The sequence below is a fragment of the Colletotrichum phormii genome (genome assembly GCF_030913505.1).
Source record: "Colletotrichum phormii strain CBS 102054 chromosome Unknown BDP81scaffold_9, whole genome shotgun sequence".
NCBI lineage: Eukaryota > Fungi > Ascomycota > Sordariomycetes > Glomerellales > Glomerellaceae > Colletotrichum > Colletotrichum phormii.
In genome coordinates, this window is record NW_026851451.1 from 1174627 (window position 1) to 1410931 (window position 236305).

The following is a 236305-nucleotide window of genomic DNA, read 5'->3' on the forward strand; positions in this document are numbered from 1 at the left end:
GGCAAAGCGGCAGCAACACTGCTGCGATTCCTGGTCAAGTACCTTGTAAGGCAAGTGGTAAAGTCGGGTGGCTTAATAATCCCTCGACAGGCAGGAGCGATGCTCAAATAAGACACGGTCGATGCGAGAGATAATCTAGCGTTCAGCAGGCTATTCCATACCATACTACATTGGGAAGCAATCCAGGGGCACACTGCTCCATCACGCCGCTAAAACCCGATGTCATCAGCAGCTGTATCTCGGCCGATATAGCTGGACTACCAGTAAACGATTGGGCCAAACCCCCATCTCCGCAGAGGTTCTGGCTAAAGTAACTATCAGAATGAATTTCCTAGCCAAATAGATGTTAGAAGAACGAAGCGGCGCAATCTTGATAAGGTAGCCTTTGATTTCCTAATAATGACCAGTGCTGCGTGTACCACTGGCATCAATTTGTAATCGCCGGGGTTCTATACGTCGCTATTAAGAAGTGCAAGTTCTCCTCAAACGTAACGGAGTAGGAGACTTGTCCTCGCCAGGTCAGTGACGAACCTCTCGCGACACCATTTTCTTTCTGAACTACGACTTTGACGGGTGCCACGCTCGAGATCGACGGCAGAGGATATAAGTGCTTCTTCTTCTGTATCTCTTTAGTGTAAAACAATAACTAGTTAGTAGATTATGATTATGTTCGATTTCTGGGGCATATAATGCGGGATTGCTTTTTCTCTTTGCTCCTTTAGAGGAATACAAGCGCAGATGCAAGTACTTATCTGTCGAAGAGCAGGCAGAGCGACGGGCGGAGAGGTACTGGCAGCATGAGGTATACCGAGACTAGGCAAGTTGCTGCCTTGTTCTTGGCACAACAGTGGCTGCGCGTGCCTTTATGTTCGGCCTCGCTGGCCATCTTATTTATTCAGCTAATGCAAAGTCGTTTTGAATGATCTTTTTAGAGATGCTTGCGTGCCAGTCGCAACGTGACTGCATTGTCTGAGGAATCCGCAAGTAAAGACTAGCGCTGCATGCACTTGGAGGAAGAATCTCCGTCCAATTGCGAGCTCCGGTGACATTGCGGATCCGGGTTACCGACCCCACCCGGCCACATATGCTCTGTGTCACCTCGACTTCGGTTACCGACCCCACCCGGCCGCATGTGGTTTGTGTTACCTCAACTTCACAGTTCCACCGTTCCGTCTAGTCGTTTCTTCCCAAACGCTAAAACAAGCCACCCACAACCACCGCAGTCTCTAGTCCAGGTATGGCAATCAAAAAAGCCTGACATGGAACGAACCATGTGTACAATGAATGCAGAGTAGGGTTCAAAAATACCAATGTACTCGTACAAGTACGTGTTTTGTCTTTTTTCCACCAATACCTTGGTAATAAGCACGTGCTTCTTTATTGGCATCTTGTGGTTTTGACCGTACAGTTGACTTCCCACTGAGGATGTGCTTGTGGCCAGGACCGCGTTTCTTCTGCTCTCACGCTCCACTTGTTCCCCGGACCGATTGCATTCCCTGTCAGGCGTGGAGGTCCTCGGCAGTCCCTGCGCGCCGCCAAGATCTACTAGCCCTTGAGAAGGGGGAGTTTCCAAGTTGCCGGATAGGGAGGGTAAGGTCATTAGCGATGAGATTGGACTGAGGGACAGGACATAGAGATGCTGCACAGAACGGGCGTGGAGCAACACCCGTTCAGAGATGGGGTTACTGTTGCAGTAGCACTATCACTGAGACTGCTGTTAAGACCAAAGACGGAGTCATTTTCACTAATCGGCCCACCGGCCGCGCACTACCGGTGTGCATCGCATGCGAATAAGGTCGAATTTTGGGCGGTGTGGTCTGCCCCTCATATGCAAGTTCTTCTGCCATTGGGCAATTATCGGCTCTCTTCCTCTCTCATTCTGGCAACGGAGAATACATGATGCCGTTGAGACATAGTGTAAGATTGCCCTTGAGACATATTGTGAGACTGCCGTCAAGACATTTTGTAGAAAATGTCTGAATTGACGAGGACCTGAAGAGCCGAAAACGTGACAAGTGACAGGATGCGAAGGCAGAAGGGAGTCAAGAAGAAGCAAAATCCCAGACGCCAATTCGCACTAGATGGGATATGCGCGAATTACCCCTAGACTCGTTGGCTACCACACTATATGAGAGGACTCGAGGAGTCCAAGAGGCTCTGCAAACCGCTGCAAGCTCAGCACAAGGCGGACCAATGTCATCCAGACGCACTACCCAGCCCGCGAGCGCACGCATCGTCAACCACTTAGAAAGTCGATGTCATCTGGCATCGACCGATGGTCACCAAGATTGAGGACGAATACGTACCATCTCTACGATATTATCATCGACGACCAGAGGAAAGGCTCCAGCGATGTGGAGGCCAGTACTGCTCCTCGTCTGTCTGATATAAAGCTGAGTGCAGGAATGTTCTTCCACCGACTGTCCCTCGACATTGATACCGGACACACAAAATTACTCTTCCGCCTTAATTGTACCTAGGAACTTTGAGATCAAGGAATACTATCTATAACTCATTTTCCGAGCTCAGCAGAATAACGCCAACATCCTCATGCCTACCGCAGGAACAGATGCAGGGTTGCGTTGCGAAGTGCCCGGCTGCAAGCACGGCAGAATCTACGCCAGTCCGTCTTATCTCAAGAGACACATCAAGTCCAAGCACTACCAGGCAGTCCAGATGTCCTGCGGCAAATCTCTTCCCAACCACCGTTCAAACATCGAGCGCCATAAGAGAAAATGCGGCTGCGAAATTCTGGTTCAGCCTCTGGTGCCCGCTGGGGGGTATGGCATTGGTACGCCTATGAGTGCCACCACCAATATCGCGATGACGCCGACCTTCGATGACACCTTTGATATGGTGTTCAATCACTTCAACAACGCGTACTATCCTGTGGACGGTAGTTCTCTTGGGCTCCCTTAGTAAGACGATTCCTTGTTTGAATGCGGTACCACACGAGTGAATATTCAGTACGTGAACACGCAGTCCAAACGAACATTGATATCGAACTAACTCAAGATTTTAGGCTCTCACGTCCTTTCCCCTTGACCTGAGCATTAGATAGATGTCGTAGGGTATGTATGGCGTTAATTGCTGCCCGTAATTAACGGCGTCGTTTTTGCGACAATAGAATTATGGGCGCCTTAGACTATGAGTTGTCTGATTATATCATGTTGCGCTGTGTACTTAGCAAGCGTTCTGTCTATCTCGCTTGGGGTTCGTTGGGGTGTTATCTCTTCGCAGCATCGAGCTGATGGTCATGAGTTTATGAAGCTATTGAATGAGTGGGTTCATGAACTACCGAATTTCCGAATGTCAATCAAGTTATTGAGACTACTGGTTGGAAACTCCAGGCCTTGCTCTGGTTCAGTCCGGCTTCCGTGTTAGTGAACATCGAGGGCATCCACAGTCCTTATAAGTGAATGCTGCAACAGAATCTAGACAGCTTGCCTGTTTGAACCCTTTTTCTATTCTAAGTTTACCATAGTGTAATTTAGAAAAGTCCATAGCTTACAAGCATCTCTTCACAGAATACGGATGACGTGCTCATTGCTCTAAAAAATGGAGAAAGGCATGGCTTGTGACATGCTCCCTTCTCATTGTCGGTGCTCCGCCTGCGTTATTTCGTGGGCTTTCGTGAGGCGACGGCGTCCCCTGGTCTCGATTTGGTGCAAGGTTCCCGAACTCAAATTCAAGCCAACGGGCTTCAGATCCCTTCCATATACACTTATATGATGCATCAATGAAGTTCAAGGAATATGGTCGTCAGTCCACCCCCGTGTTCGGCGTGAAGACGCCTAGACAGTCAGCCATTGTACTTTTCGATCAAGAGAGGACGTCAAGGCCGGTGTCATTCCCCAACAGGAGTCACCCCTGCACACTCTTAGGGATCCACCGACGAGATCAAATGGATGGTCTGGTAACAGGGCTGATCAGATTAGGAAGCTTATCCAAGCGCGTGCTAGCATGTTCATCCTCACATGGAAATGGTTCTCTCTATCTTTTCTGCTTTGGCGTATTGTCCTGAATGGAATCCAGCTCTCAAAGGAAACGACACGAAGTTTCTCGTGGTGTTGAACGTAGGCAGTAGAGATAGAGAGTGGAAAGACGGCAGTATGGTCGGATAAATCCCCGACCGAGACTTGTGTAAGTGACGGGAGTGAGCTCGGCCGGGAGCTACCGAGTGGCTCGTTTAATGAACCGGAGGCTTTCAGGCACACGTGCGCCCCCACGGAAATCGTTGCAACTGTCACCGATGTCGCCCAACTGCCCACCATCCAACCCATAGTTCGTCACGAGCTCTAATGCAGTATCCCGACAGCTTCTCTGGGCGTGTTGTCATCTTCACAATGGGTAGTGCTGGTCGCGCGCCGTTTGCATCAATCCATAACCATCTACTGGTGTTCTCAGCAGCCTCGACACGGAGTGCTTGCGTGGGGGCAAAGGTATCCCATGCCGAAGGTGAACAGGCCAGTCGACCCTGACTGATATGTAATAATGATATTTGCTTCTTTCAGCCAGCGCAGTTGTCTAGAAAGATGATGACAATGTCCCTAGTGAGTTCTGAGTTCGACAATAGTGACTCGTGCCGGGTTCAAAGCGTGGGCATCCACGCCAAGCGGCGGAGTAGGGCGTATATTCTAGAAGTCGTCCAACATGGTTGCTTGTAGTTGTGGTGGACTATGCTATCCGCATGCTTGTTCAGCTCTGCCTGAACCGAGTCCTTCCTCACCGCACGGGCGAAAAGCCCTGACGGCTAATGGGAGGAAGAAGGGAAAATCCGACAGCCTTGGAGAACCCTGGGTGGTGGCCCAGCCCAGGGTGAGGCAGCGCCGCATTCCACGGATCGACCAGTACCGTGGGTTCCTCAAATACAACAGAAAGTGCGAGACAACAGAAAAGAGGAATCACGACCACGACCACGACTCACAGGCCACAAAAAAGTGGAGAAATTATAGCAGCATGGCTCAGATTGGTCTGGGGGTGCTTGGGATTGAACGTGCAAGTGAGCGTGACGATGCGATGGATGCTACTGCTGCATGACGACAGGAGGCACTGAGGCAGAGCGACGCGACTCGATAACCGGCTACGGGGAAGGTGGGGCGGCGTTGCTGTGTCTTGGTCGTGGTGTGTGAGGGCAAGGCCAATTAGAAAATGAGGTTCGAGGGAAGGACTGAAGACGGGATGGACATAAGAAAACTGGCTTGTCTATTCGCCGCAAGGCCAGGAAATACTGGGGTTGATGGCATGGCTGGAGTTGAAGGGGTATGTGGTGGTGCATGATGTGTGAGACTTTGTCTCCAAGATCTTGGCTCCTCCTTGCGGGATCCCAGTTCGGGATTAAAGTAATATCGCAATCGAGAAGTTATAACGTCCGTATCCACTCTGATATACATGTTCATTGGCCCATGTGCCAATGAGTCTCCTCAATGCGGCATCCTACAGGCGTCAGTCGCGCGATGTGTCTGTTGTCTGGCAATTGCTGTGTGGTTATGAGGCTCGCAAATCCTCACAAGCAACGAGTGTAAATCAAGGGCAAGATACTCAATTCCCAATGATCGAGAGGCTCATACTGATCAGAGTCGGGCTTGCAACCTCATGCCTCAAGGTTCAGTTTCGAATCCACTGTATTATATCTCCTCTGTTGAGCCCATCGAAGCAAAATGTCCATCAACATGCCTGCCTCGAAGACAAAGAACGTCTTCAAAGTTCAATTGCAGCGAGGCCGCTTGCAAACTTTCGTTCACTAGCCAGTCAAACCTCAACAGACACAAGAAGTCGAAGCATGGTGACAACGTCCATATGCCCTGCGGCAGAAACCTGCCCAATCATACATCGAACATTCAGCGCCACCAGAAGTCGTGCCATGACTGCAACGCAGTCGCGGGACAGTCGTCAGTCTCAGGCACAAAAGACAATTTTCAGACGCCATCAAGTGCGGACTCCAATGCAAGCCCGGCCCCTGACACTAGTCTCAAAGACAACGACCTCTTGACGTTGATGTTACAAGAAGAATTCGACGACGTGCGATTTTAGGATGTCGATTCTATCAACAGTTTCCAATTCGAAAGTTCTCTCTGGAGGTCAATACCTGGACAGACAAGGAGAGCGAAGACGGCAGACTCCTGTGCGATACGCCAGACTCATTGCAGTTGTCTTCCACAAAATATGGAGAATACCTGCCGATTTGTGGGCGTCCCTTGTTGCGCAACTGAAGTGATGTGGCGGTGATATTCGAGGCAATGCTTACTCACCTTGATGAGCTTCCGACTTTGAGGATTGTGACGACGTGGCTGTCTGACCGAGAAAGACATGTCCGTCCGTGTAAGTCGGAGGTGGGTCCTTGGAGAGGCCGGGATGGCCGGTTAGGACCCAACCCTTCCGGTGGGCCACTGGGAGTGCGTTCATGGCACGAACATCCCCAGGAGTGGTATCAATGTCAAGAAACGAATACCATATGTTTTTCAAGTAGAGTTTATTAGGATTAGCTATTGAAACTTTTGTTGTACTCCATCGATTAGGAGTGTAGAACACCGTCATCAGTCTCATCAGGACTCCAACCAAAGGCAGCACCAGAATTGCTAGGTTGCGGAGCCAGCCATGAAGTCTGTGCTTCTACGCAAAGCCAATGTCGTAATCGTAGACCAATGATACCCAGCTATGCATGCCTTAAGCCCACTCACGGTACACATCGACGGCGGCGCAGGTGGGGTTGGATGCCGGGCCGGCGGTGATCCAGACGAGGGAGCGGTAGTAGTAGTTGCCGACAAAAGTGTAACAGACGTGCCAGCGGTAGTACGCCTCGTCCACAATGGGAGCCTGTGAGCCGGCAACGGCTTTGGAGTCGTCCTCGCGGGAGTAGATGAAGAGCTTCTCGTTCTCGTCAAAGCCAAGGGTGAAGAGGGCAGTGTTGCCGGGAGAGAAGATGGGGATGGCGCCGTTGCTGACGATTTGCAGGTTGAGCATCATGCCGGAGGAAACGGGGTCGCCATTTCCGATGGGCTGGTTCCAGGTCAGGGCGCCGAGGAGGTGGCCCTTGTAGTCGGACTGGGTCTCGTTGAGGAAGTAGTTGGTGTGGGTGGTGGGACGGTTGGCTTCCTGTACGGGCTCTGTGGTCTCGGGGCAGAGACCAGCTTGGCCGGCGCCGGAGTGGCAGGATGAGAGGTAGGTCTCGCCGGAGCCGCCGGTGCAGGGAGTGAACTTGAGCCAGAAGGGTTTGGTCTGGTTGGTAAACTGGGCGGAAGCCAGAGTGGCACCCAGAAGGGCGATGGCGTAGGTAGTCTTCATGTTGATGGTTGGAGAGGTGGTGATGAAGTGGTTGTTGGTATAGAAGTGGTAGTTGTTGATGCTAATGCTGAGGAGAACGAGATGAGCCCGGTCTTTATACTAAAATGTCGGAGGCTTTCACGTACCTTGAGAAATTCGAGAAATACTGTTGGACACCTTGAGGTTTGTGGACGACGTTTGGTGATGCGGGATCTAACCAAGGACGGATGGGATGAGGTTGGAGAAGGGCGGGGTGGCGTGGTTTACGTTAAGAGAGAGACAACTCTGGCGTCCCTTTTGCTGCTTCCGGATCAGCCAGACTTCTTTTCCCGGTAAGCCCTGCTGTCCCTCATTCTTTCCATTTGATAGATGATCATGTTGGAAGGATCTGGCGGGAGAGGAGAAAAAGAGGCGGTCGGGGGAAGGCGGAACCCCGCTAAACATACACGAGGTCCTAGCCGCATCGTAAAGTTGGTGTCACTTTCCAGGGTGACATGGACGCAAACTAGGAAACTAGGAAGTCTCAAAGGAGCCGTGGGAGCATTGGTAACGTGGTGTCGATCACCGCCCACAATTCGGCTCCGTTGATGAGCACGGAGCTAGCGCAAACGAGCCAGTAAGGGAGGAAGCTGATATCCTCGGTGCAGCGAGAAATCTGGGGAAACAGCTGCTTCATCTGATTCGGATCGTCCTTGTGTTTGTTCACAGGGTTGCATCGGGTCTGTCACTTCTGTCAGCCCTTCCGTGCCCTCCGCCCCGGCAGTGACAAATCACATTATCAAATAGCAATATCAAGCATGTCCACAAAACTGACGATGTTGACGCGTGAGTTTCTCGGTGCAGGATACTCCTCAGCAAGCCACGCAAACTCTACGCTGGTTCAGATTTCCAAGTTTCCGGCCGTGGGTCAAATCTGAGGTTGATGAACGGAAAAGAGGAGCACACATGGTCTAGAACTGCGGGCAGCAGGGCTCGAAGGGGAAGCAAGATGTTTTCCTTCCAAAAAAGAAGCTTTACAGGAACCCCACGTTCCCTGCATCGTGGGAATTGAGTTGGGAAATGGCGCTCCCCAAGGCGGGACGGAACGACGCCACATGCACGTCATAGATGACGGTGGTACGGGTTGGGCTGTTCGAGGCTGAAATGTCAGATGCAACCTTGTATTATCGGGGTGTTTTCAATATGGTGTTGCGAGACATTGCGGAAATCCGCTCAAGACTTCTGTTTTGTTTTGTTTGCTCAGGAACTTCTTCCAAGAGTGATGCGAGGGGATTAGTAAGAACAGAGCTGAGTCCCATGTGTAAGTGAGACATGACGTTGAGACCAACGCGGGTGTGCCGGCGGGCCGGTTAGGCCTCTTGGCTCAATCTTTGACTTGGTGGTGAGAAAATAGTCACGATGGAGGTTAAAAGATACGAGAAAAAGTCCGCTTCCAGCTTAACAAGATCAGCATGAGTGCATGCTATCAATCCGGAGAATAGGGACTTCCACTGCACGATCTCCAGTGTAGATGGCATTTTGTCATTGATCCTGCACGCCGGCAAGGTTGATCTCGAGGCCGTTTGCTGACTGGAGACTAGCGGGGGTTGAAGCCTTACTGGATGCGGACGAAACACCAACGCCGCTGGGCTGGTTAGGGAATCATGCATGCCCAAAGGGCCGAAGATGGGGTGTGCTGTGCGGGTTCGCGCAGGTTACGTTGCTTTTGTGACAAGATGCAGTGGAACCCCGATACGAAGTCGGGTCAGGAGGTAGGTTTTACACGGTCAAATGCCTGATGTATGTATGTATGGAAATATCTACAATCAGAATGCATAATGCGTCAAATATCTCGTTCCTCGTCTATGTAGTCGACGACGACTTCTAACCGCAGACGCCCGAGGTGGCGATGGAGTTGAGGTCCCTAGGAATAACTCCAGCAATCACACCGTCTACGACAACGTTAGCATGCGCATCACCAGACGTAATAAGGAAAACATACCTCTGTAGGACCACCGGTAATCGCCAAGCTGGGCCTTCCACGTCCAAAACACCCACCCGGCGGTGTTCTTCTCGTAGGCGTGAACCTGCGCCGCGAACCACTTCTTGTAAAAGTCCTTTTGCGTGTCGCGGTTCCAGTCGGCCGAGTTCTCAATCTCGTCGGGCGGGCTGATGCTCCACTCGCCGACGATCGTCGGGCCCGAGGCGTCGCCGTTGCGGTTGTCGTTGCACGACGTCGAGATGTAGCTGTCGTGCGTCCAGGGCACATCGTTCTTGTTGGCCCACTTGAGGTAGCGGTGGTCGTCAAAAGCGGTGAAGTAGGTGTCGTCGAGGAACTCGGTCGGGTTACCGGAGCCCCAGAGCGAGGACATCATCTGGATATGGAAGTAGTTGTTGGCGCTGACGCCGAGGCTCTTTTCGACGTTGCGGATAGCCTGAGGGTATTAGTGAGATGTACGAGGTAAGGACAGTGGTGACTGACATTGTAGCCGTTCTTGTAGAATGTGCTGCGGAGAGACTGCACAGAAGAGTCCCAGTTGGTGGGCTCATTGACGAGCTGGATCGTGCCGACATTGCGGAACTCCTTGTTGTCGTGGGCAAGCTTCCTGAGGAACTCAAGGAACTTGACGGCCCGGCCGTACTGGTAGTCATTGTAGAAACCAGGGGTGTTGGCGAACTGTGGATGGTTAGAGTATGGCCACAAGTCTAATTGCAGGAAGTCTTACTTGACCAGTGAACGAGTTCTTCGCTACTTGAGCACCCGGGGCACCGTGCTGGCTTCTTGTTGTTAGTCTTTGAAAGCGTCTCACGAGGTTGTTGAACCTACTCCAGGATGATGTAGAATCCACGGTCACTGGCCCAACCGCAGAGTCGGATCAAGTACTTGACAGCTCCCTGCATTCGGTCAGTCTGAAGTAAAACTACACATCATGGGGGCACAAACCCTTGGGAAGTACTCAGAGTTCTGGTCCACCAACGACTCATCCAGCCAGTATCCCACGGGAACACGGATGGTGTTGATGCCGTAGGCCATCATCTCATCCAAGTCACTCTCGGTGATCCACGTATCCCAGTGTTTCTGGAAGGCGGCATCAGACCTCTCCTGGCCTGTGTTCATAACGCAGTCGAACTCGGACTGCTGGCCACCGCAGCCCATGTTGTTCCACTCGTTGTTGGCGATCCAGGGCTCAAAGACAAACAGGGAGCCCAGGTTGACACCCCTGATCTTGCCAGAGGCGGTCCACCAGCGCTTGCTCACACCATCAGAGTCATCAGATGTGGTGTTCTGGTTGTCGAAAAGGCTGAAACCGCGAGTGTCCAACAGCTTCCTGGTGCCGTCGTTGGGCAGCCATGCGTGGGCGAGCTGCGTGGTGGCAGCGAGTGCCAAAAGACTGAGACGGACCATGCTGGCAATGTTTGGTGGATTGTCAGACTTGTGATGAGAGGGATGCAGAGACAAATACAATCTGTATACGAGGTGTGGGAAGACCGGCCGTCTTAACAAGCTTCTGATGCCTTCCCCGAGTTCTTGCGGGCCGCAACGGTAAACCCCAGGATTCGCCAATGAAGTGAGGAGGAAGAAGAACGAGATTATCCCAGGGGCGCAGCACCCGATGCCGTAGCACCAGCTCTTTCTTGGGGCCTGGACGCTAATGCAAATGTCGATCGTGAGGGCTGAACAGCTCTAGTGTATTTCGTAGCTCTGCTCACCAAAACCCCCCTGGTCCTTCACTTTGTCGGCATCGCTTCGCCAACCAGCGGGAGACTTTTAAGTCTATTTCCAGAGAACACGGGGATTGACGGCATCGAGCTGCAGGTGTTCATCCAATCCATACTATCCGGACCGAATAGCGACCTCAGAAACCCTGGTTCCTGCATCGTTGAATCTCTACAGTCGCACGGGCGAGCAGGATGACGGCAGGGAAATTGACGGCTGCCTGGAGTCTGGAGTTGGTCGCTAGCCCCCCATTGCCGCATCAGGCTTTACGACAGGTCGCTGAATGGCTCTTGGCGGACATTTGGAGGATCGAAAGTGAGACGGCCGGCCTAGCCCGGGGGCCAAGTTCGATTGACCTCCTTGTTGGGGTTTAGCTCCGGCTACCGGCCATGCTTCAAAGTTCAAGCTCTCGGATGGTCGACAGGGGTTTCTTGAAGGGCTGCCTGGCACCTGCAGTGTTCTTAGTCATTGTGCAGCTGCAACTGTACAGTCAGCAGCCGCATCACTCTTTTTTTAGTGCGCTCTCACAACTGACAAAACTCGACTTACACCCACCGCAATCCACATCGTGAGTCCACCAAAACTTCAAAAAAAAACATACAACACCAGGTATTCGCTGGCCGTCACCGACCCAGCTACTAATCCGGCCCTCACTGGTTTTTTCTAGATGGAGCGCGTACGGCTTTTGTCGTGATAGACCCGATACCCTTCATCTTATTAACGAAGCGGGACTTGAAGATCTTAATACCCTTGTATTTAGGGCCTAAATTAACGAACTTGATAATACTATACTTAATAAGGCCGGCAAGCTCCAGCTTAGTGGACTCCTGGAAAGGCTTACTAGGTGTGGTAATAGTACTATTTTTACGAAGTTGAGTAGCTAGCTTAAGGTTGGCCGCTTCCTTGGTTATTAAGTAGACGATAGCAGTAGTATTCCGTCTTCCCAGCGGTTAACGGATCCGCTTGCTGCGTCGGGCTAATGATTCGTCTGGCTTAGGTATAGCAATGACGATCTCATCTAGAATAACTTTATCTATATAGCCGGCACCTTTAATAGGCTAATTAGCAGGCAACCGTCCTAGTAGGCGCTTAACGTGCTCTATCGCTAGTAAGCGCTCGATATACTTCATCGCTATCAAAATATCGACTACTTTTATATACTATAGCTTAACTATAATAGTACGGAAATTAATTAAACTACTTAGTAGGTCGAGAGTATGAGTAGTGCCGTTAGTAGAGATTAGCTTGAATAGGCCCTCCCATTTCCTACCTTTCTACTAAACCTTAACGTTTAATTATGATAATAAAGTAATAATTGAAGTAATATCACTTATGAGTAGCGAGTGCGTCTATAACTTTCCTTCTGGCGTTAAGATAACGGATCTCCTTCATTGTCTTCTTAACTGCTTTAGTTGTTGTGGATCCTTGTTCTCATATTGTTGTCTATCTTGTGTGTTCTCCTTTCCAGATGCAGCCAGGAATATCCCTCATCTGAGGCACCTGGATTCCTGCATTTTCATTGGTTGGTCTCACCCAGATTATTATGGGTCCAGATTGCTCGTTCTGGTCCGAGCATACCCGCCCAATTCCACTTCCGCACTTCAACAACTCCCTGCCCAGTAGGCGGTTGTCGCCACCTCTACGGAGGATACGCGTCGCGAAGTCTCGTACTTGAGCATGGGTTAAGGCGAGTCCTAATTCTCTTTAGATAACTACCCATCGTACTAGGGAGGTCTCCTGGTACTTACTTAACCTCTGGTAATCTTCCTTCGACTTCCGCCGCGTAGTTACGCCGTTAATACGGCCCGAGAGCGTCGCGTAGGGGTGTTACGAGCTGGACAAGGCAACCAACTGTGGCACAAAGCAAAAGCTTCGATAATGATGACTCCGGCATCATTGTTCCTTGTTCTGCATTATATAGCTACGCGCCCACAGTGACAAGTTGCGGCGGGCGTAACAAGGGGATTCCCCAATCAATAAAGGCCTTCCGGATCGACTTACCCTCGCGGATATTGTTGACCGCGTTTTTCACTTGTTCTTCCGTGTAATTAACCATGGTGAATCTATTAGCAATTTTAGTATAATATTTGCGATTTTTTTTGATTGATTTTCACGTACCTAGTGAAAGTGGTGGTGGTGTTGAAGGAGGAAAACAAGTGGCCAAATTGGGCGATCGGTTGTGGGGGGGGGGGGTGACCTCTTAACCGATTATTACATTGAATTATTACATTGGATTATTACATTCGGTTATGCTACAGGCCGGAGCCACCATTCCGCCATATTATACCGCCATGTCCGGGTAAGTTATATTTGTCAAGGGCTGGAGCCCTGTGTGGGCTTAGGCTATGCCGTAAGCCTTACGAGCTGTGCATACGTACTTAAGTGCAGCAGAATGAACAGAGAGGGATCTGTTCATTACGTACCTTTTGGCTGAATAAGCCCGGGTGCGCATTTAGCGCAATGGTTTGTTGTGTCTGCGGCCACATTTGCCCTTGTGGGGCCCACACCGTTAAAATATTATAGCTATATAACGTGGTTCATCAGTCAGCGACGAATGTCAGTCAGCGACGAATATCAGTCAGCGACGAACTTTTTCCCATGCACGTAATGGTATTTACTATTGCACAACTATAATACATTGAATTAACTATTCTTTATTACTACTCGAATCATTTGATAATTCCGTATCCTTAGAACAGGTTTGCGCATTATGACCGGTCTCGCTACATACACTATAGCGTCTCCGAGCTGGCTAGGCTCTCTTTAATGGACCCCCCTCCTCATCCTCTTGAGGTGCTGGACGTTTCCCTTTTTGTTTCCCTTTAAGCAAAACCTGAGATTCCTCTATATTAAGCGCCCGTCTAAGCTGGACCCGCGTTCTTTTAGCCCTCCGGCGCTTACCAAGTGTAACATTCGCATCCTTAAGGGTACGAAGCCGATCAGTCAAAAGAGTGATTGAGTGCGCCATTGCCTGCGTACCCTTTGACAATTGCTCAACTGCAGCAATAATTGGCGTTGGTGAGCTTCGTTGATGAGCAGTGATCCGACTTTTAATAAAATTGGACTGCGAGACGGTTTGTTGTGGGTTAGAGGGCGTTTGCGACTGCCAAGGTGGTGGTGTTGAAGGGTTGGCCACAGGAGGTGTAGGCGTCCGTAAACGTACATCAAGCTTTTCAATGACATGCTCTGGGTTCCATGGTGAAATTCCAGCGCCTTGAAAAGCAGCCCTAATGTTTTCTTTATTAAAAACTTTGTTGTGGGCCTGGTAGAAGGCAATAAAGAACTCCGACTTAGTGATGTGGTTTATGGAGGCTTTGATGAATAGGTTAATTTCATCACTATATGCGCGTTTTAAAGGCGAATAAAGGGCAATACCTAATGGCTGTAGTAGATGTGACGAATTTGCAGGCATACTGACGGTTATAATATTGTTCTGCTTGCAGTAATTGTCGAATTCGGCCAATAAATGGCTCTCGTGGCCGTCGATAATAAGCATCCGGTAGACGCCCTTCGTTTGGTTTTTAGTATGTTTGTCGAAGTATTTAATCTAGTTAAGACCCGCCTGATTATCCGTCCATTTATTATTGGTAGGTTTGATAACCCAGTCGCTAAGAAAACCTGATTCCGTGGTCCAACTAGCTGTCACGGTAGCAGGCAGGTTGTTTGGCAGGTGGATGCTGGGCAGGCGGATCAGACAATCTATTGCTACGGGCAGGCTCTATCCTAAGCAGGTACAGGCTCTGTTGACAAGACGTAGCTCAAGGAGCTACGTTTCTGGACATGCGCGACAGAATACAGGATGCAGAGTTTTATCCAGCCTCAGGCTTACGTAACCCGGCCACCGGGTTACTCAACACCAACCTCAAGGTTGGGGTCTAGGACAGCGGGTCTGTGACACTAGCAAGGTGATATGCGCCTTTGACAATCACGAACGGAGGGATGCACCACCCGCCCGAATTGATAAATTTAATAACTATAGCCCATTCACGGTTGCCAGGCTGGACAGACTTTGCTTTGCCGCGTCGATCAGCGCGTGTTATTACTATTGACGCGGTGATCATGCCTATTATAAAGCCAGTTTCGTCGAAATTATATAGGTCCCCCTCTTGGATACCATACTTGGCCATCATATTACATAACAGCGCAAACCACTTTGATATAACCTCAGAATCTTCTTGAAGAGCCCTTTGGTGATCGTATGGACGATTAAACTTGGTTTTCAGAGCAGGCTGCGAGTCCACAAACCGCCTGGCCCATCGCTTGCCAACAGGCTTGCCATTATGCGCTCGTAGCAGGAGATTGGCCATATCTTCCACACCAGCGAGACGCAAGGGAAACCCTCTTTAATCCTGTTCGATAACGTATTGGAGAAGCGCTTTCTCTTCGATCGTATCAAGTTTATGTCGTTGGGGTTGGGCACGTTCGCGTCGGGGTCGATCGTTCATTCTATGGCGTACGGAACTTTCGGGGACACCGTAAGTCTTCGCAGCACGCAACATACTTAGTTTTCGGCCGGCGGCGCGGGCTGATCGGATAGTCTCGATGGCTAGAAGTATCTTGTCTTCTTGTGTGTAAATTGGCATAATGGTTGTGGAGTTATTACGCGTCAAAGGTTGGAGTGGTTTAATGCAAAATTCAAGAATGGAACTGGGGCACCAGCGGGAACCAGGGACAGATAGAACGCATAGTAGCCATAAGGCACGATTTGGAGGACGATTTGAACTGTATCTAGCAATAGTTATAGGGCGACGGCTCTCCACGCCATATACCCTTCGGGAGGTCAGCCGCAAGGGCGGCTGCGCCCTTGCCGCCACGGCGTTAAATATAACAAACAAACAAACTAATGCAAACCGCATTTGGGAAAAAGTTCGTCGCTGACTGATATTAGTCGCTGACTGATGAACCACGTTATATATTCTTATAATTTCTCTTTTTTCCTCTAGCTTAGAATAGTTAATTAACGGCAGCTTTACATTAAACAAGCCTAGGGGCCAGCCTCTTATATGCTTTAAATTAATAATAAATAAAAAAACGCTATTTAAAACCTTATAACGAGAATGGTTTAATAGATCCGCTCGAGGGTAACGTAAATGATATATTAAATATAAAGATTAACCGCCGGGTTAATAAAATAGTTAATATAAGTATCCGTTCTTTTTAAGACTAGATGGTCTAGTAAACGGCCTAGATAACGTAGCTCTTAACGGTTCTAAATAGGCTTATATTACTAAATAGAGTAACCCCTATTGACACAGTCTCTCTGACAGAGGGGGTAGGACAGTGGCCGAGCCGGGTTACTACACGGCTCGGGCGGGTTGGTCGATTAAGTGAAACGATTAAAGAGCAATACGAAAGAGCAAAGCAAGTATAGTTAAACGTGTAATTGTTGAAGTGCGGAAGTGGAATTGGGCGGGTATGCTCGGACCAGAACGAGCAATCTGGACCCATAATAATCTGGGTGAGACCAACCAATGAAAATGCAGGAATCCAGGTGCCTCAGATGAGGGATATTCCTGGCTGCATCTGGAAAGGAGAACACACAAGATAGACAACAATATGAGAACAAGGATCCACGACAGAAGTGGCTTGAGGGCTTTCTACGTAGGAATCCCTCGCTAAAGATGCTTAGGGCACGGTCAATGGACTCTAAGCGCGTTAAGTCGGTTACCGTTGAGTCTTTGTAAGCCTTTTGGAAGACCCTAACAATCCCAGAAATCCAGAAGATCCTAATGTCCCTCCGCTAGAATATAGACGAAACGGGTTTGACGAAAGGGACCAGCAAGGATTATTTAGTACTGGGCAAGTCCAAGAAGCAAACGATCTATGTCCAGAACCCAGGGGATCGTAATTGGACTACGATACTCGAGTGTATCTCTGCCAGTGGCCGTCACCTTCCACCATTGGTGTTTTTTAAGGGGGAGACGGTCCAGCACCAGTGGTTCCCTGAGGAATTGACGGATTACGCCTCCTGGAGCTTCACATCGTCGACCAATGGGTGGACCTCGAATTTAATTGGCGTGGAATGGCTGCAGAAGGTCTTTATACCTGGTACGGCAGAGGAGGCCAAGAGACTGCGCTCCAAGCGGCTCTTGATTATCGATGGCCACGGAAGTCATGTTTCTGACGACTTTATGTGGCAATGTTACTCTCAGGGCATTTGGCTGTGTTGTCTACCAGCCCATTCCAGCCACATCACGCAGCCCCTAGATGTATCCGTCTTCTCGCCGCTCAAGAATACCTACCGCAAGCTTATCCGCGAGTGCGGCCTCCAACTCAACTCAGCGCCCATAGGGAAGCAGAACTTCCTCCGCTGTTACTTTCAGGCACGGGAAGAAGCTTTGATAAGTCGGAATATATGCTCCGGATGGAGGGCAGCAGGATTATGGCCCGTGGATATAAGTAAGCCACTTGAGAACCCATTGCTAGTTATTCCAGCAGCCACAGACGTCCTACGGGCCCCCCCATGGGAGCCACTACTTCCAGAGATTCCCGAGACACCCCAAGAACACCATATCATTACGCCTAAGAAGTCGGGAGACCTCAGGAGATACCGGCAGCTCTAGAATGGCCGTAAGGGGAGGGACGACTACGACCCCGTAGTACGGCAACTTATATTTAATAAAGTTGGCAAGCGATTAGATACCCAGAACTTCGCCCTAGCTAATACTCAAGGGGTCATAAAGGCACTAGAAGCTCAAGTTGGATTATATAAGCCAGTACCAAGGGCAAAAGTCAGGCAAGATCCAAATGAACGATTTATACAAATTAAGGCTATTATGAGGACAAAGAAGGAGATCGCAGCACGCTCTGCGCGGCAGATCACGGAACTAACGGTGGTATCGGGTATACCAGAAGCTTCTTTTGCCAGCATGTATTCAGAATTTCAGCTTTAGCAGCGCTGTGCCACCAAAAGACCAATTCGCCGCCATGAAGTCCAAAATGCGAAGTCTCGAAAAGTGGCCAAATTGGGCGATCGGTTGTGTGGGGTGACCTCTTATTACAGGTCGCGGTCGGATAGCTTCCCAGCAGAGGGGTGTGCGCGCGGCTCCGGCAAGGCCGGAGATCTCAACCGGGCTCCAGCCCGTGACAATGACTAAGTTTGCCAAGGATATGCCAGTATAAGGGGTCTTCCACTCACTATATAGATAGTCGGGATATTCTCATAGCCACTCGTTCTTCATACTCATCAATACATCCCATTGACCCCCTACCTGACAATCGTTGGTTTTCGACTGTCGCTGTTCTAGCGAAAAAGAGTCCCATGGTCCTCCTTCGCCTCGAACAACATGGTCCAAATACCATCGAAGATTTCGCCACCAAGCTAGGAACTGTTGGGAAGCGAGAGAACTGAAAATAACAAGGGATTGCCGGATATCGAGTCCAGAAAGAGAGCTGTGGCTATTATGGACTTGTTCTGGAAAAGAACTGTCGATATCTTACTGTCGGAACGGCAAGGCTGATAAGGAGCAATGGGCAGGTATCGTGGGCTGGCTGGCGCCTGCCCTGGGCGAAGTGGGACAACCGGCTTAGTCATCACGGCCGGTTAAGGTGGGGCAACCACCCAGGCCGTCACCACCTACTTCGACCGACCCCTGCCCACAATGTAAATAGGAAACAAGAACAACAACAGCAATTATCACGGACATCGACGTGATTGTTGCCGAAGATACACCCTCATGAGGAAATGTATCACGCCTGTGATACCAACACTTACCCTAGTCGGCTAGCCGGAAGCTCCAGAAGAACCGGGGCAGCATTTACGCGCAGGCCACGCGCGCCCCTTAACGTTCCATTCTCCAGCTATAGATAGACAGTTTGACAGCTTACTTGGTAGCGAGCGACCACGCTGCCCGGCCAGGCCGTTCACACTACCAGGCGGACATCAGAGGAGACAAGCCCCATCACCATTCCGTTTTAAGTATGTTGCTAGTGGACAAAGGTACTTAACAGGAACCTACCGACGCGTGCATTCCCATGTAATGCAGCTGTAACTACCTGGCACGTGCTGGCTAATGTGCGCTGCAACGGAATACCTCTCGCTTAAATCAATAAACCTGTCTATTCCACAAATTGGATATAAGGTGTATAATCTCAGGTTGCTCCTACTGCACGGACCATGTTCGCACTAGATATTACGGTGAGACGCGTACCGGTAGCTTATCCCCACACCGCCATTACGTGCATGGTGATCTCCACTAGACAATCAATGCGAAGACCTTTGTGTCCATTCACGCCGTTTCGTCACCCACAATGGAGGCTGAACTTGCAAACCTACGCCAGCAGCTTCTTGAAGAACAATGTCGACGCCGGGAAGCTGAAGAGCTGACGAAAGCATCACAACCACAAACACTCCAAGCTTACCTTGAGGCTTGTCACTCACTCAGCCTCGCTGTTCAGATCGTCACTGACCGCTCCCTGACGACAAAAGGAGACACAACAAACCCGACCGGTCGAATTTTCCCTCGACGAATTATCCCTTGGGATGACTTTCCAACAGCCCAAGAGGGGATCTGGGCTTGTCTACCACCTGGAGGCTCTTTCTCCTCCCAGGCCCTCTTTCCATCTCAACATCAACTCGACTATGTTATGTCCTTGATCAGCCCAATCAGCAGCGAAATCGGGCTCCGGAACTTCGAACGCGATACTGTTGAAAACACGGTGCAGAAGCTGATTGATGAGGCGTATAAGAATCCGCAACTGCGAGACGATCTCGACTTACAGGGAACCGTGACCTTCGAGAGCCATACGAACCTTGGCGAGACCGACGACAGCCTATCCGAGGACTTGGATCGTATGTCCATCGAAAGGGACGATACTGGCCAACCACCGTCAGCTTCGAGGCCACCAAGCCGCAAGCCGCGGCGCAGGGCGAGGGGGAAGGGCAATCGGGCGGACCAGTTCTGCATATATCGTACCTCTAACGGCCGCAACATCCCCGCCGTAGCGATCGAGTACAAGGCGCCGCATAAGCTGGGGCGCGACGAGGTCGTCACAGGTCTGGCGTCCGAGATTCAACCGGAACGAGATGTGATCAACAAGGATGGCTCCGGGTTCGCATTTGCGTCAATGGCACTAACTTCTGCCGTCGTCACACAGCTCTTCTCCTATATGATTGGCAAGGGCATCCGGTATGGATATGTGTGTACAGGAGAGGTCTTGGTCTTCCTCTATATTCCGGATGACCCCAGCATCGTTTACTGCCACGTATGCGTGCCGAACCTGGACGTATTGGACGACGATGAGAACAGGCTTCATCGCACAGCCGTCGCACAGGTCTTTGCCTTCGTCATTCAGGCCCTACGTGCAGAACCGCCCCCTCCGTCCTGGCACGACGCAGCTGCAGCTCTCGATACTTGGGCTGTAGAATACGACGACGTGCTGAGAAATATTCCCGAATCCGTGCGCAAGGAAGCTCGCTCCTCTCCCTACAAACCACAACAGTGGAAAGGTTTCAAGCGCTCGCCAATCCAGACACGGTCGCGCTGCAAGCAGCCTAACACTAAAGCAAGTCACCAAGACAATAGCGACAATGACGAAGAAGATACCCAGCCTTCACACACTCCAAAGCGATCCAACAAGTCTTCAGTCACATCATCAACGGGGGAAAGCTCAGTCGGGCAACGGGGCCAACCACGAGACTGGCAGGGAGGCCGAACGAAGCAACACAGGATACAAGACCGCCCGTTCTGCACTTCCGAATGCCTCCGAGGATTGGCATACGGCATGCCAATGGATAAGGCCTGTCCAAATTTTCAAGATCATGGACACCAACACATCAAGCAAGAGCAATTCTTCCAGCTTGTCCGCACTCAGCTGGCGCAATACCGCGGCCGTGATGCGGATGCCGTGCCGCTCTACTTGTCTGGTCGGATTGGAGCACTCTTTAAGGTGCGGTTGTCGTCCTACGGCTACACCCTTGTTGCCAAAGGTGTTGAGACAGTTGATCTCGGCCGCCTTCAGCATGAGAATGACGTTTACAATCGACTGCAGCCCATCCAGGGGATATATATACCTATATGCCTCGGCAGGGTAGATCTGGTCCTACCGTACTACTACGATAGTGGCGTCTTTAAGCACTTTTTGTTTCTCAGCTGGGCTGGACTGCCTCTATTCGAGACCATCCAACAAATTACCAAGGCCGATATCATCAACAAGGTTGCCACGGCTTACAAGGCAATCCACAGGCTGCACATCCTTCACAGAGACGCAGAGCCGCGCAACATTGTGTATGAAGAAGGAAGTGGCAACGTTATGATTGTGGATTTCGAGCGAGCAGAGCTCTGCGGTCGTCAACCTCTCGGCTCACTTAGCTCTAATGCTTGGAATCAGAGGAAGTTAGGGGGAGCTGAGAAACGACAAAAGGATGATTTTACAAAAGAAGAGGAGTCTGTTATCCTGAGTGTCTCACGGCTGTTATAATGTATATAGGACGTGTGAGTATGCAGCCGGTTGGCTGGCGGTTGTGGTGGGCAAGTAGGGCTTCAAAGGTGAAGCTTGGCATTGGCAGCAGTAAAGGCGCTATGGGATTGTATTCTCTTCTGAACATGTCGCAGCGCCACACGTGGCGCTGCCGGTTACTGCAGTACGATACCGCTTTCTACAAGCCGATTACCCGTCTTGTACGGTATATAGATATGACTCTCATACGGATCTTCCACTTAGAGGAATCAAGCCACTTTCTACTATACATATCTTCCACTTACTACCTCGCTTTGTAATAGTTATCAGCCCAGCTCTGACTTAACCATAAGCAATAGAAATCCCTACTATTATGAAGCAGGCTGTAAATGCCTACTCTCTCTCTAAACTACCCCTTCTCATACAAGACGAAACCGTCGTATACGCAACGATAACTACAGTCTCGCTCCCTACCACCAGGAAGGTTAATAGTCCTATAACTATTCATAAAGACTAGCTTCTACAGTGGAATTCCCCTCGCATTTCGGCTTGCGAACGAGCCGTCTAGAAATACATCGACCCCGACGGCACCGACAATATCAATTTAATATAGTTACTTCCATTAATCGAGCGCTATATCTAGGAACGTAACGTATTAGCCGAAGCTAAATTCCTTAAGGCGAAAGTAGATTATGATTAACTTATAAATAAAATAAGTTAACGTGGTTTACCAGTCAGCCGCGCATATCAGTCAGCCGCGCATTTCCTTATCGCATACTAAATTGCATATTTACCTAATTTCTTTGAATAATAACCAATTAAAAAGATTTCAGTATCTTTATAATATATTTAAAATAGTTATAACTAGTTAAATTTAATAGAAAAAGACACTTTAATCTTTTTATATTGAAATAAGTAGTAGAATAGAAATATGGGTCTTTTATAAGGATATAATATATTTACTCTTTTTCTAAATAGAAATTAATTTTTAAAACTTTTTATTTAGTTTGGTGACTTTTATCAAAGACTAATGAAAAAATTTGAACGTTATATAAGCAACAATGAAAAAGATATTAATTATATAATGTAGGCGACTTAGTATACGATAAGGAAATGCGCGGCTGACTGGTAAACCACGTTATATAGAACCTGCTAGATTACCTCTATACTGACACAGTCTCTCTGACAGAGCCGTCTCTGATAGAGGGGGTAGGACTGTGGCCGAGCCGGATTACTACACGGCTCGGGTGGTTTGGTCGATTAAGTGAAACGATTGAAGAGCAATACGGAAGAGCAAATTAAGAAGAAGCTAGGTATAGTTAAACGTGTAGTGTACTTGTTATCCCCCCCTAGGGAAGGGACACGGTCTGACCGTTTAAGTATATAGTCGCGTCTGGCACGTGACCGTGCTCAAGAAAGTAAACTAAGGGAAATGTCATATATGCCCTCCTTATTGAGGTAACCGTCCCGGTTATTTATCCCTAATTGATTCTAACTTAGTTAGTGATAATTTCATTATATATCTGTTCCTACCCCGTGTCCCTGTATTCCTCCTCAAGGTATCTAGTCAAGCAAGTTCGAGTATTTAGGCTTCTTGCTAGATCCGGGCTCCAGGTTGCTCGTGTGTTACGAGCTGGACAAGGCAACCAACTGTGGCACAAAGCAAAAGCTTCGATAATGATGACTCCGCATCATTTTCCCTTGTTCTGCATTATATAGCTACGCGCCCACAGTGACAAGTTGCGGCGGGCGTAACATCGTGGTGCGTCTCTTGGTGGGCGTGGAGATGGCCACCTTGGTCGTGTTAGACTTAGAGCCGGAGGCCTTGCTGGGGGTGGCCTTGGGTGCGGGTAGCTGGCCGGTGGGGGCTGAGCTCGCTGCAGGCAGGCGGGAGAGTTGTCGCATCGAGTCCTTGAGGGAATGGGGAGAGACATGTCGTGATGGCTTCTGGTTGTTGGGGCCATTCGTCGTGACTGGTGGTTGGCAGCAGCGAGACGGCGGAGCGACTCGGTTTGACGGTGATTTGTTGATAGCGGCGAGCTTCTCGAGCAGGATAGATGCTCTTACAGGGTAGCTAGCAATTATACTGACGATATAGAAAAGTGTAGTGTATTGAGAAAGTCGGGTTCCGCGGTGGGCAATTGAGGAATATTTTTGCGTTGGGGCATACCGCATTATTATAGGTGGAAAAAGTAGAGGGTAATGGGCAGCTAGGTAGGTAGATAATTAAGGGTGGGTAGAAGGGCAATACGCAGTTGTGAATACTGAGGGTGGTGATTTAGGGAAGGAAGGAGCTCGGCAGGGTACCTTCCTTTTAAGGTTACGACCCGTTACTTCGGTTTCTATATATTATTATATTAAAAAAGCATATTAAAGAGGTACGGGGAAATTTTTAGTTTTTAAAAAAAAGACAAAAAATAAGTGAAATATATTAGCCCCTTGTTAAACTAGGCCGTGCTTTATTAAGGAAGTTGTTGGGCAGCGATTATCAGGTAGGGGGTCAATGGGATGTATTGATGAGTATGAAGAACAAATGGCTAGTTATGGGAATATCCCGACTATCTATATAGTGAGTGGAAGACCCTTTATACTGGCATATCCTTGGCAAACTTAGTCATGCTTGTGTAAGACCATATTGTTTCATAGGCATAGTGTGACAATCGTTGTAACGAGTGTACTGGGATGGGCCTGACAGAAGTGTTTAGTATTTTATAATGGGAATTGATAGAGCGGCGTCCGGAATTGATACAGCGGCGTCCACCTTACAGCGGCGTCCGCGTTCACGATTTTAATTGGTTGAAAATTTTATTGTTAGGGCATGCAGATTCTGCCACTTTTCTTTGAAGTACCCATCACTTTTCATAGTTTCTTCAACGCGAATCTGCCTCAAAGGAGCTTTATCTTCAAGGCATAATAGACGCGCATAATATCCTCTACGTCCAAGTCCAGACATAATCCACGTCGCCGAGCTCAAGATAATAGCTCTAATAATCAAATCCGTCCTACAAAACGCCAACGCTCCGACAATAACAAAATATCATCATCTCCTACTTCAGACAGCAGCTATCTTAATATTAGCTAGTTCTATAAAGTTAACGATCCTTATACTTAAAGCGACTTCATTAGCGAGCTTCTAGGCAGGGTAATATAAAAAACACGGCCTCTTTTATACCATCAGCTATACTACCCAGGGATCGAGCCTAGACTCTACCTTAAACGCAATTTTCCTAATAGAACGCGTTCTCTTCAACCTACTACTCTCCCCCGACTCTCGCTAGCGCGCAGCCCCTCCCCTTCTAACGAAGAGTCTCGACGGCCTACACTCTACCTTACGCGCCGTTTTCCAAGAGGGACACAGATGTTACGACCCAACATGCATGACCAAGAACAGGGCCTGCCCCGCAGGCTCGCGGCGGTTATAATACACCACATATGCAGGAGATAAGGGACACTAGGCACCCTCTCACGGAACGGAAGAACTATGGTACAAGTCACGTGATGATAAGATAAGACATGAGCGGCCATGGTGGGGCCATGAGCGACCATGGTGGGGCCATGAGCGCTCATGCCAAGTAATGAGCGCTCATGCCGAACAATGAGCGCTCATGCCGAACAATGAGCGCTCACCCGATCAGAGGAACTGATCATTGACAAGGGATATGTTCAGGACCAGGACTTGTATATAGGATGGACTCGAGCCGGACTCTAGGACAGACTTTCCATAGCTCTTCAGCAATTAACTTCGTATCAGGATTAACATCCGCTTTCAGCTACTACCTTGACAAGACTACGATTGATCACCGAAGCCTTACCTACCCTTACGACTTACAGACATAGCTTCCCTGAAGCTATCCACGACTACGATTACTGTTACCAGTTCCGCAGCCTTAACTTCTGCAAACATACCTCACTACGACTAGCTGGCCGTAACAACAGACTACCTAGCGTACTACCCTCCCCCGAATGTCGCCAGAGCCAAGTCCCTCTCCTTCTTACGATGAATCTTAAAAACCTACCCAACCTACTATAGAATAGTTTAATAATGTTCTTAAGCTTGTTATGCAAGTGGTTAGGACTAACCAAAGATTAATAACTACCCTTATCCAACAATACAAGCAAAGCCGTCTATGGCAAGAAACGTGGGGTTCTCAGACAAACCTACCACCCTATTCACCCCCACGACAAAACCCCCCTTTAAGTCCATTATCTTTCCAGACTATAGCTTCCTATCGCACCTAGAGCGACAAATCTTCCTCTCCTCCTTTGAACGAAACTGTCGGAACGGCAAGGCTGATAAGGAGCAATGGGCAGGTATCGTGGGCTGGCTGGCGCCTGCCCTGGGCGAAGTGGGACAACCGGCTTAGTCACCACGGCCGGTTAAGGTGGGGCAACCACCCAGGCCGTCACCACCTACTTCGACCGACCCCTGCCCACAATGTAAATAGGAAGAACAAGAACAACAACAGCAATTATCACGGACATCGACGTGATTGTTGCCGAAGATACACCCTCATGAGGAAATGTATCACGCCTGTGATACCAACAGAAACTCCAAACCCATCGATTCCTGGCGACCTAGAGCCAATAGCGAATACTCTCTTCGATCGAGTTAATACTTTTACTAAAACTAATGGATTTAGGATTATAAGACGTAATAAAAATATATCTCGAGGAGGTCGGTGTTACGCCCGCCGCAACTTATCACTGTGGGCGCGTAGCTAAATAATGCAGAACAAGGGACAATGATGCCGGAGTCATCATTATCGAAGCTTTTGCTTTGTGCCACAGTTGGTTGCCTTGTCCTGCTCGTAACAGTCGGCTTATAAGGTATTCCTTCTAATACGATCGGTTTGGGAGCCCCGGACCTCCTAAGGGTGCAGGTATTTATCAACGCAAGTCTCGAAAGTATGGCTATAAATGGCAGGTTATTACAGAGGCCCAAGAGGAGAGCAAGTAGCTATTATGTTATTATCCAGACCCTCAGCATAGTCTATATAACTATAACCCTAGCCTCGGAGCATCTGCACACCCTTCTTATCGTAGGCTTACCTAGCCAGTTAAGGATGTTATTAAAATTATAAGCCGACGGGTTAGGATTCGGGTACGTAACGTACGTACTGTCGTCTAAGAGTAGTTCCTAGAGTCCTCATTTACTTAACGAGATATCTATAATGCTAGAGCCGGAATCAACCGAGAGAAACTAGATAGATGTTACGAGCAGGTCAAGGCAACCAACTGTGGCACAAAGCAAAAGCTTCGACAATGATGACTCCGGTCATCATTGTCCCTTATTCTGCATATATAGCTACGCGCCCACAGTGACAAGTTGCGGCGGGCGTAACACTAATAATGTGGAAATATGTTGTTTTTATAGAGACAGAGGATTGTTTTTAAAAAGCCTGGATAACACTTTATAAAGAATTTAACGACCAGCGCCTAATTCTATAGTACCTCTATATTACGTACTTACCTACGAGGGCGTAATGGTCCCGTTGCTTTATTTGGAAGTACTAGAACTTTGGTGTTCGCGTCACTTCTGGTACAGAGTTAAGTGGTCCAAACCGTTGAATAAGCTGGGCTGCTAGTAACTGCCGCCATTGATAGTTGGATTCCACCTTCTGCCACCTAGGGCTGCCCCATAGCTGCAGTAAGAAGCTATTCACAACTACCACTTCTAGTAGGAAATTCCAGGCAATTGACTGCCAGCCCCCTCGACGAATGGGGTGGCTATATTGATAATAGGACCTCATCTGGTCACTCACATCAACCCCATTCATCTTGTGGTTGTATTCATCAATTGCCCTAGGGACTGGAAGATCCTTGCGGACTTCTGGGCCAAAGACTTGCCGGGCAGCCTTTTTAGCAGCAGTATCCCCAGCTGGGCGACGGCGGCTTCGAATAACCTCCTGGCTGCTCTGGAAGACAGTTGACAGGAATAGTACGAGGGCATTATCCTTCCAGGTGAACTGGTTGACCTATTCACTAGTTAACTAGGCTGGGCTGGATGTGCTGGGCTGGGCTGGGCTGGGCTGGGCTGGATATACTGGGCTAGGCTGGCTAGTAGCTTACCTCCCCATCTAACGTAGGGATACAGTGTATTTTGCCCCAGGGGATATCCCCTCCTTCAGTCTCTTTCTCATCAACTAAGGTCTTATCTATCCCACTATCCTTTCGACAGGTACCAGAAGCTCCAACCTGTTGCTTCCGTAGGGTACGAAAGAGCCGTATCTCATCGGGTGCGGATGGACCCCATTTTCGCCAAGACCAGAATTACCCAATTTTACTCCAAAAACGCCCATATATAAGCATCTGATTGGGCAAATATTTCTAAATATTTCCAGGCAATGAATCTCATTGGGTTACCCCGCCCTTGGCGAAAATGGGGTCCATCCGCACCCGATGGGATAGAGGCGAAGAGGTTGTCAAGAAAGACGTGGTAGGTTGCAGCTGGGAGTAGGGAAACTAGGGTAGTTACTACCTGCTGTGTTGGTGTCAACAGAGCCAGCTTTCCAGCAGCCAGCCCAGCTGGCTGGGCCTGAGGGACTAATGCGTATGGGCCCCTTCCATGTACGTGCCACAGCCACCGTATACAGTAGCCAGACTGGGCAAGGATCCAGATCTTATACCCAGTTGGAATAGGCTTCGTTGGAATCGTTGTTGTCTCAAGAGATCGACCTGTAAATCGAACCATAGCCTCATCAACTGTAAGATCTGAACCAGGTATATAAAAATCCGTAGTCGCCGGAGCAGTAGTTGGAATCGGTTTCTAGAAATAAACCGCGTAAATAGGTGGATATGATCCTCTCTTTGCTCTTGGGTTGACCAATAGGTTGATAATGCAGATTCCCTATGGATCCCTATATATAATAGGATCCCTAGGAAGAGGTAGATCTCTTCTACTGAAGTCTGCCGCCATGAATTCACTCTAGACGTTCTAGCCCTAGGGCCAGATAACGGCATCGCATTTGTCCACTGGGCCCACTGCTCCACGAGGCTCTGCGGAACGTATTGGACGAAGAGATCCAGCGGGCTTGCCGGCAGCTGCTGTACTTCTTGGGCCCGGGCTGGCACGTCAAAGGGCCGGAAGGAGCCCGGAGGTCCATGCTCGGTAGCTGGAGGTTCGTGGGGCCGGACTGTTGCTGCGTCACAGCGTTCTGGCGTACAGTCTGTATTACAGGCAGCAGTAAGGTCTTCTGGAAGGATCTCAACTACTATACAACTGCGTACGGAAGTAATAGAAGCATCGGAATCACTAGAAGACATCGCAGCATTAATCGAAATGGTAGTAATAGTGGTGATACTAGGCAAAAGAGCATAGGGATAAGTGACGTATTATTAAGTACCCCTTTGAATGCGGGGTAATAAAGTGTAAATAGTGGGTATTTTGGGGCTTGGCAAAAATGGCGTCAGTCAGCACTCGATGGGATAATCACGGAGAAGCTGGATATGCATCTCGTGTGGACGAACGGACGCATCTTCATCAAGCCTCTGCCACGCTATCTCCTTGAGCAGAGGTTTTGGAAAAAATACCTATGTTCTCACGAGGTGCCTTTCACGAGCATAGCACACGAGCGTGCAATGGTTTTTCTCTTCTCGTATGCAGCGCTCATGATGCATGAGAGCGACTTCCATATTGCGAAGGAGATACACCTCATCCCTGAAGAGGTGCAGTGGCCGGCGTGGAGGGTTGCCATTAGACAGCTATTGGACGGTCCTTCCATCTACTCCCGCATCGACCCACGTTTCCACTATGGGGAGCTCCGCCTCAGCCGGCTTAACAAGATCTACTTCTTCTGGCAGAAACCGCTCTACGGCTACACGTCTCGCTAGAACCAGTACGGCTCGTTCTTTCACGACAACTTTGCGCTACTAGCCAGCTCGACCGTCTATATTGCTGTCGTCCTGACGGCGATGCAGGTCGGTCTTGCCACGGAGGCCCTCCAGAGCAATGGAGCATTCCAGTCGGCCTCTTACGGCTTCACCGTATTCTCAATAGTAGGGCCGCTGGCCACTGCCGTTCTAGTCGTTGTGGTGTTCTGCTACCTGTTCATTGGCAATTGAGTTGCCACACGACACTACAGTAGGGAAAGATTAAAGCGAATTCAGGGTCGGTAAACCTGGCCTCGACATCATCAGCGGCTGGGTGGCCTCAACCGGTGAGGGGTCAATACGGCTCGCTAGGTGACGCGGTAATAAGGAAGTCTTGTACAACAGTCTAGATCCACGAGGCTTGATTATGCGTCACGTCGCTGTACCTAGACCGAAATGGGAATACCGTCCTCGTCAAAGGCTGCCCTCCATTCGCAGGTATGCATCACTATCACTGTGCCACGACGTATATGTGGTTTTGGCGAGCTGCATGATGCTGGGCATAAGCCGTACTACATATGTAATTGACCATAAAAGCAGAAAATCAAGGGGTTGGTTGGACGCCGTCTGTCGTAATCAGGGTAGAAGTGAGGCCGGTCAAGGGTCTATCTTTTCTTGTCTTTCTTGCCCCTATTCCGTTGTTCCCATGCAAAGAGGTGATGGCAAGGCCATTATCAGCCCCACCATGGGCCCTAGCCCACTTCGCATACTCCATTAGGCGCTGCAATCAGCCCTAAATGATTTTACTATTAAGCCTCTGGGCTGCTCACAAGTCCGCATCGCGACGAAGGCGGGTGTTGCGAGTGGTCCATCCTCCGTTCTAAAATACGGCGTGGCTGCCAGTGAGGGGTCTAAACGGGGGCTAGGTACGGACCGCGTGGGTGTCTTCCTCGTACCCGAGCGCCAGAGGGCCATGCCGATCAATCCTGACCGTGGTTCAGATAGGCGCCCTTGGCACACAAGACGCAGCCATCTTAATGGCGAATGGTCTACTTCAATCCCTGGCTTCTCAACACAATGCTGTGTACCACCCTGGCTGACGTGTCAGGCTTACACCCCCTCATGAGGTCCAGAGGAGACAAGCCGGTATGATTTGATTCTAGGCACTAACGCGCACACAGCAGCAATAACGCACAAACAACCAATACTGCCTACTAGGACACTCCCAAGCTCATCTGGCTGACCTGGATGTCTTCTTCTACATCACGCGACCTATCTACACGTCGCAAAGCTTTCTCCTGGACCTTGGCTGACGTACTGCCGTGATGACTTCTTTTACATATGGCACATCTTCGCTATGGGCTGTCGGGATAGCTACAATTGCTGCTCTGCTACTTACAGCGTACCCGTTCATCGTCAGGCTCCAGCCTGACCGGCGAAATGCACGCGCAGACGGCCTTGATATCATCTACGATCCATCAGAAAATAAACCTACAGGTAACCTTCAATTCGAGTAAGAAGTCTTGCTTACCAGACATATGTCTTAACAGCTGACTCTTTATAGAATTGTCGCTGTCCACGGCCTTGGTGCGCATCCTGATCACACTTGGGAGGGTAAAAAAGACCAGGCCAAGGTTCACCTCCTCCGAAATTTGCTCCCAGAGGCTTTCCCAACTGCAAGAATTCTATCCTTTTCTTACAACTCCGACTGGCTAGTAGATGCCCCCGAGAAGACGGCACAGCAAGTTGGTTATAGATTAGCGGAGATACTTGCCAAACATCGAGCCGGAGCTTTGCGCCTTCCTATTATCTTCATTGGGCATAGTTTTGGCGGTATCGTTATTAAAGAAGTATAATCACCGTTGAACATCTTATTCTCTTCATCTGACATATGCTACAGGCCCTCTGCGCGTCATACTCGTCTCCGAATACGCTAGCGGATACGTGCGGTATTATCTTTCTTGGAACCCCTCATCAAGGGTCATCATTATCAGCTGCGGGAGCTCTCCTGAGCAAGCTGACCGGCTTCCTTGGCTCCAACACGGCTTTGCTCCTGTCCTTGCGAGGCAATCACAACCGGCTTTCAGACCTAGAAGATCGTTTTCGCTATGTTCTTAGCAACGAGAAGATTGCGTCGTTTTATGAGACAAAGCCCACATATTATCTAGGTCTCGCTGTTGGCTGTGTGAGTGTGGCTGTCTTCTTCTGCTATCTTTTCTAATTTCTGAGCAGATTGTCGATAGAGAATCAGCCAGAGGCTTTTCAAGAAGCCCGGTTGGCATAGACACCAATCATTCTGGGCTCAATAAGTTCAGCCACCCTAAGGATCCTGGATTCCAAGTACTCAAGGCCGCTATCGAGGAATTCCGAGCTAAGCCCCTCATCAAGCAAGCAGACGACTTCTTGTTTGAGAAGCACTATAACAGCGAAAAGCTCAAGATCCAGAGGCTGTCGGGAGAGGAATTATTAATGGACCAATGCTATATAAATCTTTCCATCGTGGAGCAGGTCCAGAAGAAGACCCCCTCACAAGATGAGTTGGAAACGAAAGCCTCAGCCCCAAGGTCCTCGCCATTCTCACTTCTTGCGCGACTAAAGGTTGAGACGTCAGCAGAGCACAGTCAAGTCCAATTGAAAGACATTTTCAGTCAACGCAAAAGATCCGATGGGATAGAAATCTCACCCAGGAGGATCTTGATTCGCGGACGTGCTGGGGTGGGTAAGACTACCCTATGTAAGAAGATGGTGCATGATTTTGTCAGGAGTGGCATGTGGCGCGACCTATTCGACCGTGTGCTCTGGGTACCTTTGAGGAACTTGAAGGAGCGACCAGCCCCCGGTTATAACCTCGAGAGCCTCTTCTTCGACGAGTTCTTTCGGCCTCGAGGAAATAGGTCGGGGGAGCTCTTCGCTGAGGAGACCAGAAAGGCGCTGAAGGACGATCGAACGCTGTTTATCCTTGACGGTTGGGATGAAGTGGATCGTATTGCTAACGCCGGCTCTAATATGTCCTGTTTTCTACGCGAATTACTTCATCAACCCAATATCATTATCACCTCGCGGCCGTCTGCTAGTGTTCCTATTCCGGACCAGCAGCCAATTCACCTAGAGCTAGAAACAATTGGATTCAACCCGACTCAAGTGGACGAATATATCGAAGTAACGCACGTTAAAACGGACACCAGGAAGGTGGATGAAATAAAAACTTTCCTTCAAAGCCACGAGCTTATCAGAAGTCTCGTCAGAATTCCGATACAGCTAGATGCACTCTGTTACTGCTGGAACGATTTTAAGGGCAACCGAGGAAACTCGCCGGAGACTATAACCACGCTATACGAGGCGATACAAACGAGTTTATGGAAAAAGGATATCTGGCGGCTTGAAAAGAAGCATGAGGGGGAAAGAATCGAAGCCATTGACTTGAAGAATGCTGGTCAACTTAGTGTCGAAAGACATGTTAAGGCCGAGGCTAGTTTTCTCGAGCACCTCGCTTTCGCTGGGTTAGTTGCCGACAAATTGGAATTCGAGTCGGAGTACCGAGACATGATCAATGAATATGCGACCAGCAGCAGTTCAGATCTTATGCTGGATAAAACGCTGCCTTGCCTCTCATTTCTACGAAGCTCAGACCCATCGGTCCAGCCTATTCACCAGAGCTATCATTTTATCCACTTGACATTTCAGGAATATTTTGCCGCACGCCACTTTGTGCAACACTGGAATCACCGCCAACCTTTCAAGCAGCACCTATCTGGTCAACAGAGTGGTAGGGATATAACTCCTGTCGAGTTTTTTAAGAGACATAAATACGACACACAGTACAACGTTATGTGGCGTTTTGTGGCTGGGCTGCTGGACAAAGAGAAGAACGCGAGTAATTTCTTTGAAGAAATTGAGAAAGAGCCGATCGACCTTCTGGGACCTACCCACCAACGGTTAATCATGTACTGCTTAAACGAGGCACTTGAATTACCAACTGGGCTTCGAGATCAGAGGGGAAAAAGACTATTACAATGGGTATTATTTGAGAGGGACTTCACAGGATCATCAACATTTATAAGTGAACCAGAGATTCCAGAACAAGTATTGAATAGCGCCTTGAGTGCTTCTGGAGACAAAACCCGCTTCTTGGACGCTTTGCGCCGTTCTCAAAGGTACTTATCAGACGTAACCACGGCCGCCCTTATCGGACTCCTCAAGGACGAGGACAGCAATGTACGATCTTCCGTCGCTAGAGCCCTGGGCAACCAGTCGACGTTATCGAACACAACCACGGCCGCACTTGTCGGACTCCTCAAGGACGAGGATAGATACGTACGGTCTTATGCCGCTGAAGCCCTAGGCAAGCAGTCGACGTTATCAGACACAACCATGGCCGCCCTTATGGAACTCCTCAAGGACGAGAACTGGTACGTACGAAGATCCGCCGCTGAAGCCCTAGGCAACCAGTCGACGTTATCAGACACAACTATGGCCGCCCTTATGGAACTCCTCAAGGACGAGAACTGGTACGTACGATCTTCCGCCGCTAGAGCCCTAGGCAACCAGTCGACGTTATCGAACACAACTATGGCCGCCCTTATCGGACTCCTCAAGGACGAGGATAGATACGTACGATCTTATGCCGCTAGAGCCCTAGGCAACCAGTCGACATTATCAGACACAACCATAGCCGCCCTTGTCGGACTCCTCAAGGACGAGGACAGTAACGTACGATCTTCCGCCGCTGAAACCCTAGGCAAGCAGTCGACGTTATCAGACACAACCATGGCCGCCCTTATCGGACTCCTCAAGGACGAGGACAGTAACGTACGATCTTCCGCCGCTGAAGCCCTAGGCAAGCAGTCGACGTTATCAGACACAACCATGGCCGCCCTTATCGGACTCCTCAAGGACGAGAACTGGTACGTACGAAGATCCGCCGCTGAAGCCCTAGGCAACCAGTCGACGTTATCAGACACAACTATGGCCGCCCTTATGGAACTCCTCAAGGACGAGAACTGGTACGTACGATCTTCCGCCGCTAGAGCCCTAGGCAACCAGTCGACGTTATCGAACACAACTATGGCCGCCCTTGTCGGACTCCTCAAGGACGAGGATAGATACGTACGATCTTATGCCGCTAGAGCCCTAGGCAACCAGTCGACGTTATCAGACACAACCATGGCCGCCCTTATCGGACTCCTCAAGGACGAGGACAGCGATATACGAGAATCCGCCGCTGAAACCCTAGGCAAGCAGTCGACGTTATCGAACACAACCACGGCCGCCCTTATCGGACTCCTCAAGGACGAGGACAGTAACGTACGATATTTCGCCGCTAAAGCCCTAGGTAACCAGTCGACATTATCGAACACAACCATAGCCGCCCTTATCGGACTCCTCAAGGACGAGGACAGCGATATACGAGAATCCGCCGCTGAAACCCTAGGCAAGCAGTCGACGTTATCGAACACAACCACGGCCGCCCTTATCGGACTCCTCAAGGACGAGGACAGTAACGTACGATATTTCGCCGCTAAAGCCCTAGGTAACCAGTCGACATTATCGAACACAACCATAGCCGCCCTTATCGGACTCCTCAAGGACGAGGACAGCAATGTACGATCTTCCGTCGCTAGAGCCCTGGGCAAGCAGTCGACGTTATCAGACAGCATACTAGATGCAATAGGAATACCTATCCAGGTAAAAGCACAAACTAATTCGGGAATCCCCATTTTTCGTCGTTCTCGAGATATAGAGCTATTGTATGAAAGCCTCTTGCAGCGCAGCTTTAACGAGCATTTTAGTCTTTATATTGATAGAGATATCTTCATTCTTAACCAGGCGCCTGGACTTAGAATGGCAACCTTGGAGGATCAATCTCTGTTTCAGATGGCAGTAAAGCAGGGGCGAAAACATTTGGAGAAGAGCAATTTCTACAGTTTATGGAGTAAACCTGACGAACAGGATAGTCGTTAAACACTACTATCTTGTTTTGTCAATTCTCTGTTATTACTGTTGGTATCCCTATCACAGGGAAGTTGGTTCGAACCGTAGGGTCCTCGCGGCCAAATTGGACTTCCAATCCGACAATTACTAATACTTAGTAGTAAAGCAGTAGGAAGAGGTCAATGTCACTTTCAAGGCTGCATAGCATAGCATTGTTCATCACGTGTAGAAGGAAATCGGAATATAGTTTTATAATACTTACTTCATAATTAGTGCGCGCACCAGTCTTTGTACAAGGCTGTGGAGGTCCTGGCCAAACGTCTAAATAGCATATATGTATACTTCTTAGAGCGCAAAATATTTTTCATTCTCATAATAAAAAAGCAGGTACAGTCGCAGGGATCATCTATTACTATCCTAAATGAGACCTGTTACGTTCAGCTAGTCTCTGACAGTAGGGTCTGTAACAGAAGTTAGGGATTGGCGGTATAGGTCAGATGTCGTTTGTAGTTCTCAGTCGTAAGGCAGGATACGCTAAACAGACCAGGTCTTCAGAAACTGAGGTGATCAGGCTTGAACTCAACAAGGTAATTCGCAGTAAAGGTAAGCTGGCAGTATTCCGAAGAATATTTATAAAGTTGGTTGCTGAAGAGCTATTGTTGGTATTCCTATCACAGGGATGTTGGTTCGAACCGTAGGGTCCTGGGGGTGACGAAGTATCAATATCTCTGTATTGATTGATTCTGCGTAAGGAGTAGAAGGGAGATTCCAACCGGAGGTTGGGTGGGTAGTCGAGTTCTAAGTGTACCCCCTCGAGGTGGTCCATGCTCTGCCCCTACTCGCGGCCGAATTGGACTTCCAATCCGACAGCTATGGAAGTCTAACCTAGAGCCAAGTGTCACGGCCAGCTAGTCGTAGTAAGGTATGTCTGCAGAAGTTGAGGCTGCGTTACTAAATAACGGTACCTTAGTCGGGGATAGCTTCATGACAGAATCCATGCATGCTCCTATGCGAGTCATGGACATAACTGTTGGAACAGCAAAGCTGATAAGGAGTAATAGGCAGGTACCATGGGCTGGCTGGCACCTGCCCTGGGCGAAGTGGGACAACTGGCTTAGTCATCACGGCCGGATAAAGGTGGGGCAACCACCCAGGCCGTCACTACCTACTTCGACCGACTCCTGCCTACAATGTAAGATAGAAGAACAACAAGAAGAACAAGCAATAGGATCACCAACAGACGAGTGATAATTGCTACCACTATTTGTCGTATACGACCCCGTGAACCAACAATAACCCATTCGGAATGGTCTGACCATCACGAAACAGGCCAGACTGTCATTTCCACCTGGTCTTAGCTCTGCAAGACTTATTAGGATAGCATTAGGCCCACAAGCCTGTGGTGATTCCATCCACTCTTTAGTACGAATAGACGCTCTTTTCTGCTAACTCACATATGCATATTCCGCTGGCCACCCTGACTAACCGTCATGTCCCTTGTCTCCTGCATATGTGGTGTGTTGTAACCGCCGCGAGCCTGCGGGGCAGGCCCTGTTCTTGGTCATGCATGTTGGGTCGTAACAAAAACCTCTCCGCAAAGGCATACTAAGTAATTAATGGACTACGGGGACTAGGGAACACTATCTAGGGCGCGCCTACGTACTTACTTCGTCGAGCGATCACCTCTTATATACTACCTACTTAGTACTATATATCTAAAGTATAGTAGCCCGGTAAGAGCCGGAAAAAGAATAGACGTACTATCTTAAACAGGGTTAGTAATCTACTATACCAACTAGACGCAATATAAACCAAAGCTATTTGTTGGTTTGCGTGTACCACAGGTTAGTCACACAGGTATTCCTGGTATCGCGATCGGTAGCAATATCGTTGTGTTGGTATCACAGGCGTGATACATTTCCTCATGAGGGTGTATCTTCGGCAACAATCACGTCGATGTCCGTGATAATTGCTGTTTTTCTTGTTCTTATTTACATTGTGGGCAGGGGTCGGTCGAAGTAGGTGGTGACGGCCTGGGTGGTTGCCCCACCTTAGCCGGCCGTGGTGACTAAGCCGGTTGTCCCACTTCGCCCAGGGCAGGCGCCAGCCAGCCCACGATACCTGCCCATTGCTCCTTACCAGCCTTGCCGTTCCGACACGTTGGGTTAATCTGGTGTTCTTGTTGTTGTTCTTGTTCTTAAGGAGAGTATCTAAACGCGAAGGCTCGTGATATGGAAGGAGGGAGCTGAGGTGTGTCACGTGCCGAAGACACGTGACATAGCTCGGCTCCGTGTATACCTAGCGATTGCCGTTTGTTCCCACACTATTAAAGCGATAGTCCCCGTATATAGAACGACGCCTATATCGATCCTATAGCGCGAGGTAGCTCTACCCCTAGCAGAGGTAATACTAGATACAAAGCTCCACAAAGCGTCCACTAGAATCCATCGTCTGGACGAGCGATACCCTCTCCGAAAGAGACTTAGGGATAAATCAGGACCAGACTCACGGCTACGACGAATGGCAAACCTCGTAAGCAAAAATACTAAATATATCGATCCGTTAGAACTCCACCCTTAGGAGTAACTAGCGGACTGGTAGACAGCCTTCGCCAGGGTCGGCTACGAACCTAATAAGACCAAAGAAGAACAGACCCTATCCTTTACAGGTAAGGTAGCAACTTTCTCTAAGCGGGATATTATTATCTATACTAACGGGTCCTAAATATCGGACGGTAATAGTACCTCCGCCGGAGCAGGCTGGGTAGGGTACCAAGCTATACGGCAGATCTTCTACGGATCCGAACCACTCGGCTCCTAAACTAAGGTATATAACGCGGAGGTATATACTGCGTATTACGGCCTAATAGAAGCCGCCCGGGCTCCTACGGCTCGTATAATAGATAACGTCTATATCTACCTCGATAACCTCGTAATCGTAGCTAGACTATACTCCTAGAGTATAGGAAGTAGCTAGGCTAGATTCAGGGCCTTTAATAGGCTCTCTTCCTCCTGGACTCGGAGATAAAGAGAGAGCTGGACAACCCCCGGCAGGGTTTATGTTTAGTGGTGCCCTGGGCACACGGGAGTACTAGGAAATGAAGAAGCGGATGCTCTAGCCAAGGAAGCCTGCAAACTAATCCTAAAATCATAACCACATCCCTCATTAGCGCACCTAGAAAGGCAAGCTAAAGCAGCTACCTTCCAAGCCTTTGCCAGAAAATAGCTATCCTAATACCCTCGGCAATATACCGACCTCGAGATAATTCTTCATCCCAAGCCGCCCGAACTCCGCCTCCCTCGGTACTTACTAGGAAGGCTATACGTAGCAAGATCCTATCATAGAGACTTTACAGCATACCACGAGAGATTTAATTATTAAGATGCGTTACTTAACTATAGCTGTGGGAAAACTAAGACACCGGTCTATTTCTACTTCTATAAGCGTGGACGTAAGGCTATACTACGCTACCTCCGCCAACGTATAGCTAAAGTAAATATTAATTTCTTATTAGGCTCTACTAAGGGAGCCTCTCTTCTATACGAATAGATAGAGGAGACTAATTTCTTTTCCGAAATTTGCCCGAGTCATTAAACAGGAACGTTAGGTAAAGACGGTAGCCTATAACATAGTTTAGATTAGCATAGACCATGTCGGCATAGCGCCCGGCACGTCCTTTTGTTACCAGACGTTAAATACATCATCATCATCATCATCATCCTTGATTCTCATGGTACTGTACTGTCCTAGCCGCCGTGAGCCTGCGGGGCGGGCCCTAGTCTGGTTATGCACGTTGGGTCATAACACCAAGCTCAGGTCATACGATATATAAGTCCTGAACAGTGCTCTTTCTGATTGTCTTGTTACTGTTCCTATTCTTGACGGAGTCCGTCGTTTGTTCATACAGCACTCGTATGTGTCGAACAAGGCAGAGGATACTCAGCCTCCCGGCCAGGCAGCTAGCCTCTCGGGCTGGGAACAAGAAAAACGGAGCTGGCCCTGTCACTGAACGGCGCGCCCGAACGGAGGAGAATTTGGGCCCGCACTTCCGTTTTTACGGATGAGTCAACGTCCCAGCCTCCTTATGATAGGCCGGCCCTCATTAGCTTATCTATGGGAGAGCGGACGGGATCCCGAGTTTTCCAATGGGTATGGTCGTATGTGGCAGAATAACCATTGCGAGAAGCTCAAGACGGCATCTGGGCGGTCCTGTCTGTAAGTCGGAAAGTCATGAGACGTAGGAGAAGCCTATTGTTGGACCATGACGGGCTGCGAGCTTGTATTTGAAGGGTCCGCAGTGTTCAATGGTCGATGTGGGTACCGAATTGGGCGCGACATTGCAGTGTGAACTCACCCTCATAGTTATGTTGCTTTCACGAACTCATGTCTCATATCAAACGGCTGAGACTTCTTGAAGCGCACTCATAATCCCTGTTACATCTTGGACACAGTGGATTTGCAGTGACACTCACATAGAGAATTGTATCTCGAATTTGAGATACGCATGTTGCTCCTCCATGCCATGCTTCGCGGATGGCCAAAGCTACATGAACACTCTGTGCGGTTATAACTTGAGCCTCACACCATCAATCGTCAAGCTCTTCTCCCATATCCATATGTGTTGCTCGCAATCCAGCAATGCTTTCCAAATACTCCAGAAAGATCAAAATTAACTAATGACATACACGAGACACGCCAGGGCAACTCATCTCCCAAGCTCTCAGGCATTACAACTTCCCTCTGCATACGTGCCGCACCGGATCCGAAAGTAGTCATTATCAATATTATAGTCATTGGTGCCGCTTCTCGCGTCGCGGCAGATAGTACACCGATTCGCTGGGTTATTGCTGTTCTGCACATTTTGGTCGAGGTAGTACACCCGGCCACCGATATCCTCGGCGCTGTCCCACGTGCTGCTCGGGTATGGCCAGAAGTAGGCGCAGGCCTTTGCCATTGTGACCGTGGCGAGCGTTGAGACGAGGAAAGTGGATGAGGCTCGCATTGTGTCTATTTCGGGTTCGTATGGGCTGATTTAGAGCAGATGGGTTTAAGGTTGGACGGAGACGAGGAGTAGTCCTCGAAGACGTGTGGTAAATGACTCTTCGGCGACTCTGTCTTTCACTTGATACCCAAGCTATTCGGTGTCAGTTTATGTATCTCATCAAGAAAATGTTCACCACGCGCTCCGCGGGTTTGAACAGCGATTCCCAGCTGAGGTCCATCTTGACAGCCTCACTCTGCCTACATTGACGAAGATTCAAACTCAATTTCATATTATCCTCTACATCTCCAAGAAACAATGGTCAGAGCTGGGGCGGACGACGCGATGAGTTTCTTCGAGATTAACCAAGCAATTTGGATCGATGGGTATTAGTTTGGAATCCACCGGTACTTTCATTTAACCGAGGTCGTTGTCCAAAAGTGTTCTCCATTGTGCATTCGTTTCCAACTATGCTCTTTCGCCATACATATACGCCTAATGTACACATTCATCCTTTTTGATCTCCAGAATATGAAAGAAATGGCCAACGCCGAGCGCCCAACGCTACATCCAAAACTTAGATCCAACCACTATGAGCTCGACTTGCAAGCGGCATAGCTGTCAAAGCCAGACGCTTGATGCCAGGTCGTCAGATGCCCAATCAGAGTCGGGTCAATGTCCCGGTTGGCCTTGATAAAGATGGTCTCGTACGGGTGCACGTTGGTGCCAAAGTACTTGCCGTTCCAGAGAACGTCGCCGTTCTGGGACGTGTCGCACTCCTCAATGTAGTTCTTGGACTTCTGGAACGCCGTCATCATCAGGTCCACCTTGTAGCCTTGCTTCAAGAAGGTGCTCGTAGCGCCAATCTCTGCATGCACGGCGTGGTTCCAGCCGTCGTAGCAGCCCGCCAGGCCGACGGGGTCGTTCTCGGTGCCAAAGTCGTCCTTGACGGATGAGCCCGGCGGGGGGTTGAGAAGCAGGTCGATGCCTACGCTGTCGGTGGCCCAGATCATAGACTGGACATGGAATTGGGGCCAGCAGTTTGCCGTCATGCCGACCAACTAGCAAACCATGTTAGCATCAATCACTGGGGTTGCGGAACTTCGTCTTCATCTTACCTTGACTTTGTCCGTGAGGCGGTCCAGATACATGTCAGTCCAGCATGACTGCGCCCAGTGAGGCAAGAAAGGGCCGCGGATACTCGCGTTCATGGTGATGAAGCGCTTGTATTTCTTGTACAGCCCGTCTTTCCGGAGCACCTCGCCGTACGCACCGAGATCGAAACATGTATTGTCCCGTTCAATGATCTTGATGTTATCCTTTACTGGGATGACACTGCTAACGTTGGTCTCGCCGTTGAGGATAAAGATGAAGTCGGCAGCGTCGTGCAGACCCTGCTTGACGAAAAATTGGAGGTTTTCGCGGCCCGCGTCAGACTCGGCGTAGGCGTAGAGGATCAGGGGACGGCTGCGATCCTTGGAGTCGGATGATTGTTTCGAGGTGGAGGAGGATGAGGACGAATGCGATTTCAGAGACGTAGGGGCAGACGAGCTTTTGCTTGCGCCCTTGTTAGAGGCCGCGCTCGCGGTCTGCTTCGCTCCCTTGGCAGTCGTTTGGGAAGCAACCTTGGCTGCTTTGTCTTCGTCGTCCTCGTACCATGGCGGGAGGGAGTACTCGGGCGACTTGTCTGGGCGTGAAATATCGTGGGACGGTTTCGAGGACTTATCGGGCGTCTGCTTGTTCGCGGCATTGCTGTTGCTATTCGGGTATTGAGGTTGGCCTACAGGATTGGCAGACTCGTCATGTGTCTTGGGAAATCGAGAATTAGTCCACAGAGTCTAGAGACAGTCCAGATATCGGCTGAATACTCACAATATGTGTAGGCGTTGTCGATGTTGTCTGAGTAAACGTCGATAGCGTCCACAGGAAGAAGAGGAAGATGAGTAGACCAATAGCGGTCTGCCTGTTCACAGGAAACGTCGACGCCATGGCGACTGCTGACGATGGATGCTACGATTCGGAGTCGGCGACTTTCAAAAACGCGGTTGATGCGATCGAGGCGCGCAACTTGGGACCAGAACCAGCTGTGAGCGATGGTTATCTTTGCTGGGCCAAGGATCGTGATTCACCGCATCAGAGCAAGCTGACAATGACGATGGACAAGAAAGGATGCCGCAAAGCACGACCGGCGAGATTTGAAGGTGGGAAAGAGTTGACCTTACGTCGGAGACAAGTCACAAGCTAAGCAAGGGACCCAGGTCCGAAAATGGACGCCAGGCAGCTGTGTCTGGCATCTTTGGTAGCCTGCATAGCATGGCGTGGCGTGGCAGACTATGGCCAGGGAGGGAGGGGCTAGAATGAAGGGCACGGAGGGGATTGGAGGGACAGCTTCAGGCCAGCTTTCATTGTCGAGGAACTGATCTTTAGAGTTTCATGACTTTGAGATACCATCAGCCATCGCCTCGGCTAGCGGTTGGCCCAAGTTTCTGTCATGTCACTCTCCTTCAGTGACAACTGTCATGGCGAACGAACGACAACTAGCCTGTACATTTAAGACGAGAATGCTTCTGGCGGTCCTGTCTGGGGTAGAATGTCCGAGCATACCAAAGCTGAGGCTCTGGAAGCGGTGGTCCGAGGGATGGATCTGAGATGAGATGCAGGACGAGTTGTGTGGACATGGGACACCATCGTCGACCATTCATCGGCTGTCATACACCTCCCACATGCGGTCCCGGGTGTCTGGACTCGTAAGGCAGTCCACAGTCCACGCACACTACTCCGTACAGGGACCAAAGATCGGGGAGAGTCCTACAGGGGATGGGGGAAATCTGTGATGAGCGCGGCAACGGGTCTCCCCACGCTTCCGGCGCGGTACGTCATTGTGGACGGGGCAGCTAGGATGGTCATTAATGGTCACCTTCAAGGCTTCAAGTATTCTGTCAAGCTGGAGAGTTGTCCTAAACAAAGTGCGCCTAAGTCCTTCTCAAGGGTGAGCATGGAGGCATGTTATCGTAGTCTTTTCTTTTCCTGCAACCCCCTTCGTCCCGCCTCTAGAGAACAACCGCCCCGTGGCATCGAGTTACACGGCAGATCCCTTAAAATGCCCTTGGCCCGCCCTTGGCCCGTCCTTGGGTTATCTGCAGCCCCTGCGCCCCTGCATGGGCTGGTCCCTTGCATTCTGCACCAATTGCTTCTTTTGGCATCTTCTGAAGTGCCAATGGCGGCCTTCACACGCTAAGCTTTGGGCCGTGCAATTGAGTGAGACCTGGTGTCATTGCAATCGAAAATAGCTGTTGAGAGTTTGTTGGTGTTCTGAGAGTAATTGAGTTAGTGTGGAGCGTCTAGCCAGTTGTGCGTGGACAAAATGAAAGAACACCTGGTCAACCGCCCTCAGACATGCTCTGCATCACTTCGCAATCCGGGACAAAGCCTTCTTTTTGAGCGAGTTGAGTCGCAGTCTCAGTGAGCAATCTGTTAATTTGGATATTATACCTATCTTTGGACGCAAATTGTCCTTCCTCCTGGATCTTCAGATGATGGCCTACCCGGACAACTAGTTGTCCCTATTTGCCGTCTGACGGATATACTGAGGTTAGATAAACTTGATTACTTACTGCCAAGGACTGTCGACGGACTCTTTCCTAAACCGCCGCAATTGCAACATGGCATTGGAAGACGCAACTCGCGAGGAACAGTCGCGATTGGCCGAGGTTGTTACAAAAGGGCTTGCCAAACCGGCTGACTGCCTTATCTGGGAATGGAGTTGGGAGGAATCGGCCGATATCTCGAGCGGGGGTTGCACCAAGTGGAGGCGCAACTGATCTTACCTTACCATTCAAACCTGTTCAACTGGTCATCCAAGTCGATGCCGTTCCATTGGTGCCAATCGCGAAGTCGCACATTACAAAAAGGATCCCCAACTCGGTGAGCAGAGTTTCTACTTCAAAGCGAGACAACAAAACCAGGCAAAGATGAGCGCCGTGACGATTCAACCACCACTGTCCCGCCGTGGCCACGGCCCTGGGCTCATCATCGTGGTTGAAGAGGGCATCAACCTATCCAAACATGACAAGATTCTGGACCCTCCTGCATCGCAGAAATGGGCAGAGGAAGGATATGCAATTGCGCAAATAGTTGTTGCACCCGGAGCCGAAGACGTTGCTGGCCAAATCAACTCCGCCATTGCGAGTCTCAGAGAACTCGACAGTTGTGACGACAAGGACAAGTTTGGCGTCATTTGTAAGCCTATCATTGTCTATTGTAAACCTTCAACTCACACGTCTCATTAGCTCTCATAAGCGCTCCTTCTTCGCAATTTGTGGACGCCTTGGAGAGCCATTCCGAGATCAAGGCGGCTGTGTTCTACAACTTTGGCCAAGCACTCACGATTCCCACCCTTTCGCATCTCCCCAAAGCCCAGGCAGACAATCCCAAACCGACCCCTACGGCAAAGACACACTCCTATCCCGGAGCAAGCGACTTCTTCGTCGTCCCAAGCCATCCCAACTTCAACGCCAACGCCGCGGGGCTCGCGCACACCCGCACGCTGACGTTCCTGAAACCCCTCCTCGGCGGGCCGTACTTCGACCTCGAGGCCGTCTGGGAGGAACACACCCTCTTCGAATTCGGCGAGCGCAATGTCGAAAAGACCATGGCCACCATGGTCGAGCAGCCCTATGTGAGTCTCGTCGGGAGGTAGCTCTGAAGGGGAAGGTTGGCTAACACTGGCGCAGGTCAATCACATCCCAACGCTCACCGGCGGCGTGGGTCGTCAATACCTGACCAGCTTCTACAGAGACCATTTCATCTTCAACAACCCTGATGATACTGAGCTCGAGCTGGTCAGTCGCACGGTTGGTATTGACCGAGTTATTGACGAGTTTGTCTTTAAATGCACCCACAACAGGGTCATTGACTGGCTGTGAGTTTCTCCCAGCACGAGACAGGCGAAGAGCGTACTTCTGACCACGAACGCAGGCTTCCCGGCGTTCCGCCAACCGGAAAGCACCTTTCTATCCCCTTCACAAGCGTCGTGAATGTACGAGGCGACCACCTCCACCACGAGCACATTGCCTGGGACCAGGCTACCGCGCTGCGCCAGCTTGGTCTCCTGCCAGAGTTCCTTCCGTTCCCCTACCAGATCAACGGTAGTGACCCGGCGTCCGGAAAGAAGTTCGAATTCAAGCTGCCTGTCGCCGGCGTAGAGTCGGCGCATAAGCTCGTTGACGAGAGTGCGGTTGAGTCGAATGCCATGTTCGAGTATGGAACGAGAGAGGTCGACGCCTAGTTGGGTTGATTCAGGACGCTGCGACGCCAAGATAGTTTGAGTGCCTAAATTTCCGGTATAAAGTCAAGTCCAAGGTAGTCTGAAGTTGGCGAATGGTCATCTCTTGAAGCTGACACAATCGCTCTCTGTATTAGGTGTCTATTGTGTTCAGTTATGATATGACAAAGTGTACGCTACTCATTATGCAGTCGTCAAGACCCTTTTCAGACTCGGTTTGAGCCCAGATGCGAGGATCCGCTCCGTGAAGAAGACTCGTACTTTGTCGACGCCGTCGAGTCCTGACGAGACCGGCTCTCCTCGCCCCAACGGACCTCTTGGTCCACCGTGATCCGTATCCCGCCCTTCAGGGACAGGTCGTCGCATGAGCCCGAGTCCGTGTCCGGCGAGGGCTTTGTCGTCGCTCCTCCTCCTGTTCCTCCTCCTCCTGCGGATCGGGTCGAGATGTTCGTCGTGATACCGTACTTTCCGTCCTCGGTTCCCAGGCGCTTGAATCCTCTGTCGGCCGACTTCCCTCCCGTTCCCCCGATCGTCACGAGTTCGGTGGGCCCTCGGCTGGAAGCCTTTGAGCGGCTGCCGATCTGGCCTCCGGAGAGGTTGTACTTCGTCGCGATGCTGCCGAACTGCGACGAGACTTTGACCATGAGGGGGCGTAACGTAGGCAGGCAAGCGCTAATAACGCCACAGGCACATTCGACGACGCACCATGTACACGCAGTAGCGAGTGTCCCTAGATATATCGTTAGCAAGTGAGTCGAAGCAGCTGGCTGGGCGAGCCTTACATGTCGTGTCAGTGAGCTCAAACTGCATAATTGTCGTGAAGCGGTAGATACTGGCAAAGAGAACGCTGTTTCGATGTCAGCACTTATACGTCGTCTTCCTCAGGGCTCGACATCACTTACAATCCTCCCAATAGGAAAATGAAGCACAACGACAACCGCTGTGCCATCGTCACCTGCAGCTTCCACACCTGGCCGATGGGCAAGCACAGGATAGCAACGTCGGTCAAGATATTCGGGATGGCGTTGCCGATAAAGGACGCCTTAAGGTCGATGCAAGTGCCCTCGATCCAGGGCATGTAGGCCTTGGAAACGGGCGTGCACTGGAAGACGCAAACAAAGACGATGGCGAGCCACCAGCTGATAGTAAGGAGACCGAGCACGAGGGCAGCGATCTTGAAGCCGCGGCCGGGGAAGATGCGGCGGTACATGAGCAGCAGCGAGATCTTGATGAACATGACCGCCGTCACGTACACGCACTCAAAGGCCAGTAGCAGCTTAAGAAACTGGGTCAGCGTGTCTTGTGATAATGTTGCGGCGTGGCGGCCGAGGCCCTGTGCAATCACTGTGATTACGGTTAGTTTTCATGATGCCCTCACTTTTAACCATCGTCTTGTGTTGTGCTTACTGGCATAGTTGAGGGCTCCGGCCATAAAGGTGACAATCAGGCCAACCACCATGAACCAGTCATCGAGGCCATAGTGAAAGCCAACATTCCACCGCGCCCAGAACCGGAGACCGACAAAAACGGTTGCGAGAACGAGCAACGCCGTCGTGGTGCCGCTCAGTTCAGGCCCTCTATCCGCCAGAGGGTCTTCCAGAGCCGATGTGTCGGCCATTGAGGCTGAAGAAGGGAAAAGATGGGGGGGCGTGAAATCTCCGAGGCCAGTACAGAATCCAATAGTTTGTGAGTCAGTATCGTGGACACAACAAGCAACGAGTTAACGAAGAATCCAAATGCAAGAAACACGCCAGTTTTTCGGTATCTCTCTACTGCTTCCCAAAAATTTTCGGGTACGGGGATATCAAAAGGAAAATGAGAGAAAAAGAAAGCCTCGGACAAGAACAAAATGGAGCCTTTCTTTCCTGGATATCCGGGATGCGCAAGCGTAGAGTCCTTATACGCTTCTGCCATTGATACCCTGCTCGGTGCAGAAAATCGTGGTGAGATTCGACTGACTCGGCGTTTGAGGGGCGACAATATGCCGGCTTGTCAGGACTGGAGGCTTCAATGGGGAGGGTCCCCTCGAAGCCTGTCGAAGGGGGCCAACGTCGTACTGGCGATATAAAATCCGCATCGATATAACGTCCACCTCGAGGCCCTGCTGCCTCTTGTGTCCCTTGTCCCCTACCCAGTACTACGCAGAAGTGGTCCCCGTCACGACCCTGTGCTCCGAGCGCGACGTCTGATCGCAGCCAGGCTCATCACGGGAGTTCAGACAAATGTGCCCCATTGCTGATGTAACGTCAGTCCGCCCCATCAACACCACCTCAATACAGTCGCTATCCTCCGGTCTTGACGACCTCTTTCGGAAAAGGGGGACACCGTTGGGGGGGGCGACAGTTGCGACACTAATTCTTTTCTGTGATATCGACATGGGCATCATGAATTCTATGAGATTGAGGCAAAGACGAGGTTCATGGGAGCACCGGGAGCTGTCAGCAGAGTAACACGATAGAGAGTCAGAGAGTATCCGTTTGGATTATTGAACGAGGATAAAATGGCATGTTCATCTCTTCCTCCCCCTCGGCTTTCCTACGATAAGATACCCTCGGTTCCTCGCGCGTTGGCATCTCAAAAATCACTCTCTCTCTCTCGTGTAGCCTCTCCCTCTTACTCGATCGATCCTACAGCATCGTTCGCTAATACGCCTCCGGCATCCCACAACTCCTTACCCGTCGTTCATTTTACCAAAGATCCTGCACGTCAACGGTTACCCGTACCAAAACACTCTTGAACCTTGGTACACGTTGATCGGCAGTTGTCTGTGTGCTCCCCCCTTGACGCAACTTACACCACACGCCCCCCTACCACTCCCTCTCCCAAATCCATCAACATGCTCCCCAAGATCGCCAGTCTCCTTTCCTCGGCCCTCGTGGCCACCGCCGCCACTCTGCCCACCGTGGTCTTCACCCCGGGCGCCTGGCACGGTCCGCAGTCCTTCGACCTCGTCCGCGCCGGTCTGACGCTCAAGGGCTACGAGTCCGAGGCCATCACCCTCCCCTCCGTCGGCGCGGAGCCCGCGACCGTCGGTCTCGAGGAGGACGCCGCCGTCTTGCGGTCCACCATTGAGACCCTCGCCGACGCCGGCAAGGAGGTCGTCGTCGTCGTTCACTCGTACGGCGGCATGGTTGGCGGCAACGCCATCGAGGGCCTTGGCTACAAGCAGCGCGCCGCCAACAACGAGAAGGGCGGCGTCATCATGCTCGTCTACCTCGCCGCCTTTGCTGCCCCCAACGCTACCAGTCTTCTGGATATGCTCAGCGGAGAGTACCTCCCCTGGATGAGAGTCGAGGTAAGCATCTTCTTTGACACTTTGACACTGGAACCCAGTGCCAGTGGCCCCCCTCCCCATCCCACATGTCACTGTTTTATACCCTTGCTTGGCATGCGACATATCTAGAAACACGTCCCAAGAGACTCTGATCGAGATAATAATTCCCGCTGACACTGAATTTGCAGGGTGACAAGGTCTACGCTGATACCCCAGAGACAATCTTCTACGCCGATGTCGACCCGGTCCTCAAGGCCAAGGCCATTGCGGAGCTCAGCTGGCAGTCCGCCCGCGTCTTCTCCGACCCCGCGACCTACGAGCCGTGGAACGAGGGCATCGAGGTCATGTACTTCCACACCGAGCAGGACCAGGCTATTCCCCTCGCTACCCAGGAGGCCATGGCCGCCCAGTTCCCTACCGGCTACACCACCTTTTACGCAAACACCTCTCACTCCCCCTTCCTGTCCCGCCCGGACCTCGTCATTGAGGGTGTCGAACTCGCTGTCAAGGTTGGCCAGGAGAAGATTGCGGCTTAGATAGTTCTCTTGCGAGACCGAGTGTGTTTGCCTCGGACTGTTTGGAAGACTAGTTGTAGATCTTTTACGAAGAGAGGGCTGCCATGAGACTTGACCAAATCGAGACAAGAAAATAAAAAATAAAACAGAATTGTACAAGTGCACAGTTCTAGACCGGGTTCAAGGGAAAACATGCTTCAATCATTCGAGAATAGCCTCACCGGAACCAATCCTCACGCGTTTGAACCAAAACCTGCATGTGCTCAATGCTCGTCAAATCCGCTTCAACCTACCGGAACTTGGCCGCCTACCTTAGCATGCGTAGTGCGTATGCCCATATCCGTAGTAGGAAATAGCGTGACCAGGATCCCCCACCCGGATGAAGATCAGCGTAGCAAAGCCTCACTTACCCCTGGCTAGCCATAGTGGCATTCCAAATGCAACGCGGCAGATGTCGACCACTTGCGTGCTTTTTGGCGAAAGAAAAGCTGGGCACTTTCACTTGGGTTCCGTCAACGAAGCAGGGCCCAGGGGAGGAGGAGGGCCAAAATGGTAACCCAGTGACGTTTCGCGTAAAAGTTCGCGCAATAACAGGGAAAAATACAGCAGTGTAGACTATCCGTTAATATGAGAGAAGTCCAAACCGGGACGGCCCCCAATGAATAGAGAGAAAGATAATTCCCGGCTTTTACCAACGCACGCGCGGCCCGGTCGAGATCGTAATCCTGCCTGCCGGGGGACCGGAGGCAAACATGAATCAGCAACTCAGTGTAACTCTACCACATATAACGCGGACTACATGCCTTTTTTGCTCGTCGTGACATTGACAAGTGACGACTGGCTTCGAGGAATCGAGGGTAAAAAAGCATTGACAAAAGCCCACGGCAAGGGGCCCTGTCAGTTTCTGGTGGATCGCCTCCCCCTCGTCCCCTGGTGAAAAGGGCAGGGGTTGGAGAGGGTTTCTTCAGCAGTTGCGGAACTCCTGCGGTTCAGGTTCTTCAGCAGCTCTCGCAGGCAGGCCCGCCGGCTGGGGATAAGGGGAGAAAGGAGTTTGACGGGTGGGAACATATTGCATTTTCGAGACCTAATTGGAAATCCTTCCGTACATAGTATACGTAAACCTGACTCCCTCTTGTCTCTGGTGAAGCATTTCTTTTTCGTCCAAAGAAGAAGAGTCTTGTTGAAGGATGAGACGGCTGTCAAGAACTCGAGGTGCATGTAGTCAAAGTAAAGCTCTCCCTTGCGTCCAAGAATGTCTCCGGCAAAGTTCGGTAGTTGAGGTGATCCCCGAACCGGCGATCGGTTAGTTTAGTAGTTTTCGCGAGACCAGATTGAATCAAGAAAGTCTTCCGCGTTTCGCCTCGCCCTTGGTCTTCGTTGGCGTCAACAGAAAGGAAGGGCCTTTGTTTCTGCTTCTGGACGAGCAATGGATACTGCCAAAAGTCGACCGTTTCTAGGCCTAGTCCTCCGACCTCTGTGCTCTTTTCTTTGCTCGTCCCAATCTCCACAGTTCTTCCCATTCCTCTTTCGGAGCTTGCCGGCCGGGCCAGCGCAGCTATGACATTGACAGGCAGCGGGTACTGTTGTTCCTTTCGTTCGGAGTGAAGGCCGTTTTATCCTGTTGCCAAGTGCCAACTCGATGCGCCGTTGCAGTGCTCCGCAGCTACATGTCATCTGTCAAACTGCGTAGAGTCCACAATAAGCCAGTAGCTCAGTATGTATGGTATCGGTATCCGTAGTGAACATTATTAATTACATACTTCGTACCGCATCCACGGCACCGTCTTCCCAATCGCCTCCCACAACCCGCGGCAAGACGTGTCCGAGAATGTGACGCCGAAACAAAAAAAAACAAAAAAAAAAAAAAAAAAAAAAAAAAAAGAAAGAAAGAAAGGAGTTCCCAAAAGTTAGAATGTGATAAGCAGCAACCCCGGACCCGGGCAGAGAGATTGTGTTTTCTACCATCCTTGCTCAATAACAATCAAATTTCTGATTCTTCTTGCATCAACAGTGTTAAAGAGCGAGTGGGCGGTTCAAGGTTGCCCCCCTTCGTTGCCGCCCCAGAAGCCTAGAGGTCCAGACAAATTAGATTCTGCACGTCAAAAAAAAATGACAAGACGAACGAATCGAAGATCCCATCCCCCCCCCATGCCCTATATGCCTATCAGATGCCAAGTCTGAATAGTCCAAAACTCTCTCCGCGGTCTTTTAGCGTCTTGCAGCTCTGCATTCCCACCCATGTAAACTACGCAGCGTGCCCGAGAGCTAGAGACACTAAAGAATGCAAACCCCTGACACCCGACGACGGGGGCCTCATGTCGGGGTTAACTGTCAAAGGAAATTTGACAGGTCGATCTCGTTTCAATCAATGAGTCCGTCTCATTCTTTTTATTTCATCCCGCGGTGCCTGCCAACCCCCGTGCGCCCCCCCCCCCCCCCCTCTTCCGTACGGGTTCTTCCGCGGACGGCGCGATATAGAACCGTCTACTGCAGGTTTCAGCTCCTTCTCCGTTAACGGCAAGGACGGACACGAGGAAGGGACGGAAAGCACGGGAAGCCGCGGCTGCGCTCGATCGGCGCGAGAAAGGAACCCGCTGTCTCTTGGTCTCACTTTTCTTGACGATCGATATTGTCTGTTCCTTCGCCGAACCATGGCGGCGGGAGTGTGGTTCTAGACTTCCTAGTCTCTTACCTTATTTGTCCCGTCTTAGTTCTAGGCCTTGGAGGCTGAAAAACCAGGCTGTCGACGACGACACTTGGGAAGACTAATGCGGCTCGCATAGTAGGTTTCGATAGTACGACGTATCACGAAGCGGACGGGCTTTCCGCGGCTGACCCTTTCGATCAACGCCCATAAATCACGTCAACGCCGCAGCCCGGTCCGCAGGCCTCCGCAGGAAGATGGCGGCAAAATAGGGTAAAAAAAGGGAAGACAGGCGATTTTCACTCCTTCACCCAGTGTCCCCGGAACTGAGATGCCGTATGCCCCTCCAAGCGTGCCCCCCCCCTTATTCGCAGTGGAAACTGCAACGTCCCGAAGCACATTTTTGTTGCTGCTAGCGTCTGCGAAGAGGGAGGGACATGGGAGCCCGTCTAGCGGTGCCCACAAGCGGCTGTCTGAGTGCCAGGACTGCCAACAAGTTTTGTTGGCAACAACTTGACGCCCTGGTAATCTTGACGACCATCACCGTACAATAACGTCCTCAGAGCAGACGATCATTTGGACTGCTCAAAGGGAATACTACGTAAGCACTTGAAGGTTAGGCACATCTCCGCTTCGGTGTTGGAAGACATCCGGAACCCGATGATCAGCATCCAGAATCCTGACCTGGTTGGGGGTTAGAAGGCGATCTCGAAGCTCGAAACCCGAAAAAACCGAAAGCCCCCAGTAGACACCAACCAACCCATGCAAGCCCGCAGATCTGTATTTCCAAAGTCGCCGAGAGGGGAACAGCCGCAGCATGGGTGAAGAGGGTGAGAGGATGAACAATGAGGTTTGAAATGCTGAAGGAAATCCTCATGATCTAACTCATCCCACTCATCTCATTCTCACTCCCACAAAAGGAAACCAGTTATTTTATCCCCCGCGATAAAAGGGAAATCAAGCACATGGCCCTCCCAGGGATATAACTCCGCAAGGTACGGAGTACACAGACCGGAGAAATCAAGGAAATGATAAATAACGACACCAGTCGCAAAAAGTATCCGTACGGAGGATTTTTTATACGATTTGTGAAGGTTAATAATAGAGAATAAACTCCGCCCATCGATGAGTTATTTGCTGTTTACCGGGAGCGTGGATGACATCGTATGTACCTTATGATGTGCCTCGGGCAATGCGCGCGCGCTCTCTCGCTCTCTCTCTTCCCAATGAGGAAGAAAAATGGGCAAAACTGCACATCGCATTACTGGTTTCGATACCCTGACCAGGGCTGGTGGGAAATGAAAGGCGAGGGCGGTTGATTGCGAGATGCATCCGAGCTTCCATATGTTTGTACTCTCAGCTCTGTGCCGCTGAGTGAGCGAACAAGTACATGGTTGTTGCTTACTGTGATGCCCAGGGTAGCGAGAACGATGACCGTGAGTAGCGAGGACCTTGACTCCGTACTCAATGTCATCGTCATGAGATTATCAGCTCGTCCACCGGATAATCTGACGTTGTTCATCCATCCATGCAGAACTCACAATCGCGTCTCACATCATGTGCAAGTAGTGTGTACTGTAACTCGAGGCTCATTATTCTCCATCTTCAGTGTCATTTCTCATCGAGATATTATTATACACTCTCTTGTTTCATGCCCCCTGGTGCCCGTGAAATGCCAAATCTTTATAGCCTCTCTCCATTCGCCAGCCCATGCGTGAATGTCAAGGAGAAGTCCAACCATGCCCATGCTTTATCGTCGGGTCCTTCCAGCGGCCGCTCGCACGTACAAAAAGAGACAGTCCGCTGTCTCGTCCCAGTATATAAACCCCCGTCCTGGCGCGAGGACGTGAGGAGGTGTTGAGTTTCGTAAGAAAAATAGGTACAAAAAGGACAGCATCCCGCTACAAGCGTAGCGGCAAAAGCCCAAAGAATCGAAGAGGGGGGTATCGGTTGCAACGCAGAGACTATGTGATGGGAGCCAGGAAAGGGCTGAGCATCAGCTCGTCCGCACTCGGCCGCAGGTTGTGATCCATCTCAAAGGTCTGCGCAAGGAACGTCTTGGCATCTTCGGAAGCGTGATCAGGAATCGTGGGCGCCGCCTTACCACCACCAATCTTGAAGATGGCCTGCAACTGACTGCAGTCGGGGTATGGATGCGTGCCTGTCATCATCTCAACAACCAGGCATCCGAGCGACCAAATGTCGGCCTTGCGGGTGTACGAGGTCTGCTTGACGACCTCTGGGGCCATCCAGAAGACAGATCCCTGAAGGGAGGGGCGGTGCTTATTGTTGTTCGCGCCGGACAGGATGTTGGTGGCTTCAAGCTTCTTGGAGATACCGAAATCGGAAATCTTGATGGTGCCCTTGTTGTCCACGAGAATGTTGGCGCCCTTGATGTCGCGGTGAATGATCTCACGATCGTGGAGGTACGACAAACCAGTCAAAATCTGGCGGACGAAGCTGCGGACAAGAGGCTCTCCGAGAGCACCATACGAGTTGAGCATGGTCTGCACGGAACCACCAGGGACGTATTCGAGGAAAATGTTTAGGTACTCGGTAGATGAACTGCAACCCAGATACTGAACGATATTCGGGTGTCGAAGGTCGCGGAGCAGACTGATTTCCCGCTTAAGGGCCTCGATCATGCTCTTCTTGCGTGCATCGTTTTGGCTGTTGGCACCCGGGGCGGGCGCCTCGACCTGCTTGACGGCCAGAAGCTCACCAGTGACGGCATGCAGGGCGAGGTAGACACAACCGAACGAGCCCTGGCCGATGAGGGCTCCCTTCATCCACTTGTCGTCAGACCAGGACTCTCCCGCAAGGAAGCTCTCAAGCTCCTCATCGGCGTCCTCGCCATCTTCGTTGAGCGCCGCCGTAAGATCTTTGAGTGAACCTGAACCCGTTGAGCCGTCGGTCTCGAAGTAGCTTCGCCGCGTAACGTTACCTTCGGGGTCGGTCACGCTGAGAGCGGCTGCACTAGCACCGTCGGAGCTGTCGGCGAATGACACGTAGGACTTGCGGTTCGGCTCGACAGGCGACTCCTCTTGCAAGGTGTCAAGCATTGAAGAAGCGACAGAGTCGCGGAAGTGGGTGACCCGCAGGCCTGATCGCGCCTTGGGGGCACTGCCGGCGTGGAGCCAGCTGTCGGCAATGGTCGGGATAGGGGGTGCATCTTGGATACTAGACGCGAAGCTGAGGTTGCTAGCCACACTCAGACGGCTGTTGACCTTGCTCAGACGGGTCGATCTTCTCATGGACAGACGAGCGGTCCTGTCAATCTCCTCTCTGGGGTGATCCGGGAAGTAGGAGGTGAGGTCCGAGGCGATGAGCTCGCTGGGAGGACGCAAACCGCCAAACGACCGCAAGATGCCCTTATTCCTCCTGGGTCCGCCGGCAGATCTAGGGCCGTCGTTGGATGCGGGACGCTCCAGCTCCTTGGCGGTGTTGTACACGTTGCGCTCCCGGTCGTGGAAAGAGACCGGGGAAAGGGGGTGCTGCAGCTCATCGTTCCATCTCTCGCCAAGCAGTTTTTGTACCTTCATCTGGCTTCTCTTATCCACAGTCTCAAGGGCGCGGCTGTGGTTCTGCTGCGCCTCCTCAATGGCGATGCCCGCTGCTCTCTCGAGCTCGGGCATGCCTGGCTCGCCAGCAGGGACGCGGCGAAGAATCAGGCGATTCCGTTCAGGGCGTTTCTGGTCCTTGATGATGCGCCATAGCTCCGTGTCGCCGAGTCTCCGACACTGATTCGGGTCTGGCTCAATCCCGGCCAGTACCCAGAAGCAGTAGTTCCTTTCATGGTCCTCTCGCAGGGCAAACTTCCTGAGGGTAACTCGCATGACCTCCTCGCATGTGTTGCAGTCGGCGATTTTGACGACCTTTGTGACTCCTCCGGTGGAAATGACGCGGATAACATCCTGATTCTGCGGTAAGCCAGCCATCAGTGAACCATCCATACTGGAGTTATTCCTGGTATGGGAAGTTACCAATCGGCCGGTCTGGGGAACGGATTGCCCGGCGCTACTCACATAGCCGGGACTTTGGCCATATCTTGTTCGTAGAGGGCGAATGGCGTCCGTGCCGGGAAGGGGTGAGTTGGGGCGGGAAGACGCGCTCTCCAGGGGAAGGGAGTCGTATTGTCTTGAATACCGCTTATTCATGGAAGGCGTGGGCGCGGTGCGAGCGCTCGAAGCAGAGGGCCGAGAAGATCCGCCCGATGAAGGGGTGAACTGGTCGAGGCCACCAAACGAGTCCTGTGTCGGTCGGATGTCAGCTGTGTTACCCATTGCTGACGACGTCTCACGATGCCGCAGGGGAGAAGAGCCAGGGGAAGACGATGTTCCACGTACCCTATTCCGTTTCTTCTGGTTGGCGTAGGCTTTTGTCCTCAACTTCTTAATGCCCAAGAACAATCGCACGCGGTCGCCGACCTTTTCGATACCCATTTCCTTGAGGACATCCTTGTCGAGTTCGAGAAGGTTCTCGCCATTGATGTGGTTCTTGCGGAAGAGCTTCTCGTATTCGCCGCACTTGACGCTCCTCAGATAGTCGCAAACCTTGTCCTCGTCCCAGTTCTTGACGGCATCGGGGCCGTCGCTCTCGGAAAATTCGGATTCGGTCGGGCTGGCGTAGGCGGTGGCCTGGTTCGGGATCGTGGGCGCCCGTCTTGAGGGCGGTGCGGCACCGGTAGAAACGTTGGAGACCATGGGGTTGCTAGAGCCCAGCGGTGCCGGGAATGCGGTTTTGGGGGCCAGCATTGCCATCTTCTAATCGTGGTATGTCAGGTGGACATTGACTGAAGTGAAGTTGGCGTGTTCGATGGCGGTGGCGGTGGTGATGGCGGGAGGTGTTTGTCTCAGCTGCCTCTCCTGGAGCGCGTCGTGCCGAGAGAGGATTCCGTCAGGCAGGTGTCCGAGACAGGGAACAAGGCGTCGGGCCGGATGCGATAGAAGCGAAGAAGTTGCAAGATGGTAAAACTGTGGAATGGTGGTGTCTCTTGCTAGATCCGGGTCGTGGAATGTCGAGCCTCTTCAGTGCCGGACCGTGAAGGTCTGGATTCTGCTTGGACACGCAGAGGAGGGAATTTGGTGAGGGCGAAGGTCGTGTGTGGAATTACGGATACTCCGGCCGGGAGGGAAAAAGAGGAGGGAAGGGGAGGGTTAATGATGGATTTTGGGGGTGCAGGGGACTTTGCACTTGGGAGCCAGCGGCAGGGAGGGGTGTGTGAGTGTGTGGTGCAGGTGCAAGCAGCCTCAGGTGAGGTATTATCACATATGATTTAGGTGGGGAGATACTTCAGCCTTGGGTGGGCAGCAGCAGCCAGCACCACCACAGAGACCTCTACCTGAGGTGAGAAACCACAGACCATACAGCAGGGGGGGGCGAGGAGGGGAGAGGAGGGCGGCAACAAGCTTCCAATGCTTCTTCCTTTGTCACTTGTGTGCTGTCTCAGCAGCCCGTGAAAGGAAATGTACTTGGCTGAGGCTCCAATGCAAAGAGGGATCTCTCCAAGGTGCGCTGTGTGTGTACAACCTTGGAACAACGGACGGTATCACTGTACAGCAAAGCAAAGCATAGCATAGCAAAGCTGAGCTACAAAACACGATATTTAGAAGCTGCACAGTCCTCGCAACGGCCCTGATGCGTCTGTTCGCTTGAGGCGGAAACTTGGGGGAAACAAACACACTCGAGAAGCTTTCCGCGGAGTCTGCCCTTGAGTCTTGGGCTCCAGCCACTGTGTGTAGGTAAGGTATGTGTGAGAGAGAGAGAAAGAGAGAGAGAGAGAGAGAGAGAGGCAACGTTGCGAGGGGTACGACGACAATGAGGCGTACGGCAAGGTTTTGTTCATGTTGTTTGAGGTTTGGTCTTTTGATGTATTGTTCAGTTATCCCCTGCTTCTTCTTCGTCACCCAGCCTTTGAACAGTGATTCCTCATTCTGCATGTTACCTGCCTATCTGTCCGTACCTACCTTACTCAGTACCTAGAGAGAGGCTCACACTACCTTACCTTAATAATGTGTTCCAAGATGCTATCAAAGAGCCTCCATCTCTGGCCAACTTACCCGGTTCCCTCGGGCTTGCGGTCCACTCATGAGCGACATTACACGGCAAAATGGCACGTCGTTCAACAAGGTTTTCGCTGGCCAAAGGCTTCTTCTCTGTCTCTCTCTCTTCCATGATGAGTCTCACTGTCTCAGGCGCGATGGCGGATCATGGATGGAGCACAGTAGCCCCTGTCTACACCCTTGGCAACATGGCAACCTTTAAAAGGTCGTTTGCAAGGGTATGGCGACGGCTGCGGCTTCATGAAACTGGCTCAAGCAGGGTCAACGCCGCACGTCCCCACCCAAACTTTGGCTCTGCAGCGGCACCTGCCCTCCTCACTGCTCAGTACCTGCCCTCCTTAGCACCTGCCCTCACTGCTTGACTGCCCAGTCAGTACCTTCCATTGTTATTTTACTGCCTTTGACTGAGGAAGGCACTCCAGAAACGCCATCGACCGTGCCTTCCCGTGCTTCCAACTAGAAACGTGACAATGTACCTGAGAAAGAAGTCCTGGAATTACTCAGCCGTGCCGTGCCGTCTTACTGTTCCCCCAATGCCCCCAACGTCCCCCAATGTCTCTCCAACGTGTAATTTGCCCTCCTCAATGCGCCGTCATGCAACCCCCGCCCAGCCAATCGCTGCCAAGTCGATATCTCGTGTTCTTGTATTGCGGTGTGCCACAAGAGACCCAAAGGTGCATCTTGACCCATCACGGTCTGTTCCTCATGACGACCAGACACCTCAAAGTCTGCAGGGACTCACTCTTAGAAGAAGAAAGAGGGCAACAAAATAGCAACGACGTCCAGCCACGAAATCTGTGAATAGTGGCGGATGGCGGATTGTAGCTCATTCAGCTGCCGACCAAGCTCAAATTGTTCTTCCGACATACCAGAATATCCTGGCTTCTACGTTCTCGCTCACCTCTGGAACAATCCTCCACGCGCCCATCCAAGTCCTTTTTTTTTTTTTTTGTGCTATTCTTGGCCCGTCAGCAAACCCGCTTGGTTGCGCGCGCCGCCGCCCCTTGCTTGCAAGACTGTTCCTATTCAAAGCCTCAGACTCTGTTCGCCAAAGCCACGTCACGGCGCCTCTCTTCTAACCTCTGCCGCCCTTGACTCCCGACAAAGATAGGATGCAATTTCCTCTGGAACACAATCTTCCACAACGACGGCTTCGGCCATACCTTGAAAGCCACCGAGGCGTACGGATACCGAGGACTCAGAGCTAAGTAGCCACGCCATCATGCACGGCCTCGCCTCCGTGGTGCCAGACGTCGTCTTATCGTCAGCCTACCCGGAACCCGCCCGCAGAGGCCTGCTCACGATCCTTTCTCGGCTGCAAGTGACAAGGCACCCGATCATTCGTACAGTTTGGCATGCCATGTTCCGTGTTCTACACTACGGAGATGCACCAAGCTCTGGCATGAGCTCTCTCCACAACAATACCCGGCTCGATGGAGGTCACCGTCGCAACCGGACGCTGTCAACACCAAGAGCTTGTCCGTCTCGCCCGGATCACGAGAGGGCCAGAGATCCCCGCTGCGATGATACCTCCGCCGGTTCCACCCTGCTTGGGTCCTGGGACGATGACACGATTACACGATAGGCGAAGGTTGGTTTGGCCGCTGGCCAACAGGCGAAGATCTTGTCCGTTGAACGGATGTCATACAATGGAGCCGACTCCTTGCAACGTGATAGGCCCAGTGAACAGACCAACGCACCCTGATGATTTGGCTGCAATCCCCTATTTGTTTTTGCAGCCTACCAGGAGCACGTCGCCACCGACCATCGTGAACTACCTATTGACGAGCCAAGAGATGCCCGCTAGAGAAGTCAACTATCAGCTAATCGCCGAGGACAGCACAACAGGACTCCATGAGACCAGAGTGACAACGCCGATGGAGGATTCGCCAGAGTTGTAGAGGCCGGCAACATGGCCCCGTCCACCGATGATTGGCTCCGGCGCACTCCCGCACTCACTCGGAGCTGGATCGCTTGAAACTAGTCTTGTCGCACGTCTCAACACCCTCTCCGCTGCCCTGCATCCCTGGATTCCCTAGTGCCTACCTCTGGGCGCCAATATCCCGCTGTGTCTTCACTGGTGCTTCATTGGACACCAGCGACTACCAAGTACCAAGATTTAACCACCACGGCACCACTGCACCGCTTCACCAGTCTCTGTTTGGGCGGTGGCTCGCAAGACGGGGTGGGGAACTTGGGGGGAGCCGCGGAGCGTCCTTTCTGCTTACCCTTCGGCGTTGGCGTCCCCTCAGATTAATTAACACGGCGACGCCAGTCTGAGCCCTAAGCACCGTTCACCGTCACTTTGAGTATCGTGGATCATCCCGGCTGAGCTTCACCCTTCCAGAGCCTCTTTGCCTTCTTTGGCACGTCTCGAGCCAATCACCTACATTGTCATTTCAAGCCGCCTTTTGACTTTTCTCTGGTTGCAAGAGGTGCCGTGTGACACACAGCTAAGCTCCAAGCGGCATCCTTCTTCCTGTAATACCTCTGATTGTTACGAGAAAATCAGGGCTAGGAGACATCACAATGATGACCTGACAGCTGTGTACACCGAGTACAGATAGACGTCACCTTTCTTTTTCCTGCAACCTTTGACCCACGTTCTGCGAAATTGACAGCGCTGAGGTGCCATTCCACGGCATGTTGGTGGATTTGGTTACGCCAACGCTGCTATTTTGGAAAGATACGCAGCCGTTTGGGGAGCGCGTAACAAGCCTACAAAGCACGTCCCCCCTCGAGGGGTGTACGAGCTCGAGTGACTTTGGCCGGCAACCACCACTGCTCTACGCACGGGCCAGAAATGCACGCTTTAGTGAGGGAAAAACACAAAAACCGCCGCATTAACCTCAACTCTAGAGATAATTGAATTCTGATAACGCAAATCGAATTTTTAGCCCAGTTTCAACGCACTCATCTCGTGCCTGCCTGATGCATGTAGGGTGGGCGTTGTGCATCCCTAATAATATATTAGAAAATATGTTGGGCGAAAAGACTTTGACATGGAGAAGTTGGATTTTTTCGGCCCGTACGTGCCGGCTCGAAGTACTGGGTGTGCATGTAGGGCGAGGGGTGGGAAGTCGATGAGGCCCGAGCTTTGTAGGCTTGCTACGCGCTCCCGCCGTTTGTGCCGTCGTCGCACAGAAAGACGCGCAGGGCACCTCATGCACATCCCCATCTGCTCCTGATGCTGATTCTTCGGCGAAAGCAGTCCGCGACTGTGGAGACATGCATGCAGTCACTGCAGTCATGCGAAGGAAATGAGTTATGGCCCGATCACCGCCAAGTCGCCACCCAAGGAGAGGGGAAACACACACGGTTAACGAAGACATGGCATTTGCCGACACAGATGACTCCTCGAAACCTGACGATATTCCCAAATATGTCCCCCTTAGAGCGCGCCGCTCACGTTTCAGAGCAGACCGCCTGTGAACCATCCAAGAAGAGCGTATCCTTCTGCAGAGCAATCCCAGATCCGGCCGTCTGGTCAGCTAAAATGGAGTGCCAACGTGGCCTGGTCAGAGCGGGCGTCAACAAGCCTGAAACATGAAACCTTAGAAGATCTGCCTTGCATATCCAGTGGCCATCTCAAGGCGGTACAAACATTTCGGCCTGGTGCTAATCCCCCTCATTCAGAGAAAGCCATCGTCCCAAGCCACGCTGCCACTCTGCCATAAGCGATGGAGATCGGCTTGTGGGAAGGTCTTCTCCCGGCGTGCCGGCACCTCACTACCCTTCCTAGCTGCTCATCACGGACGACGACCCTTGCTGCTCCTGCTTGAGCCTTTCCGTTCAAACTTGACGTCGTCAGCCGTGGCCTGTGTGACCACTGACCGGTTGCCTTCCACGTGGACAGGGTTCTGAAGGAGCAGAAACATGTTCAAAGACCAAGGTGAGGCTACGACCGCCTTGTCGTCGCAGGTAATACTACTCGCGATGAACTTTCATACTCGTATCGCGATCGACGGAACGGGACCGAGACCGAAGGATTCGCCTACTAGCTGTCTCCGTGTTGCTATGAAAGCTACGGGGCAACTTTCATGACTGTCCCGCTATCATTTCCCTGCTTTATTCTGGAAGTTCGCTCCAAAGCTGCTGTTGCGCTACACATGCCACGCATGCTTCACCCCTGCAGGAGAGTCGAAGCAACACAACAGCATGTACTCCGTACATTGCAACTTGTGAGAGACGGCTATTTCCACAAAGAGCTCCAGAAGGAAATAAAAGAAAAGTCTACTCCAAATTGGAGGAGAATAGAGTTGCGACGAACTCCCAGCTGGGATTGGTGCGGAAACGCTAAAAACCTAACTAGGCACGCCAGGATGCGCCACTTGCCGGCAGCTTTCGGACGAAGTCTATACTCCACAATGCTCCGCCGCCACCGCCGCCCGCCGCGACCACGAGTTCCTATTTGGGCACTGTCGGCAAGTCGGTCTGTCGGGCGGGTCGCCGGTCTCCGCATGGCCGGCTATCGGCCTTCTCCCTTTCCCGGCATAGACGGAAGAAAGAGGAGTCTCGGGCTCCGGAGGACTCGTCGGTCTCAGCATGACGACGTCGTTCCGGACGCATGACGCTGCGGGGCTTGTGATTCAACCACTGTTTCGTGTTTCTCGTGTACGCGGGCTCATCGGGATGGCTGGCGGAGGGTGAGGGCTGCGGTTTCGCGGACGGGACGAACCTCTGTCTCCAAGCATCATCATCGTCGCTCTTCCGGTGGTTCCGTCGATGAGTCTCGACGGCACTTCTCCGTCCAATTCAAAGCGCTTGTCAATACGAAAGGCAAAGCCCACATCGTTTCGAGTACAGGTTCTCGTGATGCCAACTACTGTGGTTGCTGACTGACCGATGCGTCAGTGCTTCAACTGATGGGTGAAGCGACTTGGCTACCTGATAAGCAACACCCTACGATGGCAAGCACACCAGATCAACGTGGGCAATCAGATACGTCGTCATCTTTATCTAGGGCTTCCTATCATGGACCAAGGAGCTGTTGAGGACTGCTTGCTTCACTGGGGGGGATGGGCACGTTTCCTTGGAAATGGCGGGGCGCGAGGGTGCTGTGAATGATAAGACACCCGACGGCAGTCGGCCGGCTGAAAATATGAACGGCAGTCGAGGGTGACCGCCTTTGCTAATAGTCCAAGGGCCCCCTTTTCGTGACCGAGAGCGTTATGATATCATCTACGTTCAATGTTGACGAGGCACCACACATACGACGGCCAAAGACTCTTTGGGCTGATCCTTTGACAAGCGCCTCCCCCGCGAAAGCAGAATCGTCGTCGTGCTCGAGTACGCGCTTGATGCTTACAGAGCGAATAAATCGAGAAGTAGACACACTCGGTCTACTTGTATGGCCCAAGTAGCTCACGTGAGAGCCGGAATGTCTTCAGAGACGGGATGATCCGCTGTCAGTACTAGGGCGGAAGCGACGACTCTTTTTTCTTTGAGATGAGCTTCTGTATCTCACCCATTGTGAGTTTTGATATCGTGGAACGGTTACCATCTGAGAAACTTGCATTCTGATTAGACCAAACAATGACAATGACTGACCACGAGTGTTCAACAGGTAAATCAAACCATCGACTCCAAGCTGTTGGGTGGACGAAGTTCGCAAATGTCTTAGTCGCGGGCCCGGCATTGCTCGTCGGCGAGTGGAGCATCTTCCCCATGCCCCGCGGGAGAAGCCCCCTCCCCAACAAGAAAAGAAAAAAAAGCCCAGTCCACCACCTCAACCTCCGATATCGACGACGACAACCACCACCACGTCAAGATTTCCAACAGCTCCATTCGTCGTCGTCTTTGCGCCCCATCAACTGTAGCACAAGGCCAGCTCAGTGAATGAAATTGGCTTCGTATTCGAGATAGTACAAGGGAGCCGTCTTTTGTGCTCTGCAGCAATCGAACCGCGCCAAGGTGCGACCCCGACGCGGCTACCCGGGACCCGGAAATAAAGGGCCCCTCCTCATCATCATCATCCTCCTCCTCCGCCGACTTTCACGACCACACAGACGACTTCTGTTCGTGTGTGTATGAGCTCTTTCCGGCGGATACTCATCCACGACTACCTTCTCTCCCCGCCCTTAAAGGTCTCCTGCAAAATTACGCTCACGCACTTTCACTCATCCCTCGTCAAAAGACTTTTGGGCCACGTCACAGTCAAGCCATGAATGACAAGTCACAGGTTCCGGCAGAGGCCGTAGGCGGAGGAGTCAAGCCTCTGGTGGGCTTCCTGGGCCCCCAGGCCTCGTACACGCACCAGGTAGGTATCACGAACCTGGAGGAGAGAAACCACACATCGCACGGCATATGCCAAGTGAGTGTGTGGAATCGTCAATCATCTCTAACTTTGTGTAATCGCAGGCTTCGTTGCAGGCTTTCCCGGAAGATGAGTGGGATCTGAGACCCGTCGTCAACATCACAGGCACGTAACTCACCAACCCCCTTTCTCTCATATGTCGTCTCTGCTAGTCTTGGCAACCCCCCTTTCTCCTTCTGTATCTCTCTCTCTCTCTCTCTCTCTCTCTCTCTATCTTTTGTTCGTTCCTGCGCCGTGCCGTGTGCCACCTCCCGTCTGACTTGAATCGGAACCTCCCATCAGACATCTTCGAGGTCGTACAAGCCGGCGAGGTCGCCTTTGGCGTCGTCCCCGTCGAGAACTCAACCAACGGCTCCGTCCTCTTCACGCTGGACAACTTTGCCGACCGCAACGGCTTGTACCCGGACATCTCGGTCTGCGGCGAAATCTACCTAGACGTGCACCACTTCCTCGTCGGCCGCCGCCCGGCCCCAGACGTCATCGCTGCCGGCCCCCCGGGCCAAGGACCACCACGGGGCGGCGGCGGCGGAGCCGGAGACGAAGGCTCCGGCGCCTGCACGCCGACGGCATCGGACCCGAACCCGCTCAAGCCGCGCACGAAGCCGCTGTGCAGCCTCAAGCACGTCCGGCGCCTGTACTCGCACCCGCAGGCGTGGGGCCAGTGCGTCGCCTTCTTGCAGACGTACCTCAAGGGCATCGAGGCCATCGACGTCAGCTCGACGTCCCGCGCGGCGGAGCTGGTCAGCCTCGACGAGACGGGGACGAGCGCGGCCATCTCGAGCGAGATCGCGGCGGGGATGCACGGCATCGACGTGCTCGCGCGTACGATTGAGGACCGCGAGGATAATACGACGCGGTTCTTTATCATTCGCAAGGGGCTCGAGCAGAAGAAGATGCCGGGGCATTGTGTCCGACCGAAAGCGAGGACAAAGTCCATGGTGTCGTTTACGGTCCCGCATGAGGCTCCGGGAGCGCTGGCAGATGTGTTGGAGTGTTTCCGACGGTACGGGACGAATCTTACGAGCATCAACAGCCGGCCGAGCCTGACGGCGCCGTTCAACTATGTGTTTTTTGTCGAGTTTGAGGGGCATCGGTTCCGGGATCCGGAGGGGAGGGTGAAGGGGGCGTTGGACGGGGTGGCTTCGGTGGCAGAGAGATGGCGGTGGCTTGGGAGCTGGGAGGACCAGCGGTCGTGAGGGGGACTGGCTGGCTGGCGGTCTCTCCTCTTTCCTCGTGACTTGGCTTGTGGTCTCTCTCTCTCTCTCTCTCTCTCTCTCTCTCTCTCTCTCTCTCTCTCTTATCTGTCTCTCTTTCGGTGTCTCTGTCTGGGTTCTGGGTCACCCCCCTTTCCCTCATTGAGAGAACAAACCCCCCACCCAACAACGAGACCTGCAGAGAGATTTCAGCTTCGCCAACTCTGTGGATGTCGGCGTTGGCGACGGCCGAAGATCCCTGAGCAACGTTGGCATGGCACGCGGGATATGCTTTGAGGCTGCATCTGGTCTACATGCGAAATACTAGGAGGTTTTGCGGACTACAGCCTACGAGGGCCACGAGGGCCACGAGAGACGGGGCGGTGGGCTGTCACGCCCATGCTATTGCTGGGCACAAGGGGAGTCTATTGGACGGAACAGGCCTGGACTGGCTGACGACATCGCGACTAATGTCGATTCGAGATAAGGAGGTGCATCAAAGGGCTGGAACCAGGTCATCAGAACCCCCAGGAGCGTGGGATGAACTGACTCCTCCCCTCTTAGCCATTGTGTAATGGAAACCGCGGAACGAAAAAGTCTTCTCGAGGCTCAAGTCCTTTGAGACCCCTTTCCATGCTCTCTTACTCGCTCTCTGTTCGTTAACCACCTTCGAAACCTGGCTGTGATGGACTGATGGATACTGGGAAAGGTCTGAAAATGCCTCTTCATACCCTAGCTCTGTAATGGGCTGATGGATACCTTGGAAAGTTGCTGAGAAGAGCTTTCATGCCGAGTCTTCACGCCGAGCTGGTGGCGTTGTGAGACCTGGTCAGGAAGATGTCGTGAAAAGGGGACCAGAAAAGGGGGCCGAGAACGATGGTGAGAGACCACGATTTCCCATCTTACGGATGAGTTGTCATATGCAGAGATTTCTTTCCCAACCAGCGAGCCAGCAACAGGTTGGCGGAGGAGAAAGCGACGGATCAATCGCCACAGCGCGAGCTACATGTGATGGTCCCAGAGAGAGAGAGAACATGAGTGAGATGAGCAGAGGGCTGGTCGCGTGCCCTATGAATGTCTCACAGCGCCCGTCCGTCCACATTCATGGCTACGGTCACACACCCCCAAAGGGCCAAGCCAACAGCATGAGCAGATTGCCAAGCAGCCCAACTATCTACCGTCTGGGCCCTTTTTACAATGCGCTGGCTGTTGTAAAGGATCGAGACCAACGAGTAGAGCCAAAGTTAGTTTCGCGAAGCTCTGCAATGGGTGTGGAAGGGGTCAAGAAGCTCTTGCAACTGTTTAGCGTGGCGTTGAGGAGGGGGGGGGTTGTCGGGGTTGCCAGAAGCTCTAGGAAGCTCTGCGAAGCTCTTGCAACTTGTTGAGGTGCGCACCTGCTCTGTCTGCCGAGCACTTGCCCGCAGAGCTGAACCCCTCTTTCTCGTCTTGCTACCTTACTTTCCCCCTCCTTCCTCAACGGACCGGTCCATGGTCGGTCTTGTTGGATGTCTTCTTTTTTTTTCTGCCCGTTCACCTTTCGGCCAGATTCTGGTGGTGGATCGGCAACTCCACGTCCATTACGTCCAAATTACATGGACAAGACGTGCTGGAATCGCAACACTTGCAGGACCCCTGGTTGAGGTGGTCTGCTGTTGTATGGCGACCAAAGTTGGTCCAACAAAGCTGGTCCTGGATCTGGGCCATTGTCTTTCCGATTACTTTACCTCTTCTCGTGCTTCCTGATGCTCTGATTCTCTCGTCCACCTCCTAATACCAGATGCCGAATATCTGCCGTCACAAACACAAGGGCCAGGCCGAGGTTTTCGACATGTCGCCAGATGGAGCTCAGCTGGAGCACAATGATGCTCGTCGCTGGATCCCGCGCGAGATGCTCCACACGTCGACACACGTTCCGCCGCGGAACGTCTCCATTTGCCCTGCTTTTTTCTGGGGGTCTCTCTTCCTTTGGTGTAATTCCTAATGGGACCCATTCGGGAACTTCCCTGGGGGGAGGGGGGCCTTGATGCCATGACCGAGCAAAAAACTTGCGTAAGGTAAAAAAGTACCCACGCTGCAAGTGTCCAGATTCCCGCAAAATACCCTTTTTTTTTTTCTGTTCGTGTCGCGCGTCTGTCTGCCATACTGTACCTATTTGCATGTTGCTGCACGCAAAAAAAAAAAAAAAAAAAAAAAAAAAAGACAGAGTTTTTTTCCCAGCTTGTCCCATCCGACAAAAGCGGGCTTGCAACACTCGGCAGACTTTTAGTGCTGCTGGGGGCGCAGAGGCGCCTGTGTGCAATTGGTGTGTGCCGGATCAATTCCTTGTGCTATGACGTGTAGTGCGCGTAGTAAGACAAGGTTCGCACCGCGAGGAAAGGATGGGAAAAGAATACACTTACGCCTTCCCCCATCCGAAGACCACCTCCCTCTCAGTCAGTATCTGACCCTCTACCAAGCCTGAGCCTGAGATGTAGGTATCCAAAAGGCAAAGGTATCCGTGGAGCAGGTACCAAAGCTGAACCATCTGGTCTCCGGACGATGTATCTTTTGCTTGTTTCCTATCAGTCTTTTGCACTGCTGTTCGCCTGTTAATGTAGACGAGAGAGTACTTTCGTCTCACCCGACTTATACCTGCCTGTCTACTTGTTGGTGTTCCCTTTTCTCTTCCCTGTGACTTTTTGCTCGCTCTTTCTCTCTCTCTCTCTCCCTCTCTCTCTCCCCCTCTCCCACAGTTTGAATGTCCCGAGTTGCAGCAAGGCTCAACCCAAGTGGGTGAAGTGTGGACATCCAATGGCCACACACATCCTTTCGGTACGAAACTTTCGGTACGAAAGTACCCTCGTCCTGTTCGGCTGTTCCCTACCACCACTCCATCTTCTTTGCTCTCACTCTGCTCTCACTCTGCTCTCATCCCGTCTGAAAGAGGGGTGGGCTCACCGGGCACCGTGCTGGCCCATGGTCCAAACCCAACAAGTACGCAGTTAGTAACTCTACGTACCTTTTTGTTTTGTCGTCTGGTCCGACGGCTGTCGGTCCAAGGCAGTCGGACCTGGACATGAGAGGCGTAGACAGTAGGAAAAGTGGTGGTAAATGGCCAAAGGAACGGCAGCGGCGCGAGGGAACGAGTGAGGAGCGGTTGCCGTTGCCGTGGACTGGACCGTAGAAGGCGGGAGTTGCAGAGCTTCTGGGAAAGCTAAACCATGAAGGGGGGGAGGAAGGACCAAACGATTTATAACCAGCTTCTCCCTCTCCCTCTCCCTCCTCGTCCCTCTTCGATTCCGCCATCGATACCTTGTTATTTCGACATTCCCGATCCCCTACATACCACATTTTTGTTGTTTAGCCTACGCGACAAGAGCTTCTCACAACCGGTGCCAATTAAGTCCCCAAGAAGCTCTGCAACTTGCTTCCTTGCCTTTACCCGTTACCCGTTCACCCCTTGCCGGATTCTATCATCCGTCTTCCCCGTGGCGGTGTTCCAATTCCAGCAAATCCCATAGGAGAATTCCCCATCTTTGCTGCTGAGGTGCTTCATCATGGCTATCACGCCTTCGAAGCCAATCTTCTGCGCGACCCACCCCAGGGCCTGCTCTACAGCCTTTGAGAGAGTGAGATTTCCCAATCCCATAACGCCTGTTGGCTTGTTTTTGGCACTGCTCGTTCTGTCCCCTCCCTCCTGGCGTCCCTAGTGTCTGGGACACGAGCGAGCACGCAATCCCGCCGGACCCCAAAAACGAACAAGGTTCAGGGTGCCTGAATCGTTCCTTTTGGGGGAAGAGAGAGAGGACCTGGCGGGAAGAGAGAGAGGGGAGGAACCTGTGGTGTTGAGCAACATTGCCACGGGTTCGTTATTGCTTGTGCAACGAAACCACCATCAGCTCGCTGCTGGGGTACTCCTGTACAGCGAGCGCATGTGAAGAAAAGCAGGAGTAGCTAACATGGCAATTTCCCATCGTTCTAGGTGTTTATGAGCCGCCGGGACAAGCTGGCGTGTGTACATGAGCCTTTTGGCGATGCGTTCTACTACGGCCCTGAGCGGACTGGTGAGCGATTTGAAAACGACGCCGAGGGCAGAGAGAAGTCTGGCTTCGCCGAGACAACGTATGCCGATGTCCTGAGGCAAATTGAGGAGGCCGGCAAAGATGTATGTTTTTCCCTTTCCCCTCCCAAAGACATCTCTGCCCCTCATTATGAGGTCGTTGTCTTTCCGATCGCAATCTCACCCGCACACCCCTCCACACTATTCCGCCCATCAAAGCCCCCCCCTACGATTACGCTACTCCCCCAACCCCTGGCAATTGAGTTGCATAGCTTCTGCGAACCCCCAGTCAAAACCACCGTTATTTCCAAACTTGCCATTCCACGTCCGAAAATGATTCAATTTTCGGTCGGAGGTGCTCTTCGAACCTTCAAACAGAGCTTCTCGAAACTCTGGATTGATTTCGATTGAAGCGGCGTTTGATGGCTGGGGGTCCTGGCGTGCACCCGGGGAAGCTCTGCAACGCTGCCGCTGCCGCTGCCGCTGCCGCTGCCGCTGCCGCAATGTCGCGCATCGCCGCTCAGCGTTCCCCGGTACCCTTGCGGAGCTCTTAGAGTCGCGACCGACGTCGCATTAGGCCTATTGCTCAACACCACCACCACAGACCATGATGATGCTATAATCCGATTACCCAGATAACTAACACCCAACCACAGAAGCGCGCCTTCATCAAGGACATGGCCTACTACATCCTGCCGCCCAACCAGCAAACCGCCTCCATCGCTCCGTCCGCCGGCAACGCAACCGAGCCCAGCAACCCCACCGTCCTCCCTCTGAGCATCCTCCGCAAGTTCCAGTGGACGTTCCTTATCCGCCACCCGCGCCGCTCCATCCCCTCGTACTACCGCTGCACCCAGCCGCCCCTGGATGCGGTGACTGGCTGGACAAACTTCAACCCGTCCGAGGCCGGCTACGAGGAGCTTCGCCGCCTCTTTGACTACCTCATCAGCGAGCGCGTCGTCGACGAAAAGGACTTGTTGGTCGTTGACGCCGATGACATGCTCGACGACCCCGAGGCCGTCATCCGCGCCTACTGCGCCCATGTTGGTCTCGACTTCTCCGATAACATGCTCAACTGGACCGACGAGGACACCAAGGTTGCCCAGGAAAAATTCGCAAAGTGGAACGGCTGGCACGATGATGCCATTGGCAGCACGTCGCTCAAGCCGCGCGACAAGAAGCATGTAAGTCGCCCCTAGCCCCCCTCTCAGCTGGTGCTTTTTGTTGTTTTGTACCCCTCCCAAAAATGAAAATTTCCCCAGAAAGAGATTGGATCTAAAAAGGACCTGCCTGTTGTTTGGGCGCTTTTGAAAACACTTCTTGAACTCGCTGGATATCTTTTTGCCTTTTGGCGTGGCGGACGAACACACTAGTACTAGTGTGGGGTATATTTCGCAGCATGCTAATTCCCCGCGAGAAAAAGGTTATCACCCGTGAGTCCGAAGAGGCTGAATGGCTCAAGAAGTACGGCGAGAAGGGTCTCAAGGAGATTCGCGAGTGCGTCGACGCCAACGTCAAGGATTACGAGTACCTCAAGAAATTTGCCATTCAGATCTAATGCCCTTCCGTGTACGGATACACACGTACGGGCATACAACGTACGGATACACAACGTACACCTTTAACGAAGTTGATGACCAAGAAACGCCCACTTACCAATAAGGGGGGGGTTTATATACATGCATGTTTTTACTATAAAAACGGGAAATCGGGTTTCTTTTTTGAACGAAACAGTTCGATATAGGGATATAGGGAAATTGAGGGGGTTTTCTATCAGGGACCTTGAAATCGGTACATCATGGGTTCAATGTAACCGTATTGATACAATAGTCTACATGGCAATGCCAATAACTAGCTACTTCTAACAGGGGTGCGTCTATGGCTGGCAACGTCTTTTCTTCCTGTGAACAAAAAAAATGTGCCATCGCACAATACTCCACGTCCATTTTTCTTGATGTACACATTTTCCGTCCGTATTGTGACAAGGCCCCGGACAAAAATCTTACACAACAGGATGCTTGCTCCCTACCCCTGGCCCCCTCTCCGCAAGACGTTCATGGTTTATGCCTTGGTGTCAGCCTTGGTGTCCTTGGTGTCCTCACCGTCCTTGCCCTCCTTGCCCTCCTTGTTCTCCTCCGACGCAGGCTCCTTGATACTGAAGTTGGTATCGTCCCCAGCTTGCTGCTCAGGCTCCTCAACCGCCTTGGGCTCCTCCACAACGACAGCCTCCTCCGGGTCAAACTGGTTCGCCTCCAAGAGCGCCTTGGCGCCCTGGAACAAGTCGTGCGTGACGTTACCGGTCCACTCCTGCGCAAAGTTGCGGTCGTCCTCGTTGGCCCAGTATATCGTCGCCGGCAGAAGCTGATCGACGGCCGGCGCCTTGGTGGTGCCGGCGCCGCCCTGTACCTCCTCTTCACCAGACGACGACTGGCCAGCGGCGACGAGTTGTGTCTTGGCCGGCGGCGCCTTGGACCACTTGCGGCCCGTCAGGGCCTCGCCGTCCTCGAGCACGGCCTTCTTCTCGCCCGCGCTGACGACGAGGCGGTTGCCGCGGCCGAAGCCGGCGAGGACGGCGGCCATGTCGGCGATGGAGTTTGCGCGCTGGTCGTTGAGGGCTAGGGAGCGCTCGTGGCGGTTGCGGACGATTTTGCGGACGCTGACGAGGTCCTCGGGGGTAGTAGTGGTCTTCGCACCGTCAGCAGGGGCGGAAGCGGCGTCTTTGTCTTCCTCACCCGCGACGGAGTATTTCACGTCGTCTACGGCGGCAGCATCGTTCTTCTTTTGCTTGACGCCCCACGGCTTGATGGGCTTTGGCTTGAGGAGCTCGGTGCGGTGCTCCCTGTAGAGGAGGTCGTCTTCCCAGGCGAGCTCGTGCATGCGGCGGAACTCGCGGAGCTTTTGGAAGACGGACTGGCCTGCTGCGCCGGCGCCGGCGGGGAGCTGGATGAGGGCCATTGGTTCCCAGTAGTCGCGGCGGAGTTTTGCGGGTTTGGACTTTTTGCCGTTGAAAGGGAGTTGTTTGAGGGCGCGGTGGGACTACAGGAGGTGAGGTGGTGATGTTAGCTGGGCTTTCGTCTTCCATAGTCCAAGGCAGGTGATTGAATCTGCCCATTGATGTGCCAATTGACATGCAACAAGGCCCTTCCTTCCAAAGAAACGTACCTCGAGCTGCTTCGTGTGCGAGTAGATGACCTGGTTCGAGGTCAGGTGGCTCCAGACCCAAATCTGCTCGCCGTGGCCCGGCTCAAAGTTGGTGAGCTCATGCTGGGGCGTCCTGCGTCGCGATCGCGTGTGGCCATGCCGTATGCTCGTCCGGGCGACGCCAAAGGACAGTTTTGAGAAGCGAAATACCGGGACCGAGTTCATCGTTGCTGTAGCTGGCGGCCGATCGGTCGGTCGATGGGGCGTATCGTTCGTTCGTTCGTCGTCGTCGTCGTCTTCGTCGGCAATCCCCCTAAACTTCTCGGGACGGGCAAGCTTGACAAAATTTCCCGAAGCTCTGGAACCTGTCCCCCAGGCCCGCGCCGGTGGTGTGGCTGATTTGTGGCTTGACTTCCAAGGTCACATGATTCTGATGTGTACCAGCCATATCGGACAAAACGTTCCCTGGCTACGTTATCGATAACTTTGATAAGACGATAGAAGACTGACGGCGGGTCCGTGCGCCCAAGTTGTGAACCCCGCGGTTTGGGCTCGGCCGGTGCTCAGATTCTAGTGACGTCGCGCGACTTCCACCAGGTTCTGGTCGCTGCCCTACGACTTCCCGGCCTTGCCAGCTCATGCTGGATCAGTCCATCCCCTTGGCCCACTTCCCGGTTTACAGTCTGGATGAACCTCATTCTGCAAGCATAAATTCAACACTGCAATCGAGTCTTCGACTGGTCCTTCTGCTCAAGTCACCAAGCTAATTCTTGCACATATTGAGATACCCAACGTTGAATGATAGACTCTTCAACTTGAAGCCATTCTGAGCTTCCCCCAACAACCACTCACAAACAACCACTCTTGATTACCTACCTCACCTTTTACGAAACAAAACCACACAACCACACACAATCGCTACCACATCTACACCACCAACATGAATTCACGAATGGAATTCACCGACAGAGGCGAGAAGGCCGTGCAGGATGCCATGGCCCTCGCGGAGCAGTACGCCCACTCCCAACTGCTCCCCGTCCACCTCGCCGTCTCCCTCCTCGACCCCCCAGCAGACCTGTCAAAGGATCAACAAAACGGTCCGCCGCAGACGTCCTCCATGTTCCGACAAGTCATTGAGCGCGCCCACGGCGACCCGCAACTCTTTGACAGGGCGCTCAAGAAGACGCTCGTCCGCCTGCCGAGCCAAGACCCGCCGCCGGACCAGGTCTCCGTCGCACCCACATTCCACGCCGTCCTCCGCAAGGCACAAGAGCTGCAAAAGACGCAAAAGGACTCCTTCATCGCCGTCGACCACCTCATCCAGGCCCTCGCCGAGGACCACACGATACAAGCCTGCCTGCGGGACTCCAACATCCCCAAGGCCAAGCTGGTGCACGATGCCGTCACCCAGATTCGCGGCACGAAGCGGGTGGACAGCAAGAACGCCGATACCGAGGAGGAGCACGAGAACCTCGCCAAATTTACCATTGATATGACGGCCCTGGCCCGCGAGAAGCAACAAGACCCGGTCATTGGCCGTGAGGAGGAGATTCGCAGAGTCGTGCGCATCTTGTCCCGCCGCACGAAGAACAACCCGGTCCTCATCGGTGAGCCCGGTGTCGGTAAGACTACCGTCGTCGAGGGTCTTGCCCAGAGAATCGTTAATCGTGATGTGCCCGACAACCTCAAGGCCTGCAAGCTGCTGTCGCTCGACGTTGGCGCCTTGGTGGCCGGAAGCAAGTACCGCGGAGAGTTCGAGGAGAGAATGAAGGGCGTCCTGAAGGAGATTTCGGAGTCCAAGGAGATGATTGTCCTCTTCGTCGACGAAATCCACTTGCTCATGGGCGCTGGCTCCTCTGGTGAGGGTGGCATGGACGCCGCCAACTTGCTGAAGCCCATGCTTGCCCGTGGTGGGCTGCACTGTATCGGTGCGACGACCCTTGCCGAGTACCGCAAGTACGTCGAGAAGGACGCCGCTTTCGAGCGTCGTTTCCAACAGGTTATCGTCAAGGAGCCTTCCATCGCCGAGACCATTTCCATCCTCCGTGGTCTCAAGGAGCGTTACGACAGACACCACCGCGTCACCATTCTCGATAACGCCCTGGTAGCGTCTGCCAACCTCGCCGGCCGCTACCTCACGTCGAGAAGACTTCCCGATTCCGCCATCGACCTGGTCGACGAGGCCGCTGCTGCAGTTCGCGTCGCCAGGGAGTCGCAACCCGAAATCATTGACTCTCTCGAGCGTAAACTCCGTCAAATCATGATTGAGATTGCTGCTCTGGAGAAGGAGAAGGATGAGGCGTCCCAGACTCGTCTGGTCCAGGCGAGAAAGGACGCTAAGAACGTCGAGGAGGAGTTGGAGCCTCTGCGCCAAAAGTACCTCAGCGAGATCAAGAGAGGTGAAGAGATTCACTTGGCCAAGACGAAGCTCGACGAGCTCGAGAAGCGTCTTGAGGATGCCGCCAACGCAGGCAACCACGCCAAGGCAGCCGACCTCCAGTACGGCGCCATCCCCGAGCAGCGTGCCGTCATCAAGGAGCTCGAGGCCAAGAAGGCCGCTGCCGACGCTGCCCTCAACGCATCAGGCCAGGACCACGGCGCCATGGTCACTGATGTTGTCACCGCCGATCACATCAACGAGATTGTGGCCCGCTGGACCGGCATTCCCGTCACCCGCCTTAAGACTAGCGAGAAGGAGAAGCTTGTCCTCATGGAGAAGCAGCTCGGCAAGATTGTCGTTGGTCAAAAGGAGGCTGTCCAGGCCGTCGCCAACGCCATCCGCCTGCAGCGGTCTGGTCTCAGCAACCCCAACCAGCCACCCAGCTTCCTGTTCTGCGGTCCGTCCGGTACAGGTAAGACGCTCCTCACCAAGGCGCTCGCCGAGTTTCTCTTCGACGACTCCAAGGCCATGATCCGCTTCGATATGTCCGAGTACCAGGAGCGCCATGCCCTCAGCAGAATGATTGGTGCTCCCCCAGGATACGTCGGACACGACGCCGGCGGCCAGCTCACCGAAGCTCTCCGCCGCAAGCCCTTCTCTATCCTCCTCTTCGACGAGGTTGAGAAGGCCGCCAAGGAGGTCTTGACCGTCCTCCTCCAGCTCATGGACGACGGCCGCATCACCGACGGCCAAGGCCGTGTCATTGACGCCAAGAACTGCATTGTCGTCATGACCTCCAACTTGGGCGCCGAGTACCTCACAAAGTCCACCAATCGCGAGGGCAAGGTCGATGCCACCACCCGCGAGCTCGTCATGAACGCCCTCCGCAACTGGTTCTTGCCCGAGTTCCTCAATCGTATCAACTCGACCGTCATCTTCAACCGCCTCACCCGCCGCGAGATCCGCAAGATTGTCGATATCCGCTTGCAGGAGATCCAGAAGCGGCTGGAGGGCAACGGCCGCAAGGTCTACATTGACGTCTCGGAGGAGGCCAAGGATTACCTCGGCAACGCAGGCTACTCGCCCGCCTACGGTGCTCGTCCTCTGTCCCGTTTGATTGAGAAGGAGGTTCTCAACAAACTGGCCATTCTCATCCTCCGCGGCAACATCCGCGATGGAGAGAACGCCCGCGTCGAGCTTATCAATGGCAAGATGGTGGTGCTGCCTAACCACCAGGACAGCGAGCTCGACACTGACGACGAGGACATGGATGAGGAGGATGCCGCTGACGAGCTTGTTGCCGATGAGATGGATGAGGATATTTACGACTGAAGCGAATAAGACAACAGAATGAAATTCAAAGACGAAGGAGATGATTCACGAAAGCATGATTGTTAGGACTGATTGGGGTGTTTTTCAGTGTAGAGATAGAAACTCTAGAGAGAGAGCATCAGGCGTTTAGGGATTAAAATGGTTCAAGCATTGTAGGATTCTTCTTTTTTACATGAGTTGTAAATAGGTTATAGAACTATAAAGGTTCAATGAACAAAACGTATGAAAACAATCGAGTATGCCCAGAGAGTGAGGATATTTAGTGATGTGAACAAAGTGATGGACGGCGGGAAACCGATTTAGGATGCAGTATAGATGGGCTTTGCCTTCAAATTTAAGATCAGTTGAGTTTGAAGATACTCGCGTCAACACACAACATCCAGGGAGAGGTTATTGTCGGAAGAGATGGGAGACTGGTCTGCAAGTGGTCTATAGAACCGGAAAAGTTCAAAGGGACATGTTACATATATTGATCTGGACAAACACAATACTCCAACGAGAAAAGAAGAAAGATGAGTCCTCATAGCGCCCGTCCGAGTTCCATTCGTAGAACCCGCAACAGCAAGCTGCCTCCTCTTTGTCACGGACGATCAGGACAAACTGGGCTGGGGTGGTTGAAACGTTCTCTTGGTCCAGAATTTGATGTATACGCTCACCAACATACAGCCTTACTCGACAACGAGTAGGCTATGAGTTTTGAGAACTAGTATAAGAACCGAGAGATGTAGCCTACCGGTGTCAACTTTTGTTTGCCAAAGTATTATGTCTGGTATTTGTGGTAACGTTGTTTTTAGTGTTCTGATGCTCGTGTATTAAGATAATTCAATGTTTCCCCGAATCCGAGGAATGCCTTGTGACGTGAAAGGAGTGAAGGATGACGGAGACGTGGATATTGGAAAGTAAGTTTAGAAATAGATGTCTTAGATATTCAAGCTTTACTCAGTGAAAGTTACTTGTGTAAGTAGGACTGTTATACGGGATTGATGGCCACAAGATATGAGAGACTGTTTTCGGGGCACGAGGGGAAAGAAGACGTCTACACCGTTGAAAGTCAAGACACATTCGTTAGTTGGGTATAATTGATGCAAGAGCGCCTGGTATGGAAGTCAGGCATGTTGAACAAGTCTTGGCTAGGCGGAGGCATCAAAGGTCTCTATCGTGAGATATCCCCCTCAAAAACATACATTCTGCACCGCGGAGATGCTGGCAAACTAGCTGAAGACTTGACCTTCACTCCCCCACGAGAATGCCGAGGGAAATCCTGGTGTTCCAGGTCGTGGAAACAACACTTTTCACCGTTGGCGAGTCCCTACCTTACCCATGAGGCGGGGGCTACCTCCATGGCTGGCGAAGCAATGTGTGCCGAGCGTCGTGTAGCAGTACCCAGCATGCCAAGCGATCACGATATCTTCTGGTTTGTTCTGCCCATCACACCTCACATGCAGTGTTCGTGACAGACGCATGCTTAGGAAAACCCGTAGCTATTTCCAGCGGGGTGTCGGGGACGGCTTGCTCGATATCAAGAAGACCTACCAAGGTCATGATCACGCCCTCGTAGATATCCACGCGAAGTAGCTATTCAGAGCGCCAACGTTGTTTCGATAATCTGGGCGTACCGATATTCTGGGAATGATCCAGGTCTCCGGGCTGGTCGATATATCACCCTACCTCGGGGTAGTGTTTCAACCCCCCCTCATCGCATCAACTCGATTTTTGTTCTGCTGATCAGCGAGCGCATGCCCCTCTTCCTGCTCCAAGGCCTCGCATTGTCGCATGGAAATCATGCCCTTGTTTGGTTTAGTTTTCTCATGGCTGGGACGGAGAACCATTCTGCCCACTCAACGCCATGCATACGCGGTACAACGGTTTTCGTGGCCTTGGATTTTCTTCATGACTGGAGCCTTTTCGCGAGATCTGCGAAACTAGTCGCGGGGGAGGGATGACGGATGAGGTCGGGGCCAAGATAGGATGCTATTTTTACCCGAGAGGACCCCGGTGATCGCCCTGGTCGGAGAAGGGGGGACCCACGACGGGGAAGTTTAGCCTCCGTTGTGCCCCCCTCCCCTCTCTGAGCCTCACGAAAGCAAGCCCGGGGGCCAGGACATGACTGTGGCGGGCCCCCTCCCCGAACCTGGGACCGTGGTGCATGAGCTGATGGATTAATCAGCCAAGTACCGAAGCCACCGCGCCTTTTTGTCTCGTTGCACAGTGGGCCAGGATGAGCTCGGGGCCGAGACTGGTCCCCGTGGTCGTGAAGAGAAAGAGGGCCGCAACGGCGGTGCGGGCAACGAGCTGCGAGTGACGGCCGACCGATCATGCCGTAGGCGGTAATGCATTGAGGCTGCGCGGCGGAACGCGTCACTCGCACAACGGACGTGGCGGAAGAGGGCTCTGGCGCCAGTTTCGGCGGAGGCCGCGGAGTAAGTTGAGGCTGGAAACTTGGAAAGGTCCGTGTCGTGTTGCACATGTATAGGTAATGTAGGTAGGGCACTTCATCCTGAATCTGGGACGAGAGAGAGAGGGGGGGGGACGATATCCGATGTTCGCTGAGTAGAGGCCACAGAGCGTACATGAACGAGAAGAAGGGCCTCCTTGTCCACTCGAACCAGAGGCGGGAAGTCTCGACACAGGACTGGGTGGGGGCCAACACAGAAAAGTGCGAGTGAAACGGGCTGGTGCAGATGGATGCAGATGGAGGACGGGAACACTCTCATCGGCCAGCTCAAAGGGGCAGAGGCTGGTGTGTGTAGGTAGGTATTCGTATGTTGGTTGATGACCGATCCGAGTCAAGAGCTGCGATGGCAGCTGTCTCTCACCAAATCAAGAGGTCTGGATGTGGACGGGACGGAAGGACGGAAGGAAGCTTGGCCAAGGGCCCCCAAAGGATTTGTCTTGGGATGGAAGACAAGCCATCGTTCAACCCTTGAACGTTTGATAAAGGTTGATTCAGTGCGTAGCAGCGCAGCATGCGCAGATTGTGAGTTGTTGTTTTTTTTGCTCTTTTCTTTTTTCCGACACGAGGCCTTGCCAGCATCCAAGTCGCGCGTCTGGAGCGTCTTTTCCCAAAGCAGAGGATCAGCTCGTCTCCTGGCCTAATCGGGCGAGCTTGCGGGCGGCTGCCGGCCCAGGAGCCGGAGACAAATACCGGGCCATATTAAGACACTGCATACCAGATCTGTTGAGGTCTGTACGAATATCCGTAGAGACCGTCAAAGTGCCCACGATATCTGTCCGTAATCGTGTTGATAGCCGCCATTCGAACATCCAACAGCAATGAGTACCTATGCTATGCCCCGTAGCCCACAGCGAAATACGAGTGAATGCATTGGAAGGGGGTTGCGTTGTAACGGGAGCCGTTGGCGGCAGATCGTGGCGTGGGGCGTGTGCATGGTCGTCCGTAGGTAGCGAGCGTTGCAAGGGTAAGCAAGACTAAAGCCATGTTTCAGAATTTTCAGCAGATCCTCTGACAAGCGTCGTCCGAGGTTGTCATTGGAGGAGGGCCAGGGGGCGGCGAGCTGGAGCATAAATGACCAGCATCTCCATCACGCCTTTGCAGTGTTGCACCTGGCCGGCCCTGGGTGAATGAAGCTGGGCCTTGGCCGTCGATGTCAATGGCCCCATTGGGTAACACGTCGCAAGCTTTGCTGTCTGTCTGTCTGTTTGTGGCCCCCCTTTTATTTGGTGAGTGAAAGTATCTTTTGCTGCACCGATGATTCGACAAAGTACCGTGGGCAAGGTGTAGAAGGGGCCGTGTTTGAGCCAGGTCGCGATGTGGTGTTGTAGTCTTGAACGCAGACAGTACGTCAACTTGATGCTCAAGATAAACCGTCAAGGCAGGTTGGAAACCGAGGTAGAGAATCATCGACGTTCTGTGCTTCGTCGTATTCGTAGACGGCCATGAACTTCAATTGAAGGTATCCAAAGCTGTGGTTCGCGATGGCGGAGGGCAACCCCTGAACGAACCTGGGAGGACACAGCCGCTTGGACTGGCTTGATGGACGGCGCGCCTTAGACGTAAGCCGGGGTTATTGGTGGCTTGTGTCAATTTAACCGCGACAGCAAGTCAAGCAGTCTGTCAGTTGCTGCACAGGCAATTGCCAATCACGGGCAAAGTCTCGGTTGAAGATGTTGGGCGATGGCGTCCGAGGTTGAGCATCGTTGATTGAATTTCGTCATAGTGATTCGGCAATAAAGTGCTCTTTTCTTTGCGGGACAGTATCAAGATGCGAACTCGATATTGACACAGCCTGCGACTAAAGCGCGGGCAATTGAGTTGCCACGGGCTCTCGCTGTCCCCGCAATCCCTCGTCTTGGAGGCTTGTTGAAGCCGCAGTTTCCGAAAGAGTCGACGGACTGACACGGCCGGCCTAGACACCAAGATGTCGCGGCTATACGACTTGGGCTCGTCTGGAGAGGGCAACTGGCTTGGTGAACGGCAAGGTTCTGCAGCGCACTGCAACTCTGAGCCCTCAAGGGAACATCGGGAGCTGGACATGTTCCTCCGAGGGGGATAGTGCAGCGTGGGCATGGTGCCTTGCCAGTGCAGCGCGGGTGGTTCGCGGTTGTGAATCGGATCGAGACTGTCAAGTCAGTTGGGCCCCCAACTGCAGTTGACGACAGGCTAGATCCCTCTACTCAAATCGGTGGGGAGCCAGTCGGCTACTCAACTTGGGTGGAAGATGAGGCGAAGTTGTGTGAGTGCTGGATGGGGATTTTGCGCCAGCATGTAGTATGCACATTGGAAGGGTCAGCATCCTGGCGGGCGTGGAGGGATGACACATCTAGTGACAGTCTGAAGGCTCTATTGACGGTGGTCCCATTGCTTTGGATAAGGGGTACGGTACGGTGACACGGTCAGGGAGATGGAATGGGCGTGTTGTGGATGGAGGGAGTGAGTATCGATGGAAGTCCCTGGCAGAGAGGTCGGTTCCATGGGTAGTATCGCATCGCCGGCCGCATCTCTTGCAGCTGAGGTGCTCAGTCCAGCTCGGAAGGGACGATATTGGTACGTGGAATAAGAGCCGGGATTCTCTTTTCTCCTGGCCGTAAGGCTGCCGGGCACGGCGTCGACGAGAAGCTCCTCCAAGTTGCCTAGGTTCTGTGCGATGCTTGAGATGGCAGTCCATGCCAACAATATTGCGCGAAGAGTGAAAGCGTGTATCCGTCCACGTAACCACCCGAGGGGCGGACTGGGTGTAGTGGTGTAATAGGATCCCTGCATCGATTCTATCCGTAAGGCAAGGTAAGGAAGGTACAGTGAAGTGGTTAGTTGTATGTGGTCGTGGACTATTTGAAACGTTGTTGCGCCGTTTAGATTTGCCCCAAGTCGTCTAGCGGCATCATCGGAGTGCAAGCTCTCGGCATTCGACTTGCAACTGCCAACCTGGCACTTGAGTCTCGAAGCGGAGGGTACGAAGTACGGACCTGACGGGAACGGCGGACGCGGCGCACTTGAGAGCCTTAGGTCTTGCCTGCTGGTGTACGAAGTAATGGGTTATGGATGGTGCTTGCTTGCCGCCTTCCATTCCATGTCGAACATTCCACGGGCACGGGGATGGGAAGGTGCAAAAGTTGGAAAAATATGGAGAGCAAGTGTGGATAGGTGAGGGAAGGTCTCCACTGCAGACCGCTACGAGTGTCAAATCGTTGTCCCCTCGTCCCTTCCTCCCTGGTATGTCCCGGTCTCCACTTTAGCCTAGGTCTGCCCGGGTGAGGAAGGAGTAAGGAACATGGAAAGGGAAGGGAAGGAGAGGGGGGGCAAGGCCGGGGAGAGAAGGGGGAAGGCATGAGGTACGGATGGATACCTTGAAAAGAGAAAAAAGGGAAGGAGTAGACGACAAGCGAGAACCGATGCCTTCCCCAAAACTTGATGGACTGTTAGCTACCTTATCCGTTCGTACGGTTACTCTTTTGGTTGTTCGTTGGAATCTGCACAAGGAGCAAATATGATATTGGATACCAACTAGTGACAACTACCTAGACAAGTCTGTAAGGCACTCTCTCCCTTACCTTAGTGCCTTGTGCCTCGGGTTAGAACTTGGGCCATGACAAGACTGGGGCTCCTTCACCCCTAAAAGACCACACTAAGGCCGATCGACTGCCGTTTCACACTGACCTCAACCCTCCGCTTGGCCCCGTTGTGGGCGCTGCATCGTGTCAGCCAGTCCCCTGTCTCGCTCTGAGCTGTCTGCCCTGGTCTAAACTGCCCTAAGTTTGGAGAAAGCGCCAGAAGCCTGAAGGTGACGGCTGGCGGGCGGGAGATGTGAGGTCCAAGGAAAAGCAGCCGGTACGGAGTACGGAGTACTGACGTGTGACTGAGGTTCTCCCCATGAAGCCGTGTACCTTTCCCCACTTGGAAACCTGATGCTGACCACCAATCCCCTGGACCACCTCAGTCTGTCTACCTTACCTTACCTTACCTACCTTACTCCGTACCTTTCTTTTACCAAGGTATTATCCGTGGATCCAAAGGTTTTCACACACACTCGGCATGGCATGCGTGTGGTGCTAGTAATGTGTAAAGTGACGATGGCGGCGACGGTGGCCCTGCCGGGCAGTGGTTTACATCAGGCACGCCGTACCTTGCCTTGCTGCGCTTCGCCTTGCTGGCCCATCTACCTCACACTCCACGTTGGCTGATGTTATGTATCCTCTTCATGCCTGAGGTCTGAAGTCAGGGTCGGCGATAGAGCTGCGGCATCTGGTATTGTTCAGTGGGGAGTGGAGGAGGAGAGATGGATAGGTAGTAAGGCACCTCACCTTACTGTGTAGGTATGATGTATCCTGTCGGGTACGAAGTATGGTAAACTGTGTAAATGTGTACATCGTACCTTTCAGAGGTACCTACCGCGAGTCACTTGTCTGTTAGAGAAAGAAGACGCCTTGGTCCAAGTACCACCTCCTCCGAGGCAAGCAGCCAGAGGTACCCGTCCCCTGCCTCGCCGTCCCTCCTTACCCCCCTAACAAAGTGTCCTGACTGGCCAGACATCTAAACTCCCGTCTCCTAATCCTGTCCTGTCCTGCATCTGCTCTGCACTTGCGTTGCTTGCGTTGCGTTGCTTGCACCCGCACACACCAAAAAAGACTCCAGATCAAAGGCCAGCCGCCAAAGGGTCCCTTTCACCACCAAGCCTCAACTCACATATCCTCCTACCTCTCCTCCGCTCCGTCTTCTTTTTTCCCCCCCCTCTCCCACTCCCACTCCCACACTCCCCCATCTTCAACCACACCCCCAAACCCCCTATCCCTTTCTCCAGGCCTCATCGTCCCTATACTAATGAAGCCTGTATACTGAGACCGTTTAACTTTTGTTTCTTTCCTCTCTCTTTTCCCGTCTTGCTCAAAAAGATCATCTGGAGGAAAGGACAACGAGCTGGTTTTTGCCCACCCACACACGCACGTTTCGATCGTCTTAGGTTGCTTGTGTTGAGACCACCGACAGACACTGGGACCTGTGGAATCTGAATCCGAGAGACTGGCCAGACCAAAAGGACGCAACGCTACGCAGTCCGCATCCGCATCGCGCATCGCAGCACCACCAGCAACCGGCGGCACCAAGCACCCACATTGACCCAAGCCCACCGCTAAAAGCTACGCGACCACAAAACGGCCACCCGAGTGCCTGGCAGGAGAAATCTTTCCATCACCCCCAGAGCCCGATTTTCGTCTTCGTCCACGTCCACGTCTAAAGCCCACTTGTCCCCCCCGACATTCCTTGACCTCACTCCCCCCGACCGACGTCGAACTCTCCTTTTATTTTCTCGAGCACCCAGCAGCCCTTTTGCAACCGACTGGCTGGCCTGGCGTACCTTGTAATACCTGGAAACACGCACAAACACGACTTTCAACTCTTTCGACCCTTCGACGAACATTCCTTACCGCACAAAGGCCCCAACGACCACTACATTCTTCTTTCGCGCGCCTCTGCTCTACGCCTGCCATTGTTGCTCTGCCCACCGAAATTGGACAGTCCGACACCAGCAGCAGCTCCGGACAATCCGCACAATACTCGTCCGGAAGAGACGCTGGGAACTGACGCAGCACCGTGCCGTCACCCTCCCTCGAAACCCCCGACTGTGGAATACGAGACGTTGCGGTCTCGAAGCTGTCCACAATTCATTGGGTCCATTTCTCCCCCGCGCCTGTCAACCGTCGACCGGGAGAGCATTGCTCAATTTGTCAACGACAGCAACCCCTTGGGAAAATTCTAGTGTCACGAAATTTCTGATGAGGTTTGGCCTAGATAATTGATAATGTCAACTAGATCCGATCACCTGGCCATTGGTTACCCGCCCCAATCTGCCACACAGAACCGGTCCACTTCACCAACCGCCAACAACACATCTCCCATTGACCCGACCGCTGGCTCATCTGTCAGATCACCATTCGGCCTGCCAGGCGGTTTGAACCACTCCAGCAAGATGGCTAGCGCCTCGCGATCAGGGGCTGGCTCTCCATCGCACGAGATGCCCGGCTCCAGCAGGCTGTACTCCAAGAGGTTCGTTCACTCTGCTACCCTGCGATTGACTGACCGTTCTTTGCTGACCCAACTCCGACAGAGCCCGCGAGATTCAAGCTCAAGAAGGCGTCCCCGGATTGCCGGTAAATCCCTGGGGCGGTCCGCCGACCAGTGGCAACTCTACGCCCCTCCGCGAGAATATCCCCGAGTCGCCAACCGATGGCTTTCCTGACTTTGCTCAACTTCCCACTCCCGATTCTATGCCTCAGGCGAGACGTGCCCGTGCTGGAACCGTGCCATCGCGGTTTTCGCCCGGTGGTGTAGGCAATGGCCTGCTCAACCTTCCGGCCATGGCCCCCAAGTCATCCCGGCCAACCCCGTCCCACAGCCCGTTTAAATCTCCTTCTCCCGGTCTCGAGCCGGTTGACACGGCTTCCAACAACTCTGCTCTGCTCTCCCGTCTCCGCGCAGGATCAATGCCTCAGCGGAGCCCTTTCGCCCAGATTCCAGGCACCAGCTCGCCCTTTGGTCCATCCATTTTCAGCAGTTGGAACCCTACCGGGACCGGCCGCGATAGGGGTATGACTCTTGCGAGCATTGCAAGTATCGGCTCGACCAACGGGCCGAGCTCGCCTACGCAGTCCCAGATTTCCAGAGAGGGTGGTGGAGAAAGCGATGTTCATATGAGAACGCTGGACTACTTGGGACTTGCTGAGACGCCGCAGCCACCCCGCGCCCAGTTGGCAACACCGTACATTCCGAGCTTCAACGACTTTACTAAGGCTAATCGTTTCCGCTCGTACTCGGTCAACAACAAGGACAAGTATGCTGACGAGGAGGATGATGAGTTTGAGGACATGACCCTCGAGAGTCAGTACGTCGCTCATCTTCAGGATCAACTCGCAGCCACGAACGCCGCGATCCACAACCACAATTTGGCCGTCCAGGCGTTTGCCAACCAAGCCACGCGCCCTCGCGCCCGAACTGCCGGCGTCCTCGATACCCCTGGCTCTCGCCTCATGCGGACCTACATGTCCGGTAACGGCATGGGTAATGCCGTCCCTCCCGCAGAGATCCGTCTGCCGGACGAGAAGGAGTTTGACGACCTCCCGCAAGCTGTGGCTGCTATGAACCTGGGAAGGTCAAGCAGCCGCAACGCGGGACTGCTCAACGCTGAGGATCAGGGTCTCGAGGGCCCTACCAGCGCCCTCTGGCTCGGTAGCATCCCGACTTCCACTACCACATCGACTTTGACAGAGATGTTCAAGCAATACGGTCCCATTCTGTCTGCTCGTGTTCTCACGCACAAGAACTGCGGTTTTGTGAACTTCGAGCGGATGGAGAGCGCCATTACCGCGAAGGCCAGCATGAATGGAAAAGAGATCTTCCCTGGAGCGGGACCCATTCGCATCAACTTTGCCAAGCCGCCTTCTGCCTCGAACACGCCCGGCCATGATGGCGTTTTCCCCTCGCCCAGCCCCGACCCGTTCGCGAAGAACCAGGACAATGTGCAAAATGCTACCCCGGGTGCTACCGGCGAGAACGCAAACGCGTCGGCCCAGTCGGCTAACGCTGCTCCCGTTGTGCCTCCTCTGTCAGAAATGACGAGCGATATCATGCGCATCGTGAAGCAGTTCCAGGCCACCGAGGAGGATGCTGCCAAGATCTTCCGCAGCCTCCAGTCATCGATTTCGTTCACCAACTTCATCGACGAGATCCCCCCCATCCGGGAACCGGCCCACACGCGGGTCCACGACGCCCCGAGACTCAGAGACATTAGAAAGAGGATCGATAACCAGAGTCTGTCTCAGGCTGAGATCGAGACAACCGCTCTCGACATGCTGCCAGAAATTGCTGAGCTGGCGTCCGACTACCTTGGCAACACTGTTGTACAGAAGCTCTTTGAGCACTGCTCCGACGACCTTCGGGACGCCATGCTGGCCGAGATCGCTCCTCACATGGCGGAAATTGGCGTGCACAAGAACGGCACCTGGGCTGCCCAGAAGATTATCGACGTTTGCAAGACCCCGCATCAAATGAATTTGATCGTCGAGCACCTCAGACCTTACACCATTCCTCTTTTCCTGGACCAGTACGGCAACTACGTTCTTCAAGGCTGCCTTAAGTTCGGTGCTCCTTTCAATGATTTCATCTTCGAGACTATGCTCAGCCGCATGTGGGAGGTTTCTCAGGGCCGATACGGTGCCCGAGCTATGCGCGCTTGCTTGGAGAGCCACCACTCCACCAAGGAGCAGCAGCGGATGCTGGCTGCCACGATCGCTTTGCACAGCGTCCAGCTCGCCACCAACGCCAACGGCGCCCTCCTGTTGACCTGGTTCTTGGATACCTGCACTTTCCCTCAGCGCAGGACTGTGCTATCACCCCAGCTTGTGCCTTGCCTCGTACATCTGTGCACTCACAAGGTCGCCTACCTCACCGTGCTCAAGGTTATTAACCAAAAGGCCGAGCCTGAGGCGCGAGACACCATTCTCAAGGCTTTGTTCTTCACCCCTAACGACCAAATTCTCGAGGCGATCCTGAGCGACCATGCCTGCGGCGCCACCTTGATCTTCAAGGTTCTCACCACGCCGTTCTTTGACGAGAGCATTCGCAGCCAGGTGGTTGAGAACGTCAAGAACGTGTTGGTTCGCATCAAGGCCCAGCCTGGCCAAGGTTACAAGCGTTTGATGGACGAGGTTGGCCTGTCGACTCGCAACAGTGGTGGTGGCCGCGATCACGGCCATGGCAACAATAGCAACTCTGGCAACAACAACAATGAGCAGCGGCAGCGACCGGCCTCCCGCCAGGCCAACATGAACAACCACCAGCAGCAGCAGGCCTCTCACATGAGCAAGCAGCAGTACTATAACACGTTGAGCCAGCCCGTCAACCCTTCCAACTACGAGTTGGGATTCGGCGGTCAACGTAGTGAGCCTGCCGACGCGAGCATGGCTCCCTTCCCTCCCTATGGTGTTCAGAACCCGATGTACAACCAGTCCAACTCTTCCATGCCGACGCCTGCGAATCTGCAGCAGCTCCAGTACCAGCAGAACATGCTCAACCGTGCCACGCCCCCCATCAACAACTTCTTCCCACCGATGCAGGCAGGCTTCGGAGGGTACAGCAGCCCGAGCCCGTCTATTGACCAGTACCGCAGCCAGAACTTGGCCAACGGAAGCCCCATTCAGCCGCCGACTCAGCTGCCTCAGATGCCTCCCGGCCAGGCACCGTACGCACCTCCTGGATTTGGTATGAACATGGGCATGTCGGGCTATGGTGGCTACGGCAATATGGGTGGTATGCAGAACATGGCGTACATGCAGCAGGAGCAAGTTAACGGAAGACGTGGCCGAGTAAGCGATCCCCCATTCGCATCCCCTCTTCACCAAGCCAGAACGCGACGTGACTGACGAGTTGAAAAGCGATGATTCAAACGCCACTTGTACAGACGAATTGCTGGTCAGAGAGGGTCTGACTGGCTCATGCCACTCTTTTTTCGCTTGGTAAGGGATGGCTTGGTATGGGATCGGCACAGGAGTTTGGTGGATCTGGATCGTCATGTAAGAATGTTTGCAAGGGGGTACACGCCGCCCAACGTGTCAGGAAAATGCGCAAGCCACTCCAGATGTGGAGGAGGCCATGTCTCGATGATAGACAGGGCAACAACATGAAGCTGCCCCTCCGGAAATGTGGTCGCAGCAACGAAGAGGGTTTTTTATTTTCGTTTCACCTTTGGGCTCCAGAAGCCCCCCATTTGCCACTTCACTCTTCCTGTTCTTTCTTTTCTTTCACTGGGAAGTTTTTTTTTTTTTTTTTACAAGCTTTACTATTGCTACCCTCACTTTGCTTGTGGCGTGGTATATAGAAAAACCGAGAGAGGGTAGCCGGATGTTGTCCTGAAGCCCACCTTCGCATGGCAGTCAAGACGCAAACCCCCCAAAAAATCGCATTTGTCGCTGTTTGTTATGAGAGAGCTATGGAGTCGCAGTCAAAGCATTCGTGTGTGTGTGTGTGTGTGTGTCAGGGGAATTTCTCATGATTGCTGACCCGCCGGGGTTCGTTTGCTTAGCAGTCAGTCAAGAACACTTTTGTAGCCACGCAAACTTTTTACTATGGGCTGCTGGGTTTTCTTCCTCTTTTTCTTTTTCTTTTTTAGTGTTTTTTTCTTCATACTAGATAGCATGAGTATAAGGTATTGTTAGTCAAGCATTGTCGTAAAAGCTAGTTGTTATTGCCTCGAAGTTTTCTTGGGTCCTACTGTTTCGTTCGAGAGGGACACTTGTGATTGTGATGCCGAGTAACAAACCTATACTGAAGCCATGTTTCTTCCTGTCACTTCCTGTCAAATGTTTGAAAACATTTTATGATGTCTCCTTTTTCCCCGAGTATGGTCTGTTGAGTTTGCAGTCTCGGTGATGCACGTTGACCACCTGCTCCATCGATGTGCGTGTGAGAGAGGCAACTAACTGATTGATTAATCTTTGAGGCGATTGGGGGGGGGTCGGGCTCCTCCTGTCTATCAGGATCAGGCTCTTACTAGGGGAGATGTTCAAATAGGGCATAATTGTTAGTAAGCTTGAGGTTTTTTCTCAATCAAAGCGGTGGAGGGAACAGCAATGGTAGGTACATAGATCATGCGGTATAGCATTCTATCTACTGGCCTCATCAGGCCATCTCTCTCTGTCTCCGGTTCTGCTCTCGTTTCCCTCTCCCTCCCTCAACCTGGCGCGGACCCAAGGTACAGGTCAATTCGAAACCAGTTTCCCAAATTGGATTTCTCGCTCTTTGCCTCCCTGAAAAAAAAGAAGTGTTCTGTTCCCCCTGGTCCACTAGCCAGCCAACCCCTGCCTGCTGGTCCAAAAGAGAGAAAATTACGAGAAGAGGTAATGGCCTATGATACAAGATTGAGGCAGGGTTGGGGGGGAAGTCCAGGGAAGGGAAAAGAAAAATGGAGAGAGAAGTGAATAGGAAAGCGAAGACAAGGAAGTTGGCCTTCACACAATTCCCTTCCCCAAGGTGACACACCATGGGCGGATAACCAGATGCCCGTCTCCTCTCGCTGTAAGCACACTCTGCGTGCTTTCTCTCATCCGGTTTGCACTCTCCATGGCCGCAAAGCTGCGACTATGCGAGCTTGCTTTGTCGGTCCACTCGAAGCCTGTGTGGCTTTCTGTTGTACCTGTCTCAGTACTGGTCGATTCTCTCTATGACCGGCCTCCTTTGCCGGTCTTTCTTTGCATTTGCTCGCTGCTTTGTTTTGATCCATCCCAAACTCCAGATCCGTGTGGGGGTCGTGTCTTGGGGAATCAAATAAGAAAAGAGTAGGAAATGGGCTATACCCGTAATTGGTGGTGTTGGTTGCTGATCTCCTAGTCCTGGGACGAGGCGAACCGTATACTTCCAATTAGCGTCCCGACACTACCCTTGTGTGGTGTGTTCGGTAAGATAAGAATAATCAGTTAAACATATAGTTGAAGTCGCTGTCAACGCTAGCCTAGTCGATATCCATGTCGGCCACATCTTCTTCGTTCGCGTCGTTGGGGACCTCCTGCGAAGACTTCTCGCCTAGGCTTTGAATCGGCTCTAGATTGTCTTGGGTCGTTGTCGCTGGCGTGGGAAGGTCGGCTGGTGGCTCGACGGACTCGTTCTTAATCGAAGTTGAGTTGTCCCCGGTGCTATCAGTGCCGTTGGCATGGTTACAGTCGATCGCCGTTTGATCGGCCTCGATGTCCATACCAGAAACACCGCTGTCTTTTTGGTCGTCTCCAAGCAAGCCTCTGATGCGGCCAGTCATGGCCTCCAACTGAGCCAACATGGCGCGGAGACTCTGCTTGTCAGTAACATTCAGATCTCCGCTGGCAAAGTTGTTAACGCTGCCACGAGCCATGAGCGAGAGCATAGCTGGCTCGGCGTTCGTCTGTATGAAGGTGTCAGTCACAGGTGCTTGTAATTCCATCCGATTCTTGACTTACCAGCAATGCCTCTGTCAGCTCGTCAAGCTTGGTGGTCGGCTGAGTGGAAGCCAGTTCGACCAAGTTGAGCACTGCTTGCTGCTCAACACGTGAACGAGCGCTCATTGGCTCGCTGATTGGTGGCGCCTGGGTTGTGTTTGAAGCCAGTGAGCCATTGATGTGGCCTGCGCCATCCTTCCGAAGCCTGCAGATCTGTTAGAATTTCCAAGTACCCAAGCAACGATCCAAGAGAACTGACTGAGAAATGAAGTCCAGGACAACACCCTTGGAGGATAGTTTATAGACGCGACCAAAGGTCTTGACGTCGCTCCAACCCGAATTTTCATCCTCGGATTCTTCGTCATCGTCGTCAATTTCAATGAAGCCATTGTTCTTCATGCCGCGACTGAAAGCAGGGATGATGACCGGGGCGCCTTTGATCTTCCGGAAGCGGTGAGCTGGGGCAAGCTCCTCTGGCAACGTAGCCAACAGGTCGTCTGCATGCGCCGGGCAACGCCATGTTCGCACCACAGGCGGGATTGCCAGGGGAGGATCGAGACAATCCAGGTGCCAGTGAAGCCCGCAGAGGCTGCAGGGAACGATGGCTCGATTATCGGCGGTCGGGTGTTGACAATTGTGGCATAAAACAGCAGATCCGTCAGCTTCCCGAACCTTGAAGAAGTCCGGAGCTTCTTCGTAGCCTTTCTTCCTATTGTGGCTGTCAGTCGGAGCGATTCCCAGGGAGAAACGAGATGAGATGGTTGGAAGATGGCGAGATGTTGAGAACAGGAATTGTCACTTACTTTGGCTTAGCGGGCACGACCACATCCTCGTACTCGCCCTCAGGACCGACCTTGACGCCCTCAAAATACACACGCACGCCTTGTGGCAGCTTGTAGGCTCGAGGATTAGTCTTCTCCAGAGTGTTCATCAAACCGCCAAAGGGACCCTTGTGTTCGGGCACCCTAGTGGGGTATCTACTGCTGAAACAGACGTTGCAAAACCATTCCTCGGGAAGAGTGTCGCCCAGGCCAAGGTCAACGCACTCGAAATGGAACGACCTGGAGCAGTTCTCGCAGCAGACCAGCTCTCCAACGCCGCTGCATGCTGAGCAGTAGTCGTCATTCTCATCCTGATGAGATGTGTCAGCAACGTGGTCGTTGAGGCAATTTACGGGAAATGAGTAGGAGTGTGGGTGCAGGCTGGCCGGTAAAAATGGGAGGTCGGGACTGGCCGCTAAACTCAGTATCCCTCGGGATGTGCGCCTTGGCCCCCGAAAAACCATGCCCTCACTATTCGCCGACTCTCGCCCGACCCCATCATCTCCTTGCTCCCCGTACGCAGCAATAAGGGCGCGGCATCAGTCAAAATGACCGCAGCTCCGTGCTGTTGAAGGATTCATTGCTGGACTGGTAGCTTACCTGGTTGATTGGACCACCGCCGTTGGCGGTAACTGCACCGCCCTCGCCGCTGGCACGAGGTAGTCCAGCCGCAGTACCTCCCTTCTTCTTCACGGGCCTGTGATAATGCGTCAGTCTATGTCCAGCTTGATTTTGCGAACCACCATGGATGAAATTTCATGGACGGATGATGGCAGAGGCGAGGATGCTGCGGTGCGACGCTGCCAGGCTCGCGCCACTCATCACTGGCACCCTCGTCTCATCATGTCAAGCCATCCGCTTTGGCACAGCAAAGCCCAAATTTCATGATGCAAAGAGTAAAAAGGCAACTTACGAAGTCTTGATACGCAAACCAGTCCGTTGTTTCTTCGTAGGACGAAGATTCGTCGGGGTCGCGGCCCTGGAGCTCGTGGCGGGCGTCACCTCTCCGAGGATTGACGGCGCAGTCGGCGAGCTCGTGTTGTCGATCTCGTCGTGTGTCCTCTTTGCTGATCTCGTCGTTCTCGTGCTCAGAGTCAGATTTGCAAGCAGATTTGAGCTCGGCGCTGGTGTCCTTGCCGACTTGCGCAAATTTACTGCTGGCGAAGATGCGGCCATAGATCCAGCCCTGCTTCTCATGTCGGAACCGCGAATATGGCTCTCAGGCTGGGGCGTCTGGCTGACCGTGCTATCGCGTGCATCTCTCCTGCGTAGGGTGGTAGCATCGTCGCTGGGCAGCACACGAGGGGTCTTGTCCTTGTTGGCGTTCTTCTTGCCATTCGCCTTTGAGGGTGCTGTTGTCGTCGAAAGATTGGGGAAAATGGGTGAAGAAAGTCGACCAGGCATGTTGCTAGCCCCTGCAGCTTGAGATACGTTTGGGGGGAGGGTGGGTGAGTTTGGGTTGGATGCGTCAGACACGCTCGTCTTAGCAGCAAGGGATCTGCCGCGTCTCTTCATTGGCTGGGGATCGGCTGGCGGTGGTGCGCTGGTCAAGGTGGTCTCGGGGTCGGCCCCAGCAGCCGTGACAGCCGTCGTGGCACTGTGACGGCGACTGTGGCGGTCGCCTTGGACAGCCGCGGAAACGGGCGGAGAGCTGGGCGAAGGCGAGTCGGGTGGCAGAGACGGCGATGCAGAGAGCTCTGACAAGGACGAGTCGCTGCTTGCAGAATCTCTCCGGGCGCGCTTGCGTGACGGGGTCATGGTCACAACAAGAGTGGTTTCCGCCGCCAGTAAAGTAGTGTCGTCGTCTTCTTCTTCGTCGTCGATGCTCATACCCATGGGTGATTCCGGAATCTCCCTGCGCTGGCTGGCCTTTTTTGTTGGGGTGACTTGGGGCATATCGTCGTCTTCGTCGTCCGACTTTGAGAGGTCGAGAGAAAGAAGGTTCCCGTAGGGTGCCGGCTTTGGCTTGTGGGGGGTGAAGCGCGAGTTGGTGGAAGGGGGCACAAAAAAGTAGCAAGCCTGATTGTCCTTCTTGCCTTCTCGCTTCTTCTCCTCGATAAGGCGAGAAAATTCGTCGAGGGTGTCTTCGTCGGCTGTTTGGTGGTAGACGTCCTCAAACATGGAGAGGAAGACCGGGTTAGAAGAATTTTCGTCGTAGAGGGTCCGGAGTGCCCACGCAGTGGGATAGCGATAGTGCCGGAGCGCCTCGTCGATTGCGACCTCCACAGCCCTCTCGACGACGTCCTTGTTCTCGGGCGTCGATTCTGAGGGCTGCACGGCGTCGCTTGAGGGAGCCATCTGATGAAGAGAAGCCGATGCGCGACGTCCTACCGACGAGCGCGATACACTCTTGCGTGAGATGGAGGCAGATGCACGACGGCCCTGGCTCTTTCCTGCGGTTGCCTTGGGCGTGTAGTCCTCGTCTTCGTCGTCGTCGTCCAGACCACGCGCGGGAAGAGATTTTCTGGTCGCCTTTTGAGCGTTGGCTGGAGGAGTAGGAAGGCGCGGAGGGGGAGTTGGTGTTGGTGTCGGTGTCTCTGAGCGTTTTGCCATGGATGCGTCTGCTTCCCCAGCTGCTGCTGCCGCTGCCGCCGCCGCCTTTGCAGCAGCAGCGACAGCAGAATTTGCCGAGCTTGACTTGAGGATAATCTTCCTGACGGGATTCGCGACTTCCTGGCCTGGCTTTTTGACCGGTGGTCCCTTTGGCAGCGTCCCCAGGGGCGCCATATTCTCGGTGACGCCGTATCGCATCAATCCAGCCTCCTCGAAGCTTGGCTTGCTCTGCACCGTAGGCTCCAACCATTTCTGCATGAACGTCCTCGAGGCCTCGCTTGCCCCATTGCTCTTCTTGACAGGTTCCGATCCTCCTCCTCCATTGGCGTGCTGATGCGGGCTGGAAAAGCGCGACCGCGTGGCTCTCGTACTCGTGGGCATCATGGCAACTGGGCTCTCGAGGGCCCCTGACCTCCTTGCCTTGGACCAGACGGGCAAACGCTCCGAGTCGGACGCCTGAAATCGCGTTAGTTTCGTGTCTTTGTATGGCAAATTTGGGTATGATTACTTCTCTCGTCTTTGAAGGCATTCAGCGATACGGTTCGGGCGCGTTCCCTCCACTTGCAACGCGAAGGACTTTAGGAAAAGGAGGGATGGGAGAAGAAAGGGTGTGAAGCTGCGGGATGGACCTCGAGGATTTTCGGAGACAACGGACTGGGGGGCTAATGGAGAGCTACAAAGCTACCTTGGGTACATGGCCTTGCCTCCTTCCCTGCCTTGGGTGTCTTTGAGCGGCCACGGGCGTCTACCTTAGGCGGGCACACGGCGGTGTTCAAGGCAGTCGAGGCGAGTACAGGTGGTGGGTAGGGGGGGCGGGTGCAGGTCACAGCGCTGTTGTTCAGTGCCACAGCATCGGCCAAGGTCACTATTGGCCCTCTGACATGGACATACTTTCCCGCACGTTGGCGTCAGCCATCCAACTTTTGCCAGCCCTCCTGTGCCTCTTTATCTGTCTCTTTACCTTACCTTAGGCAGACTTTGCCTCTTTCATACCTGATATAGATAATGATTACATCAACCAAGATAGAGAGGAGAGGGGGGAGGTCTGCTCCCTTGAACCTCTGAACAGTGGTCTTTGCAAAAGATCAAGGGCCTCGGGCTTCTAGGTCCGCTTCCATTTTACCTTCCATCATGGTTTACCAGGGGCTGGGCACCCGCCATCTGGGTATCTGGCGGGTCTTCTAAGTTCTGCCGTATCGAAAACGACCAGGGCCCCGGCGAGGACGGGAAACCGGAGACCTCTGGAATTGGACAATTTTGTTCCACCCATCCTCGTGGGCCGTGGCTCGCCTTCTTCCCCCGGCCGACGGTGTCTCCTGGGACCTGGCGTGCTCCGTCTCATCGTCTCATCGAGACATTAACACCCCTGTCGTCTCGCTCTCATTCTGCTCTCTCTCAGACATCCATATCGTTACGTTGCTATCCCACTCTGTAATGGTCGGTCAACCAACACTGGACTCTGGACTCACAGGTTGGACTCGGGGAAGGTCAGGCATGCTCAAAGATGCATCGTGCGTGCAGGTAGATAGATGATTTGTCTTTGTTGGGGTTGCCGCCAGTCCAGGCTTCCATTCAGTCTATCATCTTCTGTTGGAGGGAGCACTAAGCAACTGTTGGAACCTAGGTACGCTGCTTGCTGCTTTCCCTGCTGTGCCTCCTAGGTGACGTTTGACGTCCCGGACTGCAGTGGCGGCTGGCTGAAGCTTCAGATGAGCGAGCGAGCAGCTCTCCTCGGCATTCCAAAAAGCAGTCGTGCAGCCAGCCAGCCAACTTTTTGGCGTCGGATAAGCAGAGCGAGCGTTCCTGTTTCCGGCCTCATCCTGGCAATGGCTCTATCCATCGACTGCCCCAAGGAGTACAATCACACATTTGACTTTCACGACAAAAATTTGTGGGCGTAAAATCGGGCCGCCCCCTTGCTCCTCTCATTGACAGTCATCGCCGTTTCCTACACTGAGATCGCCTTACTCCTCATCGCTCTCCTCCTCCTCCTCGCCGCCCGCAGCAGCAGCCTTCTTGGCCGGCTTCTTCTTCTTCTTGTTCTTCTTGCTCTTTCCGGTATTTCTGGACAGGGGCTGCTCGAGGATCTTGAGAACCTCCTCGTCCTCAATCTTCTTGTCCGACTGGACCTTCTCGAGGTCAAGAGCAGGTGGCGCACCGAGCTTGGTGATACCGTTCTTGGTGATGGCTGTCGATATGTTAGCACTCTGAGCTAGTCGATTTTGCACACTTGAGGAATCTTACCAATCGTCGACAGGTAGCGGGCGACGGGGGAGTTGTCCTTGTCGCCAACAACCTCGTAGGCGCGGAAGACGTTGCCACGCACGCACTCAACAACACCAGACTTGGCATCGCGCTCGTCGTCGAGCTGGCGCAAGCTGAAGGGGAAAGTACCGAACTTCTTCTGGACCTCGGAGAGGATCTTGCGGGAAGTAGGGCGCTTAAGGCCGTAGTTGGTGGTGGTGCGACGGTGCAGAGTAGTTCTCGAGTCCAAGGTCTTGACCTTACCGGCGCCCAAGCTCACGCCCATCTCGACACCCCAGACCTCGCCGATCTCGGGAGTGCCATCGCCTCTGGTGCCCTCGGCGGGAGCAAGGACAATCTTCTTCTTGCCCTCGATCTCGTTGCGCTCAAACAGCCATGAGGTGGTGCTCTCAACCAGGTTGCAGTCGTAGGACTTGACGACCTTCTCGAGCAGGCTGGTGATCTTGGCCTGGGTGGGAGCCTTGGCAGCGGCGGCCTTGGCCTTCTCCTCGTCAGTGCCAGAAGCGAGCAGACCGGGCGGGAGCATCAAGCGGAGAAGGAGCTCATTGGCGTAGTAGTTGGCAAGAACCAGGTCGGCGGTACGGCCAGTGATCTCACCGGCAACGACGGTGTCGCAGACAATGGAACCGAAGCCGTCGATCTGAGCACCAAGCTGGATCTTGATGGGCTCGCCCTCCTTAATCTCAGCACCAGCCTCGGCCTCATCGGTGGTGAGGGGGGTGTAGGGGGTCACGAAAGAAGCCGGGGAGATGGTGGTAGGGTGGGAGAAACCTGCAAGGCGCGATGGAAGTCAGCGATGCTCAGGAATAGGCAGCACACGAACAGGCAGGAGGGAGGGAGGGAGGGAGACGGACCCTTGTTGACCTTCTTTCCACGGTAGACCTTGGCGAGCTCCTCCTCGATGAGCTTGTCACCCTTCTCGCAGATGGTGACGATCTTCTCGCCAGGCTTGATGAGCTCGGCAACCGCAGCCAAGACCTTCTCAGAGATCTGAGCGGCGGTCTTGTACTTGGTGAGAGTATCGGGGTTGTTGAGGGAGTAGTCTGGGGAATTGTTAGTTGTCTGTCAAAAGTCCATGGCGAAGGCGCAGTTCCTGTCATCCTCCGAGTCCCGTTGAGCACGTTGAGGCAATGTCATCTGCTTTGGATAGCATGGTGTGCGTTTTGTATTGTACTCGGGTGGTGGCGGGGTAGCTGCGTGGGCTGTTTTGGTATGTGACGCAAATGCAGCACCAGCACCAGCACCAGCACCAGCACCAGCAAAAACGTGCGAGCAAAGGCAGGGACCTGCGCGCAGTGCTCTATAGAGCTCGAAAAAGAACAGGGAGGTACTAACCGATCTCCTCCGACATGATGGCGGTATTTTCTGGGGTAATTGACTGGAAAACGAAAGGGATATCTCAGAGATAGCGATGCACCGGTCCAGAACTCGAAGAACTGAACGTGAGAAGAGATGCAATGCAAAGTTGGTGTGTCGGGCGTAAGTATTTTGACGACAAATACGTCGATTTTCAGGGCGGGGAAAGGAGGGGCTCGTTGCTGTTTGTGGGTGCTCGGGCAGGTCAAGGTCAAGCAGGCACGCAGCAGGTGCTCCCTCGATCCCTCCTTCTACCTTACCTTACACAGTACCTTTATGTGCTTATGCAAGCCCAGCAGCGTCAAGTACCTTTGGTGGGGAATTTTGTGCATAGGTCGCATCGCTTAAAAACCGCCTTGCGCATCTGGGCCATTGTTCGCGTGTCGCGCCAGCCACGTCCCTCTCTCTCTCTTTCATTGATACCGTGACACCTTGGCTGAGGTGTTTTTATGCACTCCCAAGTCAAAATATGAAATAGTGCCGCTTTATGCTTGGCGGGTCACTTGCTGAAATCTTGTCTTGAGCTGTACTGTTAGTAGGCGTGAGGCAATGACGATGAACTTCCAGCAGTTGCCTAGTACTTCGAATGAGTTCTCAAGGTACGGAGTACCTTACCGACTGTCTCAAGCTCAAGAATGTCTCATGGTGAGCAGCTGGAGCCTTGTGCCGAGCTATAAGCTTCAAGGTAGGTATGTTAAACACACCGAAGAACGCATCTACACGGGTATCTGAGTAAACACGGAACTCAGGGCAACCTTCCCTTGTGCCTTCCTCCCAGCCATGAGCGAGTTGCCTCCGGCAAAAGCTCGGCCCGTACCGCCACGACAGGCACACCAGATGACATGCCCTTTTTTCCTTTTCTGGAGAGGTGAATGGCCTCATGTTGGCTGCACACACCGCCAGATCTAGCGCAGAAAGATGCATCTACCTAAAAATACCATGAAGGGAACGGCGCTTATCGCGCAATTGGATCTGCCAGATTATATGTCCATCTCGGCCGAAATGGTCGACCCGTAAATCAGTTGCATCTTCCCGGCTGCTAGGCGTGACTGCCAAGTAAAGTAACAAGAAGTAACTTGCCTGCCCTCCCGTATACCATCATGTCATCAGCCACATCTTGCCATACCTTACGTCAAAGCCATTGGTGGCTCCTTGCAGCGCGATTCCAAGATGCTGAGGCTCAGGAACGCGATCAGATCGTGAAGCACGGGCAAGGACGTTAGATGTACCTACACAGCTGACTTGTGCGGCAAGATACTTTGTTCACTTGGTACCTGAACTTGGAAAATTTCCAGGTTGCGATTGGCGCTGACCTGAACTCCCCTGGGCGCCGCATTGGTCAGTCTGTGCTAACACCATGAAGTCTCCCTGCTATATAAAAGAGGCAGTTCCCCGCGAATATACCAGACAGATACATGAGATGCGTTAGCCATACCCGTGCCAGCCTTCCCCGGTACAACACCAACACGCAGCGCAGCAGGAGAGAGAGGCTGCGACAGACGTAGCAGAATCCACCTCTCATCCCCAAGTGAACTTTGGAGCCATCGTCAATTGGCATCCGCCACCACACGCGCCCAATACGAACCCAGGCCCGATCGCGCGTCTTCCTTTCGACGTCTCGGCAGTCGCATCGCTGCGGCGATTCGGGACCCTTCACATTTCCCCATCATGGCCGCGCCGCCGTCCACGTCCACGCCTACCGCGGCTGGCGCGACAGCCTCGTCCTCGGCATCAACCTCCGCGTCCGCTGCCAACGATCACGATGGCACTCCTCGCTCTGCCGCCGCCAAGGCCCTTCCCGTACGAGACAAGGACTCGTTCAACAAGTTGCAGGTCGAGCGCTACGTGACGCGCGACTGGCACTACTCTGTCGCGATGAAGGACGCCCAGGAACGATTCGAGAAGGACATGCAACAGACGAGAGACAAGATTGATGACTATAACCTCATCAAAGCACAACGCTTGTACTTCCCTCCGAGCAAATTATACGGCGAAGGATACCGTGGCTACGGCAACGGCTATACCGACATCGATCCCCGCATGCGAGCGCCCTTTCCCGCTCAAGTCATCTACCCCAGCCAGAAACCGCGGCCGGGGAAGCGCCAGTCGCATCCGCTCAGATGGAAAAAGAGAGAACTGAAAAAGCAGGCGGAGCAACACGAGGAGCTCGTGCCGATACGGATAGACGTGGACTGGGAAAAGATAAAGCTTCGCGACACCTTCACATGGAACCTCCACGACAGGGTAATTCCGGGCGAGCTCTTTGCGCAGCACCTCGTCGAAGATCTGGGTATCCCTCTTGATGCACAGCACAAGCCCGTCTTGGATCAGGTCACGGTACAAATGCGCGACCAGCTCAACGACTTCTATCCCCTAGTCTTCTCCGAAGAGGACGCGCTCGACCCAGAGCTGCCCTACTCTGCCTATAAGAATGACGAGATGAGGATATTGATCAAGCTCAATGTCACTATTGGCGGCGTGACCTTGGTCGACCAGTTCGAGTGGGACATCAATAACCCACTCAACTCCCCCGAGGAGTTTGCCTCCTCAATGACTCGCGACATGTCATTGTCCGGCGAGTTCACCACCGCAATTGCCCACTGCATTCGGGAGCAGTGCCAACTCTTCACTCGGAGTCTGTACAGCGTCGGACACCCCTTTGACGGGAGACCGGTCGAGGACCCTGATCTCATCGCCGCTTTCCTGCCGTCTCCTCTGCCATCCGTATTCAGACCCCAGCAACAGGCCAAGGAGTATGCTCCGTATCTTTACGAGCTCAGTGACGCCGATTTGGAACGCAACGAGGTCATCTTCTCCCGGGAACAGAGACGCCAGAAGCGATCTATCAACCGTCGCGGTGGCCCGCAACTTCCCGATCTCAAGGAACGGCAGCGCACTATCAGGACGCTCCTTGTCTCGTCCGTGCTTCCAGGCGCTGCGCCGAACATGGAAGAGAGCACGCTATACAAGCGTGTGGCCGGCGCGCCAGCCACCACCCGCAAGAGGCCAGGAGCACGCGATGGCGAGGTTTCCGATTCCGATGATAGTGAAGACTCAGGACCGGACTCGCCAGGCGTATCTCAGCTTGGCGGCACGGCCAGGACAAGAGGCCTTCGGGGCGCCGCAAGTGCTGCTCAGCAACGCATCACAAATCTCGGTCGCTCTGAAACGCCTGAAGCGAGCATCGTCCATCATCACGAGACTCGAAGAAACCTTGGCCGCTCCCTTCGCGATACTCGCGACGAGACTGAGGAGCCTACACAACTCATTGTTACACTGAAGGTTGGCAAGGATAAGCTGAGGCGACTTCTCCAGAATCCAAGAGCAAGGTTCACCCCGAGTGGCTCCCAGACACCGTCAACACCCGCACACACTCGCATACCTAGCGCGGCCGCGGCCGCAGCAAATTCAATGCCTCCGCCGTCTACGCCGGCCTCAAACGGTCAGGCTCTCCCTGCTCAACTTGGCACCCCTCTCCCTCAAGGCCAAATTGGTCGACAACCTGCTCCACCACCTGTTGCCGGTCAACCGCCACCACCTGCTGTAAGTGATCATGAAATGCGAGACCGTCATGGATGGCTTGGGCTGTAACCATCAATGGAAGCTGACATGCTCGATAGCCCCCGCCGCCAGAATGGCTTAAGAACTGTTTGCAGCAGCTGAAGCAAACGTATACCTTTGATAACTTCGAGGGCATGATGAAGTACTCAGCCATCAACCCTGACACAGAGATGCCGATATCAGTACCAGCAGGGTCACAGCCTCCTGAGGGTGCTAGATGGATGTTCCTTCCCCGTATCCGCTGTCTCGACTGCCCCGGCAAGCTGTACACACCTGGGCCGGAAATGACGGCAGGCAACTTTGAGGTTCACTTGCGCAATAAGCAGCATCGTCAAAAGGTGGATGCTAGAGAAGGCAGAGACACGGCACCCGGAACGACTTAAGTCGATTACACTCGGGCAGCGAGCCCCGATTGGTACTTATGCCAATCGATGTCAAGGCCCGAGCCGAACTTTCTGGAAGGTGCAGCCATGTTCACCTAGGGCCATAAGTATCGGCGCCGAGCCAGCGATTTGAGGACGAGCCCGTCATATCATCACTTCAGAATAGCAAATCTGGCGGTTGGCCACCATCTCCAGCTCCTGTGACGTCCACAGGAAAAAAAAAAAAGAGGCAACCTTTAGGCTAAGGACGTTGGCGTTGCCAAGTCAGCACGCTCGGCATTGTATAAGAGATCAGTCCATTTCCATTTCGTCTATGGTTTGTAGAAGGAAAAAAAGACAGGATATCATTATCACTGGCAGTGGAACGGATAGAAGGGGACAGGGGTGAGCCAGAACGCGTTTCTTGCCGGTTTTTTACAGATTTAGGAGTTCAAACCCTGCTCGTAAGGCAAGGTAGGAATGGCCGGAGTTCCGATTGGAAGTGTTTTGTTAGGATACGACTTGGAAGAGGGAGAAGAAGAGCTTCAAAGGCTAGGCTTTTGTGTAAGGCGTGAAAGAGTGGGAAGAGGTCAGCTATAGTGACCTTGGTAGACAAGGTAGACAACCTTACTGAACAAAGGCTGCTGAGGCTGCTGGTAGTAAGAGTAATACCACAAGAAAGCTTACAATGTCTATATCTCCTCACTCTTTCAGCCACATATGTGTATGGATCAACAATATGGAGAGACACAGACATAGGGGTTCACTTCGGTGCAGAGCTTGCTCATCCACCTTGATAAAAGTACGTCACAGCCGCAACAAATTGGAAGTGGGCATATACTTTACTATCTGACTGGTTGGTTTACTATGGCTACATGAGGTACGCAAAGGTACCAGAGCTATTTGCCTATGGTCATAAGCCATTTTCACCGCCAACAGGTGCCTACAATGGCAAGATGCCCACGCATGCTTGCCAGGCCGTTGGGGTTCATCTTCGCCATCCAACTAGATGCTTCGAAATCGACGAATCCAGCCAGTGTAACGAAAAACTACTAGAACAAACTTTTTGAAAAGACAGAGGAAAAACAGAAAATCGCACGCCGCGCCTCCCACCGTCCTACTCCGTTAACGATGGCTCCCCTGAAAAAGAGAAAAAAAAGTTGAACTGAACATTGGCAGTCGTCCAAGTTCTAGATCTTCGATGAGGACCCGAGAAATAGGAGCCGGTCTTCAAATGCGTTTACTGTGGCCTTTTGAGGGCGAGGCCTAGTGATGGTCCTCTTCCTCCTCCTCTCCCTCTTCCGCTCCCTCTTCCGCTCCCTCTTCTTCTTCGTCTTCTTCTTCGTCTTCATGATGAGCTTCCTCATGGACATGGGGCTTAATGGGCTTGTGATGGGGTTCAAGCTCTACTTCGTGTTTCTTATGCTGCTGCGTCTGCTTGCCCTTGGGTTTTTGGGGGGATTCAACGGATGTGTGCTTGCGAAGGGGGCTTTGTGTGAGAGGGTGCTTGAAAGGGTGCTTGAATTGTGGGCGACCAAACTTTGGGGGGAAGCCGATGACAGAGGAAATGATGGCATCGAACTTGTCCTGTCCCTCGTCATCCTCGAGGAGTGCGAGGCCCAGCGTGGCGAGCTCCTCGTTGGAGAAGCCGTATTCATCCCTGAGAGCCGCCGCGACCTTGGCGGTGTCGTCGTCGATGTCCTCATCGTCGTTGTCATCCTCCTCCTCGCTGTCGTCGTCCTCGCTGTCTTCGTCCTCGCTGTCTTCGTCCTCGCTATCGTCGTCCTCGTTGTCGACGCCCTCGTTGTCGACGCCCTCGTTGTCGTCAGCGTTCTGGGGATCCTCCTCGCTGAGGCTGGCGTCGAAATCTTGCTTCTTGACGGGCGCCTCGCGGTTAATAGGGGGGGACCCGGACCTGTCCATGGCCACCTCGATCCAGCCAGCCTTGGTAGGATTCTGCTTGTACTCTTGGAGATAGAAGTCGACGCAGTACTTGATGGAACCGGCGTAGTTGTCCGGGCTCTCGTACCAGCCTGGTCTGCAGCGCCTGTCGGAGTTATTCTCCTTGCACCACTCCCTACGGCGGGCGATCATGGCCTCCGTAGGAGCGGAGCCGGTGGCCAGGGGCAGGGGCGGGGCGACGGGGTTGGTGAGCGTCGCGACGGCTGTGGCGGGCTCCGAGGTGGTGGAGGTGGTGATGGTGGTGATGGTGGTGAAGGAGGTGGCGCTGGCCAGGGCCAGGTTGCCCGTGGCAGCGAGGGTGGTCTTGACGGCGACCATCTTGATGTTGTTGTGTTTGATGTGAGATGAAGTATCTTGGATTGGTGGCGTTGATGGTTATTCGTTTGTAAGTGTTGGGCATTCTGTGATGTATACTTACCTAAAGTCGCTGAATGGTGTAGAGGAAGAAAGAGAGAGAGACTGGACAGAGTCAGAAGAGCGAATTTTATACACTTCTCTCTCGACTTTCTCCGGACGCAGAGGTTACTGCTTCTCGTGATCTATACACGGTTCCGTGTGCCGCTGTTGAGCCTCGAAGGCTCGAACAAGTCCTGCACAAAGTTAATGTATGCGCCTATACGAGGCGGCCAATAGATATTATAGTTGATGGCTATGGGACATCAATAGAGACGGGAGGTGGTTGAGAACCACTTAGGCCCAGATGTCAATGTTCAAAACAGGCCCATAATAATGCCAGCGTGATCATCACCTTTGTGCGTGGGGGATATATCGAGAGTGTATTCCTCGAAAGTTTACTACGATCTTCCCTTTGCTCCACAGGTTTAGTGGTGTAAGTTTAACCCGGAGCCGCATCATCGTCCATACATATCCGTGGTCCTATATCAGCATACGGCGAAAACGTCTTCAACGGTACCCCATGATGGCGAGGCGTTAACACTCAAGGGTATTCCGCAACATCAGTGACCCGCCACGCTGTGCTCAGCCGTGTTTGTCCGTACACAATGGAAGCTCTCTGGGATACTAGAAGTATGGTAGGACAATGCCATGCGAACGTGTGATCTGGAGCCAAACCCTCCCACTCAGATATTGCCGTGTGTGTGCGCGCAACAAACAGGGCCTATCAGTCTTGGTCTGCTTCCGAATGTGACCCTCGCGACGCGTCTTGGGACGCCACCCTACTGACTTGCCTCCGAACGCCAGACTTGGCAACGGGACTTGAGGGTATCCAAACCGGTACGTGGAGAAGAACAAGCTTTCCTTGGCTGTTGGTGGCTTTCGATAAAGGCGACTATTTGAGGAATCTTAAGGTCATCCACACCCGTTCATCCGTCATCAAAGTTACAGTTTTTCACGCCACGATGTCATTGAGTTCTTTTTTGACAAACGTTGCTTCAGCATGGGCCGCGAGCCCGTCAAAAGGGTATTGCTCAATCAAGGTTTCCCGTCAAACCAGCATGCCCTAACCACAGAATAACGTAACCCCCTTTTTTTCTTCCCCCATGCTCCGAGTTCGTGCTCGTGTGGGGGGTGGGCAGGCTTTAGACTCCATACAGGCTAAATCTCCCGTGCATCCAGATTTCCCCAAATCAACGTCTACAGCTTACACCATGGGATCGGAGGGTGCTGTCCGAACAAATGCGACGTAGATAAATAAGCTTCCCCCTTCTCCCCCCTTGAACATCCCTGGCTAGACGGTCCGTTCGGAGTGTGTTTATATTACTCGTGACCTGTTCGTGCCTCAAGCATTAACCCCCTTCGTTTGCTATAGTTCGCCGAGCTACTATATTCAATGTCGTGATATTTCCCCGTCCCGGATTGCCGTACAAGTGCTCAGTCTGTGAATGGTATAAAAGTGATGAGCCTGTCCGACGAGTTTTGACACACTTTCCATGCATCTCCAGCCAAGCGTCACTGATTCCCATTCCCGCAACCAAGTCCAACCGCCAATATGAAGGTCACCGCCCTCCTCACCCTCCTCCCCTTAACCTCCGCCAAAATCCTCTGGGACGGCCGCTTCAACGACTTCAACTCCTCCTCCGACCTCAATAAGTGGTCCTGGTCCAACCAAGTCGGGCCCTATCAGTACTACATCCACGGGTCCGGCGACGTGACGAAATATGTAAACCTCTCGCCGTCCTACAAGAACCCGGCCGACACGGCGTCAAAGCAAGGCGTAAAAATCACGCTCGACAGCACGGCCTACTGGAACGGCCAAAACATGCGGCGCACCGAGCTCATCCCGCAGACCAAAGCTGCCATCAACTCGGGCAAGGTGTGGTACCATTTCAGCATCTCCCGGAAGGATGTCAACGCGCCGAGCATCTTCCGCGAGCACCAGATTGCGTTTTTCGAGAGCCATTTCACTGAGCTCAAGAGCGGGTGGATTAGTGGCGAGTCGGCGACGAATAACATGAACTTGCAGTTTATGGTGCAGCAGAAGAGCCTGTGGAAGACGGAGTGGAAGCCGGATGTGTGGCACAACGTCGCCTACGAAATTGTGAGTTTGTCTCTGTACCCCTTCTGTTTCTTGCGTATGGAGGGAAGGGTACTTTTCACACGTTGGGCTTAGAAGCATGGACTTACACCATTGTGTCGTAGAACTTCTCAAGCGGAAGCGTCGGCTTCTGGCACTCCGAGGGCAGTGCCCCTCTGCAGCAGGTCGTGGCTCCCGTCTCTGCTTCGACGTCGTCCAACGGCGCGGACTGGCATCTGGGCGTTCTCGAGCTTCCCCGTGACGGCTACGCCGACACCAACGAGGATTTCTTCTTCTCTGGCGTCTATGTGGAGGATACTGCTATCACGACCTCCGTCACCGGACCTGGTGAGTCTACGCTGTGGGAACCCTTTTGAGTTGAGAAAAACTGACACGATTGGGAGCAGCCGCGTGAAGTAAATCTATTTCCTTCATGGAATAGGAGCAGTGGTAGGAGCTGGCTTCGAGAAAGGCCGGACAATACGGCAACATCGTACATACTTCACCCATTCTTCAGTACATATCACTCGTTCATATTCACGTATTCGCGTATACAAAATTGAAGAATCAAGATATCCTGGTTCCTTATGCAAGCTTCTATTTGGCGACCAGTCTGAGCCTTGCTCTCCTAGTAGCCTCCTCCACCAAAACGTTTAGTCGCATACGCCTCCAGACTAAGCTTCCCGTGTGCCTCTAGAATTCCGAAAGTGTAAATTCGTCGCTGTTTGGTGCTTGATTTCAGTTGCAACTCGTGCATGTCTTCGTCACCATAGTGGTCGGAACGGTAGTGCCGTTGACGGCAGCCGTAGGAGGCGCCTGGCAAGCACCAAGAGAGGTGCGTGTCATGCCCGGGATGGGGCCGAGAGAAGGATCCCAGCCAGTGACTCCAGCCCAGTACATGCAATACTGGGTGTTTCTGTCGCAGTACTTGTACTTGCAGTCGACTGAGGGAGTAGGCACCGAGGTGATGAGCATCTCGTTCATAGTGTCGCGCTTTTGGTTTCCAACCTGGGAAGGAACAACGCTGCACTCGCCGACAGAGGTGACAGTCTCGCCAGGAACCGGACCTTCCGTAGGATCCCAGCCAGTGATGCCGGCCCAGTAGGCACAAAGAGACGTGCCATCCTGACACCACTTGTGGTCGCAGTTGATGGTAGTAGTGGGGATCGCCGAGATCGCGGAGATGGAGTCTACTCTGACGTTGGCCTTGATGGGAGAGACGACGAGCGTTCCTTGGGGCAACAAGGATCTCAAATAAGTGGCCCTGGAGCCGGTTCCAGTGAGAGTTATCAGATCGATTCCGGGCGCGGCGATAGACTGAGTGGTAGAAGTCGTAGCAGCACGACTGGCAGAAAACTTGTCGTGGAGTCCAACCACGAGGCCGGCGCCGCCCAGCAAGAGCACCGTAGAAATGACGGGGGAGATGACAAGGTTACCCATTGTGAATATTGAAGCGGCTGGTTTAAACTTGGTGAGGAAGGCTTGATATTTGGTTAGTGTTGAGTCTAGAGCTTCCTTTTGTACTTTCATCAGAGGCTTACCGAGAAGGACCGAAGTTGAGAGAATGACTGTCAGACTTGTCTGTCCAAAGTGAGACTTGATTTAATTATGAAAGAATGGCTGAAAAAAGTGATGTTGAAATATCGTGAGCCGACTGCAATAGGAGAACTGGAAAAGAGGGTGGTGATGGTGATGGGTAAGACAAGGTCCAAAGGCCAAAGCCAGTGCAGTTGAAGTCTTTCACCTCTTGCTGTAATCGACTCAAAATGTCTCCTACTGGGGGAAGGAACACTGCAGGCATAGATAGGTATCTTGAAACGGAAAGAAGTTGAGTCAACGAGACAGTTTCGGACTCTTAAACCGGCTTCGTGGTTGCCTCAATTTTCACTTTCGGTCTCGCTCTTTCACCCAAGGAAGGAGCCACTGGCTTATGTAGAACAGAAGGAGTCCATTCTGAGACCGAATCTGCCGTGAGGGTGCCATCTCACGAGACGGAAGGTTGTGGTACAGAGATGTGATACTTCCGCCACTATTGGACCAACTTTCTGAAGGTCAAAGAAGCTTAGCAATTATATGTTAGGGCTGACGGTGAGGCTTTCCAGAATTGTTCCACTGTGGGATTGGTGTAAGGTAACTTAAGCCCACGTTTCCTATTCATGCTAATCTCGTGCGAGCTTAGGATGAGCTGACTTATCTTCCTTCCGAATGGATATGGCTACGATGTTGGCCACTTTTACAGGTGGCTTACTGCTGTCTCTGATCATGTACAACGACAGCGCTGGATCGTGCGTCCCGAATGAACCCCGTCAAATTGAAGAACAAGCTTTGTGCTCCCGCCATAGGTCGTTTGCTTCCCGTTTTCCATTATGCAACATTGACACCGATTACCGACAGGCTCGTACAAGAAACACTTCATTGCACGTGAACATGAAACGTATCACACTCATACAGAGGCTTGAATTGAAAAAAAAAAAAGTTTCATTAGACGCGGCAAAGGTTGTACCCCATGCCGCTGAGAGCTATTATCATCGAAGAGCCCAGCTCAGGAAGACGCCAATTGTGTAGCTGCCTTGGCATACAACGTAACAGTGATGGCGATGCTGGCAAGCCAAGCGAGGCTTCGCACGGGGCCGAAGCTCCGGTTGTCCTGCAGGCGCACGTAGATGATGTTGTACAAGGCCCTGGAGCCGATGTAGCCCAGCGTCAAGACGTTGACAGTCTCGGCGTCCACACCGGAGAAGTTGGCGGCGACCACGGCAGCCGAGTAGAAGCCGAGTGTCTCAAAGGCGTTCTCCGAAGCGGCCTTGGCACGGAGGATGCGGGCTTTGGCCTACAGCTTCGTGTGAGATGAAGGTCAAGGGACTTGGATAGGAGGGTAAGGTTGTCTATAAATGGAAGGATGTCATTCTTACAATCTTGTCTATCTTGTCATCGGCCACGACGCTGGTCTGGATCTTTCGCGGGTTGCAGAGGTCGTAGTGCGCCCCTGCTCCGGAGACGGCGTAGACGTTGGGCAGCATGGCCATCACGAAGGCGGCCGGGATCTGGACATTTGGTTTTAGCTTAGTGGTCCAGCTACATTGCTTGTTGATACGTCACTGACAGTGTAAAGGGAGAGCCCCTTTTGGGCGAGGTCCAGACCGAAGAAAGACATGTTGACGATGATGTTTCAATGTCACGTTGAGCGATGTTGGGTGAGTAGGATACGGCAAGCTTCACTGGAACGGTGAGTAGGCACGGAGAGTAGTTGTATGAATTCAGTACGGAGTAGAATTCCTTTCAAGATCAGGAGGACGGCGCGAGTTAGAGCTCGACGGGACACGTGAAGAGACACGAACTCGGGGAGAAGGGGGTGTTGCACCGAGGCAGTCTGGTCGCACGGGTTGCTCCGACTTGGGAAACGAGTACGGCACGGTTAGCATGGGTCTAGAAGGACGGAGAAGCTATGAGAGCCAGGCACAATTGGATACCTAGTCTTCCCGCACTTGGTTGACAACAGACGGGCCTGCGGGAACGCTACCTACATTGGGACCTGGCAAGCACTGGATCGGCCGAGTGGTGATGACAGAGTTACAACAAAAGGTCTCCAGCGTCGAACCGGTAAGTGCAACATTCGATTGGCCAGCTACAACTTTTCCCCCTACCCCTGTTGAAAAGCAAGGGCGAACTCGTGGAGTGGGAATCGTGATGTCACCCGAATCGGCATTTCATAGACACCGACCAATCCGATGCTGTTTTCTTGCATAACTTTGCAGGATTTAACGTTGTGTAAAAACTAAACGGACACACACCCGGGGCCCCGAGCTGGGCCTGTCATTGGGTCGCGGCGGGGGGGAGGGGGGGGGGGGGGGCGCGGAATAGCATCAAGCAAACTGGAACCACACAACTTCCCGCTGCGTTTTCTTTTCTCCGGGCTGTGTGTTTGGCTGGTTTGGTGCACCCACACATGTTTTGATTTCAGCCTCCATGTTCAACGTTGTAAAAATAATATCTCTTTGCGCAATGTCGTCAAATCCCCTTCTCTCTAAATTTTTCGTCTGTCTTGTTTCCAATATTTGCGGGGGAAGCTCAAACAAACTACCGGCGTCCGTTTCGTTTCTCATTTCAGAGTTCTCTTCTGAGAGAATGTGACGTCTTGGCAGACGCACAACCTGGAAACTTAACCACCCGGAACGGATCAACTACGCCCTCACTCAAATTCGAATCTTTGGCAGCCCATGAGATGAGCCTCTCACTCGGAATCATCGCCAGACCGACGGCAATCGCTTTTCATGAGAAGGTTTTCACGTAGTACGATTGCCTATTCATTTATACACTTTTTCGATATCACCAACCTTAACTTGCGCTCGACTACTGCACGAAACTCATAAGAAGTATCTCATCGACGAGTAACATGAATACCCGAGCATGCCCAATTCGATGAGCCAGGTGATCCAATTGAGGGCAGGATAAGTATAAGCTGATTGTCTTATAAGAGGCACTTTGTGGCACATGAACGACTAACAAATCTGAAATTGTACGTTCCCGGATGAGAGAACCTTTTGTCCAGGTCACTGACTTTTACTCTCCAGCGCGGCAACTCGGAGGTATGCGACTGACTCGAAACTCACGAACCTTTTTGCAGAGCCTGCCACGCGACTCCGCGACGAGACTATTGAATTTGGGTGTGCGCTGGGCTTCGGAGTTTTTGGGACGAGCACTCACAAAGCGTCCATGGGCCCCGACTCACGCTCCAGGTCTTATCCTGGTCCCCCGGCTTCGAGATTGTCGGGCAGTGGTTGAGAAAAAGTTGCTTCGTTCATCACCAACGTTCATCGAATCAAGCGATTCTAGCGTTGGAATTTCGTCTCATTGAGAGCATAGGTGCGATAGCGTTCATCTCTTTCGCTCTCAAGTGAGGGTGGAAAATGAGGGTTGTCATCATTCGCACTGAGCCGGCGTCTTCTCATGACCTTTTGGCGCTGAGATCGACAGCGACGACAATCTCACCAAGGTAGAGAGACGAAATCTCTCAACACTTGCCCGACAGCCTCCAAGCAAAGAAAGTCGCATTGCTGGAAGCGAGCCTCGCAGGCAAGGGGCCTAAAGGCTGGAAACATCAAGAGTGGGCTCGTCATGCCTGCGAACAGGTAAGAAGCGATGGCAGGCCGCAGAAGAGAAGAATAGTAAAGCTGCAAGAGTCCAAGTCCAGGCATCCTGGGTTCCTGGGACTTTCAGCATCCAAGCAAACAGCAAACGCAAGACGCTTGCACCGGTGGAATGTGACCGGAGCAGGGATGCTGATGAGATTGGATGCCAGACCGGGCCACACACAACGTGGAAGAATTTGGGTTGGTAACTTGGTCTAGACGAAAACAGCATGGCGGCAAGAGGATGCACACACTCACACTGACTGATTCATCAAGCGGAAGATGTCGCCAACCAGCAGCGGCAGACTTACTGTTAGCAGCACACTTGGGCCTGTTCAGCGATGTTCCATCCGATTCTGATTTTCAACTAGCGGCAATCCGAAGTGCAGATTGCTATTACAGCAAAATGAATGGGAGGCCTGGTGAAGCTTCTGAGACTCGAAGGTACTTACTTATCCGTACTAACACGCGCCTTATCATTCACGCAGGTAGGTTCTATGAGAGAGAGAGAGAGAGACAGAGACAGACACCTGTCCCCAGCGACATTGAAAGACCTCATCATCTTTCCATTGATATGCGGACGGGCAAGGGCGGGCGCGCTGCACCGGCGCTAGAAGAAGAAAAAAAGCACTGAACACCTCACTCTAAACAGGAGTAGGCCGTCCCCAAGTCCCCAAGTTCCCCAACAGACAGAGTCCGATGGACAGACATCCATCAACTGCTGCAAGGAAGCGTGCTGCGTAGCCTGCGTGCGCCGCAAAAAGTTGGAGGGTCCGGTCCAGGCGTCCCCATTGGAGAGACTATCTGGCATGAGAGATTACCGCACTGTACCATCTCCTTTTTGCCTCCCCCGGTCATTCATCTTTGCACCACCCATTGCCCTCGGCTTTCTGTTAAAGAAGCATCCATGGCCTCCTCCTAGGCACAGTGTCCAGATTCTCCGATAACAAATAATTTTTCCCGGGGTGTCTATCAACCCCCCCAATCTAGCAACTGCCCATCAGCCTGTGACTTCCAGAATCACCACCCGTCCAGCGGCGCCCGTAGACCGACAATTTTCTGGTCGACCATCCACGACAGAAATCAATCGCGATCAATTGCCATCACGCACCACAACCACTTTCATCACTTTTGATCGTCGATTTCATCTCAGCGACGCTCCGAAATCATTGTCGACATCCCGTTTTCGCCCAAAACGGATGTCGCGGCAGCTCATGACATGACTGAGGTCGGGCCTGCCGACCGCTCCAGGCTTTTGCGATCCAAACGCGATGAATTTAGGTTAGTTATTGCATCGCTCGATAGAGCTCGCTCGTGCGATTCTAGCGATATAATTTTCGGCGTGTTGACAATTTTTAGTTCAATTGTAACATCGAGGAAGCGGAAGCTCCGTCAGCTCTTCGCTGTCGCGACCGAGGGCGATGCACTCCCCACAAACGACTTCGCAAATCCTGACGCGCCGCCCGCCACCGCAGCCGAACTTCAGTTCCTGCAGGCCTGCGACATCTCACAGTACGTTGTCCTGTTCTTTTCGCGCTTTTTTTGATCCGTTTTGGTCGCGTATGGCTCTAGTTGTTGCCTCTCGCCGCTTACACGACTTACAGAGGACGGAAGCTCAATGAAGCGAATGTTCCTGCTCGACCTCAGCTGCGCTACGATGTCCTAAGACAGTCCCTCGACAACTCTGGCCTCTTTGCACCAGAGCCAGCGCCTGCTCCTCCCGTAAAGCAAGATGCTGCCCTCCCCGAAACCCAAACGAAGAGCGCTCCTACACCGTCGCCAAAGCCGGCTGCAGCTGCATCAAACGTCCCGAATGGCGCTGCACCATCACCTCGAACACCTGCGACCTTCACCCTTCCGCCCTCACTTCCACCGAAGCCCCCGACGCCTGTGCCTGCTGCAGCGACACCAAATCGACCCGATGCCTCCAAGCCACCCACGTTGGCTGCCTCAGGTCCGCCACCGCCATCACCTGTAGCCGTTCCCACGAAGAATCCTCTGCACGCATCGCGACAAGATGCCGCAGAGACAACAAGTACCGCAGCTATCGAAAAGCCCGTCCCAGCGCCCCTACGAGAAAATCCGAATGGCATCTCGAAGAAGGCCCAACCACGAAAGGGCGATGCGCCACAAGCTGCGCCCAGTCCATCCGTTGTAAAGCCACCCGTCGCACAGCTTCCTGCTCGTCCAGACTTCAAAAAGGCCGAGGAAACGATTCCCGTGGCTGCCAAACCTCCGCCCGACTCAGCAAAGGTAGCCGACGGAGCTTCATCACCAGGCTCAACGACGCAGACAGCCGCGACTCCTGCTGTGCATGACGTCTCAACAGATACAAGCCCCGAAAATGAAGGCCCTCAGTATGTGGAGCGGCAGGCCACATCTAATGAAAGAAAGGCAGTAGGTAAGGCAGAGGAGGCTAAGGAGACCGAAGGCGGTGCTTCCCCTGATGCAGATTCGCCCAACGGCAGAATACCAGATGGACCTGAAGCACAGCTTTTGCAGGAGTCTATGGCGATGGACTCTAAGCCAACACCACCTGTGAGCGAAACACCTGCGAAGAAAGCGTCGCCTCCCACGACATCAGTGGTGCCCACGCCGCCTCCGGTTGAAATCAGAGCTCCAGGGCCTACCGCAGCAAAGGTCATTACACCCAGTGTGGCCCAGAGTGCTACTCCCGCCGCCGAGCCGCCTACGGGCCAGCCGGTCAAAGACACTCCGGACAGCCAGGAGTCTCAGGCTCCCGAAAAAATGGATGTGGATCAACCAGACGTCCAGTCTGAGGGAAAACCTTCCGTTGAGGTACAAGCGACACCTGTTGGGCCCAGCCAAACGGAGATGCAGACTCCTCAAGCTTTCAACCAAGCTCCACAGACGCCGCAGGACCCAGAGCGAGCGGTAACTCGAACGGCTTCTGGAACAATAAGACAGAAGTCAGTGGCCGAAATATTGGGAGAAACAAGTCCAGAGACACAAATGACTGTCAAAATGCCCGCAAGTCAACTTACACCTCTTACCTCCACGCCCCAGTCTCCGCCCTCGAGGCCAAAGACGTTTGCCAACAAGAAGAAGGACAAGGAAAAGGCAAGAAACAAGCCTTCTGAAGTTGTGTTTGGCAAGCAGACGAAACGATCAGCAGACAAGTCTATGGTGCCTAGCCAGCAGAAGCAAAGTTTTCTGCCGACAGATGACTATTTCACACCACTCTTTGTGCAAGGTTTTACACAAACATCTAAATGGATGAAGCCGATAGAGGTGATACTTAACCAGTCTCACAAGACGGTGTCTACTCCGGATGCCTACGTCGCTATCCAAGACAACCAGGCATGCCGAGTGCTTCGTCGCGTGTATCATCTGCAACAGCACGACAAATGGTCATTGCGACAGCCAAAGAGGTGTCCGGAGCCTATTCGCCCGGAATCTCATTTGGATGTGCTGCTTCAGGAGATGAAGTGGATGAGGACGGATTTCCGGGAAGAAAAGAAATGGAAACTTGCAGCTGCGCGGAATCTCGCTCACGCCTGTGCCGAATGGATCGCTTCAAGTGAGGAAGAACGCAAGGAGCTCCAAGTTCCCGCGTACATTCCGCCCAAGGAGCAGCCGGCCGAGCCCGAGACCGAAGGCGATGCCTCCATGGCCGATATCTCACTGGATGTGGTCGATGCGCACGCAACTCCCGAGCTGGTACCTTCAGGTGACCTGGATTCACCCGAACACGTCGACGAGCTACATGAGGAGGTTCTCCAGACTGTGGCCCCGTCTGCAATCTTTGCCCTCGAAGATGACGACGTTGTTTTCGAGCTCCGAAGTTCACCGACCGCAGACCAGCTGCTTCAGGAGCTTCCGATGTACGGACAACCACTCAAGATCCCGGCGTTTGATTTCACCGTTCCCGAATTCGACCCCGATGCGCACTGGCGTCGCCCTGCTCTTCCCCTGAGCAAATACGTGGAAGGCGAGATGAAACTTTCTTCGGATGGACCACCCAGAAAGAGGAGTCGTTACCAGTACGAAGAGGAAGAGGAGGATGACGACGAGAAGGTCGTGTTTGGATCTCAGCCCGCAAAGAGGATGAAGCTACCGCCGCAGAATGCTGATGTGGCCCTGTTTAACCCCGAAATGAAGCCGATTCGAGACCGTCTGCACGCCGGCCATCAGTTCCGCCCTCCGGCGGAATACCAGATGCCCATGCAAAGCTTCTATGAATGCCGCAGCCCCTCGCAATGGACATTGGCAGAGGATGACGAGCTGCGGAGCCTGGTCCGCGAGTACTCATACAACTGGTCGCTCATATCTAGCCTTCTCACGCCTAGATCCGTTTTCACATCCGGCGCTGAGCGGAGGACGCCTTGGGAATGCTTCGAGCGATGGATCAATCTGGAAGGCCTCCCCACGGACATGCAAAAGACGCAGTACTTCAAGGCGTACCAGAACAGGATCGATGCTGCCAACCGTGTCATCATACAACAGAACCAGATTGCGCAGCAACAGGCTGCCGGCTCAGCGCCGCCGACAACGCCGGTCGCAAGACGCAGACCTTCAACGCCGCTCAGAGTCGAGCGACGACGCAACCAGAAGCACCTCACGCTGATCGATGCTATGAGGAAGTTGGCCAAGAAGCGCGAGACTGCGGCTCAGAAGCAGCAGCATGCCACCCAGATGGCAGCCATGCGGAAGGCCAACGAGGCCGCGCAACCCAGAGGACCTACCAAGACACCTAGGGATTACAGCTTGATGAGGTGGGAGCGCGACCAGCAGCTTGCCGAGAAGGTGGCCCAGTTCCATCAGCGCCAGGAGGCCCAGAGACGCATCACGATGCAGCAGCGAGGCCAGGTCGCCGCACAGATCGCCACGACGCCCGCCGCAGGCCAAGTACCGGCAGGCGTCGCGGGTCAAGTCAACGGCAACATGGCCCGTCCCAACATGCCTAATCAGCTCGCCGTTCCGGGTCAAGCAGGCCGAGGTCGTATGCCCATGCAGGCTCCGACCGCGAACATGGGCGGAGTCCCCGCTCAGATGAGCGGCCTCGTGCCTCCCATGCCAATGAACGGGGCGCAGACAGCTCAGATGCAGGCGGCACTGCAAGCTCAGCACAGGATGCCTATGCCCAACCCTCAGCCTGATGTTAATCTCATGATGCAGGCGCGGCGTATCTCTGAGCAGCAGCGACAGGCTGTTCAGCTGCAGCAGGCTCAACAGCAAGTCCAACAACAGGTCCACCAACAGCCGCAGCAACAACATCAACAGCCCCAACAGCAGCAACAGCAACAGCAACAGCAACCGGCTCAGCAGCAGCAGCAGCAACAACAACAACAACAGCAACTGCACCAGGGAACACCGACATCTCATGCGTCTCAGTCTCACTCTCCGCCAAACATGCGGCCCGCATCAGTTAATGGCGTCCACGGCGCTAACGGCGTTAATGGTGTCAACGGCGTCAACGGTGTGAATCAGCAGAGCTTCATCGCCAATGCTCAGGCTAATGCCCAAGCCATGATGGCATTCAACGCTGCTAATGGTGGTGGGGTGGCTACGTCTCCTGCCGGTGGTCTCCATATGCCTAACGGCACTTCAGGTTCACCTCGCCCCCTCACACAAGTGCCACCCGGAATCCAGCAACAGCTTAGTGCCCTGGAAGCCCAATATCGGCACAAGAACCCGACCTGGACACCTGAGCTCGTGCGACAACATGCTACGGAGCATCTCACTCGCCTGATGATTCATCAGAGGACGACCATGTCTCAAAATGCCATGAACGCGGCTGCTGGCGGTGGAGGCGCCTCATCTCCGGGTATTGCTAATGGCATTGCTGCCACGACTAGCCCTCATCAGTATGCTGCTCTTCTTAGGCAGCAGCAGCAACAACAACAAGCGGCAGCAGCGGCACAGAATGGTCAGGCTCCGAATGGGCAACACCAGCAAGCCCACCAACAGCACCATGGCCAGCAACAGGCACAGCAACACCATCAGCAGCAAAATGGTCAGCAGCAACACGTGCAGCCTCAGCATACGCAACACCAGCAGCAGCACCAGGCACGGCCTCAGTCCACGCCCCAGCCCCAGCATACGCCGCAGCCTCCGCAGTCTCAGCAGGTTCCGAAGCAGGCACACACGCCTCAGCAAGCACAGCAGGCTCAGATCCAAAGGCCTCAGTCGGCTCAATCGGCCCAGGCTCTCCACGCTGCACAGCTTCTCCAGGCTCAGAAGCTCCAGCAAGCTCAGCAAGCCCAAAAGGCCCAGCAGGCTCAACACGCGCAGCAAGCTCAAAAGCCACAGCAGCCGCAGCAACAGGCTCGACAGTCGCCACAGGTTCAACAGGCCCAAAAGGCGCAGCAATCGCCGCAGGTCCAGCAAGCTCAAAGAGCACAGCAATCGCCGCAAGTTCAGCAGGCTCAGAGGGCGCAGCAGTCGCCGCAAGTCCAGCAGGCTCAGAGGGTGCAGCAATCACCCCAGGTCCAGCCGGCACCAAAGGCACAGCAGTCACCCCAGGTTCCGCAGGCTCAACAGGTTCAGCAGGCACAGCAATCGCCGCAAGTCTCACAGCAAGCTAAGCCATCTCAGCCGTCCCAGCAGGTTCAACAGGCTCAGCAGCAGGCACAACAGAAAGCCCAGCAGCAGGCTCCGCAACAGGCTCAGCAGGCTCAGCAAGCTCAGCAAGCCCAGCAGCAGCGCCAAGCCAGTGGAAGCGCCACACCATCTGCTACGCCCGCGCCCTGAACGGGGAAAAGGGAGCGCGTTCATGGTTACATGAACGACATCAATATTACTATGCGAACAACGATATGAAGCTCTATCGGGAGTAGGAATACCAAACGCCAAGGACGTGGCGGGAGGACAGGCATCATCATCATGCCAAAGTAGGCGTCGCGGAGGTCGCGGATGGATTAGCCCCATGGGAGAAGAAGGGCACACATCCTGCGTAGTCGTCGCACCGCTCGCTGGCCCCCCTCTAGTTTCTTTTGGGAACTGGTGGGTTTGTTATATCTCTCTTACCTGTTTCTCGCTACGAGTAGACGACGGGCGTTACTGATTAGACGAGTTGGGGAACAAGAAGGGGGGGCGGGCCAAAGCGAGCGGTTTTCGCGAGCAGACGAAACAAACATTTATGTACATAGAAAGAGAACAACACCACCACAATTGTGAGATTCTCACTTGTTTTCTTCCCCCAAAGACGAAGACAACTTGGTACGGAACTAGGTTGTATATAACCACTTTGTAATGCGAAGACGAGAAGAGAGAGAGAGAGACGACGGCAGCGGCAGGGCTCTCTTCTCTACCTTGCTCTTTTCTAGAGATGGGGGAAAAAGGGGGCAAGAAGTCGGCTGCCGACGAGAAAAAAGGCAAAAGATGCAAATGAAGAATTAAGAAAGTTAACAAAGATACCTCCGCTTCGCTACTGTTTGTCTTGATGTCATAAGATGTGATCGAGACCATCGCCAGCCACTGGCTTACTAGACTTCCTTACGAGGGTAATACGGACATAGTCAGGACACGTTCAACATCATCAAAGATGTACAACTGCATGTTTTTCATCAAAGTTTTGCTAGCGAAAATTCCATGGCCGTAAGAAACGGCCAAGCTCTCTATAAATATGCGCCCAAAACGCCCGTTTGAATGCGACTTGACACTTCCTGGCATCGCCTCGGAGTGCGTGCGATACATGACCACGTCTCTAGAAGCAATAGAGAAAACCCAGCAAGCCCGCCCTTCCCTTCCCTTGGAGACATATACAGAGAAGAAAATGGACCATGAATACCCGCGCGCCAATAATCAGCAAACTAGCCTCAGACCGCACCCGGGCCAGAGCCCGAGCCGTTGCCGCGATTATTGCCGTCGAGCAGCAACGTCGGCTTGATATAGTCCTCGTCCAGCTGTCTGAATAGACCCGCCGCGTCCTCGGCTCCGTGGCTGAAGAGCTGTCTGATGGCAGTCGTCGCTGAGACGTGGTGAGGCGCAATCGACGCTCCAGCGGTGGGCTCAGTCTGTGCGAGGAGACCACCGGCGGAAGACCCGGTCGCCTGCGAGACTCCGGGTGTGGCCATGGGGCTCGTGCGACGCGGGTCCCGGCGAGCTGGGGGCGGGAGGTCTGATGTATCGATATCGCTCCCGAGGTCCGAGTCTGTCGTGTTGCCGCTCCGTCCCAGCAGATCGGATCTCTCAATTTCAGAGTTCTTGCGACTTAGGCTCGATTGCCTCTTAATCGGGTTCGGCGAGTGTGAGCCGGAAACATAGCTACTGCGTTCCGATCCCACGGGTGGTCGAGCGCCGTTGCGCGAGGAGATGTTGTCCAGCGACAGGCTGCCGTTCCGCCTAGGATTATATCCGATGCCGGTGCTGTTGCGCTTGACATACTGTCCACCGCTAAACGGCTCAATGTCGAATTCATCGTCGCTGTCAATCTCATCGACGACTCCGGTACGGATTCCTTGGATCTCCAGCATGCGCGCCGTCGTGCCGCCAAAGATGATGACCGTCAGCACCACAACTACCAGGACGGTGGCTTTGAGCGCGTAGGAGTTCTCGCCGGTAAGCAGCGCAGCAAGAGCGACGCCAACGGCTCCACGCAGACCAGCCCAGAAAAGCATTGCCTGGTAGTTGTAGGGCAGCTCATCGCTCACCTCTCCTCCGCCCCTCCGGCGGGCCCTGTAACGAATGACCCAGTTGATGAGACGAGATAGAGGGAACACCGCCACCCAGCGAGCAGCGCACACAGCGCAAACAGTAATAATGATCAGTAATGGTCGGAACTGCAGCGCATTATCCGTGAACAGCGCTAGACCGAGGTAAATGAAGATAAAGTTCTCTGACAGCTGCGCGAGGATCTGGAAGATGAACTTGGTCGTGAGCTGGGTCCGACGAGACATGTTGAAATAAGCGTAATGTTTCAGCGTTATACCGCAAAATAGCAATGACACAATGCCTTTTAGAGTGTTAGTCATGTGCTAATGCGAAACAAGGGACTATCGAGGATCTTACCAGACATATGGATGCCGTGCGAGAAGAAGTATGTGGCATATGCGATCAACACAACCAGGCAACTCTCGTTCTTGGGGTATCGTCGAATGTAGGTGAGTTTCAAAAGCAGTGCCGTCATAACTCCGACAAGTACGCCAATCAACAAGCTTCCGAAAAAGACGATCAAGAAGATGCCGATACCCTCAAAGAAGCTCAAAAAGCCGAGCTTGGAGGCATCGCCTTTCTTGTACTTTTGCGCTGTCTCGAAAATGACAATAGCAATGGCGTCGTTGAGGATCGATTCGCCAAAGATGATGGTATACAATTTGGGGTCCACCTTGTACGAGTTGAAGATGGCCAAGATAGTGACGGGATCGGTGGCCGATAGGGTCGCGCCGACAGAAATGGCGTCGACAAAAGACAGGCTTATGGACTCGACTCCGGTCAGCGCATAGAGCCACAGGATGAGGCCGATGACGACAGCTGAAAGAAAGGTTCCGGCGAAAGCGAACGTCAGGATAGTGCCCATATTTCGGAAGAAATTGGCCTGGTGTAGCTCGTAGCCGGAGGCAAGGATAATCGGTGGTAGTAGTAGGTTGAAGAAGATTTGGTAATCGAAGCTGATGAGGTTTCGGATCGAATCGCCAGAGGTCACGAGCAAGAGCAGTCCGATAGTCATTCCTAGAGCATGCGTTAGAGGCCAATTCGTACTTGTTATAGAGGCGACGGGGACGGACCTGCAAAGATGGAGATGACCGTCTCATGGACGGCCTCGATCTTTCTCTCTTGGAGGAAGTAGCTCGTTAAGAAGGCTGTAATGAGAAGCATGATGGAGATGAATAGCGCCCATGCGGCGAAAATCTCCTTCTGTGAGCCATCGGAGCCTGGTTTATGCGGTCAGTCGCAATCGTCGGGAGCGCAAGGGCTAAAGGGAATCCGGTCGATAGCTTACCTTCAGGGTCACCCTCTTCGGCGGCACGTTCTGGCAAAACAAAGTCAGCTTAGGCAGCTTCGACGCCTGCGAGAGGCAGGGTGTTGACGTGTAACATACGGACAAGGCGCAAGGCCGTTCCCGCAATATCCGTGGCCGATATCATATCGTATGGGCGATTTCGCGACGATGTCGTTGTTTATGGATTGGTGACGGAGTAGGATCCAGAATCGAGAGGAAAGCTGGGCGACCGGCGGCTCGCGGGTGAGCTCCGAGATGGGCGGATGGAGATCATTAACAGGCCAGCTCGTCGTCGTACGCCGCAGGGTTATGAGCTGACGACAAGAGTCTCTAGGTCGGTAGCTTTTTTCGAGATATCGCCAGGTTTCAATGCCAATGCGATCGAAGAACGGGCAGGCTACAGCAAAAGGCCAGTTCCGAAGTAAGGTTCGTAGAGGTGTCCACTAGAGGTACAGACGCAGCGCACGTCGACAAGCAGGACGGGACGGGAGCCAGCCACTGGTCGGAGGCTGCAACAATGCACACTGGCTGGAAGTGGCTCTGAAGCGATGCGGTGATTGGATGGGTGCTGTTTGACGGGCGGTTTTGCTTGCGTAGCCTCGGCGGGGTGGTAGAGTTACAATCGAGAGCGGGCGGGTGTCACTAGCTGTCGGCGGAAAACGCAGCGCCAAGCGTAGATCCTAAAGTACCGGGTACTGCGGGCCCAGGCCGATGTAAGCCTGTAGGTTGTAACTTGTAGTGTAAGGTAAGGTAGCTCGGGCCCGAACCGGGTGAGACGGAGTGGTGGGACACGTCGAGGATTAGGTAGGCCCCCCCTCCCTTGTGTCCCGATAAGACTGAATATTCTGTTTGTATCAAATTTTGGCTATCATCCTACTTCTTCTTTGGTATTGCATGAATGATTGTCATCTTACATATTCTACCTTGATGCATAAGGAAGGTAGGGAAGAGTCCACGCAATGGAAATGGCAGGAGGATTGGGCCGAGTTTGGCCGCTGCCTGCAGGAAGCATGACTTCATATGACACGGCACGTGCTCTCGAGGAACAGTTGGCAGTTGCGAAAAAGGTGCTAAGGTGCTCCATCAAGGGTAGGATTCTAGAACTCGGGCAAACACTGGGCCCAACGCAGCTGGGCAGTTGGCAGCGACCTGCTCCATACCACCCACTGCGGCATTGCATTGCCTAAGGTAAGCGTCGTGACATCTACTGGTGTAGGTACTCCGCAAGGTAGAAAAGGCCCATTGTTTTCCCCAGCTTCCACTCCATGTCCGGGGCCGTAAGAGGTCCAGTGGAAAACGGTTATAGGGACCATCCAAGCTGAGGGTGTTGTGGATGTGCACTGCCGGTAAGACATCTGACACTTGAGGGTGCTGTGCCAGGACTTGCTGGGAAACCGGGGTAGCACTTGATCAAGATCCCTCGTGAGGGCTCATCAGCCGGATGAATGGCACCGTCAGCCGGAGACGGTTGTTCTACCACACGAAGAGACACGGGGTTGCGATCCGAGGGGGGGCCAGATGAGTGAGATAGATGGTGAGATGGTGAGATTGTGCCCTATCGTACCTTACCTTTGCCTGAAGATGGCTTATGCAACGCGCACACGAGGCTTACATGTGTCCATATTGTTATAGGTATTGTCTGAGCAAGTACCGGTGGATGATCCAATGCACGCCTATCAAGTCTGTTGTGTTGTTTCCTTCTTCTCTGTTCTGTTCTATTCCCATTCTGATTTTTCCCAACCATGAGGTGATGAAATAGCAACGTCGGTGTGCAGATTGTCTTTCCCGTGTTGCGCAGCAGCAGCAGCAGTAGTAGCAGCAAGCATCCTTGCAGTCCAAAGAAAATAGGCGGGCGTTTCGTCTGGGGCAACTTCGATGGGAAGTCGGGACTGGGCGATACCCCTAAAAAAGATAGGAGCAAACGTAGCGGGAGAAGGAGCTACGGGCATGACGTACTGAGTGCGGGGGCCACCCCGGGAACAGGCCAGGAAGCAAGGTCGCCTGTCGCCTCTCTTTCACCGTCTCCTGTGCGTGTGCGTGTGCGATGCCATCGCGACTTGGACACTCTCCTCAACCTGAACCTACTGTGTTAGACTCTCGGCCCCGCCATCTTCCTGTCTCCCGTCTCTTTCTTCTGTCTTCTTTTCTTTCGCCCTCCCCAGCCTCCAAGCCATCTCCTCTCCTCTCTTCCTCATCCGGAACCCGCGCCTTACTAGCTGTGGAAGATTCCACCAATTCCACCACTCAACTTGCCCGGAACCAAGCGAATAAATAATAACATCTCGTTCCCCTCCCCCTCACCATCTCTTTTCAACGTTCCATGTGTCTCGACCATCTGTTGCTCCTCCCTTTTCGCCACGTGCAGTCTTTATCCATCCGACCACGCCAACCTAACCTGCCCGAGGTCGCATCTTAGCTGCTTTCCTCGTCCAGTCTCAGACTCTCTAGACCATCAAGCAGGAGAGACGGATCGACACAACGCTTCAGTCCGTCCATCAAAAACACCAGTTGTATTCGTACCTCATTCGCCTCGCTCCGCCAGTTCATCTACAAATTCGCCCCTGGTTCTATCTGCCACTGCCAGCGGACCCAGACAGTGCATTTGGCTGCCGCTCTCCCGCTGTCCGCTACATTGCTTGTCGAGTCGAGACTCGGAACCAGGCCTATTCTTACCCTAGGAGTAGGTACTCGGACATCCAGGCGCAACCCTAGCACACCACCTCAACCGACGGTACAGCTCCTCATTTGCCCTCGCCTGCATCGAACCGCATAGCCTGGGCTCGAATCAGGAACCGACCTGCACCATACAGTTGGTCATTCAGCCAGGGCGCAGTTCCCAGCCAGCGAATGACGCACACTCCTGCCGCCGCTCTGTCATCGTCAGAAATCGAATCACCTTGTACCAGCAGCCCGTGTTCGGGGGTCTCGTGGCATCCTCCCACTTGACCGCGTGACAACACAACTTCTTTTTCTGCCCAACCCGGCAACGAACAAACACTGGCCATTGCCGTTGCAAATTTTAACCGCCATTTATATACTCTCCCATCGCTTGTTGATTAGTCGGCCCAGTCTATAGACTCGTGTGTCAATCGATCGAGGCGAGCTCCCCGCAACGAACGAACGCTTCCCCAGCTTGCCCCGCTAGTGGGCCTGTTCGAAATCGACCTTCCGAATCGCTTCACTTCCGAGTCGTCGCGGCTTGACGCTCAACGACCGAAGATGCCTTCGTCTCAGTCTCAATCCCCCAGGAGGGGCCGTCCGATGCCATCAATCGCCCAGAGCACCGAATCTGCACCGTCGAATCCCAAGGAGAGAGGCGTACGCAGTGAGCGATCGCCGCTGCTCTCCCCCAACAGCGATGACGAAGGCTACTTTGACCATCACGCGGTACTGGCAGCGCAGCAGGAAGACACGCAGCAAACCAAGAGCGTATGGTACCTGATCCTCCTGACAATTAGTATCGGAGGTTTACAGATTGCCTGGTCTGTCGAGTTGTCAAATGGGTCTCCCTATTTGCTATCCCTCGGCTTGAGCAAGTCGTTGATGGCCCTGGTGTGGATTGCTGGCCCGCTTACCGGCACCTTGGTTCAGCCCTATGTCGGTATGCTCAGCGACAATTGCCGACTCCCGTGGGGAAAGCGGAAACCCTTCATGGTCGGCGGGGCTATCGCGACCATCATCTCTCTCATGTTCCTGGCATGGACCAGGGAAATCGTGGGTGGCATCATGGGCCTTTTTGGCGCTGATATTGAATCTGTTGCCGTCAAAAACACCATCATCTGCGTGGCTGTGGTTGGCATCTACGTCCTCGACTTCGCCATCAACACCGTGCAGGCTTCTATTCGGGCCTTCATTGTGGACTGTGCTCCAGCTCACCAGCAGGAAGCTGCCAACGCCATGGCGAGTCGCATTACCGGTTTCGGAAACATCGTCGGCTACATTGCTGGCTATATCAATCTCCCTACATACCTTTGGTTTTTGGGCGACAGTCAGTTCAAGGTGCTCTGCGCCATCGCCAGCATTGCTCTTGCGGCAACCATTGCAGTAAGCACCACATTGATCAAGGAGCGCGACCCCCGGCTGGAAGGCCCGCCGACTGCGGGCAAGCCTGGCGTATTTTCATTCTTCGGCAAGATTTTCACCTCCATCAAGCGTCTGCCGCCTCAGATCAGGAGAGTCTGCCAAGTCCAGCTGTGCGCATGGGTTGGCTTCTTCCCGCTTCTCTTCTACACCTCCTCGTACATTGGCGAGATTTACGTCGAGCCGTACTTGGAGGCCAACCCCCACATGACGCCGGAAGAACTCGACCAACTGTACGAGAGAGCAACTCGTATTGGAACTTTTGCCCTGCTCATCAACTCCGTCGTCAGCTTGCTCACGAACGTCTTCCTCCCCTTTTTCGTCGCGCCTACATACGACAGCCAGCCACTGGGTGATCTCCCAGGAGACAGTGACAGTGGAGAGTTTGGTGATGAGAAGGCTTCCTGGCTGGATCGCCTGCAGATCCCCGGTTTTACCCTCAAGCGGGCTTGGTTCGCATCCATGATTCTCTTCTCGGGCGCCATGTTCTGCACCGTCATTGTTCGTACGGTAGAAGCGGCCACGGCCCTGATCGGTTTGGTTGGTATCACCTGGGCAATGACACTTTGGGCACCCTGGGCCATCATCAGCGCCGAGATCAGCCGGAGGGATGCAAAGATTCGCCAGAGAAAGCAACGGCAATTCAGCCCCAGCCGAGGCGATGGGCCGGCGTCACCCTCTACCATCGACTCTACTGCCGACTCAGAACAGACCGATATGAGCGATAGTGAGGAGGCAGACCAGGCCGGCGTCATCTTGGGCATTCACAACATGGCCATCGCTGCGCCTCAAATTATTGCTACTGTCGGATCCAGCATCATCTTTAGAATTTGGCAGAAGCCTCGCGGCACCCCAGGCGATCACTCCATTGCTATCGTGCTAGCCCTCGGCGGTATCGCCGTGCTTATTTCTTCCTTCTTCGTTGCTAGCATCAAGGAAAGTGCATCCTTGCCAGCAGACGCCATGATTGCGGCCGAGGAGGGTGATCCCGCCACTCCCGGAATTCGTCCCGGCACGGCTCGCAGCCGCAACAAGAGCTACGAGCATCTCCCGCGAGCCAGTATCAAGCGTGCGACCCTCACGAGGAACAAGAGTTTTGGTGGTGCCGAGTACTAAAAGTGCTTGGAATACACTCATTTGGCGTTGGGTTTATGCGGCGCTGGAACGAATGGAAACGAGGTTTCCCTTTGCAATTGGATCGGACTTGGGAAACATGCAAGGAGTTTGGGCATATGAAATGACCACCGAGGCGGAAAAGGTTCTGCCACGCCCTTTTTTTCTTTTTTTTCACTTTCCACTTATGATTTTTGACTCAGGATGTCTTTTTGGATTAGTTGAGGAGCGCATCAAGGGAAGCAACAGCGATGAGATGAAAGGGAAGGCATGGAGGGGCGCTTTTCCTTTGTCCTTCACCACCACTTCTAGAATGCGAGAGGAGGACGGTCATGAGGCTGTAGACCACGATACATAAGAAGCAGCTTTGGCTGCTTAGAATGATAACGGCACGCAGCCGACACAATGACATTCCGAATGCAGCGATCATCATGAACAATCAGTGAGGTCGGGATATTTGTTTACATGAAGTCACATGGAGATATCAAACATTGATGAAGGAATTCTTTTTTTCCAATTATACCCACAACTACCGTAACCACCACCTTTGCGTTATTCTTTTCGTACAATCATCTCAGTTCGAAGGGTTGCTACTTGTCCGCCCTCCATACATTTGTAAACGGCAACCCATACGGCGTGGGAAAATTGCCCCCGACCAATTCATGCCACAAAATCAAAATTGTATAACTCCTTTCGGGGGTTCAGACTGGAGCCTCCCCCGACCCAATGCATTCTTTCTCATTTCGTGTTTCTTCTCCCCTCTTTCGTCCTCATAGCTTTGCTTGCTTGCTGTTCCGCAATCAGATGATACTTACCGAACCCTATTATGCTCGGTAGAAAAAGAAAAGAAGGGTTCAATATTGACGTCGTCTCGGTCGTAAAAGAGAAGATAATGTACGGGGCGATTATCGTCATGTAAGAACTGTTCGTCGTTTGCGGGTGCGGTTGCGGCAGGGTTTTCTAAAAAAGACTCTTTTTCTACCTCTACGCCAGAGGCAACTTTAATCAAACATATCGGCGCCCGTGGGGCGACTTGCACTGCTCCGTCTACGCTCCTGCCTGCGTCTACGACGATTATCGGCTGCTGCGGTTTCGACGGGGTTAGTCTTCAGAACGTCTGCCGCACTGGGCGAGGGGCTCAATTGGCTCCATGTACCGTGGGTATTCTCGCTGCCTATGCTCGAGATGTTTCCATCGCCCATCATCACGCCCGGTGGCGGCGGCGGCGGGCCGCCAGAGTAGTATGCCGAGTCCTTTGGTTGTCGTCCTGCGGCGAAAGCAGGGTTCGGCGGTGGGAGGCTGCCTTCTCTTCCTCCTGTTTCTGCCAGTCGTTCTGCCGCTGATTCTGCCCTCCTCTGACTTGAGTCCCGGCGGTACCGTCGTCCACTGCCGACTTCGCTTCCGTAAAGACTGCTCACAGACCCGGCGCGCCTCCGCCTGTCCCCGCGCCTGCTAGCGGCGGCTTCTTCCTCCGTAAGCCTCCGCAGCGTGACGTTCCTGTCCTTGTCGTCGTGGACACGGACCTTGACGCTCACAGGTTGCGAGCGCTCGGACTGGGCGCGGTGGCGACGGGCGTGCTCTTCGGCGGCGAGAACGCTCGCTGATGCGACGGCGGCAGCGGCGGCTTCTTCCCCATCGCGCCTGCGCTTGGAAGAGTCTCGGCGTCGGGGCCGGCCGCCGGGCGAGCCGTAGACGTCGGTTTCGGATTCGCGGTGGAGGACACCTGCTGGGTCGGGGGGCATCGAGGGCATGCTGATGCCCGATTCGACGACTTCGTGTCTAGAGAAGGTTGTGCGGGAGTGGTCGCCGACAGGGTAGATTCCTGGTCCTCCTGGAGGGGGTGGGGGACCGGCGGAGAGGGGTGGCATCGGTGGGCCTCCGTAGCCGGTGCCCGGAGGTCGAGGTTCCAGTTCGGAGGATTCGGTCATTTGTGTGATTTCGGTGCTCAAAGCAGACATGGGAGGTCGCGGCCGACGCCCGCTCATGCGACGGGAGCCTCTCCGGTCGCGGGAGGGAGAGTTGAAGCCGTCTCCCGTGTACCTCGACCCTGTGATACCAGATCTCATATCCTCCTCTTCGCGGATTCTCTGCTCCTCGGCGCGCTTCGCCTTTCGGTCGGCCATCTTCTTGGCGAACCATCCTAGGCCAAGGCCAGCAAGGATGCCCTTTCCGGCCCCACTGGCGGCGCCAGCTTGTGGGCCCTCATGCCGTCTAGACGGGCTGACGTACGATGAGTATTCCGAGTCCTCGTAGCTGTACTGTGACCGGGTTCTGGCGTGCGGTGGACGATTGGTTCTCGGTTCGGCAGCGCTTAGGGCCGCAGCTGCCGCTGTCGGTCCTCCAGGCGATGGCAAGATTGGGCCATCGCGGGGTCCACGTCTTGGTGGCGGGGTGTCCTCGGTCCAGTCCGTGTAATCAGTATACTCACTCGTAGCGGGATAGCTTCGACTCGGGCGACGTCTCGGGGTCTCTACCGAAACGGCGGAGTACTCTTCGTCATAGGTCCGCTTTTCCTTGCGCTTCATCAGATTCGACACGAGCTTGCCAGCGCCCAGGACAGCGCCAATGCCGGCCAGCTTAGACAGCAAACCTCCCGACTTCTTGTCGTCCCTGCGAGAATCAACTTCGGTGAGCTTTTCGTCTTCGAGGTATGTGCCCGAGCCCCTTCTGGGCGTGAGATAGCTGGCGGATCCACGTCGTGAACCGATAACCTCCGGTCCACGGCTGCGGCTCCTTGATCGCGATCGTTCCCGGCTGAGCTCCTTCTCCTTCTCCTTCTCCTTGTGCTTCTTGCGACTGAACAGAGCGGCGATGGTCGCGCCCGCCGCGAGAGGCGCCAGCCATTTCCGGTCCTTTTTGGGTTTCTCGGTGTAGACGTCGCTGTAGTACTCCGACTCGGTGATGCCGCTTGGGCCCTCAGAGCGGCCTCCGCTAATGTAGGTCTCACGGCCACGGTGGTGGTCTGCACCTTCGGCGCGATAGCTCAGGATGAAATAGACGAGCAGCAAGAAAGCTAGCCAGAGGGAGAAGATGATGAAGGTCCACTTGGGCGAGCCGTAAAGGGTCAGACCGAGCGGGACCTGAATGATGCCGAGGAGCGCAATGAGTCGACCGCTCCAACGGTGGAACATTTTGCGGAGCGAACGTCCCCTGATATGTCTCACAAGCCGGCCGCCGATGATTTGGAGGAGGAACATGATAAAGATGGCCAGGCCGATTGCGTGGTGGGGGTTGGTCCAGCTTCGTTCGGGCCCAACGGCGAACCAGCCCAGTACGAAGACGGCGACGAGCATAAGGGCCGCGAGGATATTGAGTTGGGCATGATAGGGTATCGCGTACCCCGGTTTCGCCGTGTAGAAGCGGGCTGTGAAGACGGATAATGGTACGATGAGGAGGAAGATGATGGCGGCCATGACACCGTGGGCGAGAATGAGAGTATGGTACTGGGCGACGGTCGAGAAGCGATTGCCCATGCCTGTGGGTTGTCGCGTGTTAGTCAGGCAGCTGCCACATCGGAAACGCTGTATTCAAGATCAAAGTAGGCTCACCATTGTACTGCATCGTCTCGAAATTGAGGCCGACGAGGTTGGGCAACAGGAAGGTATTCTTGCTAAAGTCCCATGTGCCATCGCCGACCGTCATGGTGTTGGAGTCGTAGGAAGCGACGCCCGGCGCCGAGTACCCATCTGCCGGCGCCATGATGGCGACGACGGGCAAAGCGGTCCTTCAGTTCGGTGCCGGTAGATCTGAGGAATGCGGGATTGTCTGATTGCGTTTGGTGTCTCTATCGTGGGAGACTCGACTCGAAAGAAAGGGACCCCCGAGGAATGTGTTTGTCTTGGAGGGGGGGTTGGGAGGGTCCCTATGAGCCGGTCGGTGAGACGTCCGGAGGTAAGTGGGGGTGATTTCTCGGTGTTGGTGAAAGTGTGAAGCAAAAGAAAACGATTATTCTTCTGCTTCAACTCCGAAAAAAAAAAGTGAAGGAGAACAATGAAATCTCTCAAGATAAACCTCGAGGTACTATCTTTAGTGAAGAGAGACTAAGGTAAGGTAAGGCAGGCAGTCCCGAGAAAAAAGAGAAAGATGGGCGGGAGTGAGAGTGGGTTGGCCAGTCTGTGAGCTCGCCACCCAGCAGCCAGCGGCGGCAGCAAGCAACCGGGTTCCAGTTCCAAGTGTCAGCGAAAGACGGTCCTTGCAGAAGGGCAGACTTGCAGACGTGGTTGCGCGGGGTAACGGGTTCCTTCTTGGCGCCACACCCCCTGGCGCAGCGACGGTCAGCAGCTTATCGATAGGCTGAAGCTCTTATCGCACGTGATGGAATCCACTCAATTAGCTGAGGTCTCCATAGAATCGCGTAAACAGGTGGCTGGGGGTTAATTAATTTTTGGATGAACCTGGCAGGCGCGACTACCCCGTACCTTCATTCGTACATTCCTGCCTTCTTTTTCTTAAGTTGTCAATGATGGTGATTCCCTCAATACATGATATGAAACGGCGAGGAAAGAAGACAGCAAAAAGAGAAAAGGTCTCGGATGTAGCAATGAGTCATCTGTACCCGAAAGGAAGCTGCATCTTAACGGAACCATCGACCAGCAAACAAGATGCAGCCTGAGCCTGGATGCTTCAACATCAAAGCGCTGTCGGATGTCCCACCGTCGGACACGTCAAGCTGCACAAGCGCAAGTGGCTTTGCAACGTCACCCAACCTCACACACCTTCGCCCGACTCCGTTTTCCCAGCCATTCAATAAGCATCCTTCTATTTTTTCACCCTTCCTTCCGTTTCCCTCCATTGAGGCTGACATTCCGCATTTACTTACCCCTGAATACGAGAGCCGCAAACCTACACCACGTAGCATCACTTTTCCCCTTTTCCATGCATGCCTTGGTAAACATAGTCACCGCCTTTTGATCGATTTGCCCTGAATGCACTTTTCTCCATCTTATACGGGCCGGTCCGCTTCTTCGCCTTGCGTCTTTCCAAGGTCTTCCGCCTTCGTCCTCCCGTCTGGTCTCCGCCGAGCTGAGTTTGTTTCAAGAACAGACCGCGACTCTGAAATCATGAGGCTCGCCGTTGCCGCCACCTCGAGCTGTGGAGGCCTCTGGGCCGGTTTGCCAGGCAAAGAAATCCACTCTTAGGCACGAACAATGTTTGTGTGATTCTCGGAGTCAAGGACACTTTGAGAACCCCGCCGTCTTGCAAAGGACATTCCGGAAACACGGCGAATGCAGAAGGGCAAGAGTCATTCACTCTCTCAACAGAAATCAGACTTCAGATATCACCATTCGGCGCTATAGCATACGAGTACCCGTACAGACATGAGCGTGAAATAACCAAATCAGTGGTGCCCGTTCGAAGTCCCATTCGAGCCCTGCCCGGGCGCCCTCGCCAACACACTCCCGTACCTCGAGTAGTCGTCCTTCGCCGACGGCACAAAGTGCTCAGGCGTCAACTTGGCACGCGGCTCAAACACGCAGATAATGTCCGACCCGCCAAACAAGAACGTCGAGATCTCGTCGCCCTTCTTCAGCTTATCTCCCACGCGGACCGATAGCTTGACCGACGAGACCATGGCCATGCCAATCGGCAGCACGGCCACCTTGCCGAGCACCGGGTTGTCAATGACTACCAGGCCCCTCGTCTGGAGGAATTGGTATCCCGGGGAGTCGGGCGCCTCGGGCCGGCAGGCGGGGTCCTTCTTAATGTCCTCGTCTGTCACGAAGAGCTTGCGGATCGGACGACACTGTTGGTCCACTTCAAGGTACGCTGCGCCCTGGATGTTCTTGGCCTCGATGACCGTCCCGGAGACGGGCGCGTGCTGCCGGTGGTAGTTGAACGTGTTGAGGAAGGCGTGCATCCAGACACCACCGTGGAAGCAGTCTGCGTACCCGCTACCTTGAAGCAGGGCACCGATGGTCCAGGGGAGTCCCTTGATCTCGATGATGCCCGTATCCTGAACATTGACGATGCTCTGGTTGTGAAGCGAGTTGTCGTAGGTGCAGTCCGCCGGGTAAGTAATGACCCTATCATCGTCCTTGTCCGCGATGGGCCTCACACCCGGCTTGAGGTGGCGAGAGAAGAAATCGTTGAAGGTGCGGAAGCCGCCCTCGGGGATGAGCGCCTCCTCCTTGATCATGTACTTTGGCGAGTCGACAAACGTCTGGAACGTCGTCTCGTTGAGGGACGCGGTCGTGTCCATGAAGAGCCCGATGAGCTGCGCAAACACCACGATCCAGCTGGAGAGCGGGGTCAGGGGCAGTCCTACCGAGCTCGGGTGGACAAGTGTCTGCTTGCCCAACAGCGGCTCCTGGTCGAGGATGAAGTAGAACAGGCACAGGATGTCGTACACATCCTTGGCCTGGACGTTCTCGGTGGGCGTCCACTTAAGCATGTCGTTGGCAAACTTGTAGAACGTGTCCGCGTCACTGATGCCCATGTTCTTCATAAAGTCTGGAATTTTTCTCAACGCCGATTGAACAGCCTTGGTCAGGTCGTCCTTTGGGATGAGGGACATGAAGAGGATGATGACGGGGTTGAAGTGGATGATTCCCTCGTCTACGATGGGCTCGTAGGTGTTGGGGGGCATGAAGGAACCCCATGACGACTTGCCTTTGGGAAATGAGCCTGGAGCAGATGGCGGCTTCGTGAGGTAGGGGTTTGATGGGATCGGCTGGAAGCCGACTTCCTCATCTGTGGCGGTGGGAAGACCAGGCATCATGAGTGATGTTTTGCTGGAAACTGGGGAAGAGTGAAGGTGTAAGTGTGGTGAAAATGTCTTTGCTTGTTTCTTGAAGTTGGAATCTAAAGCTTGATGGTCAAGAAGGGTCTGACTCTATTCATCTTTGCCAGAGGATATCAGGCTCATCTAATAGACAAGCCAGACCGCTCCTCCCCTACGATCTTCAAGACGTACAAATTGGAGGCCAAGAGCTGTCAACGTCAACGTCAACGGGGAAGGAAGCAGGGAACGGGCACTAGTCACGGCCCGTTGCCGTACCGCTGCCGGAGGACCTGAGACCTACTTTCGGGAGCGGGAGAGTTGGCTCCTGCTGTCTCACTTCCCCTCCTGTTGATCAACGGCACCCCGCGCAGGTGTCTCGTTACTCCCGTTCCTTGACGCGTAACTTGGATGATGCCAGATTGGGATACAAGATGTTCGTGTCTGTTCAGCTTGGTGGGGATGTCGAGGTGTATTCGGTATGGTATGATGGTGATCTTTTGTGATCTGCAAGACGTTCGTTTCTTGCGTCTCCTTACAGCGAGAGGGTTACGCCTTATTCTCCTCGAGCGATGTAGAACCCGCGGGTTGGTGCAGATGTCAACCGATTCTGTCAAATTGTTATGTAAGTCGGGACGGAAAGCAATGCCGGCGCAGCAAGTGTCGCGGTCTACTACGGCGTGTCATAGGTTTGGACAGTGGTGGATATTGGACTAATTGGTCCTGGTATTTTCCCAATCTTGTAAACGGTGAGATATTTAGATGCAGGTTTCACTTTTACATGAACTTTACCACGACTCCCCTCAGTTGGCTTCACCGCACCGTCGAAAGATATAACCATAAGGAGATGGAAACAGTCCTGATCGGATTATCTGCTTTCTTGGCGCGATGAAGCTGAAAGTTAAAGCCAATGGTTTAGAGTGGAGGTAAGAATTTGGACGGCCGATCACTGCTACTCCTCTGGCCGCAGCTGAGAAACCAAGACTCGCCTAAGATATTGGGGACGGGACTTGATGGGCGTAGAGCTCACTTGCTATATGCTCACGAGCCCTAAAGCCACATACTGTTGTTGAAAGGCATGTTACGTGGAGTACGTCGTTCTTTCGTCAATGCCACGGAGAGTAAGACTGGCTATCAGCGCCGCTCTACGGCGTGTCCTCGATACAACCTTTCCTACCTCTTCAGCCCTTGAATCGATGACCATTTGTGGCTACAGTACTAAGGAATTAGGATAATGACAGTATACTCAATACCAACGAGACATGCCACGTTGTCTAACTCTGCCAGACCCAAAAATCCCTCATAAACTGGCCGCTATCACGTTACCGCTTCGTCTATGCTTGGCTCGACTTCCGGTTTACTCACGTCCATGACCTTTTCTCTGAGTGGTCGTACATTCTTAGGATTTTCCCACCTGTCCATATAGGATTCCAGGTCTTTGTACTTATCTGGCGGGCCTGGTTTGACGGAAATCTTCACCAGTCCTTTGGGGTGTCAGCTTCAGGGAACTCGTGCGGAAGATCTGACCTCAATCAGATGGAAAGCTTACCCCAAGCAAGCTGGAACAGATCAGTGGCGTTGTATAAAACGCATCGAAATATCCAAGTGACGAGAACCATCGGCAAAACAATGGCGCCAATACCTACGTGAACGTACATGATCCAGTCGGTACGCATTGGGGGCTTCAAGTCCAGATAGGCCACGAGGACTCTTCGAGCAGGAAGGTCAATGAGAACGTACTTCATCCAGAACCATAGGTGCTCCGAAAAGCTGGTTTTATGGTTGATTTGATGGCTTGTACCAAAACCACCACGTCTTTGGTTCTTTTCAGACATCCCGGCCTGAGCCTCTTCTCGTTGAGGTATGGCCAACACTCGCCCCTCACTGTCCTGCATCTCGCGTCCGGGGCCCAGTGAGCTGCTGTTCATCTTCTCATGAGAGTAGTTGTTTATCGCCGTCGAGACTTTCTTCGCATTCCCCAGCGCCACAAAGGTAAGTGCAAGCGCGACGGCGGAGCATACGGCCATGGGCTTCAAAACGTCGCCTGGCGGCGTTTCGCTCATGCTGAATATGCTGGCCGCGAAGCCGAGAGGCAAAAAGACAACAGTCACATAGGTGAAGAGTCTCACGTTCTCTGCGTCAATGACCGAGACGTTGTCGCGGCTCTGTTGCTGCTCACGGATGATTTGCTCCTTGAGCGACCGGATGTCGCTGCGTTGTTTCTGCAAATCTCTGATACGGCGGCTCGTCGTCGCTTGCAGCTTTCCGATGGAGCCGCGGTACTTCCGTTCGTCGTTGCGCGTCCAGCGTGGTCGCTCTTGTCCTCTATCTTTCTCACGCGTCTCCCACTTAGAGACTGTCGATAGCACGTCGAAGAGCTCTTCTTCTATCATCTGAAGTATCTGCTGGTAGACCTGCCACTTAGTGCTGGATGAAAGGTACTCAACACTGTTGAGGGCCGAGAATGAGATGACGCCGCGTTTGTCGCCTAGCTCATCTTTGACCATTTCAAAGATGTCTTCAGTGCTTCGTATGATCTGCTTCAGAATTCTGTCAAAAAGGAGCAGCTCGAGTACTTTCCTTTGCCTCCAGCCTTCTTCTTTCCATGGTAATTTACCACGCTCGCCTTCCCGCACCCCGTAGCCCGGTATATATTCAATCATGTAACAAGTCCAATATCGGTCGAAGAAATCACCAGAAAAGCGAAACCCCATTGAGGCTTGCGCGAGCTTCCATTTGGCGTTGCCTGGGAGCTCTGTACCCTTCAAGGACGGTATTCCCCAGTGCGGCTTGTAATCCTTATCAATCAGCCGATAAAAGCTCAGATGCAATTCACTGTTCCAGACGTTGAGTACCATTGTTGTTTCTTCGAGGAACTGATTGTCGTAGTGAGAATGCGAGTCGAAGAAACGAGACATCGCAGGCTGTTCGTTTGCTGGACTATTGACGTAGCATATAAGAGCACTTTTGCCGCGCGCTTGTTGTAACCAAATGAACCTTTTCTTGGCTTCTTCAGCTTTCCGAGTCTTTGACAACTTGTCGAAAAGTTTAGCATGATCCTGGGTCTCTTCAACATTGTCCCTGGATGCTCTCTGCTGCTTGCTGAGATGCTTTTGCTTCTGAATGTTCACTACCCACCCCCTGATGTCCGAATTATTGAACATTGGGTGATGTGAATCCAAGGCCCCTGTAGGGTCTGAAATCATATTCCTGTGCTCGTATTCCCTGATGAAGACTTCGGCGGCTCTGTTGATAACTATGCCTCCATTGTTGCTCTCCGTGGTTGCGGATAAATTGAGCGCTTCGTCTTGAAATTCAGAGGGAGTACACTCCTTACCCCCAAAAAATGAAGGATAGTTGTAGAGCCATTCCTCCTCCAGATCAACGATACTGCTCTGGTCGATGAGGCTATTGAATGGGACGCTCTTTTTCATAGCTGTGACCTTGGGTCTATTGGACTTGGCCCCAAGATAGCGGTTGGTAGAGAGCTCGCGTGCTTCGACTGTCTCGGTGACAGGGGCTTGTGCTGTAGGAGATCTGTATTCACGATCAACGACTAGCGATTGTCGTTTTGGTTGCTGTGTAAAGATCTCTACGACCTCCTCCAGGTTTTGCTGTTGTGTCGTTCTCGCCGCCGCAGGTTTAGATGATGACTCGGGATTCTCATCAGGAAAATCGCTGAGTGCCGACTTTATTCTCCCCCGTTGTGTGAGAAGTATGTAGGGAATCTCGAAACTGGCATGGAAATAGAAGTCGCGGTACTGTTTTCTAGTAAACAGCGATGGCTCTTTGGTTGTTCCCTCAAGCTGCCCATGAAAGAGCCCGTTGGGGCTGGTGGTACTGAACAAAATACCGAATGCAGATTTGACCAATTCCTTTGGAGGTTTCTTGTTAAGTTGCATTTTTCTGGTTCCCATCATGATTGCGAGTGCATAGCGAATCGAGTTGTCCCAAACTGTCTCCGAGTTCTCATTGTGGTGCACCTGGGCTTCGATTGTATTGTTCCATACCTCGTCAAACACCGGCAAGATGAAACCCCAGTCTATTCCATAGAATAAGGCTGTGTCGCTAGCATGGAGCAAGAAACGCGTCTCTCGGGAAGACCTTGTCATTGCCAACATGCGCTTCTTTGACACTTCATTTTCCACCGTGAACCGCCTCAAGATGTCGCGTTGGACGGTATCAGAGTCGAAGTCTTTAAAAAGCTTCTCGTCCTCACTGATAGCTTTGTGTATCTGAACCAAATCGATATGATTCCGGTCGTTGCTTTCGGTCTCGGGAGCGTCTCTGCGAGTCAATTCATTGTCATCCGAAAGATTCTGCGTTTCGGATGGTCTTTGCCTGTCATCCTTAATAGCCTTTAAGGCTTTCCATATCCAAACATGTTCACTGAGTCTATACTTGTTGCACCCCTCGTCCTGTGCGCGAGGCCAGACATGTGAAGTACGCTTGTCAGCCTCCTGAAGTGTACTGATCCATGCTTTGGCAACCCTCCGGATCACCTGCCGGGCCAAATCATGGTCATCTTGAGTTTTGTAGACACTCATAAACTCAGATGCCTTCATCAGCTGGAATGGTGTGTCAGTGAAAGAGTTACTTGATATGAAAGAGTTGGCAATGTGATCATCGTCCAAAGTGCGGCCTGTAGGCCAGTAATTGGCTGCAAAAACATTATCTTTTGTCAAGTCGGCGTCTAAAAGCCACTTCATGTGGCCACGGCAGGCCAAATCAATTCTTTTTTGTAGCGGCTTGTAGTCATGCTCAGGATAGGCTGTCTCGATGACACTCAAACGCTTTGCTATTTCAAGCAAAAATGAGAATGCGAAGCTAAGAAGATTAGGGTTTATTGTCTCGAGGCTCAAGTAAAGCCGGAAAGAGGAGGCTTGCTGACTTACAAACTTGCTGAAGGACATACAAGATGCCCCGATACATCGCCACATGTTAAAGCAACTGCCACTACTTCTCCATCCACAGAAGATTTCTCTATTGGTAAAACACACGTGGAAAGAATGTGCTCGAGATTCAGGCGAGTGATAAAGTCGATGTGATCCATTGGGCTGTCCGTTGGTACTCCTTGTGGTTGGGTGTCCTTGGTGGACGAAGCAGATCTTATATTGCGACCAAAAAGCCCTGCGGGTTTCTTTTCTTCAGTGGCTCCAACGAGCTTGTCACAGTCTGAGGGTCGAAACGCTATAAACGACGATAATGCAAGATGCTTGCTGACATCTGACCAGGCTGAAGGAACTAGGAAATCGTTCCACGCAGCTTTCGATCCAGTCAAATGAATCATCTTATAGGCAGTGATAATCTCAACCGAATCTTTCTTCTTCAGCGTTTTGACCAACAATTCGCTGATCATTTCATCCTCTTTATGGAGGATGCCAGGTTCCCACCGCACAGCTTTGCCATCGATGAAGACAGACACCACGACTGCGACAGCAGCTGGCGTTTGAAGTGGTGGACGCTGCGGGTCCATTGACAATCTCATGGAATCCTCGGTCTGGGTTTCAATTTCGCTGGCTGCCATTGACCTTGAGTTTGGACGAAAGGGTTCTGCTTCATTCTGCCTTTCCCCCCCTTTGTCTTCTCCGTCCGCGCTTTTGTGCTGGAAAATTTGAATCAAGGACCACCCATAGCCATTTGGGCCTTGCGTTTGAATTTGATCTTCTGATCTATCCGTAGCATCTGAATTGAATGGGCACACCAAGTATTCAAGATCACGAATACACATGCCCCTCGCAAATTGGATTGGCACGGCTATTTCGTCTAGCCCAGTGTTCGTGACGAGGCATTGCTGCAAGATTGTTTTCTCATGGGCCATCCATTGCATGGTGAGTTTGAGTTTGTCGTCAGCCTCATAACGCGGCCATCTGTCGTTGACATAGCCTAGAAAACAGCATTGCTCAGGATTGATGACAGGGATCCGTAGGCCGTAGGTAATGTTCACTCGATGTCGATCTCGCTGCATCTCAAGTAACTGCTTGGCTCTTTCTTTCACCCAGAACGGATCGTCCGTGTTGCGATGATCTGCGGAAAAGACTCCGGAATCTCCAACTCCCAAGAAGCTGCTGAATTGCATCAGGTCGCCGTAAGCATTGACGGTAGCTGTGACACCGCCATCCCCAAAGGATGCATAACATTCTGGGTTTGGCGCATCGGACCATTTGCTGATTTGATCTTTCTTCGGTTCAAACACCCCATGCTCCCCTTGAGGCTCTCCCGAATAGCCTGATCAATGTTAGTTAGCTAAGACGGGAACTTGAGCAGCTCATGCAAACTCACGATTGATGTAGCTCTGAAAGACAACACTGTCTTCCTCGGGAACTTCTTCTGCCACCCAAAAGGACTGCTGTTCCATGCTAGACCCGTCTGACGCAGATTCTGGAGGCTGACTCTCGTGGCTCGACGTGGCTACGTCTCACATAGTAGCTCCGACTCGTAGCCTGCTCACTCGGTTGAGTGATTTTGCTTCGAGAGCCTGGGCGGGGCCAAGCCGCAATTATATGCATGTTGCCAAGGCTTCTGCGTACCGAAGACAAGGGTGCAGAAGGCATATCCCAATGTAGCCCTTCCATTGTTGGCTCGCAATATCTTTGGAGTGTGCGCGCGAATATCGACCACGAGGCTATTTCCGCTCTGGGTCGCTGACTGCATGTCGCTTGCGCCACTTCTACGGGGAAAGTTGTGGGTGATGGCAAGGCTGTAGGAGAAGCTGACAAGTCTGGAAATAGTAGGCTCGCCTTATCTAAGGACTCACTTGGTGACTTTGGTTCATAAGAAACCCAAACCTTTGCAGTGTTAATGAAAGACGTAACTTGGCGTCATATCGGGACAGATTACAACGTTTGAATATGTCCCGGAAAGCCTGCAGCGACGATGTTGCCATCGTCTCGGACGCTGCATTAGAAGGCTTTAGATATGGTCGTCCAGCGGGGATGTTGGGTGTAGCCTGATTATTGATATCAAGTTATCACTTCTCATGCTGACACCTCTCCTCCCATCACCACCGATGTTATTGGGTTAGCCTGTTTCCCCTTTGGTCAGCCCGAAAATCATTTATTCCGCAAGCTCTAAGGGGCCGCAGCTTTCATTTGATATCCAACCAGTTGATACCAAATCCGTAGTACTAGTGCTGCTACAAATAATACTGACGGTAATACGGGCAGTATCGGAGGTCAGAGGTAGCCTGACAGCATGTCGTTTCGAGCGGCTGACCATCTCAGCGCAGCAGAAATGTCTCTAAAAGGAGTGGAGAAAACCAGCTACATCCCATTCGACCGATATCATGGTCACTATGTGCCTCACATAAAAGTAGGACTCGTTCGCGGCGCGCGTCTCCCGAGTCCCTCACTCGTAACTGCTTAAATACAAAGCGGTGCTCAATAGACCATACATATCCAGAGTCTGAATGACTACAACTTGAGTTGTTTCATTCTCTCGCCTATGGCATTTCAGAATTTCAGGATCTATGTGACGGCAATTCCCTCAAAACACCATCGAACAGTATTCAGCAGTAGTTATGTGATAGATACTTCCAAACCTCCCGAAAAAAAACAAATCAATAATCAGTTTCCAACCTCAATGTTCTCCGTCTCCCACTCCCCTATCAATGACCCTGCACCAGCACCGACAGACGTCAACTTTTCTGGGCTCTGCAAGACCTCTTCCGTAGTCATACGAGGCCAGACAGCCATCCATCTTCCCTTCATCGCTACCTTGGCCTTGCCTGCCTCCCACACATCTCCCGGCACTCTTGGCTCGCGAAGCTCAACAACCTGATCCGCGCTTTCACCAGGTCGCAATGTAACGAGCGACTCGGCGCCGGGCGGCATCTTGCGGTTGATCATGATGGCGTGGGTCTTGATCGGCTCGGAGGCCCCGGCGGGTTGGATGGACACCTGGCCCAGACCGAGGACGGCGGGGTCAAGCGGGGAGTTCCATTTCAGGAGCGTCACGGGCGTGTCCGGGTGTGTGTTCTTGACGGACACTGAGACCTTTGGGGGCGACGTGCCAGACTGAGACAGGCTCACCTCGAGGTTGTCGAGGAAGGATGAGGAGTCAGAGGCCATTGTGAAGAATTGCAGCGGAGAGTAAAAGTAGAGTGTGAGTACGATGACGGCGCCGATTGTTAGGGCGGCCGGGAATGAAAGAGGCCCTCGGCTACGGTGATGAGGGCTCATGTATGATGACTCGTTTTTGACTAGGGGTGATTGATGAGTGTTGAGAAGCAATGCAGAGTTGAGTGAGTTGTCTTTAGACACAGAGGCTTTCAAAGTTCAATGAGTTGATGGTGATGGAGGCAATGTTTGTGTGTTGAGTTGCTGGAAAGGTGATGATGATTTCAGGGGGCCAAGAGAGTTGAGACTTGAGAGAGAATGAGAGCGATGACGATGTTGTGCCACGACAGTCTCCTGACGAGTCCACTACGCAGGGAAGAGGAGGCAAATTGAAAATGGCTGATTGGATCGTCAACGGGCTTTAATGCTCCTTTAGGCAGGTCGCAGAATCGATGAGGATCATGAGGGAACGGACGTTTGTAGGATATTGTGGCTAGACCGAGCATGAATGCGGGGCAAACATTTGTTACGTACACGCGCGTATGAGGTTGTCGCTGCCGAGATTAAAAGTTGTCCTGAGCGAGTCTGAATCAAAGCAGCGCCACTGTTGTAAATATCAAAACGGCACGCAGCCAAGGCCTTGCCAAGGCCACGTTTTGGTGTGTCGCTGTCGGTAGTGAAAATGAACAGCTAATCAGAGTCGAGACGGCCCACTACTCTATTTACTTTAAACTCCGAGCCCGGCACCTCCTTCTCCATAACGGCCTCTTAAGGCTCATATCAAGCTTGCTAAAGGAGTGGGAGCCGCCTCTCAACCATGGTTCCCATTCGTACAAAGAAGCAGCTGGGGATAGCTTCAGTTGTAGTAGTCCATGTATATCCGTTGCGAGATGACCCCGCTGGACCAATCCCCCTCCATCCGCGGCTGCGCGCTTCGGTTGGTGGAAGCCTTAGGGTGTCAGCTTTCCTGTTCGTCTCTATTTTGGACATGATCGGATAATTTCCATCCTTCCCAAGTTCGCACCCGCATCCCGAACCACTGGGAAATTCTCCGTGGTGGAACGTATCCCCGGCCGCACACCCGTATCCTTGAAGTTTCTTCTCCGTGATGCAATTTACTATTCGTTTGAGGTCCCGAGAAGGGTTACCTTCAGGTCAAGGGGCTTTCCTCCCAGGAGTTATGGAGTTGCCATAAAGCCTTCGTCTCTCGCTTCCGTCCTTCACCGTTCTTGAGAAGAGTCCACCATCTTCCAACGGCTACGTCTTATACTCTCTTTAAATTCTCACCACATACCTCAGCCACCATGAAGGCCGCCACTGTCGTTTCTTGCCTCGCCGCTCTCGCCAACGGCGCCGCCGTCAACCTGGGCAGACGTGCGGAGCCCCTCGATGTGAAAATTGAGCAAGTTGGCAACAGCGAGCTGAAGGCCAGCATCACCAACACCGGCAGCGCACCCCTTCGTGTTCTCAAGGCGGGCTCGATCCTCGATGGATCGCCCGTTGAGAAGGCCCAGTTCTCGACGAGCTCGGTCGATGGCAGTGGTAGTAAGTCTCGCCATATCCCTGATTACAGTAACATCGTAAACATTGTCTAGCCCCGTCAACAGTCAGCAAGGTTGCCTTCACTGGCGTACGAGTCTACGTTCACGATGCCGATCTCCCCGACTCTGCCTTCCAGACCATCGAGGCCGGCGAGGTCGTCAAGGTCCAGTGGGACGCTGCCCAGGTCCACGACCTGAGCAGCGGCGGCGACTTCAACATCTCCAGCACGGGATCCCTCCGCTACGCCGAGGAGGGCAGCAACAAGATCGCCGGCCAGGTCGTCTTCGACTCGGGCGTCCTCCAGGCCACCGTCGACGGCACCCAGGCCGCCTCGGTCCACGCCGCCTTCCACGAGTCCCTGAACGCCAAGCGCGTCACCATCCAGTCCGACTGCACCGGCACCAAGAAGACGGCCGTCACCGCCGCCCTCTCAAAGGCCAAGACGTACGCAACCAACGCCCAGACGGCCGCTAACGCCGGCACCCGCATGCAGCAGTACTTCAAGTCCACCACGTCGAGCACGAAGACCACCGTCGCCGGCGTCTTCGGCAAGGCCGCCACCCTCCTCGGCAGCACGTCGAGCGGCGCGGGACTCTACTGCACTGACGTCGGCAACTTCTGCAGCGACGGCGTCGTCGCCTACGCCCAGCCCGGCAGCGGCGGCTACATCGTCGTCTGCGACTACTTCTTCCAGTTCCCCGCCTCCACCACCTCGTGCCGCGCGACCGACCAGCCGTACGTCCTGGTTCACGAGTCCACCCACTTGACCGAGGTTGGCGGAACCGACGACGTGTGCTACGGCTACGAGGGATGCGTTGATTCCCTCAGCACCTCCCAGGCACTGAACAATGCCGATTCCTTTGCCATGTACTCTCAGGGCATCCAGACCAACTGCTAAAGTGCGGTGGTCTACGATGGCTCGGTGTTGAGACGTTTCTTTGTACATTATAAGCCAACATACAACATGTATCTATACCTTTCATGAACAAATATCATATCATTGATCAACACATGCACTTGCCTATTGTACGGAACTTTCGCGGTTAACCTAGCCTGCCCCGACCCGTACGCCCTCTTTCTCTCTCCATGGCTTCCGCGGAGAATCGAATTCCTGGAGAAGAGGAGACAACGGAGCCGAGAGTTTCAGACAATGCTATTTTAGTACAACTTGGTGGTTGTCATACAGTACCTAGTACGCAGGCAACCCATTTCCACTTCCCCTGTACTCAGATGCCGAAACCTTGATCCTTCTGTACGAAACTTTGAATTCCCAACGGCGAGGATGCAACTCAACGTCACTCCGATGAAGAAAGTTCAGAGTAGACCCGGGAGCAATGCTAACCGACAGACTAAGCTCGTCATTCGAGCATTGTCGACAGCGATTGGAAACGTCTGAACAGGTTTCGTCTTCTCTTTTTGGCCGTTTCTCTCACAAAACTATTCTCATATCGTACTTGGCTCACTTACACAACTAGCAGGAACTTCATTCGAAATCTATCACAGAGAACTTCATTCGAAATCTATCACAGAGAACTTCATTCGAAATCTATCACAGAGAACTTCATCTCAAGAATGTGCGGAATCACAGCCATCATCCAATCCGGCAGCCCGCAGAATGGTTCATCGGAGCGACGCTCTGATGTACAGAGCAAACTAACACAGAGCCTATCTCTTCTTCAACATCGAGGTCCAGATGCAGAAGGAACATGGATAAACAGCGACGCTACCGTCGGTATGCCTCATCTCAGCTCCACTAGCCTATGTTTTTGTACCGAATATTGACACAGACACAAAGGCCTCGGCCACGCCCGCCTCTCAATCATAGATCTCTCCCCAACCGGCCTTCAACCCTTGCACAGTGAAGACGAGAAAGTTCACGTCGTAGTCAACGGCGAGATCTACGACCACGTCGCCATCCGCGGCCGCTGCAGCGTCGAGTTTGACTACAACTTTTCCGGACGGAGTGACAGTGAGGTCATTCTGGCCCTGTATCAACACCACGGGGTTCCCGGGCTCTTTGAACATTTGCGCGGCGAGTTTGCTTTCGTCTTGTACGATGAAAGGTCTGGGGACGTCATCGCTGCGAGAGACCGATTCGGCATCAAGCCTCTTTTCTGGACATACAGTAACGAGACGCCAGCCAGGCTATTGCTTGCCTCGGAGATCAAAGGGTTTCTGCCCATGGGGTGGGAGCCTGAGTGGGATGTCGATGCTATATCTAGCGGCGCGGCTGTTTTGGGCGAAGGTACGTTGTTTAAGGGGGCGAAGAAGGTGTTGCCGGGGCATTGGGTGCGGTTCGGTCGAGATGGCAGCGTGACGCAGCATCGGTATTGGGATGCCGAGTATGCTGACAAGGTAAGTGACCTCACACTGATACGTGAGCCAGGCGATGGCTCCAAAGACTGATGAGCTTCGTAGACTGTCAAGGAGGCACGCAGCATGGATGATATGGTCAACGGAGTTCGCGAGCGCTTGGTAAATGCCGTCCGTCTCCGCCTACAAGCCGATGTCCCAGTCGGAATCTACCTATCAGGTGGTCTCGACTCATCAATCGTAGCGGGAATCACAACTCAGCTGGTGCGAGAGAGGGGAGTGAAGTTGGGAAACCAGGACATCAAAGATAGGATCACTTGTTTTAGCATCTCCTTCACATCTGATTCGGAGTACAACGAATATGGTAAGTCCCGGTGCTCCCCCACACCGAAGATCATACTAATGAAGGTTAAAGACATTGCAAAACGCACCGCGGAATGGCTCGATCTGAACATAGTTAAGAAAGTCATGGACGATGAAGAACTCGCAAAGCATTTCGCCGACTCTGTATACCACACCGAGCACCACCACTTCGACATGAACAGCGTCGGGAAGTACGCCCTCTCAAACCTACCTCGTCAGCAAGGGATCCCCGTTGTGCTGACGGGCGAGGGGGCAGACGAGCACTTTGCCGGCTACCCATTCCTGGTCTCTGATTTCCTCCGTGAGCCCGACGATGCCTTACCGTCGACGGAGCTAGCAAAGGATACTGAGCTGCGAGAAGCACTGTATAAATCCGCCGCAGCACAATTACGGAGCATGTATAAAGGCATGGGCATGTTTGATCACGCCCGAACCGAGGAGAGCACCGACTTTGATGCTCTCGCGGGCTTGGACGCCTTCTTGATTCAATGGAGATCGTTTCCCTCGTCGGACGTGTTCGCCCCATGGGTGAGGGACAAACAGAGCGCGTCCGGCGTCTACGCAGCGCTACTCGATTCTATTCCCCCAGACGCCCAGGAAAAGATTCAGGACCGCTGGCATAGTCTCCACTCGGCTCTGTACGTTTTCGTCAAGTCCTCCATGGCGAACATGGTCTTGACTTGTCTGGGGGACAGGTCGGAGATGGCGCATAGCATCGAGGCGCGTCTCCCGTTTCTGGACCACGAGCTGGCGGAGTACGTTAACGGTCTTCCGCCGAGTGTGAAGATGAGCTACCGGGCCCCAGACCCTGTAGGCGTCAACGACGATGGCGGTGACAAGAAGAAGGCGCCTCAAAGCTTGTTCTGGGAGAACATGGCTGCCGTGCGAGACAGGATTATTGATAAGAAGGTCTTGCGGGAGGCTGGGCGACCGTTTATTACGGATGAGATTTACAACCGCAAGAAGCACCCATATTCGTCTCCGTGGAAATGGCCCGTTGACGGGCCGATATATCGAATGTTTCGGAGTTTACTGACCAAAGAGGCTGTTGACCGCCTCGGATTCGTCGACTTTGGGGTTATTTCTCGATGCCTCGATGCTGCTTTTGGCGATGCTGGCGACTCCGTATCGTTTAGGAAGTTGGTGGTTGTGGGTGCTTGGGTGGTTTTAAGCCAGAGGTTTGGCGTGAAGTCGGCCGTACCTCGTACGTAGGCCGATAACAGCGCCGAGAAGACAGACCAAACCCTTTCTGGCATGAATCCGAGCTTGTGAGGAAGTGTCGTGAAGAAAGTGCACAAATAGCTACTGCCCGCACCCTCTTTTCGAGTCTTTCAGGGCAACTAAGCCGTCCGCAAAATCATCTCAATATGGCGTCGTCTTTTCCCAGGGACTCCCATGACTTGATTCGGGATTTCAAGGAATAGGCTTGGTAATTGCGTCTTATAAGAACGTCACCCTCTAGTGGCGCTGGGCCCTATCCGCGGTATATTCAATGCCGGCTACACTACAAGGAGTGAAGCAAAAAGCAAAGAGTAACCTCATCGTAGCTGATGCAATTCAACCGCGTCCGTCGCTCGAGACGGGGGAGCATAGAGCACAAGAAAACCAGTAGCACTGTCGGCGATGGATATAAACGGCAGCTATGGTGTGAAGAGCTCGATGTAGGATCGAGCTGCCATGGCTTGCTTTTATACTGCGCTGAAAGTAGTCGATTTCCGTGCTGTTTCCATAGCCCCTTGGACATCAGACACTTGTAACAACATGCAATTTTACGTACCAAAATAACCTCGCATCGCTCAGCCAAAGGATATATCGCACACACCATCATATCAAACAAAACCACTCCCTCCTCCTCCTACTTACACCCCCCCCCCCCCCCCCCCCAACACCTCATCCACCACATAGAAAATCAAGGCGGCACCCACCCAAGCTCCTCAATAGGCCACTGAATCCAAAGCCGATGATCCTGATCAAGAACAGCCCACGCCCTCGAAATCAAATGCGTAGCCCACCCCTGCAACCACCACTCATTCTCCAACCTCTTCAACAAAATACAAAAATGCGAAAAAATCGCAACAGCCTCCTGCGTATGCCCGGGACTCTTCAGCAGCGGCAAAAAATCCTCCGCCATCAGATACTTCCACACAAACGCGTCCGTGATATCCATCCCCCGCCCACCATCCCACAGAAACACGCTCAGCGTCCGCCGCAGCTCGTCAATGGCGCGGTTGTAGACTGGTAGCAAGGCGGCGTCGGCGCAGGTCTTGTTGACGAGGCGTTGGAGGTCTGCGAGGAGGTCGGATTGGATTTTGGATTCGTCGCGCGTGTGCATGTAGCGCTCGCGGCCGTGGTTGAACATTGGTGTGAGGGGACCGGCGTAGGTGCGCGGGTCGAGTTCTTTGAGGAGGGAGCGGGTGCCGCGGAGGAGGAAGAGCCAGTCTGGGAAGGAGGATTCGCCCATGATTAGGGAGTCTGAGGATTTGCGTGGGCAGGCGAGGGCTTTGTTTGGGGTGTTAGTCCTGATTTCTATACCTCTATTCGTAGAAAGGCGTAAAAGGGATAATTAGGGGGTAGACAAACATACCGAAAAAGATGGTCAACACCGAAAACAGATACAAATTTTCACAATTCTCCCCGCCCAGAGCACCCATTAACCCCATGGCCGTCCGGCTCGCCATCTGGTGATACGTCAAGGCCCGACTAATAAAGAAATCCCGCCTCTCGGGCCTGTTGTGCGCGAGGTGCAGCGCCGACACGCTCAGCAGCGCCCTCATGACGTAGTCGCACTCGAGCGCCAGCCGGACGACGGGCACCTTCCACATCTGCCGTACGACGGGGTCCGTCGAGAGCGTGTTGAAGGCGAAGGTTGTGAAGTTGTGCATGAGTTCCAGGTCGATTAGGTTGAGGGAGAGGTCGCCGATGCCGCCTCGGCCTCCGTTACCCAGGCCGAGGCTGCCGCCCCCGAGACCCCCGCCGTTGAGAGGTCCCAGGGTCGGGATGCTGCCTGGCGAGCGCGGGAGTGATGAGGCGGAGGAGTGCCGTTGGGACTGGAGAAAGTCGCAGGGGACGGCGTGTTTGATGCAGTTCCTGCATGAGGGTTTGTGTTCGTCGCACTGTGGGGCGGGGTATGTTTGTTAGTTTGTCTCAGTCGATGGGGGATTTTCCTTTCTTGTGTAACGGGAAGAAACCAAGTGAGAGGGTGTGGGAAAGGAATTTCGATCAGACATGATTGAGGGGCATGGAATGAGATGCGATGGTGGCATGAGTGAGAGAGTGTGAGAACGGGATGGGGGGTGTATGTCACACTTCATAGGAGACACCTGCTCTCAACACCAAAGTAAGAAACTCTCGTAGCAAACGACTTGCAATACAAGGATGAAATAAAAACTCACCTTAATCTTCCGATTCTTACACGTCCTACACCCCGTCCTCGACTTGGGATGCGACCGCCTCGAAACAACAGTTGCGCCGGTATTCGCCGTAGCAGCACCAGTAGTAGTAGTACCAGGCGTGCTGCCCCTCCCAGCCCCAGCACCAGAAGCCGAAGCCGAAGCCGAGGCCGTCGTACTCGTCGTAGATGAACCACCACCGGCACTACTGCTCGCCGCAGAAATACTGCCCAACGGCATCGCAACGCTAGGCGACTTGGTCGCAGCAGCAACACCGACACCGACACCGCTACCGCTGTGAGGCGTCGTCGCCGTAGCCGTCGGCGTCGAACCCGGCGCCGAGGACGAGCCGCCGGACCCATCCATCGGGCTATCCATGCCGGGTCAAGGAAAACACGGCACTCCCACTCACAGGTCACACCAGCCAACCAACCAACCAACCAACCAAGCCAGCCAGCCAGCAGTCCCCCTTGGACGCTTAGGCCGCCGCCCCAGAGTAGGTAAGCAAAGGAGGGAAAAAGGAGGGGCCGTTACAACCCGCAAGTTTTGGTACGGCCGTGGGAATGATTGATCAGCGGGCGGGCGCGCGCGGCGATGACGGAACCACGGTCGAAATGTAAGATATGACCGAAGCCTACGCAAATTCGGCAAAGACTGGCTCGGAGGGGCGGATTGAGAGGGAAAAAAAAGTGGTATGAAAGGAAGAGGAAACCAGTTCGAGAGACGTGGTTGGCGGCGGCCTCGTTCTTCTCGGATGCAAGGATTACAGGGTTCCGAATACGAGAACGTTATCGAGGTGCGGTTTCGTATGTAAGAAGAGCGGGGATTGGCTGAGCCCGTGCGGGCCGAAAGTCTTCTCTGCTGCTATAAAGAGGTCGACGTTTCCGTCTGTATTCTAGTCCCTGAATGAGAAAACAATAGATGATCGAGCTACTATCTTAATCATGGGCAATAGAGGCTCTCGTTTCGGCGCAGCCTTCCACGCCCTCTGATCATAGAGAGGTCTTTGGTTCGATGGTCGGGCTCGATCGAACTTGTCGGATTTCACGTCAAGAGTTGCCTACATCCGTTGATCCATTCCATTGAGATTATCTATCAGCGCTGTCTGGCTCGCCTTCTACTCATGTTTTCTGTTGAGACCCAGGCAATACGCTTGCCTCCCTTGGCCCCTCATCTCTTCCGTTGCCTCTCGCCAATGTGAGCCACCGAGATGTCGCGGGCCGTACCTTTCCTCTAAATTACCATTCTTCCCCTGCGGTGACTAAACAACTATGCAATGTGACCGAGACCATTAGCAAAAAGATTCCCTTCCCATGCCGCCGCCATGATGGGATGAACGAAGCATTTTCTCGTCCCGCGCAAGTCAGAAGGGGGTTGTCAAGGATATCCGCGTCGATTGAATTTGGAAGTTTCATGAGTACGTCGTGTGAATGGTTGATGAGGAGTAGGGAATTCGTTCGATAGGTCGAACGTAATGTCTCTTTGCTTGCTTTCGCGCACGTCGGGAATTGTTGCACGATACCGCCGGTTCCAAAATAACGCCACTAATCGCCAGAGGCATCCCATCCGCTCCTCAGTGCCGATCGTTGCACTACACCGTGCTGTGCTCGCCAACCTATTTGGCGTGCTTCTTGAAGGCGAGAAGCTCAGACAGGCTGCCCAGCGGGCATCCGTGCTTAAGGAAGTCGTGCTGAAGAAGCTCGTCGGCAGAGGCTCTGCTCTTGACGTCTACGCACAAGCAGACCGACAGGAAAGCCTTGAGCTCCTTGCTCAGCTTCTCGGGCTTCTTGAGGCGCGGGGTACCGTTGGTGGCGATCAGGTAAAGAGCCTTGAGGGGCTCCTCATTCAGGTAAGGCGGCTCAGACTCAATCATCTCAATAGCCATGATACCCAGAGACCAGATATCAACCTTGGGACCGTACTCCTTTTGCTTGACAACCTCGGGGGCCATCCAGTAGGGCGTTCCAACCATGGTCGCACGCTTTGACTTGGTCTCAGTGAGCTTGGCGCAGAAACCGAAATCGGCTATAGACTTGGTCAGTAGCTGCGCAGCGACGGGCATTGCGATTCACTTACTAATCTTGACGTTACCACGAGCGTCCAGAAGAACGTTGTCACTCTTGATATCGCGGTGAATAATGTTTTGGGAGTGGAGATGTTGCAGACCACGGCATGTCTAGGTCGCGTTAGCATTGTCTCGCTGGTTTCACAGCTTAATGAGTCTCTTACCTCCAAGCAAATTGTGGAAATCTGCTCCTCAGTGATGCTCGGGTTGTTATCAATCACATCCGTCAGAGCGCCGCCCTCCATGTACTCCATGACAACCCAGAGCTCAGAGTTGTTGTTTCGCAAGAAGGCGTCCAAGAAGTTGACAATGTTGCGATGCCTGCTGTCCTTCATAACCATGATCTCATTCACAATCAGCTCTTTCCTGGGCTGGTGAGCAAGGTCCATCTGCTTAATGGCAACTTGAGCCTTGATGCCCTGAGCACGCAGAACATCGCGAGCGATAGGCGAAACAGCTGTTTCCTTGACCTTGGCAACGTAGACTGAACCCGAAGCACCCTGTCCAATCTTCTTTTGCTTGGAGTAGGAAAGGTTGGGGTCGTCCTTGGATACGGCCTCCTTGAGCTTGGCCATAACCTCGGTTTCGGACATGGTAGACATGCGCACATCCTGCTTGCGTTCTTGCGCAGGTGGCTTGGCAGTGAGAGCTGCCTCGGCGGCCTTGACGCCGTCGCTTTGAGGGGCAGCGGGCTGAGCCTTGGACACGTTCAAAGGCTTGACAGGAGCGGGCAGGCGAGATGGTGGCGGAGCCTGAGCCTGAGGGGGTTGCCTCTGCTGCTGGGGGCTGCCGTTGGGGTACCGTTGCTGCTGGCTCGAGGGCTGATCTTGCCGGGGCACGCGCTGGGCTTGGTTTGGATCCCGCATGGAGCTTGAGCTCTGTTGCGAAGCCATCGGCGGGCGGGTTGGTGTGCCTGCGGTGGTGGGCGGCGATGGTGCCGGACGTTGCGCACGAAGGCCGTTGACCTGCTGCTGCTGTGACGGCTTTGGTGCCGGGGGAGCTGCCCTCGAAGGGTTGTATCTGTCTGTTTGCGGGATGGAAGAGCTGCCACCGTACCCGCCAACCTCTTGCTGAGCCATGGGCGTCTTGGTTTTGGGGATGGAAGCGTTGAATACTTCCAGGTCCCGCCGGTTCTGCTCCTCGATCTCTCTGTCCCGGGCGCGCTGCGCCTCCAGCTGCTTCATGCGCTGCTCCTCGCGAGGATCCGGCTGGTAGTTGGGAGCCATACCCTGCATTTGCTGGCGCTGCTGCTGCTGCTCTGTGGGCGAAGGCCGGCGCTGTTGGCCTTGTGGTGAGGGTTGGGTGTTGTAGCTGGGTTGACGCTGGGCCTGAGAAGGCGGCATAGGCCTAGGCGGCGCAACTCCCGCACCGCCGCCGCCATAACCAAGCTGCTTGTTCTGCTGGTTGCTGGCGGGAGGCGTAGGGGTGAGGCTGGAGTATTGCTGGGGGTTCTCGGCGCGTTTGGTCAGGTCGGAGTAGAAGTCGAGTACTTCAAAGACAGCCTGGGGGTTGCGCTCGTAATCCTCCTTTGTGATGGCGGAGGAGTTGAGGAGCTTCGACCATTCGGGTGGCAAGCCGACAAACTCGCCAGTCTGGGGGTCGAAACCAACGTGGACGGCATGGGAGAAGTTGGTGGGGTTGCTGACACCGCCCATTCCAGGGCAGGCGCCGTAAATGAGATCAATCCATTCGTACAAGTCGTCGTCACTCTTGACACGAATTTGCAGCGTCTTGGTCTGGCCATCGTCCTCGCCAGGGCTGTTTGACGACCCGCTGGGGTTTCTCTTGATTTCAAAAATGGTGCCAGCGGCCTCGACTCGGCCGACGTTGACGACATCTTTCAGGAAGAGGGTATACGAGACCTTGCCACCCTCAGTCTTGTGGAAGTCGAGAGACTCTTTTCGCAGGATGAGGTATTTCTGCTTCCACGGGTTGATAAAGTTCTTGGACTCCTTCACGGAAGCCCAACCCTCCTTCTTGACAGCGACGCCTCCCATGCCATCGTTCTGGCTGCTCTGCTGGCGGGCGATGGGGAGGGAGATTGTGGAGCCGGTGTAGGTCGAAGTCGCCGTGCTCCGGATAGGAGAAATAGCCATGTTGGCCATGCTGCCGGGTAGGGTATTGCTTGGAGTGAGGGCGAGACGAGGTCGATCGGTGGGTGGTCGTGGCGCCGGGCCTGGGTTCATGAACTGGCCGGACGAGTACACACTGCGTTCGTTAGCCATGATTGCTGCGCAGCGTGGGCGACGGCGGCGGGCGACGAGGTCTGCATGCGACGAAGAAGTGGGAAAGGAATGAGAGAGTCGAGGTGGTGGTGGCGACAATCAAACAACGACGAAGAGCAGCAGAAGGGGCGTCGTCGATTGAATGAGGATGATGCTGATCGGGAAAAGGGGAATTTTTTGCCGGGAAACAAGGCAGTGGACGGGATAGAAGAGGAGAATAAGATGTGGAATGGGCAGGACAGCGCAATTGGGAGGCTGTTGGCGGTTGACAATCGGTGAGGTGCGCCATGACAGATCGAGACGAAATGAACCCCACTTCTAGCCTCGCTGAAGGAGTCGAGTCGCAGCGCTGGGGGACAGAGAAGGGTAGGTACTGCGCTGCGCAGTGTGTGTGTGTGTGTGTGTGTGTGTGTATTGGCTGATTGATGCACATGCACGTACAGGTACACACACACACACCGTACGTTTATCCGTACACGCAAGGGAACAGCACACTTGGATTGCTTGTGCTCGTGCTTGTGTGCTTAAGCTGCTAAGGTAAGGAAGAAAGGTATTGTTGCTGCAGGGCAACTTGCTGGTACTGCTTGTGCAGCTTCTGCTTCCTTCTACCGCTTACCGCAGCCGCCGCTTGCTGCGAATTGCCTTGCATAGGGCTAAATTGCGGTGCAGACTGCAGTAGTGGAGGGTGGAGGAGGGGGGATGAGGTGGTGGATGGATGAGTGTGAGTTGGGATGGGACGGATGGGGAATATGCGTGTGCGGTGCAGACAAGACGCATTAGGCAGGAAAAGGCAGGCTGGACCAAGGAAGCAAGTAACAGGTAGTACATACAATGCAGGGCTGGACCACGAGGATCAAGAGAAACGAGGGAGAACGCGTATCGATGGGATGGCGACGATGGACGACAATGACGATGAAAGAAGCCGGAGAATCCAAGCAAGACCAAGCAAGGCAAGGAGAGAAGCAGTTGCAGAAGCAGAAGCAGAGTGGGAGGGAGAGCGAGAGAGAGAGAGAGAGAGAGAGAGAGAGAGAGAGAGAGAGAGGGAGATGCTTACCGATTCTGCGTCGCCATTTCTCTCTCACACACACACACACACTGGACAAACAAACACTTCCTCGGTCTCTCTCTTCTTTCTTCCGTCCGGGACGGGGCAGGGAAAAGGGTAGAGGGATTACAGTTTTAATAAGAGGCGAGTGTTTCTGTGGCTGTCCTCGGATGCGAGCCCCCGGGCAATGGCTTAAGGTATGGAACACGCGATGTTTCGTAGATTTGGGCGGCACTCTGTACGGAGTACTCGTGCGGCGTGCCTCCTGGCTGTGTGAGCCTGTGAGTGTGAGGTGCTCCGCTCCTCTGCTTGAGGTTGCTTGTCTCTGCTGCCGCCGCAGTGGGCTGTCGACTGTCGATTGTGGATAACGGGTTCAAGGTTGCAGGCCAAGGCTCCTCCTGGTTGGGCTGGCTTTGCGTTTGGGTTTGGCTGCTGGTTCGGACGTCCAGCAAGCAACCTGGGTTGTTACCGGGTATCTCTTGGAATGAAAGGAAGCAACAGGGGCATGTAACTGAGTAGACTCTCACTCGGGAAGTAAGGTACTCTGTGGAGTATCCGCAGGTAGTCGCAGTGGTACCGTACCAGGTATCCTATCCGCCCGTGCCCCCTGGCAGAAGAAAAGCTGTCGGGCTTCCAGAAGTTTTGCAAAAGAGTTTCGTGACTCGTTCGGATATTCAACAATGGAGTCTGCTGTCTCGTATGCCGTGATGAGTGGGATACTGCTCTGCCAGCGAGATTGCAAAGGGCAGAAGAGACGGGTGAAAGAAAGGAGGCAGCAAGCAAGCGAGCAAACAAGAGAGATTCAAGGACTCGAGAGTCGAGCCGGATGGGGGTGAGATTTCCGTTTCGAGGCCGGGTGGTTTTAGGAGGGGGTGGGTGGAATCCGTTGGTCGAAGAGGGGAGAAGCTGGGATTGGCTCCTGCCCTGCTTCCTGGCTCCGGCTCTGGCTCTGGCGGGTATGGGGCACCACGCCCTGGACGCACCCTTCTTTGTCGCGGTCGATCAGCCGAAAGGAGGGAGGGGTGGGGGGGCTGGGTGTCCCGCCGAGTGTACGGAGTATTGGTGGTTGTGAAGTGCTACTGGGAGTGAATGGGAGTGTTAGCAAACCAAAGACAGATAGGTACTCGCGAGATGAATTGTCTCACGTTCAAGAGACGATCTAGGTATATCTGCTTCGTTTTCAACCTCGATGTCTTTGACCTCGGCAAAGACGAATGGATATTGACGACTGCAGGGAAGTAGACCTGCGTATCCGACTAGAGTATCCGTAGGTATTCGAACAAGCAAGGTATGTACGAAGTACTGTGGCAAGGTAGACAGGGGGTCGGGCAGGCTGGAAAGGCCAAGGCTCGATGCGTCGATGCTATTCGGGGAAACGACGTAGGGCGTCAAGGAGTCCTTTTTGTGAATCGAATCGTCTCCGTGTCTGTCTCGGTCTATTTTCATCAGGCGCCGAGGCAGCACTGACAGGCGAATCTGGTCTATCGGGCCTGACGAATATACAGGCGCGAAGATGATGTATCAGTTGGAAAGTGTCAGTCGTGGATTTCGGCTGTCTGCTGTGTCTCCGCAGTTCACGGTAGAGTTTGCAGATGCGGAAATGACAAGAGGGTCAGCGGCAGGAAGACTATGAGAATTACTAAGTGCGTTTCTTAAAGTATCCGTCCCTTCCATGTTAAAAGTCTTCCTACTCCAGTAAGGTAAGGTGGTTACGGATACCGCCTTCCCTCGATTCTCTCAAGCTGCACGTTACCTACCTACCTATGGAAGGTACTGTGGTAAGATAGGTATTCTGCAGCAGGGCCTCTGGCAGGTGCCTGCCCGACCTCTCCTTCCCATCCCACACATCAAACCCCAACTAGCGCCAGGCATCTTTGGGGAGGAGGGGAAGGAGCCAGGGGTCGATGTACCTCAACCTTAGTACAAGTGTCGAGAAAGAAGGAATGACCGACTTCGCATGTGCCGCCCCGACTTCCCAAGCTGCCTTCCTCAAGTTGCATATGCCATAAGGTATTCCGTACCTTAGGTACCTTAACTAGTAGAGGGAAGGAAGACCTTCGACTTCCCGCGTGCGTTAACGAATGAGGAGACGATGCAGCTCGTCGGGTCATAAGGTAGTCGCGCTGGTGGGGAAGGTAAGAAGGGGCCCAAGGGGCTACCGACCACACATGAGTCTTGTTTGAATCTGGACTGAAGTTGACTCTCGATTCTCGATTCTCGTCCATCAACGAGCCCTGCGACCTCCACGGGTCCGTCAACCTTTTTTCCCCTCCAAGGCCAGCCCTGGTTCAAATCATGAATCTCTCCAATCTCTCCAATGAACCTGACGCTGAGTCATGTTCTACCCTCTCTCTCCGTCACGTCTGCTTGGGCAGACATACGCCGATACGGTGCCTGTTGGTCCCCCCCTGAGCTATTGCGACTTGTCTCTCTACCCGTACCACACTGCTCATTAGACTGGTACGCCGTCTCGACGATCCCACCTTGACTGCTATTGGCACAGAATCCTAATCCTCCGAGTGCAGCTTCAGTACCAATCGTCAGATCCTTCTAATCTACGACTATTTCCGCCGTGCCGTGGCAAAGGAGAAGCTATGTACACTTCCAACATAGCATTAAACGGCATGTCCACGTTCGTGCCAGTCGCTCACAGCACGAATTGATAGCAGCCGACACTGAAAATGGAAGTTACAACCTTGCGCTGCATGGTGAGACGTCATAGCGGGGGGAAGTGAAGAATCCCCCAAAATGCCCCAGCTGAGGTCCTTCAAATTGCCCGCTGGCTCGTTTCCGATAAAGAAGCACTGTGCAAGGTACTCTACGGATACACTAGTATGAAAACTCACGAAGCAAGAGGGCTGATGCCGGCGGCGCGCGGGCATGGGCGCTCGAGCGAGGGAACAGGAACCGAACAAGATGATGGGCCGTGGAAGAATTGGGAATGGCGTCGTGGGCTTTCATACACGGCTCCAGAGTAGTGACACTCTTCTTCTTCGCTCCCGTCTGCTTCCATGCAGAACAAGATCCACCCTTCGGAGGAACAGCCCTCCTTATGCGACTTCGTCCCTTCTCGTCTGCAACATCCTACATGTATCCCCAACGAGTCCGCACAAGCAACGCCGCTACGCTGATATCAAGGACCGACGCGTTTACTGTTTCTCGTCTCTGCGTTCCCCTCGTTCCGGCCTTGCGCCTGTGAATCTCCGTCCCAGACCCATTCTACATGGATACCCGACTTCCCAACCAAGCAACACATCGTCGTCCCGTCTTCTCCTGGCAGACTTCATGACATCAAGCCTGACTCTCCTCGCCTCATCTCGGTTCATCGGTAACTTCACGAACACCTTAACGGCAACTCTACGACGCGCTTCGTCATGCGCACACGACGTCAAGACCCGTTGGCCCCTTCAAGGAAACCCAATATCCAAGCATCCACCATCTCAGTACTCCGTAGACGGACGCAGAAACAAGAGATTGCCGTAACTGGAAGCAACGAGCAACAAAGCACGGCAGCTTGCATCGCACGTGCGATGCAGAGACTGCCAGAGATCAGAGGCACGGCCTTGACATCTTGTCATCTATCACATCGTAGCCTGCCATTTGACAAGCTAAGAAAGCCGCCATTCGTCGTCCAGTCTCGACGAAGAAAGTGCTATCAATTTTTGGTTACTCTCACACAAAGGCCCGGCAGGTCAAGCCCGACTGCAGCCAGCAACACGCAGCCACTGATCGACGCCTCGAACTTGACAAGACTAGGCGCAATCCAGACAGTCGTGTCTGATATACACCCGACGGCACATTGCCTACCCCCAAGACGGTGCTGGAAACATCCAGACCCTTTCGAGTCTTGTAATTAAAGACAAGCAGCAAGTTGCCTAGGAGTGCCCACTGCTTAAGCACGCCAGCTGCATACCGATTAGGTATCTCCATGCAAACACTGAGGACAGCCATCTGTTGATGTTTCGAATTCCTGCTGTCGCTGCATCGAAGATATGCAGCGTCTTCTCGCTATGAGTAGCGACAGGAGTCTTTCGTGTCTCACGACCTGAGAGACGTTTTGCCCCCACCCCCTCCCCAGCTAGGCACGAGTCCAATGAGACCGATGTTGCCATTTTCTTCTTGAGAGCAATGGCATGCGAAGTATGCGTTCCCAACCAAAGAAAATCAATTCGAGTACTCGGAACAGAACGATAGCTGCAGCTGAGCCGCGGAACAATTGACGAAGCATTCTAGCACAGGTTGATACCGGGTTCTCATTCACAGTGCGGGATGGCAAACCTGGCATCGCATACGGATACCTACTCTCTCTCAAATCGGCATCGCCCGAATCGAAGCAGCCTAGGACCCTGTTCTGAAGTTTCCCATGGTTTGGTCCCCCACAGCCGCCCGAGTCCCAAAACATCCACAGACCATCGACTTGGGTGTGACCGTGTGCTCGAAAGCGGCTGGCTATCTACGGTCCACCAAGGAGGAGGAACGTGCCTAATTTTTGCAGTGACGCCTCCTGTCAACGACTCGCCTATCCCACGGCGACGGCCGTGGAGTGTTTCACATACCGTGGAATCTTCCATTGCATTTTCCGTCCCAGCACGGCACAAGAGGGAGGCAGCCTGCGATGTTCTGCATATAACACAGACCTGCACATCATACCCGCACCAAGACATAGACCAGGGCTGCATTTCGCATCGTCTGCACTGATGTTTCCAGATCTACTGCTTGAGTGCGACGCCATTGGCAGATCAGCCATCCACCGTCCTAGGCACCCAAGAACAATGCTGGACTTCGAAGATGCTCATCGGCGAGACGACGGTGACTTTGAGCGTTGTCACCACATTCTTCTTTCAGTCACCTTTCCGGTAATTAGAACAATGAGATGCTTGCCTACGTATTCAGCCATATTGCGCGTCTACCGTTACCTCTCAGCCTCCAGCCAAAGATCAAGCGAAACGGCCCGTGGACAAACTGCTCAGTTTTGTTTCTAATACCGCGGATCTGTCGCAGGTTCATGCCTCCGGTTTGCCCCCCTTGACGTTGCCTCCCGAGTCAGAATAGCCGCCCTCGACCTTTTTTTCCTTCTTTTTTCTTCGGTGCCAAGATGAAAGAGATGAGCTGCGACGAAAAGACGTGGTATACAACTTGGCCCTTGAGTAGCATTCGGATTTCTCGTTTCTGTAGCCACCAAGGTGGTATAAGTCGGGCTCGCCGCCGCCGCCGTGGTCGCATCAACGCGGTGAAGTGCCCGGCGCTCAACACGCTTGGCATCCGACGTCACATCAAAGTGTGCTTTGAAATGTCACTTTGAGCAGTCGGCCTTCCGCTTCATGGGCTCGGTTGTACTCCAAGCCTCTGGTCCAGGCCCCAGGTGTCATGCCATTCCCGTGGAGCGCATCCACGTTAGGACCGGCAACGAGTATCGTGAAACCCCATCTGCTTGCCCGGACCGTCACCCGCTGGCCACCCCCTTCAACATAGACATTACCGACGAGGAAACGGATGGATTCTGCTTTATCTCTTGCCCGCTTCAAGTCGCACATTGTTTGCCCTATCAAGCAGTGATTTTCAACTAGGAATTATCGTAGAACGTCGTGTTGGAAGCGTTCAATGTGCTTGGAGTAGATTGCTCCAGACGTCCCCTAGCATAACACTGGGTACAAGGGCCTCCGTCACCGTCACCGTTCCCGTCCACTCCGGCCCCTTCTCTGTGCCGAAGGGACCCACTTTACGGTCACACCTCTCCCGGGGAGGCCCGTCTCATGCCGGTCACGTGCCACACTACAATCTACCCAGAATCCCGATATCGAACTGAGCTGGCTCGTGTACTTAGTACCTTATACAGCGGATTCTAGAGTAAACATGGAAGAAAAGAAAGCTGTAGCCTGATCAGAGTTGGAACTCTTCAAGGCAGTCAGTCCTTTTGAGTTGATTACACTCATTACAACCTTTCGCCATCCCCAATGATTGCAATGAGGTTTCTGTTCTGTTCCGTATCCCGTCCAGTCCTCCCTCCAATCCAGTCGGATGACGAGGTCGGTAAGGAAGTTTGGTAAACCCCCATCTCCATCGGGCAAAGCACGGCGGTAAATCAGTACGCTTTAAAGAACAGTAGCTGATTGCGTCAGAGTGTTCGTCTCTTTTATCCGTACCCATTCACTCTTGCGCGTAAGAAGAGGACAATATGCTTGCTCCCCCTCTCTCCCTTATCAAGTAAAAGTCTCTTTCAAGGTCAAGATGATAAATCCTCTCCTGCGAACCATGGCCTGCCTCGTCCTATCATTCGTCTCACGCAACACATGAATCCTAAAGAACTCCCCTCCGCCTCCGGATCTAAGCGAGCCAAGATACCATATATACTTGGATAAGATAGCAAGCAGCATGTCTTTGCCCCTTTTCTTTAGGCTACTGATCATCACTTTTCTTGGTGCTGCCCGGAACCAGCGTATAATTAACTTTTACAAAGTACGATCATAGAGAGCCGACTGCTTGCTCCTTCTCAAGCTCCCGCACCCAAACAAGGCGGTATAGCTGTACCCAATGTTCATTTGGAGAGGGTGATATCACTGTATATGGCACAAGGACACATGAACTGCACCGAGGATGTATGAGGGAAAGGAATGAATCAAATCCACAAAGGCTCAATTGAGATTATCTACAGGTGTCCGCACACAGGCCAACTTTTTCCTCCCTTCCACAAGACTTTTTTCAACACCCATCTCTGTCTCTCTCTATCTATCTCTATAGAGGAGCCCCTTGCGAACGCACAAAAAAAAAAAAAGGGAACATGGTATCCATATGAAATTCTTCTTTGCTGCTGCTTTTAGCTGCTTTGCTGTCCCCTTCTTTACCGGACAGTGACGTCAACCTCCTGGCTCTCAAATGTGGGAAGCTCAGCAGCGACGTCCTTCCACTCCTTGGCACCAGTGACGAGGCTCTGGATGGCCGCGATGATGGTGTCCTCGTCGGCGCGGACCTGCTTGGTGGAGTCGCGGTCGCGGAGGGTGATTGTGCTGTCCTGGACGGTCTGGAAGTCGATCGTGATGCCGAGCGGGGTGCCGAGCTCGTCGTTGCGGCTGTAGCGCTTGCCAATGGTGGCCGAGGACGAGTCGACGCGGGCCGAGATGCCGTACTTGCGCAGCTTCTGCGAGATCTTGCTGACAAAGGGCTGGAACTGCTTGTTGGCGGACAGGGGCACGATCAGGACCTTTGTGGGGGCGACTGTTGGGGGGAAGGAGAGAACCTAAAGTCATTTGGTTAGTGATGGGTTTGATCAAGGGATTCCTGAAGGGGCTAACTTACTCCGCGGGCCTCGTCACCGGCACCATCCTCGGTGGCGCGGTTCCAGTAGACGTGCTCAATCAGGGAGTACAGGATACGGCCGATACCAAAGGAGGGCTCGATGACGTTGGGGGTGAACTCCCTGGTGTTCTCGACGCGCTTTCTGAACTCAATCTTGACGAGGTCCTTGCTGACCTTGACGGTGCCGCTGCCGACGCCGGCAACCTCGAGCTCCAGCTCGCCGTTGTCGGTGAGCTGCTTGGCGAGCTTCTCGCGCTGCTCCTGGGTGGTTCCCTCCAGGGCAGCCTCGACCGTCTTGCCGTCCTTCTTGAACTGGGGGCCAAACTTCTTCTTGTCGATCTCGACCTGCCACTCCTCAAAGATGAGGGGCTCGTCGAGGCGCTCGCGCACGACAAGGGGCGCGCCAGTCTTCTTGGCGTGGACGGACAGATCGTAGGCACTGCGGTCGGCGCAGCCAACGCACTCGATCCAGCCGGAGGAGGTGAGGAGCTCGGCGTCCCAGCAGTCGGCGGCGTAGTGGGCCATCTCGTTCTCCATGTGCTGGCGGAAGCGGACCTTGTTCATGTCGACACCAATCTTTTGGAGGAAGAGGTGGATGCGGGCGAGGAAGTAGCCGAGGGTCTCGTTGTCGACGACCTTGTTGCTCACGGCGTCGCCAATGGTCATCTTCTTGACGTCGGTCTTGCCGGCGAGCTGGGTGTGGCGGTCGAGGAGGGTGAGCTCGACGGTGTTGACCTCGGGGAAGCGAACGTGCTTCTTGCCGCCCTCGGGGTCGACAAAGTGCTCAATCTCGGCCATGAGGAACTCGCGGACTCTCAGAAGACCGGCGCGGGGGGAGATCTCGTTTCTGTAAGACTTGCCGATGGAGGCGGAGGCGAAGGGCATCTGCTGCATGTTGAAGTCGAGGAGCTTGGCAAAGTTGAGGAACTGGCCCTGGGCGGTCTCGGGGCGCAGGTAACCGGGCAGGTTGCTGCTGGGGCCGATGGCGGTCTGGAACATGAGGTTGAAGGCGACGGGGGGCGAGGGCTGGAGGCCGGTGTTTGGGTTCCGGAGGTCGTACTTCTTGATGAGCTCGCCGAGCTCCTCGCCGTTGTAGTTGTCAATCTTGGCCAGGATCTCCTCGTACTCCTGGACGACGGCGTCCTCGAGCTTGACGACCTCGGCCTTGGTCTTTCTCTTCTTCTTCTTCTTTGGGTCGTCCTCCTCCTCGACCTTTTGGCCGCGGGCCTCCTTGTCACCCTTGAGGCGGGCCTCGAGCACGTCCTCGACGAAGTGATCGGCACGCAGGATATCGCCGTTCTTGGGGTCCTTGCACATCCAGTCGGCAAACTTGTCGACGTGGCCAGAGGTCTTGAGGACCTCGTGCGGGGTCAGGACGGTGGTGTCGATCTCGAGCATGTCCTCCTCGAGGATGAAGTGCTTGCGCCATGTCTCGACGATGTTGGCCTGCAGGGCGCAACCGGGAGGGCCGTAGTCGAAGAGGCCAGCGACACCGCCGTAGATCTCAAAGGCCGGGGTGAAGAAGAGACGGCGACGCAGCATGGCGTCGAGGGTCTGCCTGTCGAGAGGCTGGCCCTTGAGGGTTGTCGCGGTGGTCGTCATCTTGGAGGAAGAGCCGGCGGCAGCGGACGAGGGCTTGTTCTTTTTCGAGGGAACGAGGACTTGAGCCCGGGAGAGGTGACGGGAGGTGGTGAGGGTGCGTTGGTGGGAGGAGTAGTGGTTTGGATAGTGGGAGGAGGGGGAGGGGTAACGGTGGTGGCAGTGGAAAAAAGCGGCCGGCCGAACTGCACAGAAGCTAGCTGTGGAACGAATTGAAGGTGATTGGTGTGCAACAAAGCGAAAGGGCTTCATCTGCTCGATCGTTTGGTGGGGTTATTTAGAGGAGCGTGAGTCATCTGGGGGTGGATGGAGTCACTGGCAGCTCACTGTACTCTGCGCTGCAGCCAAGGTAGAGGGATAATGTACCCAAGAAGGGCTAACCTGGAAGGCTGGCTCAATTGGAAAGATGCCCCGAAGAGAGAGAGAGTGTGCGAGCAGTGCAGACGGGACTGCAGAGTGCGAGCTATGGAGGGGGCGGTTTGGGTATGAGCGAGTGAGTGTGTGGTGGTCACTGTCAATGTTCGTCTGCCCCTTCAGTTTTCACACCCCTCGTTGGTGGGCAAGAAAAATAATAAAAAAGTTCTATCCTCCAATTCCAGGTTGGCATTGGGTGCACCAAAAGTGGTCTGTCTGCCAGTTGAGGTGGCCCTGTCGTTGCGATCCGCGCCAGGCCAGGTACGGCACCGGACGGACCCCCCCTTCTCTGTCCCGCAGCCGCAGACCGGCACCAGGCGATTGGACTCGACTAAAATCTTCCATCCAGGACCCCACCCCACTCGATAAGGTGGAACCCACGGATCATTCAATTCGCCGATTAACCAACGGCCGTCGAGGAAGACGATCCCTGGCGCCCCCGCAAGCCGAACGCCGGGACCCATCTGAAATGCATCTGCTGCAGGGATTGGTCGGTGCCCCGCCAAAATTTCTCCAAAGCTGATTTTCACTGATTCTACGGCGCTTTTTTTTTTTGCTGCTGCTGTACCGACGAAAGTTGTACAGCATCATTTTCTTTGCGACAGATACCCCAAACCAAAACCCCCCAGGCGATTTAACGAGACCATACAAGGGGGTCAATTCTTAACGAATCCAAACGGAGAGAACTCACACTTTATCGATCGAAACGAAAAGAGAACAAAAAAGGAAGCCAAGATGGGCTTCTCAAAGCCGGGTAAGTCCATGGGGGCTTCGCTCACGAACAAGACGTCCAACAAGCTCCATCGCAAGGAGATGTACGTCCTGCAAAAGAAGGACAAAGACAAAGCCCAGCGCGAGATGCGCTTCCGCCGCAAGAAGGAGGAGGACAAGGACCCCGAGCTCCGCGCCGCCCGCCTCGCAAAGAACAAGCCCAAGACGCTCGACAACAAGCGCGTCTGGGACGACGTCAACGACGACAGCCTGGGCAAGGTGGTGGACGTGGAGAAGCTCAAGAAGAGGAGGATAGAAGAGGAGGAGAACGCCGCGCTGGAACAGGAGCTCAACGACGAGGATGGCGGTCTCGAGGACGATGACGAGGACGACAGCGATAACGACAGCATGCTCGACGACGAGGAGGACGAGGCCGCGGCCGCGGAGAAGAAGGCCGAGAGGGAGAGGCGGCGCGAGGAGAAGCGCCGCGCAAAGAGGGATTCCTCCGCCGCGCCCTCGACGACCTCGACGAACCTCGACCTCACCCCGTCCTCCCTCGCCCTCAAGTTCCCCAGCCTCTTTTCCGAGGACGCGCCCCCGCCCCCCAAGATCCTCATAACCACCTCGCTCAACTCGACCCTCCACCACGAGGCCAACATCTTCCGCACCGTCTTCCCAAACTCCACCTACGTGCCCCGCTCCGCCCACCGCTACGGCCACAAGTACTCCCTCCGCGAGATCTCCAAATTCGCCGCCAACCGCGACTACACCGCCGTCGTCCTCCTCAAGGAAGACCAGAAGAAGCTGACGGGCATGTCCATCGTCCACCTCCCCACCGGTCCCACCTTCAGCTTCACCATTACAAACTTCATGGAGGGCAAGAAGCTCCCCGGCCACGGAAACCCGACGAACCACTACCCGGAGCTCCTCCTCAACAACTTCAAGACCCCGCTCGGCATGCTCACCGCCGCCCTCTTCCAGCGCCTCTTCCCGCCGCAGCCCGAGCTTGAGGGCCGCCAGGTGCTCACGGTCCACAACCAGCGCGATTACCTCTTCTTCCGGCGTCACCGCTACGTCTTCCGCGAGAAGCGCGAGACGGAGAAGAACATTACCACCGCCGAGGGTTCCGAGATGAAGGGCGTTGAGGGCATCCGCGTGGGACTGCAGGAGGTCGGTCCGCGGTTCACGGCCAAGCTGAGGAGGGTGGACAAGGGTATCGGCAGGGCGGGCAGCGAGGGCGAGGAGTCGCAGCCGTGGGAGTGGAAGGCCAGGATGGAGAAGGACCGTAAGCGGTTCCAGCTGTAGAGTGCTCTTGTGGTCTTCGGTCGCTGCGGATGTCGGGGTGTCAGGTACAGTGATGCATTGTGTTGTTGGCCAGGGAGTACCCCGTACGGCGTTATTTATATGGCTTCAAAAAAAGGGTAGATTGGGTTTTAGACATGTCATGTCGCGTATCACAATAAAAGAAAGAGACATTGAGATGCGTCAGGTTATGGTTGGAAAAAAATGAAGAAAGTGTTTTATTTCTCCCTTGCTACGAATTCGAATGACTTTGTTCCCTATACGCCGAGCCATGAAAGGTTTGGGTTCATGTAAAAGAGGTATCATCCCAAATATACCCTGTCTAATCCCGACGGGCTCAATCTACTCAACGCCATCTTGATTCCCATGATCCCCCCCATGCTGCCAAAAAAAGAACCGTTTCCGAAATGTTATAAAGTCAACGGAGAGCCTCCGCTGACATGACGAAGGCTTACTTGCGCTGATTGCGTTGGTGCTGAAGCATGACGACGGAGTAGCTATGTGAGTTGTTAGTTTAATGTTCACATGCAGAAAGGCTCAATTAATAACGTACGCAACGATGCCGCCAATGGCGACAAAGACACCAAGAACCGACTTGTCGCCAATGGCTCTGCCCGAAACCATCCAGCCAAGAGCAACAATGGTGCAAGTCTTGAGGTGGCCAACGACGGTGCTGGACACAGGGCCGGTCTGGGCGATGATGAAGAATTGGGAAATGTTGATGAGCGAGGCAAAGGCACCAGACTGTGCATTTCCAATTAGCGAGTGAACCAAGATACTCATCAAGGAGAAAACATACCATGCCAATCATGATCCAGCGGTTGCCAGGAACATTGACCCAGTCGGGGAAAGTGTCGACAAAGGGAATGACGTAGAGGAGCATGAAAGAGGCGATGGGGGCCTGGTTGTACAGCAGCTGCATGCTGGACATCTGGAGCTTGCGGTGGTAGCTAGCGATCCAGATGGTGTAAAGAGACGAAGCGAAGATGCCAGAAAAGGCAAAGATAACACCCAGAGTAGAAGTCGTCTTGACCTTGTCATCCTTGGTAGGCAGAGAGTCGTAGTAAGAGACCATACCGACTCCAAGGCAGGCCGGGATAAGCGCAAAAATCGCATTCCTGGGCAGTGTCGCCTTGTAGAGCACAAAGTTCATGAGCGCGACGGTCGGCGTCAGCAGGATCCGGGCAATCTGGTAAAAAGTCACGGAAGAGAAGGCCAGGGAGAGGTTCGGTAAGATAACGTTGAGGCACATGGCCACGGAAAGCGGCAGCAAGTCCCGGATGGCGGCGCGGCGCGGAGTGAAGTAAGCGAAGGTAGGCCGAGAGAGGACGAACAGCGTGCCGAAGGTGACCAAGAAGTGGAAACTCGCAAAGGTGAGCTGGCACAGCTTCCACTGAGGGTCGGAGAAGATGGCCTTGTTGGTGAAAACCTGGGCAAGGTATAGTCAGTATTGTTTCTGTTTTTCAGGAAATCACACACTGCAGAGAAAGACTCACGATTCCGATCGTCGCCAAGGTGTTGACGGTCATCCAGACGATGGCCGAAGTCAAGCCGGACTTCTGGGTTTCCTCCTTCTCATTCGTCTTGGGCAGGAGCTTCTCGTCCTCCTGGGTTCCCAGATTCTCCTCGTCTTGCGACTTGAGGTTGTGGACGCTGTCCTCCATCGGATCCAACTTGGTGAGCTCGTGGAGAGTCGCGGCGTCGGTGGAAGATGAGGCGAAGGAGCCCGCTCGCTCGGTGCGGTAGTCGTCAGTCATTGTGGGCGACAACGAGAGATGTTGAGGCGAAATAGTTGGTGTAGAAGGAAAAGAACAGCAGACAAGCTGAGTGAGTGAGATTCGATTCCAAGGTGGTGAGCGTGAGCAAAAGGGAAAAAAAAAGGGCGGGCAGTCAGTCGCGCGGTAGTGCGTGAATTCAGGCGAGGGCCGGTGCTGATGAATTGAGATCGTCGCCAGGTGAGGACTTTGGGACCCTATTTCAGTGTACCATGGGAAGTCGGGTTGCACAAGGGAGCGTCGAGAGTGCAAGGTCGTCGGTTTGTTGGAATGCTCTGAAGGGAGACGCCTCGTCTGTTAGAATTCCGGAGGGCAACCGCGGAATTGAAGGGAAAGGGAGTAGACGGGTGCAAATATAACGAAAATCGTATGGGAAGGTCCGAGGCGGCCGCGTCCCAAAGTAAGTCGTTCTTGCCCGTACCGTGTAAGGTCTGCCAGTTGTCGGGTCTCGTTCTTTCTCTTTGCGTCAGACTCAGGGCAAAAAAGCTGGCGGGGGTCTCGGTGGTGGTAGTACGGGTAAGTACGAGACTACTACCTGGGAGGTCCCTTCCTAGTCTTAGCTACTAATAGTACTAGGCAGTGACCACCTCCTACCCCGGGCTGAAAGCAGAGACTCAGAAACAGCAGGAGCAGGGGTGAGGGATGATGAGAAGGAAGGAGGGAGACGTAAGGAAAGGGCAGGGGAAGGTGCGGGCCCCACGACCCCGTACCGGGACTTGCGACGTGCGATTTGCGACTTTGACCAGCTCGCACCTCAGATCCTCACGTTCGTCACACATTGATGATTCTGGCACTCCCGTCGATGTCGCACACTTGCTCACCTTACCCACACAGACTCGCGCACCGCTGACAAAACTGCATAGAAACACTGTCTGCAGTCCGAATGCTTGGCACAGGCTCAAACATCATGACCAGAACCAGCTAATTAAGCTATGGCTACCTATCTTTTCTCTCGATCCGGCGGCTTGGACCATAAAGTAGCCGGCCATCCCATCTAGAAAACAAGACGAAGGCCAGACCCTGCCCTGCCACCTCGCCGCCGCCGCCCTGTCTTCCCTGGGAGAACGCCCAGTACAAGGCTGCAAGCCATTTGGATTATGGTCCGTTTCCCTGGACTCGGGTTTTGGGGGGGGCATCGAGTCCTGTACCGTATGGATACAAGCACCATGGTCTTGAACGTCCTTACACGAAGACACAGAAAAGCACCTGCAGATCGAGATGGCTGCATCAAAAGCCACCAATCCAACCGGACGCAAGCCCACGGGTTTCTCAAACTGTACGGGAGCTGTTTTCTGGCGTCCGCCTTTCTTTTCTGGTCTGTCCCTCTGACTTTCTCTGCCTGCCAGCTTGCCTCGCCCTTGCCTGCCACGGTGGCGCCCTTCTCTTCCCCAAAACAGAGTCTTGTAGCGCACATTGTGTATCCCGTATGAATACATGTTGTGGTCCGCACCACGTAAGTTAGCGCCAAGCCACTAACACTTCGTAAGCTTCAGCCCCGCCCAAGATCCAATTAGACCCGACTCGACAATCTGCAAGTCTCTCTTCACCCGTCGTACCCGTCACATCTGCAACACCACAGCATGGCACCAAGCCCATATGCAGCTCACTCACACTCGATCTCGACGTTAGCTTCGCTCCAGACAGGTCCCGTCATCGCAGATGTTGACACGGGGACAATGTCTAGGACAAATAAAACTCGAGACCACACTCTTTTGCAGATGCTCCGAGCAAGGACGAACGCAGCCTCGTCTTCTGGCTCAAGGTGTTTGGCCAAGCAGCTCGTCAAGCCATCCTCCGCGAGCAGCTTCAGAAGCAACGGACAGCCCGATATGCGCCCAACTCTCTCCGACAGCCGCCCCAACTTTGTCTAATTGTCTTCAGTCTCGCTCTCGCCGGCATCCCAGCGTGAACCTTCTGTGATCCGGTCCAATTCGCACACGCGTCACCGTGTGGACCGTGGGCAATGGCCTTGACACAGAGAGGGTTTCGACGGAGCTTCCCCCTGGGATGGCGGCTGCTCTTGAGGGACACACGGCGCCGGTTCGCTCGGTTCCTTCGGGGTCGTTCTACTCCAGCGACTTCACCAACTGTCCAGCTGTCAAAACATCTCTCGGATAGAGTTTGGCAGAACAATTAACGCCTAGATTGGAAGGTTTACTCCCTGAGACATTGGAGTCCCAGTACGAACCTCCGCCAATGCTGCCAAGTAGCCTGCTTCCAGCCTCGCTCCTCGTCGCCAATATCTCTCGACGTCTGAAGGAATGCACCATGTCTTGGCCGCTGTCGCAGCTCATTCCAGCGGTCCTTCAGCATGAACAGCATACAACGTGCCGCATCGCAACGGCATCTTCTGCCGTCCGTCTGTCGGATTGCTCCACCGTTTCCCGCAAAATCTGGCGCGACCAACCGTTGACGAAACTCTGAAATGTCTAGGACAAGGGGGGTTTGAAACGAGCGGACAGCAGGTCATGTGTTTTGACCGGGCAGCAGTGTGCAGTCATTACTGCAGTGCCTGGCATCTGTCGCTGGAAATGCCGACCATGGTCCTGATCTATGATCGTCAATGCCCCTGCGCCAATCTCATCTGAAGACGCAAGCATGCAAGTCGAGTCCGCACAGCCGGGAGGAACGCGGGTTCAATGGTCTTGCCGGCTCCCTTGGACGCCAAAATTAGTTGTTCTGTTGCTCTGGTACGGCGCAGGCCGCTCGCTTGACTTGGGGGCCATCCGTCGTTGGTTCATCCTGCCACGCGCCTGCTCAACATCCCTCGCGATGAACATGTCAGCGGTTGCGTGGAATCTGGCTATCGTTCGCTCCATGCCAGTCTGGTATTGACCACTATTGTCTCCTCCTTCCGAAAACTTATCCTCGAGCGTTTCAGCATTCCCCAGACAGACCATGAGGCTATGGTGCTTTGGTCAATCCGTGGCATGAGGGGGAGGATGGGAAAGACGAGCACCGCATTCTTGCGCGTCTGCCACCCCACATGGCCCATTGCAAGCCACCAGGGACGCGCGCCCGGCCTCCCCAGCATCGACGGCGCCCGCTGGCGCCGGAGCTGGTGCTGCCTTTGCCCATCACGGCTCCACGTTCGAGGAGCCGGGCGAGTGGGAGAGGCCGGCCTAGCACGCTCCGCTGTCGCCATCGTCGTCAGCCAATGGAGCATCGTGAGCCGGAGAAACATTCGTCAGTCTTTCCGTGAACGTCGGCCCTAGAGTGGCTCGTATCGGATGTTTACAGCATTAATGACTGCATCTGTGGCGTCCGTCGCGGGCCGGTTCACGAGCATGTTTCTTGCTGTCGTGTTTACCCGGAAGGCTAGCTCTAAGCTCCTGGTCTTCTGCTGGAAGGTGTGGCCGGGGACGGAGCTCGATGAGCAGACAGCTGCATCTAGGTCTTGGCGGTGTGATGGAGTCAAAGTGTAAGTACTCGGGGCTAGGGTTGCAAAAGATGGAAACTCGTTCTACACCTCGTCGAAAATGAGGGTGTTGAGCATTCCAGCGCTTCGTGGCCCCTGACATTCTTTTACTTTTTTTTTCCCGCCCCTACCCCTGCTTTCTCCCTGATGAACGAAAGAGCCCAAAGTATCACGGAAGCAAGGAGGCCAAGAAAGTGATGAAGAGATTGGTCGCGAACCCCATCCCTCTAGGCGCAGAAGCAAGAACAGCGTATTGTCAGACAATGGGCTGGAAAGGAACTAGCCGCCGGCCTGGAGGCGTTTGTGGAATGGTCCCCCGCCCACGGCGCCCACAGCTGAGAAGCCAGCTGAGACTGGGAATCTCAGGGCACTGGTCTATCTGTGGCTAGTTGGCAAACTATTCAGTGTCGACGCCTCGTGGTCGGCCTTGCCGCCATGATGCCCGTCGAAAGCGGTGTCTTGGACGTGCGTAGTCGCTCTCCCTAGTTTCCATTAGCTTGCGCGGAAAGAAGGGGTCCCATTCCATTGGGAAGTCTCGTTTAGATTGGGGTTGCATCTGTCAAGTTGCTGCACGGCATCTCATGAAAAAGAGCGGCTCCGGACGGGTACGGATGATGGAATTGGGAGGGCAAAGTATTGGGAAGGGAAGCAGAGGGTAAGGGTCTGGGTACCGAGGAAGTACCTGTCGACAGAGACGTCAGAAAGCGAGTACGTATCTTTTTGGTCTAACATCTCGCCAATTGGTTCTGAGTCTTGATGCCTTTCCGCGTCTCATCATCACATGATCCGTCAATTCCAGCGAGGGTATTATGTAAGGCACCTTCATCAGGATTCAGTTCATGGTCGTCCGTCCTGGAAATCGTCCACTCCGACACCTCTCAACACGTCGTTCGAATACAAGCTTTTGGCAGCCGGGTGTTTGTCAGCTATAGACAAAACTGCGCCGTCTGCGTGCTGCCGGAAACTGGAGATGGTTTTATTTTGTGACATCGCGACATGGTCGCGACGGGAGAGTTGTCGTGGACGCAGCCTGTGCATGGATGCCATACCAGGGTTCCCTTGGAAAGTCCCCGATTCGCACTGATTACACAGATGCTCGAAGAAAAAACAAGCACATATACCTACCTGCTCGCATAGTAGGCTGCTGCAGTTGTAGTGGTCAGTGGCAGTGGCAGATAGTTGCTGTAGGAATCGAGAGTTCTAGGTACGTTGTTATTAAAGAAAAGATTTTATATGAGTTATAAATACGAGAATATGGTTTTAATAGAATAGTAAAGTACTTGCTTCATATTTAAATTAATATACGCGTTTTTAAATTTACTTAACAAGATTATTTATAATAATAATTATTTTCTATTAAAATTTATAATATTAATAGCTTTAATTATAACTTAATAGTTTTAATTATAATAATTAAAAAGCTCAATTATAACTCACTTGATAAACTCTTTTTAAAAAGTATAAAAGCCTTTAAATTAAGCTAACGTGGTTTACCAGTCAGCCGCGCATATCAGTCAGCCGCGCATTTCCTTATCGCATACTAAATTGCATATTTACCTAATTTCTTTGAATAATAACTAATTAAAAAGATTTCAGTATCTTTATAATATATTTAAAATATAACTAGTTAAATTTAATAGAAAAAGACACTTTAATCTTTTTATATTGAAATAAGTAGTGAAATAGAAATATGGGTCTTTGATAAGGATATAATATATTTACTCTATCTCTAAATAGAAATTAATTTTTAAAACTTTTTATTTAGTTTGGTGACTCTTATCAAAGACTAATGAAAAAATTTGAACGTTATATAACCAACAATGAAAAAGATATTAATTATATAATGTAGGCGACTTAGTATACGATAAGGAAATGCGCGGTTGACTGATATGCGCGGCTGACTGGTAAACCACGTTATAGATATTTATTAAATGTTAAATTCATTATTATTATTACTTAGAATATTTACTGAAGTTCTAAAGCTTATACTTAATTAGTACCCTAAAACTAGTACTCTATAATATAAAAAATAAATATTAATATCCCAACGAATATAAGGGCTATAGATGTTTTATAAATATATCTAGACTCATTCTGGCACGATAGCTTTAAGAGGTAAGTGATAAGACTCTTATACAAGAGTATTAAATGGTGAATATTTATATAGAAGCAAGAATATATGAATATAGAGGTAGTTAAGCGTATATAAAAGAGGTTGATAAATGTAAAGAGAGTATATAGTTAGATTATTATATGAGAAGTTGCTTGCTTAACGAAAGGTCTAAGTAGGTAAAAAGATGCCCTTATATAGATATAAGACCCTCCGACGAGAATATTCCATTGTTTATTAATTATATCATAATTAATAAGCATATACGTAAGTGAATGCGTAATCGTAATACGTAATACCTTTCAAGTAAATTACAGCGCATTCTATTACCTTCCAGTGCCTTCTTTCGCTCACGTAAGCTTACATAACCAATCTTGCTTACGTAATCAATATTTATATTAATTTATAACTCTTATAAATTAATATAATATATAATATGCTTACGTAATATGAATAATAAGGCAAATAATAAGGTAAAAGATTTACCTTTCCAACACTCATTGATTTTCCACAATTTTAATGATATATTTATAATTATTAATACAGGTATCATATAAGTTACGTGCTTAAGAAGTCACATAGACTTAGAATATTTACTAAAATTCTAAAACTTATACTTGATTAGTACTATAAGAGTTACGTACTTAAGAAGTTACATGGTAATAAGAGGCTCAATGCTACGCCCGCCGCAACTTGTCACTGTGAGCGCGTAGCCACATAACGCAGAACAAGGGAAAATGATGCGGAGTCATCATTATCGAAGCTTTTGCTTTGTGCCACAGTTGGTTGCCTTGACCTTCTCGTAACACTCAACTGAAGTACGTATCTACTCAGATACAACGCTTTGTACGCACGTACAGCCCAAACGTAAATATGCTTTACATATACATGTTAAAGCGCCGACAGGCACATATGCCCGTATAAACTTAATAATAAATGCTCGGACTTAAGCACCACATGTGATTACATGTGATTACATATGATTACATGTGATATTTGTATTATATATAGACTACACTTTCCCACCATATTATAGAATAATCATCAATACAATTGATTCTCTAATTATCCCAACTCGTACCTCAACTTATTTACCTTTTCCATTTTTGTCTACCTCTAACTCCTAGTTTATTTATAATACCAATCTTAAAAACCCATAATATAATAATATGATTATGATTATTACCGGCGGTTATGATATATAAAATATAAGAATATAAATATAAAATATTATTGATACATCTTATATTAAAAAGAATACTCTCATTATTAATAAATTGAATATTATATTAATATAATATTTTAGCTTTTTCTTATAATTTAAAGATTAATATCTTAAATAATATTAAAAATAACTATCACTATAATAATAAAATTTCAATATTTATAAATAAAAATTATTTATTTACTTTTAAATAATAATACCAACTTATTAAAAAGTTATTAAAATTATGATTTTAGCAATCTTTTAATAAAGAGAGAGGGTAGAAAAAAGAAAAAAAAGATTAAAAAAAGGGCCAAGATTAAGTAGTATAGAAACCTAGGGGTAGGGTTACGTCTATATATACTATAATAATCTTATAATAATGCAAAACGATAGTGTTAAATAGTGTTAGGAATCGAGAGTTAGGTAGGTAGTGAGAGACTGAGAGTACGGATGCAAAGTACAGATACTTTGGAAACAGGCAAGCGTCATGTTTCAAGATGTTGCTTCCCAGCCAAGACCCTCTCGGTGTCCACCCCCACCATCCACCACCTCTCTCAGTCTCCCGTCTCTACCGCAGCACTACGTACGGATGCTACCAGTATTTGCGATCCCATTCTTATTGCACTTGTGCTGCACTTGTCTGGTACTTGCGGCCAAATTGTTCCTTTCCCACCAGTTGCTGAAGCAGCTGCGCCGAGGGCAGCAGCAGCAAGCAGCCATCCCACCATCCATACACTTTTCTCCCACACCGGGCTGGATCGTCATCCATGAGATTGTCCCCAAAACATCAGCCAAGCACCCGCACTCAATTGGAGCGACGAACGTGGCTGCAGTCGTAATCGCAAGGATGCCACCTCCACGGGCAACGGCTGCTAACGAAAATTGTGTGAGAGAGAACCTAGCTAATTAGCTGACCTACGTGTTCCTGCTGTACTCCGTACTCTGTACATAATCCAAGCTACTTTGCTCCCGCTGCGTACGGATACCTAACCTGAGTCCCTCTCTCAAAGCCTTTTAATCAGAGACGGACGGACGTCAAGAGACACGTCGCCAAGTACTCGCCGCAGCTCGGGCCAGAGCTCGGGCCGGAGCTCGGGCCGGTACTTGATTCTATCCTGGACTTACGGATACCCGCCCTGTACCTGGTCGTCTATGCCTGTACCCCGGTCGAGCTAACGCCAATCATCTCGGCCCTTGCTGATCTGCTGTCCACCGACCGCCTCAACTTGGGATGCCTCTTACAGCCTACGCACACCATCTCATTTGAACGCCTACGACCGTTCCATATGCACCTTGCCGAAGCTATCTGAACTTTAGCTGTCACTCTGCCACAGACTTTTGAAGGTGGCAGGTATCCAGTTCTCGCCCTCCAGACCTCCGTGCCACTACTCATCTCAGCTACTGCATCATCTCTCGTGAGACGGACGACGAACGACTAACCACAAAAACCTTTGGGCCGACAAACTCCTTCAATTCTCTCCCTCATACTTGTTGTCGCCGTTCCTGCCCACTCACTCCTGCCCACTCACTCCTGCCCATATTTCTTACTACTACTACTACCGCTACCTTACTTTTCGCGCTCAATACGACCGATTCGCCAAACTCAGTTTGGCTCTAACGAACCATCCATCCTTCAACCACCGCGGACCACGTTCGGCCTCCCTTGCCTCAGTTGTGCGCGGGGTGGTGTGAGTGAGACAGAACAGGGCACAGATCGCCAATGGCCTCGATTTAGACGTGATAGGGATATCCCATATCTGAGGTAAGATTAATTGTCCGATATGAGCGTGTCTTGCGTGTGGGCATCCAGCTAAAATCACTTTTAGGGCCACATACTCTCTCCCTTGAAAGCCCAGCTGGCTTTCCCTACTATAATTATACTTCAACCTTGCACAAGCCTGACTCGCCATCGAATCCGAACCTTTATTAAACTCTCTTCGAGCTCCCGACACCGACCCGTCCGCCCGAACCTCTTCAACCTCTCACACGCACACAACCAAAGACAAGTCAATTTACACCAGAGATATCGTCCCGACTGTCGAAATGACTCAACTCAACGGCCAGAACCGGGCGACGAGCAGTACGTCGGAAATCGTCCTTATCAACCCTTATCAAAATGCGTGGATGCTAACCTTCAACCCAAGCCTACAGCAATGGTCACGGCAAGTTCTTCCAGGATGGAGGTGTATGGAAGGAGGCGCCCTTGCTCAAGGGTACCACCAAATTTGAGCCTCTCCCCGATGTCAAGAACATCATGATCACCGGCGGTGCAGGCTTCATGTAAGTCGCGGTCTTGGCACTGCGGTTGGTCCCCCCAGGCTAACAAATACCTCAGTGCATGCTGGCTCGTCCGCCATCTCACTCTCACTTACCCCGACGCATACAACATCATCTCATTTGATAAGCTGGACTACTGCTCGTCACTGAACAACACTCGTGTTCTGAATGAGAAGTCGAACTTTACCTTTGTCCACGGCGACATCACCAACCCCACAGAAGTCGTCAACTGCCTGAAGCGGTACAACATTGATACCGTCTTCCACTTTGCCGCCCAGTCACATGTCGATTTGAGTTTCGGCAACTCATATGGATTCACTCACACCAACGTCTACGGCACCCACGTTCTACTTGAGAGTGCCAAGAGCGTCAACATCAAGCGTTTCATCCACATCTCCACCGATGAGGTCTATGGTGAAGTGAATGACGACGATGACGACCTCCTGGAGACCAGCATCCTCGCACCCACAAACCCTTACGCCGCCAGCAAGGCCGCCGCCGAGATGCTGGTCCAGTCATACCAGAAGAGCTTCAAGCTCCCCGTTATTATCGTGCGCAGTAACAACGTTTACGGACCGCACCAGTTCCCCGAGAGTATGTCATCGAATATTTCAAGCTTGCTGATTATAGCTAACCCAGTAAGAAATTATTCCCAAGTTCAGTTGTTTGCTGAACAGAGGCCAGCCCGTCGTCCTCCACGGCGACGGAAGCCCCACCCGTCGCTACCTCTTCGCCGGTGACGCGGCCGATGCGTTTGACACCATCCTCCACAAGGGCCAGATGGGTCAAATCTACAACGTTGGATCCTACGATGAGATCTCCAATATTGACCTCTGCAGCCATCTTCTCAAGGAGATGAAGATCCCCTTCGCCACAACGGACGAGTTCAAGAAGTGGGTTAAGTACACACACGACCGTCCCTTCAACGACCACCGCTACGCCGTCGACGGCACCAAGCTGCGCCAGCTGGGATGGGACCAGAAGACCAGCTTTGCCGATGGTCTGCGGATCACCGTCAACTGGTACCGCCAATTCGGCGAGGAGTGGTGGGGTGACATCACCTCCGTTCTCACTCCCTTCCCTGTCGTCCAGGGTCTGGATGTGTCTGCGGACCAGGAGCCCGTGGTCGACTCACCGCCTACCCCGGAGTCGAAGAAGAGAAAGGTGATTGATGGCGTCAACAGCACCAGTGGCCACTCTATCAGAGCATAGAGTCCCACTTGCTCAGTGGCGAGTGGATGAATGAGGACATGAGAAAATTGGGCATGGGGGGGACATGAAGAAGGGGTGTTGTGTCCTTCAGTTGTTACGATGTAAATCCTTAGAGACGTGCAACACGGTCCGGCGTATGGCCAAGAAAGCTTGGCAAGTTTGCAGAACACACAACTGACACATTTTCTGGCTCCGGTTATGGCTGGGGGTGGGGCCGTAAAAGGCACACAGTATGGCGGTTCAATCATAGAGAACATATGGTCGGCAAATAAAAGCCTTTCAAAGTCATACCGGCATTTGGGGTTCATGTGTTGTGACTGGTCCTTTCTCTTGGCCCTTCCCCAGCAGCTTGATTGAAAGGTTTGAATGACTTCTTAAATGGGTCTTTGTCGACCCGCGTGATTGATTGTCAGTCTGGCAGAGGACTAGGCCAGTCTTGAAAGTGAATGAAAGGAAACAATATCACGGCTATGAGGCATACAAGGTAAAGTGATTGACATTACAGAGCTGACTCTGCTTCGAATCTTGAGGTCTGTAATGTTCTGCAGAATGCAGTAATTGGTACGTCTTCATATGATTTAGAGAGAATCTGAGCTCGTCATCATCATCTACCTCACTCGGACCTGAAGTGAAGTTTACCCCCTCCCTCCAAGATGTGGGCCACAAAGAAGTAAGCGAGAGAGGGGGGTGATATGCAGGTTCGCACGTTTGATGTTGGTCCTGTTGGTGAGCGAACTATTTCCATGGGTTCGTCTGGGCTTGGCTTTCTTTGGTACCGAGGAGGAGCTTTGAAGAAGTTAAAAAGGGAAGGGAAAGCGTTGGTACGGATACAGCAGGAATCTTGCCTCAATATCTACATCGTCATTACCGTAATCTCGATCATGACAAAGGGCTGGTTCAACTTCTTTCCATGTGATGAGGGGGGGGGGGTTGTGGTTCCCTGTTACAAAGAACGAGCTGTGCCTCACGGAGACTTTTTTTCTGGATGAACCTGGGTGCCTGGCAACATTCGGTCGTGGGTAAGTCATTTTGCTTTTTCTAGTTTCCTTTTTCCGCTCGTGATTCTTCCCATAAGTGAGGGGAGGGGGTAGAAGGGGGGCTGGACCACGTTTTTTTTTCATCTTACATGCAGAGGCAGCCGGAGTTGTTGCTGGGTTTATTTGATTGCTTTTGGTTCCTCAAAACTCAAGCAACCAGCCGAAGGGCCCGGCGAGAACCCCTCTTTCTTTTACTTCATGCATGTGTTTCTTGGATTATGAGTCTTTGGTTTGCTTGCTTTTCTCTCTTTTCCCCCTCGCAGCTTCCTGGTGTCACTGTTGAATGGGCAATGGTCAATGGACCCATCTGTATAGATAGATAGAGTGGTTGGGAGACGAAAGGGAAGGTTCTCGAGTTTCTCGACCCATACGGACGGTACGAATACTCCGCTCTCCCCCTCGTTGGTAAATACCGCGCGAATGGTTCGAGATGGATTTATACCCCGGTCACGCAACTTTCGTTGGTTCGGGATCGGACTTCTCGGAGGCGGAGGGATTCGCTGTTTTTGTGTCTTTTGAAGTTGAGGTACGGACGGATATTGGAGACCTGCCCTATTAGATGTGTGTGACCTACCTAGATTGGCAAGATTGGTAATGCTGCCACAGCTCTCCTGTTCCTCTTCAACGCCTTACGATATGCTGGAATAGCACGAGCGAAAGCATCGGACTGGTGTCCGTCTCCGACCCCACCTTGGACGGCTTCTTCAGTCCTACCTATCGAGGGGGAATTGATGCCCCATCCGTGAGTGATTTGGAACCCGACGGTCTAGTGGACTGAAGAGTCGCTCTCGTCCTCCACCCGGCCCCTGACCTGTCGATCCGGGTCCTTGTTATCGCACAGAACTGACCCAGATGATGGTTGGATATTACGATTGTGTTCTCTGGGTGGATGAATCCGTAGATAGGGATTAATACTGTCTGCTACACAACGATCCGTGGGCTGCTTGGCCCCCTCTCTCTCTTCTCTCTCCCCTTTGGTTCGTCCCCTTGGACGTGCTTGAGCTTCTGGGTAAGGGCACATTAGGTGTGGGAGGGGGGGTTCCGGGGGAGAGACGAGATCCACAACCGCCGGACCCATCCATCCCCGAGACCCGGGCCAACCAGAGTGGCAAAGTCCCAGAGAGAGCCCAGAGGCCCCCGAGGCGCGGTTGTGGTTCGGTGGGGTCTGAATGGGAACCCAAGCACCCAAGGTTCCAACGGCGGCGGGGGGCTGTCCCTCATCCTTGGGCCTGGGAGTTCCTGGACCGTGGACGCACCGCCGCGATGCCTGTGCGTGGGTTTTTTCTTTCCTTTTCACTTTGAGCGCTCCGTCCTATCCCGTTGGGAAAAAGTGTCGCAAAGTGGAAAAGGCCTGAATTGGGGTAAAGGACGCGCAGAAGTGTTGGTGCAGAGAGTTGCGCCGTGATTACCGATGACGATGGGAGAAATGCTGGTATCGTGCATTGAGAGATGAAGAGGTGGTAGCCAGTAAGGTAAGTAGGCAATGTTGCAGCTCGCCTGCAGCATAGGTACCTTTACTACCTTGGGTAGCTTAGCAGGTAAGGTGCTGACTGCCCGCGCCGGTAGTTTCCGGGAATAGTACGGCAGCTCGTAAGGGCAAGTATATTAAAAGTCGGATTTTTAATTGGGGTAACGTGGTCCACCAGTCAGCCGGACGTTTTTTTCTAAACACACTTATATCCAAACCACTTCAACTTTTAACGTGTAAAATCTTAAAAACTATAACTAATACTAATCTATACCTAAAAAGACAAAGTCATTTTTACAATTAAAGTGATCCGATCAATATGCATTATAGGTAATAACTTAAGTATGTTATATACTATAAAGACCTATAATATCCTGAAAAGCACTTTAGTTAATAGAATAAATAACCAACAATAATATAAACTTAATTCAATTAAAAAATAAAATACTTTTACTAAGAGGTTAGAGATAAGCAAAAAGAGAAAAGGTAAATAAGTTGAGGTACGAGTTGGGATAATCAGAGAATTGATTGTATTGATGATTATTCTATGATATAATGGGAAAGTATAGTCTATATATAATATAGAAATATTACATGTAATCACATGTAATCACATGTGATGCTTAAGTCCGAGCATTTATTAAGTTTATACGGGCATATGTGCCTGTCAGCGCTTTAACATGTATATGTAAAGCGTATTTACGTTCGGGCTGTACGTGCGTACAAAGCGTTGTATCTCAGTAGATACGTACTTCAGTTAAGCCTCTCATTACTATGTAACTTCTTAAGCACGTAACTTCTATGATACCTGTATTTATAAATTATAAATACATCATTAAAATTATGGAAAATCACTGAGTCTAGATATATTTATAAAACATTTGTAGCCCCTATAGTTATTCATTAAGATACTAATATATATTTCTTATATTATAGAGTATTAGTTTTAGAGTACTAATTAGATATAAGTTTTAGAATTTTAGTAAATATTCTAAGTTAAATTAACAAAGATAATTAATTAAAATTAAAAATATTTTAAATTATTTAAAATATTTATAATTAAATATAATTAGACTTATAATTAATCAATAATATATAATTGTTAGTATAGAGTAGATATAGTGATTATTTAGGACTTTTAATATACTTGCTCTTGCGGGCTGCTACAAATAGTATTGGTCTTCCTCTCTCTCTCTCTTGACTTTATTCTAAACTTAGGGGAAAGTAGAAAGGGGATAGAGAGTTTAGCTTGATTTTATTAGAATTTTCCAGCATTACAGCCCTTTTATCTAATCTGTAAACCGTTGGAAATCTTGTTTGGTTTGGAATTATAGTAGGAATTAGTGCCCAGTGTTCTTTACGATAATAACAATAATAATAATGTAATCCCCCTCGGATGCAGCACACTGACCTTGCATATCCAGCGTGCCAATGTAGAGAGCTTGGTGGCTCTACATGTACGAATGAAATCTCACTCTCGTCCTGCATAGGTATAGAAGCGTACTAGAATTGGAGCAAGAGGTCCAGACGTAAAGAAATGATAACCTCGAGCCCGCACCTCCCATCTCTAGGCCCATTAAGATGCCGTTTTAACGACATGGCGGTCGTCCACTCCCGCAGCTAACGCACCAAGCTCGTGTCCCCGTATTAGGTACTTAAGTCTCTTAACCAGTCGGACTCTTGGAATAAGGGATTCCCCGTAGCATGTTCCATTTGTAAAGCATAGATCTCCACGGCAGCTCCCCACGGCCTATGCCGCTGTCTCCGTCCAACACGTCCCAAGAAGCATGCCAGACTGCCAGAGGAGACAGACGTTCTACGGATACACTAATGTATGAATGCCAATGTGCAGTACCTAAGAAGCAATAACCCTTGGTCGTTTGCCCCGTCCGTTTTCACCCACCCCTTCGTCCCTCGTCGTCCCGGTCCCATCGCCAGTGTCCTTGCGAGGTTCCCACATCGCCATCCCGGCACCTGTCAGGATTTCTGCACAGGATTAAAGCCTGCACTGGCCAAGGGCACCCGCACTAGGACGTCCTCCCCGGAGCAGCCATTCCCTTTCAGTGCTAATCCTACCCGACTGGCAAGTCATGTCGTCGCCTGATTATCCTCAAAACGAACGTCCTTTCCCCGTGCCCCCCCAAGCCTCCAAAGCCCTTCGCTCTCCCAGTCCCGCCTCCCGCGTCTCCCAATTCAAGAGGCCCCTTCTTTCAACCTTCTCCAGCTTTGCCGCACTCGGTCTCATGCCATCTTTTCTCTTTTGTTCCTCTCCGGCCTACGCCTTCTTTCAAGTCTGCACCAAAGGGGTAAAAGGACACTTTCCACCATCTAGGTATCTGCCCGAGCAATCGCGACCACCGATCGGCCGACCGATAGCATCCGGATTTGGCACCAAAATCGCCAGCCCTCTTTTTCCGTCCTTGGGGTTTCCGCGAGAACCCACTCCGTCGCCCCCTTTACTGAGAACAACCAACCTCGACAAGAACGACGACACATTTCCCCTTTTAACTCGCTGCCGCCAAACAATACAAGCAATATCCTCCCCGGCATCCCGTCGCGGGCCATGACATGACGTTCCGGGGCCGCCGACTAGCAACTGAACGACCGCGATAGGGACCCTTCGAACTCAGACCCCTCCCCGGGTGGCACAGACGGACGGGACGGGTCTCGGCCGCCGCCGCCCATGGCCAGGAAGCGGCGCACCAAGAAGCGCAACAAGGGAACCAGCACACGACCAGACCCCGCGCAGGGCGCCTCGTCCAGCATGTCCACCACCGACGAGCTCGCGTCTCACTCGAGCGATGGCCTGTCGAGCGGCATGCGCGAGAGCGAGAGCGCCGCCACCGAGATGACGAGCGTCATGGGCAGCACCGAGGACGGTTCGCAGGCCGGTCTGGAGGCCGACGAGGAGTGGAATCCGCAAGAGGAGGAAGGCATGGAGGTTGACGATGACGATAATTTCTCCGTGTTCGCGCCGAGTCACTATCCTCGACAGAGCGAGTCGCATCGGACGGAGATGCCCTACATGACGTCGCCGAACCACCAAGACATGTGAGTATTTTCTGGGATTTGTGCTGCTCTTTTTCCACACCACCACGCCACGCACCCTGAGCGACGACGGTCCAGACGTAGGCTGACTGGAAGGATAACGCAGGTCGTCAACGAGGTCATTCATGGAACGAGAATTGGATTACCAATGGGAAAACGGTCGTCGATATTGCGGATCCCACTACCACCTACCAAACGACGAGTGGGAAATGTGCCGCATGAGCTTAATCCACCGAGTCTATCTCCACGTTTTCGACGGCAAGCTGAGCACGGTACCGATGGAGAACCCACAAAGGATACTAGATGTCGGCACGGGCATTGGCGAGTGGGCGATAGGCATGGCGGACGAGTTTCCGAACTGCGAGGTCATTGGCACAGACATTTCCGCCATAGCGCCCACGTCAATACCGATGAACTGCTTCTTCGAAGTCGACGACGCTGAGCTGGAGTGGGAGCGCGAGCTCAACTCGTTCGACCTGGTGCACTTCCGCCACATGATGGGCGCGTTCCTCGACTGGAACTTTATCTACAAGGAGGCCTTTAAGGTCATCCGCCCCGGCGGCTGGATTGAGCTATTAGACTGGGACGACCAGCAGGGGTTCAAGAAATTCCTTTCAGAATTCCCTCCCACGTCCGAAATCCACGAGCTGTCGAGAGACCTGACGCAGGCGGGCGTCAAGGCCGGGCGTACGAGGGGTGTCGCGCACATGAACCCAAAGCTGTTGACGGACGCCGGCTTCACGGATATCAAGCTGACGGAGCACACGATACCTATCAATCTCGAATCGAGCGAGGGCAAGCTGTGGCTGATTGCCTGCATCGACGGCCTGGAGGCGGAGTGCCTGCGGCCGCTTACAAAGTACATGGGGTGGGAGCCCGATCACGTCAAGACGGCGTGCCACAACGTCGCCAGGGAGATGGCGCGCCTGGCGAGAGACCCGATTAAGTCGCATGGCCTCATTGTCAAGGCGCGCGTGTTGGTGGGGAGGAAGCCGACGACTGCGGTTACGCCCCCGAGGGTGTACCCGATTTTCAACGACGACGCGGATGAGACGGATGATACCGCGAGAGAGGATGCTCACAGCAGACACCATGACGATGATGAGTCTGCTGTTGAGACGGCGGTCTGAGCTGTCGTCAAACGAACTATGTCGCCTCTTTGAAGAGGCGATTCAATAATTTCGCTCTATCCGGGTGACGAACAGCCTGGGCATGACTAGAGCAAAACGATTTTTATCTTCATGTTCACTTGCATATATCGCAACTTCCACACCGGCAGAAGAGGTTGGCCGGTCCTATTTAAAAGCGATCAACAAACTTTGCATAGCTCCTACTTATTTACCTTACTTTCTACGGAAACCGGACGGGGTCGAAAGAAAAGTACCTTGTCTTTAAAGCGATCAACTGAGGATGCTCTTGTATCAAATGGTGGATGGGGGTTCAAGGAGGATTCGAAGAGGACTAGTGGTTGCACACTCGTGCAGATCAAAGGGGTCGAGAGATATCCTAGCTACTAGGCAGATTAAGGATAGTCATCGAGAAAAAGATGAAAATAGATGAAGCTTCCATTTGGTGCAACATGCGTAGTTATGTGTCGAAATGAAGAGTGCAGAAGATTAAGCTACTACAAAAGTGCCGAGTTACCTCAATGACCTAAGGTACCTTAGAATTCAAGAGGTGTTATCGAAAAGCTCGGTGCTTCGACAGTACGTACCGCCACAGCTCCGTTCCCAGGCTGCGGTGGGGGGCCGACCGAGCTCCCTGCCTATGTCATCCATCCATCCAACAGAGCGACCACATACAATCACCAGCCTCCAACGAGCCGTCCACTTTGCGCAGCTGCAACTGGCGCACTCACCACCGCTCGAAACGAAACCACGATCCCTAGCGACGATGCCCGTATGACCCCGACGTAGCTGCCCCCTCGAATCATGGCTTTGAACCCCACCGACGGCTTCGTCGCCGCCGGCAACGGGGTGCTCGACCTGGACGACGCCGCGCTGCCCATGTTCATCGTCGAGCGAGTCCAGCTTCAGTTCTCCATCGCGGCCGACTTTGTCGCCGCCCAGGTCGCGAACAATGTTTTGGTTTTGGCGCTGTCAAACGGACGTATCTTACGCATCGATCTTAACAGACCCGAGGACATTGATGGTGCGTTTACGGACGACGAAATGATGGTGCTTGCTACTCACGAAATAACGAAATGCTAACCATGAGGCCACTCGCAGACATTGACCTCCCCAAGAAACCGGCAGAAGTCGGCGTCATCCGCCGCATGTTTCTGGACCCGACCGCATCCCACCTCCTCGTATGCACGGCGCTCGGCGAGAACTACTACCTCCATTCCCAGCACAAACACCCGCGCGCCCTAGCCCGCCTGCGAGGCGTCTCCATTGAGAGCGTTGCCTGGAACCCCTCGCTGCCCACGGCGTCGACCCGCGAGATCCTGCTCGGCGCCGCCGACGGCAACATCTACGAGGCCTCCATCGAGACCACCTCGGAGTTCTACAAGAAGGACATCAAGCTCAAGAACCTGCACAAGCTCCCGGATGGACCGATCACGGGACTCTGGGCCGATACCTTGCCGAAACGGCCCGACATGCGGCGGGTGATGATTGCGACGCAGAGCCGGCTGTTCCATTTGGCTGGCAAGGTCGGCAGCGGACACGACAGCGGAGGCTCGGTGTACACGAAACTGTTTGAGTCAGAGCAGCCGGTTATCCATGAGCTGTCGCGCTCCTCGGCCGCCGCGACGTCTTCGTTGGTCGTCTCGCCGGACCCTCCTGACCAGAACCCGTACGAGGACGAGGCGCACGAACGGGCCTACGCGTGGCTATCTGCGCAGGGCATCTTCCACGGACAGCTTGCCTCGAGTGCCGAGGGCAAAAAGATCTTTAATGAGTCGAGCATGCTTCCGCGGGATAAGATTGGTTCATCTGACGGACCGGGAAACAAGCGGAAAGCTACGGCGGATTACGTCGAGGCGATTGCTTTGACGCAGTGGCACATTGTCAGCCTGATTGGAGGCCGCGTGGTCGCCACGAATCGCCTGACCGGAGAGGTGGTCTATGACCAAATCGTTTTGGACCCGGGGCAGAAGGCTGTGAGCTTGTCTGTGGATCTGCAAAAGAACACGTTCTGGATGTTCACTGCGCAGGAAATTTTTGAAGTGGTCGTCAGGGACGAAGACCGCAATATTTGGCAAATCATGCTGAAGCTGCAACAGTTTGACTCTGCGCTGCAGCATGCGAAGACGCCCGCGCAACGGGAGACGGTGGCGACCTCGTATGGCGACCACCTCGTCGCGAAGCGGCAGTACATGGAGGCAGCATCGGTGTACGGACGTAGCAATAAGCCATTCGAAGAGGTGGCGCTTACGTTTATCGACAATAATGAACCGGACGCACTGAGGAAGTATCTACTAGCGAAGTTGAGCACGTCGAAGAAGGCGGCCGTCATGCAAAGAATTATGATTGCGAGCTGGCTGATGGAGATATTCATGGCGAGGCTCAACTCGCTGGACGACACTATTATCACGCAAGCCGAGTTGGCGGACGGCCTCAACCCGGCGCAGTCGAGGGAACAGCTCCACGCAGTCCAGGGCGAGTTCCAGGAGTTTGTCAACAAGTACAAGTCTGATCTCGACCGGCGGACGGTGTACGACGTGATCAGCAGCCACGGCCGGGAGCAAGAGCTTTTGCACTTTGCCAACGCCGTCAACGACTACAACTACGTCCTGTCGTACTGGGTTCAGCGCGAGAGGTGGCCAGAGGTGCTGACGGTGCTGAAAAAGCAGACGGATCCCGAGGTTTTCTACCGGTACAGCACTGTGCTTATGACGCATGTTGCTTCGGACCTGGTTGAGATTCTTATGCGCCATTCCGACTTGAAGCCTCGCAAGCTGATTCCTGCGCTGCTGGAGTATAACCGCAACTTTGAGGGCACCCCCCAGCAGAACCAGGCCGTCCGATATCTGCAGTACATCATCAACCAGCTCAACTCCAAGGACTCGGCAGTACACAATACTCTTGTTTCGATATATGCCCAGACCTCCAAAGACGAAGCGGGCTTGCTATCGTATCTGGAATCGCAGGGAGAGGAGCCCAACTATGACCCGGATTTTGCCCTTCGCCTGTGTATCCAGCACCACCGCACGTTGTCTTGCGTCCACATCTACACAAGTATGGGCCAGTACCTGCAAGCCGTCGACCTGGCGCTCTCGCACAACGAGGTTGAGCTGGCGTCCGTGATTGCCGACCGGCCCATGTCCAACCCGCCTCTGCGGAAGAAGCTCTGGCTCGCCGTTGCGCGCAAGGTCATTTCGCAGTCAAACGGCATCAAGACGGCCATTGACTTTTTGAAGCGGTGCGACTTGTTGAAGATTGAGGATCTCATCCCCTTTTTCCCGGATTTTGTCGTCATTGACGACTTCAAGGAGGAGATTTGCACTGCGCTCGAGGACTACGGGCGCAACATTGACTCGTTGAAGAAGGAGATGGACGAGTCGTCGCAGACGGCGACGAATATCAAGGTGGATATTGCCGCTCTGGATCACCGGTACGCGATTGTCGAGCCTGGGGAGAAGTGTTATGTCTGCGGGCTGCCGTTGTTGAGCAGGCAGTTCTTTGTGTTTCCCTGCCAGCACTCGTTTCACTCGGATTGTTTGGGCAAGAGGGTGCTGGAGCAGGCTGGGGTCGGCACGAGTAAGAGGATCCGCGAGCTTCAGGTGCAGATTAGCAAGGGGTTGGTGAATGGTGCCAAGAGGGAGGCTATGATTATGGAGTTGGACTTCTTGGTGGCATCGGCATGGTGAATCGCACTTTTTTTTTTTTCTTTCTCGTCGTGGAGACATGAGCTAACACTTTTTTTTGCAGTATTCTTTGCAGCGAGTTTGCCATTAAGAGGATTAATGAGCCATTTGTGACGCCACAGGATAACCTCAATGAATGGAGGATTTAAAGGGGTGTGTGGTGGCCTTCCCTGGTTTGAAGCACACAGTCTGCTCTTATCTTTGTACATGATAGCAAAAAGAAACCTTGCATGAAGCAAGCGTTGTTTTAATGACTGCAATACCCGGCGTTTCCATATTCAAGAGTTTAATCCAGAGCATACCCAGAGATTCATGTTTTGGAAGCTATTGACTCTGGTTGTGTAGTGACCAGCATCCCACGGGGTTTGACGACGGTGTAAGTCTTGCTTGGCGTTGGAAGGTTGAATTAATTTGCGGTAGAGAGATATGAGAGCTTTCAGGAGCCTGAGCAGTCGGTGACTTGCGTTTGCGAAGTCGAGAGGAGGAGGATGGAGACGATGAGGCCGTAGAGGCCTAGGACCTCTGCGAAGATGAGGATTAGGACCATGCCTGTGTATAGACGTGGTTGTTGGTTTGTGGCTCTGACTATGGGTGTGTGTCAGTTCACTAGAACCTTTCTCGCGCCCTCTTCGTCACTTAACCAACGGCCATAGGGGGGGGGGGGGGGGGGCGAGTATATCGACAGCAGAGTGTGAACAAGAAAAAGAGGGGGGGGGGTGGGGGGAAGAGAGAAAAAAAACTTTACCTCCCGCATCACCAACAATCCCAATAGCGAACCCCGCCGCAAGCCCGCACAGCCCGACGCTGATCCCGGCCGCGAGCTGGAGGAAGCTGGTACGCAGCGCCTGCTTCTCGACGAGGCGGTTGGCGATGATGACGCGGCGACGAGGCCGTAGATGCTGAGGATCTGGGCCATGATGGCGCAGAGGGTGTTTTGCATGAGGCGGTCGGGGCGGAGGATTTGGCGGTGCCGTAGGAGGAGCCTAGGACTGTGAAGATTATGGCGGCTATGCAGCCCATTGCGCCGAAGAAGGACTTTTGGTTTTTAATTAGTTATTTGTAATTTTGGGAAGAGGGAGATCAGAGGGGGGTTGAGGATAAGGTTGTCGAGGCTGGAGGAAGAGGATGGAGAGAGAGAGGTTGGCTTACGGAGTACGCTGGACTTGGAGGATGAGGGCGTGTTAGCTATGAGTATCGTGAGATTTGGGGATGAGGCTATAGGCACCTACCAGCGGTCCAGGTTCGCAAAGACGATTTCGTCCATTCTGGTGGTAGTGGTGGTGGGTGATGTGAGGACGGATTGCATTAAACTCTACTGATTTTGAGCTTATTTGATTCTCGGAAGTTTTCAGATCTGGTCAAGGTGACGGGCAGCGTGGGGTATATGTAATTGGTTCTATGGTGGTTTACTAGGAGGGCGCGTGGTCACTCATCACGGCTTACCTTATATATCGTCTACGCTGGTAGCATCGAGGAGGCCTACTACCTACTTTCCTGTCATACCACACACATGCATAGCTCCAAGAAGAGACTTAGTTGCCTAGAATGCAGAATCAGGCTTGATGTATACCTGCTCCTGGTTCATTTCTTGGACTTTATTCGTTGGGCCACTTACAGCTCGCGGTGGCTTTTCACGAACGGGGTGATTAAGGTCCGATCTCATCTTCCCTACATGCCTTGAGGCTGTCGGGCGAGAAGTAGCCCTACGCGTGACACGAATGCTGACTTGCCTTACGGATACCTCAGTAGGGTAGGTACATTCAGCTGTTCCAGTAAGTATGTCAGCAAGTACCGTCGACAAATAATCTCACTCGGAAGGTTGCGGTGGTGGCCGCGGGCGCGTCTGATTGGTTCGTGATGGCGATGAGGAAAACCGGAACGGTGGGGGTTAACGCGGCCGGCGCCGTAGGCTGGGTGGATCCACCTTTGCCGGCCGAGATTTGAGAGAGAAGTCCGGGTTTAGGCCGTAGCACGTGATTTGACATGTGATCTTGAAGAATGTCGTGCACGGTCCAAGGGGAAGGGGGGAACGCACCCGTCGCAGAGATGCTTCTTTTTGGGAGATCTCCAGTTCATGATTCGCTTACAAGACGAATTGGCTGGCAATCCCCGTTCGGGAGGAAACGAACAAAGTGCGGGCTAGTCAGGGGGTTCTTGCGCGCCAGGTGTGCCAGATAGATGGGCGAACTTTGAAGAACGACGGTCACCGGGTTCCTCTATCTGGGTCCTACACATGATCTGCAACCTTGGGCGGTCCTGTCAGGCGGGTTTTGGAGTCCTGACACAGTGACACTTTTGAAGTCTAATACCTAATAGTAGCATCTTTCTTTTACCTGTCCCGGTCGACCTTATTTACGGATACCATTCTCTTCAATACTCGGCCCGCGGATGAGGAAAAGCGGGATTGCCCACCTTCTTACTTACGCATCCACTTCTCGTACGGAGAGCATCGTACGAAATCATCAGAAATACGACGAATTGGAGAGGCCGACGGACCCGTGGTGCCTCGTCATCCCTAATTTTTCGTCTCCTGGTACGAAGTACATCTTGGAGTCTTGCCTACCTTGTGCAGTAGCGCCGGGACTTGGGTGCTCTTGGCCCGGACGCTGCTCGCGCGCCACATCCCGGCCCCATCGGATCTCAGCATCGGTATGGAGTGGGGGGGGGAAAGGGAAGGGAGGGAGCGTTTGGACGAAGCGGCGAAGCGCGTGGGTTGGATGACGGGCACTTCCTTCTAGCTCTCCTTCCCGTCCGCCATCTGCCTTTTCTTGCTACCGTCAATGATGCCCTTCCGGATTCCCGGAGTGGCGATGAACGCATCAAACGCAGTCGGGTCTGTCGGCCAGACCAATGTGAAATTTCCAAGGCAGATGATTCCTCACAGCGTTGCGCGTTGCGCAATCCGTGAACGAATGTGTGCCGGTGACGCTACGATCCCCGACACCGAAGACGCAAGCAGGAGTCTTTCTTGGAGGACACGCGGCTCTGGCGGCAACGTGTTGCAGGTGCTAGCTGGCTCTCTGGATCGTGAGACCTGGGTGAAGGTGTGAAGGAGGTGTCGAGTGTCGAGTATCACCAATTTTAGAGGTTACAGTTCTTTTTCGTCTTTTGCTGCGTTCGTCGTCTTACCCCATGCTGGCTCGGACCGAGAAAATGTCTGATTTTATCTGGGAACGCGACGAAGAACACCTCCTCGGCTGGCCTCGAGTCGGGATTCATAGGTACGGATACCCAGATTGGTGTGGCTGACCAGAGCGTAGCGATGTTGGTTCCAAAGTGTCTGATATTCCGCTAGCTGAGACAGAAAAGGGTTCGCTGTTGGTCGGGGGTTACATTGATGCTCGCGTTCCACATGCAGCCATTTTTACTCCTGCCCAGCTGCTGCTGCAACGCAACCGCACCGCACCGCAGTGACCGCACCCGCACCGCCCTCTTTTTGCGCAGCCGCGGTGCAGGAGACACGACAGTTGTGCGCTCTTCCTTCACGGAGTACGGATACTCAGAGTGGAAGTGTGACTCTGTATCCGTAGACTCGGACTGTGTGAGAGAGAGAGAGAGAGAGAGGGAATGTGGGAGCAAGGGGGGCTGGGTCGTCTTTCCCTACGGACCTACGGCTACCGGCCCACGCAACTGCAAAAAAAAAAGGGTAGAGCGCCGCAAAATAAAGGGGACGGGATGCTTAGAAAGGGCACGCTGCAAGCACGGCCACGCGTCTTTTTCGACTCCGCCTGACATGGCTCACACTCGCTAGCTTCCTTTCCCTTCCCTTCTCTTCCCGTGGGCCGTTACCAGTGGTAAGAGTGAGTCTGTGATACTTGTGATACCTCTGATTCCATGACTCCCAGCCCTGTCGTTGAAAGGTTTTGACCCGGGGTCGTCCCGGGCTGGGAAGTCTGGAGACCTCTCGGCCTTCCCCTTTCTTGTCCAACCATCTTGCACCAATTCGCTGCTCCGTCCGTCGACATCCCTTCTTCCCTTCCAAGCCTTCCGCTGTAAGCGTGACCAAGTGGTCACTCCGAGTCTCTCTCTCTCTCTCTCTCTCTCTCTCTCTTGAAGAGCGAGCTGCTCCCATTCTCGCTACTCCCGGCCTCGTCCAAACACGCTCAACCCCGGACCCTGTCCGCAACCCCCCCGTCAACCCGTCCAGTGCCCCGCCGAGCATGACGACGAGGTCAAGTCTGCGACTGGGTGAGACCTTTTGGACGAGACTGTGGCGCTTGGCAGTGTCAGTTCCCGCCTTGCCCATGGCCCGCGCTGTTGCTGTTTCTATTCCGAGAACAGAGGGACCAGAATTTTGACTTTTGGTACAAAGAAAGACTTGCATCTCATCTTTTTGCCTGCTTTTCTAACCCAACCGCACCTTTTGGCTCTGGTCTGCTCTTTTGGCTCTGGTCTGCTCTGTTGGCTCTGGTCTGCTCTGTTGGCTCTGGTCTGCTCTTTTGGCTTCCTCTGTGCTTCCATTGCATTGGACTATTCTGCTCGTGCTTTCTGCAACTTACTCATCCAAGCTGCCACTACCTACCACGGGTTAGTAGTTACACGACAAGTCTACCTACACATTTTCTTAAATCCTCCGGATTGCCGGATTTTCCCACTCACTACGTCTACGCGTGCGCCGAAAGAAAAGAAAGAAGAAGGCCTTTGCTTTCGTCTTCCCGTCTCTCTAGTCTGGTTTGGTGGTCCGGTGCCAGCTCACCACTCCCGCCGCCCCCAATTCGTCTTCATCAGCAACGCAAGCTCCGCCACCATCGCGGGTGACGAATCCTCTCCCCACCGTGCCGTATACCGAGTCCACCCACCCGCGAGTCGCCTTCACCGAACTCCGGAATTTCGCAACCGACTTTTTCTCATCCTTCTAGTCTTCTTCTTTACCGTCTGTGTTGCGCCATCAATGACTTCATAGCACGACGCCATTCTCTTATATCTACATCCTCCCGGCACCCTTGTCTTGGCGGCCGGCCGATACTCGAGCTCGGATATCGTTCTCTAATTCAAAGTCGTGTAATCTGCTATACACATATACACAAACACACAGACTCAAGATGAGGTCAACAACATTAATTGCCCTTGCGGCTTCGCTACTACCCACGGAAGGACTTGTGCTCAGGAAGAGCGAGAGCAGCACACCAAAGGTGGTTGGGTTGGATCTGCACCGAGCAACGATACCGTACACACGCAATAGGAGGGATATGCTGCGGAAGAGAGGTTCAGTGCAAGCGACTTTGGACAACTTGGTAGGTCTACAACTGAAGACTTCCCAGTACTGCATCTGACATTTCACAAGGAAACTCTGTATTTCGTCAACGGCTCTCTTGGAACACCAGCACAGCCTATGCGACTTCACCTCGACACCGGAAGTAGTGATCTCTGGGTCAACACAGCAAGTTCGGCTCTTTGCCAAGGTCAAGGCACGCCATGCTCCGTATCCGGTACCTACTCAGCGAACGATTCGTCAACATACAACTACGTCGGAAGCTGGTTCAACATTAGTTATGTCGACGGCTCGGGAGCGAACGGCGACTACGTTACGGACAAATTCACCATCGGCGGATCTACTCTGACCGACTTCCAGTTCGGTGTCGGCTACACGAGTTCATCGGCACAAGGTATCCTAGGAGTCGGATACAAGGTCAACGAGGTGCAGGTTGGGCGTGCCGGTCTGGACCCCTACGAGAACCTGCCCGCCAAGATGGTTTCTCAAGGCCTTATTCAATCTAGCGCCTTCAGCCTGTGGTTGAACGATCTGGACGCGAGCCAGGGAAACATTCTCTTCGGCGGAGTCGACACGGCGCGCTACGAGGGCGAGCTCAAGACCGTACCCATCCAGAAGGAGTCTGGCAGCTACGCCGAGTTCCTCATCACCCTAACAAAGGTGACGCTCGGCTCAAAGACGTTGGACGAGAACATGGCCCTCGCTGTACTTCTCGACTCGGGTTCCAGTCTCACGTACCTCCCGGACGATATGGCCACAACAATCTACTCCATGGTGGGCGCTGTCTACCAGCAGGAAGAAGGCGTCGCCTTCATCCCCTGCTCCACGGCCAACTCGGGCTCCAACATGACCTTTACCTTTTCGGGGCAGCCCATCACAGTGCCCATTGACGAGCTCGTGCTCGACCTTGTCGCCATCACCGGCAAGCGCACGTCCTTCTCCAACGGCGTTGAAGCCTGCCTCTTTGGCATCGCCCCCGCCGGCGACGGCACCAATGTGCTCGGCGACACATTCCTGCGCTCGGCGTACGTGGTTTACGATATCGACAACAACGAGGTCTCGTTGGCGCAGACCAAGTTCAACGCCACGAGCACAAACGTGCTTGAGATTGGCAAGGGTAGCGGCGCCGTGCCGTCTGCGGTTGCCGTCGCGAGCGCAGTCTCCGCCACGGACGGCATTGTCCGTGGAGGAAAGAATGCGGCGCCGTCGTTGGCGCCACTGGCGGCATCCATCTTTGCGGGATCCGTTGCCTTTGCGACTGGGTTCTCGCTTTACCTCTTCTAAACCCAAAATCAACAACACCGCATTCTGTTGGAATGGGTTTCGGGGAGCTTAATGTTTCAAACGGTCGATTTTTTGCTTCTTCATAGCACTGCATTGCGAGGGCGTTTTTGGGTTTCTTCTGTTTTCGAGATTTTAACAATCATGGCTGATGTATCTGCATCGAGCAAGGCGTTTTTTTTTGGGTATGCATGCATTCACAAGACAGCACTCATTCGTTTTGGAGGTTGAGCGAGGAGTAGGATACGAAAGAGACGGTCGAGAAGTCAAAGAGGCATCAGGCGGAATTTCTTTTTCCCCAGCCTGAAGCTGTTGAGTAGAACGATAACCTACAAGAGATGGCCTAGAGCCAGAACTTCATCAATGATAGCATTGGCTGATTTAGGCGCGATTCTTTCCATCATATTCAATGAACCATTTTCCACGCCGTGACTACAATCTGTATCGATGCAGTTCAGCTGCTCCAACCAGTCAAGCTCCGTTCCTTTGGACTGTGCACCAACCACGTGCTCCATTCCATGCGACTACCTAAGGTAGTCCATCCACTCTCCTCTTCATCTGATGTCTCTCTCTCTGTGTGTGTGTCTCGTTTGGGTTCTAAAAAAAGAAGTTCTTCCCACCACGGGAGACCGACTGTCCGGTTTCCAGCTGCTGCTGTAGCCTGTACGCATCTCCTGGCCTGGCCCCTGACAAAGAAAATGCTCACAAGCCACACAAGCTTCTCAGAGAAGCTTGAAAAGGGAACCCGTTCCCATTTGGCTTGCCAAGGCGTTTCTTGCTAATGCCAAGAGGTTTTGGAGTGTTTCCTTGGGTTTTGCGACGGAATTATGCGGTCGGTCTCTCTTTCTCTCTTTGAAGATTGCCGCCCCCTTTCTGGTGAGGTACGACAAGGGGTTGTAGGAGAGGGTGAGGGAAACAGGGGAAAGGGTTCCCTCGATTTGGGCGTTGTTTCTGAAATCACGATGGTTAGGATCTGTGTGATGTAAGGGGATCGAAATGGGTTGGTTGTCTTGTTGACGTGGTGAAATTGAGATCGTGAGATTGCCTGTCTCCTCAGGCGGGGAAAGGGAGGGTGATGATGCTGAGGCCCGCCGCCGAACCCAGGGGACGGAATCAGGCAACACTCAAGGAATTTCCAGAAACGGGTCCTTGATAGTCTTGCTCCGTCCCAATCCTTCCTCGTCCCCGTCCCCTTCCGAAGAAGAAGCAGCAGCAGCAGCCGGGATATACGGCCTGATAACCTCATCGACATACCCCCGCGGCAACCCAAACCGCTCCGTCGCCTCGTCGACGCCGCGATTCATCCGGTCGATGTACTCGTCCCACGGCGTCGAGGGTTCGGTCCTCTCGGTGTCGACGTACACTAGTGCCGTGACGTTGCTGCCTGGGGTGAGATTGACGGCGGCGGTGGTGCTTGGTGGGGTAAAGTTCACCACTTTGATGGCGAGGTCTTGTTTTTGGTAAGCGTGGGGGACGCCTTCGCATCTATCGAGGGTTGCTTCGTCTTGGGGCGGGAGGGCGTAGAGGATGCCGTAGACGCCCGGAACCGAAGCTGGGGCCGGATCCGTGGTTGGTGTGGCAGCAGCGGGGTGAGCGGGATTGGCGGGGCCGTTTGGGACGACGTTGGCGTAGCGGCGGGAGTTTATGATGAAGGTGTGGTTTGGGAGGTGGGCTAGGCCGAGGGGTGTGGAGGCGGGGCAGCGGAGGGACATTTGGGTTGGGGAGAGATTGGACCCGTAGGCGAAGTAGAGGCGAGGGGACGATGTTGAGGCCATTCTTATCTTTGGTGATGGTGTGGTGGTCGAAATGGTGTCCGAGATGTCGTGGTTGTGAGGTTGTGAGGTTGGCGAGCCTTGGTCTTTCTGCTGATGAGGTTGAGGGCTCACTCGCGGGTGTGGCTGACGCGTATTTGTCGCTCGCCACTTCTCTTCTACAGCTCTCCTAAAAGACAATTGGTAGCCGAAGTCAATGTTTTAATGTTGCGAATGGGAGGTGGTGAGCGTCCCCAATATATGAGGTGGTGAAATGGCTGAGAATTAGGCAGCTAGCACGCCACAGGTCGATGGTCTCAAGGGCACTGGTGAATTCGACCTGCCTACTTCCCTGTGAGCCATTGCACTTGTCTTGTCTTTTGATCAAACTTTCATCCTGCCGCTATTTCCTGAAGTTGTAGTCCTTTATACTCACCCCAAGGACTTACTGCGATTTCGAAAGTCGGTCTCGCATATCGCTACGGTACCTAAGACAGGCTGCTCTGTCCGGGGAGCAAATTAGCTCAACCCGGGCCGAAAGTGGGACCGGGATTCGGTACGGCACGGCGGTAGCGGCATAAGTGCCTCACATCGTCTTTAAGCATTATCTAGTATGTATGTATCCGTACATCACTCGTATAGCCTTCTCTCTCATTTCTTGCATCATGTCGTCAACGTCAGAATCTATGATCCCCTGATCTACGACGAAGCAATGATTTCAGCAGCCTGCTCGGCGAGAGCGTACACAGCGGCCTGGATGTGAACCGTGATGATTGTCGGGAACACGGAAGCGTAAACGGCTTCAGACCCTCCGGCGCCGCCTCGGCCTCGACGATCCCCTGGCTCAGCGGCGACTCGCCGCCAATCATCATGCGCGTCATCCGGCGGATCGAGTCGCGCCACACGAATCGATCGACCTCTGACCCGAAGAAGTTGGGGTCGATGAGCGGGGCCTCACGAGGGTCCGCGGAATTGAGCGTCACGGAGCCGCGGCTCGTGGGGTGGAGGCCGACGTTGGCGGTCGTGAGGTAGGTGCTGTTGGACGGAAGGGCCGGGTTCGTGTTGACGTAGAGTACGAAGCCTTCCATGTGGATGCGCTCGTTCTTGAGGAGTGGGTGCGTAGCTGCGTCGGGCGCGCTGCCCTCTTCCTCGGTGATGGCGGCGACGAGGCCGTCTTTATCTTCCACGCCAAAGGAGGCGACGAAGTGGTTGGGCTGGCCGAGGCCGTACTGTGGTTGGAAGAAGAGGGAGTTGCCCGAGTCGACGGTCGAGTTGCGGTACTGAGGGGAGAGTCGCCAGTTGTAGGTGAAGAAGGCGTGGTCAGCAAAGTTCTTGCCGACCTCGGGCGCGTCGAGCTTGGTATCGATGCCGTGCTTGGCGAGCTCGTCGGACGGGCCGATGCCGGAGAGCATCAGCAGCGGCGGCGATGATCTCCTTGCCGAGGATCTCCGTGCCGTTAGCGAGACGGACGCCAGTCGCGACGAGGGTGCCGGCGCTGGAGCTGGAGTTGTTGTCGCTGCGGAGGAGGATCTTCTCGACGAGCGTGTCTGTCATGACCATAATGCCGTCGAGGGGGTAGTACTCTGACGCGATTTGGCGAACGCCGTTGCGGCGGTTCTCTGCGATCTCGCCAAAGCCGAGGTTCTGGCCGGCGTTGGCGTCTAGGCCCGGGAGGGCCTTGATGCCGATGGACTCGTACGAGACATAGACGGCGTCTCTCAGGGGGTAGACGCGGCCCGTGACCGAGGGGTCCTCGACCTTCAAGGGTCCATCGAACCCGTGCTCGTCCGCGTTGACGTCGGTCCAGTACGCCTCGGAACGCTTGAAGAACGGCAGCTGGCTGTCGTAGCTCCAACGGGAGTCGTTGACCAGGTCGGCCCACTCGTCGTAGTCGACGCGGGCGCCACGCATCCATCCACCTGAACAAGGAGTCAGCATTTTGGACATGTATTTTAACCGTAGACTACGTTGGTTTGGTGACGACTTACATGTGTTGATGAGGGAGCCGCCGCCGAGACCCTTCCCGGCAGCGCTCTGGATGACGCGGTTGTTGAGCTGAGATTGCGGCGTGGAATAGTAGTTCCAGTCAAAGTCGCCCGAGATCAGGTTGGTCGAGTTGACGTAGAGAATGTCCGTCCGGCCAGCCGCGCTACTGCCAGCCTCGATGACGAGGATCTTGGCCGTGTCGTGTTGTTGAGCGCCAAGAGCCGGCTCGGCCGCCGCCGACGACAATGTAGTCCCAAACGTCGGTTGGTAGCATGATTACCGGATGTGTGTGTTGTTATGCAGGGTAGCAGCACGTAAAACAAATATTCGGCGCAACGTTTTCGAAAGGGAAAACTTGGCGCAAGGGTGATTGATGCTGCAGACCGGGAACCGGGAGTCTGGGACAGAAGTGTGACGAGCCGCTGCAGAATGTAATGCAGAGAGAATCGGGCGTAGGAGAGGAAAAGGGAGAAGACCTCACACACGAACCAGACAGATGCTGCAGCCGCTTCCTTTTAAGAGCAGATGCATCGGGAGATATCACGCACACATCGTCAGTCAACATCCCCCTCCGAGGCTTCGTTTTGCGGCCGTTGCGGGACTATTGCCATGTGGAACTCGGCGCAATTTTGGACATTTTGATATCGCGAAAGGGCCAGGGCCGAAAGGTGGCTCGGGTGCGGCTGGTGAGCGACATCGACAGATCAAGAGGTTTCTCCCCCATTATCCCCGTTGAAGGGTTCCACCAATATTCCTCCTCCACGGGGAACCTTTCCGGGCGAGGTCCTGTCGTCTCCTCTTGCCGGGTTTCTGACTAGGTGGCAGAGGGCTTTGAGAGGGCTCATGAGTCGATCGAGTGGTGTTCAAGGATCCGGAGTTGTGGAGTTGATTCGGACTAGGTTACCGAAAGCAGAGACCACTCGTTCTGCGGTCCGTCATCCCCTGTTCCCTACTACGTTAATAGGGTTATTGTGATGATGGGACTTGGCTATCGATCGGCGTAACTAAGTTTACTACATCAAATGGGTCTACTGCAACTCTATGGTTGCCGCAGCATATCACGATATCTTCAGCGGACGGGCAGAACTAACGCCGGTTATGCTTATTCTTCTTCTTCAAACATAGTCTCGTTGGTTTGAGATAACTCGGCATGCCGTCTTCTTCACGCGAACTAGCGCGGCTCCATAGCACTTTTGGAGCGGGCCCTATTTCAACATCCCAGCTTCATGCAGAGCGTAAGTCACAGGAAGCCTGAAGGAGCTCTCATCATTCGTATCCATATTGCACAATCGTATACGGTATCACCATGTGGGAATCCTCGCGCTCCATTTCCATGGTTTCCCTCTTGCGTTATTGTGATATCTAATCACTGCCACGTGGGATCCCAGTGTGTCCGCCTCTCGCATCATCCGAGACCCATCGGCTGGTGAGCCATGACCAGAACCTGGGTTAGTTTCGGGTAGCCAAGAGGAATGAGGCCTGTTGCCCCCCCCCTGTAAGGAAAGTGTTTGCTTTTTCCCCCTTCCTACGGATAGACCTGCCACATCTCGACGTCTTGACTCGATCATGCATATGTTCTATCCGCATGAAGAATTCGGATCACCCGCCGTGCCGCTGCAGAAAGGAGGTTGACGGACTTGTTAAGCCGTCAGACTCCCCATCTCGTCTTGTGCGGCTATCTGTGGTAGTTGAGGATTGGATCTCAGCCACCGTATCCGCCGTCGTGTGAGACGACACACATCTACGATGAGAGTTAGCGGTGCGCTCTTTGCTCGTCTAGCCGTACCGACGAATGCTACCGTCCGGCCAGAGGATGTCATCCAGACCGAAATTATGCCCCTTTCCGACCGGGCGGTTCCCATTATCGTCGTCAACGTGCTTCTCACCTTCGCTACAACGCTATGGACGGGTATGCGATTATACAGCTGGCGGAAGAAGGGACAGTCGTTCACCATTGAGGATTTCTTGACTGTTGTTGCTCTGGTAGGAGACGACATGGTCGCAAGGCGCTTTGAAAGTTGTTGACAACATAGTAGATTGCCTTCTATGGGCTAGTAGCCTGCAATTTTGTCAGTAAGTTGGATCGCGAAGTTCCGCAGAGTTGACCTATGCTAAAGGGCGGCTCTAGTGGTTTACCTAGGGGGAACCGGGCATCACTACTTGACGCTCCAGCCATATCACGTCGAACGCATGTCAAAGGTCAGCCCGTCAAATATGTTAACATTTTACCCCTGACCATGCCTTTTGCCTCTCGCGAAGAAGCACAAACTAACAACACACTCCTCGGGGGCTAAGACAGGCCGCATACGGTGTCCAAACCCTCTTCGCCATCTGTCTCGGCTTCAAGATCGGCATCACCCTCATGCTCCAGCGCGTCTTCTTCGTGCGGAGCTTCAAGATCGCGGCCCGCATCACCGCGGGCCTCTGCGTCTGCTGGATGCTCTTCACCATCCTCATAGGCATCTTCATCTGCCAGCCCGTGGCCATGAATTGGAACCCGACGACGCCTGGCGGCAAGTGCGGCGACCAGAACGCCGCCTTCGCCGCCGTAGGCTACTTTGCTCTCGCGACGGATCTTATTATTCTCGTGCTGCCGATACCCATGGTCTATAACCTGCAGCTGCGGTGGCCGCATAAGGTGGCTTTGTACATCATCTTTGGCGCAGGCGCTCTGTAAGAGAACCCCCAGATTATTCCTTCATTCTCAAATTGTTATGCTGTGATATAGATGACTGACAAGAGCCCGTACATCTTCTGCAGAACCATGATCTTCGCTGCCCTACGATTGAAGAATGTCTTAACAATGGACTTCACAGACGTAACCTACTCCCAAGTCGGTGTCGTGCTAATGGGGACACTCGAACCCGGCGTCGCTATCATAGTCTCGAGCAGCTTCCTTCTGAAACCGTTATTCGACGCCACCGTCGGCCGCTTCTGGTCCCTCCGCGGTGGCGGAGCCGGGCCAGCCTCAGCGAAACCGACCACACTCCAGACGATTGGCCAATCCGGGCTTTTGGGGTCGAAGCTATCTAGGGCCGGGGGAGGCAGGTTCAGCCAGATGCACTCGACAAACAGCGACGACGATGACGATTTGGAGCTAGATATGCTGCGGGAGAAGAGGCATGACGTAGCTGTCATGGTGGCCAGCGGGAACCCGTCAGAGGATAGTGTTGTGAGGGGCTTCAAGAGAAGAGGTGATGACGATACTTCGGGCTCCGAGGTTGGGATTTTGGTGACGAGGAAAACGAGTGTTGTGAGCGAGGCCAGGGGGGAAGGCTTGTAAGCTTTTGTTCTAGTTTTACCGACGGCTCAGATCAAGTCACAATCAAGATCCTTGAACGAGCAATCGCTTACCGTACGGGCCGGGAGCTGCCGGATCACAAGGAGTACATGGAGCCGGCTGTGGACACAGAGTCAGACTCGTGATGTGCCCAGTCTCGTCGCCGCAAATTGCTTTCAGCCAAAAAAAGCCATACAAGACTTAGATGATTGGAATACCGCCGTCATTAGCGGTGGCCTCTTCACGCTCGCTACGTTCCGCTTCTATATAGCCCAGTGTGAGATGCAGCGGGGTTTTGGACTCTTTCTTCAGTACCTACGTTACACTCTCGACCTCGTGACTCGTTGAATTGATTTCATAGCCTTGAGTGATACCTTGCATGTAAGAACACCCTTTTTGACCTTTGGAGAGGAGATGGTTTGCGGTGACGAGCTGCCACCTGGTCTCCTGAGCCGGCTTTGAACAACCCTCGCCACACCCAACTCAGAAGAACAGCCATGCCACACTTCTTTCAGTAACTTGTTAGAGTATAAGGCTGAATGGATCAAAAAGGAGAATGTTCATTGCGAATGGTGCCAATATCCTAGTTTTTCCTTCCCAGAGGATCTGGTTGGCGGTCCGTGGTGGTAGAAGCGCGCCTTGGCGTCTATTGAAGTGAAGAACGATCATGTAGTACGAATCATGGATACTTGATCTGGCAATCATTGACGAGGGCGGTTAACATGGGATCATTCTCCAACTATTCTTCAATCTTTGTCGTGCATGTTTTCCTTTCGTTGGATATTTGGTAGGCACCACTGAATAGAACGCGTTGACCGCGTTCGAAGGCGATTGGTGATCAATAACTCTGGAATCCATTGTCACAAAGTAATGCCGCCTGACCCATATTCAATGTTACCAATAGAAATTTGTTCTGTTCAACATTCTATTTGGGAAGGCAAAGTCATCGGACTAGATAAGTTGGTTTGGGAAACATGTCTATAAAATGCCATCGAACGGCTGCCCATCTAGTGAAGACTTGTAAATCGATCACGACATCCCGCCATTACAAACCATTGCATCCAACATCTATCTAATTCGATACATCTTTGCCGAAATGTCTAGCGCTACAGTCAATTCTGATCCTCCCCCTCCCCATGAAGCGGGCATCTGGACGCCTCTTCCTGGATATGGGGTATACAGTGTCGAGGTCAAAGTTCGCCAGTCAGATAGCAAGGCGCTGTTGATATGGCGCAATCACAATGATGTACTCGGAACGGTTAAGGAAACCAAGATGGTTTGGCTCACGCGAGTGCAAGACGCGGACTTCAAGTACGGCGAAACTGGGGATACGCACTTCGTTTACTCTCAAAGCGACTGGTGCGACCCCAAGGATCAAGATGGGCCGTGCGATCCGGGAAAAGCACGTCCCATAGGTACGGCAGACTGCAAGAGGCACTCCGCCAAAACACTTTCTCTCATCAGACTTACGGTAGCCGTATAATTAAGTACGCTAAAGTGCTATACATACCCTATATATAAATAAATATAATTATTAATCCTGTATAATATAATAAAAATTACTTACGACCGGAAGTGGTATAGATTATATAAGAGCAGTAAACTAGGCGGTATAAATAGGGCCACCGGGGTCTATATCTTTTTACTGATTTCTATTACTAATTAATATCCTCTTTTTCCTATCTAACTTAATATTCTTTAAGAGAGGTAAGTAACCCGCCTATACCCTTCTATTTACTTGTCACGGGCTGGAGCCCTGTATGGGCTTAGGCTACGCCGTAAGCCTTACGAGCCGTGCACACGTACTTAAGTGCAGCAGAATGAACAGAGAGGGATCTGTTCATTACGTACCTTTTAGCTAAATAAGCCCGGGTGCGCATTTAGCGCAATGGTTTGTTGTGTCTGCTGCCACATTTGCCCTTGTAGGGCCCACACCGTTACAGCACTCTCTTAGACCTTTTCATCTTTTATATAAATTAATTTAGCCATAACGTACAAAATCAATTAAAACTACATATCACCCTCTTCCTTGTTACTATTCTAAACTACTTTATAGGTTCGTATATTATATTTAAGCTTTCTGTAATTCTTATATCATTGCGCGCGTAGTTTAATATCTTTTATACGACCCTTCTTCTAAGTATTATTCTCTCCTCTAGCATTAACACTACTCTTTTCTACTTAAAGTACCTCTACTTTAGTAGTATTAAGACTAAGAGGTTAGAGGTAGGCAAAAAGGGAAAAGGTAAATCTTGGAAAGGTAAATCTTGGAAAGATAAATCTTTTACCTTATTATTTGCCTTATTATTCATATTACGTAAGCATATTATATATCATATTAATTTATAAGAGTTATAGATTAATATAGATACTGATCACGTAAGCAAAATTAGTTATGTAAGCTTACGTGAGCGAAAGAAGGCACTAAAAGGTAATAGAATGCGCTGTAATTTACTTGAAAGGTATTACGTATTACGATTACGCATTCACTTACGTATATGCTTATTAATTATTATATAAGTAATAAGCAATGGAATATTCTAGTCGGAAGATCTTATGCCTATATAAAGGCATCTTTTTACCTACTTAGACCTTTCGTTAAGCAAGCAACTTCTCATATAGTAATCTAACTATAGTTATACTCTCTTTACATATATCAACTTCTTTTATATACGCTTAACTATCCCTATATTCATATATTCTTGCTTCTATATAAATATTCACCATTTAATACACTAAGAGGTTAGAGGTAGGCAAAAAGGGAAAAGATAAATAAGTTGAGGTACGAGTTGGGATAATCAGAGAATCGATTGTATTGATGATTATTCTATGATATGATGGGAAAGTATAGTCTATATATAATATAAATATCACATGTAATCATATGTAATCACATGTAATCACATGTAATCACATGTGATGCCTAAGTCCGAGCATTAAGTTTATACGGGCATATGTGCCTGTCGGCGCTTTAACATGTATATGTAAAGCGTATTTACGTACGGGCTGTACGTGCGTACAAAGCGTTGTATCTCAGTAGATACGTACTTCAGTTGAGTGTTACGAGCAGGTCAAGGCAATCAACTGTGGCACAAAGCAAAAGCTTTGATAATGATGACTCCGCATCATTTTCCCTTGTTCTGCATTATATAGCTACGCCATGACGGGACCAATCGTTTAGGCCGTAACACGTACGTACACCCCTCTACTGGGAAGCTGTCCGACAGCGACCTATAATAACCGATTATTATATTAGATTATTATATTTAGTTATATTATAGACCGGAGCCGGTCGAGATGTCCGGCTTTACCGGAGCCACTATTCTACCATATTATACCGCCTAGTCCGGGTACGTTATATTATAGCTATACATATATCCTTATAATTCCTCCTTTTTTCCTCTTTAGCTTAAAATAGTCAATCGACGGCACCTCTACGTTGAACAAGCCTAGGGGCCAGCCCCTTACAAAAGGTAGAGGCAGCTCTTCATATAGACATTTTCGGGTCTTTTTCGATAGCTTGGAGGGCAAGGATAATTCGACTTTCAATTGAGAAGGATTGCACGTTCGTATGTAGAGAAAAGGTGTCCTAAAGATGAAGAGGATAGAATTAGGAGGACGTGCGTCGCTTGCTATGATGCGTCGCTCGCTATGCAAGTACGTTAAACCTCATCTATAGTTTATCTTACTAATATAAAGTTTAATAATCGGTAGTGGGGTGACTATAAAATTCGATTTCTGCTTTGACGTATGAAAAAGGTGTTTTGGCGTAGTGCCTCTTGCAGTCTGCCGTACATAGGCATCGAAACGGTTAGGTTCAAGTTCGGAAAGGGCAAAAAGTGGTTGGCTTTTCAACCTGAATTGGGCCGCCCCAACGACGCTTGGCACCGTTGGCACGAGCTTGAGCAACCTTATCCTACCTAAGCCAGCGAGACACCTGCTGGTAATAGTACGTCGTCCTGATGGGGCATGGATTCTCCGTGCTTCTGAAGACTCGCTGCATGTCACCCTCAGAGAGATATCACGCGGTTCAAGACAGTAACATCGGTCATTATCGCTCTCGACTATAGCAATTACAATCTAAGCCACTTTGTCGACTCGAGAAACATCTTGCATAAAAGTCATCGCTTCCAACCTTTGACCATGGCGGTAAGCATGTATACAAAAACACGCTGTCGCTTGTGCGCAACTGGTGACTTCCTCATGTCCCTCTGTCCAGCGGCCAGCCAGTTCCTATAGCTGTCAGGTTTCCTATCTAGCCGATATGACAAGCATGTATCACTCAACATCTACTGCCTCGCCCAGGAGACAAGTGATTCTTCCAGATCTTATGACAGGGGCTTAAGTTTGCACTATCGATTCAGAACCCAGTTCCTCAAACTGAGTACATCCTCACACATTGGTCACGACCATAAGCAGTACCGAGGTGGCGCCAGAGACCTCGCCAAATACTACACCACAAGCTTTCGCTGGCTTCCGAGCTTTGATACTCCTGGTACCTGGAAGGAAGCGCAAGAGGCTTGCAGAGGGCGTGGAGATCTGCAGGTTTGCCTTTCTCCGGCTCGAGATCTCTTCACAGGTGCCGGAGGACATGCCATCCCGATGATGGTCGCTCTAAGATCGTACACTCAGCGTTGATGAAGTTCCATCTTCGTGGAGCTTTGCGCTAACGATGTATTCAACAGGGCACATCCGAACCAGCACTCGATGATGGCGCTGGTCATGTGTAGGAGGTTTCCCATCTTGATCTACCACATCATCGTGGAGCACTTGAGATGCAACCTTACTCGTGAGTAAGGTACGTTTCTGGAACCCTTCATCCTTGGTTCAAGAGTCTACACTAGCTGTGACGGATATACGTAGGATCGGTAGTGCGATAGTATTTGGTCTTGGCGTAGGAGACTCGAGGTAGCAGTCTGAAAGTTTCTAGCACATTGCTAGTAAAACACCTCACCCTTCATCAGCACCCGAGCCGTGCGGCGAAGATCCGCCGACACGATCTCGCCATTGTCGAACGTGGCCCCTATATCCACCTTACCGCTTGGGTGCCCAATGACGACAGACTCCTTCGCACAGCGACCATTCATGAGCTCCGCCGGGATCGTGCCGGGCAACTGACTAGCAGCCCCGAGACACAGCGCAAGCGTCAACGGCACGGCCTTGTGCGCCTGGCCCATGGACAGTGCCAGACACCGGATATCGACGTCATCCGCGCGCGTCTCAGAGAAGAGCAGCACGATCTTGGGCACGCTCTCCACGTCCGGATTCAGACCCATCATAGACGCACCAGCGCGTCGGATTCCGTCTAGCTTGGCCTTGAGCGCAGCGTCCGCCTCGACGGCCTGCGGCGTGAGGTCTTCGGGCGAAGGAATGCCCAGGTCGGCGGCGCGGACAAAGACGCCCGGGTTGCTGACATCCACGAGCGAAGCCTGAATTGTGCTCGCGTCCGGGAGGAGGAGCCAGTCACGGGGGTTTCCCGTGGGAAGGGCTTTGCCCGTCTTTGCGCCGGCCGGGTCCAGGAAGCTGAGGGTGATGGGGGAGGCGGTGCCGGGGACGCCGTCCATGATGTAGGCGCCATCTGGGGCGTATCTGGGTGGGTTTATCCCATCGACGACGACCCTGAAGCGTGATGAAATGACTTTGGACGTGTTGGTGTTGAAGATGCGCACGGTAGCGAACGTCTGGCCGTCGGCCCCTTGTTCGAGGCGTGGGTTTGGGATGAGCCCCTCATCTAGACTCATGGGACCGACTGTGGAGGAGAGGTTTCCGCAATTGCCTGCCGTGTCGAGACTGCCGTCCTTGATGCCGACTTGGACAAAGGTGTAGTCCACGTCGACGTCGGGCCGCGAGGGCGGAGACAGTACGACGATTTTGGAGGTTGATGAGATGCCTGAGCCCATTCCGTTGAGCTGGCGGCCATAGGGGTCCGGTGAGCCCATGGCGGCGGGTAGTACTTTGTGCCATTCGTTTGCTGGCGGGAGGTTGTGTCTATGGACGACGAGACCATTGGACGTTCCGCCGCGGACGAAGAGCGCGGGAAATGACCGTGATGAATAGGGGCGCGTCGATGACATGTTTGAGGAGAGTCTGGATAGCGCAGAAGAAGCAGCGCTCTTGGTGTTTCTCAAGAGACTGCGATTGAGTTCTTGTAGAATCATCTTTGCCAATGATTGCGGCAATGAAAACAATTCTTGTTGTTGATGTTATTGCAACGGGCAGTTCTTTGCGGTTGCTTTTCCGCATGATTTCTTACCCACCACGCGGGAAATGTCCGTACCTGGGCCACTTTGAGCCACTTTCACTCGGCGTGGCGTCCGTCTACAGGGGTCGTGTCGTGTACCACTAAAAGCCGTTAAGCATCGCCAAGCCGGAAGTAAACGAGGAGGGTCCCTGCAGCGATGCTCTCGAGAGCATCACACATCGTCCCTGCTGCATTGTGAGCAATTCATCATATTGTGACTTGCAGAAGTACTCAATATCATGTCGCACGCGGTTGAGTCTCAAGCAGGATAGAGTCTTTGAGAAGAGGAGAGCTTGGAAGATTCATTTACCAAGTTGAGAACCCCGGCGTCCCGACGACTGATTGATCGGCCGAGTACTGACCGAATCGGCACCGAAACCATTCAAGTTCAAGCCACCCGGGTCTGAGGCTTGTAAGACCGTCTGAAGTCGGGCATCATGTCCGCTAAGCTGGAGATAAGCATGGACATAAAAAATGGGCGTTTCGGGTTGCGGGAACAAGCTTAATCATGGTTCTCGAGAACGGTCGATAAATTATCTTCATAGTCCCCCTCCCCGTCTCATCTCATCTGTCGTCGTCACTATAGCCACGATTTTGAACCACAACACAAGTAGCTATTAATCAATCAACCTTCGTTTTACTACGCACCATAGGAATCTCACAGCCGCCAGAATGAGTACGTACGTCGAAGTCACTCTGAGTTGGCTCCTCAAGAACTCCCGCGCCCACGACGCCAAGTCCTTTTACACGTCCCCCGCCTTCGCCTCTCACACAGAACAGACCATCACCGTCACATCGCCAGACTGCGGTGCATCTCCGGCTACCTTAGGCCCGGAGTACATCACAGAGGGCGGCGGCCGTATCCCCGCGCTCTCATGGTCCGCGCCGCTGGACCTCGAGTCAAAGGTGAAGGAATGGCTCATCGTCGTTGAGGATCCGGATGCGCCGCTGCCGACGCCCATCTGCCATGGGTACGTTAACGCACGAATACACATCAAACCTGATTTTCTGAAGGAAATTGCCGACTTACTGATTGCAAGCGTCTATGGCGGAATCGCGCCTGAAAAGAAACAGGTGAACCCAAAAGACTTTGAGATTGAAGACGAGAGCAAATCTCTCTTGAAAGGAGGTTTCCATTGGGGCAAGGGACGTAGGGAGGGCGTGTATGTTCCTCCACGGCCTCTCATGAATCACGGCACCCACAGATGTGAGTCTCATCTCTCTTACAACGAGACAGAACCGCGAGATTGACTGTCGACAGACTTCTTCCAAGTTGTGGCTCTGAGCGAGCCGTTGGACAAGACGATGCTGGAAGCTCGGGCTACGAAGGAACAGGTCGCCGAAGCCATTCAGGGCAAGGTTCTAGGTTGGGGAATGTGGGTTGGAAGCTGTGAGAGGAAGTGGACATGATGTTGAAGATGAAAATTTCTAATGTTTGGTGCCATCTCTACGATGATTATGAAGTGTCTCATGGGGTACATTCAGATACTTTGATGGGAAGATAAGCATAGTAACGCTTGATGAGATTGTCGATGTGAATAGGTGGTGTTAATGAGAGGTGACATTCAGCCGTCTTTCTCCATACGGCAGTAAACCGCGTTGACATGCTGCAAAATCAGGAGCGCAGCATCCCCCGACCCCAGGGTCGTGACACCCAAATACATCTCGTTCTCATCTCCACACTCAAAGATAGTCTCCATGTCCCTAACCTTTCTCAGGATCTCGCCGTCAGTCAACTTGGTGTTGCTGACCGCCTCATCACCCCCGACACACCTCCGGCCTGCAAGTCTCTTGACATTCTCATCCAAATCACAGCGTAACACGACCGAGATGAACGGCACGCCCCTTCTCTCGGCAGCCGCATTGTGATCTCGAGCAGCCCCGCTGCTCAAGGGACTAGACTCCCGGGCGTCTGTGAAGATGAAGGTCTTGCCCGCCAGCGCAGCATGTGTGGCGATGGCGTCGAGGGCCTGTTTGCGGAATGTGGTTCTCAGATCGTTGTAGGACTCGGCATCGTCTCGGTCGAGCATTGCGGCGACGTGGTCGATGACCAGGTGATTGTGGAAGACGCGGCTGCCTGGGATGAGTTTGGAGAGGGCGTTGGCGATGGTGGGTTTGCCGACGCCCGGGTAGCCGTTGATGTAGATGAAGCAGGCCATCGTCTTGTGAATGGTTTCCGTGGCACACAAATTGCTGAGCAAGGGCTTTACCAAGATGACCAAAGTGGTTATCGGCCTGATTTTAAGGTGGAAGCTGAGAGCTTTCTCCGAGCAAGGTGGCTTACACAAGAAGGTACCGCTTGCCCATTTTACGATCAGGCTCACTGCAAAACTTTCGAGGCAGTTGCGCTTTAGTGACTCACCAAGGTAAGACCAAGCTTCGCCCATCCACGGCCTGCCATAAAGCACAGTGACACAATTCGATGGATTACTGTCTCTTTATACCTTACCATGTCTCCAGCTTTACTGGCCATATCTATACAAGGTAGTCAACGGAACAGGCGTGCGTCAGTCTAAAGCGACCTAGTCTAGGATCGTGACGTCCAGGTAGGTGTGTATTGAGTAAGTTGAGTGCTACACGACGTGCGCCTGCGCCTGACTCGTCGCCTCTGTTGCAAAACACCACAAACTTCTCGCGATGATTCAAATGGCGGATCGAAAGAAAGTCATTTGCTTTGATGCTGGCTAGATTGTAGATCAAAAGTGCTTACCTTCAGGTAGAAGGAGGTACGGACAATGTCCGCGATAAGACCGCCGTTGAATCCTTCAGAAATAGTAAGCGCACGTGATCGTCTCCTCTTTCTCTGGTTGCGGTCGCGCCTGTTCTCCCAGCATTTCTCATCAAACCGCACTCCTCCTCACCTTTCTTTTGCATTGCCGAAACCGCGCCGAGTTTCCCTTTCTCTCCTCTCCACCTTTGCCATCAACAACTCACACAACCACAGCAGCTGCCAGCAAGTGAGCCAGACAATCAGAGCGAGCACCCACAACTGCGCCAGAATCGGCTCATTTAAACACAAAGAGGCGTTTAAACCTGACAAGGAGGCAGAGCGCACGCACGCACGCGCGCACCCTACCCTTACTTGATGGACCCGCCGCTCAAGAGCCCCGCGTCGGCACAGAGGGATACTTCGCCCAGCCCTCCCGTGCCGAACCGGATCCGGCGCAATACAGCCTGCACGAGCTGTCGCGACTCCAAGGTGGGCTTCCTCTCGCTTTCCTCTCCTCCCTTTCTGTACGGATACATACCTTTTATACACACCCTGGACCGGTTCATCTTGTATCTGTCCCTCGTCCCCTTGCATGGCTACCTTACCTCGTGGTGTTTTAATCTTTTAAACATTCTGCTGCCACACATGTCGCGCATGCTCCGTGCCCTTCCAACGCCTCTCCCGGTTCTTGTTCCCATTGGATCGCGGTTGGCATCCGGGACTCGGGAGGGACGGATGGGGGGGCACCTCGTCAGGTCCCCTGGGGCGCATCATGCAATGTCAGCAAACGTGCCGAAGACGTTCTGTTCCTTCGACGTTCTGTTTCCGCATATTCCGTTGCACTGCTATACCAAACATGACATCCCGTATGCTAACTGAATGTCTTTGGACGGCTGAAAATAGGTCAAGTGCAATGCGAGCTACACGCCCAACAAGCCATGTCAACGTTGCTCTAAGCTCGGCATACAATGTGTCATTGACAAGTCTCACAAGCGGATGACCAGAAGAAGGTGGCTTCCCTTTTCCTCTCCTCTCCTCTCCTCCCTGCCCCCAACCGCGCCCTGCTTGCCTTGCAATACCCTGTGCCTCATGTGTGTCCATCCAACAAAAGATCATGGTCTAACTCATCCGCCCTGTGTGAACATCAAACAGTAAACTAGAACAACTCGAAAAGGAAGTCCAAACTATCAAGAATGCCGTCAATCCGAGCCCCGTCTCCGCCACCGGCATACTACCCCCGGCCGCTCTACCCCTGCCGCTGCCGAGCCCGAGTACCGCCTACCCCGGAGCCGCAAGCGCCTTTTCGGACCACCGGCCGCCCCCCTCTGCGTCGAGGGTGAGTCTGCCGGCATTGTCTCCCGTTCAGCAGGCTCGCCAGCCAGAGCAGGTCCCGACGCCGACCCTCACGTCTCACACGACGCCCACAGGTCCCGCGAGGCAGCCCGCGCAGCCGAGGGCCCTGGGTTCCAAGGTCCTGTCTGGGGAGGATATTGACTTTTACTTTGATCAGTGAGCTACCTCGACCCCTCTTCCTACTGGATTCCCCTTCCCCCAGCGTATTACCCATATCAGAGAAGCAGACACTGAGAGGTCATGTGAAAAAGCTATTTCGAGCACTTCCACCCCTACTTCCCCATCGTCCGCTCCCAGGACCCAGACAAGCTCTACAAGCAGAGCCCGATCCTCTTCTGGACCCTCATCGCCATCTCCTCGCGGCGGTACACCCGCGACGCCGGCCTCTTTCCCTTCCTCATCGAGAACCTGCCCCGCGAGGTCTGGGCCGCCGTCTCGAGCCCGCCCATCACCATGTCCACTGTCGACGCCCTACTCGTTCTCTGCACATGGCCCTTGCCCTCCATTCGCTTCCTCAACGACCCGTCGTCCTCGTACGTTGCCATCGCGCAGAACGCCGCGCTGCTGCTGGGCTTGCACACTGGCCGCGGCACGCATCCGGAGTTCTGTATAGGGCCGAACCGGCAGACTGATATTACTGACGAAGAGGCGTGTTTTACGTGGATGGGGTATAATATCCAGGCTCAGAGGTATGTCTTTGTTCTTTCATAAAAGTCTGTGATTCAGTTCTGGCAAATAGTTTCTGACTACATGATATAGAGTTGCCTCAAGTAATGGTTTCCCGCCTCCGGCCGGCTTCTTCAACGAAGCCGTCAACAGGGCTGCCGGCGGGCGATCTCTCCCCGATGCCCTGGGGTACTTTGGCCTGCTGTACGAGATGCAAAAGTTCTCCAACAGGCTGAGTAGGACCGTCTTCTCCGTCGCCGAAGAAGGCGAGGGCGTACCGGACACCGTCATTCAGCTATTGGAAGACGAGCTGAACAAGCTGAAGCAGCTACAGGCTCGGCACAACTCTGGTTCGTAGCAACTGATTCTCTTTGGCTCCCCCCTCTTTGACCGCAGCGTGAACCTCCCTTTGCTGATAAATCCAGACCTCGACCTCTTCACCATCCTAGCAGTCCAATTCGAGCTCCAATCCTACTACTTCATCCCCCTCTCCACCGTAGACGAACCCACCTTCCGCCACAACGTAAACCGCGCCTACAGCACAGCCCAAGCCCTCATCAACCTGTCATTACGCCTCGAGTCCTCACACCGCTTCCTCCTACACGCTCCGCAACACGTCTTCCGCACCATCCTCGACGCCGCCGCCGTGGTGTTCGACGTCCTCGTCTCGGGCCACGCCACGGACGTCGAGCTCGCCAACGCCGACGTGTCGGTCAAGAACGCGCAGGAGGCCCTGCGGCGGTGTTCCGTGCAGGAAGGCGATTTCGCGATGCGCGTGCTGCGCATGTCGGAGAGTTATTGGAGTCTGCGGCACATGATGCCCAAGCTGGAGGCGCCTATCTCGCAGTACCCCCATCGTACGGGTGCTGTTATTGCGTTTGGGACGCTGAGGAGGTGGAAGAAGGAGCTTGATCAGGCGAGGGTCGGGCAGGGCGGGTCCGGGGTCGGTGGTGTTGGTGTTGGTGGAGGAGGAGGCGGAGGAGCGGGTGGACAGGGGACGGGGGCGGGGGCGGGGGCGGGGGCGGGGGGCACGGCGTCGACGCGTGAGTGCAGGGGCGGCCGGGGGTTCGGTGTGAGTGTTGCTGACCTTGTGGTAGCGGCGGCGACAGATGCGAACGCGAGCGTCGTGCCGACGAGTGACCCGCTGCAGGATATCGACTGGTCGATGCTCATGGACGACTTTGACTGGACGGCCGGGGGTGGAGGAGAGCCGAATTTCCTTGGTCTTTCATAGTAGGTGTTGTTTGCCTGTGAGAAATGCGGCTAACGTGCGCGTGCGTTTCCCTTGGTATCTTTCTTCCTTTCATTCCCTTTTTTCCTGCAAGCAAGCCGGAGCATTTTGGTGTTTGGGTGGGTATCTTGCATCATTTTGGGACGTACATTGGGGAGCTATATGACTTGAGAAGGGGTTCTGAAGCTTGGTGTTCATGTTGTCGTACAAAAGAACAGACTGAGCAATTTTTAATGACATATCGTGAACATGCATTGAAGCTATCGTGCTTTAAGAACATATCCGACTCACGACAGCTCACTCTATCCTCCCAGTGCTCCAAATATTCAGCCCGACCTTGACGCCCTTCTTGACCGGTAGTCCGGCATGCCACGTCTCATCATACCCGGCACCGCTCCCGTCAGCACGGAAATTCTCCCAGTACACCGCGTTTCCCGGAACAGGCTTGAAGGTAGTCCCTTTGCCCTGCTCATCATCGCCCAGCTTCTTCTCATCATCACCACCATCACCAGCATCCCTCCCACCATATTCCACAAACTTACACCAAACCTCCCTCTTCAACCCACCCACCTCCAACAACGGAAACTCCGTCCCGCCACCAACCAACCCTTCCCCGTTCCCTGTCCCAGCAGGTACTTCGTTCTCGCTCTCATCCCCGCCTCGAGCGTCGACCCACGCCATCATACTACTCACCCGGCCCCACCCGCCGCGGTTGGCGGTCCAGTCGAAATGGTACGAATAGTGCCCGCCCTCGACGTACCGCTGCGTCCGCAGCCTCTCGATCCAGAGGTCCTCGCGCCAACCCTGGAGGGCGCGGGCGCGGGCCTCGATGCAGCGGACGGTGTCGTCGCGCGGGAGGAGGGCGACGTCGGAGGAGCGGATGGAGGTGTCGCGGTGGGTGTTTGCGCCGTTGTGGGTTATTGTTGAGGGTTCGAAGATGGGGTTGCTGTTAGGTTGTGAGTGAGTGTGTGAGACGGGTTTGAGTTTGAGATGAGTTTGAGTGTTGTGGGTGTTGATAACAATGAACGCTTGTCTTTGGAGAGGGCATGGGTTCATCTTTCATCTCATCCGCATGCAGACAAACGTAAATGAGTATATGTTTGTGTAACATGACATTTTTCAATCGAAGAATTGGGAACATTCCAAACAGAAAAGAAATAAAATATAAAACAGCAAAGAACATACCTTATCTCAAGTAAATGCTTCCGTTCCTCCACACTCAAAAACCCTTCAATATACAACACCAGCGGCTCCTTGGAAAAGATGCGCACAGAGTAGTCGTCGGGCGGGCACGACAGGGCCGTGGCGTTGGCATGTTCGATGGCCAGCAGGGACTCGTTCATCTGCGGCCGGGGCGTGCGGGCCACCCGGCTCCGGCTGCTTGTGCTCCGGCCATCGGACGACGAGAAAAAGTTGACGAGGGGGTCGGGGAAGAAGACGAGGAAGGCCACGAGGGCGATGACGTAGGAGATCATTGCTGGGCTGGGCTGAGATGCATTGGCGGCCTTGGGGTTTTGTCAATTGGCAATGATTGGGTGTGACTTCTTTTGAGATGAAGAGGTAACAAAGTGAAGAACTGAGAAATGTCGTTGAGATAATCAGGCGACTTTCATGTTGGAGGCTTCCGCGTCGCCCGCATCGGGTTCTGCGGTGTTGGTTGTTAAGGGGGGCTCCGCCACAGCCGGGCCGTGCAAATCCGCGACACACTGTAAGGGCCTGGGAATATGCGAGATGATCCTTAATTCATCTTCAACTGCCTCACATGGGATTACTTAATCAAATTCAATCACTATAATGAACCAAAAAGAGTTCACCCCCCCGGTGCTGAACTGGGGGCTACATCTCTGGGTGCTCATGCTGGGATTCGAACTCGGGTACTCGCTAAGCCTGTCGTCGAGTAGGCTGGTTGGCGTTTTGATTGTTGACCATATACCACTCCACCATCCAGCCAGTTTGACCTGACCCCCGACCCAGAGGGCGCCTGCTGGCTGGTGACAGTAATAAAATTGAGGAGGTCTATATACCCTCAAGGTAAGGCAGTAAGGCAAGGTGGTGGTGGTGGTATATTTCATATGTGTATTCATACTACTGCTTCTTCTTCTCCCCAACGTACGCCCCACCGCGCCTTCCATACCCCGTCTTGGAGTACGCCGCCACAAGCCTCCACAAGACCCACGCGAATCCAACCACCACCGCAGCCGCCGTCCCGGCGCGAACCCACTCTGCCTGCCCGGCCTCGAGAACCGGCACGCGTACGGTGCTCGTGAGCCGACCTCCGTCTCCTCCTCCGACAACGGGTCGCGGCTCCACGTGCCAAAATACCGTCCTCGGCCCAAATAACGCGTCGTACCCGAGATTCACCCTCTCGAACGGGCTGCTCGGGAACTTTGTCCCCTCTTCTGACGAGCACGCCCAGAAGACGGCCGGGTAGGGCACCTCTACCTCGGTGTATCCGCCCGCCGCGGGTTCGAGGTAGCGGAGGTGGAGCGGAATCTCCGCCGTCCAGTCCTGGTTCTTCTTCCCCTTTTCTGTTGTAGGCGGCGCAAGCTCAAGCAAAACACCGGAGCCCCACGGCTTCGTGGCGTACGCGGGCGCCTCGAGGTCGACGGGCGAGCTGGCGTAGCGCAGGGCGGTCAGGTTCTTGGACTTGAGGAATAGGCCGTCCGCGAGCTGGTAGCGGTCCGCGAAAATGGTCTTTGGCAGCGTGAGGTGCGCGTGGACGGCGCAGTAGGCGTCTTCCACCGGCGGCTCGGCCGAGCCGAAACGCAGCTGCAGCGTCGGGTGCAGGCCCGTTGGTTCGAGGAACGCTGCGGAGAAGGAACTGGTGGTGCTACTATGCGATGCCTCGTCTCCCGCCACGTCCGAGTGAAGCCGGTGGCGGGCGGGCACGTTGAAGAGGACGGGCGCGGGCTTCTTGTGCTCGCCGAGGACGGTGAGGCCGCCTGCCATGCCGATCTCGTGCGGCTCCGGCTTCGCGGTGGAGTCGGCTGTGAGGATGCCGACTTCGGTCCTGTGGTTCGAGGTCGAGGCGACGGCGATGCGGTGTTTGCCGTAGGGCCACTGTGCGGTGAGTTTGAGGGCGTGCGAGATTGTGTCGTAGGAGATGTCAAAGGATGCTGCTGTCTTGAGATCCTCAGCGCGAGACTTGCAGTTTGTGTCTGATGCCGCGCAGAGCTTCTCGGCTGTGTACTGGCTGAAGGCGGCGAGGCTCTCTAGGGGCTCGTAGTATTGGAGCGCTGCGGAGTGAGAGAACCTGTCGTTGGGGAGGGTTGTGAACGACTTTTGTGTGACAGAGTTAGTTTCAACCGCTTTGCCTGGTGGGGTGTGAAGACCGGATTGTGTGTATAGCTTACCTCTGACGATGTACAACTGCTGCCACCAAAGGCCTCCTTGAGAGCTGCGCATAGTTTTGTACTTGATCTTATGTTAGTGTGTTGTTTGATACTGATGACACCCTTGGGTAAGACTCACGCATCCCACTTGACCTCCTCCTTCTTTGGCGTATAAAAGAGATGGAAACCTGGTGATAACCTCGAAGCCAAAGGGCCAATAGTGTCGTAGGCGAACGGGCTGACCCATCTAATGTGCAACTCATGACTCTCACTCAGAAGCTGGGATAGCTCAGAGGGGAGCTCCTCAAGGGCCAAGGTTACTCTATCTTCCCGGACGGATAAGAGCTCAGGTCCCTTTACGCCGGCATCGCTAACCTCGAGAGACTCCGGAGGCGCGCCGTCACTGGGCTTATGAATAAAGGTGATTCGCTGACGCATCTTGAGTGATGGCCTACGCAACACAACTGCAGACTCGGCAACTTAGTTCCGGTTCAATGTGAGCGCTCTGGATGTTACTTGAGGATGAGTAAATGAGCTGGATGCAAGGTGGTAAGTCAGGTCAATGAAGGTGGATTCTCCGGTGACGTGAATGGGTTGGTGTGATCAGTGAGTGAACAGTGTGCTCGGATGGGTCCGTTGGCATCGATGTCGGAGCTGGAGACCCGTTGCTGAGGACACTTCGCTCGGTGCCGAATCCAGGGGACTTGTCCACTGACTCCACTAAGGTCTCTCTCAGTACACCAGCCACACTCAGCCACAGAACATTTGGTACGTACAACTGGGCTTAGGTAAGTAGACACGTGTGGGGGCTAAAGACAGACCCATAATTATACGGGTCCAGGCCGCCCTGCCACATTCGGTCACCGGCTCATCAGCCACGCTAAGCCGTTTTAGTTACCGAAGCTGGCGCGGAGTGCGATGCCCCTCCAGATCGTCCGCCCTCCGTCGACCGAGACGAACGGGGCCTTGTCGAAGGACACCGCCGACGACATCTTTTTCTTGTTTTTCTCTCTCTCTCTCACGCCAGAGGCTCTCATTTGACTTCCCTGACGATGCGTCAGACGCCCCTTCGAATTCTACAGACTTCTTGGCTTTCACGGCCCTCCTAACATTTTCTTCTCATGATATGCCTTTAATGAAGTTTTAGATTGTAAACAAAAATACAACCGGCGCTGTGTTTCTACATGTGGCTACGAAAGCGCATATAGCTACGATCGAAACACCTGCATATCAGCTTCTAGCTCAACCAAACCTTGCTTCGGAAGCTGGTGAATATGGGCGATCACCAGCCGTACGTGACCATTCGGTCTCGGCGACCTCATGACGGGAACAGCGTGAGCAGTGCAGACTCGACTGTAGGTGCCAGGATCTCGTCGATCCAGTCGCGCAGAGTACGTGTAGACTCACAAACCGGCCATGACCAGTACGGTTCAAGCTCCGGCGATACGCCTCGGCCCGCCACACACGATATCAGCCGCGTTAGCTATCACGTCAAGCACCTCGATGCCTTTGCTCAGACCCTGGAGAATGTAAGTGAAAAAGGTGATGTGGTACTCATCGCGTCATAAAGATACTGACGCTTCCCGGCAAAAGTCTGCAAACAGGGCGTTTCCGAATCGCGGGAAATCATCACAGCGATATTCAAAGGTCCAGGCCTTGCTCCTCCACTGGGGCTGTGACGACCTCTTTGTGTTGCCCGAGTTGGAGGATCTGGAACGGTACCTCCGCGAGGACTATGCTTTTGACACGGAGATCTTTCCTATACCGTCTGAAAACTCACATCTAGAGCTCATGATGCAGGTCGGCAAGCTGATCAAAGACCACGAGGCCCAAGACACGCTCTTTTTAGTCTACTACGGCGGTCATGCCAGGATAGACGAGTCTCGTCAGAGCACTTGGTGCGCGTAAGTTGACAATATCATCTTACCTTCACCACGCACATTCTCACAGAACATTAGCACTCGACATCCCGACTCGGCCTGGCTACAGTGGTCCGCAATCCAGACCCTGCTAGAGCGTTCGGCCTCCGACGTTCTCATCCTCCTCGACTGCTGCGCGGGAGCGGCAAGCGCAACGTTTCCCAACGGCAACAGCATCACCGAGACCATATCCGCCTCGAGCTGGGACGCCATCGCCCCGGACCCGGGCCGCTACTCCTTCACAAACGCCCTCATCGAGGTGATGCAGGAGTGGAGGCTCCGCACCTTTTCCGCGGCCATGTTGCACGCCGAGGTCCTCGCCCGCCTGAAGCACCCGCGACCCGTCACCATCAACGGCAAGGTATTTGAGGCCAGGTCGACGCCGGTTCACTTCATGATGACGTCGAATCACAAGGCGCCGAGCATCGAGTTGTCCCGGGTCGTGCCGCCTGAGCAGCGGCCACCGTCGCCGCCGTTGGATGCCGCGATGATCGCAGAAGGCAACGGATCGCCTGAAGGGGTTACGGGGGGGCGAGGGCCTGGCGCTCCATTATCGGGAGAGCCGAACGAGGATACGCCGCATGTCATGATCTCACTGGCACTCGAAGACAATCAGCAATTAGACTTGAGCGCTTGGGAGCAGTGGCTGTCCAACTTCCCAGCCCTGGCGAAATACGTCAAAGTTCAGGGTGTTTTCAAGAGTCATTCCACATTGCTCCTCTTGTCTATGCCAGTCATGGTATGGGATCTTCTGCCCGAGGACCATGCGACCTCGTTCATAGCCTTCATTCGGTCCAATAACCTGGTGGTTGAGAGGATTCATAACAAAGACGAGGAGGCTAAGGTGAGCACTCCGGTAAGTAGAGGCGCTCGTGTAGTACAAGACAACACACAGCCGGAATCTGCGTCAATGGGCACCTTTTTCTCGGATGTCACCTATACGAATGCTCCAACGGAAAGAAGCGTCATGGAGGCGCAGGTGAGAGGCAGTGGAGCAAATGTGAGATTGAATGAAGGAGGACCGATTAGTATCCAGGAGTCAGAGATGGGATCACCATCATCATCGCCAGTCGTCAGACCAACGCGTTCGCTCCCGTTTCCAAACCCAACAGCTTCAATCGAAGCCTTGCAACGGCACCACACCTCATCTTCTCAAGTATCATCGGAGGGGCCACCGATATCCAGATCAATGATTCCGAACCAGCAGAGAAGCGCGCGGGTAACCATGTTGTATGATATTCCAGAGCCGCCCAAGTTCTCACAGCATGTCGAGATCTTGCTCCAACAATATTACCGGCAAGAGCCGCTACCCAACGATGATCAAAAGAACTTTGTTGCCTCAAATCTTGGGATAGAGCTGTGGCACGTCGAGGTAGGCTTTGTCACTTAAACACTCCCCCCGTCTTCAGAATGGCATAGTAACTGTAGCAGGCCTGGTTCCATCACCGGCGGGAACGAGATATCGTCTCGCAGCAATTCCAAGCCCTTAGAATGGGCGGTGATCCGGCACCGGTGGCATCCAAAGGAGCCCAGATGATACTGCCGCATCATCTTCAAAGAATCATCGAGGTCCTATCTTCTAGCAGGATCCTAATGATTGACATCCGTCCACCGGCTGACTTTGAGAAATCTCACATCAAGGGGGCAATCAACCTCCGCGCCCCCCTAAGCTTCATCAGAGAAGCCTCGTTCGACATGATCGAGCGAGCTTTCCCAGACCAAGGCAGCAGACAGGTCTTTGGCGAATGGCAATCCGCCACATGCTTGGTCGTCTACGACCGCGTCATAGACGCCTCGCAGGAGTGCCCCCTCGCCGACGTTCTCTACGACAAGTTCAGAACCTGGGGCTGGCCAGGCCGATGTTTCGTCCTCAAAGGCCACTACAAGGAGTTCAGCGTCTCGTACAAGACATCCATCACCGGATCCAAGGTGTCGAGCGAGGCAGGGCATCAGCAGCAGCAAAACCCGGATCCCCTCCGCCAAAAGACATCGACGGCCGCACCGTCAGAGACTGATGACGCGGCGGCGAGAAGGAGAGCACAGTACCAGGAACTGCTGACTCAAATCGACAACGAGGGCATAGTGGCCAACACCAGCAGCAGCAATAATAGCGGTAGCTATTACGCCTCGTCGTCGAGGCCCGATCCCAACCACAACCACAACCACGACGACCACGACCCGTCGGCCACTAGCTCGGGCCGCGGCGCGCGAGCCACGACGAGCCAGCATGAACGAGACCTCGAAGCCGAGTTCCGGCGTCGCGTCCCGGACCTCTACCGCAAAGCCCTGGAAGTCCATGACAGCAGCGGCAGTGGCGGGGGCCGGGCTGCCGAGACGCCGTGCGACGCCTCCGCTTCTGCCCCCGCCCCTGGCGCTGCTGATTACACTGGTGCTGGCAGTGGTGGTGATGGGGCAGGAATAGCAGAAACGGTGACGGGTACAGCAACAGCATTGCAATCAACAGAGAAAGCAGCGACAGGAATAGAGACGAGTTGGGACGGCTCTACCTTGCGACGACGACGAGTAGTGGACGCCGGCGGTGACAGAGGTGGAGGTGGCAACAACGACAACGACAACGACAACGACGAGGATGAGGACGGGAACAGCAGTACCGCAACCTTTGGATTCGACACAAAGGCGCCGCTGGTCGAGTATCTCGACAGAGGCCTCTCCCACATCCGGCAGGGGAAACCCGTCACGTCCGCCGCGACTGACAGCTGGCGGCCCATCGACAAGGCCCCGTCCCCTTTATCGTCGCCGTCGTCATCGCTGTCATTGACAAACACCACCAACACCGCGATTGGTGGGATGTCGAAACTTGCCGCGGAGGGCTGTCACGCCCAATTTGACTCAGGGGCCGCCGCAATCGCCCTCGCCACACCGCTGGGTTCTTCGGATGATTCTTATGTGAAGATCAGCAGGGGGGATGCGCAGTACGCGGGCGATCTCCCTGCTGCTGGTGTTGGTACTCCCCCGAACCCGGGCCATCATCAACAGCAGACGTACCATCATCACCACGGCGGCCTCGTCGGGAGCAAAGACGGGACGACGAGGGATGCCCACGTCGTTGGTCCGCCCGGGGATGAAACGCCCAAAAGGGGCCGGGGCGGTTTCCTGAATAAGGTTCTGCGAAGGGCATAAACGTTGAAAGCGTGCTTGTCCCTTGTTGTCTACTACATACCAACGGGTGTATGGTTTTCTTCGAGAGTTGGGAGGGAACTTCTTTTTCCGAACATGGGGCTGGCTTGAAGGATTGCGACCAGGAAAGGGGGGAAGTAATAGATGTGATGCTCGTGGCGTTCGTCTCAGGAACGCTTTTCTTTTCGCGAGCTGGCGTCTTATTTCGGACTTTTGGTTTTGGACGGAAGTTGTATGGTGTGTGTGTGTGTGTGTGTGTCAATGTCGATTGTCAGGGCACAACCAAGCAAGAGCCCATCAATGGAGGAAAGTTGGGTTGGGTTAGGAACCATCTATGGACTCACACAACAAGCGATGCTATTCACGACACGCCACCACCAACACCACCACCTTGTTACTTTGAGCTTTCTACTTTGAGCCTTTTCTTTCCCCCCTGATTCGATGTTTTGGGATCAGGGGCAACTTTCTACTTGGCATTGACGGGGCAAGAACAGAATATGAGCATACTTTGGTTTGGTTTGATTCCGGTCTGGAGTATGTAGTCTTATTCTGGTGGTTGCAGTGTCAGTCCTTGGCGTTCAAAACAGTTCGGAGAGAGAGAGAGAGAGAGAGAGAGAGAGAGAGAAAGAGAGAGAGAGAGATTTCACTTTTACACAAGCGAGTGCTGGTTGGGTGGTGGGCAAGGAATAGGTAATGTTGTTCGGAAACCGGAGTATCGTAGTTTATCGAACATGGACCACATTGGGACAAGATAATCGCTATGCAGTATCAGCAGCAGCAGCAGCAGAACCTGGCCACAGCCTTGTAAGGTATTCCCCCCTCTTCGTCTATTCTGTTTCCCGTCTGCTATGCTTCTCTACTCTATCCCGCCTCTCCATGTTGTATCGTATATGTACATGTGGTCATATGTTGGCCCCTACAACCTGTCCATGCTCCCCTCGCTTTCGCGCCTCTGCCTGTTTTCGTCCCTTCTTTAAAAATAGGATAGTCACGTAGTCGTTTGGAGATATAGGCGAGAACAACGCTCCTGCCTGTTTCTCAATTCTCCAAGGGGAGGGGGGGTTTGGTTTGGCTTGGTGGTTGGGCTGGGTTATGTCGTTGAACAGACGGACGTTCGACAAAAAGACAAGTGGGGCATGATGGGAAGACGGATGATGAGAGAGTGTGAGAGATGCGACGGAAAGGGTAATCCCTCTTCCCACCTCTATATTCAGGCACTTCCTCAGTAGAAAGGCTGTACTTCTGTATCCTCATCATGGGTCACCCCTCCCCGTGACCCTTTCTTCCCGTCTCTTCGGGACGTTTCTGTCTGGGCTTCATTCAAGCATACAAGGGCGAACAAGAGTCCGACAACCAGACGCAGACCAGACAGACCCAGCACCGCCTTGTAGCACCGTTCGTCTCGAACGAGCCAAAAAATAAATAATTTGTCAAATACTTTTTTTTTCCCCTTCTTGGTACGTGCCAACCCTTGACGTTTTGGAAATCCGCAAGTTCTCAATGCTTGCTCTGCCCTTTCTTTTCTGCCTTTTCCCCCCTATTTTTCTACTTCGTACTTGGACAGCACTCCCCTCCTAACGTCTTTCCCCCCTTGAACCCGGAAGCTCGGGTATCACGTCATCCATTTCTGATCAGGGTTTTGCTATGCTTCACAAACCCCAACTCTCAACAAGAGCAAAGACACATACGCAAGCACCAGAGGAGACAGACAGTAAGAGAAACAGCAAGTCGAGTCAAGACAGGCATATCCTTTTCCCCTTCTAGTCGGGCTTACCCATGCCTTGTCTTATTTGTCAAAAGGTCCGGACGGAGATGGTTGGAAAAGGGGGCATACAGGGAAAATCTCCAACGTAAGTAGGACGAAGGGGGGAGGGGAGGGGAGGTTTACCCGAGTTCTATCTACTCTACAGGGTTGCAACAGTTACAGTGGTTGATCATAGATCTGTGGCGAGAGATAATCAGTGTAGATCCCCTTGTTTCCTATACTACAAACCGCTGTTTGTTTATACCATGGGGGTTTTTAGTTCCAATATATTGGCTCAGCTTGTAGTAGTGACCGTTGCTCGGACAGTAATCTCAGGATCATCATCAGCTACTTCATACGAAGTAAAGCTTGGAAATCACAGTTGAAGAAAGACAGAAACATCACGAGTAGCTGGTTGGTCACCTTAGGAGGGGAAGAAACTGGTGTCCGATCCGAAGATATGCAGGTTTCGATCCCATGTGTGCAAGTCAACCTACGGCACTTCAGTCTCACAATCGTCCGAGTACGGGATCCTCAACGGTCAGGTCGAGAGCGGTTGTGCCTGGTCTGATGTCGGCTCTCGCGTGCGGTGTCCAAGTGTGCGGGACACATTACGCTAGTCCCAGCGGGCGTTTGCCAGGTACGGGCAAGTATCTATTGCATGGCAATGAGGAGGAGGAGGAGGTTGGGCAAGGACGAACGTCCGGGGGGCTCGCCGTCGCCACCGTCAGCGAGAAGCAGCAAGTCAGAGCGAGAGCGGCGGGAACATCTGTGTGCCTGCTGCCTTCTCATGTTCTTGCCGAGCTGTCTTGTCATTCAAGAGATGACCTGACCAATCCAAAGCTCGGCAAGACGAAGGTCAACCAACCATGGGCTTTTTCTCAGATCAACGAGACGAAAAGTGACAAATCGCTCTGACGCCGGGTGTCAAAAACGTCCGTAGTTGACAGGTAGGCGCAGGAAGGCAAGGCAAGCAAGCATAACGTGCGAGCGGCCCCGAAGCGACGGGTTGGGTTGGGTCGTTCGTGGTGGTGTCGTCTTTCCTGTGACAAGCTTCACCTCAAGACACATCCTATCGCTCGCAAAATGTCGTCCAGAACAGGCAAACAGGTCAGTGACTTTTCTCCACGAGCGTGCTTGCGGGCGGGGAGGAGGGGACTGATGTTTCTTCTTTCGCGACATGTCCAAAGGGTGAGGGGGGGGGTGCGGTGGGCGTGGCGCCGTCCGTCAACTCGGTCGGTCCCCAACGGTTGCTGTCAAAATGAGATTTTAGAGAATGCGACTGGCTGGCAGATGTGACAAGTCGTCGGGCCCCCTTCTGTCTCCTGCTGCCATGCCAAATTCTGAAAAAGGGCGTCAATGGGGGGGGTTTGGTGGGTTGCGTGGTGTGGTGTAGGTAGGGATCCGACAAGCAGCAAGATCCTGTACGTTGCAAACCGTTCCATTTTCCAGAAAGGAAAAAGAAAAGAAACAGAGGAGAGTGACCCAAACCACCCCCCCATCCCTGCCTGCATCACGGACGGAGAAGAAGGGAGAATAGGGAGTCAGCGAGAGTACCCGAACATCGACAGACGGTGGTTTGACAGCGGGTCATGAATATGCACGACATAACATCATGACGAGAATCCGAAGGAGAGCGAAGACAAATCAGAAGGCGGATAACTCGAAGTCAACGTGGTGAAGAAACAATCCCGCTCCCGCTTTGGCACTCCAGACAGGTTCTGGAGTTTCTCTCTAGATTCCGTGCGCCGTATCTGCTGCTGTACGCTTTGTTCGAGCCCATCTGTCGGGAAAGAGAAACGAATATCGGCATGTCGAGTTTCCCTTGGCCTGTTGTCTCCTCCTCCTTTCCTCTCCGCAAGACGTTCGTTGTCAAAAAAAGGTTACAATGTATTGAATATGTCGAATACCGCTGTCGTCGGGAATTCGCATCCAGACCTTGGATGCGAGAATGGAATGCGATTCGCTCGCCAGAAACCGTGACAGGTGCTAGGGTACACCCTGGCACGTCGGGGGAGGAGTTCCCAGCCCCAAAATGAAGTTTTTTTTACGATTTGACAGGGCGCTTGGACCATGTTAAGGCTGGGTTCAAGCTCCAGGGGACGAAAGATGGGAGGGGATGAGGAAGCGGATGGACAGTGGGCTGGGTGGATGAAGACAAGGAGTCTTTTGGGTACGATGTAGGGATTGTTGATGAGCATCGCCATCCGGCTCTAAAGTCTGGCACTGGCCCTGGCCGCCCTTCCCTGTCCTTCTCCTGTCTCCCCCTTCTCCTCCATTGATCTTGAATATATTTTGAGGGCCCTTGGAGTCCCTTCCAGTTGCAATAGCATCCATATTCGTATGCCCGGATACACTACAATTGGCAGATTGGCAGCCAAACATTGAACAGTCCATCGGCTGGCTGGCCGGGATCAGATCAAGGCAAACGGGTGGAGAACGGGCATCGAATTCTGGCACCGGTCGGACCTGCCTGTTCAGTTTCAGATGTCCGGAAGCAACGCCAGAAGATTGCCAATTGAGCACGGCTTCCGGGATAAGGTCTGCCGCGAAGAAAAAGCCCAGAATTCTACCTGCGGTCGTTGTCCGCGGGGCGAGTTGACAAGTTGCGAGTGGATGAGATTCCTGACAAGCCCCATGCTTCCCTTCGGCCTCAGGGGCCGGGAAAGCCAATGTGTGAGCAGCCCTTCGTGCCCTTCTGCCTTTTCGTATCCCTGCCGGTCACGCCGTCACGCCAGTCTTGCGTCCAGGGTTATGAGGGTTGCTCCTCCAAGCCTGGCTGATCCTTGGTCATGACGGGGAACATAGTGTCGGCAGAAGGCATGTTTGGATGTTAAACCTCCTAGCCACTTTGCCACTCCACTCGAATCGTCCTAGTCCGATCCATCAGCGTTGGATCTGGTGGTCCCCTTGCGGCTGTCAAACTTGACAGATCCCCTTCACAATTTGGTCGCCAGTGGGGAGAACCGAGGCCGATAATCGATATGACTCCCACCGTCGAGGGGTGCAGATGGAGCTTTCGACCAGGTCTGGCAATAAGACCTTCTGTGCCGGCGGGAAATGACTTCATAATGAGCCCAGATATCTTGTCAAACTGTCCTTTAACACGCTCCTGTGGGGTTTCAATACCTGCCGATTTCCAATAATCTTTCTGCGATTCTTTCAACCTTGCGACCGCCGCTTGGATCTGGGCCTGGACTTGCACTACGCACCGTGTCAAATGTAAAGGTATGCAGGTCGCTGGCTCGAGACTCGGGAGTCGAGTCGGGAGCCTTGCACGCGTCACGCCCTGCTCAAGATCTCATCGAACCCAGAATCCCCTTCCATTGCCAATTCCCCCCTCAGCCGATCGAAGAGCGTCACCGAAATGACATTGTGATCCTGAGCGGTGCCCGATAAAATATGCTTTTGCCCCTGTAGGATGTTGACAGGCTGTGGTCGTGACGGCATCGGAGCCGCAAACTATCCACAACAACGTCTACGCCTGCCTTTCACAGAACAGACGATGTGACTGCCCATCCTGACACTGCTGTCCTCTTCCCGCTGTGACGCTACCGCTGGACGTTGACGGTTGCTGTCACCCTAAAGGTTCGCGCTTGACATGCGGAGCAAAGAGGCGGCTGCATCAACTGACGTTGCCGACAGCTCGATGTTGCCGCAGCCGAACTTCTGTGGACAAGAGTGCAGGTCCAGTCTGGATGGAACTACCGGTTGGTGGACCTCATGATCTCCATTTGATATGTCTGTGTCACTTCCAGGGCGCCCAGAGGAGCAAGGCCCGTACATGATGTATCCAGCACGGCCGCCCCAAGGCGGCTGTGTTACTCAATAAGGAGCAGCTTGCGCGACGCGATACACGGGGCCGTGACCAGGGTCACCACAGCCCAAAGATCCGATCTGGGTGTTCCAGAGAAGAAAATATCGTCACGACTTCTAGTCGCGAGGTACAAGTGATGCCCGTCTTCGTAAAGGATCCACTGAATTCCCAGGTCCACGGGATGGTTGGACAACATGACTTGTCTTGATTGCACCTGGAGAGTCCAAAGCGGCGTAGGGCCCATTTGGAAGCCTGCATCTCGTACGACGTGCCTGGACGTCAAGGAAAGGTTGGGCCAAGCTGGTGGTGATGCCGGCGAATCCCGCCCGTGGAATACGGTTGTGTATTTCTTGTCCAACGTCAACACGAGCCGTTGACGGCTTTACGTTCGCGGAGCCCTCTTTGAAAGCTACCTGGCCCAGTCAGAGGCATAGCAATTATGAGTTGCTATCGATAGGGAAGACTGGGTATTCGCAAAGGCTGTCGACTCAAGGGAGCCCTGTCCTCGAAAAGCGGAAATCATCAGATGGCAGGCTCTTGTATCCGAATATCCGACAGACCCATTAGCCTAGATTGTGACAATCTGCAGAATCTGGATCGAAAGTATGTTAGCATTTGCTGGTGTATTGCGTGGTAGTCAGTCGACGACTCTACATTCTCTCTGAGTCTCATCAACATCATCCATCAGAAGCATGCAGGAAACCGGTGGGACGTCGGTCATAGTCCGCATTCAAAAAGCAAAGCATCTGTCTTGTCGGTTGTAGATCATGCGAGAGTATGCTTCATCTTGCAGCAAAGTGCTGGAAGAAATCTTGTAAAAAGCAAACCTTTCGGTGCCCTTCGGAGTTGCTAGCCACCCGTGGTGTTGTACTGTAGCAACTGTACGGAGTACTCTGAACTTCTGAAGACAACCCGAGTTCCACAAAAGGACTCCTAAACCTAAATGCTACCTGTGGCTAGGTAGGCCAAAAGACATTCAATGGGTAACTAGAGTCTGAACGGTACCCTTCATACGCCTAGGTCAAAGACTCAAGGCTCTCTCTGTGGCCAACTCGCGGGCTCGCGGACATCTGATCAAGCCTCTTGGATACTGCGAAGACATAGTAACGCAACAGAATAGAATGTGCACAGGTAACTATGTTACGAGTTAAAGGTTTCGCAGAGTACAAGGCACTCTGAGGTCTGTCCCGACTGTAGACCGAGAACAAGCACGGGCTCTGTGTCATGTGGACGAGGAGCTGCCAGATGACAGGCTATAACACGAGTCTTGGTAACACGCCGGTTGCGGTATGTTACTGCACATCGTCCTGTCGTACAGCCGCCGTCCTTCCAGTTGAGGAGTTACTGATGTAGAGACCCGTTGTATTTGTGACTGACGCCGTGAGAAATGGTAGTAAGAGGAGTCAATGGTAAAGTGGGCGTCCTCGACTATTTGCCTTGAACAGGAAAACCATGCGGCTGGCTCTAGGGGCCACAACTGTGCGGCACAGTCAACTTCTCAAGTTCGTCTTCGCGAGACCGACTTGCCCTCAGCGGTTCGCAAGAAGCACGAGCCAGGGGCTCTGGCCGCAATAAAATAGAGCCTCGTCCATAGGCTCAACCTGAATGAGCGGGTCATCAAGACCGTGGTTGTTGGCATGAGGTGTCAGACCGGAAGGGTGCGGCTCATCCACATTTGACAGGCGATGGAGGATTGCTACTGCAAGATTATCGATCTTGCCACGATTCACTGGTGCGGTCCTGTCATCCAGCTCCAGGGTCATCGAATAATTGTTGGTCTCTCCACGGCAGCGTGCTGGATACAGTCCCCGGGTTATACCAAAGGACCAAACCCCCGGGAATGGCAGTCACGGCAAAGCAGCCCACTCGTTCATTGCCCTAGAGTTTGACAAGGTCGCGATGGCAGGATTTCTCCCGCCACGGTTTCAGCTGCTCCTCCCATACTTGAGCAGCAACCCCAACGTAGGTATTGCACCGTTCCCTATGACCTACGTTTGCTCCCCATCATTCGCTCGTAGACTGCAGTAGCTGTGTTCGTGTCCAGACTTCAAGCGTTCATCAAATGGTGCCTTTCACAGTCGCCCATTCGGTACGTTTCGGTAGTGAAAAAGGGACGGAGCCGGTTCCGAGTCGAATCGAAACGTGGAGCCCAGAAAAGATTACTGGGGTGGTACGGAAGCAAGACACCCCTGAAAGTACCCCAGCTGGCGGGCTCTGCCGTCTCATTAATGGAAAGCCGTTCCCTTGTCTTGACAAAGGAGATCCATCTGGATGGGAACCCTCGCGACGGGTAATCTTTGCTTAGTTTGGTCATTTTTGCGAATATGATCCCTGCAAATGCGGTTGAGTGGGCCACCCAGCGATCTGGCAGGCCGAATAAGCCTGGCATTTCGTCGAGAACATCGAGTCCCGTTTCTTTCTCCCTTATGGAGACATCGTGGAGCTGTCAAACGTACGATGTCCGCAAAAGCCATGTGTTGGTGCGCGACAACCTGGAGGTCGAATCTCCACCTCAGCGCTCCTTTGCGGGCTCTTCTGCAATGAAGACCGGATATGCCGCTCGAGTCTCGACAGATAGATGCGAGGACGTATGAACGGAGTAGGTTGGGAATTGGCAGCAAAAAAATTTACAATTCTAGAGGGAATGTCAGCACCGTCAACAATTACGCCGCCCGCTGACATAGCACACCGCAGTACCTACTCCGTGCGGATATTTGGACTGTATTCCACACAAACAGATGAAGGAAGGTTGCAGCAAGTCAATCAAGTCTTCTGAAACATAAGGCGTTGAGGCGAACAGACGTTCACCACGCGATGGTGATGTTGTGTCCGTTCGGGCGGACTAATAATCGATGTTATGTTCTATTTCAGTCGATCTGGACAAGCGCTAGAATCGTTATTCCATCAATTGTGCTGTTGCGTTGAAGTTTCTAGAAAGACGTACCAGACAGCTAGCTACCTGAAGCTTCGCGGACAATGTTGGAGATGGCGGGCGCCATTCCAAGTCGTGGATGAACGCCTTCGGTAGCAACTCGGAGCATACACTTTTGTGACACAGGGTATTTTTAGGGCTCCATCGTTCACTCCCCCGTACTCCGTACGTTCTTCCTTGTCAATGCGGTCAGAACGGACCTGGACCGTGTGGGTATGACAAGGCAAACCTCCACAGCAGCCCGTAAATCCCCTTTTTACCCTTGAAAGGTGGAGGAGCAAAAGTGCGCGGTGAACCTGGACCGCGTTGACCGCTGCCCTGCCCGGTGGTACTGAAAATCGCTGATTTGGACAAATCAGGAGGGCGGCAACGCGACAGTATGTATTGTACTTGGCGCCGAGCGATGTGCAGACGGGAAGCAAGATCGATTTAGGAACAGCGGCGAGTCAAGATCGCGCATGCTGCTGGCGTCTGCAGTGCCGACCGATGCAAATTGCATCTGGCCGCATCGGCGAGGCGGGCGAGCTGAGGGGATTCGGACATGGTCCAAAGAAACAACAGCACTCCGTTATGCAGTTTGCTTGACACGATGTTGTCGGCCAATGGGGTGGAGGCGTTGACAGGCGTAGGCAGGCACACGGACAAGCATCTGGAGCCCATCAGCTAGCACTCCAAAGTGCTCCAGCGAGAGTCCAGTGGGAAGATCATCCTGTCCCGTTCTGCAGGTGGGCGTGTGCTCCGGTGCACAGGGCAGCGGGAACGTGCAATGATGGCGGTAGATTGTGATTGAATGATGATTAGTGATGTCGGGACCGCCCAATGGCTGAGGCTTTTGGAAGATTGGTCGAAGGCTTCCAAGGAACGGAAACGAGCAGGTGACGGAAGATCCCAGCTGTCGTTCAGGGATTAGGAAAGTCGATTGTGGGAGTTTAATTATCATTCCCCTGAAAGGATTGAAGAAGAGTCGACTTCCGACGTTGTAGAACAATGTCGATGTATTCTCGATGGGACTCGGTCCCCCATTTGATAGCCAAAAGTCGGTCCTCGATGTCAACGCGCAACCAGTGGCGTCCAGCCTTGGGACGACGGGAGAAAGATAACTGACGGGGGGCCAATCCCACGACAGCAGCAGGAAGAGCAGAGTTCTTCTAGGCTGCTTCGGATTTTTCCAGGTAAAAGTGCTCAAACTCGCCGGAAAACGAGTCTGGCCAGAATTTGAAACGTCACTGAGCAGTCGGTCGGTTCTGTGCGTGGACCGGAAGAAGCCCGCGGTTGACGGTGCCGTGTTGGGAACGATAGGAAGCGTGTGTGTGTGTGTGTGTGTGCGCGCGCGTAGGGTGTTTGTTGATCGGGTTCCCATGCAGAGTATCCAGTGAAGTGTCCGATGTAGCATGGTATCCGTTTCCGTGGAAGGGTGGTCGAGGATGAGGGCCGGCTACGTGCACAAGCGTGTAGATGGATGTGGTTGATGTGCTTGCTGGTGCTTGGGCTGGTTGGGTGGGCGTGCGATATGAAGCGCCATCGGGCGTGTGTGCGGCTTGCGCATATGCGTGGCCTACCTAGATCCCGGCGATGGCCATCGGTGAAGATGAGGTTGGCCAGTTTGTTGTCTCCCCGGAGCTCATCACATATCACATCGGAAAGGGTCGTCGTTGGCGGATGTTCGCAGCAGTTGTCAAGTCCGGGTCTATGGCACCGGTGAAGACGGGTGTGGATGGTTAGCAAATGGGAAATCTGGATCGGAAAAAGCATCCCCGCTCCATCTATCGGTTCCTGGATGGGAGCCAATGGGAAGGGCGAGGGGGAAGTGGTTTCCTCCGGAAGGAGAGGCGCCCACGGATAATTGGGCCCAATATTCCGTGAGGCAGGCACGCCGCACGGGATAGAATGCGAGTGCCAGACCTTGATTGTACCTTCCTTGTCTTTCAGGCTGACTATTGCCGGTACTTTCCACGGATATCTGTACCAAGGACGGCATTCTTCCAGATCAGATACAGATACGTACAGATACTCCGTCCAGAACAACAGGGCAAGGTATCCGTACAACCAAAGCCTTGTACTTGTGCCTGCACTTGCTTTCGCTTGCGGCTTGCAGGCAAACAATTCATCAATCCAATTCATATTGGAGATGGAAAGTGGGCCTCAGCTCACGCCGGGCGCCCCTCAAGGTCCAAGGCCAGCCAGGGGTCAATGTCACGGTTGGGCGGGCAGGGCAGATTCGAGACCGGGGGCCAGGGGCCGGATCAGACAGGGAGTCAACGACATTCAATGCAGGTCACACTCGCTGTCCTTCTTTCACTCTGCTTCCTACCTCACCTCACTACGGATGTGACTATGCGGAGTACGGTATTGCAGCCTTGCCGGGTTGAGGTTGGGGGGGTTCTGCTTTCTGCAAGGTCACAATAAGATTACACTTCTATTTTCTCTCTAATTTCCTTCAGTACCGGTGTAGAGGCAAGCCATCGGCACGTAGCCCGGGTGTCAAGTGACGTCTGGGGCGGGACGAGGACGCAACGGCGTGCGGGAATCGAGACTTGTTTTCGAACGTTCTGGGGGGGGGGTGATGCCGTGCAAAGACACGAACGGCAAGGTCGGTGAGCCTGTGAGGTACTACCAGGAGGCTAGAGGTAGTCTACCTTGCCGTCTATGAAGCCAGCTGTGTCAGGCTGCTGGAGCCCGCTGTCGTCTGCTTATGCTGGCGGTCCAGCCCATTGCTGATGGAAATGGGAAGTCTGAGCCAAAGATCCACGGCTTGGGCAAGAGTGGACTAGTGTCATGAGCGTAGTGGCTATTTGTGTCCTGTCTGAGAGTCGTTGATTCCATTGTTTACTTTGGTTTTACGTTTTATGAGTGGATGTGAAAAAAGTGCGACGAGAGAAAAGAGTAAGGAGGAAAGGAGGCTGGCCGCTAAGGAAAATGGCAGGTGCAAGTGAGACGGCAGGCGTAGGTGCGAAGTGCAAGACCAATTGCAAAGTCACCCAGTGGCTCTTTCCCCTTCAATCCAACCTCAACCCGCGTATCCACTTTTCGGACCTTAATGGAAAGCACCAGCTGCACCACTTGCTCATTGGCCAGCTAGACCTTGAACATAGTTGGGAAAGCTTGGATAAAGTAGGTACGTACTTAGCTCCATGCCCATTACCTGCCTTGCCTTACATAATACTACGGATAACTCACAAGTCGCAAGTCACAAGTCACAAGGAATTTTGCACTTTGGAGGCTAAGGCACCTCAGTCACTCCTTGCCTAAAGCTCAAGCAATGTATCTTATGCACATCTCAGACTTTGTGCTGTCCGGGCTCCTCTCTGACGGACGTATGCAGATGCCATCTAATCATGACGCATCAGCTTCTGCATCGCACCTCGAACTGGTGCACCTGCCATGCGTGCCAGATGCCAATCACACTAAAGGGTGAAGACGATGCACGCGCCAGACCGGGTACAAGCACAACGCCATCAACACCATCACCACCACCGCCGCCGACCGACCACCACCCTGGGCCTCTCGGTCAAGCCTAAGCTGGAATACGTATTGATGCATACGGATACAAGCCATCGGGAGCTCCATGCCGATGGCTACGACAACGACGAACGACGAACAGAGCAGCGACCACAAGGGTGGGAATCCCCCATGCCATGCAGATGAGAGTCGGTACAGTGCATCCCCGAGATCGATACCCAGCATCGGCTACGAGATCTGGGCAAGCAAACCAGCAGCCTCCCGCGCCTCCAATCATCACCCGACCCATGCCGTTGCTTCTCGCAGCCAACCAGAGACAACTACCGTGCCGACAAAAGCATTGTGTGCAATCCCGACCGGCCTGGAGAGGCGTTCCGGGACCCAGATCCAAAGTTGGTGACAGCGATGGTGATGGCGATGGCGATGCATATTGCACTACCTCTGAACCAACCACTACAATACAATTTACGCCATGTCATGCACTTCATCAACAAGCAAACCTCAACCCCGCCCTGGTCCGTATCACTTCACGAACCAGCACGCATCCATCTTCCTCAGAGATGCACTTGGACCATCCAACAACACAGCGGCCTCAGACAAGCCAACGATGGACTACGGTGCCATCTTCTATCTAGCCTGATCCCGCGCGAACGTGCTCACTGAAGCTCGGAGCTTTCTGCAACCAGCTTGCCTACCTGCGTCTATAAGGTAGGTAGTATAGTCACCATCACCATCACAAGCGCCAAACCCAACCATGTACGGTGCGCTGTCACTCTTGCTCGGCGTTGCGACAAGCATGCATCAACCAACAAAGAGCCCGTTGGCTGGTGGCGTGCAGCGGTTGTCGTCCTTGCCAGCCCTAGACACAGACTGTTGGCCTGTCGCATGGGTCGCTCTGCGCTGGAGAGGCCGTTGTATCGCCGGAGGAATCGGCACCTGCAGTGGGCGCAGAGTCCGCCTGGTTGCTCCGGCCAAGATGCTACTCTAGCGCAAAGCGTCTGGGGGATCGTCGTGCTGGCCGTTGCTAAGCCGCAGGGCGAAAAAGAGCAGCAAAGCCTAGCAACGAGTAACCCGAGAGATACGACTGGAGTCTGGCCCAGAGTTCGCAGCTGTGACGGGATCGGCCTCGCACTGCATCCTCAGTGCTCACCATAGGTATCAAACAAAACCAGCCAGCAGGGGGTGTCTGGGAACCGGGCTGCCGTCAACCGCCGCGCCAGGGCCAGCAAGTGATCACGCTGCTCCTCGCCATTTGAGCCAGTCGGAGTGCGGACTACTCGAGGAGTGAGTTAGCCAGGCGACCCAAATCAAGGACACTCGTTGCAACACGCAGATACTATTCTCGACTGGATATCCATCCGGCACGTCCCTTCAAAGAACAATGGGACAGCCCAGCTGCAACGTCTCCTCCTTGCCTACAGTGCATACATCTCGGACGTCAGGCTCATAGTAGCTACCATGGTCCCTGTCGACCTATCAGTCAGCACCCGGGCTTCCGTCTCGCCTGGTCTGCACTCCTGTGTATGATGTGCACCCCGTTCCGACGGAACCCCAACTCAACTCTTGGGGCGCAGCAACTTGAGGCGACACCTGACAAGGAGCCTTCATGACAGTTCCTGAAGAGCCAATCGCAAGTCGAGGTTGCGTTTGACAACGTGAACAATCCCATCTTTGGTTCCGATCGACCTCAGATCAACCATACCGTGGTCGCACCTTACAGCCAATCGCAATTCTTGTTTACCTAGATCTCACGAACCTTCCAGCCCTTCGAGCTGTCATGCACACGCCTTGAGCCGTTTCTGGGACCTGTCAAAGGGATTGCGAGCAGAAAGAACATCGTGGGACCCCAGGCAATACCATCGCAAGGATTCGCCACGGCCGCCAGGGCAAAACATTGATGCTACTCGGAACCTGCCACTTCCTTTCCAGCCACAGACAGGCCCCGTCAATTGTGGTGCTGACCGGGGCCACAGGATCATCGCGGTAGATCTACGTTTTTGACAGCTCTCCCTCGCGCGGACGGCTTCGGCTCCGGAGGCGCTGCCTGCGTACCCTGCGACAGACGACAAGACTCGGCCCCTTCCTGGAGTTGAGGCTTGACGATTGAGGCGCCAATACCCTGATTAGCTTGCGTCCCAAAAAAAAAAAAAAAAAGGTCTTCTACCAGAAGTTGAAACGGTAGTCAAGCGTCTTGACCAGAATGCACTTAGTGCGTCTCTCTGACTCGGTGGTTCTCTCAGCCCTGAGTGCATCCTCAAGAACGCAAAGGCGTCGCTGACAGGGGAAAAGAGGTAGGTACTCAATCTCGTGGGCGGCTTTCAGTGGGCGCGGAAAGAAAAAAAAAGACCATGGAGGCAGAAAGACGCCTTGAGCCGCATGACACTCTGCACCTCGATGCTTTGCGGGGAGAAAGACCGGGGAGGGGAGGGTTGAGTGACAAAAGCTACACATGTCAAAGTTTGATCATCACCAATCGCAGGCCAGCAACTCTGCTCAACTGGATGCTTCGTTTTGAAGTCAGGTCTGCAAACACTTCCTGATAAGGCAAATGTCAGAACGATCCGATAGCTAGACGTGGCCCGTCATGGGGAGCCGCGCTGCATACATC

The 236305-nt window shown here is 53.1% G+C and overlaps 57 protein-coding genes across 57 annotated transcripts; 28 read left to right on the plus strand and 29 right to left on the minus strand.

The window, feature by feature from the left end:
- Positions 1 to 2550: 2550 nt before the first annotated feature.
- BDP81DRAFT_393945 (uncharacterized protein) lies at positions 2551 to 2919 on the plus strand (the record flags this gene model as incomplete). The annotated part of the gene is made up of 1 exon (XM_060587886.1): positions 2551 to 2919. The coding sequence occupies one exon, from the start codon at positions 2551 to 2553 to the stop codon at positions 2917 to 2919; it is 369 nt and encodes a 122-aa protein (XP_060445875.1).
- A 3537-nt stretch (positions 2920 to 6456) lies between these two features.
- Positions 6457 to 7475, minus strand: BDP81DRAFT_427071 (uncharacterized protein). Its single transcript, XM_060590331.1, has 2 exons — positions 7410 to 7475; positions 6457 to 7351 (listed from the first exon to the last, which is right to left on the minus strand). The coding sequence occupies exon 2, from the start codon at positions 7282 to 7284 to the stop codon at positions 6667 to 6669; it is 618 nt and encodes a 205-aa protein (XP_060445876.1). The 5' UTR covers positions 7285 to 7351; positions 7410 to 7475; the 3' UTR covers positions 6457 to 6666.
- A 1651-nt stretch (positions 7476 to 9126) lies between these two features.
- BDP81DRAFT_318840 (endo-beta-1,6-glucanase) lies at positions 9127 to 10648 on the minus strand (the record flags this gene model as incomplete). Its single annotated transcript, XM_060584392.1, has 6 exons — positions 9127 to 9194; positions 9245 to 9677; positions 9725 to 9919; positions 9969 to 10020; positions 10070 to 10137; positions 10187 to 10648. 6 exons carry the CDS (start codon positions 10646 to 10648, stop codon positions 9127 to 9129), a joined length of 1278 nt encoding a protein of 425 aa, XP_060445877.1.
- Positions 10649 to 19154: 8506 nt separating this feature from the next.
- BDP81DRAFT_427086 (uncharacterized protein) lies at positions 19155 to 21566 on the plus strand. Its single transcript, XM_060590332.1, has one exon. It carries the CDS (start codon positions 19211 to 19213, stop codon positions 21377 to 21379), a length of 2169 nt encoding a protein of 722 aa, XP_060445878.1. The 5' UTR covers positions 19155 to 19210; the 3' UTR covers positions 21380 to 21566.
- A 7282-nt stretch (positions 21567 to 28848) lies between these two features.
- On the plus strand, positions 28849 to 29197 carry BDP81DRAFT_427102 (uncharacterized protein; the record flags this gene model as incomplete). The annotated part of the gene is made up of 1 exon (XM_060590333.1): positions 28849 to 29197. A coding segment is annotated over exon 1 (219 nt), but the record flags the coding sequence as incomplete, so codon positions are not given.
- Positions 29198 to 30492: 1295 nt separating this feature from the next.
- BDP81DRAFT_373715 (peptidase C14) lies at positions 30493 to 35128 on the plus strand (the record flags this gene model as incomplete). The annotated part of the gene is made up of 5 exons (XM_060586679.1): positions 30493 to 30680; positions 30732 to 31017; positions 31068 to 31352; positions 31400 to 33334; positions 34607 to 35128. The coding sequence occupies 5 exons, from the start codon at positions 30493 to 30495 to the stop codon at positions 35126 to 35128; spliced, it is 3216 nt and encodes a 1071-aa protein (XP_060445880.1).
- Positions 35129 to 40348: 5220 nt separating this feature from the next.
- On the minus strand, positions 40349 to 42269 carry BDP81DRAFT_221659 (uncharacterized protein). Its single transcript, XM_060582803.1, has 3 exons — positions 41952 to 42269; positions 41198 to 41887; positions 40349 to 41140 (listed from the first exon to the last, which is right to left on the minus strand). Exons 1-3 carry the CDS (start codon positions 42066 to 42068, stop codon positions 40670 to 40672), a joined length of 1278 nt encoding a protein of 425 aa, XP_060445881.1. The 5' UTR covers positions 42069 to 42269; the 3' UTR covers positions 40349 to 40669.
- Positions 42270 to 44050: 1781 nt separating this feature from the next.
- Positions 44051 to 45366, plus strand: BDP81DRAFT_318169 (carboxymethylenebutenolidase; the record flags this gene model as incomplete). The annotated part of the gene is made up of 4 exons (XM_060584335.1): positions 44051 to 44318; positions 44369 to 44757; positions 44813 to 45000; positions 45057 to 45366. 4 exons carry the CDS (start codon positions 44051 to 44053, stop codon positions 45364 to 45366), a joined length of 1155 nt encoding a protein of 384 aa, XP_060445882.1.
- Positions 45367 to 45569: 203 nt separating this feature from the next.
- Positions 45570 to 47424, minus strand: BDP81DRAFT_373724 (uncharacterized protein; the record flags this gene model as incomplete). Its single annotated transcript, XM_060586680.1, has 4 exons — positions 46771 to 47424; positions 46266 to 46707; positions 46146 to 46210; positions 45570 to 46093 (listed from the first exon to the last, which is right to left on the minus strand). Exons 1-4 carry the CDS (start codon positions 46979 to 46981, stop codon positions 45570 to 45572), a joined length of 1242 nt encoding a protein of 413 aa, XP_060445883.1. The 5' UTR covers positions 46982 to 47424.
- A 1202-nt stretch (positions 47425 to 48626) lies between these two features.
- BDP81DRAFT_427114 (uncharacterized protein) lies at positions 48627 to 49373 on the plus strand. Its single transcript, XM_060590334.1, has 2 exons — positions 48627 to 48658; positions 48826 to 49373. The coding sequence occupies exons 1-2, from the start codon at positions 48647 to 48649 to the stop codon at positions 49171 to 49173; spliced, it is 360 nt and encodes a 119-aa protein (XP_060445884.1). The 5' UTR covers positions 48627 to 48646; the 3' UTR covers positions 49174 to 49373.
- Positions 49374 to 53760: 4387 nt separating this feature from the next.
- BDP81DRAFT_318182 (kinase-like domain-containing protein) lies at positions 53761 to 56556 on the minus strand (the record flags this gene model as incomplete). The annotated part of the gene is made up of 2 exons (XM_060584338.1): positions 53761 to 56046; positions 56143 to 56556. 2 exons carry the CDS (start codon positions 56554 to 56556, stop codon positions 53761 to 53763), a joined length of 2700 nt encoding a protein of 899 aa, XP_060445885.1.
- A 2253-nt stretch (positions 56557 to 58809) lies between these two features.
- Positions 58810 to 59801, plus strand: BDP81DRAFT_427120 (uncharacterized protein). Its single transcript, XM_060590335.1, has one exon. The coding sequence runs from the start codon at positions 59292 to 59294 to the stop codon at positions 59757 to 59759; it is 468 nt and encodes a 155-aa protein (XP_060445886.1). The 5' UTR covers positions 58810 to 59291; the 3' UTR covers positions 59760 to 59801.
- Positions 59802 to 64021: 4220 nt separating this feature from the next.
- Positions 64022 to 65370, plus strand: BDP81DRAFT_449331 (Prephenate dehydratase-domain-containing protein; the record flags this gene model as incomplete). Its single annotated transcript, XM_060592392.1, has 2 exons — positions 64022 to 64117; positions 64327 to 65370. The coding sequence occupies 2 exons, from the start codon at positions 64022 to 64024 to the stop codon at positions 65368 to 65370; spliced, it is 1140 nt and encodes a 379-aa protein (XP_060445887.1).
- A 739-nt stretch (positions 65371 to 66109) lies between these two features.
- On the plus strand, positions 66110 to 66920 carry BDP81DRAFT_221774 (uncharacterized protein). The gene has a single exon (XM_060582804.1). The coding sequence runs from the start codon at positions 66276 to 66278 to the stop codon at positions 66750 to 66752; it is 477 nt and encodes a 158-aa protein (XP_060445888.1). The 5' UTR covers positions 66110 to 66275; the 3' UTR covers positions 66753 to 66920.
- BDP81DRAFT_221775 (uncharacterized protein) lies at positions 66921 to 67648 on the minus strand. Its single transcript, XM_060582805.1, has one exon. The coding sequence runs from the start codon at positions 67592 to 67594 to the stop codon at positions 67088 to 67090; it is 507 nt and encodes a 168-aa protein (XP_060445889.1). The 5' UTR covers positions 67595 to 67648; the 3' UTR covers positions 66921 to 67087.
- Positions 67649 to 68903: 1255 nt separating this feature from the next.
- Positions 68904 to 70964, plus strand: BDP81DRAFT_460833 (P-loop containing nucleoside triphosphate hydrolase protein; the record flags this gene model as incomplete). Its single annotated transcript, XM_060593696.1, has 4 exons — positions 68904 to 68975; positions 69329 to 69511; positions 70063 to 70590; positions 70824 to 70964. The coding sequence occupies 4 exons, from the start codon at positions 68904 to 68906 to the stop codon at positions 70962 to 70964; spliced, it is 924 nt and encodes a 307-aa protein (XP_060445890.1).
- A 503-nt stretch (positions 70965 to 71467) lies between these two features.
- On the minus strand, positions 71468 to 72872 carry BDP81DRAFT_471390 (transcriptional regulation of mitochondrial recombination-domain-containing protein; the record flags this gene model as incomplete). The annotated part of the gene is made up of 2 exons (XM_060594584.1): positions 72569 to 72872; positions 71468 to 72442 (listed from the first exon to the last, which is right to left on the minus strand). Exons 1-2 carry the CDS (start codon positions 72770 to 72772, stop codon positions 71468 to 71470), a joined length of 1179 nt encoding a protein of 392 aa, XP_060445891.1. The 5' UTR covers positions 72773 to 72872.
- Positions 72873 to 73102: 230 nt separating this feature from the next.
- On the plus strand, positions 73103 to 76488 carry BDP81DRAFT_427132 (hsp98-like protein). The gene has a single exon (XM_060590336.1). It carries the CDS (start codon positions 73488 to 73490, stop codon positions 76257 to 76259), a length of 2772 nt encoding a protein of 923 aa, XP_060445892.1. The 5' UTR covers positions 73103 to 73487; the 3' UTR covers positions 76260 to 76488.
- Positions 76489 to 78425: 1937 nt separating this feature from the next.
- BDP81DRAFT_427134 (uncharacterized protein) lies at positions 78426 to 79198 on the minus strand. Its single transcript, XM_060590337.1, has one exon. It carries the CDS (start codon positions 78971 to 78973, stop codon positions 78752 to 78754), a length of 222 nt encoding a protein of 73 aa, XP_060445893.1. The 5' UTR covers positions 78974 to 79198; the 3' UTR covers positions 78426 to 78751.
- Positions 79199 to 80227: 1029 nt separating this feature from the next.
- Positions 80228 to 80913, minus strand: BDP81DRAFT_221824 (uncharacterized protein). The gene has a single exon (XM_060582806.1). The coding sequence runs from the start codon at positions 80785 to 80787 to the stop codon at positions 80335 to 80337; it is 453 nt and encodes a 150-aa protein (XP_060445894.1). The 5' UTR covers positions 80788 to 80913; the 3' UTR covers positions 80228 to 80334.
- Positions 80914 to 84149: 3236 nt separating this feature from the next.
- Positions 84150 to 88275, plus strand: BDP81DRAFT_221836 (uncharacterized protein). The gene is made up of 3 exons (XM_060582807.1): positions 84150 to 84756; positions 84818 to 88070; positions 88140 to 88275. The coding sequence occupies exons 1-3, from the start codon at positions 84512 to 84514 to the stop codon at positions 88143 to 88145; spliced, it is 3504 nt and encodes a 1167-aa protein (XP_060445895.1). The 5' UTR covers positions 84150 to 84511; the 3' UTR covers positions 88146 to 88275.
- Positions 88276 to 90211: 1936 nt separating this feature from the next.
- On the minus strand, positions 90212 to 94423 carry BDP81DRAFT_449336 (PHD-finger domain-containing protein; the record flags this gene model as incomplete). The annotated part of the gene is made up of 6 exons (XM_060592393.1): positions 90212 to 90634; positions 90690 to 90873; positions 90928 to 91377; positions 91472 to 91800; positions 92090 to 92186; positions 92403 to 94423. The coding sequence occupies 6 exons, from the start codon at positions 94421 to 94423 to the stop codon at positions 90212 to 90214; spliced, it is 3504 nt and encodes a 1167-aa protein (XP_060445896.1).
- A 1551-nt stretch (positions 94424 to 95974) lies between these two features.
- Positions 95975 to 97883, minus strand: BDP81DRAFT_221865 (DNA-binding protein). Its single transcript, XM_060582808.1, has 4 exons — positions 97643 to 97883; positions 97162 to 97350; positions 96287 to 97078; positions 95975 to 96230 (listed from the first exon to the last, which is right to left on the minus strand). Exons 1-4 carry the CDS (start codon positions 97656 to 97658, stop codon positions 96007 to 96009), a joined length of 1221 nt encoding a protein of 406 aa, XP_060445897.1. The 5' UTR covers positions 97659 to 97883; the 3' UTR covers positions 95975 to 96006.
- A 1448-nt stretch (positions 97884 to 99331) lies between these two features.
- Positions 99332 to 101607, plus strand: BDP81DRAFT_393963 (snf5/smarcb1/ini1; the record flags this gene model as incomplete). Its single annotated transcript, XM_060587887.1, has 2 exons — positions 99332 to 101206; positions 101284 to 101607. 2 exons carry the CDS (start codon positions 99332 to 99334, stop codon positions 101605 to 101607), a joined length of 2199 nt encoding a protein of 732 aa, XP_060445898.1.
- Positions 101608 to 105496: 3889 nt separating this feature from the next.
- BDP81DRAFT_449340 (uncharacterized protein) lies at positions 105497 to 106398 on the plus strand (the record flags this gene model as incomplete). Its single annotated transcript, XM_060592394.1, has 2 exons — positions 105497 to 106045; positions 106147 to 106398. 2 exons carry the CDS (start codon positions 105497 to 105499, stop codon positions 106396 to 106398), a joined length of 801 nt encoding a protein of 266 aa, XP_060445899.1.
- Positions 106399 to 106759: 361 nt separating this feature from the next.
- On the minus strand, positions 106760 to 107461 carry BDP81DRAFT_393966 (uncharacterized protein; the record flags this gene model as incomplete). Its single annotated transcript, XM_060587888.1, has 1 exon — positions 106760 to 107461. The coding sequence occupies one exon, from the start codon at positions 107459 to 107461 to the stop codon at positions 106760 to 106762; it is 702 nt and encodes a 233-aa protein (XP_060445900.1).
- A 1014-nt stretch (positions 107462 to 108475) lies between these two features.
- Positions 108476 to 109413, minus strand: BDP81DRAFT_348221 (uncharacterized protein). The gene is made up of 3 exons (XM_060586160.1): positions 109125 to 109413; positions 108934 to 109065; positions 108476 to 108851 (listed from the first exon to the last, which is right to left on the minus strand). Exons 1-3 carry the CDS (start codon positions 109173 to 109175, stop codon positions 108564 to 108566), a joined length of 471 nt encoding a protein of 156 aa, XP_060445901.1. The 5' UTR covers positions 109176 to 109413; the 3' UTR covers positions 108476 to 108563.
- Positions 109414 to 112369: 2956 nt separating this feature from the next.
- BDP81DRAFT_318467 (uncharacterized protein) lies at positions 112370 to 117864 on the plus strand (the record flags this gene model as incomplete). Its single annotated transcript, XM_060584361.1, has 3 exons — positions 112370 to 112431; positions 112510 to 112662; positions 112755 to 117864. 3 exons carry the CDS (start codon positions 112370 to 112372, stop codon positions 117862 to 117864), a joined length of 5325 nt encoding a protein of 1774 aa, XP_060445902.1.
- A 1067-nt stretch (positions 117865 to 118931) lies between these two features.
- On the minus strand, positions 118932 to 121199 carry BDP81DRAFT_318107 (sodium/hydrogen exchanger 3; the record flags this gene model as incomplete). Its single annotated transcript, XM_060584328.1, has 5 exons — positions 118932 to 120067; positions 120124 to 120783; positions 120840 to 120986; positions 121055 to 121084; positions 121154 to 121199. 5 exons carry the CDS (start codon positions 121197 to 121199, stop codon positions 118932 to 118934), a joined length of 2019 nt encoding a protein of 672 aa, XP_060445903.1.
- Positions 121200 to 124315: 3116 nt separating this feature from the next.
- Positions 124316 to 126250, plus strand: BDP81DRAFT_318735 (uncharacterized protein; the record flags this gene model as incomplete). The annotated part of the gene is made up of 1 exon (XM_060584381.1): positions 124316 to 126250. The coding sequence occupies one exon, from the start codon at positions 124316 to 124318 to the stop codon at positions 126248 to 126250; it is 1935 nt and encodes a 644-aa protein (XP_060445904.1).
- Positions 126251 to 127135: 885 nt separating this feature from the next.
- On the minus strand, positions 127136 to 130327 carry BDP81DRAFT_221961 (uncharacterized protein). Its single transcript, XM_060582809.1, has 3 exons — positions 129796 to 130327; positions 127404 to 129722; positions 127136 to 127328 (listed from the first exon to the last, which is right to left on the minus strand). The coding sequence occupies exons 1-3, from the start codon at positions 129944 to 129946 to the stop codon at positions 127249 to 127251; spliced, it is 2550 nt and encodes an 849-aa protein (XP_060445905.1). The 5' UTR covers positions 129947 to 130327; the 3' UTR covers positions 127136 to 127248.
- Positions 130328 to 131585: 1258 nt separating this feature from the next.
- BDP81DRAFT_318654 (phosphatidylserine decarboxylase) lies at positions 131586 to 132962 on the minus strand (the record flags this gene model as incomplete). The annotated part of the gene is made up of 1 exon (XM_060584372.1): positions 131586 to 132962. The coding sequence occupies one exon, from the start codon at positions 132960 to 132962 to the stop codon at positions 131586 to 131588; it is 1377 nt and encodes a 458-aa protein (XP_060445906.1).
- A 1320-nt stretch (positions 132963 to 134282) lies between these two features.
- Positions 134283 to 139412, minus strand: BDP81DRAFT_406203 (uncharacterized protein; the record flags this gene model as incomplete). The annotated part of the gene is made up of 4 exons (XM_060588965.1): positions 139248 to 139412; positions 138964 to 139193; positions 134515 to 137533; positions 134283 to 134449 (listed from the first exon to the last, which is right to left on the minus strand). The coding sequence occupies exons 1-4, from the start codon at positions 139321 to 139323 to the stop codon at positions 134283 to 134285; spliced, it is 3492 nt and encodes a 1163-aa protein (XP_060445907.1). The 5' UTR covers positions 139324 to 139412.
- A 765-nt stretch (positions 139413 to 140177) lies between these two features.
- BDP81DRAFT_427161 (uncharacterized protein) lies at positions 140178 to 141586 on the minus strand. The gene has a single exon (XM_060590338.1). It carries the CDS (start codon positions 141143 to 141145, stop codon positions 140531 to 140533), a length of 615 nt encoding a protein of 204 aa, XP_060445908.1. The 5' UTR covers positions 141146 to 141586; the 3' UTR covers positions 140178 to 140530.
- A 360-nt stretch (positions 141587 to 141946) lies between these two features.
- On the plus strand, positions 141947 to 143540 carry BDP81DRAFT_518646 (Deuterolysin metalloprotease family-domain-containing protein). The gene is made up of 2 exons (XM_060595933.1): positions 141947 to 142567; positions 142630 to 143540. The coding sequence occupies exons 1-2, from the start codon at positions 142327 to 142329 to the stop codon at positions 143460 to 143462; spliced, it is 1074 nt and encodes a 357-aa protein (XP_060445909.1). The 5' UTR covers positions 141947 to 142326; the 3' UTR covers positions 143463 to 143540.
- Positions 143541 to 144270: 730 nt separating this feature from the next.
- Positions 144271 to 146484, plus strand: BDP81DRAFT_471405 (asparagine synthetase; the record flags this gene model as incomplete). Its single annotated transcript, XM_060594585.1, has 4 exons — positions 144271 to 144296; positions 144352 to 144919; positions 144983 to 145241; positions 145293 to 146484. 4 exons carry the CDS (start codon positions 144271 to 144273, stop codon positions 146450 to 146452), a joined length of 2013 nt encoding a protein of 670 aa, XP_060445910.1. The 3' UTR covers positions 146453 to 146484.
- Positions 146485 to 147127: 643 nt separating this feature from the next.
- Positions 147128 to 149355, minus strand: BDP81DRAFT_427167 (uncharacterized protein). The gene is made up of 3 exons (XM_060590339.1): positions 148633 to 149355; positions 147825 to 148353; positions 147128 to 147739 (listed from the first exon to the last, which is right to left on the minus strand). The coding sequence occupies exons 1-3, from the start codon at positions 149005 to 149007 to the stop codon at positions 147150 to 147152; spliced, it is 1494 nt and encodes a 497-aa protein (XP_060445911.1). The 5' UTR covers positions 149008 to 149355; the 3' UTR covers positions 147128 to 147149.
- An 889-nt stretch (positions 149356 to 150244) lies between these two features.
- BDP81DRAFT_318926 (kinase-like domain-containing protein) lies at positions 150245 to 152919 on the minus strand (the record flags this gene model as incomplete). Its single annotated transcript, XM_060584398.1, has 3 exons — positions 150245 to 150654; positions 150706 to 150805; positions 150859 to 152919. The coding sequence occupies 3 exons, from the start codon at positions 152917 to 152919 to the stop codon at positions 150245 to 150247; spliced, it is 2571 nt and encodes an 856-aa protein (XP_060445912.1).
- Positions 152920 to 153631: 712 nt separating this feature from the next.
- Positions 153632 to 154619, plus strand: BDP81DRAFT_222059 (uncharacterized protein). The gene has a single exon (XM_060582810.1). It carries the CDS (start codon positions 153751 to 153753, stop codon positions 154330 to 154332), a length of 582 nt encoding a protein of 193 aa, XP_060445913.1. The 5' UTR covers positions 153632 to 153750; the 3' UTR covers positions 154333 to 154619.
- A 6183-nt stretch (positions 154620 to 160802) lies between these two features.
- On the minus strand, positions 160803 to 162859 carry BDP81DRAFT_318268 (glycyl-tRNA synthetase; the record flags this gene model as incomplete). Its single annotated transcript, XM_060584344.1, has 2 exons — positions 160803 to 161198; positions 161258 to 162859. 2 exons carry the CDS (start codon positions 162857 to 162859, stop codon positions 160803 to 160805), a joined length of 1998 nt encoding a protein of 665 aa, XP_060445914.1.
- A 1146-nt stretch (positions 162860 to 164005) lies between these two features.
- BDP81DRAFT_318543 (brix domain-containing protein) lies at positions 164006 to 165286 on the plus strand (the record flags this gene model as incomplete). The annotated part of the gene is made up of 1 exon (XM_060584367.1): positions 164006 to 165286. One exon carries the CDS (start codon positions 164006 to 164008, stop codon positions 165284 to 165286), a length of 1281 nt encoding a protein of 426 aa, XP_060445915.1.
- Positions 165287 to 165820: 534 nt separating this feature from the next.
- BDP81DRAFT_319088 (solute carrier family 35 member E3) lies at positions 165821 to 167040 on the minus strand (the record flags this gene model as incomplete). Its single annotated transcript, XM_060584413.1, has 3 exons — positions 165821 to 166027; positions 166083 to 166712; positions 166780 to 167040. 3 exons carry the CDS (start codon positions 167038 to 167040, stop codon positions 165821 to 165823), a joined length of 1098 nt encoding a protein of 365 aa, XP_060445916.1.
- Positions 167041 to 175836: 8796 nt separating this feature from the next.
- BDP81DRAFT_393982 (dTDP-glucose 4,6-dehydratase) lies at positions 175837 to 177282 on the plus strand (the record flags this gene model as incomplete). Its single annotated transcript, XM_060587889.1, has 4 exons — positions 175837 to 175873; positions 175938 to 176073; positions 176129 to 176664; positions 176714 to 177282. 4 exons carry the CDS (start codon positions 175837 to 175839, stop codon positions 177280 to 177282), a joined length of 1278 nt encoding a protein of 425 aa, XP_060445917.1.
- Positions 177283 to 182470: 5188 nt separating this feature from the next.
- On the plus strand, positions 182471 to 183965 carry BDP81DRAFT_318105 (methyltransferase; the record flags this gene model as incomplete). The annotated part of the gene is made up of 2 exons (XM_060584327.1): positions 182471 to 182838; positions 182942 to 183965. The coding sequence occupies 2 exons, from the start codon at positions 182471 to 182473 to the stop codon at positions 183963 to 183965; spliced, it is 1392 nt and encodes a 463-aa protein (XP_060445918.1).
- A 563-nt stretch (positions 183966 to 184528) lies between these two features.
- BDP81DRAFT_222183 (Pep3/Vps18/deep orange family protein) lies at positions 184529 to 187938 on the plus strand. Its single transcript, XM_060582811.1, has 3 exons — positions 184529 to 184986; positions 185064 to 187644; positions 187710 to 187938. The coding sequence occupies exons 1-3, from the start codon at positions 184767 to 184769 to the stop codon at positions 187792 to 187794; spliced, it is 2886 nt and encodes a 961-aa protein (XP_060445919.1). The 5' UTR covers positions 184529 to 184766; the 3' UTR covers positions 187795 to 187938.
- On the minus strand, positions 187910 to 188561 carry BDP81DRAFT_518667 (V-ATPase proteolipid subunit C-like domain-containing protein; the record flags this gene model as incomplete). Its single annotated transcript, XM_060595934.1, has 3 exons — positions 187910 to 188230; positions 188391 to 188496; positions 188532 to 188561. 3 exons carry the CDS (start codon positions 188559 to 188561, stop codon positions 188082 to 188084), a joined length of 285 nt encoding a protein of 94 aa, XP_060445920.1. The 3' UTR covers positions 187910 to 188081.
- A 4126-nt stretch (positions 188562 to 192687) lies between these two features.
- BDP81DRAFT_449361 (eukaryotic aspartyl protease) lies at positions 192688 to 194141 on the plus strand (the record flags this gene model as incomplete). The annotated part of the gene is made up of 2 exons (XM_060592395.1): positions 192688 to 192879; positions 192930 to 194141. 2 exons carry the CDS (start codon positions 192688 to 192690, stop codon positions 194139 to 194141), a joined length of 1404 nt encoding a protein of 467 aa, XP_060445921.1.
- A 1214-nt stretch (positions 194142 to 195355) lies between these two features.
- BDP81DRAFT_273310 (uncharacterized protein) lies at positions 195356 to 195901 on the minus strand (the record flags this gene model as incomplete). The annotated part of the gene is made up of 1 exon (XM_060582946.1): positions 195356 to 195901. A coding segment is annotated over one exon (546 nt), but the record flags the coding sequence as incomplete, so codon positions are not given.
- A 638-nt stretch (positions 195902 to 196539) lies between these two features.
- BDP81DRAFT_406217 (GMC oxidoreductase-domain-containing protein) lies at positions 196540 to 198208 on the minus strand. Its single transcript, XM_060588966.1, has 4 exons — positions 198117 to 198208; positions 197878 to 198064; positions 197282 to 197808; positions 196540 to 197229 (listed from the first exon to the last, which is right to left on the minus strand). Exons 1-4 carry the CDS (start codon positions 198147 to 198149, stop codon positions 196567 to 196569), a joined length of 1410 nt encoding a protein of 469 aa, XP_060445923.1. The 5' UTR covers positions 198150 to 198208; the 3' UTR covers positions 196540 to 196566.
- A 1413-nt stretch (positions 198209 to 199621) lies between these two features.
- Positions 199622 to 201178, plus strand: BDP81DRAFT_348275 (uncharacterized protein; the record flags this gene model as incomplete). The annotated part of the gene is made up of 5 exons (XM_060586161.1): positions 199622 to 199858; positions 199912 to 199948; positions 200004 to 200074; positions 200175 to 200548; positions 200636 to 201178. 5 exons carry the CDS (start codon positions 199622 to 199624, stop codon positions 201156 to 201158), a joined length of 1242 nt encoding a protein of 413 aa, XP_060445924.1. The 3' UTR covers positions 201159 to 201178.
- A 4914-nt stretch (positions 201179 to 206092) lies between these two features.
- On the minus strand, positions 206093 to 207229 carry BDP81DRAFT_449365 (methylitaconate delta2-delta3-isomerase; the record flags this gene model as incomplete). Its single annotated transcript, XM_060592396.1, has 1 exon — positions 206093 to 207229. One exon carries the CDS (start codon positions 207227 to 207229, stop codon positions 206093 to 206095), a length of 1137 nt encoding a protein of 378 aa, XP_060445925.1.
- A 710-nt stretch (positions 207230 to 207939) lies between these two features.
- Positions 207940 to 208884, plus strand: BDP81DRAFT_222254 (phosphatidylethanolamine-binding protein). Its single transcript, XM_060582812.1, has 3 exons — positions 207940 to 208367; positions 208437 to 208603; positions 208658 to 208884. Exons 1-3 carry the CDS (start codon positions 208069 to 208071, stop codon positions 208804 to 208806), a joined length of 615 nt encoding a protein of 204 aa, XP_060445926.1. The 5' UTR covers positions 207940 to 208068; the 3' UTR covers positions 208807 to 208884.
- A 77-nt stretch (positions 208885 to 208961) lies between these two features.
- On the minus strand, positions 208962 to 209555 carry BDP81DRAFT_393992 (uncharacterized protein; the record flags this gene model as incomplete). Its single annotated transcript, XM_060587890.1, has 1 exon — positions 208962 to 209555. The coding sequence occupies one exon, from the start codon at positions 209553 to 209555 to the stop codon at positions 208962 to 208964; it is 594 nt and encodes a 197-aa protein (XP_060445927.1).
- Positions 209556 to 210962: 1407 nt separating this feature from the next.
- Positions 210963 to 213359, plus strand: BDP81DRAFT_393993 (uncharacterized protein; the record flags this gene model as incomplete). The annotated part of the gene is made up of 6 exons (XM_060587891.1): positions 210963 to 210972; positions 211267 to 211615; positions 211711 to 212148; positions 212219 to 212475; positions 212551 to 213168; positions 213223 to 213359. The coding sequence occupies 6 exons, from the start codon at positions 210963 to 210965 to the stop codon at positions 213357 to 213359; spliced, it is 1809 nt and encodes a 602-aa protein (XP_060445928.1).
- BDP81DRAFT_406222 (uncharacterized protein) lies at positions 213177 to 215120 on the minus strand. The gene is made up of 2 exons (XM_060588967.1): positions 214542 to 215120; positions 213177 to 214302 (listed from the first exon to the last, which is right to left on the minus strand). Exons 1-2 carry the CDS (start codon positions 214829 to 214831, stop codon positions 213654 to 213656), a joined length of 939 nt encoding a protein of 312 aa, XP_060445929.1. The 5' UTR covers positions 214832 to 215120; the 3' UTR covers positions 213177 to 213653.
- A 252-nt stretch (positions 215121 to 215372) lies between these two features.
- Positions 215373 to 217335, minus strand: BDP81DRAFT_373829 (PIG-X). The gene is made up of 3 exons (XM_060586681.1): positions 216828 to 217335; positions 216710 to 216770; positions 215373 to 216635 (listed from the first exon to the last, which is right to left on the minus strand). The coding sequence occupies exons 1-3, from the start codon at positions 217124 to 217126 to the stop codon at positions 215442 to 215444; spliced, it is 1554 nt and encodes a 517-aa protein (XP_060445930.1). The 5' UTR covers positions 217127 to 217335; the 3' UTR covers positions 215373 to 215441.
- Positions 217336 to 217962: 627 nt separating this feature from the next.
- BDP81DRAFT_318489 (uncharacterized protein) lies at positions 217963 to 221748 on the plus strand (the record flags this gene model as incomplete). Its single annotated transcript, XM_060584362.1, has 6 exons — positions 217963 to 218217; positions 218282 to 218592; positions 218647 to 219979; positions 220039 to 220739; positions 220830 to 220899; positions 221197 to 221748. The coding sequence occupies 6 exons, from the start codon at positions 217963 to 217965 to the stop codon at positions 221746 to 221748; spliced, it is 3222 nt and encodes a 1073-aa protein (XP_060445931.1).
- Positions 221749 to 236305: the final 14557 nt, after the last annotated feature.

What these genes read in the sequence shown, in the direction of transcription:
- BDP81DRAFT_427071 (XM_060590331.1), bottom strand. Translation starts at nt 7,284, where the DNA reads ATGAAGACTACCTACGCCATCGCCCTTCTGGGTGCCACTCTGGCTTCC.
- BDP81DRAFT_427086 (XM_060590332.1), top strand. Translation starts at nt 19,211, where the DNA reads ATGGAGGCTGAACTTGCAAACCTACGCCAGCAGCTTCTTGAAGAACAA.
- BDP81DRAFT_221659 (XM_060582803.1), bottom strand. Translation starts at nt 42,068, where the DNA reads ATGGCGTCGACGTTTCCTGTGAACAGGCAGACCGCTATTGGTCTACTC. An exon ending in CGACAACGCCTACACATATT is followed by an intron (nt 41,888 to 41,951) that starts GTGAGTATTCAG and finishes CGATTTCCCAAG; the next exon opens with ACACATGACGAGTCTGCCAA. An exon ending in GCCTCACGGACAAAGTCAAG is followed by an intron (nt 41,141 to 41,197) that starts GTAAGATGAAGA and finishes ATGGTTTGCTAG; the next exon opens with TTGGTCGGCATGACGGCAAA.
- BDP81DRAFT_427120 (XM_060590335.1), top strand. Translation starts at nt 59,292, where the DNA reads ATGGAGGTCACCGTCGCAACCGGACGCTGTCAACACCAAGAGCTTGTC.
- BDP81DRAFT_221774 (XM_060582804.1), top strand. Translation starts at nt 66,276, where the DNA reads ATGAGTTGTCATATGCAGAGATTTCTTTCCCAACCAGCGAGCCAGCAA.
- BDP81DRAFT_221775 (XM_060582805.1), bottom strand. Translation starts at nt 67,594, where the DNA reads ATGGGACAAGCTGGGAAAAAAACTCTGTCTTTTTTTTTTTTTTTTTTT.
- BDP81DRAFT_427132 (XM_060590336.1), top strand. Translation starts at nt 73,488, where the DNA reads ATGAATTCACGAATGGAATTCACCGACAGAGGCGAGAAGGCCGTGCAG.
- BDP81DRAFT_427134 (XM_060590337.1), bottom strand. Translation starts at nt 78,973, where the DNA reads ATGAGAGTGTTCCCGTCCTCCATCTGCATCCATCTGCACCAGCCCGTT.
- BDP81DRAFT_221824 (XM_060582806.1), bottom strand. Translation starts at nt 80,787, where the DNA reads ATGCCCACGCTGCACTATCCCCCTCGGAGGAACATGTCCAGCTCCCGA.
- BDP81DRAFT_221836 (XM_060582807.1), top strand. Translation starts at nt 84,512, where the DNA reads ATGTCAACTAGATCCGATCACCTGGCCATTGGTTACCCGCCCCAATCT. An exon ending in AGCAGGCTGTACTCCAAGAG is followed by an intron (nt 84,757 to 84,817) that starts GTTCGTTCACTC and finishes CAACTCCGACAG; the next exon opens with AGCCCGCGAGATTCAAGCTC.
- BDP81DRAFT_221865 (XM_060582808.1), bottom strand. An exon ending in TGGAAAGAAGGTCAACAAGG is followed by an intron (nt 97,079 to 97,161) that starts GTCCGTCTCCCT and finishes CGCGCCTTGCAG; the next exon opens with GTTTCTCCCACCCTACCACC. An exon ending in CCGCTACCTGTCGACGATTG is followed by an intron (nt 96,231 to 96,286) that starts GTAAGATTCCTC and finishes ACATATCGACAG; the next exon opens with CCATCACCAAGAACGGTATC.
- BDP81DRAFT_348221 (XM_060586160.1), bottom strand. Translation starts at nt 109,175, where the DNA reads ATGTCTTTCTTCGGTCTGGACCTCGCCCAAAAGGGGCTCTCCCTTTAC. An exon ending in AGGGGCTCTCCCTTTACACT is followed by an intron (nt 109,066 to 109,124) that starts GTCAGTGACGTA and finishes CCAAATGTCCAG; the next exon opens with ATCCCGGCCGCCTTCGTGAT. An exon ending in ATGACAAGATAGACAAGATT is followed by an intron (nt 108,852 to 108,933) that starts GTAAGAATGACA and finishes ACGAAGCTGTAG; the next exon opens with GCCAAAGCCCGCATCCTCCG.
- BDP81DRAFT_221961 (XM_060582809.1), bottom strand. Translation starts at nt 129,946, where the DNA reads ATGGCGCCGGCAGATGGGTACTCGGCGCCGGGCGTCGCTTCCTACGAC. An exon ending in CGAGACGATGCAGTACAATG is followed by an intron (nt 129,723 to 129,795) that starts GTGAGCCTACTT and finishes GACAACCCACAG; the next exon opens with GCATGGGCAATCGCTTCTCG. An exon ending in AGGCAGCGAGAATACCCACG is followed by an intron (nt 127,329 to 127,403) that starts GTACATGGAGCC and finishes AAACCGCAGCAG; the next exon opens with CCGATAATCGTCGTAGACGC.
- BDP81DRAFT_427161 (XM_060590338.1), bottom strand. Translation starts at nt 141,145, where the DNA reads ATGAGCCCTCATCACCGTAGCCGAGGGCCTCTTTCATTCCCGGCCGCC.
- BDP81DRAFT_518646 (XM_060595933.1), top strand. Translation starts at nt 142,327, where the DNA reads ATGAAGGCCGCCACTGTCGTTTCTTGCCTCGCCGCTCTCGCCAACGGC. An exon ending in CTCGGTCGATGGCAGTGGTA is followed by an intron (nt 142,568 to 142,629) that starts GTAAGTCTCGCC and finishes CCCCGTCAACAG; the next exon opens with TCAGCAAGGTTGCCTTCACT.
- BDP81DRAFT_427167 (XM_060590339.1), bottom strand. Translation starts at nt 149,007, where the DNA reads ATGGATAGCCCGATGGATGGGTCCGGCGGCTCGTCCTCGGCGCCGGGT. An exon ending in GTAAGAATCGGAAGATTAAG is followed by an intron (nt 148,354 to 148,632) that starts GTGAGTTTTTAT and finishes CCCGCCCCACAG; the next exon opens with TGCGACGAACACAAACCCTC. An exon ending in GGTGTTGACCATCTTTTTCG is followed by an intron (nt 147,740 to 147,824) that starts GTATGTTTGTCT and finishes CCCCAAACAAAG; the next exon opens with CCCTCGCCTGCCCACGCAAA.
- BDP81DRAFT_222059 (XM_060582810.1), top strand. Translation starts at nt 153,751, where the DNA reads ATGCAGGGCTGGACCACGAGGATCAAGAGAAACGAGGGAGAACGCGTA.
- BDP81DRAFT_222183 (XM_060582811.1), top strand. Translation starts at nt 184,767, where the DNA reads ATGGCTTTGAACCCCACCGACGGCTTCGTCGCCGCCGGCAACGGGGTG. An exon ending in CAGACCCGAGGACATTGATG is followed by an intron (nt 184,987 to 185,063) that starts GTGCGTTTACGG and finishes GGCCACTCGCAG; the next exon opens with ACATTGACCTCCCCAAGAAA. An exon ending in TTCTTGGTGGCATCGGCATG is followed by an intron (nt 187,645 to 187,709) that starts GTGAATCGCACT and finishes TTTTTTTTGCAG; the next exon opens with TATTCTTTGCAGCGAGTTTG.
- BDP81DRAFT_406217 (XM_060588966.1), bottom strand. Translation starts at nt 198,149, where the DNA reads ATGCTACCAACCGACGTTTGGGACTACATTGTC. An exon ending in ACGTTTGGGACTACATTGTC is followed by an intron (nt 198,065 to 198,116) that starts GTCGGCGGCGGC and finishes GACACGGCCAAG; the next exon opens with ATCCTCGTCATCGAGGCTGG. An exon ending in ATGCTCTCCGGCATCGGCCC is followed by an intron (nt 197,230 to 197,281) that starts GTCCGACGAGCT and finishes GACGCGCCCGAG; the next exon opens with GTCGGCAAGAACTTTGCTGA.
- BDP81DRAFT_222254 (XM_060582812.1), top strand. Translation starts at nt 208,069, where the DNA reads ATGAGTACGTACGTCGAAGTCACTCTGAGTTGGCTCCTCAAGAACTCC. An exon ending in CCGACGCCCATCTGCCATGG is followed by an intron (nt 208,368 to 208,436) that starts GTACGTTAACGC and finishes ACTGATTGCAAG; the next exon opens with CGTCTATGGCGGAATCGCGC. An exon ending in GAATCACGGCACCCACAGAT is followed by an intron (nt 208,604 to 208,657) that starts GTGAGTCTCATC and finishes GACTGTCGACAG; the next exon opens with ACTTCTTCCAAGTTGTGGCT.
- BDP81DRAFT_406222 (XM_060588967.1), bottom strand. Translation starts at nt 214,831, where the DNA reads ATGATCTCCTACGTCATCGCCCTCGTGGCCTTCCTCGTCTTCTTCCCC. An exon ending in AAGCATTTACTTGAGATAAG is followed by an intron (nt 214,303 to 214,541) that starts GTATGTTCTTTG and finishes ACAACCTAACAG; the next exon opens with CAACCCCATCTTCGAACCCT.
- BDP81DRAFT_373829 (XM_060586681.1), bottom strand. Translation starts at nt 217,126, where the DNA reads ATGCGTCAGCGAATCACCTTTATTCATAAGCCCAGTGACGGCGCGCCT. An exon ending in GAGGAGGTCAAGTGGGATGC is followed by an intron (nt 216,771 to 216,827) that starts GTGAGTCTTACC and finishes CATAAGATCAAG; the next exon opens with TACAAAACTATGCGCAGCTC. An exon ending in GCAGTTGTACATCGTCAGAG is followed by an intron (nt 216,636 to 216,709) that starts GTAAGCTATACA and finishes GTCACACAAAAG; the next exon opens with TCGTTCACAACCCTCCCCAA.